General features: G+C 33.0%; 15 protein-coding genes, 3 long non-coding RNA genes, 1 other non-coding gene and 3 pseudogenes across 30 annotated transcripts; 9 read left to right on the forward strand and 13 right to left on the reverse strand.

The window, feature by feature from the left end:
* Nucleotides 1–12,273: 12,273 nt before the first annotated feature.
* Nucleotides 12,274–12,984, reverse strand: LOC121219945 (uncharacterized). The gene is made up of 2 exons (XR_005916995.1): nt 12,852–12,984; nt 12,274–12,623 (listed from the first exon to the last, which is right to left on the reverse strand). It is a non-coding gene; the product is annotated as an uncharacterized lncRNA (long non-coding RNA).
* Nucleotides 12,985–16,652: 3,668 nt separating this feature from the next.
* LOC121219946 (4-hydroxy-3-methylbut-2-en-1-yl diphosphate synthase (ferredoxin), chloroplastic) lies at nt 16,653–21,858 on the forward strand. 2 transcript variants are annotated; one of them, XM_041098777.1, is made up of 20 exons: nt 16,653–16,899; nt 17,197–17,435; nt 17,714–17,871; nt 18,094–18,200; nt 18,308–18,408; nt 18,489–18,565; nt 18,757–18,876; nt 18,965–19,195; nt 19,331–19,447; nt 19,542–19,616; nt 19,701–19,778; nt 19,850–19,909; nt 19,994–20,056; nt 20,151–20,295; nt 20,395–20,533; nt 20,679–20,756; nt 20,841–21,000; nt 21,078–21,176; nt 21,287–21,391; nt 21,509–21,858. In XM_041098777.1, the coding sequence occupies exons 2-20, from the start codon at nt 17,228–17,230 to the stop codon at nt 21,608–21,610; spliced, it is 2,223 nt and encodes a 740-aa protein (XP_040954711.1). In that variant the 5' UTR covers nt 16,653–16,899; nt 17,197–17,227; the 3' UTR covers nt 21,611–21,858. The 2 variants fall into 2 exon arrangements, with proteins under 2 accessions (XP_040954711.1, XP_040954712.1); XM_041098778.1 differs by lacking the exon at nt 16,653–16,899 and adding an exon at nt 16,947–17,073.
* Nucleotides 21,859–24,813: 2,955 nt separating this feature from the next.
* On the reverse strand, nt 24,814–25,308 carry LOC107962784 (mucin-1). Its single transcript, XM_016899295.2, has one exon. The coding sequence runs from the start codon at nt 25,306–25,308 to the stop codon at nt 24,814–24,816; it is 495 nt and encodes a 164-aa protein (XP_016754784.2).
* Nucleotides 25,309–30,176: 4,868 nt separating this feature from the next.
* On the forward strand, nt 30,177–30,871 carry LOC107963563 (uncharacterized). The gene is made up of 2 exons (XR_001701974.2): nt 30,177–30,292; nt 30,522–30,871. It is a non-coding gene; the product is annotated as an uncharacterized lncRNA (long non-coding RNA).
* A 3,159-nt stretch (nt 30,872–34,030) lies between these two features.
* On the forward strand, nt 34,031–48,680 carry LOC107963562 (putative defensin-like protein 263). Of its 4 annotated transcripts, none has more exons than XR_005916997.1 (2): nt 34,031–34,135; nt 36,283–36,632. XR_005916997.1 is itself a non-coding variant. In XM_041098780.1 (2 exons), exons 1-2 carry the CDS (start codon nt 36,004–36,006, stop codon nt 48,571–48,573), a joined length of 297 nt encoding a protein of 98 aa, XP_040954714.1. In that variant the 5' UTR covers nt 35,959–36,003; the 3' UTR covers nt 48,574–48,680. The 4 variants fall into 4 exon arrangements, 2 of the variants coding, with proteins under 2 accessions (XP_040954714.1, XP_040954713.1); XR_005916996.1 differs by lacking the exon at nt 34,031–34,135 and adding an exon at nt 35,923–36,055; XM_041098780.1 differs by lacking the exons at nt 34,031–34,135; nt 36,283–36,632 and adding exons at nt 35,959–36,055; nt 48,329–48,680.
* Nucleotides 48,681–67,968: 19,288 nt separating this feature from the next.
* On the reverse strand, nt 67,969–68,607 carry LOC107963561 (uncharacterized). Its single transcript, XM_016900025.2, has one exon. The coding sequence runs from the start codon at nt 68,536–68,538 to the stop codon at nt 68,119–68,121; it is 420 nt and encodes a 139-aa protein (XP_016755514.1). The 5' UTR covers nt 68,539–68,607; the 3' UTR covers nt 67,969–68,118.
* Nucleotides 68,608–71,148: 2,541 nt separating this feature from the next.
* LOC107962781 (probable aquaporin PIP2-2) lies at nt 71,149–72,960 on the reverse strand. Its single transcript, XM_016899293.2, has 4 exons — nt 72,197–72,960; nt 71,827–72,122; nt 71,593–71,733; nt 71,149–71,503 (listed from the first exon to the last, which is right to left on the reverse strand). The coding sequence occupies exons 1-4, from the start codon at nt 72,492–72,494 to the stop codon at nt 71,390–71,392; spliced, it is 849 nt and encodes a 282-aa protein (XP_016754782.1). The 5' UTR covers nt 72,495–72,960; the 3' UTR covers nt 71,149–71,389.
* Nucleotides 72,961–79,748: 6,788 nt separating this feature from the next.
* LOC107962779 (60S ribosomal protein L12-3) lies at nt 79,749–80,643 on the reverse strand. Its single transcript, XM_016899292.2, has one exon. It carries the CDS (start codon nt 80,429–80,431, stop codon nt 79,931–79,933), a length of 501 nt encoding a protein of 166 aa, XP_016754781.1. The 5' UTR covers nt 80,432–80,643; the 3' UTR covers nt 79,749–79,930.
* A 5,299-nt stretch (nt 80,644–85,942) lies between these two features.
* On the forward strand, nt 85,943–92,433 carry LOC107962777 (vacuolar fusion protein MON1 homolog). 4 transcript variants are annotated; one of them, XM_016899289.2, is made up of 15 exons: nt 85,943–86,533; nt 86,801–86,880; nt 86,995–87,066; nt 87,204–87,243; nt 87,908–88,012; nt 88,213–88,334; nt 89,111–89,243; nt 89,386–89,477; nt 90,070–90,151; nt 90,237–90,301; nt 90,520–90,819; nt 90,931–91,022; nt 91,478–91,542; nt 91,647–91,762; nt 92,217–92,433. In XM_016899289.2, the coding sequence occupies exons 1-14, from the start codon at nt 86,096–86,098 to the stop codon at nt 91,740–91,742; spliced, it is 1,782 nt and encodes a 593-aa protein (XP_016754778.1). In that variant the 5' UTR covers nt 85,943–86,095; the 3' UTR covers nt 91,743–91,762; nt 92,217–92,433. The 4 variants fall into 4 exon arrangements, 3 of the variants coding, with proteins under 3 accessions (XP_016754778.1, XP_016754779.1, XP_016754777.1); XR_001701770.2 differs by lacking the exon at nt 92,217–92,433 and having other exon boundaries at nt 90,978–91,022; XM_016899290.2 differs by having other exon boundaries at nt 87,908–88,009; nt 91,647–92,433.
* Nucleotides 92,434–92,654: 221 nt separating this feature from the next.
* Nucleotides 92,655–97,119, forward strand: LOC107962778 (double-stranded RNA-binding protein 2). Its single transcript, XM_016899291.2, has 3 exons — nt 92,655–94,324; nt 95,742–95,961; nt 96,083–97,119. The coding sequence occupies exons 1-3, from the start codon at nt 94,079–94,081 to the stop codon at nt 96,880–96,882; spliced, it is 1,266 nt and encodes a 421-aa protein (XP_016754780.1). The 5' UTR covers nt 92,655–94,078; the 3' UTR covers nt 96,883–97,119.
* Nucleotides 97,120–110,914: 13,795 nt separating this feature from the next.
* Nucleotides 110,915–117,053, forward strand: LOC107962776 (homeobox-leucine zipper protein REVOLUTA). The gene is made up of 18 exons (XM_016899287.2): nt 110,915–112,007; nt 112,095–112,260; nt 112,670–112,749; nt 112,840–112,930; nt 113,016–113,111; nt 113,213–113,326; nt 113,422–113,505; nt 113,631–113,786; nt 113,877–113,951; nt 114,216–114,322; nt 114,421–114,604; nt 114,747–114,935; nt 115,061–115,141; nt 115,507–115,641; nt 115,802–116,136; nt 116,278–116,383; nt 116,458–116,607; nt 116,722–117,053. The coding sequence occupies exons 1-18, from the start codon at nt 111,775–111,777 to the stop codon at nt 116,869–116,871; spliced, it is 2,532 nt and encodes an 843-aa protein (XP_016754776.2). The 5' UTR covers nt 110,915–111,774; the 3' UTR covers nt 116,872–117,053.
* A 2,328-nt stretch (nt 117,054–119,381) lies between these two features.
* On the reverse strand, nt 119,382–122,784 carry LOC107962775 (CASP-like protein 5A2). 3 transcript variants are annotated; one of them, XM_041098782.1, is made up of 4 exons: nt 122,695–122,762; nt 121,964–122,295; nt 120,650–120,782; nt 119,382–119,749 (listed from the first exon to the last, which is right to left on the reverse strand). In XM_041098782.1, exons 2-4 carry the CDS (start codon nt 122,203–122,205, stop codon nt 119,558–119,560), a joined length of 567 nt encoding a protein of 188 aa, XP_040954716.1. In that variant the 5' UTR covers nt 122,206–122,295; nt 122,695–122,762; the 3' UTR covers nt 119,382–119,557. The 3 variants fall into 3 exon arrangements, with proteins under 3 accessions (XP_040954716.1, XP_040954715.1, XP_016754775.1); XM_041098781.1 differs by lacking the exon at nt 122,695–122,762 and adding an exon at nt 122,608–122,689; XM_016899286.2 differs by having other exon boundaries at nt 121,964–122,784.
* Nucleotides 122,785–137,502: 14,718 nt separating this feature from the next.
* Nucleotides 137,503–137,935, reverse strand: LOC107963302 (agamous-like MADS-box protein AGL80; annotated as a pseudogene).
* Nucleotides 137,936–171,241: 33,306 nt separating this feature from the next.
* Nucleotides 171,242–171,733, reverse strand: LOC107963301 (agamous-like MADS-box protein AGL80; annotated as a pseudogene).
* A 4,028-nt stretch (nt 171,734–175,761) lies between these two features.
* Nucleotides 175,762–175,868, reverse strand: LOC121220448 (small nucleolar RNA R71). The gene has a single exon (XR_005917650.1). It is a non-coding gene; the product is annotated as a small nucleolar RNA R71 (small nucleolar RNA).
* Nucleotides 175,869–191,679: 15,811 nt separating this feature from the next.
* On the reverse strand, nt 191,680–192,521 carry LOC107963300 (agamous-like MADS-box protein AGL80). The gene has a single exon (XM_016899857.2). It carries the CDS (start codon nt 192,519–192,521, stop codon nt 191,751–191,753), a length of 771 nt encoding a protein of 256 aa, XP_016755346.1. The 3' UTR covers nt 191,680–191,750.
* Nucleotides 192,522–197,628: 5,107 nt separating this feature from the next.
* Nucleotides 197,629–198,669, reverse strand: LOC107963560 (agamous-like MADS-box protein AGL80). Its single transcript, XM_016900024.2, has one exon. It carries the CDS (start codon nt 198,506–198,508, stop codon nt 197,771–197,773), a length of 738 nt encoding a protein of 245 aa, XP_016755513.1. The 5' UTR covers nt 198,509–198,669; the 3' UTR covers nt 197,629–197,770.
* A 13,211-nt stretch (nt 198,670–211,880) lies between these two features.
* Nucleotides 211,881–212,378, reverse strand: LOC107963299 (agamous-like MADS-box protein AGL80; annotated as a pseudogene).
* Nucleotides 212,379–230,972: 18,594 nt separating this feature from the next.
* Nucleotides 230,973–237,537, forward strand: LOC107962774 (serine/threonine-protein phosphatase 6 regulatory subunit 3). 2 transcript variants are annotated; one of them, XM_016899285.2, is made up of 19 exons: nt 230,973–231,280; nt 231,859–231,962; nt 232,109–232,195; nt 232,314–232,389; nt 232,475–232,549; nt 232,642–232,695; nt 233,142–233,201; nt 233,310–233,426; nt 233,543–233,637; nt 233,751–233,959; nt 234,078–234,175; nt 234,342–234,445; nt 234,599–234,764; nt 234,887–235,009; nt 235,280–235,362; nt 235,733–235,874; nt 235,955–235,984; nt 236,217–236,287; nt 236,441–237,537. In XM_016899285.2, the coding sequence occupies exons 1-19, from the start codon at nt 231,242–231,244 to the stop codon at nt 237,261–237,263; spliced, it is 2,556 nt and encodes an 851-aa protein (XP_016754774.2). In that variant the 5' UTR covers nt 230,973–231,241; the 3' UTR covers nt 237,264–237,537. The 2 variants fall into 2 exon arrangements, with proteins under 2 accessions (XP_016754774.2, XP_016754773.2); XM_016899284.2 differs by having other exon boundaries at nt 230,985–231,280; nt 236,438–237,537.
* A 3,527-nt stretch (nt 237,538–241,064) lies between these two features.
* On the forward strand, nt 241,065–242,559 carry LOC107963559 (ubiquitin-like protein 5). Its single transcript, XM_016900023.2, has 2 exons — nt 241,065–241,380; nt 242,371–242,559. Exon 1 carries the CDS (start codon nt 241,129–241,131, stop codon nt 241,348–241,350), a length of 222 nt encoding a protein of 73 aa, XP_016755512.1. The 5' UTR covers nt 241,065–241,128; the 3' UTR covers nt 241,351–241,380; nt 242,371–242,559.
* A 5,774-nt stretch (nt 242,560–248,333) lies between these two features.
* On the reverse strand, nt 248,334–249,672 carry LOC107963298 (GATA transcription factor 11). The gene is made up of 3 exons (XM_041100072.1): nt 249,604–249,672; nt 249,068–249,364; nt 248,334–249,007 (listed from the first exon to the last, which is right to left on the reverse strand). The coding sequence occupies exons 1-3, from the start codon at nt 249,670–249,672 to the stop codon at nt 248,663–248,665; spliced, it is 711 nt and encodes a 236-aa protein (XP_040956006.1). The 3' UTR covers nt 248,334–248,662.
* A 9,018-nt stretch (nt 249,673–258,690) lies between these two features.
* LOC107963558 (uncharacterized) lies at nt 258,691–261,968 on the forward strand. Of its 2 annotated transcripts, XR_005916998.1 has the most exons (5): nt 258,691–259,240; nt 259,568–259,659; nt 260,370–260,462; nt 261,046–261,117; nt 261,537–261,968. It is a non-coding gene; the product is annotated as an uncharacterized lncRNA (long non-coding RNA). The 2 variants fall into 2 exon arrangements; XR_001701973.2 differs by lacking the exon at nt 259,568–259,659 and having other exon boundaries at nt 258,695–259,240.
* The last annotated feature ends 2,070 nt before the right edge of the window (nt 261,969–264,038 follow it).

The following is a 264,038-nucleotide window of genomic DNA, read 5'->3' on the forward strand; positions in this document are numbered from 1 at the left end:
GTTGTGCAATTTTAGATATGAAATTTTGATTTGATCCAATTCTTGTAAATTATTAACATAATTATTGATATAACATCATTTTATGTTGATATATTGCATGCATAAAATAATTATATTTATCCAATATAAAAATAATTGATGTATTTATTTTTAAAATGTGTATGATTTAAATCAAAATTAAAGTTTCAAATATACATTTGAACCACAATAAGAGTTTCACGTGTATAATTGCACCAAATTAAAGTTAATGTATATTAATGCACATTAAATCAAAGTTCATGTATAATTTTTAGATTTATCCCTTATAATAAGTGCAATACTTTCACAACTATAATATAAGTACAAATGTATGTTTAACCAACTATAATGTACAATCAAACTAGTACAAAGCATAATAGATGAAGAATCGAAAAGAAAAGAATTGAACAAAAGTTACACATATGGTACAATTGAAGACACATATTTCAATTATTTATCGTGGAACTCAAATCTGTGTTCTCAAAGCATCCATCATTTTAATATTTTTTTATAAATTGCAATAAATTGAAAATATTTTTTCTAAACAAAGACAATAAATTTTTTTTAAAAATTTCAATCAAATTATTAAGTTAGGATTTATAATTTAGTGAATACATCTTATATCCAAAAAATCATTGATGTTTCATTTTTGGGGAAACTACTAAAATAGTAATTTTTGTTTATCTCATGTTACATTTTAGTCATTTATATTTGAAATGTTAGGTTTTAGTCACTTACGTTATTGTGTTGTAACATTTTAGTCATTGAGCTGTTAGCTAACAGGACACGTTAAATCATCATTTTGAAAGAAAATCTTAGGTTAAATTCTAAAATTGGTCCCTATATTTTTTCATTTTGGGCTATTTATTTATTTTTATGTTCTTTTAACTTTCTTTTTTTTTCTTTATTTTTCATTTTCTTTATTTTTCATTCTCTTTTGCTTATCCCTCTGTTTTCCTCCCTTCTTCATTTATTTTAACGTAGTTTTTTTTATGTTTTCTATTGTTAAAACTAGTCCACAAGCTTGCCTCACTCGAAAAAAATTAAATTGTACAAAAAAATAAAAGTATAAGGATTAGTTTTAACAAATGACAAATATAGAAAAACTATGTTAAAAGAAATGGGGAAGGGAGGAAAACAGAAGGAGAAGTAAAAGAGAATGGAAAATAAAGATAAAAAAAGAAAGCTAAAAAAATAAAAGAAAAAACATTAAATTGCTTGAAATAAAAATAATATGGGGACCGATTATATAAATTAACCTAAAATTTTTGTTAGAAATGATGATTTAAAGTTCCATGTCAGGTTACCGTTATACCGTTAACGGCAATTAATGGCTCAGTGACTAAAATGTTACAACGCGATAACGTAAGTAACAAAAACGTAACATTTCAAACATAAGTGACTAAAATATAACCTGAAGTAAATAAAAATTACTATTTTAATAGTTTACCCGATTTAAAATTAATTTATTGTTAATTGTAATGACCCATTCTCAGTAAATCGGAATTGTGGTTTCGTAACCACAAATCCGAGCTAGAAATAAAATTTATTTTAATATTGTGGTATGGTCTATATTATGATAGGAAGGTTGCATGAAAATTTTGATAATAAAATTTTATTGATTATATGGTAAAATTTATTTAAATGGATTAAATAAAAAATACATTTCTGGGACTCCGTTCCGGTAAATCGGATTCGTAAATATTTATTATAAATATTTATGAAGTTAGTTGTGTGTCTAATTATGTTTTGACTAGGTGAATTTGATTTAATTAGAAGTAATTAGGAAAAAGGGATTAGATTGAAATAAGTGTGAAAGTTTAATTATAAATTAAAGAAAGTAAAAAGGACTAAATAGGTAAATATACCATTGTTATAAATTTAGGCGGTTTAACATTGAAAAATCTAAGATATTTTTTAGTTTAAAATATATATTATATTATATTTACTTAATTAATAAGCATGTTATTTTATTATATAATATAATATAATATTATATTATTATATATATAAAACAAAAGAAAGAATAGAAAGAATAAAGAAACAGAGGAGAAACAGGGGAGAAAGAAAGAAAGAAAAAAGTAAAGAAGAAATTTAGGGTTTTTAAGGTTCAATTTCAAATTGGTAAGTCAAATTAAGTTATTTTCTTGAAATTTTTGAGTTTTTATGATTCTAGAACAAAATACTATTAGGTATATGTTGAAATTTTGAAAGTTAGTAGAATTTTTTTATGTAGCTTACATTGAATTAGTGGATGAATTAGAGATTGAATTGATGGAAATTCAAACTAGGATTGGGAAAAGGATTAAATTGTGAAATAAGTTATAAGTTTAATGTAATGAGGACTAAATTGTAAGAAATTCGAAATTAGGGTTTATTAGTGAAATTTTGAGAATTAAGTTAAGTTATAAGTAGAATTTAAGTAAAAATAAGGTATAGATTGTGATAGAAATAGAAATAATTTTAGTTATGAATTAAATTGAAATACGAGCTAAGGTAAGAAATTATGAAATTATTATATCATATATGTTTATTTTTATTGAATAATATAGGAAAGTCATTTGATTGTTTTTTTTCTTTCTAATATATAAATGTTATATGTTTTATATGAAATTGAAGATAAAGAAAAGAAATGAGAGGACTTAATTGAAGAGAAAGGAAAAGAAAAGGCTAAGGAGTGAAGGAAGACATCGTTTCAACCTTTTTGTTGTAAGTACTACAAGATTATTTTTTAAAATTATTTTATTTAAATGCCTATATTATAGTATAGAATTATTTAGAAATAAAATAAAAGATTATGGAACTATGAAATTTGTAAAGAAAATTATAGATGGAAAATATAAGATGGTATATTGTTTAAACATTAAGTAAATATTGTGACAAAAGTATATATATGTGAAAATGGTGTGATAATTTTGAATTGTGAAATGTGCACTAAATTGTAATGATGGAGAAATGAGAAATCTTTTTCGAAATAATTCTATAAAGTATTTAAATCAATGAGTTTCAATTTTAATGCCCAAGTAGATGGAATTTAGAAATACCAGGATATCAGTGGCATGCCATTAAGAAACTTTAGCGCACTCTCTGATTATTAGCACGTTGGTGCTCTCTGATTATTAGCACGTTGGTGCTTTCTGATATTTAGCACATTGGTGCTCTTTGATGTTTAGCACATCTGGCTCTCTGTATAGCACTTTAGTGCTCTCTGTTCATTAGTGCATAATAATGCACCTCTGTATTTGTTTTGTATATCCGATGTGTTCTATAAAATCTACTTTGGGCTAAGATTATGATTTGTGGACAAAAGCGAATCATTAATGTGTTAAGGTAAGTTTTATGAAGTTTATATGTATGTAAATATGTAATAACAGAATGAGTTTGAAATATTTTATTTTTATCTGTTTATTCTTGTAGTGCTTACTAAGCCTTCACCGGCTTAACGCGTAGGTACAGTTTGACTCGAAGAGGTAAAGTCAGATTAGAAGATCTCTCATCTCATCACATCCTCAAGAGCTTCAAAAGTAGGTACCATATTTCAAATTAAAATAGCATGTACATAGGCAGTCAATTATGTTCCCATGTATTAAGAACTAAAATGTAAACTCTTGAACTTCTATCTATTTTGAGGTACTTGAAATATTTTGGTATATATATGAAATGAATTAATGAAACTATACGTATGTTTGCAAATATGGTTGGTAAGTTAAAATACTATGTATAAATGTTTTAATTAAACAATATCTAGCTATAATCGTTTTGACACCAAATGTAATAGTCTTATACCGGGTCTGTACGATTAGACCAGGTATAGGGTTGTTACATTAATTCGTTATAGGAATGCTCCACATTATTACTTTAACATCTAAATAAGTTTTAGAGATGAGATTGCATGAAACTGTAATTTCACGTCATCTCTATCCTTTCCAATGGGAGAATGACAAGTCAGATTTTACCTCTTGGTTTTCAGCCTTTTCCTCCTGAAAAAATTCAAATCCAACTAAAAATGCTAAAAATCAAGAGGAAAAATATGATTTGTCATTCTCCTATTAAAAAAGGAAAGAGATGACGTGAAATCACAGTTTCATACAACCCTTTCAAATAAATTTTATAATAACTTAATATATGAAGTTGCATACAGTTAGTGATGTTAGTTTATTGTCCAATTTCGGGTGAGTTTGGATGGGCGGTGCGTTTACCTGCGGTTAGTGTAAAAATAGCGGTGGCGGTGAGATTAGATACTGTAGCGATACTGTAGCGTGAGATAAAAAGTAAGCTAAACCCACCGCACCGCACCCAATTGCCCATCCAAACCCACTCTTCATTAGTTAATGATGACATGGATAGTTGGAAAAGTGGCATGTGCTCAAAAAGTTTAATATGTAAAATAATTTAAAAATTATAAAATCAGAATGCCCGTTTTTATTTTCGTCTATGTAATAATATTTTTTCAATTTTATCACTCAACTTTTAAGGTATTTTCATTTTAGTCACCTAAATATTAAATTATTAACCGCATATGATTGTATACTCCAATTGGTCATTTTCATTTTCGGCACCAATTTATTTTAAGTCTTGATCCGGGTAAAAAATATTAAGGATTAAAGTGAAAAAAGCGGTAGAAACTAAAATAATTTATTAAAAAATTTATCGTATTGTATTTGTTTGCCCCATTGCCGAAAGTTTTAATTTTTTTTCAAGATTGAAACTTTAAATTCCAAAACATCAAAATCAATTAAATAAATTGTTGAAATTTTTTTTATCTCTTGATAGTGTCAACCGACTTGTTATTATAATACTGAAATTAATTTATTTAATTTATTTAATCTCCTTCTAAAGTTTAAAATTTTATTTTATGTTTCCAAATTAAAATCAAATCAAAGAACTATCTTTAATAATTGTCTACAAAACCCAAGTTTCTTTTGATTATATGATCTTGAATCTTCCATGTTTAGCTAAAAACAAAGAAAAATGGGTTAATTAGGCAAAAATGCCATTTTTGAAAGTTAAAGAGGGAATTAGACATGGGAAATAGAATAATTTTGAAAAAGAAACAGAAATGGCCTCCTAGAAGCTTTTTCGTCCAATGGTCATTTTATCCGACTGTCAAAAAGTATAAAACAGTCAGTTAAGATTTCAAATGGCTAATTATATTTTTACCCTCCAATGGCTATTTCATTTTTTATATAAACCTTACTTATTTTCAAATTTAATCTCTCTATTTTTAAATTTAAAAATCTAGATCCAATTGTTCACACCATTAAATTCTTTTGCTCAATTCGTTGGAGTGACATTTTGAACGTTAAAAAAAAAACCTACACAGTAACCATGTAAAAAAAAACATTGCAATGAATGTGAATTTAACAGAATTTTGACGATGTTAACAACTCTTAAAAATTACATTGTCATTTTAATTGAAATATAGTTTTTGGGATAATCAATGACATTGAAAAAGTTGAGGTACCAAATTATGTCAAAAACTTAAAATATAAAAATTAAATCTTAAATGTGAGTGTAATATAGGAAATAGGAATCAAAAATTGAAATTTGACCATTATTATATAATTTATAAAAACTTAAAAAAACTTATCCAAACTCATCATGCCAAAATATTTTTAAAAAAATCTACGTCAAAAATTTAGTCAGAGTAGTCAACAATATTAACAATTTGGACTAAACATTATAAAAATAGGGATAAAATATTGTAGAATTTAAATATAAAGATTAAATCTTAATTTTAAGTATAGTATAAGAATCAAAAGTGATATTTGACCATTTTTGTATGTATGGCGTAGAAGACGGAAGGCCTAGACACGTGTCAAGGTAAAGGACCTTCCTTTATAAAGATCAAATATTAATTTTAGGCATAGTAGAGGAACCAAAAAATGGTATTTGACCATTTTCCTATGAAAAGGAAAAAAAAGAAAAAAGGAAGGCCAAACACGTGTCAAAGTTTGGAAACCTTTTATATTAGCATCATTCTCTTGCTTATTATTTATTTTTGTCAAATTATGAAGTGCAAATTTAAATGGTAAATCATACTCTAATATTATTTTTATAAATTTATTATTTTAATTTAAAAAGTTAGGTCCAATTATTACCATTGGTTAAAATTTTTTATAAGTTTTATTGATGTGATATTTTGAAATTAAAAAAATAATATTAAAAATGTTTATATGGATTTCTTTTTTAAAAACATTCATTCGAATGCATCATGATAAAATAATGTTTTTGTTAGAATATTGTTTCTAAGAAAATTGATGTCAACGTTTTTATTGAAATAAATAACAATAATAAATATTTAAACTAACTAATGATATTATGGCTCTTGGTAAGGTTTAAACCCTTACCCCTTATATTTGCATCTAAAGGTATATACACTGCCACCTAATCAAGTGGTATTATGGCTCCCCTCTAATAACCTATATGATATAGGTGTAGGGTTTAATACTCTAGCATAGGTAAATGACCACTGTTTCCTTTGGTAGGTGATCATGCACCACATATAGTTCGATTTAACGAGGCATTTCTACTTTATGACTCCATTGAATCTTCAAGTAGCCTCAGACATTCAAGTTTTTCATAGAGTTGGGAGATAAAATATTGGGTTGATCCAAAGACAATAACAACCTGTTGAGGGGTTTGGTTGGTTCAAACCCTTAGGTGTCATATAAAGGGGAGGGGTTCAAACCTTACTAAGCATGCGATGCACAATCCAATCCAACAATGTGCTCCTACTTTGTGAATCCCACCATCGGTTTAAACTCCCATTAGTGTCAGAAGACTAAATCCCCACTAGTTCAATCTAACATTTTATTTAGATTTTTGTTTTCCCGCTAGTTTAATTTCGATAGTTGAAAAAATAATAATAAATCTTTAAGTACTCAAACATGTCTCTTTTAACAAAACATATATAATTTGCAATAATGGTTCTAGTAGAGAATTAATAAAGTTATGCAATAATCAAGAAGTTTTCTAGAAGTAAATTTTATCATGTTAGATACGACATGGTTACACAATATAAATATAACTTGACATAACAAAGAACATAAACATTGTTGAATATTGGCAATATCCCACATTAGGAAAAGATAGAAAGGGAGGGGGTTTGGTTTGTTATATATAGAACCCCTCCCCCTTTGGTTGTATCATCCCAAAATCTTCTCCTTTGTAATATTTCTAGAGGAAATATTAATTTGGTAGTGTCCGAGGACGTAAGCTAAATTGGCCGAACCTCGTTAAAACTCTGGTATTTTATTTCTTATTTGTTTGCTTTTATTTAATAGCTTTATGTTGGTTATATTTATTTAGTTATTATTGCTATAAATATCTAAGTGAGTTCTGTCTAGTTGTTGGGTTTTAAGCGGGACCATTGTGACCCCTCCAATTTAACTGGGAATTTTCTTAGTATAATTGTTGGCATAATAATTATCTAAATATTTCTGATAATATTGTTATTAATATTATCGTCGCTTCCGCAACAATTGGTATCCGAGCCAAGGTTTTGTAGTATGCTCTGTGTTTGCAGCTTAGTCTGATCTTACACATCAGAAACATTTCCTAAAGCTTGTGGGTATTCTGCATTTGGTGGCTATTAAGTAGAAGCTATGGCAAAAATGACAGAAGAAAAACCATCGATATCAACAACTTCCACTTCGTACATTTTGCCGAGGATTGGAACTGCAAATACGAGATTTGTAGTGGAAATTTTTGATGGAACAGGTCATTTCGGCATGTGGCAAAGTGAGCTTCTAGATGCCCTCTTTCAACAGGGTCTAGATATTGCCATTGAGGAAGAAAAACCAGAAGGGGTTGATGATAAAGAATGGAAGACCATCAACCGATTGGCATGTGGTACAATTCGATCATGTCTTTCCAGAGAGCAGAAGTATACATTCAGTAAAGAGACTTCTGCAAGTAAATTGTGGAAAGCATTGGAGGAGAAATTTCTGAAGAAGAACAGTCAAAATAAGTTACATATGAAGAAAAGACTGTTTCGTTTCAGTTATGTTCCTGGTACCACGATGAACGAGCACATTACCAATTTTAATCAGCTGGTGGCTGATTTGTTGAATTTGGATGTGACTTTTGAAGACGAAGACTTGGCGTTAATGTTGTTGGGATCGCTTCCTGAGGAGTTTGAGTACCTTGAAACTACTCTACTTCATGGAAAATTGGAAGTAACTTTCAATGAAGTAACTGCTGCATTGTATAGCTATGAACTACGCCGAAAGGATAAGTTGAAAGGTTCAGGTGAAGCAGCAGTGGAAGCATTGGTAACAAGAGGTCGTCAGCAAAGTCAGTCTAAGGGGAAGAGAAGAAAGTCCAAAGGTCGAGCTGTTGCCAAAGATGAATGTTCTTTTTGCAAAGAAAAAGGACATTGGAAGAAAGATTGTCCAAAATTGAAGAAAAAAGGGAAGACTCCGCAAGATGCAAATGTTGCAGAATGCAATAGTGAAGCAGAGTCAGACTTTTCTCTTAGTATGACATCTTCAACATTATATGCAGATGAGTGGATCATGGATTCTGGTTGTTCCTATCATATGTGTCCCATTCGGGAATGGTTCTTTGAATTTCAAAAACTAGATGAAGGGGTTGTTTACATGGGTAATGATAACACATGTAAAATAGCCGGGATAGGTTCAATTAAACTGAGGAGTCATGATGGATCTACTAAAATTTTGCGGGATGTACGATATGTCCCAAAGTTGAAAAAGAATCTCATCTCTTTGGGGTCGTTAGAATCTAAAGGCCTAGTTGTGACAATACGAGATGGAGTTCTTAAAGCAACTTCAGGAGCATTGGTGATGTTGAAAGGCATAAGAAAGAACAATCTGTATTACTACCAAGGTAGTACAGTGGTCGGGACAACAGCAGCAGCAATTACGAGTACCAAGAAGGACGCTGAGGCAACACAGCTGTGGCATATGCGTTTGGGCCATGCTGGTGAAAAATCCTTGCAAACTCTAGCCAAGCAAGGATTATTGAAAGGTACAAAGACTTGCAAACTTGAATTTTGCGAGCATTGTGTTCTGGGAAAACAACGAAGGGTGAAATTTGGCACTGGGATTCACAATACTAAAGGTATTCTGGATTATGTGCATTCTGATGTATGGGGACCGTCCAAGACTCCATCACTTGGAGGAAGACGTTATTTTGTCACCTTTATTGATGATTTTTCCAGACGAGTTTGGGTGTTTCCTATGAAGAACAAAGATGAGGTGCTTGAAGTTTTCCTTAAGTGGAAAACTAAAGTTGAAAATCAGACAGGAAGGAAGATTAAGGTTCTCCGATCAGACAACGGTGGAGAATATAAAAGCGATCCTTTCCTGAAGATATGCCAAGATTGTGGCATAGTAAGGCACTTCACCGTAGGTGGAACACCGCAACAGAATGGGGTGGCAGAGCGTATGAATCGAACGCTTGTGGAGAAAGTTCGATGTATGTTATCTAATGCTGGATTAGATAGAAAGTTTTGGACTGAGGCTGTGACGTACGCTCAACATCTCATCAATCATTTGCCATCATCTGCTATAAATGGCAAGACTCCTTTGGAGAAATGGTATGGAAAACCTGCTACTGATTATGACACCTTGCGCATTTTTGGTTCTATTGCATATTATCATGTGAAAGAATCAAAGTTAGATCCAAGAGCAAAGAAGGCTCTATTCATGGGCTTCAATGCTGGTGTTAAGGGATATCGTTTGTGGTGTCTAGAGGCAAAGAAGACGATAATCAGTAGGGATGTTACCTTTCATGAATCTGCCATGTTGAATAAGGTAAATCCAGAAGGAGTGAGTAGTACTTCGCAGCAGGTGGAGTGTACTCCGCAGCAGGTGGAGTTTGAGCAGAGTGTGGTAATTCCAGCAGAAGGTACCACTAGTGATTCTTCATTGGCAGATGCAGAGTCAGATGAGGAAGAGGTTTCTACCCAAGAACCTCAACAGCAATCAGAGCCAATTGCAGTCAGAAGGCAGAGACGAGAAATTCAGAAACCAGCTCGTTTCACTGACATGGTAGCTTATGCACTTCCAGTTGTTGATAATATTCCATCCACTTACACCGAAGCCATTCAGAGTTTAGAGAATAATAGATGGATAGGTGCAATGGAAGAGGAAATGCAATCTCTAGAGAAAAACAAGACGTGGAAGTTGGCACAACTACCAAAAGGGAAGAAGGCGATTGGTTGCAAATGGGTATTTGCAAAGAAAGAAGGATTTCCCGACAAAGAAGATGTTCGTTACAAGGCAAGGTTAGTGGCTAAAGGCTACGCTCAGAAGGAGGGAATTGACTATAATGAGGTATTTTCTCCAGTTGTTAAACATTCCTCCATTAGAATTTTGTTGGCCTTGGTAGCGCAGTTGAATTTGGAGCTAGCTCAACTTGATGTGAAGACCGCGTTTCTACACGGTGATTTGAAGGAGGAAATCTATATGACTCAGCCAGATGGATACAGGGTTGCTGGTAAAGAAAATTGGGTGTGTAAACTTAGCAAATCGTTGTACGGATTGAAACAATCTCCGAGACAATGGTACAAACGATTTGACAGGTTCATGAAGGACCAGAAGTACAAAAGAAGCAAATACGATCATTGTGTGTATTTGCGCAAGCTTCAAGATAATTCCTACATCTACTTACTCTTGTATGTTGATGATATGCTGATTGCAGCAAAGAGCCAAATGGAGATTGATAGACTGAAGGCTCAGTTGAGTAAAGAGTTTGAGATGAAGGATTTAGGGGAAGCTAAGAAGATTCTCGGCATGGAAATAACTCGGGATAGAAAGAGGGGCAAACTTTGGCTGTCACAAAAACAGTATTTGGAGAAGGTACTACAACGTTTCGGTATGTCTGAAGGTACAAAACCTGTAAGTACCCCACTTGCTCCTCATTTTAAACTAAGTAACCAGTTATCTCCAACGACTAAGGAAGAACAAGAGTACATGGCAAAAGTCCCATATGCAAATGCAGTTGGAAGCTTGATGTATGCAATGGTATGTACGAGACCAGATATTTCACAGGCTGTTAGTGTTGTTAGCAGGTTCATGCATGATCCGGGCAGGGGTCATTGGCAAGCTGTGAAATGGATTCTGCGGTATCTCCAAAATACCATAGATGTCGGATTGGCATTCGAGCAGGATGAATCATTTGGTCAATGCATAGTTGGATATTGTGATTCTAATTATGCAGGTGATTTGGATAAGCGACGGTCTACAACTGGCTATTTGTTTACTTTAGCGAAAGCGCCAGTTAGTTGGAAATCTACCTTACAGTCCACGGTGGCTTTGTCTACAACAGAGGCAGAGTATATGGCAATTACAGAGGCTGTGAAGGAAGCAATTTGGCTTCATGGATTGCTTAAAGACTTGGAAGTTGGTCAGAAACAACTTAAGGTGTATTCTGACAGTCAGAGTGCTATTCATTTAGCAAAGAATCAAGTTTTTCATGCACGAACGAAGCACATAGACGTTCGCTATCACTTTGTGCGGGAAATTCTCGAAGAAGAGGAGATACTTCTCCAAAAGATTCACACTACGGAGAATCCTGCAGATATGCTGACTAAAGTGGTTACAAGGGCCAAGTTTGAACATTGTTTAGACTTGATCAATGTCCGACACATTTGATATGGCGTCGTTGGCGCAAATTTGAAGACACTATTGAAGTTTGTGTTATGAGAAGATGTTCGAAGATGTGGAATATCGCCAAGGTGGAGATTTGTTGAATATTGGCAATATCCCACATTAGGAAAAGATAGAAAGGGAGGGGGTTTGGTTTGTTATATATAGAACCCCTCCCCCTTTGGTTGTATCATCCCAAAATCTTCTCCTTTGTAATATTTCTAGAGGAAATATTAATTTGGTAGTGTCCGAGGACGTAAGCTAAATTGGCCGAACCTCGTTAAAACTCTGGTATTTTATTTCTTATTTGTTTGCTTTTATTTAATAGCTTTATGTTGGTTATATTTATTTAGTTATTATTGCTATAAATATCTAAGTGAGTTCTGTCTAGTTGTTGGGTTTTAAGCGGGACCATTGTGACCCCTCCAATTTAACTGGGAATTTTCTTAGTATAATTGTTGGCATAATAATTATCTAAATATTTCTGATAATATTGTTATTAATATTATCGTCGCTTCCGCAACAAACATAACACAAATACATTATTATATTTGGATTAGAAGCATGATTTTAACTATTAGCTTACATCTATTTTTTCAAGATCAATAAAGTCGTTTTTAATATAATAAAGACAATTTAATTCTCTCAACATCTTTATCTATTCATTCATTTTATGTACCAATCTTTTAGTACAGATTATTGAAAGGCTAAATCTGAAGTCCTTTGAACCAAAACAATATATTTTTCAAGCACTACAATAGCATACACAAAAGAAATGTAAACAGTAAGGTTTGCAAGTTGGTGGACAAGCCTTTATGCAATCTGTATCTGTGTAGCATTTAGCATTCACCATCGGTACACCATCAAAGGGTAATGGCTCAGACACCGGCAAGCAACTACATTTATTGGTTTTTAAGTCACAAAGACCGAGATGATCACAGTTCAGTTGACACTCCGAGTCATGAGTACATGCTTTCGAGTTTGATACACCTACAAATTAAACAATAAATTTTCATCATTTATTGGTTTTATTTAATTTTTTTAATTAGATATTGATGCATATATTTAATATGAATCTAAGACAAATGAGATTTGAATCTCAACAATTGTAGCCTCTCCTTTTATCTTAAGATCGCAATATCTTTTGTACAACAAAAATCATATATATATGTATGTAATGATTAAATATCGAAGTAAAGAAATATTATATACACTAACCAAATGCCACGATCAAAACAATGAAAAAAGAAGCAACACCAAAAGAAGCCATTGTTTGAAAGCTATTGAGAGATGAAATTTAGAGTCGATTATATTATGAAAATGAACCGGTGATGCACAATTTATGAGATATATTGGACATTTTATAGCTGAATTTGTGGACCCTTTTGAACCTAATATTAAATTATGCAATAACTAGTTGATGATATACTTGCTAATTATGTAACACAATAAAAATCTCAAATAGGAAAATAATAAATTTACAATTTAATTTACACATAACTTATGGTATAATAAGGATAAGAACAAAAGTAAGATAAATAGAGTTACCATATATAATTTTTTTTGGAAGTTTCATTATTATAAATAAGGATAAATACCAAAATTATACATGACATATAATTTAATTTGCAATTGTATACATGAAATTTGATTTTGTGCAATTTTATACATGAAATTTTGATTTGATCCAATTCTTGTAAATTATTAACATAATTATTGATATAACATCATTTTATGTTTATATATTGCATGCATGAAATAATTATATTTATCCAATATAAAAATAATTGATGTATTTATTTTTTAAAATGTGTATGATTTAAATCAAAATTAGAGTTTCAAGTAAGCATTTGAACCACAATTAGAGTTTTATGTGTATAATTGCATCAAATTAAAGTTCATGTATATAATTGCACACTAAATCAAAGTTCATGTATAATTTTGAGATTTATCCCTTATGATAAATACAATACTTTTACATATATAATATAAGTACAAATATATGTTTAACCAACTATAATGTAAAATCAAGCTAGTACAAAGCACAACAAATGAAGAATCGAAAAGAACTAAACAAAATTTACACATATTATACACACATGGTGCAATTGAAGAGACATATTTCAATAATTTCCTTTGGAACTCGAATTTGAGTACTCAAAGCATCCACCATATTAATAATTTTTTATAATTTACAATAAATTGAAAATAATTTTCTAAACAAAGACAATATATATTTTTAATTTAAGTCAAATTATTAAGTTAGGATTTATAACTTAGTGAATATATCTTATATCAAAAAATCATTGATGTTTTATTTTTGGGTAAACTACTAAAGTAGTCACTTTTGTTTACCTCATGTTACATTTTAGTCGCTTATGTTTGATACATTTTAGTCACTTACGTTATCACGTTGTAATATTCTAGTCATTGAGTCATTAATTTCTGTTAACAGTGTAACGGTAAGCTGACATGGCATGTTAAATCATCATTTCAAATAAAAAATTTAGATTGTTTTATACAATTGGTCACCATATTTTTTTGTTTTAAGCAATTTTATTTTTTGTTCTTTTAACTTTTCTTTTATTTTTTATTTTCTATTCTCTTTTGCTTCTTCCTTTATTTTCTTTCCTTCTTCATTCCTTTTAACGTAGTTTTTCTATGTTTATCATTTGTTAAAACTAATCCCTATATTTTTTTTGAACAATTTAATTTTTTTGAGTGAGACAAGCTTGTGAACTAGTTTTAATAAATGAAAAACATAAAAAATTACGTTAAAAGAAATGAAGAAGGGAGGAAAACAGAAGGAGAAACAGAAGAGAATAGAAAATAAAGAAAAAAGTTAAAGGAATATAAAAGAAAAAAAATTAAATTGCTCAAAATAATATATATATATATATATATAGGGACCAATTATAGAATTTAACCTAAAATTTTCATTTGAAATGATGATTTAATTTGCCACGTCAGTTTGCTATTACACCGTTAACGGTAATTAACGGCTCAGTGACTAAAATGTTACAACACGATAATATAAGTTACCAAAATGTAATCTGAGTCAAACAAAAGTAACTATTTTGATAATTTATCTTTATTTTTTTATAAATTTAAAATGTTTAATTAAGATTTTCTTTTATAAGTAGATATGCTTCGCATATGCCCATGAATAATGATTTAATTTTTAATAATATTTTCAAGAAAAAAAAAAGAAGAGACGAGTAGAAGCTGAATGCCTTGGAATTTTTTTTCTATTTTACGGGTTTATTTTTCATTCTTTGAATTTTATGTACTCCTAAAAAGTTATTTTATTATGATTTTCATTTTTTAAAAATTATTTTATATAATACACTTTTTGTGCAACTCCACATACATCAGTCAATGGACTACAATTTATATTTTCAATAAGCATAATATTAATGTCGCAAAGAGAACGGTAATATAAATGCATGGATAATTGAAGGGTCAACTACTTGAGATTCACGTGCTTGGGATCGTGAATTTCGTGGGATCGTGAATTTCGTGGTGGGATGGAACCAACTTGTTTTTTTTCTTTGGGTTTAATTTTAATTTTCATCTCTCTACTTTTTTTAAAAAAATAAAAATAAAAATTAACGAAAAATAATTGTAAAAACTTGTTTAATTTTTATAATATAGGACGAATAAATTTTAATAAATTAAAGTAAAAATAATATGAAATTTACAACTATATTTTTTAATAGTAAATTATATTATTAGTCATCAAATTATGGGTAAGTTTTTGTTTTGGTCATTAAACTATTCAAAAGTTTTTATTTAAGTAATTGGGTTGTTGAAATCGATACTATATGACTTTCTCTATTCGCATTATCTGCGCTAATCGAAAGCTTACTTTCCTTCTTTTTTACAGTTTAATTTTTTTTTATGAAATAGATTTGAACATCAGAAATCTGCAAACAAAAATTTAAACAATTTTTTTCTCTGATCTCTGATATTGATTGTCAGATCAATTTGAATATAAGATATGTTCTTTTATTCGCCGATGGGTACTAATCCACCGTACCGATCGTCGAATTATCGCTTGGAACTCATTATGGAACATTTTAAAAAAAAACTTTAACAGTCCAATGACTCAAATAAAATTTTTTGAATATTTTAATGACTTAAATAAAAAATTTTAAATAATTCAATAACTAAATTATTATTTTAATTAAATAAGCAAAACGAATACATAGCCGTAATTTAATTTAATGATTAATGATATAGATTAACCCTTTGTTAATATCTTAAAAAAAAAAAGAGGAAAGGAAATTTAAGAGTTAAGGCCTTCCTAGATGTGCCAATCTGAGAGAGACACGTGTGAATTAAATAGGTATTGAGAGCCGGAATATCTTTAAACCAACGATAATAGATTCCTAATATATGTAGTTGTCTTGTGCCGTGACCGTGCCATTTGTAACTTTGAAGTTAAGCCCTTCTACTATGTCCTAATTCAAAAGTTGGACTCCTTATATTTGAATGTTTATCTTTTGCTCCTTATTTATTTTGGTGAATTATAAGAGAAGGGTAGAATCTTAATAATAAGGTAATTCGAATTCAAGTCACACTTGGAATGTTGAACACCCTAAACATCACGCCAACATATAAAATTCCTCTTTTTTTTCTTTTCTTTTCTCTTTAATGTCAAATTTTCAAAATTTTGGGCGAAATAAGGAAATAAATCTAATTCCTAATACAACTTTCCATGAAAACCAAATTTTACTTTAAGATGGAATTCAAGTGATTTTTTTTCTCTTTTACCCCTTAATTTTAGGTTTTATTTCATTAAGAAACCTACCCCAATTATTTTACAAAACCCCAAACGTATAGAAATTTTAACAGTCTAGTAATTAAAATGAAAACTATCAAATAATTTAATGCTTATTTTGTAATATTTTGAAGTTGAGTAATTAAATATAAATTTACTAATAGTTTAGTGACCTTCCGTGTAGTTTAACCATTTTATTTTCATGTCTAAAAACCAGATGCTCAAACAATGTTTTTGTCATGTTTCTAATTCTTTTTTTTTTAATTACAGCATAAAATCTTCAGATAACCCACAATTCACTTATTTTTTTCTGAAAATCCTTGCGAACAGCTCCCACCCACCAATTTTTCTTCTCCAGACCTTTCCATTAATCTATTTTCAATTCTCTCTTTTAAGTCCAAAAAAGTCCAAATCACTGCTTAAGCCTATTTTGGACTTCAATTTTTAAGTTCTCTTTAAACAAGAAACCCATCTTCAGCAAAGGTAGCTAGCTGTTTTTCAAGTTAGATTTTTTGCAAATTTTTTGGTTTAAAACTTGCATGCTGTGTTAATGATCACACTAATGACAAAGTTGTAACTTTAATGTTGTCTGGTTGATAAAAAGGATTCTTTTTCTTTTTAGATGAAACCTTTGATTCTTTTGAGCCGAACAGTCTTGTATGTCTTTAAATATTGAATTCGGGGTTAAAAGAAATTTTGGGATAATTTCTGTGTTATCTTTTTTTCAGCCATAAAAATTGGGTGGCGGTTTGATTAACTGAGTTTTGTATGTTTGGGCAGTAAAAGGTGAAGGGCTTTGTGCTGTGTGGAAATGGCGACTGGAGCTGTACCAGCTTCTTTTCCAGGCTTGAAAAGCAAGGACCCAGGCTTAGGATTTGCTAAAAGTACGGATTTTGTGAGGATATGTGATTTGAGAAGGACCAAGACTGGTAGAACAAGAATCTCTGTGATTCGGAATCAGAATCCCAGTCAGGATACTGCTCAACTTCAGCCTGCATCTGAAGGGAGCCCTTTGTTAGGTATAAATATAAAATTCAAAGACAAGACAAGACAAGAAATTAAATTAAATTTTGGTTTGTGAACACTATTTCCTGAATTTTGTGTTGATCTTTACCTGAATTGATGTGAAAAAAACTTAGTTGAAAGAGGGCCTTTTTCCCCATGATGAACTGTGTTCATTTCTCTTGTGCTATTTAGATATGTTCCAAATGCCAAAATTTAAGTTTCACTTAATAATTAAGCTAAGTACTCAATTCAACTTGGTGTTTTTCTCTGATTAATTAATTTTTTATTTTAGTTCCGAGGCAAAAGTATTGTGAATCCATGCACAAAACTGTGAGGAGAAAAACTAGGACGGTAATGGTCGGAAATGTGACTCTTGGTAGCGAGCATCCAATAAGGATTCAAACAATGACTACGACCGACACTAAGGATGTGGCTGGGACAGTTGAACAGGTATCAACTTCTCCCATCTGCGCTTAAACCTTTTTCTTTTCTTTTCAAATAATGGGGTTTGGGATCTCTTTTCACTGATTGTCCGGTCATAAGGATTGACAACGTATATGAATATCCGATGATGTTTGATGTGTAGAATGCGAGCTCTTGTTTTCCACCTTATGGTGTCCTGAGGTTTATGAATTAGTCTTATGAAATTAACTACTGTCGTCTTTTTAATAGGTGATGAGAATAGCAGACAAGGGAGCGGATATTGTCCGGATAACTGTTCAAGGGAAGAAAGAGGCAGATGCATGTTTTGAAATAAAAAACTCTCTAGTACAGAAGAAGTAAGTCTGGTTCTTTATAAGAATTATTTGTCACTTGTTGAAGTTTCAGTCTCATATGTTATATGGAAATTATTACAGTCATTGACTTATTATTCGTATTCGTGCAGTTATGATATACCTCTGGTGGCAGATATTCATTTTGCTCCTTCAGTTGCATTAAGAGTTGCCGAGTGCTTCGATAAAATTCGAGTCAACCCTGGAAATTTTGGTAAGTGATTTGATGTACGTTCATTTTGTTTTTAGATTTTGATTTTTGCTATTTTAAATAAAAAATGTGGTAAATTGCAGCTGATAGACGGGCCCAGTTTGAGCAGATAGAATATACAAATGAGGAGTATCAGAAAGAACTTGAGCATATTGAGGAGGTCAGACCACTCTTCTTTTAGAGTTCAATCATGCATCGTCCACTATCTAGTAGATTCTAGTGAAACTTTTAGAAAATAAACCATCGATTGACTAACATCTAATATCGAAGCAGTGAATCTTTTTTTTAGCATGTATCAGTTTCACTATACATATTGAACCCCCCTCTGCCAACCCCCATGAACTACAACAGGTTTTTATTCCGTTGGTTGAAAAATGTAAGAAGTACGGAAGTGCGATGCGTATTGGGACCAACCATGGGAGTCTTTCTGACCGTATAATGAGCTACTATGGGGATTCTCCTAGGGGAATGGTGAACATTTATCTTATCTCTTACTGCCTGACAGTTTCAAGTGTGTTTTCTCTTCCTATGTATCCAATTAATTGGTGTTCCTCAACAGGTTGAATCTGCATTCGAGTTTGCTAGGATATGTAGAAAGTTGGACTACCATAACTTTGTCTTTTCAATGAAAGCAAGCAATCCAGTTGTCATGGTCCAGGCATACCGCCTCCTTGTTGCTGAAATGTACGTTCATGGCTGGGATTATCCATTACACTTGGGAGTCACTGAAGCTGGAGAAGGTGAAGATGGAAGGATGAAATCCGCGATTGGCATTGGGACCCTCCTTCAGGTACCTCCACTAGTATATATATAGCATAATCAACAAAAGCAATTACCATTTAAAGTTTTCATGCTATGGTGATCTTGAAATTGTATTCAACAACTCTGTGGCTGATTTGTTGATATTATGATCTTATACTTGCAGGATGGTTTAGGTGACACAATCAGGGTTTCACTCACCGAGCCACCCGAGGAAGAGATAGATCCGTGCAGAAGGATGGCTGACCTTGGTATGAAAGCTGCCGAACTCCAGCAAGGGGTGGTAGGATTTGACAACTTCAATTAATTAGACATGATGTTTTTATCACTTTAAATACTCTTATTTTGAGAACCTTCCTCACTTGAAATTCCATCAGGCACCATTTGAGGAAAAGCACAGACATTACTTTGATTTCCAGCGTCGATCTGGTCAATTGCCAACACAAAAGGAGGTTAGCCATAAATGTCTCGGTAACACCGTGTTAGCTAACCCTGTGCCCTGAACTGTTCTGAATGAAGAATTTATTTCTTTATAGGGCGAAGAGGTGGACTTTAGAGGTGTCCTGCATCGTGATGGCTCGGTTCTTATGTCTGTTTCCCTTGATCAGTTGAAGGTAACATAGTCTCACTAGCTTCCTTAATTGTGACAGGGAGAAATCCATTAATTCCTTTTCCCCCTCTGCAGGCACCGGAACTCTTATATAAGTCACTTGCAGCAAAGCTGGTCGTAGGCATGCCATTTAAGGTCTACTCTTGATCCATGTACTCTATAAGATTGGCTACGCTATGTGGGCTTTTATCATGATTGAGTTGCCATATGTTGATGCAGGACTTGGCAACAGTAGACTCAATCATACTGCGGGAGCTTCCACCAGTAGATGACGCTGATGCTGTAAGAATCCGTCTTTTCGTCCTTTCTCTCACTATCTCTCTAGTCTTCACGAAAATTTGGAAATAACAGACACTATTTATTGTACTATAACCAGCGGCTGGCTCTTAAAAGGTTGATAGACATAAGCATGGGTGTCATTACACCTTTATCGGAACAGCTAACAAAGCCATTGCCAAATGCTATGGCTCTAGTAAACCTTAAGGAATTATCAACTGGAGCTTACAAGCTTTTGCCCGAAGGTGCGTCTGCTTATTTTTAATATTGAGTTCTAAGCATACAGATGGTTATCCACGTTTATTCTTTTTTGCTCCTATGATATCAGTTTATTTACCTTGCAGGTACACGCTTGGTTGTATCTGTACGTGGTGACGAGCCCTATGAAGAGCTGGAAATCCTGAAAGACATTGATGCTACAATGCTTCTTCATAATATACCTTTTGATGAAGAAAAGATTGGTCGAGTGCATGCAGCAAGGAGGTAATTTGTTCAATTACTTGACCTGCATATTTGTTAAGATTAGTGCTATTTTGGTTATGCTTGACTTGTTTTAGCCTTTCCCTTTACTTTTTTATGGTTTTGCCACACATTGGGTTCCAGATATTTGAACAGTATGCTTCCGCAGGTTATTTGAGTATCTATCGGAGAACAGTCTTGATTTCCCTGTAATCCATCATATTCAGTTTCCAAATGGGACTCACAGGTAACTAAAAACCCATAGGGTTTGTTGACTGAGGTACAAGGTATTAATAGTTTTGGTTTATAATGGCTTTTTCTTGACATGCAGGGATGACTTAGTCATTAATGCTGGCACCAATGCTGGAGCCCTTCTGGTGGATGGACTCGGAGATGGTATATTGTTGGAAGCACCAGACCAAGATTTTGATTTCCTCAGAAACACTTCTTTCAACTTACTCCAGGGCTGTAGAATGAGGAATACCAAGACGGTATGAATCTTATCTTTGAGTCGAAAAACATGACAATCTTCAGATCTATATCTAATATATGCGAGTTCTGTTTGTAGGAGTATGTTTCATGCCCATCTTGCGGCAGAACATTGTTTGACCTTCAAGAAATAAGTGCACAAATACGAGAAAAGACGTCACACTTGCCTGGTGTTTCGGTAATATAACTTGTCCTTAGTGATCCAGTCCGACATCGAATAACAGTTGAGTTCGTCATTGATTTGTTTTAAACAGACATTGAATAATGAAAATTCTTTTTCGTTGTCAGATTGCAATTATGGGTTGCATCGTTAATGGTCCGGGGGAAATGGCTGATGCAGATTTCGGATATGTTGGTGGTGCTCCAGGAAAAATCGACCTCTATGTAGGCAAGGTACTAGAGCATTTCATGCCTTTCTAATTCATGACAGCTCGGGAAAATAACATGAACACAAAATGAATGCATGCATGGATTATGATATATGCTCTGAACTTATGGATTCTCTTTCAGACTGTTGTGAAGCGTGGGATCGCGATGGAGCATGCAACCGATGCTCTGATCCAACTAATAAAAGATCATGGGCGATGGGTAGATCCTCCTGCTGAAGAATAAGTTTAGGAGGTTATAGCCTGTGGATCGAAGAAGCATGGGTCAAGGGGGAATCTCATTCCTATCTTCGAACCACATATAGTAAATAATAGCGGTTGAAGATCGTGTGGGCAAAAATGATTGCCTCATTGCAGGCTGCACAAATTCGTATGCAATGTTTTGTAAAACATATAAATGTTTCGAATTGTAAACGTGACTTTTGACAGAAAAAAAAAATATATATATATATATAAAGTATTCTGTGTTATTCATATAGAAATTTGTTACATGACATGAATAAATAATTTGAAAATTAAGATAATTAAAAATGAAACAAAGAAGGCTTGAAAGAGAGCTGCAATTGCATTGCTTTAAAGCATTTTTTTCATCAACCTCCTCCCTCCTCTTCTTTCATTCGGCTGGCCGGCATGCATGGACCTTGGTGCTGATCATTAGCCCTTCTCCTCCTATCCTCTCCTTTGCTGGGACTTGCTTTCTATTCATTAGCCTTCTATTGTTTTCCGGCATGAGGAAGTCCCTTCTTTCGGAAAAATAAAAGTTCTCTGAGACTTATTGATGACTTACTTTTCTCGAGTTTGTGGTGGTTTGCTACACTTAGCCAAAAGGTTGTATGATGCGGGCTGATTCCAGAAAATTAGAGAAACAGAGAGAAAAGAGAAGAATGAAGGTTGTATTTCACTGATAACCAATTCCATAACCCCTTTACACCCCATCAGCAACTTTTAAGGATCCATAAATGTTTTTTAAAATTAGATTTTTTTTATATTTTTATTCTTGATTAGTAATGAGTTGACTTGACAATCATTTTCTTTTCGTAATGAATTAATCTTATAATAGAATTGAAATTCAGTTAGGGTAGCTGTTACTTACAGGTGTACACAATGGAACACACTGTTCACTAAGACAAACTCTCTCCAATATGCACTATTTAAGGGCATGAAATTTATTGTTTTCAATCATGGTACTTCTGTTGGATTGATTCCATGATTAAGTAAATTGCGAATTATTGGAATGATACTTCTGGATATAATTGCAATTACTTGAACTTAATTGTATATGTTCAATTGGTCCCTCCACTAGTTCAACAAAAGCTCGGTCTGACTGCATTTGGATCAAAATAAAGAAATAATTTAATTGAGTCGATGTATTCGATGTGAAATTAAATTAAGCTGTTGTGAAAATTGTTCAACTAGAGAATTAATTTAGAAAATTTAAATATTTTTGGATAAATTAATTTTAATCAAGTAAAATTAAATTAAACAAAATTAATTAATATTAATATGATATTTTTGGTGATTTTCAAGTCAAACAATTGGTTTAATGGGTAATTGAACTTAAAAACTGAGATCGAGACCTGAAAATGATCGAACTGGGCTTGGTATGTGAAACCGAGCCGACAGTCCAACCGGTGGTAGGACCAGACCGGTTGAGCTGTCATTGGCTCGAACCAAACCAGATCGGGGTGCCGTAAGGGTGTCGCATCTGCGATGGCACCACTGAACACGACTATATCAGCTACAACGTTGGTGGTATTCCAGTGGCCGACGAGTGGTCCTTCAACGGTTGAGTAGTGGAAGAATCACTCCTATTAAAAATCTACCGGATAATTTAATTTCAAATTAACTATTTCAAAAATAATATTATTTTAATAAACTTATTATTAAATTTAATTTAATACTTATTTGATAATATTTATTAATTTAATATTAAAGTGATTATATTAATATTAAATTTAATTTAATAATTATCTTATGCATAAATAATCTATTAATTTAATAGATTTAATATTAAATTTAATATAATAAATATTATATTAATTTAATATCTTTTCGTAAAAACAGCCTATTCCTGTAAAATTTCCAAAAACCAACCTGATAATTATTTTAATTTTTTGACATTTTTGAGTAAATTAATTATTATTAAGGACGGTAACGTATAACAGAAATAAAATTCAGTTAGGCTAGTTGTTACTTACAACTGTACAGAGTGGAACGCAGCGTTTCACTAAGAACAACTTACTCCCTTCAATCCACATCGTTTTATTATACTAAGAAAAACACTAAAACTCCCCGTTTCGATAACGGTAAAAACGACCCATAACATTTTATTAATCTACAGGCTCCATTAGTTTCAACAGAAACAACAATGCCATCATTCTCGGATTCGACACACAAACTCCTGGAGTTTCGATTTGGTGGTTGATGCCCTGATGTAACTTGTGTTCTGATGTTCATGTTTTTACCTGTGTTTTTCTAACAGTAAGTTCAGGTCAAATGTCTTCTCTGCTCTTACCTGACTTTCAGTCATGCAATCGTACCCTATTTTTAAGATGGATTTTTTATTTTATTTTATTTTATACTAAAACAAACAGTAAAGCTTTATATATATATATTAATGAATCTTCTATTTAGAGGAAAAAGAGAGAGAGGGAGCTGTAATTTAATGAACAAAAAAAGGAAAGCTGCAATTTGGAAGACAATTTCTTCATTGGACCCATCCCCTCGTTGATGGCAAAGATACGTTAATCTCTTTCAATCATGTGCAAGGTGGGCCACGAGCAATTAACTTTAGCCCCTCCTAGTCCTCGCTCACACATTATAGACAAAAGTATGTACGTATGATTCAAGCAAAAGATTAACATGAGACAGTTGTCATAAACAAAAGTTTAACTTTCTCGTGCTAAAAGAAAGTTGAAAAACAATTGGGAAAATAAGTTGAAATAATGATAGCCTAATATCCCAACCCAGAACTCGGAATTATAGGAATGGAAAATTTCCATCAAATAAAAGAAATGAGAAAGGAATTTCATAAATGTATTATAAAATTAAACATGGTTGACTAAGGGTGAGTTTAGATGGACGGTGCGTTTACTTGCAATTAGTGTAAAAATAGCGGTGACGGTGAAATTAGATATTGTAGCGATACTGTAGCTTGAAATAAAAAGTAAACTAAACGCAGTGCACCTCACCCAATCGCATCCAAACCTAACCTAAACCTAATACTTATTATAGTGCAGCGTAAACTGCTGAATACAACAATTCTATCTCATGCAGAAATAGTCTGAAAGAGTATAGAGAGAGAGAATGATAAGTTCTCAAATCGTTAACTAAACAGAATAAGTAGTAACAAATTTGATTATTTGAATATAACCTCTTCTGATCTTGTTTGTTTTAATATGTATTATCACGAACTTATCTTCTTCTTCTTCAGAGAAGTTCTGCCCTGGCGGCGTATCCATACTGAGATCTCCTGATGTTATCTCGTCTCTTCTTGTAAACCAATCCACCGACGACAACCAAGCACGCTGCTATCAACACCCCCACAACGATTCCCGCCTTTTTTCCTGCGCTCATTCCTCCGCCACCACTGGCGTTCTTTACGTCCGGATTAACGTTGTTGTGGCCGATATTGCTGTAAGGAGAAGGAGAACTCGCTTGTACCGGATCTGAAGGAGACGACGCCGGAGCAGGCGACTGTGTACCGGGTGAAGGGGCTGGGGGTGGCGCGGGCGACTGTGTACCAGGTGAAGGGGCTGGGGGTGGCGCGGGCGACTGTGTACCGGGTGAAGGGGCTGGGGCTGGCGCGGGCGACTGTGTACCGGGTGAAGGGGCTGGGGCTGGCGCGGGCTGGGGCAAAATGGCAGCGAATGTGAGTTGAAGAAATAGGAGGAATGCAATGGTAAGAAATTCAAGTTTTGCCATTAGAGTAGATGTAAGAAAGAAAAAATTGCAGTTGAAAATAGAGGAAAAAGTTCGAAGAAGAAAAACAGAGGAAGGTTCAAAAAGAAAGGCTACGGAAGAAGGAATTTATAAGGGTAGTAAACACGGGGTAAATCTAGGGAGAAAAATATTAATTTAGTAATGAGATAACTATTAAAATAGTTATTTTTATTTGTCTCTAATTATATTTTAGTTATTTATGTTTGAAATATTATGTTTTTGTCATTTATGTTATCATTATGTTATGAAATGGTCACTCTGCCGTTAAAATTTATTACCTACTAAACGACAGTCTGATGTGGCAGTTAAAATGGATTTTAAATGCTCAATTGGGATGAGAAAATTTAATTTTTTTATAAAAATAGAATACAAAATTTTACCCTTAAAACTCAATTTTCTTCAATTTAAAAAGAAGCAACAATTGAGGTTTTTTTGTTACTACCACAAAAGAAAAGAGCATAACCATAGAAAATAAAAAGAAAAAGAAGAAATGCACCAACCTCTGTACATGTTTGCTATTGTGGTTGCCTACAACACACAAATAAACAAAGATGAAGGATGTCCTTTTTGTTTGTTACATATATAGAAAAGCATGAAAAGATGGGCCGTCTTTTTGCAAATATATATATATTTGAACCTAAAACTCATGTAAACAACAAAAAATTCATTACTTACTGTAACTCATGTCTAGACCCTCCATTGAATTGATCTTTTGTTTTTTATTTTGAATAAAAAATCCAACTGATGATGATTTTTTCAGTTAAAATAAAAACAAAAATTAAAAAAAATGAATTTATTAAAAACAACCTTATATATTTAAAATAAATTATATTATTATGATGTTAATTTTGTCTTTTTCTTATTTAAAAAACCAATAAAAAGTTTACAAATATTAAAATTTAAAATCATGCCATCGAAATTTATAAAATATTTTCTTTTACGATTCCAACTAAGCTTTTTATAAAAATATATAATTTTATATAATTCAATATTATTATTAAATTAGTTCACCCACATATATTAATAATACCAACTCCTTTGAAAGAATTTCAATTAAATAATATATATCAATAGTTTTAATCGACTCGTATTAGAAAAAGAAACACGAGTTTAAGTTTTGTTTTTATAGACATAAGAGAAGACCTAGGTTTTAATAATTGTATAAAAATGTAGATAAAGCCTAGGTTCAACTTATGTTATATCTGCATCCATTAGGCCATTGTTTGTCGACACTACCAAGGTTTTCTACTGTCTACTCATGAATTCGGCTTTTAATTTAAACTCTGTTTTCCACGACAATCCTTAAAAATACTATACCCACATTCATATTATATTCCAATCCAATTATTACAATTTTAAATTTTAACATTTTTATAATGTAATAATTTTTAATTTTTTTATGTTTTAATATAATATATATACATTATATTTGAATTCATAATATTGTAATTTTTCATATTCTAAATTTACTATTTTAACCGAAGGTACTTATAATTTTTTATGTCAATTATTCTATAAATTTATTAAATATTTTTTATTTTAAATTTAATTGATGAATTTACCTTAGAAGTCCAAATGTAAAAGTTTCTTTTAACAAATTTTAGATATTATATATTGTTGATACAAAGTATAATAAGGGAGGAAGACAAGGTGGAATGAGGAGAACAATGTGATGTAGTGAAACTTGGTTCACCTGTAGAGGCCAAGAGCCGGAACCAGGACAAAAGGACAGGTTGGTTGAAAAGATAAATGCTTAAAGTAACTCTAGGGTATAAAAAGGGTTGATCCCTTGCCCATAGTTTTTCAATGTATTTATAGGAAAAAAAATCCCTTGTTCACTAGTATGATATTGGCTCAATAAGTATTTAATCTCGTTAAACGTGTAATGAATAATTATGGGTACGTATTATGAGATTTTATCAGTATGAGGTAATTAAGCCTAAATAGACTCTATATTGTCTTGGAACTATATTCACATTAGGATAACGTTCTCCTATGAACATGGGTGGTGGGTTTCCCTTGAAGTGGGTCGGATGGTTGTATACAAAAGGTCAATGTATAGTCAACAATGCCTTTTGGGCTTGACACGTATCTTTTTGGTTGAGGGGTATAACAATAACCCCCTAGTCGAGCAAGAGGTCATAAAGTGACCTCTCGCAATACATGTTCCAAGAGTCTCTTAAAGGCTTATCTGGTCGGAGAGGATGAGGTGCCATCAGACAATTGCCATAGACGTAATGTTTTTCTAAGGAGTAGTGCCTCGTTTCAGTGATGTCAGAAACGATGGTTTTGGAACCCCATTTACTGATGATTGAGTCTATAAGTTTTAATATTTAAATTATTAGTCTATTATATTGTTATACAAAAACCTGATTTGGTAATCAGATTGATTAGAAAATTGATTATAGTATAGATCCTAAATCGTAAAGGTGGTAGAAGTGACCATTATAGATTTCTTTTTCTTATGACAATAAGTTGATCGATTAGGGACTAAAATGATAATTCATCCATTTATATATATAATGGTCGGACAGGTGTTGGCATTACTTATAATTATGTTAATCTTAATTAATAATTAGATTAGACATATATATACGGTATCATAGTGGATGGAAAGAGGCAGTTCATCTTCTTTCCTTTATCCTTTCCATCACCGTTTTTCTTCTTCTTTGTTGAGTAAGGAAAGTCGGTTAAGCTTTGTACTCTTGCATGATATTGTGCATGAATGTTGTGTTTTTGAGATTGTTTTGTTAAAGATTTTATGAAATTATCATGGTTGAATGCTTGAAAATGTGGAATTAAATGATTATAGTAGATGTGAGGTTTCGAAAAAGAATCAGGATTAAAGTGTTTTACAGACCAAAACAAAAACGGAGTAATTTACCCTTTAAAGTTTGAGCATTCTAATTTTTTATATTTTAAATTATTTTACATATTAAACTTTTTGAGCACATGACACTTTTCCAACTATCCATGTCATCATTAACTAATCAAATTGGACAACAACCAAACGCCACTTACTGTTTGCAACTTCATATATTAAGTTATTATAAAACTTATTTAGATGTTAAATTAATAAATTAATTTTAAATTGGGTAAACTATTAAAATAGTCTTTTTTATTTATTACACGTTATATTTTAATCACTTATGTTTGAAATATTACATTATTGCGTTGTAAAATTTTAGTCACTAATTCATTAATTGTCGTTAACGGTATAACGGTAAGCTGACGTGAAACGTTAAATCATTATTTCTAATAAAAAATTTTAGGTTAATTTATACAATCGGTCCCTATATTTTTTTTGTTTTAAGCAATTTTTTTCCTTTTATGTTCTTTTAAGTTTTTTTTTCTTTATTTTCCATTCTCTTTTGCTTCTCCCTTTGTTTTCCTCTCTTCTCCATTTTTTTAACGTAGTTTTTCTATATTTGTCATTTGTTAAAACTAATCCTTATACTTTTATTTTTCTGAACAATTTAATTTTTTTTCGAGTGAGGCAAGCTTGTGGACTAGTTTTAACAAATAGAAAACATAAAAAAAAACTACGTTAAAAGAAATGAAAAAGGGAGGAAAACAAAGGGATAAGCAAAAGAGAAGGAAAAAAAAAGAAAGTTAAAAGAACAAAAAAGAAATTAAATTGCCCAAAATAGAAAAAAATATAGGGACCAATTTTAAAATTTAACCTAAGATTTTCGTTTAAAATGATGATTTAATGTGCCATGCCAGTTAATAGCTCAGTAACTAAAATGTTACAGCACGATAATGTAAGTGACTAAAACGTAACATTTCAAACATAAATGACTAAAGTATAACATGAGATAAACAAAAATTACTATTTTAGTAGTTTCCCCAAAAATGAAACATCAATGATTTTTTGGATATAAGATGTATTCACTAAGTTATAAATCCTAACTTAATAATTTTGTTGAAAATTTTTTAAAAAAATTATTGTCTTTGTTTAGAAAAATATTTTCAATTTATTGCAATTTATAAAAAAAATATTAATATGGTGGATGCTTTGAGTACACATATTTGAGTTCCACGATAAATAATTGAAATATGTGTCTTCAATTGTACCATGTGTGTATAATATATGTAACTTTTGTTCAATTCTTTTCTTTTCGATTCTTCATCTATTATGCTTTGTACTAGTTTGATTGTGCATTATAGTTGGTTAAACATACATTTGTACTTATATTATATTTGTGAAAGTATTGCACTTATTATAAGAGATAAATCTAAAAATTATACATGAACTTTGATTTAATGTGCATTAATATACATTAACTTTAATTTGGTGCAATTATACACGTGAAACTCTTATTGTGGTTCAAATGTACATTTGAAACTTTAATTTTGATTTAAATCATACACAATTTAAAAAATAAATACATCAAATGTTTTTATATTGGATAAATATAATTATTTTATGCATGTAATATATAAACATAAAATGATGTTATATCAATAATTATGTTAATAATTTACAAGAATTGGATCAAATCAAAATTTCATATCTAAAATTACACAACATCAAATTTCCTGTATACAATTGCAAATTAAATCATATGTCATGTATAATTTTGGTATTTATCCTTATTTATAATAATGAAACTTCCAAAAAAATTATTATATATGGTAACTCTATCTATCTTACTTTTGTTCTTATCCTTATTATACCATAAGTTGTGTAAATTAAATTGTAAATTTAGTATTTTCCTATTTGAGATTTTTATTGTGCTACATAATTGGCAAGTATATCCTCAACTATTTATTGCATCATTTAATATTAGGTTCAAAAGGGTTCACAAATTCAGTTATAAAATGTCCAATATATCTCATAAATTGTGCATCACCGACTCATTTTCATAATATAATCGACTCTAAATTTAATCTCTCAACATCTTTCAAACAATGGCTTCTTTTGGTGTTGCTTCTTTTTTCATCGTTTTGGTCGTGGCATTTGGTTAGTGTATATCATATTTCTTTACTTCGATAGTTAATCATTACATACATATATATATGATTTTTTTGTACAAAAGATATTGCGATATTAAGATAAAAGGAGAGGTTGTAATTGTTGAGATTCAAATCTCATTTGTTTTAGATTTATATTATATATATATGCATCAATATTTAATTAAAAAAAATTAAATAAAACAAATAAATGATGAAAATTATTGTTTAATTTGCAGTGTATCAAACTTGGAAGCATGTACTCATGACTCGGAGTGTCAATTGAACTGTGATCATCTCGGCCTTTGTGACTTAAAAACCAATAAATGTAGTTGCTTGCCAGTGACTGAGCCATTACCCTTTGATGGTGTACCGATGGCGAATGCTAAATGCAGCACGGATGACGATTGCAAGGATGCTTGTCCACCAAATTGCACACCTAAATGCTTTCATTGCTTTTGCTTATGCTATTGTAATGCTTGAAAAATATATTGTTTTCATTCAAAAGACTTCAAATTTAAGCCTTTCAATAATTTGTATTAAAAAATTGGTACATAAAATGAATGAATAGATAAAGGTGTTGGGAGAATTCAGTTGTCTTTATATACTAAAAACAACTTCATTGATCTTGAAAAAATAGATGTAAGCTAATAGTTAAAATCGTGCTTCCAATTCAAATATAAATAATGTATTTGCGTTATGTTTATGTTCTTTTTTATGTCAAGTTATATTTATATTGTGTAATCATGTCATATCTAACATGATAACATTTACTTCTAAAGAACTTATTGATTGTTGCATAACTTCATTATTTCTCTGCTAGAACCATTATTGCAAATCTTCTATGTTTTGTTAAAAGAGACATGTTTGAGTACTTAAAGATTTATTATTATTTTTTCAACTATTGAAATTGAACTAGCGGAAAAAAACCCAAATAAAATGTTAGATTGAACTAGCGGGGATTTAGTCTTCTGACACTGATGGGAGCTTGAACCGATGGTGGGATTCACAAAGTTGGAGCACCTTGTTGGATTGGATCGTGCGTCGCGTGCTTAGTAAGGTTTGAACCCCTCCCCTTTATATGGCACCTAAGGGTTTGAACCAAACAAACCCCTCAACAGGTCGTTATTGTCTTTGGATCAACCCAATGTTTTGTCTCCCAACTCTATAGAAAACTTGAATGTCTGAGGCTGCTTGAAGATTCAATGAATTCATAGAGTGGAAGTGCCTCATTAAATCGAACTATATGTGGTGCATGATCACCTACCAAAGGAAACAGTGGTCATTTACCTATGGTAGAGTATTAAACCCTACACCTATATCATATAGGTCATTAGAGGGGAGCCATAATACCACTTGATTAAGTGGCAGTGTATATGCCTTTAGATGCAAATATAAGGGGCAAGGGTTTAAACCTTACCAAGCGTGCAACGTTCACATTCCTTTAATAGGTGATGCACAGTCTGATTCAACATGGCGTTCTTGCTTTATAAGCATCATCTTCGACTTGAGGATGGATGATGAAGTTAACCTCTTTTTTTACTTTTTCCTAAATTTTAAATCTTTTTTTTGAACAATTTTATTATAGGTTTTGATTATAAATGCTCTTTGTAACATAATGCCCGCAACTATCCATAGCCCTTTCCCAACTCTTAAATAAGAGGATAATGTACTTCAACGGACTCGAACGCACGTCCTCCTACATTGTCAATAATGTTCATACCAATTATGTTAAGACTCAATCAACAAATTTCAAATAATTGTTACATGCCTTTAAAATATTTAATATATGTAAATTTTCTTATTTGATAGATATAATTTTCTTTAAGAACAAAGAAGAAGAAATGGTGAGAAACTGAATGCCTTTAAATTCCATTTCCACTAACTTTTTATATAACTATATATATAAAAGGAACATACTCCTACTTACACGTGGCAACCAAATCATGCTCTCTTTTTTTGCGTTTTACCAAAATGGTTAAATTTCAGTTTTTGTCCCTTTAATATACCTAAGGTCCTCTTCTACTTACAAGCAGCACAGTCAAACCGTGCTCCCTTTTTTTTTTTTGCATTTTACCAAAATGCTTAAATTTCAGTTTTGGTCCCTTTAAAATTTCTAAATTTAAGATTTAATTTCTATAATTTAATTTTTAATGTAAATTGGTTATTATATTTTATTATGTTATTAATTGGTCGAATAGTTAATATCATTAACTTTTTTTGTTAAGATATTACGTAATTATATAAAATTTGAATACCCTAACAGTCTTAGAGACTGACACATTGACACGTTGTTTTCTTTTTTTTTTAATTTTGCGTCAGTCTTACATTTTCTTTTTTCTTTTTTTTTTTGCAATTTTAGAAAAATAATTAAATTTCAATTTTGGTCCTAAATTTGAGGTTTAACTTCTACACTTTAAATTCTAATGCAATTTGGTCACTGTATTTTTATAGCATTATTAATTAGTACAAATAGTTCATATAATTAATTTTTCGAGTAAAATATTACATGGTTATATATAATTTGAAAACAGTCTTAGAGACAGATACGTAGTTTTCTATTTCTTTTAGGTTTGCATCGCTGCTTTGTTTTTATTATTATTATTATTATTATTATTATTATTATTATTATTTGTACATTATTAGACAATGATCAAACTTCAGTTTTAAACTTACGATAACGTAAGTGACTAAAATGTAACATTTCAAACATAAATAACTAAAATGTAACTTGAGGTAAATAAAAGTGACTATTTTAAAAGTTTACCCAAAAATGAAACATCAATGATTTTTTGGATATAAGATATATTCACTAAGTTATAAATCCTAACTTAATAATTTGACATAAATTTTAAAAACAATTATTGTCTTTGTTTAGAAAATTATTTTAAATTTATTGCAAATTATAAGAAAATATTAGTATGGTAAATGCTTTGAGTACACAGATTTGAGTTCCACGATAAATTATTGAAATATGTGTCTTCAATTGTATCATGTGTGTATAATATGTGTAAATTTTGTTCAATTCTTTTTTTTCGATTCTTCATCTATTATGATTTTACATTATAGTTGGTTAAACATACATTTGTACTTATAGTATATTTGTGAAAGTATTGCATTTATTATAAGGGATAAATCTAAAAAGTATATATGAACTTTGATTTAATGTGTATTAATACCCATTAACTTTAATTTGGTGCAATTATACACGTGAAACTCTTATTGTGGTTCAAATGTACGCTTGAAACTTTAATTTTGATTTAAATCATACACATTTTAAAAAAAATAAATACATCAATTATTTTTATATTGGATAAATATAATTATTTTATGCATGCAATATATAAACATAAAGTGATGTTATATCAATAATTATGTTAATAATTTACAAGAATTGGATCAAATCAAAATTTTATGTATAAAATTGTACAAAATCAAATTTCATGTATACAATTACACATTAAATCATAAATCATGTATAGTTTTGGTATTTTTTTTTATTTATAATAGTGAAACTTCCAAAAAAAAATTATTATATATGGCAACTCTATCTGTCTTACTTTTGTTCTTATCCTTATTATACCATAAGTTGTGTAAATTAAATTGTAAATTTAGTATTTTCCTATTTGAGATTTTTATTGTGCTACATAATTGGCAAGTATATCATCAACTAGATATTGCATCATTTAATATTAGGTTCAAAAGGGTCTACAGATTCAGCTATAAATGTCCAATATATCTCATAAATTGTGCATCACCGACTCATTACTCTAAATTTCATCTCTCAACATCTTTCAAACAATGGCTTCTTTTGGTGTTGCTTGTTTTTTCATTGTTTTGATCGTGGCATTTGGTTAGTGTATATAATATTTATTTACTTCTATATTTAATCATTATATACATATACATATGATTTTTTTTGTACAAAAGATATTGCAATCTTAAGATTACATTTTGTTAACTTATATTATCGTGTTGTAACATTTTAGTCACTGAGCCGTTAATTACCGTTAACGGTGTAATAGTAAACTGACGTGGCAAATTAAATCTTCATTTCAAATGAAAATTTTAGGTTAAATTCTATAATTGGTCCCTATATATATATATTATTTTGAGCAATTTAATTTTTTTTCTTTTATATTCCTTTAACTTTTTTCTTTATTTTCTATTCTCTTCTGTTTCTCCTTCTGTTTTCCTCCCTTCTTCATTTCTTTTAACGTAATTTTTTTATGTTTTTCATTTATTAAAACTAGTTCACAAGCTTGTCTCACTCAAAAAAATTAAATTGTTCAAAAAAATATAGGGATTAGTTTTAACAAATGATAAACATAGAAAAACTACGTTAAAAGGAATGAAGAAGGAAAGAAAATAAAGGAAGAAGCAAAAGAGAATAGAAAATAAAAAATAAAAGAAAAGTTAAAAGAACAAAAAATAAAATTGCTTAAAACAAAAAATATGGTGACCAATTGTATAAAACAATCTAAATTTTTTATTTGAAATGATGATTTAACATGCCATGTCAGCTTACCGTTACACTGTTAACAGAAATTAATGACTCAATGACTAGAATATTACAACGTGATAACGTAAGTGACTAAAATGTATCAAACATAAGCGACTAAAATGTAACATGAGGTAAACAAAAGTGACTACTTTAGTAGTTTACCCAAAAATAAAACATCAATGATTTTTTTGATATAAGATATATTCACTAAGTTATAAATCCTAACTTAATAATTTGACTTAAATTAAAAATATATATTGTCTTTGTTTAGAAAATTATTTTCAATTTATTGTAAATTATAAAAAATTATTAATATGGTGGATGCTTTGAGTACTCAAATTCGAGTTCCAAAGGAAATTATTGAAATATGTCTCTTCAATTGCACCATGTGTGTATAATATGTGTAAATTTTGTTTAGTTCTTTTCGATTCTTCATTTGTTGTGCTTTGTACTAGCTTGATTTTACATTATAGTTGGTTAAACATATATTTGTACTTATATTATATATGTAAAAGTATTGTATTTATCATAAGGGATAAATCTCAAAATTATACATGAACTTTGATTTAGTGTGCAATTATATACATGAACTTTAATTTGATGCAATTATACACATAAAACTCTAATTGTGGTTCAAATGCTTACTTGAAACTCTAATTTTGATTTAAATCATACACATTTTAAAAAATAAATACATCAATTATTTTTATATTGGATAAATATAATTATTTCATGCATGCAATATATAAACATAAAATGATGTTATATCAATAATTATGTTAATAATTTACAAGAATTGGATCAAATCAAAATTTCATGTATAAAATTGCACAAAATCAAATTTCATGTATACAATTGCAAATTAAATTATATGTCATGTATAATTTTGGTATTTATCCTTATTTATAATAATGAAACTTCCAAAAAAAATTATATATGGTAACTCTATTTATCTTACTTTTGTTCTTATCCTTATTATACCATAAGTTATGTGTAAATTAAATTGTAAATTTATTATTTTCCTATTTGAGATTTTTATTGTGTTACATAATTAGCAAGTATATCATCAACTAGTTATTGCATAATTTAATATTAGGTTCAAAAGGGTCCACAAATTCAGCTATAAAATGTCCAATATATCTCATAAATTGTGCATCACCGGTTCATTTTCATAATATAATCGACTCTAAATTTCATCTCTCAATAGCTTTCAAACAATGGCTTCTTTTGGTGTTGCTTCTTTTTTCATTGTTTTGATCGTGGCATTTGGTTAGTGTATATAATATTTCTTTACTTCGATATTTAATCATTACATACATATATATATGATTTTTGTTGTACAAAAGATATTGCGATCTTAAGATAAAAGGAGAGGCTACAATTGTTGAGATTCAAATCTCATTTGTCTTAGATTCATATTAAATATATGCATCAATATCTAATTAAAAAATTAAATAAAACCAATAAATGATGAAAATTTATTGTTTAATTTGTAGGTGTATCAAACTCGAAAGCATGTACTCATGACTCGGAGTGTCAACTGAACTGTGATCATCTCGGTCTTTGTGACTTAAAAACCAATAAATGTAGTTGCTTGCCGGTGTCTGAGCCATTACCCTTTGATGGTGTACCGATGGTGAATGCTAAATGCTACACAGATACAGATTGCATAAAGGCTTGTCCACCAACTTGCAGACCTTACTGTTTACATTTCTTTTGTGTATGCTATTGTAGTGCTTGAAAAATATATTGTTTTGGTTCAAAGGACTTCAGATTTAGCCTTTCAATAATCTGTACTAAAAGATTGGTACATAAAATGAATGAATAGATAAAGATGTTGAGAGAATTAAATTGTCTTTATTATATTAAAAACGACTTTATTGATCTTGAAAAAATAGATGTAAGCTAATAGTTAAAATCATGCTTCTAATCCAAATATAATAATGTATTTGTGTTATGTTTATGTTCTTTGTTATGTCAAGTTATATTTATATTGTGTAACCATGTCGTATCTAACATGATAAAATTTACTTCTAGAAAACTTCTTGATTATTGCATAACTTTATTAATTCTCTACTAGAACCATTATTGCAAATTATATATGTTTTGTTAAAAGAGACATGTTTGAGTACTTAAAGATTTATTATTATTTTTTCAACTATCGAAATTAAACTAGCGGGAAAACAAAAATCTAAATAAAATGTTAGATTGAACTAGTGGGGATTTAGTCTTCTGACACTAATGGGAGTTTAAACCGATGGTGGGATTCACAAAGTAGGAGCACATTGTTGGATTGGATTGTGCATCGCATGCTTAGTAAGGTTTGAACCCCTCCCCTTTATATGACACCTAAGGGTTTGAACCAACCAAACCCCTCAACAGGTTGTTATTGTCTTTGGATCAACCCAATATTTTATCTCCCAACTCTATGAAAAACTTGAATGTCTGAGGCTACTTGAAGATTCAATGGAGTCATAAAGTAGAAATGCCTCGTTAAATCGAACTATATGTGGTGCATGATCACCTACCAAAGGAAACAGTGGTCATTTACCTATGCTAGAGTATTAAACCCTACACCTATATCATATAGGTTATTAGAGGGGAGCCATAATACCACTTGATTAGGTGGCAGTGTATATACCTTTAGATGCAAATATAAGGGGTAAGGGTTTAAACCTTACCAAGAGCCATAATATCATTAGTTAGTTTAAATATTTATTATTGTTATTTATTTCAATAAAAACGTTGACATCAATTTTCTTAGAAACAATATTCTAACAAAAACATTATTTTATCATGATGCATTCGAATGAATGTTTTTAAAAAGAAATCCATATAAACATTTTTAATATTATTTTTTTTAATTTCAAAATATCACATCAATAAAACTTATAAAAAATTTTAACCAATGGTAATAATTGGACCTAACTTTTTAAATTAAAATAATAAATTTATAAAAATAATATTAGAGTATGATTTACCATTTAAATTTGCACTTCATAATTTGACAAAAATAAATAATAAGCAAGAGAATGATGCTAATATAAAAGGTTTCCAAACTTTGACACGTGTTTGGCCTTCCTTTTTTCTTTTTTTTCCTTTTCATAGGAAAATGGTCAAATACCATTTTTTGGTTCCTCTACTATGCCTAAAATTAATATTTGATCTTTATAAAGGAAGGTCCTTTACCTTGACACGTGTCTAGGCCTTCCGTCTTCTACGCCATACATACAAAAATGGTCAAATATCACTTTTGATTCTTATACTATACTTAAAATTAAGATTTAATCTTTATATTTAAATTCTACAATATTTTATCCCTATTTTTATAATGTTTAGTCCAAATTGTTAATATTGTTGACTACTCTGACTAAATTTTTGACGTAGATTTTTTTAAAAATATTTTGGCATGATGAGTTTGGATAAGTTTTTTTAAGTTTTTATAAATTATATAATAATGGTCAAATTTCAATTTTTGATTCCTATTTCCTATATTACACTCACATTTAAGATTTAATTTTTATATTTTAAGTTTTTGACATAATTTGGTACCTCAACTTTTTCAATGTCATTGATTATCCCAAAAACTATATTTCAATTAAAATGACAATGTAATTTTTAAGAGTTGTTAACATCGTCAAAATTCTGTTAAATTCACATTCATTGCAATGTTTTTTTTTACATGGTTACTGTGTAGGTTTTTTTTTTAACGTTCAAAATGTCACTCCAACGAATTGAGCAAAAGAATTTAATGGTGTGAACAATTGGATCTAGATTTTTAAATTTAAAAATAGAGAGATTAAATTTGAAAATAAGTAAGGTTTATATAAAAAATGAAATAGCCATTGGAGGGTAAAAATATAATTAGCCATTTGAAATCTTAACTGACTGTTTTATACTTTTTGACAGTCGGATAAAATGACCATTGGACGAAAAAGCTTCTAGGAGGCCATTTCTGTTTCTTTTTCAAAATTATTCTATTTCCCATGTCTAATTCCCTCTTTAACTTTCAAAAATGGCATTTTTGCCTAATTAACCCATTTTTCTTTGTTTTTAGCTAAACATGGAAGATTCAAGATCATATAATCAAAAGAAACTTGGGTTTTGTAGACAATTATTAAAGATAGTTCTTTGATTTGATTTTAATTTGGAAACATAAAATAAAATTTTAAACTTTAGAAGGAGATTAAATAAATTAAATAAATTAATTTCAGTATTATAATAACAAGTCGGTTGACACTATCAAGAGATAAAAAAAATTTCAACAATTTATTTAATTGATTTTGATGTTTTGGAATTTAAAGTTTCAATCTTGAAAAAAAATTAAAACTTTCGGCAATGGGGCAAACAAATACAATACGATAAATTTTTTAATAAATTATTTTAGTTTCTACCGCTTTTTTCACTTTAATCCTTAATATTTTTTACCCGGATCAAGACTTAAAATAAATTGGTGCCGAAAATGAAAATGACCAATTGGAGTATACAATCATATGCGGTTAATAATTTAATATTTAGGTGACTAAAATGAAAATACCTTAAAAGTTGAGTGATAAAATTGAAAAAATATTATTACATAGACGAAAATAAAAACGGGCATTCTGATTTTATAATTTTTAAATTATTTTACATATTAAACTTTTTGAGCACATGCCACTTTTCCAACTATCCATGTCATCATTAACTAATGAAGAGTGGGTTTGGATGGGCAATTGGGTGCGGTGCGGTGGGTTTAGCTTACTTTTTATCTCACGTTACAGTATCGCTACAGTATCTAATCTCACCGCCACTGTTATTTTTACACTAACCGCAGGTAAACGCACCGCCCATCCAAACTCACCCGAAATTGGACAATAAACTAACATCACTAACTGTATGCAACTTCATATATTAAGTTATTATAAAATTTATTTGAAAGGGTTGTATGAAACTGTGATTTCACGTCATCTCTTTCCTTTTTTAATAGGAGAATGACAAATCATATTTTTCCTCTTGATTTTTAGCATTTTTAGTTGGATTTGAATTTTTTCAGGAGGAAAAGGCTGAAAACCAAGAGGTAAAATCTGACTTGTCATTCTCCCATTGGAAAGGATAGAGATGACGTGAAATTACAGTTTCATGCAATCTCATCTCTAAAACTTATTTAGATGTTAAAGTAATAATGTGGAGCATTCCTATAACGAATTAATGTAACAACCCTATACCTGGTCTAATCGTACAGACCCGGTATAAGACTATTACATTTGGTGTCAAAACGATTATAGCTAGATATTGTTTAATTAAAACATTTATACATAGTATTTTAACTTACCAACCATATTTGCAAACATACGTATAGTTTCATTAATTCATTTCATATATATACCAAAATATTTCAAGTACCTCAAAATAGATAGAAGTTCAAGAGTTTACATTTTAGTTCTTAATACATGGGAACATAATTGACTGCCTATGTACATGCTATTTTAATTTGAAATATGGTACCTACTTTTGAAGCTCTTGAGGATGTGATGAGATGAGAGATCTTCTAATCTGACTTTACCTCTTCGAGTCAAACTGTACCTACGCGTTAAGCCGGTGAAGGCTTAGTAAGCACTACAAGAATAAACAGATAAAAATAAAATATTTCAAACTCATTCTGTTATTACATATTTACATACATATAAACTTCATAAAACTTACCTTAACACATTAATGATTCGCTTTTGTCCACAAATCATAATCTTAGCCCAAAGTAGATTTTATAGAACACATCGGATATACAAAACAAATACAGAGGTGCATTATTATGCACTAATGAACAGAGAGCACTAAAGTGCTATACAGAGAGCCAGATGTGCTAAACATCAAAGAGCACCAATGTGCTAAATATCAGAAAGCACCAACGTGCTAATAATCAGAGAGCACCAACGTGCTAATAATCAGAGAGTGCGCTAAAGTTTCTTAATGGCATGCCACTGATATCCTGGTATTTCTAAATTCCATCTACTTGGGCATTAAAATTGAAACTCATTGATTTAAATACTTTATAGAATTATTTCGAAAAAGATTTCTCATTTCTCCATCATTACAATTTAGTGCACATTTCACAATTCAAAATTATCACACCATTTTCACATATATATACTTTTGTCACAATATTTACTTAATGTTTAAACAATATACCATATTATATTTTCCATCTATAATTTTCTTTACAAATTTCATAGTTCCATAATCTTTTATTTTATTTCTAAATAATTCTATACTATAATATAGGCATTTAAATAAAATAATTTTAAAAAATAATCTTGTAGTACTTACAACAAAAAGGTTGAAACGATGTCTTCCTTCACTCCTTAGCCTTTTCTTTTCCTTTCTCTTCAATTAAGTCCTCTCATTTCTTTTCTTTATCTTCAATTTCATATAAAACATATAACATTTATATATTAGAAAGAAAAAAAACAATCAAATGACTTTCCTATATTATTCAATAAAAATAAACATATATGATATAATAATTTCATAATTTCTTACCTTAGCTCGTATTTCAATTTAATTCATAACTAAAATTATTTCTATTTCTATCACAATCTATACCTTATTTTTACTTAAATTCTACTTATAACTTAACTTAATTCTCAAAATTTCACTAATAAACCCTAATTTCGAATTTCTTACAATTTAGTCCTCATTACATTAAACTTATAACTTATTTCACAATTTAATCCTTTTCCCAATCCTAGTTTGAATTTCCATCAATTCAATCTCTAATTCATCCACTAATTCAATGTAAGCTACATAAAAAAAATTCTACTAACTTTCAAAATTTCAACATATACCTAATAGTATTTTGTTCTAGAATCATAAAAACTCAAAAATTTCAAGAAAATAACTTAATTTGACTTACCAATTTGAAATTGAACCTTAAAAACCCTAAATTTCTTCTTTACTTTTTTCTTTCTTTCTTTCTCCCCTGTTTCTCCTCTGTTTCTTTATTCTTTCTATTCTTTCTTTTGTTTTATATATATAATAATATAATATTATATTATATTATATAATAAAATAACATGCTTATTAATTAAGTAAATATAATATAATATATATTTTAAACTAAAAAATATCTTAGATTTTTCAATGTTAAACCGCCTAAATTTATAACAATGGTATATTTACCTATTTAGTCCTTTTTACTTTCTTTAATTTATAATTAAACTTTCACACTTATTTCAATCTAATCCCTTTTTCCTAATTACTTCTAATTAAATCAAATTCACCTAGTCAAAACATAATTAGACACACAACTAACTTCATAAATATTTATAATAAATATTTACGAATCCGATTTACCGGAACGGAGTCCCAGAAATGTATTTTTTATTTAATCCATTTAAATAAATTTTACCATATAATCAATAAAATTTTATTATCAAAATTTTCATGCAACCTTCCTATCATAATATAGACCATACCACAATATTAAAATAAATTTTATTTCTAGCTCGGATTTGTGGTTACGAAACCACTATTCCGATTTACTGAGAATGGGTCATTACAATTAACAATAAATTAATTTTAAATCGGGTAAACTATTAAAATAGTAATTTTTATTTACTTCAGGTTATATTTTAGTCACTTATGTTTGAAATGTTACGTTTTTGTTACTTACGTTATCGCGTTGTAACATTTTAGTCACTGAGCCATTAATTGCCGTTAACGGTATAACGGTAACCTGACATGGAACTTTAAATCATCATTTCTAACAAAAATTTTAGGTTAATTTATATAATCGGTCCCCATATTATTTTTATTTCAAGCAATTTAATGTTTTTTCTTTTATTTTTTTTAGCTTTCTTTTTTTATCTTTATTTTCCATTCTCTTTTACTTCTCCTTCTGTTTTCCTCCCTTCCCCATTTCTTTTAACATAGTTTTTCTATATTTGTCATTTGTTAAAACTAATCCTTATACTTTTATTTTTTTGTACAATTTAATTTTTTTCGAGTGAGGCAAGCTTGTGGACTAGTTTTAACAATAGAAAACATAAAAAAAACTACGTTAAAATAAATGAAGAAGGGAGGAAAACAGAGGGATAAGCAAAAGAGAATGAAAAATAAAGAAAATGAAAAATAAAGAAAAAAAAAAGAAAGTTAAAAGAACATAAAAATAAATAAATAGCCCAAAATGAAAAAAATATAGGGACCAATTTTAGAATTTAACCTAAGATTTTCTTTCAAAATGATGATTTAACGTGTCCTGTTAGCTAACAGCTCAATGACTAAAATGTTACAACACAATAACGTAAGTGACTAAAACCTAACATTTCAAATATAAATGACTAAAATGTAACATGAGATAAACAAAAATTACTATTTTAGTAGTTTCCCCAAAAATGAAACATCAATGATTTTTTGGATATAAGATGTATTCACTAAATTATAAATCCTAACTTAATAATTTGATTGAAATTTTTAAAAAAAAATTATTGTCTTTGTTTAGAAAAAATATTTTCAATTTATTGCAATTTATAAAAAAAATATTAAAATGATGGATGCTTTGAGAACACAGATTTGAGTTCCACAATAAATAATTGAAATATGTGTCTTCAATTGTACCATATGTGTAACTTTTGTTCAATTCTTTTCTTTTCGATTCTTCATCTATTATGCTTTGTACTAGTTTGATTGTACATTATAGTTGGTTAAACATACATTTGTACTTATATTATAGTTGTGAAAGTATTGCACTTATTATAAGGGATAAATCTAAAAATTATACATGAACTTTGATTTAATGTGCATTAATATACATTAACTTTAATTTGGTGCAATTATACACGTGAAACTCTTATTGTGGTTCAAATGTATATTTGAAACTTTAATTTTGATTTAAATCATACACATTTTAAAAAATAAATACATCAATTATTTTTATATTGGATAAATATAATTATTTTATGCATGCAATATATCAACATAAAATGATGTTATATCAATAATTATGTTAATAATTTACAAGAATTGGATCAAATCAAAATTTCATATCTAAAACTGCACAACATCAAATTTCCTGTATACAATTGCAAATTAAATTATATGTCATGTATAATTTTGGTATTTATCCTTATTTATAATAATAAAACTTCCAAAAAATTTATTCTATATGGTAACTCTATCTATCTTTCTTTTGTTCTTATCCTTATTATACCATAAGTTGTGTAAATTAAATTGTAAATTTAGTATTTTCCTATTTGAGATTTTTATTGTGCTACATAATTGGCAAGTATATCCTCAACTATTTATTGCATCATTTAATATTAGGTTCAAAAGGTCCACAAATTCAGCTATAAAATGTCCAATATATCTCATAAATTGTGCATCACCGACTCATTTTCATAATATAATCGACTCTAAATTTAATCTCTCAACATCTTTCAAACAATGGCTTCTTTTGGTGTTGCTTCTTTTTTCATCGTTTTGGTCGTGGCATTTGGTTAGTGTATATCATATTTCTTTACTTCGATAGTTAATCATTACATACATATATATATGATTTTTTTGTACAAAAGATATTGCGATCTTAAGATAAAAGGAGAGGTTGTAATTGTTGAGATTCAAATCTCATTTGTTTTAGATTTATATTATATATATATGCATCAATATTTAATTAAAAAAATTAAATAAAACAAATAAATGATGAAAATTTATTGTTTAATTTGCAGGTGTATCAAACTTGGAAGCATGTACTCATGACTCAGAGTGTCAATTGAACTGTGATCATCTCGGCCTTTGTGACTTAAAAACCAATAAATGTAGTTGCTTGCCAGTGACTGAGCCATTACCCTTTGATGGTGTACCGATGGCGAATGCTAAATGCAGCACGGATGACGATTGCAAGGATGCTTGTCCACCAAATTGCACACCTAAATGCTTTCATTGCTTTTGCTTATGTTATTGTAATGCTTGAAAAATATATTGTTTTCATTCAAAAGACTTCAAATTTAAGCCTTTCAATAATTTGTATTAAAAAATTGGTACATAAAATGAATGAATAGATAAAGGTGTTGGGAGAATTCAGTTGTCTTTATATACTAAAAACAACTTCATTGATCTTGAAAAAATAGATGTAAGCTAATAGTTAAAATCGTGCTTCCAATTCAAATATAAATAATGCATTTGCGTTATGTTTATATTCTTTTTTATGTCAAGTTATATTTATATTGTGTAATCATGTCATATCTAACATGATAACATTTACTTCTAAAGAACTTATTGATTGTTGCATAACTTCATTATTTCTCTGCTAGAACCATTATTGCAAATCTTCTATGTTTTGTTAAAAGAGACATGTTTGAGTACTTAAAGATTTATTATTATTTTTTCAACTATTGAAATTGAACTAGCGGAAAAAAAACCCAAATAAAATGTTAGATTGAACTAGCGGGGATTTAGTCTTCTGACACTGATGGGAGCTTGAACCGATGGTGGGATTCACAAAGTTGGAGCACCTTGTTGGATTGGATCGTGCGTCGCGTGCTTAGTAAGGTTTGAACCCCTCCCCTTTATATGGCACCTAAGGGTTTGAACCAAACAAACCCCTCAACAGGTCGTTATTGTCTTTGGATCAACCCAATGTTTTGTCTCCCAACTCTATAGAAAACTTGAATGTCTGAGGCTGCTTGAAGATTCAATGAATTCATAGAGTGGAAGTGCCTCATTAAATCGAACTATATGTGGTGCATGATCACCTACCAAAGGAAACAGTGGTCATTTACCTATGGTAGAGTATTAAACCCTACACCTATATCATATAGGTCATTAGAGGGGAGCCATAATACCACTTGATTAAGTGGCAGTGTATATGCCTTTAGATGCAAATATAAGGGGCAAGGGTTTAAACCTTACCAAGCGTGCAACGTTCACATTCCTTTAATAGGTGATGCACAGTCTGATTCAACATGGCGTTCTTGCTTTATAAGCATCATCTTTGACTTGAGGATGGATGATGAAGTTAACCTCATTTTTTACTTTTTCCTAAATTTTAAAATTTTTTTGAACAATTTTATTATAGGTTTTGATTATAAATGCTCTTTGTAACATAATGCCCGCAACTATCCATAGCCCTTTCCTAACTCTTAAATAAGAGGATAATGTACTTCAACGGACTCGAACGCACGTCCTCCTACATTGTCAATAATGTTCATACCAATTATGTTAAGACTCAATCAACAAATTTCAAATAATTGTTACATGCCTTTAAAATATTTAATATATGTAAATTTTCTTATTTGATAGATATAATTTTCTTTAAGAACAAAGAAGAAGAAATGGTGAGAAACTGAATGCCTTTAAATTCCATTTCCACTAACTTTTTATATAACTATATATATAAAAGGAACATACTCCTACTTACACGTGGCAACCAAATCATGCTCTCTTTTTTTGCGTTTTACCAAAATGGTTAAATTTCAGTTTTTGTCCCTTTAATATACCTAAGGTCCTCTTCTACTTACAAGCAGCACAGTCAAACCGTGCTCCCTTTTTTTTTTTGCATTTTACCAAAATGGTTAAATTTCAGTTTTGGTCCCTTTAAAATTTCTAAATTTAAGATTTAATTTCTATAATTTAATTTTTAATGTAAATTGGTTATTATATTTTATTATGTTATTAATTGGTCGAATAGTTAATATCATTAACTTTTTTTGTTAAGATATTACGTGACTATATAAAATTTGAATACCCTAACAGTCTTAGAGACTGACACATTGACACGTTGTTTTCTATTTCTTTTAATTTTGCGACAGTCTTACATTTTCTTTTTCTTTTTTTTTTGCAATTTTAGAAAATAATTAAATTTCAATTTTGGTCCTAAATTTGAGGTTTAACTTCTACACTTTAATTTCTAATGCAATTTGGTCACTGTATTTTTATAGCATTATTAATTAGTACAAATAGTTCATATAATTAATTTTTCGAGTAAAATATTACATGGTTATATATAATTTGAAAACAGTCTTAGAGACAGATACGTAGTTTTCTATTTCTTTTAGGTTTGCATCGCTGCTTTGTTATTATTATTATTATTATTATTATTATTATTATTATTATTATTATTATTTGTACATTATTAGACAATGATCAAACTTCAGTTTTAAACTTACGATAACGTAAGTGACTAAAATGTAACATTTCAAACATAAATAACTAAAATGTAACTTGAGGTAAATAAAAGTGACTATTTTAAAAGTTTACCCAAAAATGAAACATCAATGATTTTTTGGATATAAGATATATTCACTAAGTTATAAATCCTAACTTAATAATTTGACATAAATTTTAAAAACAATTATTGTCTTTGTTTAGAAAATTATTTTAAATTTATTGCAAATTATAAGAAAATATTAATATGGTAAATGCTTTGAGTACACAGATTTGAGTTCCACGATAAATTATTGAAATATGTGTCTTCAATTGTATCATGTGTGTATAATATGTGTAAATTTTGTTCAATTCTTTTTTTTCGATTCTTCATCTATTATGCTTTGTACTAGTTTGATTTTACATTATAGTTGGTTAAACATACATTTGTACTTATAGTATATTTGTGAAAGTATTGCATTTATTATAAGGGATAATATGAACTTTGATTTAATGTGTATTAATACCCATTAACTTTAATTTGGTGCAATTATACACGTGAAACTCTTATTGTGGTTCAAATGTACACTTGAAACTTTAATTTTGATTTAAATCATACACATTTTAAAAAAAATAAATACATCAATTATTTTTATATTGGATAAATATAATTATTTTATGCATGCAATATATAAACATAAAGTGATGTTATATCAATAATTATGTTAATAATTTACAAGAATTGGATCAAATCAAAATTTTATGTATAAAATTGTACAAAATCAAATTTCATGTATACAATTACACATTAAATCATAAATCATGTATAGTTTTGGTATTTTTTTTTATTTATAATAGTGAAACTTCCAAAAAAAAATTATTATATATGGCAACTCTATCTGTCTTACTTTTGTTCTTATCCTTATTATACCATAAGTTGTGTAAATTAAATTGTAAATTTAGTATTTTCCTATTTGAGATTTTTATTGTGCTACATAATTGGCAAGTATATCATCAACTAGATATTGCATCATTTAATGTTAGGTTCAAAAGGGTCTACAAATTCAGCTATAAATGTCCAATATATCTCATAAATTGTGCATCACCGACTCATTACTCTAAATTTCATCTCTCAACATCTTTCAAACAATGGCTTCTTTTGGTGTTGCTTGTTTTTTCATTGTTTTGATCGTGGCATTTGGTTAGTGTATATAATATTTATTTACTTCTATATTTAATCATTATATACATATACATATGATTTTTTTTGTACAAAAGATATTGCAATCTTAAGATAAAAGGAGATACTGCAATTGTTGAGATTCAAATCTCATTTGTCTTAGATTCATAGTATATATATGCATCAATATCTAGTTAAAAAATTAAATAAAACAAATAAATGATGAAAATTTATTGTTTAATTTGCAGGTGTATCAAACTCGGAAGCATGTACTCATGACTCGGAGTGTCAATTGAACTGTGATCATCTTGGTCTTTGTGACTTAAAAACCAATAAATGTAGTTGCTTGCCGGTGTCTGAGCCATTACCCTTTGATAGTGTACCAATGGCGAATGCTAAATGCAGCACGGATGACGATTGTAAGGATGCTTGTCCACCAAATTGCACAGTTAAATGTTTTCATTGCTTTTGCTTATGCTATTGTAGTGCTTGAAAATTATATTGTTTTTCATTCAAAGGACTTCGAATTTAAGCCTTTTAATAATTTGTACTAAAAAATTGGTACATAAAATGAATGAATAGATAAAGGTGTTGGGAGAATTAATTGTCTTTATTATACTAAAAACGACTTTATCGATCTTGAAAAAATAGATGTAAGCTAATAGTTAAAATCATGCTTCTAATTCAAATATAAATGATGTATTTGTGTTATATTTATGTTCTTTTTTATGTTAGGTTATATTTATATTGTGTAATCATGTCATATCTAGCATGATAAAATTTACTTTAAAAAGACTTCTAACACTGATGGGAGCCTGAATTGAAGGCGGGATTCACAAAGTAGGAGCACCTTGTTGGATTGGGTCATGCGTCGCATGCTTAGTAAGGTTTGAACCCCTCCCCTTTATATGGCACCTAAGGATTTGAATCAAACAAACCCCTCAACAGGTCGCTATTGTCTTTGGATCAACTCATGTTTTGTGTCCCAACTCTACGGCAAACTTGAGCGCCTGAGACTACTTGAAGAGACAATGGATTCATAAAGCAGAAGTGCCTCATTTGCCTGTGGTAGAGTATGAAAACCAGAACCTATATCATATAGGTCACCTGATTAAGTGGCAATGTATGTGCCCTAATGCAAATATAAGGGCAAGGGTTTAAACCTTACCAAGCACACAATGCTCACATTCCTTTAATAGGTGATTCACAGTCCCGTCCAACATGGTGTTCTTGCTTTATAAGCGTCATATTCGACTTGAGGATGGATGATGAAGTCAACCTCCTCTTTCCTTTTTCTTATATTTCAAAATTTTTTTTGAACAATTTTATGATAAGTTTTGATTATATTTGCTCTATGTGAGACAATAGCTAGAATTATCTATAGCCTCTCCCCAACTCATAAATAGAAGGATAATGCGCTTCAACGCACTCGAACCCACGTCCTCCTACATTATCAACAACGCACATGCCAATCAAGCTGAGACTTGCTCAGCAAATTTCAAATAATTTTTACATGCATTTCAAATATTTAATATATGTAAATTTTCTTATTTGATATATATAATTTTTTTTAAGAAGAAAGAAGAAGAGACGGCGAGAAGTTGAAAGCTTTTAAATTCCATTTCGACTAACTTTTTATATAAATATATATACAAAAGGAAGGTAATCTTACGGGTTTTTTTACAGAAATAGTATAGAAAAAAAAATACCGAAATAGTATGTCAGAAAATTTTTTTACCAAAATAGGTTACTTTTTCATTGGAGCCTATTAGATAGGCGCCAATGAATAAAATAATAATATTTTTTTGAATAAAATATAATTTATACTTTTTTTAATATTTTTTTTAAAAAATACGGGTCAAAATACTGTTGGGTCGGGTCGGGTCGGGTGGCGCCTATCTAGTAGGCGCCAATGGAGGAGCCTCATGGAGAGGCGCCAATGGTGCCCTCTGTCCACCGTTGCAGCCCCTGCATGCTGCTGCATGTGTTGTCCCTTCATGCTTTTTTTATTTTGCCTATAAGTAATTGCAAATGGTCCCAATGCAATGCCACACGGTAGAGAAAAAAAAAAGAGAGAAAGGAGAAGAAGAAAGAAAAAAAAAAGTAATGTATTTTTTTAATAAATAATTTTGTTTATAATTTAAAAAGTTTATAGTTTGTGAATTTTTTAGGATATATTTTAGAAGATATTGTGAATTTTTTGTTATTAATTATTAATTATAAATTATCTATATTTAGTGTTTATAGTTTAGATTAGAATTTTGTATGAATATTTTAACTTTTTTGTATGAATATTATAATTTTTTATGAATATTGTAATTATTTTATAATTAAATTTGTATTTATAGTTTTGGATTAGTAATTTTTTGTATGAATATTGTAATTTTGTAATTTTGTATGAATATTATAATTTTTTTGTATGAATATTGTAATATTATAGTTTTGTATGAATATTGCAAATTTTTTGTATGAATATTGTAATTTTGTAATTTTGTATGAATATTATATTTTTTTTGTATAAATATTGTAATATTATAATTTTATATGAATATTGCAATTTTTTTGTATGAATATTGTAATATTGTAATTTTGTATGAATATTATAATGTGGGGATATATTGTAATATTGTAATTTTTTGTATGAATATTGTAATTATTTTATAATTAATTTGTTAGCATTTTGGGATTATGTTATAAATTTTTGTGTTTGTAATTATTTAAAAATTAATTTATTAGTAATTTAGGATTAAGCTATAAGTTGTTGTGTTTAGTTTAGTATTTGGTGAGTTTAACATATAAAGTTTATAAAAAACTTAAAAATCATTTCATTAAAAGTTTAATTATAAAAAATTAAAAATCATTTTATTAAAAGTTTAATTATAACTGACTTTTTTAATCATATAGTTGTTGTTAACTCATTTAATTTTTATATAATGTAACTTTTATATAATTAAATTTTATTTGATTTTGTATTTATTTAACAGTAATTATTGATTTTTTGAAACAAATTAACTGAATTAATTTTTTTATTGCAGATTTGCAAGAAATGGGTTCTCTAATTAATAATAATAATCACATATCAAGTACTATTAATGAGATGGTAATAAAATTTATTTTTGATATTCATGTTATTTGTTGAATTAAATTATATTGTATTAACTATTTTGCTAATTTAATAATGACAGGGTCCGTACCGTGCATTGAGGGGCCGTGTTAATAGTGTAGGGTTTCAGCCAGATGAATGCCTAATACCATACTTAGAGTTAGCCGGGTTCGGATCAGCGGCATTGATTCGGACTTTTGATCTGCGATACGACTTGATTTCCGCTTTAGTCGAGCGATGGCGTCCGGAGACCCACACATTTCATTTGTCGTGCGGAGAGTGTACCGTCACTCTAGAGGATGTTGCAGTACAGCTCGGGCTTCCCATAGACGAGAATGCGGTCACGGGCGTAAGTTCAATCTCTAGGCCGGCTACCCTTTGCAATGAATTACTTGGACGCTCGCCAAGTCAGGGGAAATTTACCAGTTTGAGATTTTCATGGCTACATGCCAATTTTGAGCATTTGCCAAGTACTGCTAATGAACGGGAGGTGATGCAGGCTGTTCGAGCTTACATTATGCACCTTATAGGGGGTGTACTCATGCCAGATGCAAACGGCAGTAAGGTCCACTTGATGTACTTACCCTTATTATCCAATTTGCATAACACTCGTTCATACAGTTGGGGGTCCGCAGTTTTAGCCATGCTGTATCGCGAACTTTTTCGGGCAACAAATCCTTCTGCGGTTGACATAGGCGGATGCCTCATACTGCTGCAGTCGTGGGCACTTTACCGGATGCCATTCTTGGCATCCATTAGTCATCAATCATATGTATTTCCACTCGTTAATAGGTGATGAATTTTTACTCATTATAATAATTAGTTGACTTTTTTATAATATATTATTTTAACAATTTGTTTTCGTAGGTGGAGTACTAATCCGGGTATCGGGAAGTCACCGTCGGTTCCGATATATCGTCTAATGATTGAGAATCATGCTGGAGAGGAGGTAAGTTTTTCGAATATAAACTTAATTTTATTATTTTATCTCACTCGACCCGCATTAATACAACAACGTTATTAATTGTGCAATTCATTTGGATGCCGTATTCTGCTCCGAAAATTATGGCAGTTATGCCATCATCTGCCCGCGTCCACTCAAACCTATAGTGCATTAGCGCACCCGTTATCAATTTTAACGTAGTGGAGTGGTATCATGGCAATTGAGTACTCTTACAGTTCGGTTGCATACAGTACATCCCAACACTGCCAGTACAATTGGGGGAGATCCATGGGATGAGCAAGAAGGGGAGGTGTAGAGATAATTGGGAAGAAGTGCACGAAGAATATATCACGATATGGAACAACCGGTTCGGGAGGGTACCTCAGATGGACCGTGCTCCGGATTTGCAGCCCTCGTTAGAGTATATACAGTGGTACTGTGAGACAGGGAAATCATTTCTGTTTGGTGGGCGGTCGATTGTATTCCCTCCGCATACGACACGAATTACGCAACCCCTTCGACATCTGCATCATGCACCAGAGCCAGAGCCAGAGCCAGAGGCAGAACTACATTCTAGGGATAGTTCTTATCAGCCAGAATTAGGGGGCGATGACTATTTCGTGGCCTCGTATCCACCTCAGTACTCCGCTCCTTCCGGCCAATATCCGCCGTCGTACTCTTCTTCTCCCGGATCAAGTTCATCGATGGCATTTGAGACATATGATTATTCATATATGTTTCACACACCCCAACATACTGTTGAGGAGAATGTTGATAACCGTAATCGCCCACAACGTGAGCGTCGAGCTCCACAAAAATATACCCCTAGAACCACACCATCAAACCATCAATTTTAGGGGTTTTTGTAATAAAAAACCATTATCAATTTATGTAATGATAGTTCTTATCTAAATAAAATTACAATGGTTTAAAAATGTCTCCATAAATGCAACAAATTGTAGAAAATTTTGCAATTCAAATCATATTTATGTAATGAAGTACATATCAATTTCTACTCGATTGAGACGATTGTCCAACATGGTAGTTTCGGAGAAGGCATTTACTCCGATTATGACCGGGTAATCTGCATACGCCACACAAATTCCCGTCAGATTTCTCCCTAATGTCCATTTCGTTATGGATTCTGGATGATTACGGACGACCTTTCAGGTTTCTACGCAACCTTATGTCTGGGACTAGCTCGAAGGTCGTCGGAGGCACCTTCCAAGTAGATAGGTCAGAAAGCATAGGGAACTCGTTTTCCCATACACGCAACGTACGTTCGATGGTGTACACTTCATCGATAAATTGTTCTACATTGAGCCGAACTTTAGCACAAGCTGCCACGACGTGTGCACATGGAAAATGAAGTGTTTGAAACCTTCTGCAATCGCACCGTCTATTTCAGAGATCAACTCCGTAGGACCTAGGTGGTATACTGGGTCGACGACCGATGGTCTCTATAACTCGAAACGTTTCATTATGTCGTGAATATACTTCTACTGTCATCGACCTCGCCATTCGATGGTTTACAACCATTGCATCCCTAATGCCTTCGACAAAGACATGTCCCGCCTCCATCTGGTTCACTTGTTGCTGACCCATTCTTGGCATCAAGGTAGCCAACCTGTAGAACGTTGCCGAGAAGACAGATGAAATTGGAAGATGTCGTGTTTTTAATAACACAGCGTTGATCCCCTCCACTAAGTTTGTAGTCATTGGACCATAACGAAAGCCCTCGTCAAAACTTTGAGCCCATTGCCAAGGCTTCATGGTACCCAACCACTGCCGGAAAGATGTGTTGGTTTGACCCTCCATGTCACTCTTAAGCTAGGTCATTCTTTGGCGAAAAATGTGTGGCTCTAGCTCGTACGCTGCATATGTATTAAAAAAATTTTAAGTTACAGTATTGCTCTAAAACATTAAAACTTATATTTAAAAGATAAGGTACTTCTTTACCCATTCTCACAACTTGTCTCTTCCAGTCTGCATTCTTGTAATCTCGCTGGAAGTTAGCCGCGATGTGCCGGATGCAGTAAACAGATCGCCATGGTACACCAGAACGCCTAATGGCTGCAATTAATCCTTTCCCTCTATCGGAAATGATGCAAATATTATCATTGCTAATCACATACCTCCGCAGGTTGGTAAGAAAAAACTCCCACGATTCCATGTTCTCCTTATCGACGATGGCAAATGCTATCGGGAGTACGTTCCTGTTGCCGTCTTGAGCAACCGCAAGAAGTAAGATCTGTGTGTATTTTCCATATAGCCAGGTTCCATCTACTTGCACAAATAGTTTGCAGTGGGGAAATGTGCGCACACATTGATCAAAAGTCCAGAACATCCGATGGAAAATTCTTTTTCTCGATTGTAGTTGGTCATTTGGCCCGTCATAAGATCGTGTCTGCAACTCAATTACAGTCCCCGGCACGTGTTCCCTCATGGCGGCTATCCATCCCTGTAATTCATTGTACGATGCATCGAAATCTCCGTACAATTGCTCCATTGCCATCTGTTTAGCTATCCATGCCTTCCGGTATGATACTCGATACTGGAATTGTGCTTTTATTTCAGCAATCAGTACCGAAACTTTAATGGTCGGCATGTCTTTCACCATTGGCATGATGCATGTACAGATAGTTTTTGAGTCAAGTTTTCGATGATCTTCTGTCATACGTGTTGAAGTGCATGTGTGGGGCCCAACAAATTTTCGTATTTCCCACATCTGCGACTTCTGCATAAATGCAGCTCGTACCCGCCAATTGCAGCCTTCTACCGACCTCCAACACTCTCCAATATATAATGTTGGTTTAGACTCGATGACTTTGTAATCTACTGATATATTCATGCTATACCACTTAATCGCAAACATACATTCTTCATTACTTAATCGCAAACATACATACAATCGGTAAATTTTATTGGATCTGTTGATACTGGAAACTTGTAGAAAACTTTTGACATCCTTCTCCCACAACGTCTATAAATTTTTTCACTAATTTTTTCCTTCATGTCATCAAACAAGATATTTCTATCAAATCTCATTGCTACTTGTTTGCGACATTCAAATATACATCCCACAGTTGTTGTTAAAATTTCTCCATCGAAATAAACGCATACAAAAAACTGATTCTCCATTTTCAATACTAGATCTGTAAAAAAGAATTTCAAATTTCTTAAACAGTTTCAAAATGTAAACAAAATACATAAAAATTTTAATGCAAAATTTTTCATTCAGAAGCTAACAAAATTAATAACATGACAAAATAACTTTCAAATAATAAAATTACTAACAAGACTCTACATTCTATTTAAAAAAAAAACCAAAATACCTAATTTTTTTCTTCTTTTCATTCCTTCTTTTCTTCTGCTTCCTTCCTTCTTCTTTCTTCCGTTTCTGTAGTCAAATTTATGTCTGTGTTGGGGATATTTATAGAGAAAAATCACAGCATTGGCGCCTTTCAGTATGGCACCACCATTGGCGCCTCCCAGATAGGCACCACCATTGGTGCCTTCCAGATAGGCGTCAATACTATGTATTATACAGGTTATATACTAACCCGGAAAAGTATAAAATTATATTTTATTCAAAAAATATATATTATTATTTTATTCATTGGCACCTATCTAATAGGCTCTAATGAAAAAGTAACCTATTTTGGTAAATTTTTTTTTTGACATACTATTTCAGTATTTTTTTTCTATACTATTGGTGTAAAAAAACCCTAATCTTACTTACACGTGGCAGCCAGATCATGCTCTCTTTTTTTTGGGTTTTACCAAAATGTTTAAATTTCAGTTTTGATCCCTCTAATCTTCTACTTACAAATGGCCCACCCAAACCGTGCTCCCTTTCTTTTTCTCTTTGTACCAAAATGGTTAAATTTCTATTTTGGTCCCTCTAAAATGTTTAAATTTAAGATTTAATTTCTATAATTTAATTTTTAACGTAAATTGATCCTTATATTTTTATTATGTTATTAATTAGTCGAAATAGTTAATATCATTAACTTTTTTTGTTAAAATATTACGTGAGAGTCTTAGAGACTGGCACATTATTTTCTATTTCCTTTATGTTTGCATTAGTCTTACCTTTTTCCTTTTCTTTTTTTACTGTTCTAGAAAAATAATTAAATTTTAATTTTGGTCTCTCTATCATACCTAAATTTGATATTTAACTTCTACACTTTAATTTCTAATGCAATTTGGTCATTGTATTTTTATAGCGTTATTAATTAGTACAAATAGTTCATATCATTAATTTTTTGATTAAAATATTACATTATTATATATAATTTCCAGACAGTCTTAGAGACAGATACATAGTGTTTTTTTTTATTTCTTTTAGGTTTGTGTTGTTACTTTGTTTTTTAAATATTTTGTACATTATTAGACAATGATCAAACTTCAGCTTTAGACTTTTACTTTTATAATATCTTTAGTTAGTTTAAATATTTATTATTAATTATTTCAATAAAAATGTTGACATCAATTTTTCTTAGGAACAATATTTCAACAAAAAAATTTATTTTATCATGATGCATTCGAATGAATGTTTTTAAGAAAAAAAATCCATATAAACATTTTCTATACTATTTTATTGTTACATGATTAACAAATAATTTTTTTTTAATTTTAAAATGTCACATCAATAAAATTTATAGAAAATTTTTAACCATAGTAATAATTGAACCTAAATTTTTAAATTAAAAAATTAAAAAAAATAAACTTCTAAAAATAATGTTAGAGTATAATTTAACATTCAATTTGATAAAAGAAGAAAGAGAATGATGCTCATATAAAAGGTTTACAGACCTTGACACGTGTTTGGCCTTCCTTTTTTTTGCTTTTCATAAGAAAATGGTCAAATACCATTTTTGGTCCCTCTACTATCCCTAAAATTAATATTTGATCTTTTTATAAAGGAAGGTCCTTTACCTTGACACGTGTCTGGCCCTTCCGTCTTCTACGCCATACATACAATAATGGAAAAATATCACTTTTGGTCCCTCTACTATACTTAAAATTAAGATTTAATCTTTATACTTGAATTCTACAATAATTTGCTCCTACTTTTATAATGTTTAGTCCAAATTGTTAAAATTGTTGACTACTCTGATTAAATTTTTTACATAGATTTTTAAAAGAAAATATATTACTAATAAAAAAATTATTTTGGCATGATGAGTTTGAATAAATTTTTTAAGTTTTTATAAATTATATAATAATGGTCAAATTTAAAATTTTGAAGTTTTTATAAATGGCTAAAATGTAACATGAGGTAAATAAAAGTTACTATTTTAGAAGTTTACCCAAAAATGAAACATCAATGATTTTTTGGATGTAAGATATATTCACCAAGTTATAAATCCTAACTTAATAATTTGACTTAAATTTTAAAAACAATTATTATCTTTGTTTAGAAAAATATTTTCAATTTATTGCAATTTATAAAAAAAAATATTAATATGGTAAATGCTTTGAGTACACATATTCGAGTTTCACGATAAATTATTGAAATATGTGTCTTCAATTGTACCATGTGTGTATAATATGTGTAAATTTTGTTCAATTCTTTTCTTTTAGATTCTTCATCTATTATGCTTTGTACTAGTTTGATTGTACATTATAGTTGGTTAAACATACATTTGTACTTATATTATATTTGTGAAAGTATTGCATTTATTATAAGGGATAAATCTAAAAATTATACATGAACTTTGATTTAATGTGCATTAATATACATTAACTTTAATTTGGTGCAATTATACACGTGAAACTCTTATTGTGGTTCAAATGTACACTTGAAACTTTAATTTTTATTTAAATCATACACATTTTAAAAAATAAATACATCAATTATTTTTATATTAGATAAATATAATTATTTTATGTATGCAATATATAAACATAAAATGATGATATATCAATAATTATGTCAAATCAAAATTTCAAGTGTAAAATTGCACAACATCAAATTTCATGTATACAATTAATACACATTAAATCATAAATCATGTATAATTTTGGTATTTATCTTTATTTATAATAGTGAAACTTCCAAAAAAAATTGTTATATATGACAACTCTATCTGTCTTACTTTTGTTCTTATCCTTATTATACCATAAGTTATGTGTAAATTAAGTTGTAAATTTATTATTTTCCTATTTGAGATTTTTTATTGTGCTACATAATTGGCAAGTATATCATCAACTAGATATTGCATCATTTAATATTAGGTTCAAAAGGGTCTACAAATTCAGCTTTAAAATGTCCAATATATCTCATAAATTGTGCATCACCGACTCATTTTCATAATATAATCGACTCTAAATTTCATCTCTCAACATCTTTCAAACAATGGCTTCTTTTGGTGTTGCTTGTTTTTTCATTGTTTTGATCATGGCATTTGGTTAGTGTATATAATATTTATTTACTTCGATATTTAATCATTATATACATATACATATTTTTTTTTGTACAAAAGATATTGCGATCTTAAGATAAAATGAGAGACTGCAATTGTTGAGATTCAAATCTCATTTGTCTTAGATTCATAGTATATATATGCATCAATATCTAATTAAAAAATTAAATAAAACAAATAAATGATGAAAATTTATTGTTTACTTTGCAGGTGTATCAAACTCGGAAGGATGTACTCATGACTCGGAGTGTCAATTGAACTGTGATCATCTTGGTCTTTGTGACTTAAAAACCAATAAATGTAGTTGCTTGCCGGTGTCTAAGCCATTACCCTTTGATGGTGTACCGATGGCGAATGCTAAATGCAGCACGGATGACGATTGCAAGGATGCTTGTCCACCAAATTGCACAGCTAAATGTTTTCATTGCTTTTGCTTATGCTATTGTAGTGCTTGAAAAATATATTATTTTTCATTCAAAGCACTTCGAATTTAAGCATTTCAATAATTTGTACTAAAAAATTGGTTCATAAAATGAATGAATAGATAAAGGTGTTGAGAGAATGAATTTGTCTTTATTATATTAAAAACTACTTTATCGATCTTGAAAAATAGATGTAAGCTAATAGTTAAAATCATGTTTCAAATTCAAATACAAAAAATGTATTTGTGTTATGTTTATGTTCTTTTTTATGTCAGGTTATATTTATATTGTGTAATCATGTCATATCTAACATGATAAAATTTACTTCAAAAAACTTCTAACAGTGATGGGAGCTTGAATCGAAGACAAGATTCATAAAGTAGAAGCACCTTGTTGGATTAGGTTATGCGTTGTGTGCTTAGTATAGTTTGAACCCCTCCTCTTTATATGGCACCTAAGTGTTTGAACCAAACAAACCCCTCAACAGGCCGCTATTGTCTTTGGATCAACCCAGTGTTGTCTCCCAACTCTACGGCAAACTTGAGCGCTTGAAACTACTTGAAGAGACAATGGAAGTGCCTCGTTGAATCGGACTATATGTTGTTCATGGTCACTTACTAAAGGAAATAGTCGTAATTTGTATGTGGTAGAGTATGAAACCCTGAACCTATATCATATAGGTCTTTAGAGGGGAAACATAGTACCACTTGATTAAGTGGCAATGTATATGCCCTTAGATACAAATATAAGGGCAAGGGTTTAGACCTTACTAAGCACGCAACGCTCACATTCCTTTAATAGGTGATGCACAGTCCGATCCAACGTGGCGTTCTTGCATCATCTTCGACTTGAGGATAGATGATGAAGTCAACCTCCTTTTTACTTTTTCTTAAATTTCAAATCTTCTTTTGAATAATTTTATTATAGGTTTTGATTATATCTGCACTATGTGAGACAATACCTAGAACTATCTATAGCCTATCCCCAGCTCATAAATAGGAGGATAATACGCTTCAGCGCACTCGAACTCACGTCCTCCTACATTGTTAACAATGTAAATGCCAATCAAGCTAAGACTCACTCAGAAAATTCAAATCATTTTTATATGCATTTAAAATATTCTATATATGTAAATTTTTTATTTGATATATATATAATTTTTTTAAGAAGAAAGAATAAGAGACGACGAGAAGCTGAAAGCCTTTAAATTCCATTTCAACTAACTTTTTATATAACTATATATATAAAAGAAAGGTAATCCTACCTACACGTGGCAACAAAATCATGTTCTCTTTTTTTTTGTATTTTATCAAAATGATTAATTTTCAGTTTTGGTCCCTCTAATATGTCTAAGGTCCTTTTCTACTTACAAATGGCACACCTAAATCGTGCTCCATTTCTCTTTCTCTTTTTGCATTTTACCAAAATGGTTAAAGTTTAATTTTGGTCCCTCTAAAATGTCTAAATTCAAGATTTAATTTCTATAATTTAATTTTTAACATAAATTGTTCCTTATATTTTATTATGTTATTAATTAGTCTAAATAGTTAATATCGTTAACTTTTTTCGTTTCTCGTTCAGGCTAAATCTAATGATGTTTTAAAGTTTTAGACTCAACTAGTAACCTTACATGTACATAAAGCCTTGTCCAAGCTTTCAATGTGTCAATAAAGGTTTAGCCCGAATGGGTAACCTGACACCTCTATACATGACTAGCTCGAGCGAGCCTCTGATGTGAAACGTACCTGTGTTTTGAGTTCTTTTACGATGTTCATCCAGTAGTATAAAACATGTGAGATTGTGAAGTTGGAAAATTAAGAAATAAGGGATATTGGAAGACTCGACTATGAAAAATTAGAGTCTACACCTGTGATTAGTATAGGAATGAATCATATATGAAGTGTGCTAACGCACCATGCTGCATACCAGATATGCGATAGAGGTGTCCATGGGTTGGGCCGGGCCCAAAAAAAATTTCGGCCCGCGTCCTTGGCCTGGGCCCGGCTCGAAATATGGGCTTAAAATTTTGTCCAGCCCTGCTCCGGAAAAAATTCCTAAGCCCAACCCCGGCCCAGCCTATTTTTTTAATAAACACCAAACATTTATTTTAAAAATAAAAAAATAAAAAATATATTTATTATATCCGGGCCGGGCCGGGCCAAGCCCGGGGCAAAAAAGTGATCCCGAGGCCCGACCTATTTTCTAAACGGGCCTTATTTTTTGCCCAAACCCATATTTCGGGCCTATATTTTTACCCAAACCCTCTCATATTTCGGACAGGCCGTCGGGTTGGGCCGCTCGGCCCATGGACACCTCTAATATGCGACATGTGATACAATATACGCATTTACCTTGTTGACAAATTGTGTTGGATGATAAGTAAACTATGTTTGAGTATTAAGTTATTACATAATTATTATGTGCGATAAGTTAATTATTAAATTTGTATGAGCTTACTAAGTGTTCTTAATACTTACGCTTAGGTTGCTTTTATGTTGTAGATTTCGAAAGTTCAGAGCGTGTTGAACGAAATCAGCAAGAAATTCATACTATCAGCTAAGAACTACGGTAGACATTTGATTTTGACTTAATTGTTTAAGTGGCATGTATTTAAGTATATGATCATTTTGTAAGCAAAAATCTTAAATTTTGGAGATGTTTATTTTGGGCTATCTTGATGTATGTAAATAAAATGATTTCAGGTTCTGTTATGTTCCATTTGTTAAGTTTTGCAGAACTTATCTCAATGTGGGGTATTCGTGAAACAGTCCATCATTTTAGATATCCGCATGAAATTACAAAATGAGGTGTCCACCTTACTTTTCGCAGTAGTTGTGTCCGTAGGAAATACCGCAGTTGGACAACTCGTAGGATCAATCCGCCACATTTTATTTTGCGGCATGATCCGACATGTATGTTGTATGTGTATGTCATGTGAATCTCGCATGGTAACATCCTGTAGCTCAGGTCTAATGATCGGATCGGGCTAGGGGTACTACAAGTAGCAGTCATGATGTAGAGTATCTGTCATTGTTTAGGTAACCAAATGTTATTGGTCATGGTCTCAAGTCCCCAAAATGAAGAATTTTTTAGGGATAATTGAAAAGTCTATAGATTTTTCTTTTTGTGCTTGGGATTATTTTTTCATTTCAAAATCTTTTATCCTGAGGTTCATATTCAGTTTTATGGCTATTTTGAAATTTTCTTTTGTTTGTCAATCTTGTGTTATTCCATCGAAAAATGGTCAAATTTGTGAAAACAATGGAGAGGACTAACACGTATTCGTCATAGAAAAGTAGGGGAAAGTCTTTTACCGTTGATAATAGGATGGCAACAACAAGTAATAGGCTAACTATAGTCAATTCTAGGAGGCTTTCGACGAACGAGATCCAAAAGGGAAAATTCTCAAAACATTTGAGGGATTACAATAAGCTAGTGGCTATTGTTGAATGTAAGTGTATGACAATAGAGTAAGAGATGAGAATGGCACAAAGATGTAGGGGCCTTCTTACCAGGCATCCTAAGTATGAGTTTAGTGTCCCCACAGGAAAGCATAGTTTAAGCTCTGTGTTAGGGCCACGTTTTGGCGAAGGGAGATTAGTATTTTACTTATTGTTATTCTTGTTGGAAGCGGGGTAGCATCTGTCGACTTGCCAATTTGTAATGGAATTGTTGTGTTCCTACTGTTTGGCACCTAAGCAACTGTTAGGAGTTTCTGGTGGCTAATAATTAGATTTATGATCAAATGTAGTCAGAGTAGGATTTGGCCTTTCATGCATTTGTTCAAGTACCTGTATACCCTAGAGGAAAAGGCAAGTTACGATGGGGTAACAACATTGTGGTAATGGTAGTGAAAAGGTGAATCATCTCAGCAAAGGTTGAAAGGCATGGTTGGTGGATTTGGTAGAAATTTTTTATACTCAAATTGATCAAATATGGTAGCGGGAGAGAAATTAAGTTAATGGTATGTTCAATGTTGGTTATACGGGACTCGCTTTCGCTAATGTTGGTTGGGACGATTGTCTCTCATGGGTCATGGGTGACGTGGTGGACCTATTATTTTAACCATTCGTCTATCCTTTTGTTACGGTGGTTATTTTGCTGGAACTACCTTTTACCTATCGGAGGGAGAATTCTTTGTTGTGGTTGATGTTGGTAAGTTTTCACTAAATGATTATGTTGAAGGGGATCATTTTAAAAAAAAAAAGGTATGTTTAGTTTACTTGGGTCATCGACTTAGCTTGATCAAGGTCTATATGATCACCTTCTATGAAGCGATGAACCATTTCATATAGTTGAGATAGATTTTTTGGGGGGTTATTAATGAGGTGAAATTGGAGGAATTTGTGAGTGGTTCTTTCCAAGAAAGCTTGGATGGCTAGAGCATTGGAAACACCATTGGTTATCATAGTTACGACATTAAATCTTTTCATGAAATCACGGAGGGGTTTATTTTCTTTCTACCGGAAGGACATGAGGTAGGCTAGGGATTGTTGTGGGGTTTTTCTTTCTACTGGAAGGATATGAGGTAGGCTGAGGATTGTTGTGGGGTTTTTCTTTCTACTGGAAGGATATGAGGTAGGCTGAGGATTGTTGTGGGGTTTTTTTGGCTAAGAATCTTATCATAATTAACCCAACCAACTAATCAAAATTATATATATAGATCCTGGAAGAAGAGATAAGTACCATTGTTGGGTTGTGCTAGAAAGGTCACAGAAAAAGTTCAGTATTTCACAGCGTGCTCCAAGAATGTTCATGTGGTTATTTTAGTGGGCTCGGTGATTTTTTGGGTCTCTAGTTTCAACGTAAGTCAACTTGGGAAACTTGAAAAAGGTAGAAAAGTTATGAGTGAACATGGAAGGGGCTAAAAGTTTGTTAGCAAGCTCCAAAAAACTTCATCAGATTTAGAACCTTTAGCCTCTTGTAAAAATGCTAATTGAAGCGCTGCAATTTGTTCCTCAACAGGAATGATTTTGTTTCGGGGTTCTTGACCAAGTTGAGGGTCTTATAAAATCTTATAGTAATTACACCATTTTCTTATCTGTATAGATAGTTGATTGTGTTGTATCTTTCGATTCTGCCGGAAAGGGTAATTCACCCTCTTTGACAACGTCTTTTGTTACGTACAACTCCGTGATTAGTCACTCATTACGGGCATTTCATTGATCTAGCAGGCATTGGCATTCCTATTGTTCCTGAAATTGACGCTTCCATGAGACACTTCTTTCCTTGTATCTCAACAACATGGTGTAGGGAAGCCGATAGATGCTACTGTTGGGAAGTTTGATATGGGGGAATAACCACAGTAGTAGATTGAGATTGCGAGGCTAAACAAGACAGAATTTTTTTTAAAAGATCATCTCTAGGGTCTTATGGGGTGGCAAGATAGGAAAACGTGTTGGGAGTTGAAGGCAAGACCATGATGGCTGGATTAATTGAAGGTGTATTTAGGAGTTGTGTCAGGGTTTTCATAGTAGTCATGATTGGGTGAATCGATGTATTGGTTTGGTTGAAGGAAGTTCAGTGCTTGTGACATTGTCGCCATTCTTAGGTGTGGAAGAATTGGCAGGATTGGTGTCGATGTTTTTGTTAATGGAGTTGTGGGTAGCATCATTCTGATTCTAAGACATTTTATTCAGTCCACGCCTACCGCACCAATTGTTGATGCAAAGTATAACAATGGAGGAAGATAAAGTGGAACAAAGAGGAGATCAAAGTGATGTATTCACCTATAGAAGTTGAGAGCCAAAACCAAGACACGAGGGCAGGCTGATTAAAAAGATAAATGTTCAAAGTAACTATAGGGTATAAAAAGAGTCGATCCCTTGCCCATGGTTTTCCAATATATTTATAGGAAAAAGTCCCCTTGTCCATTGGTATGATATTGGTTAGATAAGCATTTAATTTCGTTAAATGTATAATGGATAATCATGGGCATATATTATGAGATCCTATTGGTATAAAGTAATTAAGTTTAAATAGACTCCTTACTGTCTTAGAAGTGCGTTCACATTAGGATAACATTCTCCTATGAACACAAATGATAAGTTCCATTTGAAGTGGGCTAGATGATTATGCTTAGAAAATCAATACAAAGTCAACAATGCGTTTTAGGCTTAGCACATATTTTTCTAACAAAAGGGTTCAGGGTTTAACAAATACATAAAACTTAGTTCAAGTTGATATAAATGTATATATTTTTTCTTTGAAAAAATAAATATAAATATGTTTTCCTGCTTTTAGTTTTTTTTTTAATTCTCATTTAAAAAGTGCTTTTTAAATTTCTAAAATTAAAAAATGAAAAATAAACATCAAAATTCGTAGCTTTTGGGATGTGAATCGGAAAATGGGCCTCAATCCCCCAATGCTAGTCTACTTCGGGCCATGGACATGTATGGGCAAACCTACTTACGCGGAGCGCTATATGTTTTCTTCCTCAATTCTTCTTTTTTAAATTTTAAAGCAGAACTAAAAAAAAAATAAACCCTAAAGAAATTCCCCCCAAATCCGAGGCCAAAATTCAGAGATTGTGACCATGATCAGCATTCTCGCTCAGGTTTCCACTTGAATCAAATCCTAAAACGCATGATCTCTTTTTTTCCCCTAATTCTTCTTCTTTCCTTTTAACTATATGGTATTTGATGAAAATGCAGGAGCGTTTGCTTGGTGCAACATTAGGATGCGCATTGACGGGGATCGTTGTATTCGAGCAACGGAAACGCATATATGATTCCGTTTCAAGTTATCAATCTGAGGTTTTTTTTCTTCAATTTTCTAGCGATATTTGTTCATATCAAACCCTAGAAAAAGCAAGCAATAGATTAAAGTTATTTCATATTTGCTTCTTTTCATTATTTGTTGTTGTTTTTTTTTAATTGAAGAGGATTTTTCTGGATTACTTTGTTGTGCCATTATCTATATTTTAGATGAAAGGAAATGAGATGCTTGTTATTTGAAGATTTGGATGTTTTGAGGAATTATTACAAATGAAGTTATATTGGATAAGGCTATTGCTATTGCTAGAGTCAATATTAATGCCTACTCCAATCTTGTCTCGCTTTTTATCGTTTAAGCTAATGCGTCATTAGAACAAGTATGTCCTAGACCCAGTTAATGTGGTGTAAAGTTTTCCTAGTCGAACTTTAGACCCTTGTGCTTTAGCTCAAGTGGTAAAAGTTGGGGATTTGATTGGGGGAAGGAAAGGAGTGAAGATGTGAAAATGAAATGTGTAATGAGAAATGTAGAGTTTTAGTTTTATATTTGGTTCTACGAAGCAACAAGACAAAATGGTTTTCTTCTCGATATTCTGCTTTCTCGTTAATCTGGTTATCTATAGGAATTGAGGTTGATCAGGTGAAAACTTCCAAGGAATATATAGTTGTGTGTTTTTTGGGGATTTTTTTTAATTGTCTTTGATCCTTCCATTTGATCCAATTAAGCTCTTAAAGTGTTACTTTTGTTTTATTATGCCCCTTTTTGCATGGAAACCTCTAAATATAATCAGAAGAATAGCGGTTTTAGTCAAGCAGAAACAGTACTTTTAGGGTATAATTAGATAAAATAGCACTTCAAGGGCTCAATTGGATGCAAATAGTGCTTTAAAGGTTTATTGGATATAAAATAAAAGGATAGGGCTAATAAACTTAGAAAATGTAAGGGCTCTTTAGTTTTCTAGCAATGTATTAATTTGAAAGCTATTCAAGAAGATTACGCATTCATAAGTTGAATTTGGTTTTGGCCATCTGCAGTGCATGTAGATTAATTAAGCTCTCATAGTTTGACTTTGACTTTTCCCAGATGAAAGAACTGATATTTGGAAAGAAATCTCGCTCAGAGTTTGCCCTTCTATGGAACAAAACGGTGGACCAGATATTTGTCCCAGTAATTGAAGCCATTAGTTCCCGTCGATGGTAGAAGATTTGGGGTAATTTTTACTGTCAACTGTTGGTGTGGCTCTTACTTCAGATCATTGCATGCGTACAATTGCTTGCTGTTAATTTTATCTCTCAAATCTCTTTGAACCAAAAGGGGGAATGCTTACTTGTTTGTAATACGCAACTTGTAAAAATGGTAAATTCAGTTTCATGACATATTTCATTTCTTCTCCATTGTTTCTTTTTTAATGGTATAAATTGTGAATCTTTGTTAACTTTTTATTAACTTGGGTAATAATACTATTTGCAATTACGCTCAGAATTTACACAGAAAATTTATATACCAACTCCTTCTCTTAAGTTCATATTCTGAGCGTAAGATTAGTGGTTTTGCTCTTATTATCCAAATTCATTCTCTAGTTACTAATATAATCCCTATAGTGCATCATGGTTTAGTTCCTAAAATCAAAATATACATGTTATTGGACTTTTTTTATCAAAAGTTCCCGTATTGGTAAAATAAGCTCTTAGGATCTACTATACATGAAGGATGAAAATTTAGTTTATTCTAATGGTTATTTTAGCGACCAATATGGTTGTTTGAACCAGATTGGTCATTCGGATAGGAAACTAGTCACAGTATCGGTCTAGAGAGTGGCATTAGACCAGTCGACCTGTGAATAGGTATGAATCGTTTTTTAAAATAATAATTTATTTATTTATTTGAACCAATGGTCTAATCGATTCAACCTCCGATTTGGTTACGAAAACCCTTGGTGACCAAGGTTTAATTCTTAGCCACCTTATATGCAATTTTAAGTATCTTAGTTATCTGACCAATGATGCAATTATGAGTATAAAATGAGAGAATTAAAGTCCTATAGTGTAGCTTTTACTTGTGCTGTAACGTTCTTACCAGGAACTGGAACTGTTTCCAATGATTATGGGGCATAAATGATAATCTCAATCATCTTTCATTGACTTTCAGGACTTTTTAACAGTTTTAGTGTCTGCCATTGCCTCCAATGATTGTGTTATATGAACTTTGCTTATTTCTCAGACACTGAAATGGTCTAAATATGTGAAAAACACTATCATCCCAATTATATAACAAATTGAATCATAAAGCAAATACACTCCATGAAAGCAGAAAAACCCCAAAGAGACATAAGAAAAAAAAAAGATCGAAGAAAAGCTTAATTCTAATAGAGCATTCGCCTATATGTATTTATACAATGGAGAATTGGTGCTTGAAGAGTACACTATCAGGCTTCGAGTTGAACGGTGTTTGGTTGATCAGTTGTAGCGGTAACTCGGCGGGTTTTAATCACATAGAAAACACCCATTGCCGAAAGCACCACAAATGCCAAACCGAAAACAATGGCAACAACTCCACCAGCACCGATTGGATGCCCTGGTTTCTGTTGTGGTAATGCTTTGGTTTCAAGTGCTTTGTTTGAGTCCACTTCAGCTGCTACAGGCAATGGCGAGCATTTGGAAGTTGCACATGGGTTTTTGGTGTCTGGATTTTGGGTTTTGGGGTGGAAGAATTCGTAAGCCGATGGGGAGAAGGCCATTGGATTCTCGTGAGCAATGCCATGGGGAGCTCTGTCTTGACCATTACCAATGGAGACGAGAAAAGCTAGAGAAGATAAGAGAAGCAAGAAAGAAGCAAATGGATTCATTTGTTGTTTTTCTTTGATTGAGGAGAGGCCAGAAGAGCAGCAGGCTTTGGAGTTAAAATTTTGGGCGTGCTTTACAATGGCTTTTGGAAGGGGCGTTTTATAGTGGTGGTTGCTTAGCATTTAATTTTGGTAAGGCAAATGATGGTACAAAAGAGGGGAACAAAATGATGAGAATGATTCTTTCTAAATTGTTTGGTCTCCCAAATTTCCCCTTGATTTCAGTCTTGGAATATCAGTTTACAATATGCACATAATTAAGGTGCATGCTAATCATAAAAGAAGAGATGATAATTTAACAATAAAAGAAAATATTAGTAAAAAATTTCTCCGATCACTCTGAAATTTAAATTTGAGCAAATTGATCTCTCTTAAATTTGAGCAACAAGAATTTTGATTAAATTTGCTTAAATTTGAGCAACAAAAGCAATTAATCGTAATGTTAATGTCTTTTGCCAATTGTACATAATTTTGATTGGTATAATAACAAATTTAATCTTCAATGCTTACATATTTTGTCAAGGTCTTGATTCTAAGAAATTCAACAAATGTAGTCTCAAAATTTATCCAAATGTTGTGGGCTAAGTTTGTTAAATTAGAGTCAAATTGATAGAATAAAAAAACTTTAAGCACTAATTTTATTATTATACCAATAAAAATATGTACAATTGACTGAAAACATTATCATTGTTATTAATTGTCTTTAGTTGCTCGCTTTCAAAATTAGCATAGATTAAATTGCTTCGATTTTTTTGCGAATATTCGATTTACTTAATATCAAAATTGAAAGAGAACCGAAAAAATTGTTAGAAAAACTTATTTCGAGCATGTTATCATCTTTAAAAAACTACCCCATAAATAATTGATCTAAAGTAGGTAAAAAGGGCGTGTTTGTTGTAGTCCTAAGTGCCCAATATAGCAAATTGTTCTTCTAAACTAAAATGTCTCGTGCTATTAATTTTGAGCCCCTTCTCTCATCATTGTAGAATAAAGCCAATAATGGCTCAACATGGCAATGTTTAGTAGAGTTCTAGTTAACTTTTTTTTTCTTTTCTTTTCTTTTCAATCTCCATTGACTTATCATTTTGATTGAGTGCCTTCCCTAACACTTTATTGGACTAGGGACTAATAGCAAAAGATATTATTTTTAACTTAATTATTATTTATAATTCACTCACATGTAATTCAAATGAGAAGAAAAATCAAACTCTGATCTCATCATGTACATAGAAATAATTAAAATCAACGAAAGGGAAAAAAAATGGATGGGAAACTATGCTGTGAATGATTTTCTATGCATATATATTGTATATGATGGAAAGAAGAAGAAGAAAGAAATGGAAGCATATGGGGTTACACTTTAGTTAGCTTGAAGTTGAAGGATCAATAAAGGGCCAAAAAAAAACATAATTTGATGTGAGTAATTATAATGGCTAGGCTGTGACACCTGGCCTTTGAATATTATTGTAGGGGAAGGGGATAAGCATGGCCTAGAAGCCCCAACAATTGAAATCAATTGCAGCAGCCAACTTCCCCCCACATGAATAGTTAAAAATCATGTCAAATTTTTTTGATGTTCTTACAAGTAAATATGTTTATTTCTTACCCTTGCAGTGTGGCCCATTTAAACATTTTCTACAATGATGCTTTGGTGTTTGTTCGTTAATGGGCGTTTTAGATAGTGTGTTGAGGAGAAAAGGGTTGATTTAGTGGTTTGATGGGCTACTCTTAAGAACAACAATTGGAACACCAATGGTTTTCCTCAAAGGCTCAACCCGGGGACTATACAAAGAGATAAAAAAACATGTCACCTTCTATTCCTTCTTCTTCTTCTTTTTTTAAGGAAAATTATTGATATGTTAGTGGAGTTTTTTAGACTCCACAAGCGATTAAGATTTAATAAGTGATTATAAAGTGTAGTAAAGAAAATAAAAAAAATTAATAATATAAATAAATATGATATTTGTCACATCTTCATCTCACTTGTGAAATCTAAAAAACTCTACCAACAATTTCAATATGCCCAATGCCCCTGCTGCAATATGATGAGAGGCTATTCCTCCTAAAATAAAAAAATCAAAACCTTCCGCACCCTGGATTTACAGGTTGGATCTTGTCAATTAATCCATAAGGGTCAGGCACCCAAGTTTTAGGACCATACAATTCTGTTACATGAAATGTGTCAAAACCAAAACAAGCCACAAAACTAAAGCAAGTCACTCCTGAAAGAAATAAATGAAATTCAAAAATCCAAAGAATCATCACTAAAATTTCTAAATCAAATAATTAATTTTTTTTAATATACCTTGTAAAAAATTTATTAATGACCTTCAATTATATTATACATAATTTGTTAGCTTGTTCATCAAATCAATCCATTAGTGTCTATTTAAATTCGAATTAATTGGTTTAATTTTTTAAAGTTGACTATGTTATATAGTAGTAGAATTATGAATAAAAAAGTATGGTGATTGAGAATGTGGATTCAACCTGCTAAAAATTGTGTTGAAATCTTAAATTGACATACGTCTTCAAATTTAGTCGGTAGATAATTATACCTTGTATATATATAAGTATTTAAAAAATATGCAACCGATAAATATAGTTAGACTATTAAGAAAGAATGCAAACATTCTTCCATAAAAGAGTATACAGAATATTTGAAAAGAAAAAGAAGACAAAAACACAAGTTAAAATATATTATATTTACAGTTCAATGGCTCTTCTCAAGCATTTTTCTCCTCCAAACACATTGCAGAAACAAAATGCAAAAGGGAACTCATCTTTTTCTTCATCTCTAATTCATGATGACTCCTTGAATTTTATGTGAAAAATAAAAGCCGATCGATTTTAATTAAGCATTGCCCCTGAAAGATCCAAGTGCCTTCATTGCTCCTGCTCTTAGGATGTATTGGTGGTAGTTTGCAGCAATGGCAGCTCCAATGAAAGGTCCAACCCAGAACATCCACTACCCATACAATAACACATTCATCAATGTTAAATACATACATTACAACACAAATATTCAAATGAAATATAAAGAGAGAGAGAAATTACTTGGTCATCCCAGGCCTTGTCTTTGTTGTAAATAACAGCAGCACCAAAGCTCCTAGCAGGGTTGATCCCAGTGCCAGTGATTGGAATTGTGGCTAGGTGAACCATGAACACAGCAAACCCAATGGGAAGTGGTGCCAGTACCTTTCCATTTTTTGGGTTTAATTAATCACTATTTCACGCACACACAAAAAAATGATTTTATATTAAAGAGTGTAAGATTATAAAAGCACATACAGGAACGTGAGAATCCCTTGCATTCGTCTTGGGATCAGTTGCAGAGAAGACAGTGTAAACAAGAACAAAAGTCCCAATGATCTCAGCACCCAAACCAGTTCCCTTATTGAAACCATCTTGTAGCTCATTGGCTCCACCACCATAGGTATTGTAGTAACTCTTTTGGAACCACTTGACTAACCCACAACCACAAATGGCACCCAAGCACTGAGCCACCATGTACATCACGGCTCGAACCAGTGACACCTTTCGTCCTAAGAACAACCCAAAGGTCACAGCCGGGTTGATATGTCCTCCTGCAAGTGTCTAATTACATTATATTCGTTGTTAACTTTTGTTTGGTTAGCAGGAAAATATATATAGTACTCACCGGAGATACCGGCGGTGCAGTAAACAAGAATAAAGATCATGCCACCAAAAGCCCAAGCAATACCAAGGATGCCAACACCACCACAATCAGGATCGACGGTGTTCTTTAAAGGGTCAGTTTGGACCTTGTAGCCAATCACAGTCAATACTGTGACATACAAGAAGAGAAGGGTAGCAATGAACTCAGCAATCAAAGCCCTATAAAATGACCATTGGGTGAGCTCTTCAGCATCGATCAATGGCGCCGGTGGTGGGTCATGGTAGTCTCTTCCCGCTGCCGTCTCTACATCCTTAACCATATTTTGCTTATTTTGGCTTGGAATTTGTGGGTCTAAAGCAAAAGCTGAAGAGATGAAGAGAGTTGAGTGGGAGAAGAAGGGTATATAAAGGAGGGAGGATTCTACTGATTAAACAAAGTAATTATGTTTAAGTTTAAATTAATGATCATTTTATGATTAATTTTTAGCTGTCCAATCCACCTTTGATTTTCCATTTTTTAATGATTACTAACACGAAAGAACCAATACAAATATATATATATAACAAAAAAAAAAATTGCAAATGCAACATGGCAGATAAAAAGAGATACTGAATTCTAAGAACAAAACAGAAAAGGGGGAAGTAAAAAAAAAAAGATTAAAATCGAATTATAATGTTCCTTAATCTCATTCTATTAGTTTATAATTTAAAAGCTTATCATAATCAAATCATTGCCTGCAAAACAAAATAGAAATTAAATTAGGTCATTTTAAGATTATCGAAAACTCATAGAAAGAGAAAAATAACATATAAATAGGTAGGGTTTCCACTGGAATTAGTAAATTAGGCAACACCGTTTGCCCTTACCTAAAACCTAATTCAACAATTTGCTACATTATTCAGTATTAAATTAAATTTAATACTTTTAATTATATCTATTCTTTTTTAACAACAATACTCAATCCATATTTTTTAAATATTGGAACACTTGGTTGTTCAAATTTTAAATTTTTTTGGTTTTGGGAATTTGGTAACTTTTCACCTTTTCCTTTCCATTTGACAAGTTGAACCATGGAAAAAAATCATAATTAATAAAAGCATTTAAAAAAGTCGGTCCTTGACATTAAAACCTACATGCAAATTGCAAAGCTTTCACCGAACTATATCTTTATTTGGAGAGCTCATCAACTTTTTCGCAATAAAGTTATAAAATGTAATTTATAAATGGTCTAATTAGAACTCCATCCCTCTATCTTGTGATTGGTCCCTTTATTTTAATTTTTCTACTTTATAATAATTGATAACTTGCTCCCATTTGTATATAAATCATTCAACAACTAATTCATTGTGTAAATTCAACACTCTTACCCACTTGTCTAATTTCTAAGTTTTTAAAAGTATGAAAAACTGAAATAAAAACTTAAATTTCAAATATTTATAATAAAAAAAATGCCATAAAATACATGATTCATGCCAAATGGACGTTTATCAGATATATATTTGTTCTCAAACGTTAACCTCATAGTATGATCATCTACCATGTTCTAAATTCCAAATTTTTATATAAACTCTATGCGTTGCTTTTGTTTGGATTTGGGGTTATTCTGGTGGCGGCGGCTGGCTGGTCATTGAATATGAGGTATGGTTAGAAAGACGCCACGTATTATCCTGATTCCGAAATATTCAAAATCTAATATAGTGAGGTGGCCTTTTTCTTCTTTGGTATGGGACTATGTCATGTTGTTTGTTAGTGATGGATTACCAACCCTCGTTTTTTTATTCATCACTCAAGGCTGGATGCGGTTCTCGTTACTCTGACCATTTTTCTTTTCGTCAATTAATTTAATTCCCCGTCTTTTGTTTTATTAATTTATTTGAAATAAAAAATAAAAAAAAATAACAATTCAACTAATTTTTTAACTTGATTCAACCTGTCATCTTTAAAGTGGTATCTCGGCTAGTTTCACATTCATCAATTAGTTGGTCCGCTAGTTTTGATTGATGAAAGAATTTTTTAAATCCTATCAGGTTGAGCAAGTAGGTGATAAAGTTCAAAAACAAAATAAATCGCTAGCGTCTCGACCTTGGAGGGAAAATTTTGAGCATTGTTGACATTACCAGGTATTATAAAGGAAGAATAAAGAAAAAGAGAGAGAGTGTATAAAAAATTTAAAATAAAAGAATTAAAAATTATTTTTATCAACTAAAGTTATAAAATTTTGACACAAAATGAGTAATGAAAAATAGCTTGAGTATCACTTGTGACAAAAAAAATACTAAAATGAGAAGAATGGTATAATTTATATACCCACTAGTTTCTTTATCCCTGCAAAGCATGGGTTTACTTTTTATATTGATTATTTGAAATATAATGTGCTTGTAATATTGTAGTATTTCAAATATATTACAAGCATAAATTTTATGAAAAAATATTAAAATTTAATTAGTATTAAAAACTATTTTACTCGAGATGATTATGTGTTAATTAAAATATATTTTTTTTATAAATATTTTAATAAAAATGTAAACATATTTTAAACAAAATGATTTAATGTGAGGCAAAACTAAGGTCATAGTTTTATTTACAATAAAAGTTAGGAAAGTGTTGAAAAATATGAAACTGGCAATTTGATGCCAGAGAGAGTGCCCGCTCCCCTACCGACCAAATTTGTGTTGAGACAGTTTCTATATTTAGGTGTTTGCAATTTATTGAACCTTATTTTTGGGCTATACTAATTACATGGTGAATATCTGGCTCATTATGAAAGATCTTTCTGCTTGGGAATACTAACATTGGTAAATGACTTGGATCAAAATTCCCCGAAGCAATCCCTTAGATTATGGATTTTGGATTGGATCATGATTCTGCTAATGAGCTACATAGAGTTCACATTTACTTCATATATTATTATATTGTATTACTTTTATGGTATTAATGTTTTATTGGGGTTGTATTAGATCTTTTATTGTAAGCAAGTCTTGAAATCAATGTCTACATATTTGAGAGACTTGCCTAGGATAATGTACTAAGAGTTAGGCACTTAATTTATTCTTGTGAGGATAATTTGTAAGAGTGTTTTTTGTTAGTAAATTCTTTGGTTGTGATTTTACTTGTTGTGATCATAGTGGTGAGAGTATTGTATCTTTAAAGTGCAAGGGTAAGAGAAACAATCACAGTGTAGGCTCGCTTTATAATTGTTGAAGAGAGTGCATACTTCTCACTGAGCTGAGCTTCACAAATGTAGGGAAACCAAACTATGTAATCATCTTCTTGTGTCTTGTGTGTTTATTATTTTTAGTTTAGTCCTTAGAGAAGCACCTACCATCTCAAGCACCAATTTAATCGTGAAGTTTTTGTTCTTAGCAACGTATTTTAGCTAATAATTGGTATCGGAGCCTACCACTTAAAGTAGCTAGTAGAAATTCAAAGTGTTGCTAAGATCTAAATATGGAAGGTTCATCCACGTCAAGACCTCCTATGCTTGAAGTTGGCAATTATGCCTACTAAAAAGCACGCATGAAGGCCTATTTAAAGTCAATTGATGAGAAAGCTTGGCATGCTATGTTAACTGGATTGGAGACACCTAAAATGGATAGTGACAATGAGAGAATAACAAAGTAAAAAATGGACCATAGAAGAAGAGAAGTTGACAAATGTTAATTCAAAGGCATTATATGCAATTTTCTATAAAGTGGATATGCAAGAATTCAAAAGAATTGTCAGATGTATTGTGGCAAAAAATGCTTTGAATATCTTAGAAACAACACATGAAGGAACCTCCACAGTCAAGCAATCAAAAATGTAAATGCTAACTTCGAGATTTGAAAGTTTGAGGATGCAGGAGTCAAAGACAATTGGTGAATTTTATGAAAAATTGCATTTGAAAGCCAAGCTTCTAAGAAAGGCGCTAAGATCTCTCCCTGAAAGATTTTCCATCAAGGTCACCACTGCCATTGAAGAGGCCAAGAACCTTGAACAACTAGCAAAGATGAACTCATTGGTTCTCTACAAACCTTTGAGATAAATCTAGATGAAGCAAAACGAATCAAAGGAAAAGAGGATAAAAATATTTCTTTTCAAGTCAATAAGGAAGTACCCACTTCTTGAAATACTACATTAGAGGACTTACAAGAAGAGATGGCCTTGCTTACTCAGAATTTTAATAATGCATTCAAACAACAATCAAGGAGATTCAAGAAATTTGAAGCCAATACCAGTTTTCCCAAAAACAAGTCAAAGAGAGTCGAGATCAAAGAAGAACCTAAGAAGGACAAAAAGAAATGTGTACAATGCTATGAATGTCAAGGGTTTGGCCACATTCAATCCGAGTGTGCTAACACCCTAAAAAGAAGAAAAAGTCTCTTTGTGTGACATGGAGTGATGAGGATTCCTCTAGTGGTTCTGACTTAGAAAATGATCATCAAAACTTTATTGCTTTTACTGCTAATGTTGACAAAGAGGATTCTGATAGAAAATGATGAAGACTTTCCGAAGACTTATAAAGAGATGTTTGGTAAATGCGCAATGGTGTGTGAGATCAACACTCAACTGTCTCAAGAAAACAAGTGTTTGAAATATGAGAATGTTGCTTTGACTAATCAAGCGGTTGCAAGTAACAACATGATTTTCAATAGTGTCGTAAAACTCGGGTTTTGGATCGGATTAATTGAGTTGAGCTAGTAAATAATTTAAAATAGAATAATTACAAGTCACGTATAGGTCGGAGAGATTAAGTAATTAAGTGTTATTGAATTAAATCAATTAATAAAAATAGCACAAGGACTAAGTTGATTAGTGACAAAATTGAAAGGAAAGCGATTTTCAAATTAGCAAGTGCCTTAAATGACAATTAAACAAAAGTTATATTAGCAATTAAACCATTTTAATTTCATGTTAGTGCTTAATTAAGTGGAGTGTCATCATTTTCCACTAAGTGAATATTAAATTAATTAAATCATTATTAGTGACTTAATTAACTTAATTAATGAGTTAATTATCTCTATATATATGCTTTGATAATGGGAGAGAGAAAAACCTTAATCTCATTCTCTCATCCTTCCACCGTTGAATTAGATATTATTTGAAAATAAAAATAAAAATAACATAATATGAAACATGATATACAACATTTGAGAAACCATTATTTAAGCACTATAAAAAGATTTGACTCTTATTTGAGCACTATTAAAAAATTTTGGCCTTTATTTGAGTATTTTGAAAGATTTTCCTTTCATTTAATTACTTTTTTAAACATTAAGCCCTTATACGAATATTTTTTAAAGGTTTAACCCTTACGTGAGTAACCCTTAAAAGATTGAGCCCCAATTTGATGATTTAGTTTTCTTTTTTTTTATGTATACTAGGATAGTTGACAAATAAAAAAAATTGAAAAAAAAAAAGAGTTCCCTTCTTTATTTTTCCTTGCTATATATATATATATATAGGTTGGGTTTTATTTCGATACAAGAAAATTTAAATGTTTCTAATTTTCAATATTGGAAATATCATAGGTCCCCAATAATTATGTAGTTTCTAATATTAGAAAGTTTATATGGTGTTAGCAAAAATCGTTTCTCAATAATAAAAAGAATTCAATTTTTTTATTTTTCATAAAAGTTATAAAAATAATTATTTTTTTATAAGTTGATTTCATTTTAAGGTTTAATTGGTTGTTTTCTAAATGTGATTTAAATATATAAAAAAATCTTTATATTTAAAAGATGTTTTTATAAGAATTTAAAAAGAAAAAATTGTTATTATATAGCATGCAATTATATTATTTTGTGATTATTTGAGATTTTAATTTTAAATTATAATTATAATTTAGTAATCATATTTAAAGATATTTTTATTGAAAATATCATTATTTATGACAAGAAAATCATGTTTAAAACTTCAAAAATTTCATATAAATGCAATCTTTTATAATATATATTATATGATTTGTGAGTTGAGTGAAAAAAGAATCCTACGTAAAATCACGTAAAAAAAGAACTCTTTCCCCGCTACTCGGATTACTTTATGTTTCTCTTCATTTTCTCCAAAAGAAAAAATAATTATTTGTGGTCATTTTAAAAAGCACTCCCACACTTTTTAGTACTTTTTTTCCTTATCATTTTGTTAATTTACCAATAATTATAATTTTGAAATTTATTTTATAATGAAGATTGCTGTTAATAATTTTGATTTATAAATTGAACTTTTTGTTGAACAAGAAAACACATACTTGGCTGAATTCCAAAGGACTGGGAAATTTTCTTGATATAATTCTTTGCTTTTATCACTGGCTCAGCTTAGGTCCAACTCCATCCTCGTTATAATAATCGCGAGAGGTTAAGGTTGAAAAGGAGGAATAAAATTAAATAATCAATTTCATTCAAATAAAAAAAACTTTAGTTCAAACCCATTTCTACTTCTATTTAATTTATATTTTATATATCATAACATCGTAATATTAATGAAATGTTATTTAAACACACTTTTGCAGCGGTTTTCCAATCCAGACTAAAAAAAAGGAAAGCACTACAATACTATACTGTCTCAAGAGACGGTCATGGAGTGGCATAATTCAACAAGAGATCCCATAGCATCTGTAAAAACCCAGGTTGTTCCTCTGCCTAACCCCTAATTTGCACACAAAACATGAATGGTCTTTTTTGGTCACTCAACATCTCCTAGGAGAGCTGTCTGCTTCTGTTTTAAGCAGAGTATCAGACACATTCATGACCAGTGCAAACTAACTTAAACTGTGAAGTCAATCATAACTCTAGAATATGTATTCGTAAGCAGTACTTCTAAGTAGCTAGATTAGAGTTTAGGGAAGTATACACCTTACACATTGTGCTGCTATATAATTTCAGATGCGAGGGAACAAACAGAAAGCACAGATGAATTAACTTAATGACAACACCATCTCAGTTTAGCAAATGATACACAGAAAACTTCCCTGTGGTTGCAACATGAATCAAGAAAAAAACATGGTTTACGCATTTGAATTCAAGGAATAAAGCCTAAAAACAAGAGTTCATGATCTCGAATCAAACCATTAGCACAACGGATAAAATAATAACAAGTACTAATTGCTTACAAGAATAAGATCTAAAAAGGAGCTTTTCTCAACCTTCTATGAAGAAGTAACCCCCAATCCTACAACACAACCTCATTGGCAGGCAATTGGGGGGTAGTTTAGGGAGAAAACAGCAATAAATCAATAGAATTAAAGCTGAAAATATTTAACATCCTTCACAAAAACAACCATTTGAAGATTTCTCAATCTTGAAGCATAATCTCAAAAAGATTACACATTGATAACCAGCAGAAGGATGTGATTGACTTCCTAAAAATTATACTCAACTAACATGAAAATATTTCATTCATTTCTCAAGCAGAATGACAGATAAAACTTGCATTTCCCATTCATTTCCGACTTACCAAACAGGGCACTACCAAGACCTGCATTTCCCATTCATTTCTTACCATCCAAGCAGAAGCACTACCAAGATTTTCATTTAAACAGGCAATATAAGATGCAAAAAGGGATCTTTAACGAAACAAAGTAAATAAACATCACATCTAGAGCGATTTGAGGATCCATAAATGTTAAAATCGTCTAACTTGACCTCAAAAACAACCTCTGGTGAACAAAAATCGGCAAATTGTCCAAAACATTAAAACTAAACAAAAATTAAAAAAAAAAGGAAAGTAAAAACGGGAGAATAATATCGATAATAAAAGAAAAAAAGAAAACAAGCATTCTCACTCCAGGGGAACATCGACATCGCCATCGTCGATTTCCTGCTGCAAATCCTTGGGGTCTTTGCCATCAACCGTACATCCCACGGAGACGCAGGTGCCCAGAATCTCCTTCACCGTACCTCTTAAGTCCTTAGCCATCGACCTCGGCCTCATTACTTTAGCAATCTCGATGACGTCATCAAGGCCGATGTTCCCATTATGCTTGATGTTTTTGGTCTTCTTCCTATCCCTCTCAGGCTCCTTCAAAGCCTTGATCACCAGCGCCGCCGCCGACGGGACAACCGTGACTTTCGCCTGACGGTTCTGGACGGTGAGCTTGACGGTCACGCGGAGACCCTTCCATTCCTTTGCGGTTTCCTTGGCAATATCTTCCCCGATCTTTTTGGGAGATAGACCGAGTGGACCGATCTTCGGAGCGAGGGAACTAGCAGCTCCGACTTCGCCGCCGGTGACGCGGACGAACACATCGACGACTTGTGTTGGGTCAAACTTGGGCGGCATTGTTGGGCTTACTCTTTGATGGAGGAGAAAAGGAGGATTAGGGTTTTCAGAAATGGAAGAGTATAAAAGGGTGGAGTAATAAAGGTAGGGTTTTTCAGTTTCTTTGATTTATTGCCCGATTTAACCTTCAGTGAACTCGGGAAAATCGAAATCCGATGGGTATGTATGTAATTTCAGGTGAGACTTGGATGTTTGGGCTTATCCTCAATTGGGTTGCACTTTATGTATAAGGCTTGGACTAGGTGATATCAATGCCTTTTTTTCTTTTCGAAATATCAACACCATATAGAGAGATTTTGATTTCGAGAAGCAGATATCCAAAATTGTTTAGGTTGGTTGGTTTATATTATTTTTTAAAAATATTTTAAACATAAACAATTTAATATAATTTTAAATACTTATTTAATTTCATACTATATCATTTTCTTTTCAATCGAAATAGTTAGGGCTAATTTGGTATTATTGTTGCAGTGCAGAAGCTTTTAAATGGTTGCAAATATATTTTTAAAAAATATAGTTTGTTAATTTCTGAATATTTAGCATTGTTATAAAAATTTAAGATTGAAGGTTACAATGCCCATATTAAACATTATATTGGAAAGTAAAAATCATCTTTTATGGCACGTGTTGAATTTTAATATTCTCGCGGCATATTTTTATTATATTTTATGTAATTTAACATGATTATATAAGTGTAATATTGAATTTATTTAGATGAAATGTTAAAATGATAATTTAAAATAAATTTACAATTAATTCTTTCAATTCTCAGGCGAGGAGTATAAACTTTATATGTATACGAAAGTTATAAATTCAAAAAATATATACATAATTTGTAGCAATTGAGTAATAACTAATTTCATCTCTCTTTCATTTAATTTTATTAATTATGTTTTACTTCATATCTGATCCAAATGGTAAATCCGAATGCAAGATGTTACATTCATTGTCGAAGAAACTTCAAATGTAATCATGCAAGGTACTCACTAGAAAATCAAGTTAAAAATATTTTTTTATAAAATCATTTCATATTAATCAATTTCAATTTTAATACTTTAAAATCAGGTTGAAAACATTTTCAAACTATTTGCAAGTGTCCAAAGGCATTTGGGACAAAGTACGAGTCTTTGGGGGTTAAAACAATGTAATACATGGGAGGAACTCTTATTTGGCGTAGATGTATCGATACAAGTAAGGACTTGTAATGATACAAATCCTTGGTATTGTAGATGTTTAGATTCTACCAGAGTTGTTGCAATGCAACTGGCTCCATGTACCGATACAATTATGACTAAGCCTAAAAATAATCTCATAATTCATCAATTTTTACTCGTGACAATATATTATCAAAATATTGGCTCATGGGACTCAAAACCAAGTTCAAAACATCCAAAATATTCAATAGAACACCTATAAACCTAGTGAGCATATACATGTCACAAGAATTACCAAGTTCAACCATCATGTTAGCTTACTTAACACCCAATATATTGATCATTCTAATGTTCATCCATCGTATAACTATTTCATACATCAAACATGGCATGATATATATACATAAACATATACAACCCTGATCAAAACATACTTAACATAGGTTACAAAGTTACCAAGAGCCAACAAATTAAAGATAACATATAATACTCCAATTATTAATCCTTGTTAACTTAGGTACATGCCACTGCAGAACTAAAACCAAAAGGAGTATTACAGATTGTGATTGAGCTGAGATAAGAGTCTTGTATGCTGTTAATATAACACGAGCTCAACAAAACTTATGCATCACCTGCACACAGAATCAAACAAATTCACATGCTGAGCATTGGGAGCTCAGTCGTACTAACATAAATCGAAATAAAAACATTAATCATTAAAAATTAAACATTTTGATAACCTTTAATACCAGTACACTAATTCCAATTCAACACTTAACATATCATGCAATTACATTACACCATGTTGCTTTGAATTATTAAATTAACTTTACAATAGTCTCTTATACAATGTATCATATATATATACCAATGTCGTCTCTTTTCATAATACCTTGTATACCTATATGCATTTCATATCCATGAATCATTATGTTACTGGTAAAATTTTCATTACCAATCTAAATATCATATTTCATACAATGTTTCCTATACCTTATTAATTGTTTCATGTCACAATTATCTTTCTTGTTCTCATTGCAATCGCATTTCGTATGTATAAATGATTTTATATCATATTCATAACGAGATCACGTATCACATTCATAATTAGCCTCTATTAACTTGATATAAAATAAAGGACATGTACATGGATTAATCACCTAACACTCCACAATAATCACGTAAGTGTTGATTGAGCATTAATACATCAACATCCCTTAACACTCCACAATATCCATCATAGTGCCAAAATATGCATTGAAGTGCAAAAATGAATTGCATCAAAGTGTCAAAATAAATTGCGTCGATGTGCCAGAATGCTCCCATCGATAAACACATAAATCCTATAGCATGCTAACTATACCTGAATTCTACCCCATATTGTTAATAAGACAAATCTTTATTATCAAATCTCATCACTAAGCATTTCAATCTAGGAGATATCACAATAACATCATAGTTTATGACAAACCATTATATTAATCTCATACACATATACATGTGTAGATATCTTCTCAATATCCATAATGTTAACATTACGACTCATATCATGACATCATACAATTTCACATAAGCAAGTGTAGCAACTTATCAATTAATCTCCAATTGAACGCGGTATAAAGCACATTCATTTACCTTGGACATTAAGTGTACTTTAGGATTGACACTTACTATTTTCTACTCCAATCAAAACTTTATTTTAATATTTTTACAGGATAAATATCAAATTTATACTTGTACTTTGGTCCAATGTGTAATCCGATACATAAACTTTCATTGGATGCAATTATATGCATGAAACTTGAATTATGGTTTATATGTATACATAAAACTTCTATTTTGATTCAATTGTACACATTTAAAAAATGAATACAAACATTTATTTTCATATTATATTAATATAATTATTTGTGTACAATATATTGATGTAAAATAATGCTAATTCGATAATGTTTTAGTAATTTGTGAAAATTAAATCAAATCAAAATTTTTAGTATAAAAATACACAAAATCAAAATTCATGTATGGCATTGCACATTGAATTAAAATTAATGTATAATTTTGATACTATCCTTATTTTTATAATACAAATTGTTTTACTTTCGTAAGATGGAATTTCTAGTTTAATATTAATGCGACATGTTAGTAGTGATTAATATAAAAGTTTTTGTCTAATACAATTATAAAAAAAATGATAGGTAGTGTTTGAAAAGTCATTTAGTAATTATATTTGAGTGTAATTGCTTGTAATTACACAATGATGACATGTTTGTGTAACCATTGTAATTGACGGGTCTCACCATATTAGTTGCAATCGGAGTACCCTAATTACACTTTTCAATTTGTAAGGGGAGGGTGAGAATTGAAGCAATTACACAGGTAATTACACACGAATCCAAGTTTAAAATTGTATTTTTATACAATTTATAAAAATTATATTATAAACATAAAAATGTATGAGTGTTTGGGATGGTTATGATAAAAAAATTATTATATTATGAATCCTGAAAAATTATATTATAAAAATAAATTGTGTATTTTATAAAATTACAACAAAAAATTATATTATCAAATCTTAAAAATTTTCTAAATTTTTGATAAAAAAGTTTCTTATAAAAATAATTTACAAGTTGTAAAAACGTTTAATATATTGATTTATAAAAATTTATGGTCAAGAAGTACAAACATAAATTATTTATGCATTCATGCTATATATTATAAAAATAATAATATTATTCATTAATGTTATAGTTTTTTAATCATAAACTATTTATAAAAAATTAATTTTTTAAAGTCATGACAAAAATTATATTATTTATAAGAATTATTATGAAAATTATTGGCAACTTATAAAACTTTATTGTAAAAGTTATATAGTATAAATTATATATATATTTAATTAATTTACATATTATAAAAAATGAATATAATCTAGTATAAATCTTTCTCCAAATTAAATTTATATAAGTTTTTATAACTAAAGCTACAGACTATTTAGATTGTGAACCCAAATATTATAAGGTTAATGCTAAATATGCAGACACAAGCACCATAGATAGTTCACGAACTCTTTAATTTGATATTCAAATCTTCGAAATATGGTTGAGAAGACATTTGTTGTTCTAAAGAAATATTTCTTATATTAACATCAACTTAGTATAGCATGAAAAAATAATGTTAAATTGTACTAGTATATTGTATATTTCATATATTCAACTATAGGTTGAATTGAGATGATTCATATTTCGAATAGTACATGGAAGAATGATATCTTGACAATCTTAATTATGTAGATTCAAATTCAGATGATGGTGAACTTGATTAAGGACCAACCGATGATAATAAAGAGTATACGTTAAATATCAAAGAGGAAATAACATAATAAATATGTACTAAAACAATTAGATAAAATTGCATATGAGATTTATTTTTCTTGCTATTTTTACTAGTAATTGTATTATCAATACTTTTTTAGACCATCATAATGTATCTGATGACTTGATTTTAATTTTTGTTACTTGCTTAGATATTATTTTCATACTAACAAGTTTTTATAGTAATTAATATTTAAAAAATATATAAATTATGTAACAATATAATTACAAATTGTACTATTAAACATGATATAAAAAATTATTATATAATTACACTCTATCAACTAAACACCTCTAAAAAATTATAATTGGTAATTATAAAACTAAAGAAAATTATAATTCTTTCTAATTATAAAACAAAACCTTAATATAATGGGTAAACTATCAAAATAATCACTTTAATTTGTCTCAGGTTACATTTTAGTATGTCTGAAATATTACGTTTTAGTCACTTACATTATCGTGTTGTAACATTTTAGTCATTGAGTGTTAATTGTCGTTAATGATGTAACGGTAAGCTAACCTAACATCTATTTCAAATGAAAATTTAAGGTTAAATTATACAATTGGTCCCTATATATTTTTCATTTTGAGCAATTTAATTTTTTCCTTTTATGTTAGAAGAGATGGAGAAGGGAGAAAAATAGAGTGAGAAGCAGAAGAGAATAGAAAATAAAGTATAAAAAAAGAAAGTTAAAAGAATATAAAAGAAAAAATTAAATTGCTCAAAACAAAAAATATGGGACCAATTGTATAATTTAACCTAAAATTTTTATTTGAAATGATATTTAATGTGTCAGTATTGTTATACCGTTAATGGCAATTAATGGCTCAATGACTAAAATATTATAATCCGTTAATATAAGTGATTAAAATATAATATTTTAAACATAAATGACTAAAATGTAACCTAAAAGAAACAAAAAAAAAATATTTGATAGTTTAAATAGTTTATCCTAATATAATTATTAGACGTATGGGTTTTCATGACCAAAGCGGAAAACAGTCGGGGAGAAACCAACCAACCAACAAAAAACCGCGCAATCAAAACAAGTAATTTTAGGCAGGCAGCGTAGCTGAAAGAGTGCTTCTGGTTATTTTGATTTTATTTCCTGGGTGTGTAAAGCTAAATATCAATGGATTCTGTCTCATCTTCTTCATCTCTAGATGACTCCACCCAACTAAGCCCTAATTCTGATCCCAAAGATGTGGAACAACGGTTTGATTTATTATCAGTGACTGATGAACCGATCCAATCCGAACCCAGTCATCGAGGAAATGGCGATGGATTCACCAATGGATCCTTGAATCCGGAGAGAAGCACCGGCGACGAAGACGACGATCAATTAGTGGAGGATCAGGAATTGGTTGCCGATGAAGGGCCTTCGAGTCCAAACAGTTGCAGTTACGCCGGTGACAGAGGGAGCGCCAGCGCCACCAGCGTGTCGAGGATTGATGCTGCGAGTGATATTGACGATATTGAGATTCAGGGAGGGAGGAACGAGAGCTCATTTGAAGGTATCTCGGATTCTCAGCCCTCCTCTGGGGTGCCCGGTAAACACCGCGTCGACGAGGTGAGCCATTTCATTAACATTTTGTTTTTGTTGGCTTTGTTAATGTGGAGAAAACTTTTTGGTTTAGCTTTTTCTTAACCAAATTCACCAATCATTGCCGTTCATATTTATGAACTGGATTTTGGAATTGAAAACAGATAGGAAGCTTTGAATTAATCAACAACGATTTCATTGTTTGCCTTTCATTGTCAGCATTTAGTTAAAAAAAGAAGAAGCTATTTTCAAGTGTTATTTCTATAATAAACCATGTCTGATTTATAAGTGCAGGATGATGCTTCGATATCATGGAGAAAGAGGAAGAAACACTTCTTTATCTTGAGTAACTCTGGCAAACCAATATATTCCAGGTCTGTTATTAGTTACTAAATATGCTAGCACTGGAAGGTGCATGATGTGCCAATTACTAGCGGCTGCTTGCTTATAATTCCTATTTCAGTTTCTTTTGTATACTTAACTTGTAGATATGGAGATGAACACAAATTAGCTGGTTTTTCTGCTACACTACAAGCCATTATTTCCTTCATGGAGAATGGGTACTTGGCTGGATCTAGCTTACTTAGATTTTAATAATGATTCTTTTGCTTAATCAAATGCAAAATTTTCAGCTACTTTCTCCCTTTTTATGACAGTTCTTTGAAGGAGTTTTAATGTATGGTTGATTGATTCTCAGGGGAGACCGTGTCAAATTGGTGAAGGCTGGAAAACACCAGGTATTGCATGGCTAAATTTTCTATTTCTGGAGATGATATTTATGCTTTTTAGCTTTAGAATCAGTTATTATTAGATTACTTGCATTCAAACTACTTTCTCATTCGCTTAGTAGTTCAGGTTTTTAAGTGCACCTTTTGGAGTTCCTTTCACATATCAAATACTATAGGAAAAAAATAGTGAAAAGCTTCAATTTAATTTCTATTTCACCTTAATCTTATTATTTTATTGATAGTTTCCTTATAGTTGAACTTTAATCCTCTAAAATAATTATTTTCAAGACATTTATTGGAGAGTTATTGTTTTCGGCAAGAAAAGTGAATGCCGTGGCGTGATGGCAGAAAGTTTTTTTTTTTTTTTTTGAAACTTATGACAACTGAAATTGCATTTCACAAGCAGCTAAATATTCAATAATCTAATAATTCTATTACACACGAAGACTGCAAAAGAAAGCAAAAATTCTAAACAATATTGTTGTTGAAAATAGGCACATTTACATGAAAATTGTCTGTTGATTTCATCAAGAAAGCACACAAAACTCTTACTTTTTTCTTATTCTTTTGGAATAGAATGCCTAAACACTGGCCAAACTTAAAGCTTATATATTCAAACATTTTTGTTTGATCAATTGAATAAAATATGGGGTGATGTATTATTTTCATTCAGGTAGTCTTCGTTGTAAAGGGACCGATTTATTTAGTTTGCATCAGCTGCAACGAGGAGCCCTTTGAATCACTAAAGGGACAGTTGGAGCTTATTTATGGTCAGGTAGTTCTTACAATAACCCTTGCAAATCTCTAGTTCCTGACTGATGAATTCGGTTGCTGCTGCCTATTCAAGGCTTGTGAATTTCCCTTGATCCTTTTATTTCTCACGCATTATTATTTGGTCACCCTTATATTATTTGTTAATGACAGTCACGCAAAAGAATTTCTCTCAGTCACTGTTGATTGGTTATCAAATGGATGCAGATGATACTTATCTTAACAAAGTCCATAAATAGGAGCTTCGAGAAGAATCCTAAGTTTGATATGACACATTTGCTTGGAGGAACAGATGATGTTTTTTCTTCCCTTATTCACTCCTTCAGTTGGTGCGTTTCTTTGGGTTTTTCCTGCAGATAAATATTGGAGCTCCCCTTTCTGCCTCCATCCCACCCTGCTACCCCCCTCGTTTGCTTTCTTGCTTAAACCTACTTTGACTTATTTTAAGGCCGCATTTGGATTACATTGGTGCACGTAATTGGGTCTTCAATCATACCACACAACTCATGGGTAGCATGGCGGGAATATTCTCACCGTGTTGCACCTTCAGTTGAAGATTGGACCCTCATGGGTCCAGTGAAAATTCTCCCCTCTGGTTGCAATTTTCCTTCCAATTTTTACTATTTTTTTTACTTAAAAGTTTCTAAACTATATTCTTTTCAAATTATATATTCATTTAATTTAATGAAAAAAATTATATAATTATATAATAAGTACAAAAATAATGAAAATAGGAAAATAAACACATAAAATAATGTAGCAATATCAGTGTCCTTAATGCTCAATTTCTATTATCACTAATAGTTACAGGTTTTTTGCTATCTAAACATATCTTTGCAGTTTGCACTGCAACTCCAGTCTCACTATTATCGTAAATAATTTCGGCACAAGCACTATTCTAATCTCTTCTAGACCCCAAGTCAATTGCGTGACTATTAGTTCTGGTTGTTTAAAAATTTGTCCTATTCTATCCCTGGTTGAAAATATTGATTATGCATTCAGAACAAGGATAATATGTGTTTGTATTTACACGTTTGTGTTGCTTTCATTTTCCTCCACAGTACCTGAATGGTACGTTCTAACCTTTTCTTTTTCTTTTTCTTAGGAACCCAGCTACATTTCTTCATGCATACACCTGCCTTCCCCTTGCTTATGCAACAAGGCAGGCTGCCGGTGCCATATTGCAAGATGTTGCTGATTCAGGGGTGTTATTTGCAATACTAATGTGTAAACACAAGGTAAAACTCTGGCATCTCTTTTTTCTTATTTTACCCTGAAAATAAGCTTCAGCATTGTATTTGTTCTTGTTTCTTTCCCTGTTACTTCATAAGAAGTATTTTACTGTTTAGAACATTTTAATGACCCGAAGGTCAATTTCAGGTTATCAGTCTTGTTGGTGCACAAAAAGCCTCTCTTCATCCTGATGATATATTGCTACTTTCAAACTTTGTGATGTCATCAGAGTCATTTAGGTAAGTGGAATAAACTTTTAACTGGTCTTTAATCCCCTTCTATCAGTCAACTCCTGAGAGTCTGAATGCACTTGCCCTCAGAAACACATTACTTATGATGTTTCAGAACCATCTCTTAGATAATCCTCCTTAGTAGGGAGTGTGGATCAGTAATGTTGATCCTTTTGACTTGGATAGGAGGTGGGCTTTATGCAGATTTCTAGCTAAACATTTTTTGTTCAATAAACAACCTCGATTTCATTATCTTATCTTACAAGTATTCCTCATGTGCCAATTGAATTCTAAATTGAAATTCCAGTTCAGAATTTTTTTGCATATTTTAAGCAATTAACATGCTTACTAGCACTTTTATTGTTTTGGTGACAATTTTTATTACATAAAAAATAGTTCTTAACAGCCCAAAACTACATTTGGTTGGCAGAAAACAATTTCTTTATAATCCAGAACTTAAACAATTGAGTCCTGAGTTTGTGTAGTCTTTGCATTTTTTATTTATCTCCTCTTTTCCTTCTATATCTAGCAGATTTAATGTTACATTGATGCTAATGATTTTGTGGGCTTTTTATGAATGATCTCTTCGTGCTTTATGCAGGACATCAGAATCATTTTCTCCAATTTGCTTGCCTAGATATAATACTTTGGCATTTTTGCATGCTTATGTGCATTTTCTTGATGTGAGTGACACTTGGTTTGCAATATGTTAAATTTTATGCAACTTCTACATGCAATGCTGTGGTAACTTCTACTTTCTTGTGTCAGGTCGATACATACTTGATGTTGCTTACTACTAGTTCAGATGCCTTCTATCATCTTAAAGATTGCAGGTAAACTGTATGTTTGTTTGAATATGATATTAGTGAACTTAGGGTATAACCTTCCTACTATTTACGACAGTTGACTGTATATCTTGAGGCTGACTTATGTTCATCTGACAAAATGGAAATATAGCCAGATTTACTTGTCTCTATGCCTTCTGTATAGAAATATAAAATGTTTATTTTGTTCCTCTCGGCAATTGAGAAATTTGACTGAAATTTTATAGGATACGCATAGAAACAGTCCTCTTAAAGTCCAATATTCTTAGTGAAGTTCAGAGATCACTGCTAGATGGTGGGATTCAAGTTGAGGATTTGCATGTTGCCCCATTGCCTCGATCTGGACCATCTCCTCATCAAGTCCAGCAAATACTTCAAACAGATTCTCCTGAGAGGCCTAGGGAACCATTTGTTGGCATTGGTGGTCCTGCTGGACTTTGGCATTTCATTTATCGCAGTATATATCTAGATCAATATGTATCCACAGAGTTCTCAGCACCACTGAACAATCATCAGCAACAGAAAAGGTAAAACTGTTGAACTTTTACCAGTTCAATTTGTACTTATTTCATGTTGAATCAGTATAGTATATTTTGCTTTATGATAGTTGGTAGGGTAACTGGTTTTTTCCGGTCCAGATTGTATAGAGCTTACCTAAGACTGTATATTTCCATGCATGATAAAGGAATTGGGCCATACAAAACTCAGTTCAAAAGGGATGAAAACTATGGTAACTCTCTCTCTCTCTCTCTCTCTCTCTCTCTCACACACACACACAAATTTTGCTGACGTCTATTATAAACTATAACTAACTAGATAAAAGTTAATTTTTTGGTTTGATGTACCAATGTCTATTGAGACAAGCGGTAAGGGGCTCGATGCCCCTTAAGCAAATTCTTGGGTTTGAGTCTTGTGGATGGAGAAAACAATGTTGAGAGAGCTTTCCCCGTTTAAGGGTCCAGCCCAACTTGACTTGGATTTAGTCGGAGCCCAATGTGACTACAGGACACTTGGGGGTCTCAGACAAAAAAAAACACTTTTTGGTTTGCAGTTTGAGTGTCTCTCACTATAGTTCTCCTTAATGTTCTCTGGTTAATTGACAGCAATTGCTTATTACAAGTTATCAGTTTGCAGTTTCTATTTTACAGCCTTCATAGAATTAATGTGATTAATTTTATTTGTCAGTTTTACTATGCTGGGTCACGCAGGATTTTGAACTCTATGCGGCATTTGATCCCCTTGCAGACAAGGTTTGCTTAGCGTGTTCAAAATTGAAATGATGTCTTAAGTACATACTGAATACATCTCCGTGGAAAAAGCTTTAAAGTTCCATTTTTTTTTACATTATGTGCAGGCAGAAGCCATTAAGACATGCAACCGGGTTTGTCAATGGTTAAAAGATGTGGAAAATGAGATATTTTTGCATGGAGCAAGCCCTTTTTCATGGTGATAAGTCAATCCGGTTAGACAGTATGTACTCTAGTTTTTCCTTTTCAATTTGCTCTTCATAGTAATCTCACCCCCCCCCCGCCCCCGTCATACACTTTAGAATTTCTACTCATAGTTAGCTAGCTGGCCATTTGTACGATTCATCTTCCTAAAGATTTGCCTCTTTTTCATCAGTAACATAATAAGTCCTAACGTGCTAGAGAAAATTTAAAATTAGCGGTACTCTTTCGTTCTTTCAAACTGAGGCCTTGTTTCGTATTGGTTTGGATGATAAATAGAGGTGAGAAAAATAGCTCATTATGTGCATATTTTCCTAGTATGACTTTAGCTGAACTATTTTCTTGGGGGGGGGGACAAAGAAGATTATTGGAAAGTTGAAGAGAAAGGGGTTGCAGATGTTAAGGTTTGAATTCGAGATCCGTATGACATCATTTAAGGTTATTGCATGAACTAAGTGAAAGCTTTGGTTTTGCAGGAAGCTCATATTTAAGAAACTGATCTAACCTTACAAAATGAGGTCTTGATGGGGTTTTTGCTATAAAACACAAAAACGTAAATAGTTGATCCCAGTGAATATTAAAACTCGTCTTTGAAATTCGTTAGTGACAATTTCGTCATTTCAAGTTGGTCAAAGTTCATGGATTCAATTCTGGAGATTATAATTATCATTATCATTAAAGTTTGTTTGCTCCCCACTTAGTCCACGATAATGAAATCTTAGTATGTTGTTTTATTTTGGTGGAATGACCATTAACTCCTTCATAAACTCGAGTACTTTTAAAACCATAACTAAAAAATGGTATGAAAAACTATATTATATGAAAATATGATAAAAAATTTTACTTAATAAAAAATAATATTTTAAATGTAAAAGGAAAATTAAATTAATAAAGTAGAAATACAAGGTGCAGGGTATATTGGTGATTGTGCATGAACCGGGTGCTCTGACTCTGACTGGGGGGCATCATCATTTTATTTTTATAAAAAGAGTGCACTATACTACTATATATGGTGTGGTCATGGAGGCCAGGCCTAGGCCACCTCTTTTTCATATTCATCATGGAAAAAAACCAAACCCAATAATACTTTAATTCATTGGCTCACGAGATCACCCCCATTATTTATTTATTATTTTTATTTTGTTTGAACCATTATTACTTTTTTGACAATTATTATGGGATAATAATAATCATATACTTTTCAATTATTGTAAAAAAATCATTTTAATTTTCTTTTAGATAATTTTAGTTAACCTTGCAAATATAGCTAAATCCTTTTTATTTGTGAAGAAAACCTTTTTTTTATCTAGATTTTTTGTGTTTCGTCTTTTTACACGAAGTGTAGTTGGATAATTTATAGTGGGAATAATAATAATGTCCTACAGTCATTAATTGGGTTTGGACTGTCTAGCCAGACCTAGCATGGCGAGGTTTAAATAGCCTCAATACTAGTTTTCTGTTTATCTTTAATTTTGAGCTGTAACTTTCACACATTCAATTCTAGTCATCACATCCATGAAACTCCTTTTCTACTTTTCAATCTCTCCCCATGGTTCTTCTGATAATTCAAAATAATCTCAAGTTTTTTTTTTTAATTTTAATTCTTCCACAATAGTTTTGGCTCCTATTAAACTTGAAATTTCGTCCTGTCAACCCCTAATGTGAGCAAAGTTATCCCATTTTTTTCATCCACGAAGACAATTTTTGTTGGGTCAAAATAAGAGAAGAATCACTAAGCAAATAAATCAAGTGATACTACTCATTAAATCAATAAACCCATTGAATCAGCAAATAAAAAATCAAATGATACTAATTGAATCTACAAAACCCATTGAATCAATTAAAATGAAAAAAAGATGGATGGAGGAGGAAAGCAATTTAGAAAATCCAGCAAACAAAGATAAACAACTCACATACATCATCCATGCATGCATGCAATTGCAGCCTGATGCTTAGTTGACCCCAGCAATTAAAGAGCAATATAATAAATAAATAATTAAAGAGCAATATAATAAGTACATAATATCCCATTAAAATACACTATCTCCTAGAAAGCAAAGCCCTTCCTTTCTGATTTCAGTTTTTCAGAAAAAAAAATTCACCTTTTCTGTTTTTTTTCTTTGTAATTTTTTCTCCACCTTTCTTCTTCTCCAATGCAAAAACCCTAAAAACCTTGATCTTCATACAACCCATTTCCTATGTCAACCCGACCCGATCTGGGTCCTATCCATTTCGCCTTCCTCTTCTACCCGAAGTAGATAAACCCAAGGAAGAAGAAAATTGATAATTTTTTTTAAAAATTAGAAGAGTGAAAATAAGAAAAGATTTTTTTAGAGAAATGTATAAAAATCAGCTTCAAGAGCTAGCTCAGAGGAGCTGCTTTAATCTTCCTTCCTACACGTGCATTAGGGAAGGTCCAGACCACGCACCAAGGTTCAAGGCCACCGTCAACTTTAACGGCGAAACCTTTGAGAGTCCTCACTATTGTTCTACTCTCCGTCTAGCAGAACACTCCGCCGCCGAGGTCGCCCTTCAATCCCTCTCTAGTCGTGGACCCTCTCACTCTCTAGCCGCTAGAATCCTAGTAAGTTTCTCAAAGCTTTGTTTTTCTTTTTTTTTTTTGCTAATATGCGTCTCTTAATTTAAGGCTTAAATTTGTGGGGGGGATTTTTATTTTACGAAGCCCTTTTTCTTTTGTTTGTTAAGTTGAGCCATTGAGGGTGATCGGCGTTAAACCACGTTCACCGGAGGTTCAATTCAGGTGGTTGGGGTGGGGGAGGATAGAGGAATGGAAATTACCGGAAAGTCCTTCGGGGTTAATGAATTAACAGAAGGCAGTGGGGGGTTTTCTTGACTTTTTAGGTGATGAAAGCGAAATTTTAATTAATTTCCGTGGAGATGAACAATGGGAACTGGGGAAGTTTCTCTCTTCATGGTATTGAATGCCATAATTAATTACAACTGTGACTTTCTTTAAAAAATAATTCTCATATTTTGGGAAACAGCTGTACTTCAATAATCTGGGTTTTATTGGTGTAATTAATGGCTTAATCACGGGTATTCCGGTCATTAAAAAATATTTTATTTCCGGCCGTCTCAGTTGACTGTCTGGAGAAATAACCGTAGAGAGGGCAAAAATTAATGTTTCAAAATTTAAAAAAAAAGGCGTCTTAATTTCTTGCAGACTCAATTAATTCGAGTAGTTGTATGAGCACTTGTCGGTGCAACCCAAAAAACCCCATAAACAAAAATAAATGTAAAATGCAAATGAAATGCTTTGTTGATTTTTTTGGGGGGGGGTCTGATTTTCTTCCATGGATAAAAAAAAAGTTTTGCTTTAAGCAGATGTGTAAAATTTGAATCTTCCAAAAACTAAAGATGTCATTTTTTAGAGATAATTTAGAGGCTTAATCTAGCAAATGTTGATATGAGATTAAGTTAATATACAATTGGACTCGGCCTTGTCGAGACTTGAATTTTAGTGCATTTGTAATGTGAACTATAGATGTAGTGAAAGAGGAGTATATAGTTATGATCAAAGCTGATCGGAAAGTATGTTTACGTAGGACTACAAAGTATGTATGAGAGACATTTTAGATGTTCATCTCATACATCATCTATGATGGTTGTTGCTACTTATGTTTATTGGCTGATACCTTTCTGGTCTTGTTCTATCTTGCTAAGTTGCTTGCACATTTGTTCGATTTTCACCTCCCGGTAGAAGTAGTTTGTGTACTTTAAATTGTGTTCAGCTTATGGTGTCCAGTCCGTGGATGAACTTGGATATTGGTAAATTGTTGTCATCTCATTCAGTTTGTAGAGGTTAATACCTTTTTTATAAGAAAACGTGGATGAACTTGGATATTGGTAATTTGTTGTCACCTCATTCAGTTCGTAGAGGTTAATACCTTTTCTATAAGAAAACTTTCAAATTTAAAAGAATGGTAGATTATGGAGATTCTTTTGTGGGGCTTGATACTGATATTGCTTCATGATGTTAGGACGAGACAGGGGTTTATAAGAACCTCTTACAGGAAATTGCACAGAGAGTTGGAGCTCCATTGCCTCAGTATACAACATTTAGATCAGGCCTTGGGCATCTACCCGTTTTTACGGGAACAGTTGAATTGGCTGGAATCACATTCACTGGGGAATCTGCTAAGAACAAGAAACAAGCGGAAAAGAATGCTGCCATGGCTGCTTGGACTTCTCTGAAACAATGTGAGTCCATTTTGTGGTTAGAAGAATTATCAATCTCCTCATGTTTGAGCTGACCTAAAAATGCTGTATGTAGTTAGTAGTGTGACCCTAAAACTGAATAATATTGTCTTCTTTTTGTCAGTGGCGAAAGAAACTGCAAGTTTTTCATCAGAGCCGGAGAACAATGATGAGCTTGAACAGATCACAATAGCTCGAGCATTGTTGAATTACCGCATAAAGGAAAAAATGGCTATGGCGAACTCCTCCACTGCCCCAATACCATTTACAAAGAAGTTTCCGATTCAGAATCCAAGACCAACAAGTCCACAGCCTCCTGCTACCACCTCAAAAATCCTTCCGTTTATTTGCCGGAAGGTGGTTCCTCGAAACAGATCTATGTCAGCAACAGCAAGTGACAAGCCCATACTGCCGTCGTTGCAAGCACCTGAAAGCCGTGGGCCTTGTATGCAGAAATTCCCTGTGGCTGGGGCAGCTCCATATGTTCCCATCCAACAGTTCAGGACACCTTGCCATGGCATTGCTCCTCCAGTGACAATAAGAACCACTGTGCCTGTTTTCTCTGCGCCTCCGCGTCCAGCACCATCTGCAGTATCCCCTCAGCCACCAGCATCTGCAGTTCCTACTCAGCAAGGACAGTCCGGTCTTTCCTCCCAGCCACCACAATGTGCAGCTTCTCCTCTGCAGCCACCATCTACAGTTCCACCCCAATTGCTACGTATCCCTCCACCTGTCACTATTAGGCAAGCAATTCCAGTATTTGCTTCTCCACCAGTACGAAAACAAGATACTCCACCAGTTATAAACGAAGACACCACAACTGCCACTAAATCACATGCTCAAGTAGAGGAAGATGCAAACACAAAAACAAAGGACCTGCAAGAATCTGAGACAGTACGGAGTTTAGAACAACTCAAAATCTGATGGTAGTGAAGGAGGCATTAAGACAGGAGCCATGGTTGTGTTGAAATCGAGCTTGTTTTGTTACTCTGTCACCTCATCATATGAGTGCTTTTTTATCTTTATTCTTTGTGTTTTTTCCACCCCTTCACTATCCTTTTTTTGTTTTCTTAGAAACTAAACTTTCTGCAGGTTAAGTTAGTATCAGCAGTCGTATATAATTACAATTAAAGTTAATACTATCTTTAGATTGATTTCTTATTTAGCTTATTTTTATCATCCAGGGCCATTCTTATTCAAGCTTATGAATAGAGAAGATTTGGAGTGTAGTTGACTAAAGGATACCAAAAAAGAAATTAGAAAGTTGACATTTTAAGCTGAAAATAAGGGTATGAAACAATCCAGAAGGGAATAGCAAAATATTGTAGATGAGATGGTCGGTCCCAATGGGACCTCGAAAGCCCTTAATTCCCTGGAAAGTGGCCCCCTTGCGAGAGGACAATGTTAAAATCAATCAGTTCAAACTTCAAAAGGGTTTACTGGCTTGTTAAAAAAAAAGGGCTTTGCTAAAAGCACCGATCTTTTTCTTTTCTTTCTGGGGTTGACAGCACCAAAGTTGAGAATTTTGCCTAACCAAACAAAATAGGTTGGTTTCAATCATCTGGAAAAGAAAAAAGGAAAACCCTTTTAACTGGTCTGTAAACCAGAAAAACAAAACAGACTTTCTTTATTGTTACACACAGTTGAAAAGATAGGAACCCCCCCCTCCCACAGACATCTTTACTAACCCAAATGCAATGTCTTTGTCATTGGTTCTTGACTATTGGATCTAAACGAAAACAAAACAGATGATGTGATGGCCTTTGTTTTTTAAATGCCTCTTTTTGTTGGTTTAGAGAAGCAAGAAAGGACAAAATCATAAAGCCCCCTAACACAGGCTGAGCCTGAGTAGCAGTTCTAACAGTCCCTTTGGCTGCCCTCCTGTCTTTCTCCTTCCTTCACAGCCAAAATGGTTTTAACATATGAATGAATATATTCGCAAAAAAAGGCATTTAAACAACGAAACAAAAAAGTCAAAGTTTGCTGTGAAAGTAAGTAATGCATATTTCAGCAGGCAGGCAATAGGTGATAAAGTAAAACACAGAATGGCAATTGGACGTGGGGTATGTGAGTGCACTATCTAATTTAGTGGGAGGTAATTAATCAAAGGTCCTGTGGGGAAAAGAAAACTGTGAAACATAAAGCAAGTGGGGTACCTTAGCCTTAGCCTTAGCCTTAGCCTTAGCCTTAGCCCTCAGCTATCTTCATTGATTCCTTGCACTAAACCACAAGACTCTTTTGATGTTTTTACAAACATGTTGACCCAACCCTCTCCGTCCATTTTTCTCTCTATACGTTGACACAAACTCACACTGGTTTATGATCTCAACAGGATTGTGGATGTACTAATAAGAATACATTGCAAAATAGACATGAATAACAAAAAAATATATCATGATTTATTTGCTCTTCTAATTTAAAAAAATAATAATTTTAGCTTCTTGTTTCATTTTTCTATTTTTTTAGTCATCAAATTTACATTATTTGTCAAATCATCTAAAACTAAATGAAAAAGTTTATGTCTAGTAACTTTGTTAATGTGATATTCATATGGTTTATCACATGGATGTGTTAGCATCTACGTGTAAGCCATACCAACAAAATTAATAGACGCTAATTTTTCCATTCATTTTATAGTGATTAATTTTAAGAATTAAAAAAATAACAAATTAAATTAAGGGCTAAAATATATTTTTGATGGACTAAATAAATTATTATTAAAAAAAATAATGAGAATGAAAGATAAATTGAAATATTTATTATTTCACTTCAAAAAAGGTTGTGTAAATGTAGAGTGGGTGACCCATGATATCTCATTTCAGCATATTCATTCATAAACATTAATCATAATGTTTGTAGTCATATCAACATAATTTAGCACTTACAATATTTTTAATTAGATTTCATGATATTGTAAGGTGAAGTTTCATGTAAAAAAGAATAGAAAATCAGATGGAAACAATAAGCAGCCAGCTTGTCACAACAATTTTATTTTGAATGGTCCAAATTTGAGAGTGTGATCAAGTGTGGGACCAAATTTCCACTTCAGCTAGGACAACCTTTCAAGGTAATGCCACGTCACTGTTCTCTTTTTATTTTTTTCAGATTAGAGGGATTTATGTGCTAGGTCAAGTACTAATATAATTTGTACTCGTTCAAGTACCATTGGATTTATAATCTTCTCTTACTTCATCTATACTTACAAATGGATATTTTGAATTCCTTTTAGATTTGCGCTTTTTTAAAAAAATATGTATTTTGTCACTTTTAATATTTTTATATTTTTTTATTAATATTCTAAATATAAATAATTTAATATTTAATATTTAAATTTTAATATAAATATATTACTAAAAATTTAAGTTTTATGTAATATATAATATATAAAAATAAAATAATATGTTACAATATTAAAAATGGGTCAAAATTCAAACTTTGAATGATAAAAATTGAATTCCTAATTTTTTTCCTGAATTAATTTCTTGAGATTAATATTTGTATTTAAATTCTCTAAATCGGATTTTGAAGCTAAATAGTGAGATGGAAGTGGGCTTTTAAAATTCAACTAAAATGGGCCCAAAAGCACAGGCAAAATGAAATAGTAACCCTCCTCCTCCACCTAAGAAAAAAGCTAAAATAAATTGTGGGGATCGGGGACAAAGTGGAAGAATATTAATCCCATCGCCTAAAGTTAATATACATGCAAATACCCTTTTGACTTTGCCATTTCATTCTACTACAAAATGCTTTTACCTGTCTTCCAAACAAAACTTATGTTTGTTCCTATGTTTTTGTTTGGCATAATTATTTTTTTCACTCCACCTTTATAAAAAAATAAGTTAATTTAATTTCTCATTTAGGTTTTAAATTTATGTTGTTTGTCAAATCATTCTCTAATGAATAAAAATGTTAATATTTCTTAACTTTATTGACATGACATACACATTAATTGTCATGTGTATGTCACGCTAGCAATTAATTAATTTAAAAAATTAAAAATATAATTTTAATAGTTTAATTAAAAAATTTAATTTAAAAAAAACAATTCATTGTTGAAGTGACATCCACATGGCAATCCACATTTTTACTATGTCAGCAAAATTAGCAAACATTAATTTTTTTCATCCATTTTTGGGTGATTTGACAAATAACGCAAGTTTAAGGACTAAAAAAGATAAAAAAAAAAATTAAATTAATAACTAAAATAATTTTTTTATAAAATTGAAGGGCCAAAAAAATCATTATGTCTTTTTCTATGAAAAATGACTGGCTAAATTTGAAAAAAAGTTAATTTTTTTAAAATAGGGTTTAGGCCATTTTCTAAAACATTTAGGGAGGTATGTTGCTTTTGGAGAAAGAAAGTGACTTTTTCTCTCCTCGGTATTTTTAAGATTTTAAGGGTTTTAAGGGTTTAAGGTTTTTTAAGGTTTAGGGTTTTTAGCCGTTTTCTAAAACAATTGCTGCATGTGCCTCAACATGACTAGATTGTATAAGCTATGTTGACGAGGTGTACAAATTAGAACGTATGTATAACGTATGAAAATTTGAATTCTCATCGGTCCTATATGAAATTATGTGGCCGTCTGTATCGAGCATTTTGTTTGAGTTGATATCGAATATTTCGTTACGTCGCAAGCTAAAAGGTCGGTCGACTTCTACTTGGATACGCGACAATGTGGATATTCGGGAGAAGACAGACCAATCGAGGTTATGCAATTATTGTAGGAACTCAGGGCATACGAGGCCACCATGTCCACACTTGGGTGAATGTTGAGGACAAAACCTCATTAACACATTTATTCATTCCTTTGATAGGCAGTTTGTTCATTTTCTTTCATTGGTTCTCATTTTTTGATAAATTGTGAATATTAATATATTATTGATGTAAAATACAATAAGATACAACATAAGCAATTTTTTTATTTTTCCGTAGATTACAAAAAAAAAATAAGTATGCATTATTGATATCAACTACATTATGGATGGAAAAAAATTATTATAATATAAATTAAAAGTTAACAAACTAAAGGATGATTTACATGATAATTTTTGCGGAAAAAAAATCATCGATGTCATCGGGTCGAAAGTGTACCACAACTCGGTGGGTATCGATTACAAAATGAATTTCTTCGTACAAGTTGGGGTTTCGACTCTTCATCTTTATCGTCTTCGTCTTCAACTCGAGCTCCATCTTCATCTTCATCTCATTCCTCTGTGGTTGAGTGTGGTGTGCTCCCACGTTGCAATCGTATTATAACACTAACAGGTCATTGCGAAGATAAGCCACCTCGGTAGAACACTGACGATGGGGGTGTTTGCGACACTATCAATGAATAAGTGTATGGTATGGTATTGCATAACCCAAATGCAGATAAAATGTTAGAATTTTCGAAGGTGACGGATACGTCAGTGTTGTTGTCGGCATTGACATGTAATATGGTGTTGGGGATGGAGGTAGTGCAAAAAAATGTACCTGTAAAAGGTGTTGAAGCAAGGTGCAGTGGTGTCTAGTGTGGTGCTTGTGTAAAAATAACGGGGTTAGTGAAAGTAACACTAGAATAATATGAACCATATTGACCAGGAGGTGGTGCAACCCTAGGTGCCTCGTGTTGAGTTAAAGCTGATAATGACTCCATAAGGCATGCACTCCCGACCTAGGATTGATGTGGGGTTGTCTTGGCCTCCTAGTATGACGTTTCTTAGTCCTTACCTCATCAAGAAGATATGACTTGTCGTGATGTCTAAACCATGGCCTATAGTCAGAAGAGGTCGTCAATTTCAGAGTGAGAAATGGTTCATGACTTGGTATGAAATCGTACCTATGCTCCAAAATGTTGATATATTGCTTGTGGAATTTAGACCAATCTTCATCGGTTCTCCCCCACAAGTCGACCTTGTGCAGTGCTTCGATGTCTTGGGGTGATGGTAGAATAGTTTGCCTAAACCTAAACTACCGTATCATTCGATTGGATTCGCGCATCTCCACCGTCACATAAACTATCAATGACACCTTCACGTGCCAGATATTGGGATTGACCAAAAATATGGCCAAGATGCATGCTTGAATTCTCGAATCGACGTATGACATTCAATCAAACTATAATACAAAATAATAAAATTTATTATCTACATAATATTAAATTTCAAATCCTTAGATAAATATTATATAATTGAAAATTTTAAAAACTAACCTCAGCTTTTGGTCATTAATCTAACGGTAGCTGGATATCTTTGAGCTCCTCCCTTAGTCCCACATGACTAGAGGTGGTCATGGGCCAGGCCCAGACAAAATTGTAGGCCCGTTTTCTAGGCCCGGGCCCGGCCCGTAATATAGGCCTAAAAATTTGTCCAAGCCCAACCCGAAAGAAAATTGCTAAGCTCGGCCCGGCCTGGCCCATATTTGATTAAAAATAAAAAATATATATTTAATATATAATTCAGATTAAAAGTCCAAAAATATATATATTTAATAAAAAGTATATTTGATTAAAAATAATATATATTTAATATATAATTTGGGCTGCGCCGGGCCAAAAAGTCTTACCCGAGGCCCAACCCGTTTTCTAAACGGGCCTTATTTTTTTGCCCAAACCCATATTTCGGGCCTATATTTTTACCCGAACCCTCCTATTTTTTGGGCGAGCCATCGGGCTGGGCTGGGTAGCCCAACCTCTGATCACCTCTATACATGACTCGTGCATTGTTTCACCTATTCAAATAACGTGTTATTTCAAAAATATAATAATAATAATAATAATAATAATAATAATAATAATAATAATAATAATAATATGATAACTATATTATCAAATGAATTTTACCTTGTTACGAGTGGGAAAGTATAAGGGGCGTTGACTCGGGGACGTAAAAATGGTAGCCAGTACCATGCCCATGACCGTAGAAGGAGTATGCAACCATCGATTATCGATTTTAATTTTTTGTGGTTGTGTCGCCCGATACATCTCTCGGTACAACGTGGCCAACACGTCTAATCTCCAACTAATTTAGCCCGCTTCTTTTAAGTTGACAAGTTGTAGTAGCCACCTTAAATGTACTAGATTTTAAGATTTATCGGGCGTGTTGTTCTCTTTCAAGGGCACTCGAGGTGTCGTTGAGGTAACCAAAATTATCTTCCAATCATTTTATCTCTATCTAGCTACCAAAAAACTTGTTCGACACATTGCCTAATAGTTGCTCGCAAATGCCGCTCCAACCGCCAACGACTATTGATCCCATAACAACAGACCCATCCACCAATAAATCGAATTGTAAAGCTACGTCCTCGAGTATGATTGTACATTCACTGCATAAAAGATGGAATGTATGTGTCCCAGATCTCCATTTTTTAACCAACGCGCGAATAAGCGTGCGATCCAATCTACACCCCTAACATACAAGACACGTGTAAAAATCCCGCCTCTTGCAAGTATAGTTCAATTACACGCAATGCCCTTGATGATAGATTGTGTATGTACGTTTCCAAAATCTGATCTTCGGCCTGAATATAAAAAAATTTATAAATTTAATAATGTTAACAACTTAATAATGAATTGAATTAAAATTAAAAATATTAAAATATTTTCTTACCATTTTCAATTGGACGCCGAAAATGTGGTAATCATTGAAACTAATAAGAGTATTTGTCATTATAAAAATCAATTAAAATGAATAAAATAAGAAATAGAAAATTAAAACAATAAGAATTTTAAAGAAATTTAATGGAAAAAAATGAGAACTAAAAACTTGAGAGAATGGATGAATTGAGAGAATTAGATTTGAATGAAAAATGAAGAAAATGGTTAGGGTTTGTATAGCAAATAAACAAATTGGTTTTTAGCCGTTGGTGTAACATCTCGATTCGAGTTAAATTGGAACAGTGGTTTCGGGACCACAAATCTGAGGTCAGAAGAAAATTTATTTTAATATTATTTTATGGTTTATAGTATGATAGAAATATCGTATGAAATTTTCATTAAGAAATTTTATTGTTTACATGTCTAATTTGATGAAAAGAACCAAGTTGCATAAAGTGCAGAAGTTGAATTCTAGTAGCTAAAGGTACCAAATAGTTATGGAATTTAAAATTGGAGGTCCTTATATAGAAAATAAACCATTTAGTGTAGTTAGTAGATAAGAATGATTATTCATCATTGGAATTTAGTAAATTAGTAAGGTTAATTTTGGAAAGTAAATGATAAAATGATGATAAATGAATTAAATAATTAAATTATTATCATTTTCATCATCTTTCTTAAAATAAAAATATGGAAACCCTAGCCATGGATGCTTGAAGATAGACAAGTTTATTTTTCTTAATTAGGTGAGTATTCTTGTCTCGTTTTTAATGATTTTTATGTTTTCGAGATCGTAATAGTTTAATCTAGCTATCTCGGTGATTAATTTGTAAAAATATTAAAGTGTTAGGGTTTTTCCATGAATGAGTATAGTTGAATTATAAAGTTTTATGGTAGAAAATGAAAGGTTGTTGATAGATAGACAACTTTTGTAAAGAGAATTTTGATGAAATTATGATTTAAGGACTAAATTGAAAAGATGACAATTTTATGGAAAAAATCTAAATTTTGTGAAATACATGGGCTGTTATGGATATGTATGAAAATCGGTTAGGCTTGAAATAATGATTAAATTGTATGAATTTCATTTTCCGAGCTTAGGGACAAAATCATAATTAATTAAAAGTATAAAGGTAAAATAGTAATTTTCCCAAATATGTGTATTGGACTGAATTGAATATGAATTATATTAAATTGAGTTAAATTCATTCGTATAGATTCGAATAGACCTAATCCGGAGTTAGATCGAGGAAAAGAGAATATTGGATTAGTAGCCTACGAATTTACATACACTTGTCGAGGTAAGTTCGTGTAACTAAATTGTATATTTATATGTTTTAAACTTGAATGTTGTTGTGTGTGAATTGTATAATTACCATGCATAATTATTGATCACATATATGGCAAGTACAGAGTCCCGTTTGAACCTTAAAAATTCAAAGGATACAAATGACATGTCATTAGGGTTCTCGATATGGTTGTGATCCTGCATGTGTTGCGGACACACCACAGCTCTCTTGAGCTTCCCAATACTTGGCTCTCATTAGCTTTCTGATATTTGGCTCACATAAGCTTCACAATATTTGGCTCGCAAAAGCTTCCCGATATACAACTCACATGAGCTTCCTGTTATATAGCTCAGAAAAGCTTCTCGTTTACGTGCGCATATAAGCATACATGTACATGAATTGGCGGATTACAGTTTTGTGCATTTCGTGCGTACTCCCCATGTATCCAACGATATTTTAAACAGTTCAACGGGCAATGTTCTGTTATGAGACAAAATTAGTTTGGTACAAACTATGACCTGTATATACATGGAAATGATATTACTTGATATATTGAAACATGATTCGGTTGAGACATGTATGGAACTTACTTGATGACTATGTTTATCCATGTTTATCGGCTATTATATTTGTTTACGTGCCTATCATGATGAGGATATGTGTTTAGGCTTTTGGCCAAATTGATTTGGACATGTCATGTATGTTATGCTTACCTTAAATGTTATTAAATGGTAAATTAAATTCCATGTTATACGAACTTACTAAGCTTAAATGCTTACTTTGTGTTATTTTTTGTGTCTTATAGTAATTCGGAAGCTCGAGTGGGATTGGAAGCTTGACGGAGATATATCACACTATCTACCGACTCTTTTCGGTATAATTAGTAAATTAATTTTAGTTATAATGGCATGTATAGGTTAATTTGGTCATTGATGACATATAAATTTTTTGTTGGAACTAGCCATTTGAATGGCTTGTGATTGGTATATTTTGATATGTATATATATGGCCTTATCATGATTGATGTATGCTCTGTATGGTTGAATGATGAATAATTTATAGGCATATTGAAGATTGGTTTGAGATAATATATTTGATACAAATATGCATATATGTGTATTAACTCAATTTGGTAAGTTTGGATACTTGGATATATGTAGTGATATGTCATGTATAAAACTTGATTTTAACTGGATTTGAATGCCTTGTTATGGTTTGTTGAAGTCCAAAAATGTTGGGATAGGTTGATGACAAGTTGGGTGAGAAATGTGGCTTAAAAATGACCTATTTTTGTCCACACGAGCAGAGACAAGGGCGTGTGTCTCAGCCGTGTGTGACACACGGCCAAATGACATGGCCATGTGTCCCCTATATCTAATTTAATTGCAAAATAGGATGTTCACACTGCCTAGCACACGGGCGTGTGGCTTCGCCGTGTGACCCAAGTCAGAGAGTTCATAAGTTTGGATACGGGCTGGGACACAGACGTGTGTCCCTATTTCGAATGTCCACGTGGCCTGAGACACGGACGTGTCTCTTGACTATGTGAGACACACGGTCTGGCCACACGGGCGTGTGTCCCCTACACCTTTGAAAAATTTTAATGTTTTTCGAAAAATTCTTTGAGTACCCGATTTAGTCCTGGCTATTTCTAAAGTGTATTTTGGGCCTCAATGGCTCGCATAAGGGACAATATATTTGATTTTGATTGTTTTCTGATGTGAATATTATTTGATGTGAAATTTTTGTCTATTTGTTCTGTAAACTCTGGTAATGCTCTGTAACCCTGTTCCGGCGACAAATTAGGGTTAGGGGTGTTACAGTTGGAGTTTTGTGATTGTTGAAATTTTACTATTGCGAAAATGTACCCTTTCTTGCCATATCAGACGAAAGTACGTCTAGTAGGACGCATTTTCAATTTTTCTCTTCAAAATCAGTCTATTTCCCTGAATATCCCAAAAAAATGGCCTAAACCCTAATTGTTTTAAAAAATAATTTTTTTTATAAAATTTAGCCAAAATGGCTTGTGAAAATATTTATGTATTTTTTTATATTTGTTTCGAAGTAAAATAATTTAGTGGTCAAATAAAAAAATATTTTTTTGAAAAATGGCTTCTTATTTTGAAAACCACAAGTTATCTTATAGAAAATAGTTTCTTATAAGTAGACCTGATCACGGGTCAGATCGATGTAAAATTTTAGACTCATTTTTTAGGCTGGGACTCGGCCCGAAAAATTATCCTAAAATTCTACCCAAACTTGACCCAACCTTTTTAAAATCTTAGATTATTTTTTATAGAAAAATATATTTTAAAAAATATAATACATCAAATACACTAAAAACATTAAAATAGTAGCAACTTAGCAAGCAAGTAGTACCAAAATTAACAATAAAACAATAGTTATACAATATCTAAACATTAACAACAAAATAGTAACAATATAAAAGCAAAATGATAACAAAATAGTAGCAATATAATAACGAAATGACAACAAAACAACTTATTCAGGTTGGGACTAGGTAAAAAGATCCTATCCGAGGCTTGACCCTTTTAGAAAAAAGGGTTTTATTTTCTATTCAAGCCCATTTTTAGGCTTATATTTTTGTCTAAACCGTTCCACTTTTCGAACGGACCATCGGACTTGGGTGGGTACGTAGGTCCGCCTCATGATCAATTTTACTTAGAAGTAACTTGATTTTTATATAAAATTTAACTTGAATAAAGCTAAATCTTAATGGATTAATAATAAAATTTGAAATTTTAATAATATTTTAAAATATTAAATATTAATCTTGTTTGTGAAAGGTTATTCAAATCCTTGGATAGCTCAATTGTTACTTTAGCTTCTCAATCACTTGGTAGACTATCGAATATTTTTTTTCACCAATTCCTTGTTAAAATAAATATTCCAAGCGTCTTCAATCCATTAATGATGTCGATGAGTTAATTTGACATATCTTTGATACTCTTTTTCTAACTTCATATTGAAAAGCTCATAGTCAATAGTGAATAGACCAATCTTTAATTTGGCTTGTTCTTTATTGAGTGGTGGTAAGCTTGTCCCAAATCTCATTGACATTTTGACATTAGAACACTCTATTTACTCATTTGGCCTTAATACACAAAAGAGAGTGTGTATGACCTTGACATTGAGTTGAGCCTTCTTTTTGTCAACTTCTACTCATATTCATCCTTGGGTACCTTTAAATCACCATTTGATATAATCCTCCATATTTACGGATTTTATTGATCGGGGGTTGATTAACAATTACTGTTTTAGGTTTTGAGGATGAGAAGGTGCCATAGGAGGCATAGTCAATGGTGGATGGTGGATTTGAAGTTGTGGAGCTAAAAGGGTAGCTCTCATAAACCGAGTGAACCATTGGTTCATCATCTGGAAAAAAAAATCTCTTACCTCATTCCTAGGCCATTGCAGAGCAGGCAAACTTTGGGCATCTCCCTAATTGGAAGCAAGAACATTACTATCAACTTCATCATACACGACTAGATTTGATTCTATATAAGGAAATGGAAGAAAATCTTGGACACTTCAATTTATAGCGATTCGAACTCAATTGTCACCTCCATACCTTAGTTTTCCATGCTAAAGATTTCTCAATTTACTACTTTTAATTATACCTTTCAACGAGAAAGTATAACCTTTATAGCACTATTTTTTTCTTTAAGGCTTAGATAGAACTCTTCCCTCTAATTTTTATGGCTAAATTAAAATCCTTCCTAATTTTATGACTCAACTCAAACCCAATTTACAATTGGTGAAATGAAAAATAAATAATAACAACGTCTAAAAAGGTGGATATTTACAAGTTTGAACTCTAAACAAAGGAAAATGATAATGATAAAAGATATAAAAATAAGCTCATAGAGATATGTACAAGAGAAAATAAAGAGAATAATGAATTGAAGGTTTTTCTCTTGAGATTTAAGCTTAAATGTTCATCTATTGTCTCTTGATGTGGCTTTGACTTGTATTTATACCAAGAAATGTGTTGTGGACATTTATGGCCGTTGAGGGTGAAATTGTAACTCCCCTCACCCGATTTAGTTTCCGGAGTCGAGTGATGAGATGCTACAGTCGATTACAGAATAGTTACGCACAATTCATAATTCAAATTTCAAATCCATATTAAATAATCACGTATAAACATGTAAATCATGTAATACAATCAAAATCTGATTTAAACCAAACTTATGAAGGCTTTAAAATTAACCTAGTATTAATGAAGAATCATTTTGAAACTATTGCAAAAAAGTAGGCAAATTTGAAAAACAGGGATCACACAGTTGTGTCCCCTGGCTATGTGAAAAGCTGAAGTTGTGTGTGGCTAGAGTCACACGGTCGTGTGGATGAATGCTGTAATAAACTAAGCCCATGTGGAGCTGGAGTCACATGGCCGTGCAAATAGACTGTGTAACTTATTATAGTCGTGTGGGTAAAAAATGCAATTTATCAACAATAATCACACGGTCATGTTGCTAGCTGTGTAACTAACTGGTGCCGTGTGAAACCAATGAACATACCAATAATAAGTCACACAAGCGTGTGGCCAACTCGTGTAATGTTAGTCCAAAATTTAAAAATTTGACCATCAACTTTACACATTATATCAAATTGATGATGATTCTAAAAAATTCCAAAAAAGCTTTTAAAAATATAAAATTTCTAAGAAATTCATTTGACATAAAGATTAGGGTAAACTACAACAATCACTTAACTTTGATGCAACTGACAAAACAATCACTCTGATTTCAATTCAGTCACTCAACTTTTGAAAAATAATAAATCAGTCACTAACGTTATCGAAAAGTGACAAATCAGTCACCTATTAACATTTTCCGTTACAGGCTTAACGGAACCATTGACGTGGCCAGTTAACTAGTTGATATGGCCAGTTAACTTGCCACGTTGGACGAGACAAGTTGAGTGACTATTTTTTTCGTCCTTTTTTATTTTTAATAAATGACCCAATATTTTTACTTTTTGCGTAAATGGCCCAATATGTTTATACTTCTTTTTCTCTATCCCAACAACCTCTATTTTCAAATATAGTGCTTTGCTTCACTCTACCATCAATGTCTCATTTTTTAACTTCCAATCTTTCCTCATCCAGATTCTGTCATGCTAAAGCCCAAACTACAACTTCCAATCTATGCCCTTGTGGTTGCCATTGTTATGTTGCCAAACCATAGCTTCTAATCTTATGTCACTAAAACCAGAAACAAATATTGCAACCCACCTATTTGTGGAAATGTCACAATAAGCTACCATTTTCGATTACCAACCCAACATCCCAAATACGACAACCATCTGTTTGAACTCGACTGTGACAGTAACAATCTTACCATTTTATCCCTAGACCATGATAAATTCTACGTCCAAAGCATCTGGTACAAATACTCTATGATCCGAGCTATCGACGTGGCTAGTTAACAGAAGAAGAAGACATGACCTAAGATGAGATGAAATGGTGCATTGGGCTGGATATGGTGAAGAAAAGCTCTTGACGTTTCTCGTTACTTGTTACTGAAACTGTTATTTGTAAAGCTTGCCCCACTGTCGTCGCCGCGATCCATAACCTCATGCTACTGTTGAACCACTCTAGAATTTTTCTCATATTCTTCTTTTCCTCCTCCTCTTCTTATTTTTATTCTTCTTCCCTGCTTATTTTTTTTCTTTTATTGCCCAACTTAACTAGGGTTTTAAATTAGGTTTGTTTACATAGTAGGATGCCATGTCACTTTTACGTTGCGTCTGTAATAGAAAATAGTTAATATGATTGATTTGTTAGTTTTTAAAAATTGTGTAACTAAATTAAAATTAAAGTGATTATTTTGTCTTATGCATAAAAAAAATGAGTGATTGATGTAATTTACCTAAAAATTTATAAAAAAATAAAAAAAATAAAAAAATGGGGGCATCATCAGTCTCTCGGTTTCGGCACTAACTTTTATTTCTTTTTACTAATTTCATTTAATTGTTAATTAATGGTGAGATTTTATTTACTGTCAGAAGATTTAGGGATAACATAACATGTCATTTCATATAGACAAGAGAGGCAGTAAAGTAAATGAGGTGAGCTGGTGAACTGAAATATAAAAAAAGCAAAGCAAAAAGCAAAATAATAATAATCTCTGTTAACTTTGTCGGTTTGCCTGCAAATCAAACTCTCTTTTTTCTTACTACTGTTTCAACCCCTCCCACTTTTTTTCTTCCCATTCTCTCTCTCTAACATTATATTTTGTCTGTGTTTTTTTTATTTTTCTTAAAAAAAAAACTCCTTTTAGTGAGAGTTCAAATATTTTGTGTGTTTTCGAGACTCATCTTCTTCTTCAAAATGGTTTGCAATTCAGTTTCTCTTCACATTTGCGTGGTTGGTTTTTGCAAAAGACCAGCCTCTTTGTGAATGCTACCAATACTATTTACAGGCTCTCATATTCTTGAGATATAGCCTTTCTCAAAGACCTTCTGTTTTTCAGTGAAATCGAGCTTGCTTGATATTGGGATCAAAAATTAAAAAATTTTGTCATCAAAGTTGGATCTTTTAGTTCAGATTTTGGGACCCATTTTGTTTTCATTTCATTTCATTTCATTTCACTAGCAGCTTGACTGATGATCATCATCAGCTAGAAACATAAAAAAGGCAAACAACCCCCCCTCCCCCAATTGGCTTTCACTCGAGGAGGTTGGTCTCAAATTGAAACTCCTCATTTTAGCTTCCCCCCCTTCTTTATATGCCCTTTTGTTGCGTACATCATATATAAAAGGGGCGGACTTTACTAAGAAAAAAAGAACCTTAGTTCTGAAGCAAAATTCCTTCAAAACAAGCAGCTCTTTTATCACTCACTCAGCTCACAGCTTCAGCTCTCTCTCTCTCTCTATATATATATATCAGTTGTTCGTATATAAGAAAGATTGAGTTTTAGCAAGAAATGGCTATGGCGGTGGCCCAACACAGGGAGAGCAGTAGTGGCAGTAACATCAACAAGCATCTTGATAATGGCAAGTATGTTAGGTACACAGCTGAGCAAGTTGAAGCTTTAGAACGAGTGTATGCTGAGTGCCCCAAGCCAAGTTCTTTGCGTCGGCAACAGTTGATAAGGGAGTGCCCCATTCTTTCCAACATTGAACCTAAACAGATCAAAGTTTGGTTTCAGAATCGCCGGTAGGACTTGGTTTTCGTCTTCTATTGAAAAAAGTTATTTTTTTAGAACATTTCAGTAATGGGGTTGTTGTCATTGGGGGCGTGCAGATGTAGAGATAAGCAAAAAACAGAGGCTTCAAGGCTGCAGACGGTGAATAGGAAATTGAATGCCATGAACAAGCTGTTGATGGAGGAGAATGATCGGTTGCAAAAACAGGTGTCTCAGCTGGTGAACGAGAATGGGTATATGAAGCAACAACTGCATACTGTAAATGTATATTCTTTTAGTCTCTTGCTCTTTCATCTTCTCCATTGCACTGTAGTCTAATGTACTGTTTCAAAATGTATCATGTGATAATTTATGTCCTCTATTTGCATTTTCAGTTGAATCATGGTACTGTATATAGTAACTTAGTTTGTTTTATACTTCTTTTGGTGTTGGCTTTTTTTGAGAATTTCGTCTTTAATTTGTCTTCATGGTTATATGCGAATATTGTGTCCTATGCTTCCCTGTGATGTTTGCCTCAAATTGTGCATTTTTGTGGCTTTGTTCTTTTTGCTGCTTTCTTTGTCTTAGAGGATTACTTGGGCCTTTTGCTATGAACAAAGATTATGCATTTTCTGCCTGTTCCATTTTTAGGTGTTTTAACTTAATCGCTGCTTATTTTGGGATTGCTTTGCAGGCATCAACAAATGATGCAAGCTGTGACTCTGTGGTTACCACTCCGCCGCATTCACTGAAAGATGCCAATAACCCTGCTGGGTAAGTTCCATTATTAGCTACAATGAACCCCCTCCCCCCTCTCTATATGTAGACATAATACATGTTTTGATTTCATTATGCTCTTGGTAGACTCTTGTCCATTGCAGAGGGGACCTTAAAAGAGTTCCTTTCTAAGGCTACAGGAACTGCTGTAGATTGGGTCCAAATGCCTGGGATGAAGGTTTGTGTATGCATCTAGTATGCTATTTTTCTCGTGTCACAAATTGGAAATGTTTCTATGCTCATTTATTTAAATCTGTTCTCAGCCTGGTCCGGATTCGGTTGGGATATTTGCGATTTCCCAAAGTTGTAGTGGAGTGGCAGCCCGAGCCTGTGGTCTTGTAAGTTTAGAACCTACTAAGGTATGAGTTACAGTGTCACTATAAATACTTGAAGCATTTTATTTTCGTTATTGCACATGAACTATTTGAGTTGAGCAAAACCCTTAAGTCATTGTTAATAGATTGCGGAAATTCTTAAAGATCGGCCATCTTGGTTCCGGGACTGCCGGAACCTTGAAGTTTTCACCATGTTTCGAGCTGGCAATGGTGGAACAATTGAGCTTATATACACACAGGTCAAAGAAGAACCATTCTTTGATTTATTTCTTTTTTATATTTATCAATGTTAATCCTCTTGACATGAGGGGTGACTAAAATGAGAATCGTTTAGATGTTTGCACCAACTACACTGGCTCCTGCAAGGGACTTTTGGACTTTAAGATACACTACGACTTTAGAGAATGGCAGTCTCGTGGTATGCATATCTTGCACTTCTTATTTTCCTCCTTGAAGGTCCATGTAATTTGATATGCATTCATTGTGAGAGTAACATGATTAGAGGTGCTGACGGGATTTTCTCTTTATGCTCTCTTTTCCAAGGTCTGTGAGAGGTCTCTTTCTGGTTCTGGTGCCGGCCCAAATGCAGCTGCTGCAGCTCAGTTTGTGAGAGCTGAAATGCTTCCTAGTGGCTACTTGATCAGAAGCTGTGAGGGTGGAGGATCAATAGTCCATATTGTTGACCATCTAAATCTCGAGGTAGGACTTCAAATAAGTAGGTGCTTCTTTTCGGTATTCATCAGATGCCTCTTTTGTGGTAAGGCTAAATTACTAAACTCCTTATTCCAGGCATGGAGTGTGCCAGAGGTGCTACGCCCACTTTACGAATCATCAAAAGTGGTTGCTCAGAAAATGACAATTGCGGTGAGTAGAATCCTTAGTTAAAGGTGAAATAATAATTTAGTGCAACTGTAAAACATGGATCATTTAACATTTAAACCGCAGGACCTAAATGCAGATTCATGTTTTACAGTTGGTGCTAATTCTCTTTTTTGGCATGTATTGTATCGAGTTTGTTAGTCTAAACACAAAAACAACTCCAACATATAAAGAAAAGTTATTTGGTTTTATCTTTTATTGCCTTGAAAGGCATTTTCTGGAAGTACTGATTAATTGATCAATGCATAGGCACTACATTACATTAGGCAGATTGCTCAGGAGACAAGTGGTGAGGTGGTTTATGGTCCAGGCAGGCAGCCAGCTGTCCTGAGAACTTTTAGCCAAAGATTAAGCCGGTAGCTGAATATTATGTTAAATATTGAATATAAAATCCCTGTTTCTATACATTTGTTGTTTCATTGAAATGTTGTGTTGTCTATCATATACTTTTTAGAGGCTTCAACGATGCAATAAATGGATTCAATGATGATGGATGGTCAATAATGAATTGTGATGGTGCCGAGGATGTGATAATTGCAATTAATTCAAACAAGAGCTTGAACAGCCCTCCGAATGCTGTCAATGCTCTTCCGCTACTTGGGGGTGTTCTTTGTGCAAAGGCATCAATGCTGATCCAAGTGAGTTCTAAAAAGGCGCTGAAAACTGAACCCAATCCCGTTATCTATAGAAACAACTATATTAAATTAATGAAATTGCATGTTTAGTAATTAAGGTTTCCGGACCATGCCTTTGGCTCTAAAGCTTCTTTTTTCTTGTCAGAATGTTTCTCCTGCTGTGCTTGTTCGCTTCCTTAGGGAGCATCGTTCAGAGTGGGCTGATTTCAATGTTGATGCTTATTCTGCTGTATCATTGAAGGCCGGATCATATGCTTATCCTGGAATGAGGCCTACAAGGTTTACTGGGAGTCAGATCATAATGCCACTTGGCCACACTATTGAGCACGAAGAGGTACATCTCTTATTTGATCATTCTATTCCTCCCAGGCGATTTTAAAAATTTAAGATATGGGAGTATTAAGCACTTTGTAGCTTTTTCCAATAAGGTTTGCTAATTCTGTAATTATTGTGCATCAGTTACTTGAAGTTGTAAGACTCGAAGGCCATTCTTTTGCAGAAGACAATGCCTTCTTGTCAAGGGACATTCATCTATTGCAGGTACATATTGAATTTTGATGTTTATTTACATAATTACATGTTAAATCAGAATATTGAACTTCACACTTTTTGTCATCTTACCGGTTTTATAATATTTTTAACATGAAATCAATGTTTTCATATTACTTGAAACCATCCGTGACTGCATTTGCAGAGGTCTTTCATTTAACCGCCTTTGATGTTTATGATTAATTGTATTCTGATTAATTGCGTTAATCTATACTCACTGCTGTTTTAATATGATCTCAGTTCCTTTAAATTGCCTTCATATTTTAAAGTTGTATGGAATGCCCAAATGTGTTGATTGACTTTGACTTTGCATATGTATATATAAATTCAATATATCTGCATTATCATCTTCGCAGCTATGCAGCGGAATTGATGAGAATGCTGTGGGGGGCTGTTCTGAGCTTTTGTTTGCTCCAATTAATGAGATGTTCCCGGATGATGCTCCTTTGTTACCTTCGGGATTCCGTGTTATACCATTGGATACAAAATCAGTTAGGTTTCACCGCACTTCACTCGATCTTTTTTCCTTGGTGTTTTGAGACAATGAGATGAAAGTCCTATAAAAATGCTAATGCCATTGAAATACGACATAATAAGTGCCATAATCGGACTCAAATATTTTTTTGTTAGTGCTAACGTATTGTTTTACAGTCCGATACACAGGATTCATTGGCAACAAATCGAACTTTGGATCTTACTTCTAGTCTTGAACCGGGGCCTGCAACAAACCATATTGCAGTAGATGCCCCATCATGTCCAAACATCCGATCAGTGTTAACCATTGCCTTCCAGTTCCCTTTTGATAGCAATCTTGAGGATAATGTAGCAAACATGGCACACCAGTATGTCCGTAGCGTCATATCTTCTGTCCAGAGGATTGCCATTGCCATATCTCCATCGGGATTGATCCCAGCTGTTGGACCAAAGCAATCTCCTAGCTCTCCGGAAGCACTTACACTGGCTCACTGGATCTGCCGGAGTTATAGGTGAGTCTTCAACGTTTCAAAAATCACTAGATTTTGCTAACATGCTATCCTGGAAGTTTCGATTTTATGCAGAATCAGCTCTTTCCATCCTCTCTGATTCTTGTAGTGCTAATATATATTTTTCATTTCTCATTTCCTCAGTTACCATTTAGGGGCAAAACTGTTGCGACCTGAACCAGCTGTGGGTGACTCGTTATTGAAGAATCTCTGGCAACATCAGGATGCCATATTGTGTTGTTCATTGAAGGTAAGGCAACAATGTTATCAAAAAATCTAGAACACTGCATTTTTTTTATTAATGTTTCTGTTTGGACTTTGCAGTCGCTACCAGTTATGATCTTCGCAAATCAAGCCGGACTTGACATGCTCGAGACAACTCTAATGGCTCTCCAAGACATCACATTGGATAAAATATTTGATGAGACTGGACGCAAGACGTTATGCTCCGATTTTGCCAAGTTGATGCAGGAGGTTTGAAACTAAACAACACCACCATACTCCCTACTGTTAAAATGGCATTGTTTTGTTTCAACCAAGTTTTCGATTCGTAAATATTGGCTAAAATTTCGTACCTTCTCTTAACAGGGATTGGCATACTTACCAGCCGGAATCTGCATGTCAACAATGGGACGCCATGTCTCATATGAACAAGCAGTTGCTTGGAAAGTCCTTGAAGCTGATGAAAGCACTGTCCATTGCTTGGCTTTCTCTTTTGTAAACTGGTCTTTTGTGTGAGAACATTTGACTGTAATTTATATGTTCTACACCTCAGGCTTTCCCCAGTGGAGAAGAAAAAAAAAGAAGTTTTGTAATGGCTTAATTCACGATTTGGCCCTGAAGTATACCTCTTTTCTTTCTTTGTACCTAAATTCTTTTTTTGTCTCAATTTGGTATCTCAAGTATCAATCACTTCTCAATGTGTGTATGCTTTCATTATATTTTTTGGTCTTTTTATGATGGATGTTAAAAAAGATCTTATAGTCAATAACACAGCGTCTTTGTTTTTATTAAATATACAAATATTAAAAAATAGAAATAAATACATAAAAATTCATAAAAAATATAAAATTTAGAAAAAATATAAATTATAAAAATTAAAAAAAAAACTTACAAAAAAATATGATAATTGAAAGTAAATTAGTTGAAATTAATAATATTATTAAAAAATTAAAATAATTGTAAAAATAATAAAAATTGTAATTAAAAAAAGATAATACTTTGTTTTATAAAATTTTAAAATATATAATTATAAAATTCTAAAAAGAATTTAAATTTCAAGGGTTTTTTTTGCAATTACTTGAAATTTGATTATCTTTTTTAATTTTTATAACATTTTCAATTTTTATATATTATTATAAATTTTAAAATTTTATAAAAAATTATATTTAACATATTTTTAATTTTTTATATAACATTTTAATCAATATAGTATATATAGTATTAAAAAAAAACTAAAAAAAGACGTGTTGAATTCTAAATGCCACGTGACCGGTTCACGCTTTGGTCTAACTTTGGGTCAACAATCGGTTAAAGTAAAAAATGTTTTAGTTGATTGGAGTTGGCTAATATTGACCGTGTGTTGATCGATGTTGACCTACCACATCTATTACAATACATGCGTCTTTTTTATTTTTATAATATTTTTAATTTTTATGTATTATTTTGATTTTTTTAAAACTTATAGCTATATACTTTAGAATTTAAAAAAAATATTTTTAAACTATTTAAAAAATTACAATTTTCTTTTAAACTATAATATTATTAATTTCAACTAATTTATTTTCAATTATTGTATTTTCTTGAAGATTTTACTTTTATCAATTTTTATAATTTTTTTTTAAATTTTATATATTTATATTTTTTAAATATGTATATACATTTAATGCAGAATATATTTGTTTTTTTACATAAAGACACCACATGGTGCTTTATGATTGAATATAAGATAAAATATTAAAATAAAAAAATAAGTATCCTTCAATGCCCAGTTGAGCCTTCTGTAATATTCAAACACCCAATCCAGCTCTGGTTTGCAATTTTTTGTTAATTTAATTCAAAATTTCCTTCCTGGTGAACCGAACTTTAGTTTAAACCATGTATACGTTTCCTGGCAATTCAATCTCCATCAGAGTCTTGGGCTCTTGGCTACAAACCTGACATTGGCTAATTAACGAAGAATCAGAAAAGGATTAAACAGGTTTAATTTACCTAAATAATTAAAAACAATAATTAAATACTAAAATAGGTTACCAGCTGAATTATATATAAAAATGGTATGTTTTTTTGGGTCACGCCTATCTGAAAGGTGCAATCATTTTTTTTATATTAAAATATTTTTTTATTTTTTAAATATTGTTTTATTGTTGGCGCCTTTCTTATAGGCGTCACTGCTTGTCTTTTATTTCCTGGATCAGTATACGACCTGTGTAGAGATACGAAAGTAGTATGGAAAAGGTAACGCCTATCTGGTAGGCGCGACTGGTGGAGCCTATTTGACAGGAACGACTAGTTGAACAAAATAACTATAAAATTATTTTTTAAAAAAATTTACATTACTAAAAACTCACAAAACACAACAATTTATAATAAATTACTAACAAAATATTTAACAAAATAATTTTACATTACTAAAAACTCACCAAATACTAAACTAAACACAATAATTTATAACATAATCCTAAATTACTAATAAATTAATTTTAAAAGAATTACAAACACAACAATTTATAACATAATCCTAAATTACTAACAAATTACTTTTAAAATAATTATAAAAAACAAAAAAATTACATTCATACAAAATATTAACCCAAAACCATAAACCCTAAACATAAATAATTTATAAATAATAATTAATAACAAAAAAAGTTTTTTGTGTCAAGCGCAAAGGAGGAGACAGTGGCACCTACTTGTCAAGCGCGACCAGTGGCGCCTATCTGACAAGCGCGACTGGTTTCAAATACTTTTAACCTGTATTTTGACCCGTTGCCTGTATTTTGACCTATATATATATTTAACATTTTTAATAAAAATAAATTAATAATATTTTATTTAAAGTAAAAAAATATTTTAATATAAAAAAAATGGTTGCGCCTGTTAGATAGGCACCATTTTCGTATATAATCTAGCTGACAACCTATTTCAGTATTTAATTTTTTATATTATTTAGGTAAATTAACCAATTAAACATCATTAATGGCCTGCAATATTGGGGCTCATCGAATTGTGATAATTACAATACAGTATGTTTTTAATAGGGGATGCTGTTGATTCAATTTGATAATAGTTATAGACCAAACCATACAACTTTTAAAATCACACAAACAAGTTTTTGTTTTCAAGGCACCCGAGAATGTTACAAGAAAATGGTACTTGGCATAATAAAATGCATCATTTACACCGATTTTTTCTGTGTAACCTTCTATCGGGATGCCAGTGACCAAAGGTTGAAGAGAAATGAAGGTAATGTAGTAAACCAGCTAATGAAGGCCATTGCAGTAGCAGTTTCAAACTGCACACAATGGTTCTGCGAACAGATATCAAGATCATTGTCAATAAGAACGGTTATGCCAGCAGAAGAACAAGCTGCGGCAAATGTCAAAGTGGATGCGATCTGCAGTGCAGAAAACATATCATCAGGACAAATAAATTACAGAAAACTAGTATTAAGACAATGGAGAGGTGTTTAATGTAAAACAGGAGGTGGAAAATACTCGGAACAGTTTGAGCTCTCAACTAATGTAAGTCGAGAAGACATGGCAGAAGGTTCCACATAATTCACAAATGTCACTCTGATCAAAGTACTCTACATGATTAAGCTTGTAATGCATATGCAGGAACTATTGTGAAGTTCTTTGTTCTAATGGGTAATTAGCAATTGATTCTGGAGGAGTCTAAGGAATAGCTATATAAGTAATAAGAGAAAATCATGGCAACCCTGAGGCTTCTTCAAACAGAGACAGGTATAAAGTATGGACAATAATTTTCAGTTGAGTAAAAAACATACCAAAGTGCCAGCTGAAAATCCAACCAGCATAACTTATAGAGTTATTAGGGACTACTAGTCTTCTACTAGTTGTTAGCCATTGCAAATACCAATGTCTTATAGCAGCTAAGATCAGATCCCATGGCAAGTCAATGAGTTTGATTGGAATATTCACATTGAAATGAAGACTGTCAATACAATTTTGTTGCTTCAAAGCCAAATTTGTTAATGAGGAAAGAAAGTTGAAGAATACTGGAATGAGTAATGATTTACTGCATATTTCAAAAAGAAGACCGAAGCTTTTCTCCAAAAGGAGGCACAAGGTAGACATCCTAGAAACTAGTCATAGTTGAGGCCATATAAGTATGTGCCAAATGTACAATAACAAAGGTAGATATACTACATGATTATGAGAAAGGCAGACATGCAAGCTAGAGACATATATGTGCTTCAACAGAAATTGATAGGACATCACATGTTCTTCAGCCTTCTAGCTTCACTCGTAACTGCAAAAGGTAAACGTCTTACCCCATCACCAATGGTAAAGAAAGTAACAACTCGATAATTCTGCAGTGAACGCATCACTAGAAGAGCATAAATGTCAATAATAGCTAGTGATAAGCTCCATAAACTCTGCAAGCCAGTAGCAGCAACAAGGTAGCTGATGTAGAAAATAATAAAAAAATTCCATGTTAGATCAATATACAGTTGAGACTATACAAGAACACTAGCAGCTTCACTTTTTTAATCATATATGAATTCCAAAAAAGCTAAAAGCTTGCAAACAAAAGATCCAGAATATGGAAAAAGGTTCAAATAGCAATGCATGTAAGAACCATGCTGAACAATAAACATTCCTGTAAAGAATCCATTAAGAGAAATCAATTTAGGTTCTCCTCCTTGAAGTGCTAGTTAGAGTATGAAAATCTATCTCTTGCACACCGCATTTTAAGATTGTTAACAAGCCCAGATAGTAGCGCACCTAGAGAGTGCAACATGAGACATCCTATTATCAGTATTTGCCATTTTCTAAGAACTCCCACTCTAGTTCTTTGGCATCACATTAGATTGATACTAGGCATGTAAAACATGTCAAGTTAGCAAATTACACTAAAATTTTAGCACCCACTGGAATTAGACTTGAAACAAACCCATAAACAGAAAGCAATCAAAGATGAATTAAGGGAAAGATGCTAATCTTCACATGAACAACATATGCGAAATTGGTTTCTTTCCCTTCGTTATCCAAAAAGCTCACTGACATAGTAAGAACTAAATTACACGATATCGAAGTGTAGTTTTAACTTTCAACAATTAATTCAATAAAAATGTAAATTCCCGTTAACTAAAGATACTAATTACAATTTAAGTATATTTAAACTAAGATATTGGTGCTTTTACAAGACATACTATGACTGAACTATATGTAAATTGACTCATAACTAGAGATGTAACCAAAAGAAAAACCAGAATGCTTGGATTGAATGATGGCAATGACTATAGTAACCAATTACACAGCTTCATGTCAACCAAGCCACTCAATAAGCGGCAAAAGAGTTCCATTGATTTAAAGTCTTGGTTGACATTTGGTTCAGGATTTGAGCTTCAAATCTGGATGACCCAATTTCCCTATTCCCTCCTCATTATATATACCCACACAGCTTCATATATTCAAATTCTTAAATTCTAAAATCCTATCTATATAAGCACAAGCAAGGTTCTGACATTTCATTTATAGCATCAGCATCACCATACAAATTTTGGAGATCCTCATCATCACTAGCAAATCCAAACAAATATTAAGCAGAGAACAAACCCTTATAATGTAATCAAAAGAATTACCAAAAGGCCGTAACGGATGGAAAATCACTAGTTGTTGCCATAATACAAAGTCCCACAGCGGCAAAAACAAACTGACATATCCGCAACGCAAGCCCTCCTTGGGTACCGGGCATCCCCTGAAAATCCTTCATCCTTACTCTCGGCACCTCGATGTTTCCGCCACCGCCACCGCCTCCGCCTTCGCCTGCGTCCGTGGTCGGTGGATACTCCGCTGGGTGAACCGAAGCATGGCTTACATTCATCTCTGCCACTAAATCTCCTTCAGTTCATACTCACAGCTCCAGAAACTTATCATATAACCAAACGCGTTTTTTCTTTTTCACTGATTTACACTGTAATCAAACGGAAATTAAAAAAAAAGAAAAAAAAAAGAGACATTTCAAAACCGCTAAAACATCGCCATTGAAAATCAGCTCATGTAACTTATCAACAAATGAGATAATCAAACAACTCTTCTCTAATCAAGTAATCATTCCTTAAAAGGTAAAAAAAAATTATAATCGAATCTTGTTTGCTACTAACAGATCGAGTAAAAGGAAATAACAACAAACTTTCACAGTTACCAAATAAAAACAGATATTCGTCAAACTAAAATAATTAAAAAAAATAAAATCTGGGATTAAGAAAGTGAATGTTGGTGATGCCTTTTTAATTGCCTTCAGGTTTAAGAAAGTAAAAGGTGGAAAATAAGTGTGGATTAAATTAAACAGAAAAAATAAAAGAGAGATTACAGATTATAGAGTAATAAAACGTCAACTTTTAACTCTTCTGCTTTGTTTTTGTCACAGAATGGTCAACATTTTCAAGGTCCACCCGATTACACGGTAAATTTATTCTAAGGGGTTCTCATTTTAATCTTCAAAATATAAAATTAACTTTTCCATAATTATTATTTTAGAAAAATTTTAACTTTCCTTATTATTCTTTAGAATTTTTTAAAAATATATAAATTTTTAAAAAACATAAATTTTATTATTTTTATAAATATATTGAATTTTAAAAATTATTTTAAAAATTTGAAAATTATTTTGAAATTTTTTTTGTGAATTTTGTTGAGAGACAACTAAATTTGTTCATTTTTTAAATTGATAGGAACCGTACTTACACAAATCTGCTATTCGAATTATTCGAATTGTAAAATTCAACTCAATTCGAACTCAAAACTCGAATTACTTATTCGAGTTAACTCGATTAACTCAAAATTCAATTTTTTTGAATCTAATAGGGTTTTGCTTACCCCTAATCATAATGCTAATGGTTTGTACAATAAATTAAAAGGAAAAATTCATTTATACAATTGCATAAAATTCACATATCAATGTACATTGAATGAATGTTGATGTATAATTTTATAATTTATCCTAAATTATTTTTAGAATTTTAATAATTTTTATTATATAAGTTTTAAATTATTTACATATTCATATTATTTTATATAGGCTTATAAATTCTAATCTGAACTCGAAAACCAACCCAATCAATCTGAACAGAAATAGAACCTAACTTGATTTGGTCTTAAAAGGTCAACAATCCAAACTTGTCCAATCCTAACCTAAATTGATCAAAAATTGAAATTATTGAAAAAGTAACTTTAATTATCTAAATTCGAAATAATCCAAACACATAATAATCCAACCTTAACTCTTAAAACCAAATGAAAAAAAGGTTTTGTAACTTGAATTAATCAATCAAAATTAACCCAATCAAAACAAATTTGACTTGTTCAATACCGTCTAATTTAATATAATATTTTTAATATTTATACAAGTTGTCAATGCATATTTATAAACTTTCGAACATAAAGAAAAATAACACAATAGAAATATATGATTGAAAAAACACATGTATATCATAAAGACTAAAATGTACTAATAACAATGTACTAATAACAATTGATATAAATTTATATTATGTTGAATTAAGAAAAATAAGAATACCAACCAAACACACATCAAACATATAGTTTTGATCCCTATAGAATTATAAAAAACCACATCAAATCTAGTTTTATCATTCTCTAGTTATTCCTCATCACTTTTAATCCCTCCACCAATTTGTCTAAAAAATAATAAAGTATCTTCCTAGATTGAGTTATAGCATGCATTAGAGATAACTTTTATGAATTGTTATAAGAATTCTCATTCTCAAAATTATCAAATTAGATTTGATCTAACTTAAGAACTTAATAATTTTTTTTCATTTAAGTAATTAAGATTCAGCAACAAAAAAATTTAAAATATAAATAAAAAACCCCAAATTAGGAGAATAACATAACAACTCCGAATTTAAATAACAAACATAATGTTTCAATCTTAAAAGGTGTAACGCCCCAAAATTTTAAGAATTTAATTGTGAGAATCTGCAGTAATTAAATTTTTGTATCTGTGGTCCTGCACTCTGTTTTTGCGTTTAAGGTTTGGGGTTTGAGTTGCATCGTTAAGAGTTTTGTTATTTTTAAAACTACCTTTGTCCATGTGTTATGTAGTTAAGTGCAATTCTGGGTAAATCAGTGTCAAGAGTGAGCCTACTGGTTCATTAGTTAAGTATTTGTTTGTTTTCTGTCTAGTTCCAAGTTCAAAACCCATCATATGCGTTAGGAAATATTTTCTTTTTGCAAATACCGGAAGGTGGGATGGCGGTTAACTTAAGATATTCTGAAGAAATTCTATTGTTTCTTCTTTTCATTTTCCTAAGTTCTTAGTTCTCCTTTCATTTTCTTCTTTTCTTTTATTTTTGCTTTTTACTGTATTTGATTCTGCGTTAATTGGGAATTCTTCATTGTCTGTGAGGCCAGTTGTGTGATTATTGTGTAAGTTTCGTTGTTATCTTCTTTCGTTCTGCGAGTTCTGTCTTGTTAACATTATTCTGTCAAAATGGGATTTTGCTCGTTTACTTGAATGTTCTGTTTAAACACTCGATTGGTTACTTTTTAGACAAGGATTTTACAAGAGACTTCCTCTTTCGCGTTAGCCGGGTTTTCTTTGTTTCGTGCGAGGTAAGTATGCGAATTGAGTTGGGGTTGCGTCGAAACTTTCGACATGATCTTGACGACAGGTTGATTTTAGTAAAATATTGAAAACGATGGTGTAATTGATTATTGGATGGTTAATTAGGTTTCGGGTAGTCCTTGCATTGTTTTTCAGTCAAAACGGAACCATGTGCGTACCGAAAATCTTAATTTTTGAAAGTTTAGTCGCCGAAAATGGTGGCTGTCGACACCACATGGCCAGACACACGAGCATGTGTCCAGGCCGTGTGAGCAACATGGTCGTGTGGTAGTGTAACACCCCTTACCCAATACCGTTGCCGGAGTCGAGCATGAGGCGTTACTTGACTTAACTTAAAAGTTCGGGGCATAAAAATTTACTTTCAAATTTAATTTCATCATTCATAATAAAGCTGTCCACCTGTACAGCAGTCACTAAAATAATTATAATTCAAGCTACGAAACTCGAAATTTATATCTGTAAATTTTCCCTGAAACTAGACTCATATATCTATTCACCATAAATTTTTCAGAATTTTTTCTTTAGCCAATTAGTACAGTTTATTAGTTGAAGTCTCCCCTGTTTCACTAATCGACTATCCTGACCACTCATCACTAAAACTTAATTATCTCTTATTAAAGGCTTCATATGGTGATTAAACTTATTTCTACTGAAAATAGACTCATTAAGGAATCTATACATATAAATTATAACTCATAATTCCTTCTGTACAATTTTTAATGAATTTCTAAAGTCAGAACAGGGGACTTCAAAAACATTCTTGCCCTGTTTCACTAAAATTCAAATATCTAAAAGTATATAATTCTTTTGCTTACTCAACTTCTTTTATATGAAAGTAGACTCTTTCAGCTTTAATTTCATATCTCACTCAACTTCTAATTCTATTTCCACTATTTTTGGTGATTTTTAAAAGTTACATCAATGCTGCTGTCCAAGAACTGCTCCATTGCAATTTTTAAAAAAAAATTCAATATAACCCCTTTATAATTGTCTAACCTTCCCTGCAAATTTCAAATCACAACCAATTCCAGTATTTCGTCTACTTCATTTAAATACTAATTAAGTTCAACCAATCAACCATTTCAAACTAAAAACATGTATATATGTCGATATCTAACGCAACCATAACATTCAAATTTACTTTTACTTCAATTCCCTATACATGCCATATAAATCCAAAAAGTTGCTTAACATAAACTACCGGAGTATATCTGGATAGTGTGATTCTTGATGTAGATCCGATCCTCCGAATGTATAAATACGTTAATCTACAAAAACAATAAACACACACATGTAAGCTTATAGAAAAGCTTAGTAAGTTCATAGGCATAAAACATAAATCTTACCAAACACTTGTACACTTATACAATATACACCATTACTAAATTTACCTGTCAACCACAATCTTTGGTGAGTTCCTTGGTATAAACTCACTACTACTTATTCTTTTACCATAATTCCTTTGGGCCCATTTGTCACTTATCATCCTTGATCAAAATTAAGGAACGGTTACGGAAAATTGAGTACTTCACTTTCACTTTGACATATGACCTCTTATCACTTGTCCTTGATCAGATAAGTGTAGCTAGGCTACCACTTATCACTTTGCCACTTGATCAGATAAGTGTAGCTGAAGCTACCACTTATCAGTTTATCACTTGATCAGATAAGTGTAGCCACTTATCACTTTGTCTCTTGATCAGATAAGTGTAACCATTTATCACTTTGTTTCTTGATCAGATAAGTGTAACCACTTATCACTTTGTTTCTTGATCAGATAAGTGTAGCCACTTATCACTTTGTTTCTTGATCAGAAGTACTCAAATCCGGTGTTCCACTTAATTTGATCATTTATTCGATTTTCACATTTTTATTTTATTCTCATTTCAACAATAAATACATTTCATCATACATTGTATAATTCATGAAATTAACATTTAATCATTAAATTTCAGCCATATGAACTTACCTGGATCGATTTGCAGAATTTGTAAAAGTTCAGGGACTAATCGACTACTTTTTCTTTTCCTCGACTTGTTTCGGGTTCTCGATCTAAAATGAAAATTTATTCATTCATCAGCATTTAATTCAATTCTAATTCATTTCACAATTTATGCCCTTTAATTTTCAAAATTACACTTTTACCCCAAACTTTACAATTTTTACAATTTGATCCCTACTCAATTAACCCCTCAATTGATCTAATTTTTCTCAATTAACACCTTTCCAACTATTTTAGACTACTACATAGCCTTTCATACTCAAAACCGCAACACCAAACCTTAATTCCCAACTTTTTCACAATTAGGTCCCTAAAATCAATTTCTATCAAAATTACTTAATAAAATCACCATATAACAAAATTAAAGCTTCAATTCCATGTTTATTCATCATAAAAATCCAACACTCATCAATGGTAACTTTCAAAATCAGCCATGGAATCAAAAACTAATGAAATAATTAGTTGGACCTAATTGTAAAAGTATCAAAATCACAAAAATTAGAAGAAATAATCAAGAATTAAACTTACGTGATTCAAAAATATGAAAAACCAGCTTATTCCAGACCTCCTATGGCGTTTTTGCTGATAAATTGTGAAGAGATCTCTAGATTTTTCACTTTTGTCTTTGTTTTAAATGTTTAATTTGTTAAGTTTCCAATTTTGCCCCTGTTTCTCCTTACATTCTGCTGATTTTTTTTTACCCAACCTTCCAGCCCATATAATTTGGGCCTAATTGCCTTTTAAATCCCTCCACTTTAGTCACTTAAGCTATTTAATCACAATTTAACAAATTTTACACTATTCCCAATTTAGTCCTTTTTAGTTAATTAACTATCCAAACGTTAAAATTTTCTAACGAAACTTTAATACCAACTCAATGACACTCTATAAATATTTATAAAAATATTTATGGCTCGGTTGAAAATCTTCGAGGTCTCGATACCTCGTTTTTTTATTTTAATTATTTTAATATTTATTCCTAGTACACTATTCACTATTTCAAAAATTTTCCTAACTTCACATTTAACTTATACTTACTAAATTTATAATATTTTCTACTCGTTTGTCAGATTTAGTGATCTCGAATCACCATTCCGACACCACTAAAAATTCAGGCTATTACAACTCTCCCCCCCTTTTAGGAAATTTCGTCCCCAAAATTTCGTACCTGGAAATAAATTCGGATACTGAAATTTCATCAATTCCTCCATTTCCCAGGTTGCCTCCTCAGATCCATGTCGATTCCATAGCACCTTAACTAGTGGTACACGTTTATTCCTCAACTCTTTAACCTCTCGAGCTAAAATTTTCACCGGTTCCTCTGAATAAGTCATGTCAGGTTGGAGCTCTATTTCCGTATGAGGAATTACATGTGATGGATCTGATCTGTACCGTCTCAACATAGACACATGAAACACATTGTGAATATTTTCAAGTTCCGGGGGCAAAGTCAATCTATAAGCTACCGGACCGATTCTTTCAATGATTTCATACGGCCCGATAAATCGTGGGCTGAGTTTTCCCTTTCTGCCGAACCGCAAAACTTTCTTCCACGGTGACACTTTCAAAAATACACGATCACCCACACTAAACTCTATATCCCTTCTCTTCAAATCTGCATATGATTTTTGCCGATCGGAGGCAGCTTTTAAACAATCTCGAATAATACGAACTTTTTCTTCAGTTTCCCGAATCAAGTCCACTCCCACCAGTTTTGATTCACTTAATTCAGACCAATATAATGGAGTTCTACACTTTCTTCCATACAGAGCTTCAAACGGTGCCATTTTAATACTAGTTTGATAACTATTATTATAAGTAAATTCGGCTAAAGGTAAATACCTTTCCCAGCTGCCGCCGAACTCAAGTATACAACACCTTAACATATCTTCTAAAATCTGAATCACTCGCTCTGACTGTCCATCTGTCTGGGGATGAAAAGCTGTGCTGAAATTTAATTTGGTGCCCAGAGCCTCCTGTAATTTACTCCAAAATCTCGAGGTAAATCTCGGATCTCGATCCGAAATAATAGATATTGGTACCCCATGTAACCTCACTATCTCAGACACATATAACTCCGCTAACTTTTCAAGCTGATAATCTGCTCTGACTGGAATAAAATGTGTCGACTTAGTTAACCGATCAACAATCACCCATATCGAATCTTTCTTCTTCGGAGTTACTGGTAATCCAGATACAAAATCCATCGTGACATGTTCCCATTTCCACTCTGGAATCATAATGGGCTGTAACAACCCTGTCGGTACTTGATGCTCAGCTTTCACCTGTTGACAAATCAAACATCTTGCTACATATTCACAGATTTCTCGTTTCATTCCAGGCCACCAATACATTTTCTTCAAATCACAATACATTTTTGTACTCCCCGGGTGAATAGAACACATACTACTGTGAGCCTCTGATAAAATATCATTTTTCAAGTCTAAATTATTTGGAACACATATTCTATTACGATAATATAACATACCATTTTCATCAATGGAGTATTCTGAGTTTAACTCATTTTGAACCATCTGTCGTTTTAGCATCAATTTTGGGTCTTCATCTTGTAATTCCCGAATCCGTTGAAAGAACACAGGTTTAGCTTTTAATTCCGCTAGTACAGAACCATCCTCATTAATAGATAAATGAGCACTCAATGCCCGTAATGCAAATAATGATGATTTCCGACTAAGTGCATCTGCTACGACATTTGCTTTCCCTGGGTGATAGTCAATAACAAGATCATAATCTTTCAGCAACTCTAACCATCGTCTCTGTCTCAAATTTAACTCTTTCTGAGTCATTAAATACTTCAAGCTTTTATGATCAGTATACACATAACATTTCTCACCATATAAGTAGTGTCTCCATATCTTCAAAGCAAACACGATCGCTGCCAATTCCAAATCATGTGTAGGATAATTCTTCTCGTGGGGTTTCAGTTGTCGGGAAGCATATGCCACCACTTTTCCTGACTGCATAAGTACACAACCCAAACCACTCAGAGACGTATCACTATATACTACAAACGGTACGCCCGATTCTGGTTGAGTCAACACTGGAGCCTCTGTCAACATCTTTTTCAACTGATCGAAACTCTGCTGACATTCGTCTGACCATATAAATTCAACATTCTTTTGTAGTAATCGAGTCAACGGTAAGGTAATCATTGAGAAATCTTTGACAAATCGGCGATAATAACCTGCCAATCCTAGAAAGCTCCGTACTTCAGTAACATTCTTTGGAACTTTCCAATTTACCACTGCCGCTATCTTACTTGGATCCACTCTTATTCCATCAGCTGATACAATATGACCCAAAAACGCAACTTCCTGAAGCCAAAATTCACATTTGCTGAATTTCGCATATAACTGTTTCTCCCGCAAAGTCTGTAATACAATCCTTAGATGTTGTGCATGTTCGGACTCTGTCTTTGAATAAATCAATATATCGTCAATGAACACAACCACAAATCTATCCAAATATGACTGAAAAATTCTATTCATCAAATCCATAAAAGCAGCAGGAGCATTGGTTAAACCAAATGGCATCACCAAAAATTCATAATGACCATATCGAGTTCGGAAGGCAGTTTTTGGCACATCACACTCTTTAACTTTCAACTGATAATACCCAGATCGAAGGTCTATCTTGGAAAATACTGCAGCACCTTTCAACTGATCAAACAGATCATCAATACGAGGCAAAGGATATTTATTCTTTACCGTTACCTTATTCAACTGCCTGTAATCTATACACAGTCTTAAAGAACCGTCCTTCTTTTTCACAAACAAGACAGGTGCTCCCCAAGGCGACATACTCGGTCTAATGAACCCTTTATCTAATAACTCCTGCAACTGCGCCTTCAACTCTTTTAACTCAGCTGGAGCCATTCTGTACGGTGTCACTGAGATAGGAGTTGTTCCGGGGATCACATCAATTACAAATTCAACTTCTCTATCAGGTGGTAGACCGGGTAACTCTTCAGGGAACACATCAGGAAATTCATTCACCACTGGCACTTGTTCGAGCTTTAAATCAGAACCCCGAGTATCAAGGATATAGGCCAAGAATGCTTCATTGCCTTTGCGTAATAATCTCTGAGCAGAGAGAGCTGAAATAATTCTGACTGTATCGCCCATGTTTTCTGACCCAACTGAGATTACATCTCCTGTTTGACATTTCAAATTGATTTGCTTATCACGACAATTCACCACCGCATCATGTCTCATTAACCAGTCCATCCCCAGAATAATGTCAAATTCCCGAAAGGGTAACAACATCAAATCAGCGGGGAATTCATAGCCTTTCACTTTCAGTAGACAATTACGACATATCAAATTAACCATCACACTATGACCTAATGGATTTGTAACTTGTGTATCAAATTCAGTGGACTCAACAAATAAATTCTTTTCAGATGCTAACATAGTGCAAATATATGAATGAGTAGATCCAGGGTCTATCAATGCATAAACAATAACATCATAAAGATAGAAAGTACCAACAATTACATCAGGAGCCGTAGCTTCTTCCCTTGCTCGAATGGCGTAGGTACGTGCTGGTGCTCTATTCTCTGATCGACCAACTGATTCCCTCGTACCCAAACGGGTAGTCCCTGTAGCACTGCTCTGGCCCGAACGTCTACTTCTTTGAGGAATGGTTCTCTGTATCTCTTTCTGTTCCACTTCATCTTTTTGCAGCCGGGGACAATCTCGAATAAGATGATCAGTAGCCCCACATTTATAACAAGCCCCCATCTTAGTCCTGCATTCTCCGAAATGATATCTTCCACAATATTGACACTTAGGTCGTGAAGCATTCTGAACACTGCTCACACTTGCTACAGGTCTATCGAATACCCTGAAATCAGATTGTCTTGGTCTATCTCTGCCCGATCTCAACGACACTGATGTAGTTCGATTAATTTCTTCTCTAGATTTCTTCACTGGAAAATCTAAAAATGACTTAGAAGCACCTCTTTTGAATGGCTCTTTACTTTTTCGATCCCGCTGCATTTTTCTGTTGTATACTTCTTCAAGCTTTTGAGCACGGTCTGACAGAACAACGAACTCTCGTATTTCATTACCCCCAATCATCATTCTAATTTCATCATTTAACCCTTCTTCAAACCGAATACACATTTCTTCTTCAGTAGGTACAATGTCTCGGGCATATTTGCTGAGGTAGACAAATTCTCTTTCATATTCAACTACTGATTTATTTCCCTGTCGTAGGTCGAGGAATTCCCTTTTCTTTTTATCCAAATACCGTCTGCCCACATATTTCTTCTTAAATTCATTTTGGAAAAATTCCCAAGAAATTTTCTCTGCCGGAACCACAGCCTCGATCGTCTCCCACCAACAATAAGCTTCTTCTTTCAACAGAGACACAGCACATCTTAAATAGTCATCTGGTGAGCAAGCCATTTCTTTAAAAATTCTTATCAAACTCTGTAACCAATATTCAGCTTTGACGGGATCATCATCAGTCCTTCCCCGAAATTCTTCGGCTCCAAGTTTTCTAAGCCTTTCCAATGGAGAACGCTTACTAGATTCAGTCGTTGTAGGAGGTGGAGGAGCAACCGGGGGTACCATCGATGGAGCAGTAGGGGGAGGAGGTGGTTCAGCCTGATTTCTTTCTTGCCTCATTTCAGTATACCACTGATTCATAATCCCATAAATCATATTCTTTAATTCATGCTCTCGCATTTGAGAAATCGGAACATCACTGCTTGCTCTTTGTTCAGAATTCTGTGCTCTACTGCTAACTTCTTCTTGATCAGTACGTTCAGGTATATTTGACATCTTTATAATCGGAGAGTATCTATAAAAATAACAAAGATTAGATCGGATCATACACATCACACTATCACAGATTTATATGGCATGTATTTCTAAACACTTTACACTTCACACATATTCCGAGGACCGGCTAAACCAGGCTCTGATACCAATAAAATGTAACACCCCTTACCCAATACCGTTGCCGGAGTCGAGCATGAGGCGTTACTTGACTTAACTTAAAAGTTCGGGGCATAAAAATTTACTTTCAAATTTAATTTCATCATTCATAATAAAGCTGTCCACCTGTACAGCAGTCACTAAAATAATTATAATTCAAGCTACGAAACTCGAAATTTATATCCGTAAATTTTCCTTGAAACTAGACTCATATATCTATTCACCATAAATTTTTCAGAATTTTTTCTTTAGCCAATTAGTACAGTTTATTAGTTGAAGTCTCCCCTATTTCACTAATCGACTATCCTGACCACTCATCACTAAAATTTAATTATCTCTTATTAAAGGCTTCATATGGTGATTAAACTTATTTCTACTGAAAATAGACTCATTAAGGAATCTATACATATAAATTATAACTCATAATTCCTTCTGTACAATTTTTAATGAATTTCTAAAGTCAGAACAGGGGACTTCAAAAACATTCTTGCCCTGTTTCACTAAAATTCAAATATCTAAAAGTATATAATTCTTTTGCTTACTCAACTTCTTTTATATGAAAGTAGACTCTTTCAGCTTTAATTTCATATCTCACTCAACTTCTAATTCTATTTCCACTATTTTTGGTGATTTTTAAAAGTTACATCAATGCTGCTGTCCAAGAACTGCTCCATTGCAATTTTTAAAAAAAAATTCAATATAACCCCTTTATAATTGTCTAACCTTCCCTGCAAATTTCAAATCACAACCAATTCCAGTATTTCATCTACTTCATTTAAATACTAATTAAGTTCAACCAATCAACCATTTCAAACTAAAAACATGTATATATGTCGATATCTAACGCAACCATAACATTCAAATTTACTTTTACTTCAATTCCCTATACATGCCATATAAATCCAAAAAGTTGCTTAACATAAACTACCGGAGTATATCTGGATAGTGTGATTCTTGATGTAGATCCAATCCTCCGAATGTATAAATACGTTAATCTACAAAAACAATAAACACACACATGTAAGCTTATAGAAAAGCTTAGTAAGTTCATAGGCATAAAACATAAATCTTACCAAACACTTGTACACTTATACAATATACACCATTACTAAATTTACCTGTCAACCACAATCTTTGGTGAGTTCCTTGGTATAAACTCACTACTACTTATTCTTTTACCATAATTCCTTTGGGCCCATTTGTCACTTACCATCCTTGATCAAAATTAAGGAACAGTTACGGAAAATTGAGTACTTCACTTTCACTTTGACATATGACCTCTTATCACTTGTCCTTGATCAGATAAGTGTAGCTAGGCTACCACTTATCACTTTGCCACTTGATCAGATAAGTGTAGCTGAAGCTACCACTTATCACTTTATCACTTGATCAGATAAGTGTAGCCACTTATCACTTTGTCTCTTGATCAGATAAGTGTAACCACTTATCACTTTGTTTCTTGATCAGATAAGTGTAACCACTTATCACTTTGTTTCTTGATCAGATAAGTGTAGCCACTTATCACTTTGTTTCTTGATCAGAAGTACTCAAATCCGGTGTTCCACTTAATTTGATCATTTATTCGATTTTCACATTTTTATTTTATTCTCATTTCAACAATAAATACATTTCATCATACATTGTATAATTCATGAAATTAACATTTAATCATTAAATTTCAGCCATATGAACTTACCTGGATCGATTTGCAGAATTTGTAAAAGTTCAGGGACTAATCGGCTACTTTTTCTTTTCCTCGACTTGTTTCGGGTTCTCGATCTAAAATGCAAATTTATTCATTCATCAGCATTTAATTCAATTCTAATTCATTTCACAATTTATGCCCTTTAATTTTCAAAATTACACTTTTACCCCAAACTTTACAATTTTTACAATTTGATCCCTACTCAATTAACCCCTCAATTGATCTAATTTTTCTCAATTAACACCTTTCCAACTATTTTAGACTACTACATAGCCTTTCATACTCAAAACCGCAACACCAAACCTTAATTCCCAACTTTTTCACAATTAGGTCCCTAAAATCAATTTCTATCAAAATTACTTAATAAAATCATCATATAACAAAATTAAAGCTTCAATTCCATGTTTATTCATCATAAAAATCCAACACTTATCAATGGTAACTTTCAAAATCAGCCATGGAATCAAAAACTAATGAAATAATTAGTTGGACCTAATTGTAAAAGTATCAAAATCACAAAAATTAGAAGAAATAATCAAGAATTAAACTTACGTGATTCAAAAATATGAAAAACCAGCTTATTCCAGACCTCCTACGGCGTTTTTGCTGATAAATTGTGAAGAGATCTCTAGATTTTTCACTTTTGTCTTTGTTTTAAATGTTTAATTTGTTAAGTTTCCAATTTTGCCCCTGTTTCTCCTTACATTATGCTGATTTTTTTTTACCCAACCGTCCAGCCCATATAATTTGGGCCTAATTGCCTTTTAAATCCCTCCACTTTAGTCACTTAAGCTATTTAATCACAATTTAACAAATTTTACACTATTCCCAATTTAGTCCTTTTTAGTTAATTAACTATCCAAACGTTAAAATTTTCTAACGAAACTTTAATACCAACTCAATGACACTCTATAAATATTTATAAAAATATTTATGGCTCGGTTGAAAATCTTCGAGGTCTCGATACCTCGTTTTTTTATTTTAATTATTTTAATATTTATTCCTAGTACACTATTCACTATTTCAAAAATTTTCCTAACTTCACATTTAACTTATACTTACTAAATTTATAATATTTTCTACTCGTTTGTCAGATTTAGTGATCTCGAATCACCATTCCGACACCACTAAAAATTCAGGCTATTACAGGTAGGCTGTGTGGTTGGTCGTGTAACTCACTATTTATTAATTTGGGGTCACACGGGTAAGGCACACGGGCGTGTGTTTAGGCCGTGTATGGCCATATTAGTGCAGGGTTCACACGAGCAGCGGACATGGGCGTGTCCTAGCTGTGTAACTCACTGTTTGTGGTAAAAGACCAATACATCCAGGGACACGGGCATGTGCCTAGGCTGTGAGAGTCACACGTGCAGGGACACGAGCATGTGTCCAGGCCGTGTAACTCATTGTTTATGCTTCAAAACCACACGGGCAGAGGACATGGACATGTGTTCAAGCTGTGTGGCATGTTATTGGGGCCTGAAACCTGTTTTTGAGGCTGTAAATGTTGCTTAACACTGATACTAGCCTCCTCAATGTAGGAATGATTGAATTTGATTATATGAGAACTGTCAGATACTCTGAGACTGATGTGTGCATAAAATAGTTGTATGTATACCATGATACTTATTCTGATGTTGAACTGTCTTATCTATTTGTGAAATAAATTAGAATGACTGAATACATGATATGGGTATTTGTGCTCTACATTTGCATGGGTTGGGATATTGTGAAGGAATAAGTAATCTGTTCTGAATTAGCGGCTAAGCCATCATGAGTATAAATCTGATTCTGGCACTTTGTCGCATTTTGATCTAGCAGCTAAGCTACGTCTTTGTAAAAGTGTCAAACGAACACTCTAAGGTGTGCAACGTTGGTTGCGCATTGAATGTCCTTAACGGTGTGTTGGGATGGCCGAAGACGGTGTGTAGCGGATGGGGGTAGGAATATTGCATCTGAATCTGATCTGTATCGTATAAGAAACTAAAATTGCATATATATATGTAACTAATCTGCTCTGAATCTGAACTAAAATTACTTCTGTATCGAACCCAATCTTTGAATTCGGAATGATTTTATAAGTGAGCATTAGTTGAACAAACTTCTTTTACGTACTGAGTTCACAACTCATTTTGTTATTGATTGGATTTCAAGTGGTTCTCAGTCTTGATCAGGGGGGCACTGTGGGAGCTCGGTCAAGCGTTTATCTTTCTTTTAAGAATTACGTTAGGAGTTTCAGTAAACTATGATAGTATGAATATGGAGGATTATATACTTAAAAAATCTTTGTGATGAATATTATGCGAAGCATGGTTTAACATTATTGTGTTATTGGTGTGGTATTTGAGTATCGATGAGGTAACTCTCTAAACTTGGACTGGACATCTAGGTCGGGTTTAGGGTGTTACAAAAGGAACATGATTTAGGTGCTTTAGTTTCAAGAAAAAATTGTGATCCATGAGCAAAGTTGAACAAGAACAACACTATCATAACATAATCTGATAAATACCTCTGGATCAAAGGCCATAATAAACGAAAAAAGATCATCCAAATGAACTCTTACTTTTTCCAAGGAAAAAAAGCATTAAACCATAGGTCGTTGTTGGGGGTGCAGATGTCACCAAACTAGAGCATCATTTCATTGCCTCCCATGTGAGTTTGAGGGTTGTTGTTGTTCATCATCTCCATGTTGTCCACCTCCATTTGCCTGATCTCCTCTGTACTTGTCCTCGACATTGCTTCAGGCATTACCATCATCATCGGTGCCAGTGTAACCACGGACGAGGACAATGATGATGATGCACTTTGAGGATTAAGAGGTGTCTTAGAAAGTTCATTGATCCTCATGTCGATATCCCTCATTTTTCATCAAGCAACCCATTGAGATCGTTTAAGTCCCCCAAGTTCAAACCACAGATGACCCCTTTGCAACAAATGTTGTTGAACATTGTGTCATCTCCTTTTCCCAAATTTCCTTGCAATGCTTCTTGAGTTGTTTAGCAACTTTAGTGATCCTTTTGGAGAGGAAACTCTCTTGGTTCTCCATCTTCTTACTATGTTCCATCTTGGGGATATTGTTGAACTTGGAGAGCACTTGTTGGACTCCCATAGGGGATGGCCAAACCTCGAGTAGGGTCTCATACGGATTGTACATGATAGCACAAGCGTCAATCTCACAAAGGGTACTCAACTCGCTCACTTTTTTCATCAAAACCTTCTTTCTTTTCTTGTAGGCGGCTTTCCTCGTTGAATCATTGGTGATATACGCAAATTAATCTTCTTCCTCGTCATGGCTTGCAAATCAAATGGGAATATTGTAATGGTTTTTTTTCTTTTTGCTAATGTATTACTTACCTAAGCAACAAATGGGTGCTTTATATAGAGCTGAAGGGAGTGAAAATATTCTCCAATTAATTAACAATAATAGCCAATAATTTTAGTATATAGAAGATATCACTGTAAAGCAATACAAAGAATTCAATTGGATGGGTTAGGTTTTATTATTTTTATTATTTTTATCATGATTAAAGTTTCACGTAGATATATATTTTGTTTAGTCATAAAGTGACGTCATTTGTATTACAAAATTTTTATTACATATTTATACAAATATAATAATATCAAATAATTTGGTTAGTTATAAAACGATAAAAAATGACTTTCATTATATATTTATACTGAAAATAAGTATTATATATACATGTATATAAAGTAGCGGAAAATATATAATGTATATATAAGTCTAGCGAAGGAAGATCTTAATGTCAACCTCAATTTTTTTATTTAAAAATCTCAGTCCAATAATTAAAATCATAAGTATTTTTCATCCAAAATTTTCAATTTGACAAGTTGATTAAGTTGTCCTAATGTGACATGGCATAAGATTGATGAAAAATTATATTGTTAAGTTGATAAATTTTAATGGAAACTACCAACGATGATAATTATGGGACTAGGGTTTTTAAATTGAAAAAGTAAGAGAATTAATTTTTTTGCTTTTAAAGTACCTTAACTAAATCTTATGTAACACCTCTAACCCATATCTGTCACTGGAACAGGGTTACAGAGCATTACCGAAATGTACAGATCAAACACAGACATTTCAATTTATTTAACATTCATATCAAAAACCATTCACAAAGTCCTTTATATGGGCCCTCGAGGCCCAAAATACACATTAGAAACAAGTCGGGAGTAAATCAGGCACTCAGAAAATTTTTCGAAAAAAATCAAATTTTTTTTCAAAGTTACAAGGGACACACGGCCGTGTGGCCAGGTTGTGTATCTCACACGGTCTAGAGACACGCCCGTGTCTGAGGTCATGTGGGCATTCGAAATAGGGACACACAACCGTGTCCCACCCTGTGTCCAAACTTGGGAGCTCTTTGACTTATGTCACACGGCCAAGCCACACGCCCGTGTTCTAGGCCGTGTGAGCATACTAACTTGAAATAAATAGGTGCAGGGGTTACACGACCAAGCCATACGCCCGTGTGCTAGGCCGTGTGAACAATTTGCACATTCTGTTTTATAATTTATAAGATGCAGGGGACACACGGCCAAACCACATGCCAGTGTGGTAGGCCGTGTGTGAGACACACCCGTGTCTCTGCCTGTGTGGACGAAAATAGGCCATTTCCAAGCCACAATTACACTTTATAAATCCAAATAACCAACTTACCTATTTGATCAAAAATACATATAGGCATACTTATATTAAATTTTAACATACCTATAAGATTTCTATCAATTAACCATATCAAACATGATGTAGCATCTTATATACACATCAAAACATGTCCATCACAAGCCATTCCAATGGCTAGTTACAACCAAAACATTTACATGCCAACATTGGCTAATTAATCTATACATGCCGTTAAAAATTAATTTACTATTTATACCAAAATGAGTTGATGGATAGTGTGAGATATCTCTGCCAAGCTTCCAACCCAACGAGCTTTCGAATTACTATAAAACAGGGAAAATAAAATAGAGTAAGCTTTAAAGCTTAGTAATTTCGTATAACATGGAATTTAATTTACCATTATTTCACATATAAGGTAAGCATACAAAACATATTCCAAACAACTTGGCCAAAAGCCTAAACACATATCCTCAACAATCATGTTTCATGTATTTCATATGAATATTAAGAAACATGTATGAGCTCACAATAATCAAATCTCTATATTCATACACATTCTTCATCATGTGTCCTTGTAACAAGTACAATCATATCCATGTATTTCAAGTATAATTCCATAATAATTCGTATCGAATACAGATTATCTCATATCAGAACTTTGCCCATTGAACCATTTAAATATCGTTGGATACACAAGTAGTACACACGAAGTGTACAAAACTGTAATTTCATCAATTCATATTTATTTATACCCACAAGAGCATGTAAGCGAGAAGCTTTTTCGAAATAACGGGAAACTCATGTGACAGAAAGCTTATTAGAGCCGTAATCGGAAAGCTCATGCGAGCCAATATCGGGAAGCTCCAGAGAGCCATTAATCAAGAAGCTCATGAGAGCCAATTATCGGGAAGCTCCGGAGAGCCAATTATGAGGAAGCTCATATGAGCAATAAACGGGAAGCTCAAGAGAGCCATTAATCGGGATGCTCGTGAGAGCCATATAATAGGATGCTCATAAGAGCTAAATAATGGGACGTTCTTGCGAGCTGTGGTGTGTCTGCAACACATGCATGACCACAACTAATTGGGAACCCTTAATGACAATGTCATTTGTATGCAACGAATTTCTTAGGTTCAAACAAGACTTATTACTTGTCAGATATGTGATCAATACTTATACATGTAAATTATACATTTCACATACATATCATCTAATTTAAACATGTAAATATACAAATTAGTTACATGAACTTACCTCGACAAGTATTCGTGTACACAAAAGCTACTAATTCGATGCTTTCTTTTTTCCTCGATCTAACTCCGTATTTGGTCTATCCAGATTTATATGAATGAATTTAACTCAATTTAATACAATTCATACTCAATTCAATCCAAAACACATCCTTGGAAAAATTACTATTTTGTCTCTATACTTTTAATTAATTACAATTTTGTCCCTAGGCTTGGAAAATGAAATTCATACAATTTAATCCTTATTCCAAGCCTAACCAATTTTCATATATCACAATAGCAGCCCACGTATTTCATAAAATTCAGAATTTTTTTATGAATTTTCCATCTTTACAATTTATTCCCTAAATCACAATTTCATCAAAATTTACTTTACAAAAGTTGTTTATCTATCAACAACCTTTCACTTTCTACCATAAAACTTCATAATTCAACTACATTCATCCATGGAAAAACTTTGATACTTTAATAACTTTGCAATTTAATCCCTGAGATAGCTAGATTAAGCTATTACGATCTCGGAAACATAAAAGTTATTAAAAACGGGACAAGAGTTCATACCTAATTAAGTCAAAAATAGAAAAAAATCTTATTTTATTATTTATTTAATTTTATGTTGAAGTGGTTAAAGCCAAAATTAATAAACACCATGTGTATAAATAGGGCTCTAATGTTCTTAGGAAAGACACATTCTAATTTTACTTTTTAATTTCAATTTGGAATTAAAGAGAAATTACTCATTTTCTTCCAGTTTAGGCGTGAGCATTCTGTTGCTTCCATTTCTATTTCTTTGTTCTTTCAAAATTCGTTTAATTGCCTTTCAAGTATTTTCCTTTCCCAATTTCCTCCATTATCATCAAATCACCTTTCATAAACATACAAAGCATCACTAAATCCATGTTTCATCCCTTAAAGTTAACTCGATTTCAAGTCAAAAAGTGCAAGTTGGGTTGGAGTCGTGTTTGCTGACAGTTGGAGAAACAAGTTGGTCGTGCTGTATTTGGATCTCCGAGAACAAATCAAGGAAGAAGTGATCGGGTTTAAACGACCCACGCGGTTGAGGCTGTTAATTCGAGTTGGGTTCTTTAGAGTGCAAGGTTGCCGAAATCTTGAATCGGGAACACGTGTATCTTGGTTAGATAATCGGTAAAGGTTGGTTTACAGGTCGTACTGGGACCAGCTATGAGAGGAATAATTGGTGGTTAGGACGTTTTTAACTGCTATAACCAGCTTATCGTTTGGAGGAGAAGATTAATTTTCGAGGATCGATTTTTAATCCAGAATCTACCGAGTCTAAGGCTAAGGCTTATTATCTTTGTTTACAAAAATCTAAATTTATGTCCCGATTTAAATTTATTTCTAATATTAATTAATTGTTTATTTACGCTGATTCGATTATTTACTTTCTAAACATTTCCATAACACCCTGATTTATTTGTTTATTTTTTTTACAGGTCCGTTTGGAGTCGTGGGCATGAGCCATGACTTTCGATATGACAAACGTTCTGTTCACAAGTTAAACGCAGAAGTTGATTATAACATCCAATCCCTGTGGACTCGACCGTACTACCACTCTTTACTACTATTTAGAGTTATTTTTGTAGGAATTATTTTTGGTGGTTTCAACGCCCATCAAGTTTTGGCGCGTTGCCGGGGATTGGAGATATTTTTCTAATTTTTGTTTGTTTACCATATGACCAGATCAGAACTGGGAACTTTAGAGTTTAAACCAAAAATTGAGAAATTGGCCCGACAATTACGAAGAAAAGCCATTCGACATGGTAAACGACCAAATCCAGGATTCAAAACCATATCTTACACCGAGGAAATTTTCTCGTTCGACGAACCAAACGAGATGGCCAAATAGATGAAACGCCAGCTCGCAGCGGCACCGGATAAACAACAACCCTTATGTATAACCTATTCGGCAGGAGGAATGCCGTTCGAGTTAAAGTCGGGTTTGATTCATTTACTACCCACTTTTCGTGAATTACAGAAGGAAAATCTGTACACCTACCTTAATGAGTTCCATATGGTATGCACAAGCATGAAGCCTCAAGGAGTAACCGAAGACCAAATCAAACTTTGTGCTTTTCCTTTCTCATTAGCCGACTCTGCTAGAGAGTGGATATTTTATTTACCTATAGGATTTGTCAACACATGGTCTGACATGTCTCATTTGTTTCTTGACAGGTTCTTCCCTGCAGCTCGAGTAGTCGAACTAAGGAGAGACATCATGAGAGTCCATCAGAAAGAGACTGAATTGCTCTATGATTATTAGGAGCGATACAAAAAGTTGTGTGCAAGTTGCCCACAACATGGATTGACTGAATAATCACTCTAGTAGTATTTCTGTGAGGGATTACTCTTGATGGAAATGAAAATGATAGAAGCGGCAAGTGGAGGGGCACTAGTTAATATGACTCCTCAGAGAGCATGGGAGTTGATTTCAACAATGGCTGCCAACTCTCAACAATTTAGACTAGCCACAGAACCCAAAAGACGGGTTCATGGGTTAAATTCTCTATCTCTAGAAGATAAAATTGATAAGCTGACTAACATTGTTCAAACTTTGCTTATAGATAAAACGGGCCTAGCACGATTGTGCAGAATTTGTGCTAAACCAGATCATCTGACTGACTCATGTTCGATTTTGCATGAGGATTCGATAGAACAAGTAAATGTTGTCGTCAGAAACTTTTCAGGATCGCCCTAAATACGATATGACCCCTACTCAAACTCGTATAATATGGGGTGGAAAGATCACCTGAATCTAAAGTATGGGTTAAATATTCGGTTCAATCAACTGTACCAATAAAGGCCACCTCCGAATCAACAGTTACCACCCCCAAAGTGATCTTTGGAAGCCATAGTGGAAAGGCTAGCCAATATATTGAGAAATTTTGACAAAAAACTGACATGCATTTGCAGGAGTTGGATAAGCAAGTAAGTAAGCTTGTGCTCACGGTTAGCCAATTTGAGTCCCAAGGTAAGCTGCCATTCTAAACTGAGCTAAACCTTTGACACAATGCAAGTGCTATGGCATTGAGGAGTGGGAAGGTTTTGGAGCCTGTACGTGGCATGATTTGTGCCTACAACACTAGTCAAGATAATAAGAAACTTGACACAAAGGCTCCAGTAGAGTCAGCACCACAAAAATCATTTGCAATACCTCCTCCATTTCCTGGAAGACTTGTCAAGTGCAAGAAGGAGCGAGAAAAGAAGAAGATTCCCGACACCTTTCAAAAGGTAGAAATCAACATACCTCTTCTCGATGCAATTAAGCAAATTCCACGGTATGCAAAATTCTTAAAAGAGTTATGCACAAGTAAGAGGAAGCTCATGGGCAATGAAAAGGTGAGCGTCGGTGAAAATGTCTCCACCATTTTACAAAGAAAAATACCACCTAAATGTAAGGACCAAGGTATGTTTTCCATATCTTGCAAAATAGGCAGTGTCGGTATGAAAAAACCCATGTGTAACTTAGGCGCATCAATTAATGTTATGCCTTTGTTAATTTATAAACTACTTAAAGCAGGACCTTTGAAGGAAATAGGCTTAATTATTCAGCTTACAGATAGATCTGTGGTGCATCCGGAGGGAGTGTTGGAAAACGTTTTTGTCAAGGTAAGTGAGCTAATATTTCCTGCAGACTTCTACATTATCGATAAGAAGGATGACAATTCGGCTAATTCGTCTAACATACTTCTTGAGAGGCCATTCTTGAGTACCGCATAAACAAAGATTGACGTACGAAATGAGATACTCATTATGGAGTTCGATAGGGAAGTGGTGAAATTCAATGTCTATGAGGCTATGAACCGCCCTAACATGATTTCTAATATTTCTAATATTGATATAATCGATCCTTTAACTAAATTACATTTAGAATGTTATGATGAGGATGGATTACGAACTATTCTTTGCAGAAGTCTAGACTTTGATGCCATAGAGGAATTAGAGGAGTGGATAACCTTTGAAGAGGCTGTTCGTGAAACAGTGGCTCATATGAATGCACCACAATTACAGAAATATACAGGTAAAATTCTTGAATTATCTTTTTCACAAACTAAGCTTGTACCATGTAACCTCCCAAACCCGACCTAGACATTATGGCTAGATTGAAAAGGCTACATTAGCAACCAAAATGGCGAAGCTAACTTACGTTACTTTTGAAGACTTTAAATAAACTCATTTTAGGGAAAACTGTAGTTGTACCTTGAGTTAGCTTAAAAGCATTCATTCATTAGGTCGTGTAGGCTTAGGATTCATTTTATTGTTGATAGAGTTGTTTTAGAAAAATCGTTTGCTTGTCGCTCTTCTTTTAAAAAAGACTCGATGTTAAACTATTACAGCGGAAAAACCATTTTCAAGTCATTTTAGAAAATTAGTTGCCTTATCGATTTGTTTTTCAAAAACAGTTCATTTGCAATATAGTGAAACTAGGGAACAATATCAAATTTTACTTAAGCCCGATATAATGCATTATCCGATTATTATGCTTGAGTAATTCATGAATGCAAAAATTCCCAAAGGAAAAGTTACCAGGCCACAGACCAGAAATAATTAAAAATTACAAGCCAAAACTAATAAAGACTTAATAATACTTAATTAAAAAAATAACAATCCGAGGACCAAGTTGATTCTCTGAATGCTGAGTTTGATCCTAATTTTGAAGTTTACCTGAAAAGTTAAACACTATTGGGGGTGAGCTTACGAAAAGCTCAGTGTGAGTCAAACAATTATTTAAAAAAACATAAATATCGAATACAGTGAAACAAATTAGCTTTAATAGAAGAAAATAGAACCATCATAGGAATTTCATATCATTACATAGCCATTATCAAATTGATATCAAACGGTGTATGAGCATAGGTCATCATCCATTCGAGTAACAATCATTAATTTCGATACCATTCAATACAACAAAATACAATACGTAGCATAAATCAATAACATTCGAATATGTCGTGCACATGATGCAATGCAAAAAAGTTCCTACCCATACCATCCGCTACACACCATAAGTTCCCTAGAACCCCTCTTCCAAAATCCAAAACATTATGAGCATAGATCGATGTGGTAAAACCACTAAATCCTCCATCTACCGCAAAATCCCAACCCAAAGCATATGCAATATGTCACACAATCTCATACCTAATCATATCTCAATACTTTTCACATTCATTTGACATGCTCAACATGTCCTCAATAATCACATACTTTCAGTAAATGGAAACAGTGTTCCAATCTTTCAAATTACCATTGAGTTCGTATAAATCAATATCGTTAAATTTCACATACTTTACAGATTTTCATTGTGCATAAATAACACCATTTTCAATACACAATAGAACAAATATTTCATGCGTTTAAATCATACATAAGCTTAATATCTCAACACTCATATCTCATAACTCAAATATGCAATTAGAAACTCAATCAAACATCCATACTATCAAACTAGCAATTTTGCCAACATGTCAATCTTTTAAGGCTCGAGACATACCTGGTTCGGCCACTCAGAAAATTAATAAATTTGCTATTAAGACAATCCAATAAACAAGCTAATTTATCATATATAACATTATATTTAACATTTTGAAACAATTTTATGAGTTTAGAACCCATACCTTATTTTTTGCTTCATCGCATCACACTAGCGAATCTTCCAATTTTCCTTAATAATTCCTTAAACAAACCTAAACAAAAATTCAGCATGAATTCAATTAATTTACCATTAAACCATCCCCCAAACACCCACTTATGATTTCAAACCAATCGTTGAAATTATAACTATTTTATGAATCCAAACTAGTTAGATTCCTTACACTATATAGATGCGAACCGTACGTACAATCGTTCTTCACCTTTACGGATGGTTTGGGGCGTTTGGGTCAGCACCTAATTCAATAATATAATAGAAAATCAGTAGGTAATTAATGATGAAATTTATTCATTTAATCAAATCATAACCTTTACCCAACAACTATGTCGAAATAACAAACTAGTTAACCTTAATTGCACTTACGCTTCACGATTTGTGGGATCCGAATGGCCAATCGATCAAGAACGTTTTCCCCTAATTGAAATGGGTTTAAAAGCTGATTAGGAGGGTTCAATAACTCAAATTAATTCTGGAAAAATATAGGCAATAACCAAGAAACAAAACAACCCATTTTCTTTCCCATAGGTGTACGCACCACCACTCGCAGTGGCCAAAATTGGGGCTTAATTTTAAAACAGTTTAAGATTTCATTAGAATCTGGAAAAATTACTTTGAAATCATTTAAAATCCACCAAATTCCAGATCTGTAAATTTAGGTTTTTAATGGACAAGATTAATTAAGAAATTGAAGAGAGAAGAGATCTTACCCAAGCTAGTCGAGAGAAATGACAATGACACTTTCTTGGCAATGTTCAGGATCGATCTTGGAGTTCAAGATTTCATATTTGGGGTTGATTTTAATGAGAAAAAAATAACAGTAATATGGTAAAACTAGGTGTAGGCTACGACAACAATGGGAGAAAGAAAGAAAATTGAAGAGAAAAGAAGAGAGGAAGAGGGTGAACGGCTTGGGTAGGTAAAAGTTGAATTAAGGGCTGAAAAATACAATAAAAATTTATATTTATACTTAGGGTTCAAGTGTATGGATGGCACACACATTAAAAAAACAAGGGATTTTTGCAAAATTTAATTATTTCGCAAGGGAATGGATTTGAACTTGGGACCTCATTTAATTTCCATGCTTTCTCATATTTCTTTTAACCATTAGAATTTTTCCTCATTTTTGAAATAATTTTTCAATATTTATTTTAAAAATAAGGCATGTCGCATGCTAGGGTTTAAGGTAAAATTTACAAAATAATAAAAATGGTGAGAGAGAATGGATTTGAACTTGGGTTTCAAGGAACGTTTCACTAATATTTAACCAACAAACCAATACCTCATTTATTTCCTAAAAATACATAGATAATCTTAAAAATTAAGGCATGGCCACTCTCTCTCGATTCCTAAACCTAATTCTACTAACCCTCGATTTTCGGGATGTTACATACCATTTGTGTTGCAGGCTCCAGAGTTGGAACTAAAACCATTTCCGGACCATTTTAAGTACACTTTTCTTGGTAAAAGAAATACCTTACCGATAATAATCTCGAGTAAACTCTTGAAGGTAGAAGAGGAAAACTTGGTACGAGTTCTTAGAGACTATAAAGAGGTAATTGGATGGATGATAGCCGACATTAAGGGGTTGAGCCCTTCGACTTGTATGCACAAAATTCAAGTTGTAGATAATGCTATTCCCAAAAGAGAGGCTCAAAGGTGTCTAAATTCGCCCATGATGGAAGTGGTAAGGAAAGAGGTTCAAAAGTTACTTGATGCTGGGATGATCTATCCCATTTCTGACAGTAATTGGGTCAGCCTAGTCCATGTAGTACCGAAAAAATTGACGCGACCGTAATTGAGAATTTGGTAGGTGAGATGGTTCCCACCCGAGTCCAAAATGGGTGGAAAGTCTACATCGATTATAGAAAGTTGAATTCGTTAACTTAGAAAGATAATATTTCATTCCTTTTATTGACTAGCTGTTAGAACTTTTAGTTGGGAAGTCTCATTATTGTTGTCTTGATGGTTGCTCAGGATTTTTCCATATTCCAGTAGCACCATAGGATCGAGGAAAGACGACGTTTACATGTCCGTTTGGCACGTTTGCTTACAGATGGATGCCGTTCGGACTTTGCAGCGCACCAGCCATGTTTTAAAGGTGTATGGTAAATATATTTTTTGACTACGTCGAGAAAATATTTAAGGTGTTCAGGAACAACTTTACTATGTATGGTGAGTCTTTTGAGGCGTGGTTGTCAAATCTTGCAAAAATTTTGGAAAGATGCTTAGTATTTAATCTTGTTCTAAATTATGAGAAATTCCATTTTATGGTAGACAAAGGATTAGTTCTAGGTCATATCATTTCTGTTGAGAGAATTTCTGTCGATAAAGTAAAAATTGACATAATTAACTTACTGCTATACCCCACAACTGTGAGGGAGATTTTTTTTCCTTGGTCATGCAGGTTTCTATAGGCGGTTCATTAAAGACTTTTCAAAAATTGTCTAACCACTTTGTAATCTCTTACAGAAGGACAAAGAGTTCGAGTTTGACCAATCATGCAGAGATGTGTTTGACATGCTCAAACATAAGGTCATTTCGGCACCCATTGTTCAACCACCAAATTGGAATTATCCTTTCGAAATAATGTGTGACGCAAGTGACCATAGCGTAGGAGCAGTCATTGGGCAAATAATCGAGAAAGAACCACACGTTATCTCCTATATGTCTAAGACTTTGGATGTTGCCCAAAGCAATTACTCGACTACTAAAAAAAAGTTTCTAGCTATAGTCTTTGCTTTGGAAAAAAATTATTAGTATTTATTAGGGACTAAGATTGTTGTTTTCTCTGATCATGCAACTCTTAAATATCTGATTGGGAAAAATGAAGCAAAACCGAGGCTTATAAGGTGGATATTACTTCTACAAGAGTTCGATCTCGAAATAAAGAATAAAAAAGGATGCAAAAATTTGGTAGGTGACCATCTGAGCCGAATACCTCCATCCTAGGATGTCACACCACTTAAAGACGATTTTCCTGATGAAAGCCTAATTGCTACTCAGATAGTTTTCCCTTGGTACGCAAACATGGTGAATTACCTTGCTACAAGTATAGTCTCTTATAACTTATCGCAGTTTGAAAAAGATAAGATCAAACGTGAATCACGGTACTATACTTGGGACGGCCCCTACCTTTGGAAGTATTGTTTCGATCAGGTAATTCCACGATGCGTTGCAGAAACTGAGGTAAATTTGATTCTATCTTTGTGTCATTCTTATGCATGTGGTGGACATTTTGGCCCTAAATGAACTGCGCATAAAGTACTTGAATGTGGACTATATAGACCACATATTTTTTGAGATGCATATTTGTTCTGTAAAACGTGCGAAAAGTGCCAAAGGGTAGGAAACTGGAGTTAGAAAAATGAAATGCCTCTAACCCCTGTACATGTTTGTGAAATATTTGATATATGGGGCATTGATTTTATGAGACCTTTTTTCTCATCATACGGTAACGTTTATATTTTACTTGCTGTTGACTATGTGGCAAAGAGGGTGGAAGCAAAAGCCACTCGTCATGTTGATGCAAAAACGGTAGTCGGTTTTCTAAAGAGTTATATTTTTTCCAGATTTGGCACACCGCGAGCATTGATCAGCGATCAAGAACTCATTTTTGTAATAAGGTAATTGACACACTTTTGAAAAAATACGAGGTAGTGCAACGAGTCGCTACGACTTATCACCCTCAATCAAACGGTCAAGTGAAAGTGTCAAATCGAGAAATCAAGTTGATTTTGGAGAAGACTGTTAAGCCAGATAGAAAAGGTTGGAGTTTGTGACTAAATGATACACTGTGGGCGTACAGTACAACTTATAAAGGACCCATAAGTATGTCTTCTTATCGACTAATTTTTGGTAAATCGTGTCATTTTTCTGTTGAGCTAGAACATAAAGTATTTTGGGCGGTCAAGCAATGCAACATGGAGTTGGAAGCTATAGGTAAGCATCGTAAGTTACATATTCAGGAACATGAGAAAATTTGACGAGAAGCGTGTGGAAGTGCCCAAATTTTTAAGGATAAGGTCAAAGCATACCATGACCAAAAGATAACCCGTAAATAATTTATGGTAGGACAGAAAGTATTACTTTATGACCCTACATTATGAATTTTTGTAGGTAAGCTTCGAACTAAGTGGTTAGGGCCTTTTGTTATTACTCATGTGTTTCCACATGGTGCAGCCGAGGTTAAAAGCGAAGAATCCAAAAAAGTTTTCAAGGTCAACGGATAGCTATTTTAGCCTTTATACGAAAATTTCAAATCCACATGGTTGAGGAATTTGTCTACGAAGAGCCGGTTAAATAAATTTCCAGATCGTCGAGCTAACGATGTTAAACAAAGCGCTTTTTGGAAGGCAATCCAAATTTATTTTCATTTATTTAATTTTGAGTTTTAGTAAGATTTAGGTTTTAAATAAATAAATTTTCATTTTAATCCAGTTAATTTGATGTTTCGAGGAATGTAATGGAGGTTATGAATTGTTTCAAAAATAGATAATGATGGTGGTGTGGGCACGGTATGCTAAATGATGACTACTATTTACCTACAAATAAAAAAAACCAATATCCCTAACCTTGATAAAAAACCCCAAAACCCAAATCAAATACCCATACACCAACCCATTTTACCCAACTACCCCATACCCAAATACCAACCTAACCACACAATAAACCAAAAATAAGCCCAATACCCAAAGAAGCCTAAGAGGAGAAAAAAGAAAAAAATGATGAAAAGAAAATTGGGCCGAATGGCCTAGCTGGCCTAAAAGAAAAAAAATAGAATTGGACAAGAAGGCCCAACTGGCCACAAGGGAAAAAGAGAGAAAAAAGAAAAAAAAAGAAAAAAATAAAACAACAAAATCCCTAAATCCTCAAACCCCTTTTCTCTTCATCTTCTCCATCTTCTTCAAAATTAAAAAACCCTAACCCCACACTAAACCCACGCAGCCATCACTGCCCTTATCACCGACTCTTCACCGCTACGTTGCCGCACCCATCGCCGCCCCGACCAATCGCCGTGACCCCTTCCTTCAGCGCCATCGACAAGTCAAAAGCATCACCAACCCTCAGTTTTCTTTTCCTTTTCCCCCTCCACTCGAAAACACCATTCGATGGCCTTCTTCGCCACATCAACGCCGTGCCATTGTCGATCAGAACCCTCACCCCACGCGTCGGTACTCCGTCATCCCTGAAATATCTCACCGTCACCCTTAAAAAAATCAACCAAATCCACGTCGTCCACTGTCTTCCACTATCACCGCCATTCGCCACCGTCTGCCACCGCCGTATCAAACAGATCCGTTTATTCGTAAAGCTTGTACGAAAACCATGGTTCGAACTCGGAACCAAATGACTGACAATATTCCAGCTTCACTTAATCGAAGTCGACATCGATTTTCAACACCTCCAGTCGTTGATTTAGATGACGATAACTCAAAACCTTCTCCACCTCCTACAAGATAGACGGCTGCACTAATGAGGACTCGTCGCCGATGGAGTCCAACTCCGGTCAAAATAGAACACTCAAACAACAACCCAGTACTCCCAAAAGGTCGATTCCTAATCTTCAACCTGTCTTACCTTTACTAACGTATTATGCAGGTTACTCAGATTAGGTTGGGACTTCCAATGACCATGTCGAAGGTCCCTCAAATACAAACGAGCGTGTCTCTAAACGCCAAACACGATCGTCCACCACTCGAGCCCGTTGACAATCGACACATGAGTCAGCGATACCCCTACACAGTATAACTGAAGCTGGTGGAAATACAAGTTCACCATCTGACTCACCTAATGAATATGTTTGACCATCATGAGACGGTCAACATAATATACGAGGTTGTTCAAACACTATTCCTATCGAAGGATGATTACGAGGGTTTCTAAACTTTTCAACTTCAGAGCATTACGTAAGATATGACGACATCCGACAAGGTTCACTCCTGATCTGTAAGCAAATCAATCTTTCCACTCTTGATATGTTAAATATTCGCGATGCTGTGATTTGCTATTTTGATGATATTGGTTGGAATTCCTTTGTAAATATTTCATCTAGTGCATATTATGAGTTGATTTATGAATTCTACACCACATTTAGCTTCAATATTAATGCATTACGTACTGTTGAAACACAAAGCGTTATCTATTTTCAGTTACTTGGTAAGGACTTTAGGATGTCTATTTCTGAAGTTAACAATTCCATGGGTTTCGTCGACCCTAACAATATTCAATCCGATTCCTACCATACTGTTTTGTTAGATATTCTAAGTAACTTTGATGCTCAAGATGTTTATTGTACTTTAACTCATTCTAATCAACTTTATAATCCGAAGGCCACAAAAGACTTATTAGTGCATGAACCCGCTTTAAGATATATTCATCGATTTTTAGCCTTTAGTTTTTCAAGATGAAATGATTCGTCATCTGTTCTAACTAAAACTAATTTTTTTGTGGTGTATGCATTCTGGATTTGAAGTTAATTTAGGATATTTGTTTCAACGAAACTTTCATGCTGTTTTGCGATGTAATCGTCCACTAATACTTAGGTCATATATTATAAATTTAACCTCTCGACTTTTTTCCTCTGAAGTTGATTTTTCGTCCTTAACATGTGCATATAGTATGGATAGCCTAGTTAAATATTGTTTGGATTCTATGGGTTTACTTAATAGTACCCTTCCTGTTTGTTATTTTGTGCCTCCAGGTACATGAACAACTCGCAGCAATATGGTCTTTCGCCAACGTCCAAACTTCACTACAAGGGAGCAAGAGGAGCTGCCTCTATCTCTGGAGGTATGTTTAAGATAGATCGAAGCTCGACTTGGAACAATAGAAACCCAAGCCTCCACAATCCTCGACATCCTGCAAAGTCGTTACCCCGAACACTGACAACATCGTTAAAAGACACATGAGGAGTATTCTTAACTTTTCTTTTTACTGGTTATTTGGACTCTGCCTTTTATTTCACTTAAAGCATGCTTGAGGACAAGTATAGATTAAGTGGGGAGGCGGTTGAGTTGGTAAGATAGTAAATATGCATGATTTTTACTGCATGTATCTCTTTTGCATATGTTCAATCTTATGCTAGATTTATTTGATAACTTATTTGACATTGTGCCTCTAATCTCATTACTTAGTCAATCTGGACAATTGGGTAATTTTTGAGTTAAAGTGTTCAAATATCTAGATTAATCGACATGTGTGTCTTAAAGTTAATATATGTAACTATATTTTTCATATAAATTGATTGTTTGGAAGAAAAATATTTGCTTGTACATAAATAAATAAATAAAATGAAAAATACATAAATAAAGGCTCAAGTTATGAGTGAAAGTTTTGAAAACGTGACCAAATTTAGTAACCGGGGTGAGGTGCTTGGGTTGTCATTTCATCTCACGTAAAAAGGTTCGAGTGATAGATCGAGAACTTACAAACACTCTGTTGACCGAGCTTAAAAAAAAGACTGTTTGAACTGAGTAACCAGGATAGGGTGCTTGGGTTGTCATCCTAGTTCGCGTAAAAAGGTTTGACCATGTCTAAATGTTTTTTATTAATGCGTGATTAATTAAAAATACCTTACAAATTATTGGATTCAAACTCAATTTAGTGAAATGATTTAGTTCACATATTTCATTTTTATGACGCTTGTCGATCAAACTATATATTCTGAGCATTTATTTATTTTTGCCTATGTTGTTTGCATTGATTATGGATGAGAAAAAGGGGTTTGATTTTTAATAAATTGTATAATAATTTCTAATGTTTGAAGGAACAATATGCTTGAGGACAAGCATGAACTAAGTAGGGGGATTTGATAACATGTTAATTTGCATGACATTTTGTATTTAATTCGATTTATTTCTAAATTGATCACTGCTAAATTAGTGCTTTTATGTTTTAATCTTGTCAGGGATGCAATTGGGACGTTAAGAGACAAAAACGAGCAGAAAAGGACCAAATTGAAACACAATCAATGAAATGAGGCCGAATAAAAAATGTGGAGAAAGCCAAGGACTCATAAGATTTTTTGAATTTGTAAAAGCCAAAAATAGAAAGAAGTCTTATTTTATTATTTATTTATTTATTTAATTTTATGTTGAAATGGGTAAAGCCAGAATTAGTAAACACCATGTGTATAAATAGGGCTTTAATGTTCTTAGGAAAGACACATTCTAATTTTACTTTCTAATTTCAATTTGGAATTAAAGAGAAATTACTCTTTTTCTTCCAATTTGGGTGTGAGCATTTTGTTGCTTCCATTTCCATTTCTTTGTTCTTTCAAAATTCGTTTAATTGCCTTTCAAGTCTTTTCCTTTCCCAATTTCCTCGATTATCATCAAATCACCTTTCATAAACCTACAAAGCATGACTAAATCCATGTTTCACTAAATTCCATATTAGCTTTATGCTGATGTTCTTTTCGGTTGGGAATCGTGAGATACGTATTTGTCTTAAAAATCCTTCCAATTGGTATTCACATTTTTCCTAAGTATCGGGATTGACAACTCATCCCTTAAAGTTAACTTGATTTCAAGTCAAAATGTGCACGTTGGGTTGGAGTCGTGTTTGGTGACAGTTGGAGAAACGAGTCAGCCGTGCTGTATTCGGATCTCTGAGAACAAATCAAGGAAGAAGTGATCCGGTTTAAACGACCCATGCGGTTGAGGCCGTTAATTTGAGTTGGGTTTTTCAGAGCGTAAGGCTGCCGAAATCTTGAATCAGGAACACGTGTATCTTGGTTAGATAATTGGTAAGTGTTGGTTTAAAAGTCGTACCAGGTCCAGCTATGAGAGAAAGAATTGATGGTTAGGATGTTCTTAACTGCTATAACCAACTTATCGTTTAGAGGAGAAGATTAATTTTCGAGGATCGATTCTTAATCTGGAATCTACCGAGTCTAGGGCTAAGGCTTATTGTCTCTGTTTACAAAAATTTAAATTTATTTCCCAATTTAAATTTATTTCTAATATTAATTAATTGTTTACTTACGCTGATTCAATTATTTACTTTCTAAACATTTTCAAAACCCCTTGATTTATTTGTTTATTTTTTTGTAGGTCCATTTGGAGTCGTGGGCATGACTTTTGTCACGACTTTCGACACAACAAACGTTATGTTCACAAGTTAAACGCAAAATTTGATTATATCATCCAATCTCTGTGGACTCGACCCTACTACCACACTTTACTAATATTTAGAGTTATTTTTGTAGGAATTATTTTTGGTGGTTTCTACTAAATCGTAGTAAATAGTGGTAGTAGGGTTGAGTCCACAGGGATTGGATGTTATAATCAACTTTTGCATTTAACTTGTGAACAAAATGTTTGTCGTGTTGAAAGTCGTGGCAAAAGTTGTGCCCACGACTCCAAACGGACTTGCAAAAATAATAAAAACTAAATCAGGGGGTTCTGAAAATGTTTAGAAAGTAAATAATCGAATCAACATAAATAAACAATTAATTAATATTAGAAATAAATTTAAATTGGGGAATAAATTTAGATTTTTGTAAACAGAGATAATAAGCCTTAGCCCTAGACTCGGTAGATTCCAGATTAAGAATCGATCCTCGAAAATTAATCTTCTCCTCCAAATGATAAGCTGGTTATAGCATTTAAGAACGTCCTAACCACTAATTCTTCCTCTCATAGTTGGTCCTGGTACGACCTGCAAACCAACCCTTACATATTATCTAATCGAGATACACATGTTCCCGATTCAAGATTCGGGCAGTCTTGTGCACTGAAGAACCCAACTCGAATTAACGGCCTCAACCGCGTGGGTTGATTAAACCCGATCACTTCTTCCTTAATTTGTTCTCAGAGATCCGATACAACATGACTGACTCATTTCTCCAACTGTCAGCAAACACGACTCCAACCCAAAGTGCACTTTTTGACTTGAAATCGAGTTAACTTTAAGGGATGAGTTGTCAATCCCGATACTTAGGAAAAATGTGAATACCGATTGGAAGATTTTTTAGCACAAATACGTATCTCACGATTCCCAATCGAAAAGAACACCGGCCTAAAGTTAAGATAGAATTTAGTGAAACATGGATTTAGTCATGCTTTGTAGCTTTATGAAAGGTGATTTGATGATAATAGAGGAAATTAGGAAAGGAAAGGACTTGAAAGGCAATTAAATGAATTTTGAAAGAGCAAAGAAATGGAAATTGAAGCAATAGAATGCTCACGCCCAAATTGGAAGAAAAAGAGTAATTTCTCTTTAATTCCAAATTGAAATTAAAATTTAAAATTAGAATGTGTCTTTCCTAAGAACATTAAAGCCCTATTTATACACATGGTGTTTATTAATTTTGGCTTTAAGCACTTCAACATAAAAATAAATAAATAAATAAATAAATAATAAAATAAGAACATTAAAGCTCATTTTTGTCTCTTAGCGTCCAAATTGTATCCCTGACAAGTTTAAAACATAAATAGTACTAATTTAGCAGGGATCAATTTAGAAATAAACCAAATTAAACACAAAATGTCATGCAAATTAACATGTTATCAAACAAGAATTCATACCTAATTAAGCCAAAATAACTTGCTTGAACTCAACACCCATAACTAGGGTTTCCATGTCTTTAATTTAGGAAAGATAGTGAAAATGATGATATTAGATTTTTTTCTTTTATTTAATATTACTTTAATACCTAATTTCCAAAATTAACTTTAACGATTGGCTAAATTCCATTGATGACTAATCATCTTTATCTACTAACTCCTCTAAATAATCTATTTGCCATATAAGGACCTCAAATTTTAAATTTTATAGCTATTTGATCCCTTTAGCTACTAGAATTCAACTTTTGCACTTTATGCATTTTTGGTCATTTACATCAAATTAGACATGTAACTGGTAAAATTTATTTACGTAATTTTCATAAAATATTTCTATCATAATGTAGACCATGAAATAATATTAAAATAATTTTTCTTTTGGACTCGAATTTGAGGTCTCGAAACCACTATTTCGATTCAACTGAAAATTGGCTGTTACATCTTAAGTTCGAAAGAAGTACAGGGACTAATAGCATATTTTATCCATATTTCAAAAAAGCCATAAATTTTTTATATATTAATTTATAAATGGTAATGCCAAATAAAAATAATGTGTATATATAAAGAAAAAATTTGAAGTGTTCACACATACAATACATGTATCTACACCATGACAATGTTTAATTATTAATGGTAATTGCTCTTCAAAAATTTATTAATGATAATAAAATATATAAAAACAACAAATAATTATTTGTTCAAAACAAAAGGTTGAATAAAATTATTTTGGAAAATTAAAAAAGGAAAATAATAACATTGTAATACATAAATAGTATACAGTAGTTATATAATTACGATATAAGAATGTTTGTTGTTTAATTAGTGTAAATTGTTAACTAAGAAATGAAATAATGTGCTGTAATTTTTTCTTTTAAATTTGATAAATATTTTAATGGTATGAAAAAAATAAAAAAAAAACATATGATAAGAATGCCACTAGACTAATTATAAACGACTTCCATTATTATTTGAATAGCCAGATTGCGTAAAGGGTGAGCCAACCATTAGCTAAAATGAGATGCCACAATCGTTTATATTTCGCTAATGTCATACCATCGAGAAGCTCAAATCTCCGATTAAATTCAATACCTAATGCTAACATTCATCTACTTGACATACTTGCAATTATTGAGATGAAAGCATATGTTGATCCACATATCCATGTTGACGTATGTTGGTTGAATTGTTTATTATAAGCTTGCACTATATTTATAGCTAAATGATGCTCATGATGAACGACCTATATGGGATTAGTCTCTTCACCCTTAAAAACTATTATTTTAATGTTTCCATAATTGTCTCTCTATACTTTATAATTTTTGTACCTTAATTTGTTATTGGATCTAGTTAGAAATTGATGCAGTCGTTGAAAGCACTAAAAATATCCTATCCCTAATAAATAATGAAAAAGAATAGTAAAAGGGAAGTAAGGTCAAATCCTCACGGATTGGATTTGCACAATATCTTGTTTTGTGAAATCCCAGACAGAATCTTACCCAAGAAAACCTGCACTCTTGGAAAAAAGTAAGAAAATAACAGAATTAAAGGTTTGGATCTGGAAACGAAAAATAAAATAAAAACAGAATTAAGAATATTGAATCGAAAATTCATGAAATTAAAAATAGAGTTGAGAGAAAAGAAATTCTTATGGGAGGTTCCAGCTTCCAGTTGTCTCGTTTTGCCTTCAGTTTAATCCTCGGCTTTAGATGATCCTTCTCAAACCGAATAAGCCAGTTATAGTGGAAAAGGATGCCTACGACCACCAGCTCCAAGGATTTAGACTTACGATTTAGTGGAACCTGACTCTAGCCAACAATCGCTTCTGTGGGATCGTCTTATGCTAGATCAACGCTTCTCAATGGCGAATCTCGCACCATTTTGTCTATTGGACTCACCAACCTCTAACGCAGTAAGCTAACGAACCGACTGTGCAACCTTCCTAAAATATACAAAGCGATCGCCTTTACATACGTTGAAAAGCTTACTTCTTAAGGGACATAAACGGAAGCGTCAACCTCGTAGTACGAAGAAATGATGAATACTCGGCGAGGAGGCTAAGTACGGACTCTAAGCCTCAAGAACCCTTTTTGGGGAATATTGACAACCTTCGGCAAGATGAGTTTAGTGGCTCATGGTTATGGTGGAAAAGAAAATAAATAAAATAAAAATGGAGATTTTATTAAAAGGAAATATGAGAAGAACAAAAGCCTAGACTTTTGGGGAGAGAGTGTTTACAGAAAAAGATGGATGCCTTTTGAGTTACTTCACCCCCTATTTATAATGCTATGGGAGATAGTCTAATCCTACTTAAACTCCCAAAAGATAAATACATTTAATTGAATATAAATAAAGATAAATAAAATAAAATCCTAAAATTAAATAATCCTTAATAATTATCTTAATATTAATTATCCTAATATAATTAAAATAGAGTCTGATAGAATAAAATCTCTTCTTTTTGCATTTCAACCCTTGTTTCCTCCATGCTTGCACTTTTGGCACCAACTTTTCCTTGTGTCGCACATTGGCCCATTTTATCTCTAAATTTACGCTTTTGGCCGTTAATTTTGCTTTCACCTCAAATTTAGTCCATATGAGATAAAAGATCATAAATAGCTCAAATTAGCAGGATCATACTCAGAATAAATACATAATTAATACATAAAAATATGTTATTCTAGAGTGTTATCAAATTCCCCCTACTTAGCCCATGTTTGCCCTCAAGTATGGTTCCTATCTACTGTGAAAGTTTGATTATGCCATAAAAGAAATACCACTCCAAAGTTTTATAAAAATCAATCAAAAATGCATATGAAAAATAAAGAGAACCCTAAGCTTGCTTTAAGTAAAACAGAAAATGTTTTCCAATTAATACACACAAAAATTAGAATCGACTTGAATTATTTAATGAAAATTAGGTAAATTACCAAACCTACCAAGGCACCCTATTTGTTTCCTCTTTTAGTCTCCAAATTATATATTTTTCTTTCTTTATTTATTTATTTTGATTTATTTATTATTTATATTTTTTATGCTTTAGGAATATACTGAACCTTTTGACGTGAAGAGAGATGACAACCAAGCACCCCACCCCGGTTACTCAGCCCAGCAGACTCCTAATTTATTATAATTTTTTCTTAAGAACACATCGAATCTTTTGACGCGAAGAGAGATGGTAGCCAAGCACCTCACCCCGGTTACTCAGACCAACATGTTCTTAAAAATTAATTCCGGTTAGCGGAGTTTTACCTAACACGTCACATAACCTTTTGAAGCGAAATAGGATGACAACTCAAGCACCCTACCCCGGTTACTTAGTCAGTCACGTTTTTAAGCTGCACTCATAACCACGGAAACATTAAACGACATTTTAATAATAACTCTTTTTTATGAGAACTTTAGAGAAAAAAACAATCAAGTGTCAAAAATAAGTTTCAGTAATTACCTTAATAGTCATGAACATATTTTAGCATGCAAACATATTAAGTGTCCACTTTGTATTAAACTTGATTAATTTTACAAAAAGCAAGATAAAGTTAACTCTATGAATCACAATTATTTTTAGCCTAATAAGAATAAAACAGTGGAGATGACATCAATTATGGAAAATCCATAATTTCCTTAGAAAACAAGAATCATGCTTGTAGGTCAAACAGTAGGAAATTCTTGGTAAAAATCTTGGCCATGAAAAGAGGCAGGAGATTCTAAAAATAAATAAATAAATATGGACAAAATGAAGCCTCAAACAGCAACCCCAGCCAAAAATAATCTCAGCAACAGCAACAACAACCAAAATCACAGCAGAAAATAACAGTAATAACGAAGAGTACCTCCCCTACTGAAAGCACATTATCCTCAATGTGGACGAAAAGAAATAAATAGGTATAAAAGTTTAGAAAAACTTCTCATGTTGTTACTGTTGATAGCATATGATGGCTGGGGTGCGAAGAAACAACGCCGTCATGGGTTCATAGTGAAGGAAGGCTCAGCGATGGCGTGGCTACGGGTCCAAACCATGGTGGTGGCGATCGATGGTGTGAGAGAATGGTGGAGGGAAGAGGGGCGGCTATGGTGGTTTTGTGGGAAAAGAAAAAAAAATGTTTTAAAATTTTAGGGCTGGGGGGTTAATTTATGCTGATGGATGGTGCTTGGGTGCAGGGATAAGGGTGGTTGGCTGCAGGAATAGGGTAGTTTGGCTGCAGGTATTCTGGGCTGGAATAGTATCTAGAATAGAGGCTGTTTGGTACCATGGATAGGGCTGTGTGGTTCTATTTTTCTAGCTTTTTCCTTTTTCTTCACATTTTCTCTTTGTTTTATCGAAAAATGCTTCTGAGCTATTCTCTTATCGTGAAACAACTTTGTCTTGTCTTTATAAATGTGAGCATTCTCATAGGCATCATTGCGAATTTCTTCTAACTCTTGGATTTCTAATTTCCTTACCTTTCTTGTGGGTTCTAACTCCATGTTATATTGGCGAACGACCAAATAGGCTTTACGTTCCAATTCGACCGAAAGGTGGCAAGCTTTGCCAAAAACAAGTCGATACGAGGTCATGCTAATCGGTCCCTTATACGCAGTCCGATAGGCCCAAAGTGCGTCATTTAGCCGAAAGCTCCAATCCTTTCGGTTGGGACGAACTGTTTTCTCTAAAATAGTCTTGATTTCCCTGTTCGAGACCTCAGCTTGACCATTCGTTTGGGGATGGTAAGCCGTAGCTATATGGTGGTGGACTCTGTATTTTGCCAACAGTGCCTCCATGACCTTATTGCAAAAGTGGGTACCATGATCACTGATTAGGGCTCGAGGTGTGCCAAACCTAGAAAAAACATTTCGTTTTAGAAACTCCACAGCAGTTTTGACATTATCATTGTGAGTATGCTTTGCTTCGATCCACTTAGAAACATAGTCTATTGCAAGTATTATATATACATTGCTAAATGAAGAAATAAGTGGGCCCATGAAATCGATGCCCCATACATCAAAGGTTTTGCATACATAAATCGGGGAAAGGGGCATTTGATTTCGTTTAGTGATGTTACTTGTATGTTGACACCTATCGCAAGACTTTCAGAAGTTATATACATCTCAAAAAATTGTGGGCCAATATAGCCTACAAGTTTCTGCAAGACAATAATTAAGGATAGAAGTTACCTCGGTTTCTGGAACACATCTTCATATTATCTGGTCTGAACAGTGTTTCCATAAGTATGGGTCATCCTAAATGTAATATCGAGCGTTGCGTCTAAGCTTGTCCCTCACAGAACGTGCTAACTCAGTGGGTAACGATCCTATGGTTCAAAAGTTTACTATATCTGCATACCATGGGAGACGTGCCTCGGTCAAGAATAGGCTCTCATCGGGGAATTCTTCCTTAATAGGGATGTCATCAAAAGGTACTTTTATTCTGCTTAAGTGGTCAGCCACAAAATTCTCGCATCCCCTTTTATCTCAAATCTCGATGTCAAATTCTTGGAGTAGCAAAATCCACCTAATGAGCCTCAATTTTGCTTCCTTCTTCGCGATCAAGTACCTGAGGGCTGCATGTTTAGAAAAAATAATTACTTTAGATCCCAATTAATAAGGCTGAAATTTATCTAAAGCAAATGCAACGGCTAAGAGTTCTTTTCCGTAGTGGTGTAGTTGCTCTGCGTAGCATCTAAGGTTTTCGAGGCATAACATATGATATGTGGTTCTCTGTCTATCTTTTGCCCCAACACGGTTCCTACACCGCACTCGCTGGCATCTCACATAATTTCAAATGGGTATTTCCAATCTGGCCGTTGTACTATAGGAGCGGAGACGAACTTTTACTTGAGTGTATCAAAATGCCTCCTTACATTTTTCAAACTCAAATTTCTTATCCTTCTGCAACAACTCACACAGTAGTTCAGCTACCTTCGAGAAGTTCTCTATGAAGCGCCTGTAGAACCCTGCATGGCCAAGGAAAGAACGAATTTCCTTCACAGTGGAAGGATAAGGCAAAAAATTTATAATATAAATTTTGGCCTTATCGACCTCAATTCCATTAAATGAAACATGACCCAGAATTAAACCCTTGTCTACCATAAAATGACATTTTTCATAATTCAAGACAAGATTAAATTTTATCCACCTACTCAAAATTACCGTTAGGTTTTTAAGGCATTCATCAAAACAATTCCCATATACAGTAAAATCATCCATAAAAATTTTGATAATTTTTTCCACATACTCAGAAAATATACTCATCATGCATCTCTAGAAGGTGGTCGGCACATTGCAAAGACCGAATGGCATCCTTTTGTACACAAATGTACCAAATAGGCATGTAAAAGTGGTTTTTTCCTGGTCCTCCGGTGCGTCTAGAATTTGAAAGAAACTTGAGTATCCATCAAGTCAACAAAAGTGAGTTTTTTCGGCTAATCTTTTGAGCATCTGATCTATAAAAGGAAGAGGGAAATGGTCTTTTCTAGTGTATGAGTTCAACTTTCTGTAATCAATGCAGATGCGCCACCTATTTTGTACTCGGGTAGGTACGAAGTCACCTTCAGCATTTTTCTTTACTGTCACCCCCATTTTTTTGAGCACGATTTGTACCGGACTTACCCACCCACTGTCAAAAATAGGGTAAATTACGTCAGTATCTAGAAGCTTGATTATTTCTTTTTTTACTACCTCTATCATATTTAGATTTAGCTATCTTTGCTCCTCTCGCCTCGGTTTCGTGTCTTCCTCCAAGTAGATCTTTTGTGTGTACGTCAAAGGGTTTATCCCTTTTAAGTTTGCAATGGTCCATCCAATCGCCTCCTTATGACTTTTTAGTACATGAACCAAACTTTCTTCTTCATGTGTGGAGAGTCTATTGGAGACTATGACTGGTAGGGTATTACCCTTCCCCAAAAATACATATTTCAGATGCTTAGGAAGTGGTTTCAACTCCAACCCTGGTGCCTGTATAACAGAAGGTAACAATTTAGTATTTGGAGATAATAACTCATTAAAAAATTCAAATTTATCAAGTTCATAATTACCTCTATAAATTGACTCAAAGTTTTCTTCCATTGAAGAGTCAATTATGTCGATACAATTTACGCTCAAGATTTCGCTTGGATGGCTAATGGCGTCATAGACATTAAACTTTACAATCTCCCTACCAAACTCCATCGTGGGAGTTCCACTTTGAACGTCGATTTTAGTACTAGCTGAACTAAGGAACGGTCGACCCAGCAGGATATCTGAAAATCCAAGAGTGCTATCCTCCTCCATTTTGATCACATAAAAATCTGCAAGAAAAATAAGCTCGTTAACTTTTACCAGAACATCCTCAAGGACTCCTTCTGGATGCACAACAGTCATTTACGCAAATTGAATGATAACACCTGTTTTTGTCAAAAAACCCACGTTAAGTGATTCATGAATAGAATATGCATTACATTTATAGGAGCCCCTAGATCACACATATCCTTCTTAATTCCCAGATGACCTATTTTGCATGGTATTACAAACATGCCCCTATCTTTGCATTTTGCCGGCATTTTTCGCTGTAACACTGAGGATACATTCTTACCAACATTCGCCCTTTCATTACCAGTTAATATCGCTTGTTGGTGCAAAGCTCTTTAAGAAATTTAGCATATCGCAGTATTTGCTTGATAGCGTCCAACAGCAGAATGTTGATTTCGACATTCCTAAATGTTTCGAGGATTTTCTTATCCTCTTTACCTCTTCGACACTGGTTGAATCGTTCTGGAAATAGAGGTTAAATTCTAGGCAATGGAGGCTTCGATCGGACCTGTTCGTCTTTCTTGGGTTTTTCCTGGGTAATTTCTTAGCCAAAATTCCTGTCAAGAATCGGTTTTAGTACCTTTCCGCTTTGCAATGTCACTGCATTCGCATTTTGTCTAGGGTTTGGTTCTGTTTGTGACGGAAGCTTCTCTTGAGAGGTCAATTTCTCGATCAATGTGGTCAACTCTCTGATGGACGTCTTGGTTTTCTATTGGAAATCTTTCGTCTATTTTTGGAAATTAAGAGTTTGTTGTTGGATTCCCTGTTGAAAATCAAGAACATTAGTTGCTAACTTATTGACCATGATTTCTAGAGAATTACCTGAACCTTGCGGCTGTTGCAAAAACCGATTTTGGTATGGCTGGTTATTTCATGGATTGGCCTCATAACTTAAGTTAGAATGGTCCCTCCACCCTGGGTTGTAGGTATTAGCGTAGGGGTCATATCGCTTTTGTGGCCACCCAGGAAAATTTCCTACAGCATCTAGATGGGTCATGGTATCATCATACAAATTGGGACATGCATCAGTTGCGTGATCAGGTGTAGCACATATTCCGCATAACCAGGCTATCTTCGTTTTTTCCGTAATAAGAGAGTTTATCATATTAGTAAGTCTATCAACTTTATCCTCTAAGGTTGAATTACTTAGCTGGTGAACCCTTTTAGAGGGTTTAAAATTGCTCAGAACTGCTGAGAATTTGTAGCCATAGTGGAGAACAAGTCTCTGGCTTGTTGGGGAGTCATGTTGACCAATGCTCCTCCACTAGCGGCGTCTACCATATTCATCTCCATGGGCTTTACACCTTCATAAAAGTATTGAAGGAGAGATTGCTCCGTTATACCATGTTGAGGGCAGCTTGCACACAACTTTTTAAACCGCTCCCAATAATCGTAAAGGGACTTAGCTTCTTTTTGCCTTATTCCAAATATCTCTCTTCTTAGCTCAGCTGTTCGAGACGCTGGAAAAAACCTGTTAAAAAATGAATGAGATAGATCAGCCCAAGTTGTAATAGATCTAGGGGATAAATAAAATAACCATTCCTTAACGGAATCTGTTAGGGAGAAAGGGAAAGCACACAATTTAATCTGATCCTTAGTTACCCCTTGAGGTTTCATGCTAAGACAAACCATATGAAACTCTTTCAGATGCTTATGGGGATTTTCATTTTGCAACCCACGAAAAGTTAGCAGTAACTGGATTAGACCTGACTTCAACTTAAAATCGGTATCCACAGTAGGATACGCGATGCACAATGGAAGTTGTTCTGTTAGAGCTTCGGCCAGTTGCCGAATAATTTGAGCCTTTAGTTGGTGTGCTAGATTCGGGTTTTTGGTAACCCTAGCGTTAAGCACTTCTTCTGGTGAGTCGACTTTTACTTTTTCACTTTCAAGTGTTTGAGTAGGGTTTTCGTTAACCCTGGACTCAGCATCGTCGTCGACTTCGATTTCTGGCGGTGGGTTACTTTGAGTTCCAACCACCACTGACTGCTTTTTCTATAACTTTGTCTCCCTGCGATTGGCTCTAGCAGTCTTCTCAATTTCTGAATCGAACGCAAGAGTACCTAGAGTAGATCTGGTCATAAGAAACAAAAAACAAGATTAGTACGTTTCCAGTCCCCGATAACGGCGCAAAAATTTGATGCGGTCGTTGAAAGCACCAAAAATATCCTATCCCTAATAAATAATGAAAAAGAATAGTAAAAGGGAAGTAAGGTCAAATCCTCAGGGACTGGATTTGCACAATATCTTGCTTCGTGAAATCCCAAGCAAAATCTTGCCCAAGAAAACCTGCGTTCCTGGAAAAAAATAAGAAAATAACAGAATTAAAGGTTTGGATCTAGAAACAAAAAATAAAATAAAAATAGAATTAAGAATATTGAATCGAAAATTTGAGAAAATAAAAATAGAGTTGAGAGAAAGGAAATTCTTATGGGAGGTTCCAGCCTCCAGTTGTCTCGTTCTGCCTTGGGTTCAATTCTCGGCTTTAGATGATCCTTCCTAGATGGTATAAGCCAGTTATAGTGGAAGAGGACGCCTACGACCACTAGCTCCAAGGTTTTAGACTTAGGATTTAGTGGAACCTGACTCTAGCCAACAATCACTTCTGTGGGATCGCCTTATGCTAAATCAAGACTTCTTAATAGCGAATCCCGCTCCATTTTGTCTCTTGGGCCCGCCAACCTCTGACGCAGTAAGCTAACGAATCGACTGTGTAACCTTCCTAAAATATACAAAGCGGCCACCTTTGCATACATTGAAAATCTTACTTATTAAGAGACATAGACGGAAGCGTCAGCCCCGTAGTGCGGAGAAATGATGAATACTCGGCGAGGAGGCTAAGTACAGACTCTAAGCCTCAAGAACCGTTTTTGAGGAATATCGACAACCTTCGGCTAGATGGGTTTTGTGGCTCATGGTTGTGGTGGAAAAGAAAATAAATAAAATAAAAATAGAGATTTTATTGAAAGGAAATATGAGAAGAACAAAAGCCTAGACTATTGGGGAAAGAGTGTTTACAGAAAAAGATGGATGCCTTTTGAGTCACTTCACCCCCTATTTATAGTGCTAGGGGAGATAGTCTAATCCTACTTAAACTCGCAAAAAATAAATACATTTAATTGAAGATAAATAAAGATAAATAAAATAAAATTATAAAATTAAATAATCCTTAATAACTATCTTAATATTAATTATCCTAATATAATTAAAATAGAGTCTGATAGAATAAAATCTCTTCTTTTTGTATTTCAACCCTTGTTCCTCCATGCTTGCACTTTTGGCACCAACTTTTCCTTGTGTCGCACATTGGCCCATTTTATCTCTAAATTCACGCTTTTGGCCCTTAATTTTGCTTTTGCCTCAAATTTAGTTCCTATGAGATAAAAAATCATAAATAGCTCAAATTAGCAGGATCATACTCAGAATAAATACATAATTAATACATAAAAATATGTTATTCTAGAGTGTTATCAGAAATATAAGGCATAGTGAAATCATTCCATCTGGAGGATAAGTTGCAATCAATCCAAACAAACCAAGCTAGAGGTGTAATTGAGCCAAGCTGAGCTCGAATACTGTTAAACTCGAGCTTAAGCGTGACTCAGAATTTGGAGCTCAATACTTGGCTCAAGTTCGATCGAACATCTATTTTTAAGCTTCAGCTTGGTTGGAGATATAATTGAGCAGCTCAAGCTCGATTAAAATGTTTACAAATTTTTTTATTCAGGCTTGAGCTTGACTCAATAATTAAGCTTAGGGTTAATAATTAGGCTAGATAATCCTAGGTACATGCCATTTGACAAAATGAAAGGGAACTTTACAAAATTTCCTGATTCGGAGGCTACGGTCTTGATGTTAGATTTACCTATTGGGCTTTGAGAATTACTTATATCTGTGCACGAAATAAACATACCATATGCTAAGCAATAAAGTTCAGTGATACTTTCATGATTCAAGATAATATAACATAAACATTAGAAATTTTTCACAAAGCATTAGTAGCAATGACTATCGCATCATATCCTATAATGTCAAACAATTCTATTAACATATGCACATGTGAGCATACAGGTAAAAAATGGTAAAACCAATTTAAGTCCTTTGCCAAATATCTATCTTAAAGCCATCCAATCATTTAATGCCATTTATGAATCAGACATTTATATCCTTGACATTATGTCATTCTATTCCATATTCAATCAACATCAATAAACCATTTAACTTATCATCCAAATCTCTTTCTGGAGTCTATTGACTCATTCGTATATGTTTCAGTCCTCAGGACTCGTTTTCAACTGATTCACATGACAGTTTGTATGCCTTATCTATCATGAACCACACATGTCATCGTTCCATAACTCTTATTCTACTCTTGTCATCCTGGGTTGCCCAACATTGATGACTTTTACCATATACACATTTTACCATCTCGGGTGGCTCGACAATGATGGTTTACACTATTCAATATTTTATTATCCTGGATGGCCTGAAAATGGTGTTTTGCACTATTTCAATATTCTACCATCCTCGATGGCTCGAAAATGATGACTTTCATTATTCTTACATTTTACCATCCTGGGTGGCTTGGCAACGATGGTTCTCATAATTTGCTTATTCTACCATCCTGGATAGCCCAAAAAGGATGGCATTCATTATCTAAACATTCTATAGTCCTAGATGGCCTAGCAATGATGATTTTCAACCTAGAGCATGCAAACTAACTCGACAATACTCGATACCGTTATTAGGGTAACACTAAATCAATATCCATTATAACCACATATCACATTCAATCTCATCATTAATTCATTTCATACATCACATATAATTTGGAAATTCATTTTGTACTCATTTTTACTATACTCAGATCAATTTACAGTTTGAAATTCAATACCGTCACACAATTCAATCCAATGCAATTCAATTCAATTCACTATTCGATATTCAATATAAATCAAACCAATTCAATTCATACGATCATTATATGCTCACTTTAATATTCAAAATTTCAATTAATGAGTATATGCAAACAAATAAATCAACCTCAAATTATAAGAGTACAAATCAACGTCTCGCATCACGCATTGATAGCTTTGCTTTTCCTTTCCCTCTTAATGGTTCCACTTCGATGTTAATTGAAATAAGTGGGCGAATATCAATTAGGTTTCAAAGCTTTCTTTCTTTTTCTTGGCTATGGTGTACGGTCATGAAATGGAGAAGATGATAGCTTTCTCTACTTAATTTCACTTATATAGCATGATTAATTTATTATTAAACTTAATTAATTTATTAAATCATGATTAATTAAGCATAAGCTATAATTAACTTAATCCAATTACATTTAACATTACATCCCACTATCGTCTATTTAAAATTGGTTTATTAGCCATTTTATTCCTTTGAATAATTGCTATCTAAGTCCCAAACATTTACCTAATTAAAAACCTATAGTAATGAAGTCCTGACACCGTATTTTTTAACACTATTGAAAATTAAGTCGTTACAAACCTAATAGGAGAAATGTGCAACTGGACACTAGTACATCATGAAAGGTTCCCTAAAAACTCAAATTACCTTTTAACCATATCTTGTTGTCGTGGAAAATTTGTAATGATTGCCTCCTTTCAAAAGTTGAACTTATTAAGAGAAACATTGTCCTAGATGGCTTTTTGTCTTATGTGCATAGGCAAGATTGAAACGTATGCAATGAACGAAATGTATTTATTATTTTTATATATAAATGCAAAAGTGGAGTCTCTTTCTTTGGATCCCAAAAAGTAATATACCTTTGCGAGTGTAACACTTATCCAAGGCAAAGAAGGAAATTTATTTATTATTTTTTAAATAAAATTTAAAATTATTTAATTTGTAATATGACAAGTAAAATTTAATTTAAGCTTGCTTGATAATTAATTGAAATTTGCAAACAAGCTTGAAGCATAACCTTATGACACATGGATTTGGAAAGAGTTATTGACAAGGAGGTATATTTGTAATAAAGTGAAAGATATCCAAATTTTGGGGAAAAATAATTGTTGGTTAATGTCTCTTCAAGAAAGCATCTGTCTTGACACAAAGAGAACACCAAACTTTTTTTACTGGGTCCAAAAATGGTGCAAGGTTAATGGAAGTGGAGAGGACCTAAACAAAGTTGGGAACCAATTGAACATGGTAGGTATTAAGGATCTTCTGGGTAAACCTATTTCTATTTTTAGGGGGAAAGACTGGATTGTTCGGATTGATGACCTTGGGGGCAAACTCTCTGTTAAAGAAGCTCATTTTCTTTCTTTGGAAATATCAACATAATAAGAGAGATATGTAAACATACATTAATGGATCATTGTTCACTAGAAGCCTACATTATCTTTTAAACTCATTCTATTTTTTTTGGAAAATTTGCAATGATTGCCTCCTTAGAAAGGTTGAACTTGTTAAGAGAAACTTCGTGTGAGATGGTGTTTGTCCTATGTGCATCGGTAAGCTTGAAACATATGTGGTGAAGGATATGTATTTATTATTCAAAGAAGTAAATTCAAAAATACAAATATTATTTTATGTTCTCCTTAAAGAAGTTGAACTTGTTAAGAAAAACATTGTCCGAGATGGATTTTCTTCTTTATGCAAAGGTAAGCTTGGAACGTATGCGTTGAAGGATACGTATTTATTATTTGTAGAATAAATCCTAGAATGGAATCTGTATCTTAGGATCATAAAAAGTGACTGAGGAATACCTTTAGGTGTGCACCATTGATATAAAGTAAAGAAAGAAATATATTTATTATTTGTCGAAGGCTCAAAGTCATTTCAAAAGATATAGGAAAGGGTTTTGAAATCTTAGTATGCAACACCATCCTAACGTAAATGATAAAATACCTTTCGATCAAAGGCCATAATAGAAGCAAATAGATAAATCGAATGAACTCTCATTTTCCCCAAGGGAAAACAACATTTGACTAAAGGTCATTGTTGGGGTTGATGTTTTCACCAGATTGGAACATCATCCCATTGCCTCCTACATGAGTTTGTGGGTTGTTGTTGTTATTGCTCATCAATTCCATGATCCATTGATGCCTCTGCATTGGATCCATTTTGTTCACATATGCTTGCACAATATCCTTTGTACCTGTCCTCGGCATGCTTCGACATTACCATCTTCATCAGTGGCAGTGCAACCAGGGATGAGGACGATCATGATGACACTCCTTAAGGATTAAGGGGTGTCTTAAAAAGTGTATCAATCCTCTTGTCAATATCACTCATTTTTTTACCGAGCAACAAGTTGATTTCACTCAAGGCCTTAAAGTTCAAACCATGGACCACCCATTTGCTGCTAATCGTATTGAACATGACCTGGGTCATCTCTTTTTCCCAGTTTTCCTTGCAATGCTTCTTTAGCTGCTCAGCTGCTTTAATGGTTTTTTGGGAGAGGAAACTCTATTGGTTCAACATATTCTTGCTTTTCTCCATCTCAGGGATCGTCTCAAGCTTGGAAAGCACCTGTTGGACTCCCATGGGGGAAGGCCAAACCTCAAGTTCGGACTCATAAGGACTGTACATTATAGAACAAGCGTCGATATCACAAAGGGTACTCAACTCACTCAGTTTTTTCATCAAACTCTTTGTTCTTTTCTTGTAGGTGGCTTTCCTTGCTAAATCATCGGTGATATAAGCAAGCTTAACCTTCTTCCTCGTCATGGCTCTCAAAGCAAAAGGGGATATTGGAATGGCTTTTTCTTTTTCTTTTTCTAATGTATTTCTTTCCCAAACAGAAATTGGATGCTTTATATAGAGGTGAAGGGAGTGAAAATGTTCTCAAATTAAATGAAAATAATAACCAATAATTTTAGTATATAGAAGATATCATTGTAATGCATTACAAAGAATTCAATTGGATGGGTTAGGTTTTAATTTTTTTTATTTTTTCCATGATTAATGTTTCATGTAGATGTATATTTTGCTTAGTCATAAAGTGACGTCATAAGTATTACAACAAAAATTATTACGTATTTATACGAATCTTATAATATCAAATAAATCGGTTAGTTATAAAACAAAAAAAAAACGACTTTCATCATGTATTTATACAAATAACATTAAATATGAGACTTATAATAGTGCTAGTCCTTGTACGAACAAAATATGAGACTTAGTCTGTGTACTTATAGTAAAAAATTAAGTCCTCCAACTTTTTATTTAAAAATATCAGTTCAATAATTAAAATCATAACTATTTTCCATCAAAATTTATCAATTTGACAATTTGATTAAGCTGTCATCATTTGAAATGTTATATGATTGACGAAAAATAGTCATGCTAAGTTAATAAATTTCAATCAAAACTACCAACCATGATAATGATGGGACTAAGATTTTTAAATTGAAAAGGTAAAATGATTGAATTTTTAGCTTTTAAAGTATGAGGGCTAAATCTTAAATTATAGAAGTACAGGGACTAATAGCATATTTTATCCATATTATAAAAAAATCATAAATATTTTGTATATTAATCTATAAATGGTAATGCCCGATAAAAATAACACATACATAGATATATAAAAGGCAAGTGTTCAAACATACCATACATGTATGTACACCATGTCAATTTTTAGTTATTAATGGTAATAAAGTATATAAAAACAAAAAAAACTTAATTTTTGAAAAAATAATAGTTATTTTGGAAAATTAAAAAAGGCAAAAAAATAACATTATAATACTTAAATGGCATGTATCAGCTATATAATTACCATGTTAGAGTATTTGGTATTTAAGTGTGTAAATTGTTAACTAAAAATTGTAATAATGTGCTATATATTTTTTTCTTATAAATTTGGTAAATATTTTAATGTTATGACAAAACTAATAGAGAGATGATAAGTACGCCACCTAGACTAAGTATGACAACTTTTTTTGCTATCTGAATAGCCAAATTGTGTAAAGGGTGAGCTAACCGTTGGCTGAAAAGAGTTGTTGCAATAATTTATCTTCTGCTAATGTTGCACCACGAAGAAGATCAGATCGCCAATTGCATACAATCCCTAACGCTAACATTCGTCAACTTGGAATAGTTCAATTATCAAGATGGAAGCATTCGGTTGATCTACATATCCATGTTGACATGGTATATGTTGGTCGAATTGTTTATTATAAGCTTCCACTATATTTGCGGCTAAGTGGAAACACGAAAATATATACACTTTTTCATGCCCATTTTAACTCAAATTCATGCAGTTTCGGTAAAATTAGTGTCGAAAAATATATAATAATTATAAAATAATTAAATTATACTTAAATTATTAACATGTTGAATTTTACTTAATTTTATAGTAAATTTTGATTAATTTTTATCATTTTCGATAGATTCGCACAAAGGGAGAAAAACGGCTCGGTAGACACTACTAGAAGCGCAAAACTGGGAAGCAATTTTAAAGCTTCAACGCGAATTAAATTTTCAGCATAAGACGGTCCAAATTATGTGTATTAATTCATAATATAACTAATTTTAATTTTAATCCAATTTAATTTAGGTTAAATAAATTATTATTAATTAATTATAAAAGGGGCCTAGTTGAGCTGAACCGAGAAAACCGAACCAACCGAGCACTGGGCAGCCCAAAACCGTCCCACATGCTGACCCAATCAGCTTTCTTGACTGATTATTTGACTTGCAAAATGGCCCTTGAAGACTTCTTCAAATTGCATTCAAACCCCTCCACTATTTGTGCCTTTCTAAATTTGCCCCTACCTTAAAATAGCAAGTTTGAAACCTTCAAACTTGCCACGTGTGTGGCCGGCCATGGGGGGACTCAATGGCTGCTTATTTCTGCTAATTTTGGAAGCCATCTCAACCTATAAATACCCCCATTGGCTGCTCACTTCAAACACATCTCAACTCTTCTCATCTCTTCACTTCTCTCTCATTTTTTTCTCTTCATTTTCCTTCCATTGTTCTTAATTCCCTTGCCAATTTTACCTCTTGAGAAAGAGTCATTCATCCACCATTTGGAGTAGTATTCAAGTGTTCGTAGAAGCCTCGGTTCAACAAGAACAAGCGGAGAAGGAGGAGCGGATCAAATTAGTCAAGCCTCGGAGAAACACCAGATTTGATTCTTGTTCTCTATCCTTTTAATTTTTTTGTTGTTATGATGAAAATGTCTATGAATATTTGTGATGTTGATATGTTTAATTTAATTAATATGGCTTAAATTTAATTCGTGTTAGGTTGATTGCATTTCATCTACTTAATTTATTAAAATTGTGTTTGTGTTGTTATAGGCTTCGGTAAGATGTTTGATTAAGTAAAACCATGACTAAGTTATTCTTGCATTACAATTGTAAGGTAAATAATGAATTAATTATTTAAATGGATTGAAATTGTATTTAATTGACACAATACTTAATCAGTGCATGTTTAATCATCTAAGGTAGCTGAGGGTTAAATTAGCAATGGTATCTAACGATACATTAGCCTTGCATAACTTGCAAGATTATTGTGATTAAACTGTTTCAAGGTAGAAATACATTGTTACCTCATGTAATCTTTTGTGCTTTGTTTGAATTGGAATAGAGATATGTGCAATAGATTATTTTAATTTCAAAAGTATGTATGTACATGAACACATTTGCTTACTAAAATTGGTTGAATTGACATAGAGATATAGTTAAGAGATAAATGGATTTTGGTAGGTAAGTATGTTCATAAGTTAGCAAATTACCGAGTTGCTGTGAATTTATTCGTAACAACATGAACATGAGTTTAATAACTCTAAGTTAAGAAATGTAACTAATCTAGCACAATTATGTCATCTTGATTAAAATAATTTTTTGAAATCGTGCATTGGAACTTTTATTTTATTTTTATTTATTTTACTTAGTTAAAAATCTTAGTTTTTAATCACTTCCTCAAATCAAAATGTTTTTCTTCACTAAAGTGTTTTAAACTTGCATTCATAAATAATTCTTTTCACAGTCCCTGTAGGTACGATAACTCGACATTTACTTGTCACTTTATTACTTGTTGCGATTGTGTACACTTGCACATTTCCGTCGTTCCAAGTTTTTGGTGCCGTTGCAGGGGACTATTTTAAAAAGTCATTATTTGTGAATTTGTTAATTTTGCATTTCTGTTTATTTTTTTGTTCAGTTTTAAGTTAATTAATTTTTCTGTGTTTATTTCAGGTGGTTTTGAGTACTGACCGAATTATCAATTTACTCCCCGTAGACCCTGAGATAGAAAGAACTTTTCGACAGCAAAGAAGACGAGCAAGTCAAAAAAGGACCGAAGAGATGAACTTCAAAAATTTGAATCAAGGAAACAGAGTAAACCCTGCTTAAAATCCTATCCTTATTGCTGATGATAGGGATAGAGGTCTAAGACAGTCTGTGCCAGTATTTCATGATCTTAATCCGGGTATTAGGCAACCCGAAATCGAGGCACAACAATTCGAGTTGAAGCCAGTCATGTTCCAGATGCTTCAGACAGTGGGTCAATTCAATGGAATGCCTACCAAAGATCCTCATCTTCACTTAAGACTGTTTATGGAGGTGAACAATTCTTTTAAGTTAGTCGGAGTACCCAAAGATGCACTACGATTGAAGTTGTTCCCATATTCACTAAAGGACAGAGCTCGAGCCTGGTTGAACTCATTGCCACCAAATTCAATTTCCACATGGCAAGAGTTAGCAGAAAGATTCCTTATAAAGTATTTCCTGCCAAGCCAAAATGCTAAGTTGAGGAACGAGATCACTATTTTTCAAAAAATGGATGATGAGTCCTTGTATGAGGCATGGGAAAGGTACAAAGAATTATTACGGAAGTGCCATCATCATAGAATCCCACATTGCATCCAACTTGAGACATTTTATAATGGTCTCAATGCTCACACGAGGATGGAAGTGGATGTTTCTACTAACGGTGCTCTCCTTTCTAAGTCTTATAATAAGGCTTATGAAATCATTGAGAGAATTGCCAGTAACAATTATCAATGGCCAACCAATCGAGTAGCATCAGGAAGATGAGTCGCTGGAGTACATGAAGTGGACGCTCTCACTTCACTCGCATCTTAGATATTTTCAATGTCCTCAATGCTTTAAAATTTTACCACTAATGGGTTTAATAGTTTTGCAGCATAGCCACCGAACCCAGAATTCGTGTATTACATGGGTAACCAGAACCAAAATCGAGGAAGGCAAGGACTACAATTCAATTCCTATAACCTATCATGGCAAAACCACCCTAATTTCTCCTGGAGTAACCAAGGGGTTGGACCCAATAACACATATGCCCAACCTAGACCGACCCAGCCGCCTATCTTTACCCAACAAGTTCTGAAACAATCTCAAACTGAACCATTCAATGGCTTAGAAAATTTGTTGAAGGCATACATAGTCAAGAATGATGCCTTAATCCAAAGCCAAGCAGCTACATTGAAAAACTTGGAAAACCAAATGGGCCAACTTACAACTAAACTCAGAAACCGACCACAAGGTGCTTTACCTAGTTATACGGAGAATTCAAGGAATCTTGGGAAGGAGCATTATAAAGCGTTGACATTGATAAGCGAAAAGACATTAGAGCCCAACACCGTCGAAGTTGAAAGGGAGCTAGTCGATGCTCAAGACTCAGAAGAAGTTCAACCGAGTGTTGAAATTTCATTTTCATAGGAACCAGAGTTTGCAAAATCTAATAAGGTAACTTCTAAACCAGCTAATTCTGATAAATTAACAGCTTCGATAGAAGCAGAATTGCCATAAAAGATGAATCAACCAGTTCCAGAAAAGAAGCCTCCACTACCCTATCCTCAAAGACTTCAGAAGCAGAAGCATGAAGTTTAATTTAAGAAGTTCATATCAACATCCCGTTGGATGAAACACTTGAAAAAATGCCATACTACATCAAATTCATAAAGGATATCCTGTCAAAAAAATGAAGGCTTGGAGAATTTGAGATGGTAGCCTTGGTGATAAAGGAATGTAGTGCATATTTTCAAGACAAACTACCCCCAAAGTTGAAGGATCCTGGGTGTTTTACCATACCTTGCAATATTGGAGCAACATATTGTGGTAAGGCAGTGTGTGATTTGGGTGCGAGTATCAACTTGATGCCCATGTCAATATTTAGGAAGTTGGGGATAGGTGAAGTTAGACCTACTACGGCTACACTTCAATTAAAAGATCGATCCTTCGCACATCTAGAAGGAAAAATCGAGGACGTATTGGTACGTGTAGACAAATTTATTTTTCCTACTGATTTTGTTATTCTAGACTTTGAAGCAGACAAATAAGTGCCAATCATCCTAAGAAGGTTTTTCCTAGCAACTGGAAGGACCCTTATTGATGTGTAGAAGGGCGAGCTTACTGTGCGTTTTCAGGACGATTAGGTAACATTTAATGTTTTTAAGTTTATGCGATTTTCTGACACAATTGATGATTGTTCTGTAGTGTCTGATTTAGAGGAATTAATCATGGAAAGGGAAGTTAACTATGTTGAGGACCCATTGGAACAAATTTTGACATCAGACCCTCCAGGTGATGAAGAGGAAGATGAATACTTAGCTTTTCTAGAAGCTAATCAAAGGGGATTTAATCTGCAATCCTGTTTTGAATCTTTGGAATTAGAGAATAGGGATTATGCCCAACCAAAAGCCTCAATCAAGAAGCCACCTAAATTAGAACTGAAGGTACTTCCCTCACATTTAAAATATATTTATTTAGGTAACGCTTCTACTTTGACTGTGATTATTTCAGCAGAATTAACCGTTTAGTAAGAAAAGAAATTCATCCTAGTATTGAAACAATTCAAGAAGGTTATCGGATGGACCATAGCTGATATTCGCGGTATTAGTCTGTCTATAAGCATGCACAAGATCATCCTGAAATATGACAAAAAAGGGACGATTGATGGAAAACCAAGACTGAACCCCATTAAGAAGGACGTGGTAAAGAAAGAAATCATCAAGTGGTTAGATGTGGGTATAATTTACCCTATCTCTGATAGTTCGTGGGTAAGTCTGGTCTAGTGCGTGCGAAAGAAAGGAGATATTACAGTCATTAGAAACGAGAATGACGAGTTGATACTGACAGTTACGGGATGAAGAATTTGCATCGATTACCAGAAGCTGAACAAGGCGACTAAGAAAATTCACTTTTCTTTGTCATTCTTAGACCAGATGCTGGATAGACTCGCAGGGTGAGACTATTATTATTTTCGCGATGGATACTCGGGGTATAATCAGATTACAATCGCATCAGAAGATCAGCACAACACAACATTCACCTGTCCGTAAGGTACATTTGCATTTACATGCATGTCATTTGGTTTATGTATTGCACCTACTACATTTCAAATATGTATGATGTCTATTTTTACTGATATGGTTGAGAAATAATTGGAAGTCTTTATGGATGATTTTTCAGTATTCGGAGATACATATGATGATTGCCTAGCCAATCTAGGCAAGGTACTAAGGCGATGCGAAGAAACAAACCTTGTACGCAACTGGGAAAAGTGTTATTTCATGGTACAAGAAGGTATTTTTATAGGGCATCGGATAACGAGACATGCAATTGAGGTAGATAAAACAAAGGTAGACGTTATTGAGAAACTCCTACCTTTAAAATTTGTAAAGAGTGTTAGGAGCTTTTTGGGCGACGTTGGTTTCTATTGAAGATTTATCAAAGCCTTCTCCAAAATTGCTAAACCCTTAGGCAAATTATTGGACAAGGACATGACGTTCAAATTTGATGAGGAGTGCTTAAGAGCTTTCAAAGATTTGAAGAGTTAGTTAGTTTCAGCACCCACAATCGTCACACCAGACTGGGATTTGCCATTTGAATTGATGTGTGACTCAAGTAACTTCGCGATAGGAGCTGTCATGGGCCAATGAAGGAACAAAATTTTTCATCCCATCTACTGCGGAAGTCGGACTCTAACAGGAGCTCAACTGAATTATATGGTAATAGAGAAGGAGTTACTTACTATTATGTTTTCTTTTGACAAGTTTTGATCCTATCTTCTAAGTACCAAAGTGACTATCTATACGAACCACTCGGCAATTAAGTATTTACTTGCCAAGAAAGACGCTAAGCCGAGATTGATTCGATGGGTACTTCTACTTTAAGAGTTCGATGTAGAAATTCAAGATCAAAAGGGAGTAGAAAACCAAGTAGAAAACCATTTGTCCAGATTGGAGTTGTAAGAAGGGAATTCTTCACTTATACCCATTCAGGAGACATTTCCAGATGAACACATATTGAAGGTAAATCATGTCTATAATACCCATTGGTTTGCTGATATTACTAACTATTTAGCTTGTGGTTTGATGCCAATTGATAAGACGTATCATCAAAAGAAAAAGTTTCTTCACGATGTGAAGTTCTATTTCTAGGAAGAACCATACTTGTTTAAAAAGTGTACAGATCAAATGATCAGGAGATGCGTGGCAGAAGATGAAGTACATAAGATTTTATATCATTGCCACTCAACTCCGAGTGGGGGACACTTCGGAGGTACATGTACTGCAGCAAAAGTATTACAAGCCGGATTCTTTTGGCCAACACTATTAAAAGACGCATATGCTTACGTAAAAAGTTGTTATCATTGTCAAAGGGTTGGAAACGTCACCAACGAAAATGAGATGCCTTGAACAAACATCATTGAGGTAGAGTTATTTGATGTTTAGGGTATTGACTTTCTCAGTGCTTTCCCTCTATCTTTTGGTCACAAGTACATATTGGTAGCAGTAGACTACGTGTCTAAATGGGTTGAGGCCGAGGTGTATCCGACGAACGATGCTAAGGTTGTGATGAATTTTTTGCAGAAGCATGTGTTCACAAGGTTTGGAACCCCGAGAGTTATCATCAGTGATGAAGGGTACCGTTTTGTAAACAAATGTTTGAAATGGTTACTCGAAAAACATGGAGTGAAACACAACGTTGCCACAGCTTACCATCCATAGATGAATGGGTAAGCTGAACTGGCAAACAAAGAGATCAAAGGCATACTCGAGAAGGTAGTTTGCCCGAACTGACGAGATTGGTCCAAAATATTGGATGATGCTTTATGGGCCTACAAGACATCATACAAGACACCTTTAGGGATGTCACCTTATAGGTTGGTCTTTGGGAAAGGCTGTCATCTGCCCTTGGAGTTAGAGCACAAAGCATACTGGGCTCTCCAACAACTCAACTTGGATCTTAAGCTTGCTAAAGAGAAACAGATGCTCCAACTCAATGAGTTAGAAGAATTCTGAATTTTCTTATACGAGAACGCCAAATTACTCAAGAAAAGACTTAAGAGATAGAATAACGAGCACATTCGAGTTTGAGAATTTGAAGCAGGTTAGCAAGTCTTGTTATTTAATTCCAAATTGATGTTCTTTCCAGGTAAGTTAAAATCACGATGGTCCGGTCCTTTTATGAGTCACCAAGTTTATCCATACGGAGTTGTTGAACTTCAAAGTAAGAGAGGTAATTTTCGAGTCAATGCTCAGCGCTTAAAACATTAAAGGGGGATAAAATTGAATGGGATCAAATCTCGTTCGTTTTATCAGATATTTAATTTTTCTTGTTTTTTTCAATAAATGATTTAGGGTATACTTTCGGGATTAGTATGTTTAAATAAATTCTGTCTAGGAGATTGGAACTTAAGCCGGACTGCTTGTGACCCTTCCAATCTTTCTTGGGAATTGATTTTAACATAATCTTCCGAGAAATTATTCCCTAAATGGTAAAAAAAATTTAGTTTTTCAAATAAAAAGGGTCAATTTTGATCCAAGTTTTAAATTGCAACTCAATTTCAAATTTTCCTTAAGTCTAGGTACTTAATTGAATTATTTTCAAATTTTGGTTGCTCTTTTTGTAAATATTAAAAATTAGATGTCTCTTTTTGTAAATATTTTTAAAAGGCATCTAGAATAAACATTTTTAATTTAATAAATAAGATGATAATTATTAATATATAATTATATCCATTATAATATATATTAATTTAAATTTGATCATATTTTATTTAATAAGTTTTTATTTTAATAAATTAATAGCAAATAATATTTTAATATACATTATAGTAATTGATAATTGTTGTTAACTCTACGTAGAATTAGAACTTAGAATATTTTAATTATTAATTTTTTCTAAGAATTCTAATTAAACTCCCACTCCATTCACTATAAATTTCACCCACCTTTTCTATTTTTTTTCACTCATCCCTCAGTTATTCCTAACATCCACAACACACCAAGCCACAAATCACCTAGTGCCGAACTCTCTAGCCACAACATCGCCCAGCTCCACTCAGCACCCTCACCCATTCGGCCAGCAGCCTATGCACACACCTAGTAGCCCCCACGCACAATGTGTGCGCCAGTAGTCGCTCCTTGTCGCTGCACCTGTCGCCTGTCCAGCGCCAGCAGCTAGCAAGGCCTGCTTGACGCACCTGCTTGCTGCCCACTTCCCCACACTCGCACGACACATGCATGCCCTGCGGCTCCTTAACGTGCCGCTGCCACCTTGCTACTTACACCACACCATCAAGACACCCTACAACCATCCCTAAACCAACCTCTTTTGCTTTAGATTTATTTTCTTTGAGTTCTTAACTTTTATAAAAAGGTGGTAAGACAAATTTTTCTCCTAAAATTTCAATTTTATTTAATTTTTCAAATTATTGAATTATTAATATTTTATACTAATTAAATTTTTGAGAAAATATTTGTTCTATCTTATGATCAGGTTAATCATGCCTCACAAAAGAAGTCGTGCCTCTGCCCAAATTGACGAATCACAAAACAAATTCCACTGTGAAGAAGCTAAAGCGAGATACGAAAGCATTTTCAAGAATCAATAGATGCACCTAGAAAAAGGCTTTACGTTGAAAGAAAGCAACTATATTGATTTCATGGCACGTATTTGATAAGTTGTTGAAGCTTTAAATTGGGAGTTGTTCTGTGAGAAAAAACCTAGTGTGGATGTGGAGTTAGTTCGTGAACTTTATGCAAATTTAATCTCAAGCGAATTGACGAAAGTTTCTATTCGTAGAATCAAGGTACCAATAACCTCAAACGCTATTAATGAATTCTTTAAATTACCTGATTTCGAAAACAACAAATATTCTTCCTTGATGAGCAATATTGAGTCTGAAAATCTACAATAAATTCTCGATGAACTTACAATTCCAGGTTCTAAGTGGATTGTGTCAAAGCAAGGAATTCACACTTGTTGCAGAGAATATTTGACACCACTAGCGAAGGTATGGTTCTATTTCATTGGATTCAACATTATGCCTATTTCACATGGGATTACAATTTCATTAGAGTGAATGGTCTTATTATACTCGATTTTAACTGGAAAGCCCATTGATGTAGGAAAAATCATCTTGATAGAAATGCGGAATTGTGCCACTAGACGTTCTGGCCCAGCTTACTTTCCCTTTACGATAACAATTTTGTGCTTGAAAACTAAAATTCTTGCAAACATAAAGAAGACAAGTTATAGCCAGGGCACAATCACAGATTGGGAACTCTATCGAATAGCTGGAGACTCTGTTCTACAGTAACGAGTTGAAGAGAGAGAGGATCCCGAATAAGAAGAAGAAGATCCCACAGAGATTGAACCAATACAATCAGCTGAAATCCTTAATAAGGCAGAACCAATAGAACTAGTAACCGAACCTGACATCGCAACTTCAATGTTCAGGACTTAATCACCTCGCCCAGATCTTCGAGATAAGCTGTCAACGTTGATGGACATCACGCGACACATGCAGTGGCAGCAACACGCTTACTAGAGATATTCAAAAATACGGGATGACTCAATGAGAAGCGATCTTACGAAAATATACAATGACTCATTTATTTTTGTGCCCGAGTTTCCAGATTTCATATTTGAACCATTGAGTCCACTATCGAAGAGGGAGCGAAGCGATTCATGCAAAAACAAAGACGATGGAGAAAAAGATGAGTCGAATTCAGAGGGATCTGCAAATAAATAAAAATGGGGGATCTTGACCTTATTTTATTTTCGCTTTTAGGTTATTTAATAGGATTAGGTTTTATTAGGAATTTTTATTTTCGCATAATAAAACAAGAGGTGGAAATTATTAATAAAAATGAACAAGTTGCAAAAGTATAAAGTGTGGTAATAGATATATGCATGTCTAGGATTGGATCTAGAGAGAGCTTGGTACTTAAGCTGTAACAACCCAATTTTTAGTGGTATCGAAAACAGTGATTTTGGAACACTAAATCCGACAAGTAAGCTTGAAAATTTAATAAATTAATAATTATGGGTCAAGTGTGAATTTAGAAGAATTTTTGAATTAGTGAATTATGTGATTTAGTGAATTTTGTGATTTAAAAAGAATTTAATTGGTAAATTGGGTCTAAAATGAGGTATCGAGACCTCGAATTCATAAGTTGAGCCATAAATATTTTTATAAATATTTATGGAGTGTCATTGAGTTAGTATAAAAGTTTCGTTAGAAAATTTTAACGTTTGGATAGTCAATCAATTAAAAAAAATACTAAATTGAAAATAGTGCAAAATTTGTTAAATTGTGATTAAGTAGTTTAAGTGACTAGTAAGGAGGGATTTAAAAGGCAATTAGGCCTAAAGTATATGGGCTGGACGGTTTGGGTAAGAAAATCAGCAAGAAAATAAGGAGAAATAAGGGCAAAATTGGAAATTTTACAAATTAAACATATAAAATAAAGACAAAATTGAAAAATCTAGAGATATCATCATTTTTCTTCAACCAAAATGCCATAGGAGAGAGTTTTCAAGCTGGTTTTTCATATTTTTCATCATGTAAGTTCAATTCTTGCTTTTTCTTTGTAATTTTTCATGTTTTGTGACTTTTACAATTAAATCCAACTATTGAATTCATTTGTTTTTGATTCTATGAATGATTTTGAAAGTTACCATGAGTGAATACTGGAATTTTACGATGAATTATCATAGATTTGAAGATTTAATTTTATTATATTATGATTTTATTAAGTGATTTTAGTAGAAAATGATTTTTAGGACTTAATTGTGAAAAATCTAGGAATTGGGGTTTTGTACTGAACTTCTGAATATCAAAGGCTGTATAATAGCCTAAAATTATTAGATAAAGTGTTATTTGAGGAAAAAAATTAGTTCAATTAAATTTTTAATTGAGTAGGGACTAGATTGTAAAAATTGTAAGTTTTGGGGTAAAAGTGTAATTTTAAAAATCAAGGGCATAAATTGTGAAGTGAATTAGTATTGAGTTAGATGCTAATGAATGCAAAAATTTATATTATAGAATGGGAATCTGGAGATAAATGCGGAAAAGAGAAAGTATCAAAATAGTCTCTGAACTTTTACAGATCCTACAAATTGGCCCAGGTAAGTTCATACGGCTGAATTTTTATGATTAATTGTTAATGTGAGATTGATATATTGTATCAATTCGTATATTGTTGTTGAATTATGATTATGGTAAAAATGGAAAAAAATGAGATTGTTAGTTTAAATTAAGGGATACGTAGGATTGAGTACATACGTTCTGTAATCAATGATGAATTGACGAATAAGCCCATGGTGAATCCATGGAAAATTGTGAAAAGTAGGTATGGTGTTTCAGTGAAGAAAGCCATACTGAGTTGTGAAAAGTGGGTATGGTGTTTCAGTGAAGAAAACCATACTGAGTTGTGAAAAGTATGTATGGTATTTCAGTGAAGGAAACTATACTGAGTTATAGCATTGTAAAATATTCAAGCAAATCGTGGCACCGGGCAAACGATGTACTCAAATCCGTAAGACGATCCTTAATTTGACAAGTATTTGTAAGTGCAATTGAAGCCAAATGTTGGAATATAAGTTGATATTTGATATTGAGCTCAATTGAGTAAATTCATTGTTTGAGATTGTGGTTGGCAGGAAATATTGTATTATACTTTGAAATTTCATGAATGCTATGGTATGTTATGAATGTTATTAAACTGAGATAATTGTGAAAATATAAATGTTTGAATAAAATTTCTAATTTAGTGGAACATTGGATTGAGTACTTTCGTTCAGTCACTCATACGCATTGACGGAAAAGACCATGGTTGGACCATGACAATATGTGATATGTGATTTCCGTATAAGACCATATCCGGGATATGACATTGGTGTGATATATGCTTCCATGTAAGACCATGGCTGGGCTATGGCTTCTTTGTGTATTATGTGATTATGTGCAAGACCATAGTTATACTATGACATTTTAAAAAAACGAAGTACTCAATTCCGTAACCGTTTCCTAAATTGATTAAGAAAAGGAAGAATTAGTGAAATTATATATTTTATAATTGTTATAAGATGTTCGGTAAGAATTAGTTTTATGCCTTTGAACTTACTAAGCTTACATAAGCTTACTCCTGTGTGATTAATGTTCTTTGTAAATTGATGTGAAATCGGTGGAGCGGATCAACGCATCAGAGCACACTATCCAGATTACTTCAATAAATTTTATTGTGCATCTTAAAGTTTATATGGCATGTATAGGGTTTAACTGAAAGAAAGTGAAGGTGGTATAAACTTAGTTATCAACATTTTCCACTAAAACAGTTTTTGGACAGCAGCATTGACATGATTTTGAAAAATCACCAAAAATGGTGGAAGATATGAAATTAAAGCTGAATGAGTCTATTTTCACATGAAAGAAATATAGTAAGCAAAAGAGTTGTATATTTTTAGATATTTGAATTTTAGTGAGACATGGTCAGAATAGTTTTTGAAATCCCCTATTCTAAATTTAGAAAATAATTAAAAATTGTACAAAATAATTTGAAGTTATAATTTATATTTCTATATTCCTTAGTGAGTCTATTTTCAACAGAAACAAACAAGAATGTTATCCGAATTCTATACAATGAGATAATTAATTTTTAGTGAAGAGGGTCAGATCTATCGAATAATGAAATATGGGAGACTTTAAAGAATAAACTGTACTAATTGGCTGCACCAAAAATTTTGAAAATTTTATGGTAAGAAGATATATGAGTCTAGTTTCAGAGAAAATTTATGGATCTAAATTTTGAGTTTTTTAACTTGAGTTATAATCAAATTAGTGACTATGGCGCAGGTGGACAGTTTTATTATAAATAGTTAAATGAATTGTTTTGATTTGTTTTAGTATTCGAAAAATTATTAATGTTCCCGGTTTGGACCCGAACTGTTTCTGTTGCATGATTTAGGGTCTCAAGATTCCTTTTTAGGGACATATTGAATGAATGTGAGTGAATTAATTTTAAAAGAAAATTTTTATGCTCCGGACTAGTAAGTTAAGTTAGGTAATGCCTCGTGCTCGACTCCGACAACGGCCTCGGGTAAGGGGTGTTACATAAGCAGTCAAATTGACTCACCTCCTCTTTTCTAGAATCATACCTGGTGTATATGTATCTATTCACTTTTAACAATGAGGACATTGTTCATCTTAAGTAGGGGTACCAAAAAATTGAAATTATTTCCTCTCAGAATAAGTTTTTCTTTTAATTATGATTAGGATATAGTTTGTTCAAAAATTTGAAAATTTGTTCAGTATGCTAAACTTTAGTATAAATAAAGTTTTATTATTTCAATAATTGTTATGTTAGTTGAATTATGATATAAATGTATTTTTAATAAAGCATGCAAATCATACCATAAAATTTTTAGTTCCTTAGGAAAGTTAGGCATGCATGAAAGTTTAAGTCTCTAGAATTGACTTAGTAGTTTCTTGAGGCAAAATCCTAGAAAGCATGGAAAGTTGAAAATGATTTAGGAAACTTTTGTTTGGACCATTTCAGCCTTTGAAGCCAACCATGATGAACTTTTATCCCTTGAAACCCAACTTTGAGACTATATGGCCTAATTTTATTTGAACCCTTGCAATATTTAGCCATTGCTTTTCTCTTAATTATCTTTAAATGTTCTCAAATACTAGACTCAGTATTATTTAGAACATTCTTTGAAAATAAGTATGGGGGAGTTGAAAAGAAGTATCAAATGCTCAAAAAAATGTAGTACATACAGTAAAACGCTCATGAAAAAAAAGGAAAGCATATGTACTTGAAAGAAAATAGATGTACAAAGGAGCATGTGAAAGCAAAGTAAGTTTGTGTATTGAATGTAATTGTTCCGAAGGTCCAATTAAAGCTGAGTCTAGGGTTTTTAGCCTAAATTTATCTATCTTTTACCTACCCCTAGCCTAGCCACATTACAACCTTTTTAAAGACCTATTGATTCAAGTTTCTATACTACCTACATTAGGGGAGAGAAATTGCTATGTTCAACATATGAAGGCATAAGTTAAACTTAATGATTGCAACTTAATCTTGAATAAGGGAATAAAATCAAATTGGTAGGAATTTAGCATGTCTTTATTGAGAAAGAATTTAGTCTATTTTTGCTATCATAAGAATAATTGAGATTAATTTGAATAATATGTATACATACGTAGCATAAATATCAAATTTCTTGTTTTTGAGCATAAGTCTACTAAAATCATAATTTTGGGAAGAATGTTGTTCTGATGGAATTTTTCAAAGGTATTTTTGAGAAATTCTTTTCAAATTTGTGCAGTACTCAGGACGAGCAATGAATTAAGTTTTGGGGTGTGGAAACACGAAAATATGCACACTTTTTCATGCCCTTTTTAACTCAAATTCATGCAGTTTCGGTAAAAATCGTGTCAAAAATATATAATTATTATAAAATAATTAAATTGTACTTAAATTATTAACATGTTGAATTTTACTTAATTTTATAATAAATTTTGATTCATTTTTATCATTTTCGATAGATTCGCACAAAGGGAGAAAAATGGCTCGGTAGACATTGCTAGAAGCGCAAAACCGGGAAGCAATTTTGAAGCATCAAGGAAAATTAATTTTTCAGCATAAGACGGTCCAAATTATGTGTATTAATTCATAATATAACTAATTTTAATTTTAATCCAATTTAATTTGGGTTAAATAAATTATTATTAATTAATTATAAAAAGGGGCTCAGTTGAGCTGAACTGAGAAAACTGAACCAACCGAGCACTGGGCAGCCCAAAACCGTCTCACATGCTGACCCAATCAGCCTGCTTGGCTGATTATTTGACTTGCAAAATGGCCCTTGAAGACTTCTTCAAATTGCATTCAAACCCTTCCACTATTTGTACCTTTCTAGATTTGCCCCTACGTTAAAATAGCAAGTTTGAAACCTTCAGGCTTGCCACATATGTGGCCAGCCATGGGGGGACTCTATGGCTGCTGATTTTTGCTAATTTTGGAAGTCATATCAACCTATAAATACCCCCTTGGCTACTCACATCAAACACATCTCAACTCTTCTCATCTCTTCACTTCTCTATCATTTTTCTCTCTTCATTTCCCTTCCATTGTTCTTCATTCCCTTGTCGATTTCACCTCTTAAAAAAGAGTCATTCATTCACTATTTGGAGCAGAATTCAAGTGTTCGTAGAAGCCTAGGTTGAACAAGACCAAGCGGAGAAGGAGAAGCTGAGCAATCTAGTCAAGCCTTGGAGAAACACCGGATTTGATTCTTGTTCCCTATCCTTTTAATTTTGTTGTTGTTATGATGAACATGTCTATGAATATTTGTGATGTTGATATGTTTAATTTAATTAATATGACTTAAATTTAATCCATGTTAGGTTGATTGCATTTCGTCTACTTAATTTATTAAAATTGTGTTTGTGTTGTTATAGGCTTCGGTAAGATGTTTGATTAAGTAAAACCATGACTAAGTTATTCTTGCATTACAATTGTAAGGTAACTAATGAATTAATTATTTAAATGGATTGAAATTGTAATTAATTGACACGATACTTAATTAGTGCATGTTTAATCATTTAAGGTAGCTGAGGGTTAAATTAGCAACGGTATCTAATGATACATTACCCTTGCATAACTTGCAAGATTATTATGATTAAACTGTTTCAAGGTAGAAATACATTGTTACCTCACGTAATCTTTTATGTGCTTATGAGATTGAATTAAATGTTTGAATTTGCATAGAGATATGTACAAGATATTATTTTAATTTCATAAGTATGTATGTGCATTAACACATTTGCTTGTTAAAATTTGTTTAATCGGTTGAATTGACATAGAAATATAGTTAAGAGATAAATGGAATTTTGGTAGGTAAGTATGTTCATAAGTTAGCAAATTACCGAGTTGCCGTGAATTTATTCGTAACAACATGAACATGAGTTTAATAACTCTAAGTTAAGAAATATAATTAATCTAGCAAAATTATATCATCTTGATTAAAATCATCTTTTGAAATCGTGCATTGGAACTTTTATTTTATTTTTATTTATTTTACTTAGTTAAAAATCTTAGTTTTTAATCACTTCCTCAAATTAAAATATTTTTCTTCACCAAAGTGTTTTAAACTTGCATTCATAAATAATTCTTTCACAGTCCCGTGGGTATGATAACTCGACATTTACTTGTCACTTTATTACTTGTTGCGATTGTGTACACTTGCACATTTCCGTCTTTCCACTAAGCAATCAATCCAAAAAACCTGAGCTAGAGTTGTAATTGAGTGAAGCCAAGCTTGAATATTGTCAAGCTCGAGCTTGAGCTCAACTTGAAATTTCGAGCTCGATACTCGACTCGAGCTTAATCGAGCATATATTTTTAAGCTCGAGCTTCGCTCTAGATATAATTGAGCTTGAGCTTGAGCTTGAGTTTGATTAAACTCCTTTACCAATTTTTCTGCTCAAGCTCAAGCTCAGCCCAATGATTAAGGTTAGGTATAACAATATATATTAAGGCTAATTTCATAATTTAATTATGTAAAAATATGAAAAGCTTGATAAGGCTCGCGAGCCATCCGAGTCAAGCATTACTAAACTCAAATTTGGCTCGATTAATAGCTCAAGTTGCTTGAGCTCGAGCTCGACTTGATAATTAACAAATCGAGTTCATTTTTTTAGTTAAAATAGAAATGCTTGCGAAGACCACTGTCTCTTTTACACCCCCAAATCAAGAAGAGGTACAAGTGCAAAACAATTGATCCAAAAATTTAGTATGTAATTTGCAAATCAAACAAGTGTCTTTTATTGACATACCTCTCTTCCGAAGCTAAACTTTAATGGAAAAAAGTTAATTTCATAGTTTCCAAAGGAATAAAATTATCTTGAATGGAACGTTAATTCTCCATAAGGATTCCTATAACGCCCCAAAAATTTAACCTTTGCTTGCTAGATTCTATCAATGATTAAGTATATGCTTTAGTGGTTTAGAGTCTTAATTGTGTGTTGAGATCTGAAGTTTGAATTTTTGTGTAATCAATGTGAAAGTATAATTTTTGTGCTATTCTGTAAAATTTGATTATTTTTAAAATGAACTAAATTGTTCCCCCCGGTTCCCTCTTCTTTCTTCTATTTTTTTTTCTCGTCCTTCCTATTAATTTCTCCTTCTCCTCTATTCGTCTTTTTCTTTTATTTCCTTTCATTAATTTTGTTGTTGTTCTGTCGAGGGAGTTGCGTATTTTCTTGTGTTTGACTGAAAGGTTATCAGCATAACTTTTGGTTGTCGAAATTTTTGGCTTTGAAAGTACCCAAACTAAATCTTAAGTTCGAAACAAGTACAGGGACTAATAGCATATTTTATCCATATTTCAAAAAAGCCATAAATATTTTATATATTGATTTGTGAATGGTAATGCCAGATAAAAATAATGGGTATGTATAAGTAAATAATTTTCAAGTGTTCACATGTACAATACATGTATCTACACCATGATAATGTTTAATTATTAATGGTAATTGCTATTTAAAAATTTATTAATGGTAATAAAATATATAAAAAACAAATATTTATTTGTTCAAAACAAAAGGTTGAATAAAATTATTTTGGAAAATTAAAAGGAGGAAAATAATAACATTGTAATACATAAATAGTATGCAGTAGGTATATAATTACCATAAAAGAATGTTTGTTGTTTAATTAATGTTTGTTGTTTAATTAGTGTAAATTGTTAACTAAGAAATGAAATAATGTGCTGTAATTTTTTCTTTTAACTTTGGTAAATATTTTAATGGTATGAAAAAAACATATGATAAGAATGCCAACTAGACTAAGTATAAACGACTTTCATTATTATTTGAATAGCCAAATTGCGTAAAGGGTGAGCCAACCATTAGCTAAAAGGAGATGTCGCAATCGTTTATATTTTCCTAATGTCATACCATCGAGAAGCTCAAATCTCCGATTAAATTCAATACCTAATGCTAACGTTCATCTACTTGACATACTTGCAATTATTGAGACGAAAGCATATGTTGATCCACATATCCATGTTGACGTATTTTGGTTGAATTGTTTATTATAAGCTTCCACTATATTTGTAGCTAAATAATGCTCATGATGAACAACCTGTATAGGATTAGTCTATTCAGCCTTAAAAACTATTATTTCAATGTTTCCATAATTGTCTCTTTATACTCTATAAGTCTTGTACCTTAATTTGTTATTGGATCTAGTTAGAAATATGAGAATAACATAACAACTCTAAATTCAAATAATAAACATAGTTTTTTAATCCTAAAAAGGAAAATGATATAAGTGCTTTAGTTGAAGGGAAAAAACTATGATCTGTAAGCAAAGTTCGACAAACCCAACACCATCCTAACATAAAATGATAAAATACCTTTCAATCAAAGGCCATAATAGAAGCAAATAGATAAATCGAATGAACTTTCACTTTCCTAAAGGGAAAACAACATTTGACGAAAGGCCATTGTTAGAGTTGATGTTGTCACCAAATTGGAACATCATCCCATCGCCTCCCACATGAGTTTGAAGGTTGTTGTTGTTGCTCATCAGTTCCATGATCCATTGTTGCCTCTGTATTTGATCCATTTCGTTCACATCTTCTTGCACAATATATTCCGTACCTATCCTCGGCATCGCTTTGGGTGCTACCATCATCATCGGTGGCACTACAACCAGGGACGAGGACGATGATGATGACACCCATTGAGGATTGAAGGGTGTCCTAGCAAGTGCATCAATCCTCTTGTCAATATCATTCATTTTTTTATCGAGCAACAAGTTGATTTCACTCAAGGCCTCAAAGTTCAAACCATGGATGACCCCTTTGCCACAAATCGTATTGAACATGACCTGGGTCATCTCCTTTTCCCAGTTTTCCTTGCAATGCTTCTTTAGCTGCTCAGATGCTTTGGTGGTCTTTTGGGAGAGGAAACTCTCCTGGTTCAGCATATTCTTACTTTTCTCCATCTCGGGGATTGTCACGAGCTTGGAAAGCACCTGTTGGACTCCCATGGGGGAAGGCCAAACCTCAAGTTGGGACTCATAAGGACTGTACATGATAGAACAAGCGTCGATATCACAAAGGGTACTCAACTCACTTAGTTTTTTCATCAAACCCTTCGTTCTTTTCTTGTAGGTGGCTTTCCTTGCTGAATCATCGGTGATATAAGCAAGCTTAACCTTCTTCCTTGTCATGGCTCTCAAAGCAAAAGTGGATATTGGAATGGCTTTTTCTCTTTCTTATGTATTTCCTTCCCAAACATAAATTGGATGCTTTATATAGAGGTGAAGGGAGTGAAAATGTTCTCAAATTAAATGAAAATAATAGCCAATAATTTTAGTATATAAAAGATATCATTGTAATGCATTACAAAGAATTCAATCGAATGGGTAAAGTTTTAATTTTTTATTTTTTTCCATGATTAAAGTTTCATGGAGATATATATATTTTATTAATCATAAAGTGACGTCATATGTATTACAACAAAAATTATTACTTATTTATACGAATCTTATAATATCGAATAATTTGGTTAGTTATAAAACGATAAAAACGACTTTCATTATGTATTTATACAAATAACGTAATATTAAAGATATGGTGCTAGTCCTTGTACAAAGAAAATCTGAGACTTAGTCTTTGTACTTATAGTAAAAAATTAAGTCCTTCAACTTTTTATTTAAAAATATCAGTCCAATAATTAAAATCGTAAGTATATTCCATCAAAATTTATTAATTTGACAAGATGATTAAGTTGTCCTCATATGAAGTGTTATTTGATTGACGAAAAATAGTCATGTTAAGTTGATAAATTTCAACCGAAACTACCAACCATGATAATGATGAGACTAGGATTTTTAAATTGAAAAAGTAAAATGATTTAGCTTTTAAAGTATGAGGGCTAAACCTTCAATTCTATAGAAGTGCATGGACTAATAACATATTTTATCCATATTTTAAAAAGAATCATAAATATTTTCTATATTAATCTATAAATGGTAATGCCAGATGAAAATAACGCATACATAGGTATATAAAAAGCAAGTGTTCATACATACCATACATGCAATGACGCCATGGCAATTTTTAGTTATTAATGGTAATAAAGTATATAAAAACAAAAAAATATTTATTTATTTTTTCAAAAAAAGTTATTTTGGAAAATTAAAAAAAGGAAAAAAATAACATTATAATACATAAATGGTATGTAGCAGTTATATAATTACCATGTTAGAATGTTTGGTATTTAAGTAGTGTAAATTGTTAACTAAGAATTGTAATAATGTGCTATATATTTTTTCTTATGAATTTGGTAAATATTTTAATGTCATGACAAAAATAACAAAGAGATGATAAGTATGCCACCTAGACTAAGTATAGCAACTTATTTTTCCTATCTGAATAGCTAAATTGTGTAAAGGGTAAGGCAGCCGTTGGCTGAAAATAGATGTCACAATCATTTATCTTCTGCTAATGTTGCACCATGAAGAAGATCAGATCACCAATTAAATACAATCCCTAACACTAGCATTCATCAACTTGGAATAGTGAAATTATCAAGATGGAAACATTAGGTTGATCTACATATCCACATTGACGTAGTATATGTTGGTCGAATTGTTTATTATAAGCTCCCACTATATTTGCAGGTAAGCAATCAATCCAAACAACCCAAGCTAGAGTTGTAATTGAGTGAATCTGAGCTTGAATATTGTCAAGCTCGAGCTTGAGCTCAACTTGAAATTTCGAGCTCGATACTCAACTTGAGCTTAATCGAGCATCTATATTTAAGCTCGAGCTTCACTCTAGATATAATTGAGATTGAGCTCGAGTTTGATTAAACTCATTTACTAATTTTTCTGCTCAAGCTCAAGCTCAAGCTCAGCCAATTGATTAAGTTTAGGTATAACAATATATATTAATGCTAATATCATAATTTAATTATATAAAAATATGAAAAGCTTGATAAGGCTCGCGAGCTGTTTGAGTCTAGCATTACTAAACTCAAATTTGGCTCGATTGATAGCTCAAGTTTCTCGAGCTCGAGCTCAACTTGATAATTACCAAATCGAGTTCATTTTTTTAATCAAAATAGAAATGTTTGCGAAGACCACTGTCTCTTTTACATCTCTAACTCAAGAAAAGGTACAAGTGCGAAACAATTGATCCAAAAATTTAGTATGTTATCTGCAAATCAAACAAGTGTCTTCAATTGACATACCTCTCTTCCAAAGCTCAACTTTAATGGAAAAAAAAGTTAATTTCTTAGTTTCCAAAGGAATAAAATTATCTTGAATGGAAATTTAATTTTCCATAAGGATTTTTGTAACGCCCCAAAAATTTAACCTTTGCTTGCTAGATTCTATCAATGACTAAGTATATGCTTTAGTGGTTTATAGCCTTAATTGTGTGTGGAGATTTGGTGTTCAAGTCCTATTTTTGGAAACATTTTCTATTTTTTGGTCTAAATCTTTATCCTTGAACTTTCGACTTAAGTTTAATTTTGTGTCAAGAATGAGCCTACTAGTTCAATATTTAAGCTTTTTTATACCCTTTGGTATTTTGTTCGAGTCTTTGTGTAATCAATGTGGAAGTATAATTTTTTTGCTAATCCATAAAATTTGATTATTTTTAAATAACTAAATTGTTTTCCCCCCCATTCCCTCTTTTTCCTTTAATTTTTTTCTTTTTCTTCCATCTCTTCACCGTGCTTCCTATCGTTTTCTCCTTCTCCTCTGTTCATCTTTTTGTTTTATTACCTTTCGTTAATTTTGCTATTGTTCTATCAAGGGAGTTGTGTATTTTGTTGTGTTCGACTGAAAGGTTTTTAGTGTAACTTTTTGTTGTCGAAATTCTATTAATTGTTGTTATTGTTTGTTATTTGTCAAATTGGGTTTTTCTGCTCGTTTTGTTCAATTTCTCTTTTTGAGTGTTCAATTAGTTCTATTTTAGGCGAAGATCTTGAGAAGAACAATCCCCAACGTTTTAGGTCCAAGGATTGATGTAGCGTGTGTGGGTAAGTTGTTGAATTTTTCAAGTTGGGTTTTTGTGTCGATGCTTTTCGACGTATCTTTGGTTTTGCATGCTAATTCTAGCGATTCGAATGCGGATAATTATTTAATTGATCACTGGATTGTTGTTTTTAGGTTCTGGATTCATCTCGGTTGCTTCTATGTTGAAACCATATCAAGTGTGTAGCAAAAACCCAAACTTTTTGCGAACAACGAAAGTTGGAATAAATAGTTGTCGATGCCACACAACCGTGTGCCAGGCTGTGTGGTAGACCGTGTTAGAAACTGTTTTAATTTTGAGTCACGCAGGCAATAGACACGGGCATGTGTCTAGGTCGTGCGAGAGACATTTTGGATTTTAAGTCACATGGGCTTGTGCTAGACCATGTAAATCTCTATTTTGAGTCACACGAGCGTGTGCTAGGCCATGTAAGGCACTGATATGAGCTACCGTGTAGGGCACACTGGTCAGCCATGTAGGTCGTGTGAATCTACAGGGGCATATGGGCTATGTATCTGACTTTTTCCTAGGGCCATAAACGATGTCTGAATCGAACGCAGGCCTTCTGTAGGGTGTGTATTATCTGAATTAGGCTATATAACTTGATATTTGATGATTGGATGATGAAAAATCTGCTATCTGTATGTATATTCTATATGTTATTTGCTAAGCGAGTATGATACAAAATATCTAAACATGACTTGAATTTGTATCACTGTGTATGCATCTTTGTTTCCGCATTGGGTTGGGATTTGGGTGAAGAAGAAAGTGTGAGTAGTCTAATGATTTTCCAATTCTGGTGGCTAAGCCATGTATATAAATATGATTTTGACGATTTATCATATTTTGATCTTGCAGCTAGACTGCAATTAATCTGAAATGTGACATATAGTCACCATGCAGTGTGTAGGGATGGATGGAGATGGTGGTAGCGAATGGGGGTAGAAATATGCATTTGTATTTGGTAAGTTTTGCATCTGTATCTGATAAGATCTGTATTTTACCTAAAATACTTTGTTTCTGACCCTGTATCTGATTCTGAGAACTGTCTGAATAAATTAAGTCGAAGATATGTTTGATATTATTCAGATAATCAGATACATATGTTACACACTGAGTTTGTAAACTCATTTTGTCTTTTTTTTTTTAATTTCAGGTAACCTGCAGACTTAAGCGGGTCGGAGTAGCAGGAGCTTGGCCATCTCCATTTTGATTATTTTACTATTTTACCTTAACTTATACTATCGTATACTCCTTTGGATTGTTGTTTAAAAGTTTTGATTTCTGTGGTTTGGTATAATTGTTTAAATTGTTTTAGACTGTTTAACATTCAAAAAATCTAAGTTGAACTTTTCGAAAATGGTTATTGTAATTCTCTAGATTTGGTCATGACATCTAGGCCCGGTTGAGGGTGTTATAATTTTTTAATTTATCTTAGATTATTATATTGTTTTAAATTATTTATATATTCTTATAATTTTATACATGCTTATAAATTCTAATATGGACTCGAAACTCCAACCCGGTTAATTTGAATCCAAATAGAACATAACTTGATTTGACAATAGAAGGTCAACAATGCGAACTCTTCCAACCCTAACCTAAAATGACCTGAACTTGAAATGGCTCAAAAACTAACCCTAATTATCTAAATTAAAAATAATCCAACCATAACTCTGAAAACCAAATGAAAAAAATTAATCAATCCAAATTAACCTATTTAAAACAAAAGCATTTTATCATATTTTAAATATTTATACAAGTTGTCGGTATATATTTATCAACCTACGAATGCCAACCAAACATGAATTGCTAAAATGTAGTAATACCAATTTATATAAATTTATATTATGTTGAATAGAAAAATAATATGAATGCCAACCAAACACACGTCAAACATATAGTTTTGATTCCATAGAATTAGATAAAAAGTCACAACAAATCTAGTTTTACCATTCCCTAATTCTCTCTCATCAGTTTTAATCCCTTCACTGACTTGTCTCACAAATAATAAAGCATCTTCCTAGATTGCTTTACAGCATGCATTCAAGATAGCTTCTATATATTTTGATAGGAACTCTCAGTTTCAAAATTATCAAATAAGATCTAATCTAACTTATGATATTAAATATTGCTTCATTAAAGTAATTAAGATTGAAGCATAAAAAATTTAAAAGATAAAATAAAAAATTCCAAATTATGAGAATAACATAAAAACTCTAAATTTAAATAATAAACATAATTTTTTAATCCTAAAAACTAAAATGATGCATTAGTTGAAGGAAAAAATTCTGATCTGTAAGCAAAGTTCAACAAACCCAACACCATCCTAACATAAAATGATAAAATACCTTTCGATCAAAGGCCATAATAGAAGCAAATAGATAAATCGAATGAACTCTCATTTTCCCCATAGGAAAACAACATTTGACTAAAGGCCATTGTTGGGGTTGATGTTGTCACCAAATTGGAACATCATCCCATTGCCTCCCACATGAGTTTGAGGGTTGTTGTTGCTCATCAGTTCCATGATCCATTGTTGCCTTTGTATTGGATCCATTTCGTTCACATCTTCTTGTACAATATCTTCCGTACCTGTCCTCAGCATCGCTTCGGGAGCTACCATCATCATCGGTGGCGCTGCAACCAGGGACGAGGACGATGATGATGACACCCATTGAGGATTTAGGGGTGTCCTAGCAAGTGCATCAATCCTCTTGTCAATATCACTCATTTTTTTATCGAGCAACAAGTTGATTTCACTCAAGGCCTCAAAGTTCAAACCATGGATGACCCCTTTGCCACAAATCGTATTGAACATGACCTGGGTCATCTCCTTTTCCCAGTTTTCCTTGCAATGCTTCTTTAGCTGCTCAGATGCTTTGGTGGTCTTTTGGGAGAGGAAACTCTCCTGGTTCAACATATTCTTACTTTTCTCCATCTCGGGGATTGTCTCAAGCTTGGAAAGCACCTGTTGGACTCCCATAGGGGAAGGCCAAACCTCAAGTTGGGACTCATAAGGACTGTACATGATAGAACAAGCGTCGATATCACAAAGGGTACTCAACTCACTTAGTTTTTTCATCAAACCCTTCGCTCTTTTCTTGTAGGTGGCTTTCCTTGCTGAATCATCGATGATATAAGCAAGCTTAACCTTCTTCCTTGTCATGGCTCTCAAAGCAAAGGGGGATATTGGAATGGCTTTTTCTTTTTCTTATGGATTTCTTTCCCAACAGAAATCGAATGCTTTATATAGAGGTGAAGGGAGTGGAAATGTTCTCAAATTAAGTGAAAATAATAGCCAATATTTTTAGTATATAGAAGATATCATTGTAATGCATTACAAAGAATTCAATCGGATGTGTTGGGTTTTTATTTTTTTTATTTTTTCCATGATTAAAGTTTTATGTAGATATATATTTTATTTAGTCATAAAGTGACGTCATATGTTTTACAGCAAAAATTATTACGTATTTATACGAATCTTATTATATCGAATAATTCGGTTAGTTATAAAATGATAAAAATGACTTTCATCATGTATTTATCCAAATAACATAACATAAAAGATATGGTGCTAGTCCTTGTACAAAAAAATCTGAGACTTAGTCTGTGTACTTATAGTAAAAAATTAAGTCCTCCAACTTTTTATTTGAAAATATCAGTCCAATAATTAAAATCGTAAGTATTTTCAATCAAAATTTATCAATTTGACAAGTTGATTAAGTTGTCATCATATGAAGTGTTATATGATTGACGAAAAATAGTCATGTTAAGTTGATAAATTTCAACCGAAACTACCAACCATGATAATGATGAGACTAGGAGTTTTAAATTGAAAAAGTAAAATGATTGAATTTTAGCTTTTAAAGTATGAGGGCTAAATCTTTAATTCGGTAGAAGTACAGGGACTAATAGTATATTTTATCCATATTTTAAAAAGAATCATAAATATGTTGTATATTAATCTATAAATGGTAATGCTAGATAAAAATAACGCATACATAGGTATATAAAAGGCAAGTGTTCATACATACCATACATGCAATGACGACAAGGCAATTTTTAGTTATTAATGGTAATAAAGTTATTTTAGAAAATTAAAAAAGGCAAAAAAAACATTATAATACATAAATGGTATGTAGCAGTTATATAATTACCATGTTAGAGTGTTTGGTATTTAAGTAGTGTAAATTGTTAACTAAGAATTGTAATAATATGCTATATATTTTTTTCTTATAAATTTTGTAAATATTTTAATGTTACGACAAAAATAACAGAGAGATGGTAAGTATGCCACCTAGACTAAGCATAACAACTTTTTTTTTTTGCTATCTGAATAGCTAAATTGTGTAAAGGGTGAGGTAGCCGTTGGCTGAAAAGAGATTTTGCAATCATTTAATATTTTTCTAATGTTGCACCACAAAGAAGATCAGATTGCCAATTAAATACAATCCCTAACGCTAACATTCATCAACTTGGGGAATAGTGCAAGTATCAAGATGGAAGCATTGGGTTGATCTACATATCCATGTTGACGTATTATATGTTGGTCGAATAGTTTATTATAAGCTTCCACTATATTTGTAGTTAAGCTATCAATCCAAACAACCCAAGCTAGAGTTGCAATCGAGCGAAGCCAAGCTTGAATATTGTCAAGCTCGAGCTTGTATATTACCAAGCTCGAGCTTGAGTTTAACTTGAAATTTTGAGCTCGATACTCGACTCGAGCTTAATTGAGCATCTATGTTTAAGCTCTAGCTTTGCTCTAGATATAATTGGGCTTGAGCTCGAATTTGATTAAACTCGTTTACCAATTTTTCTGCTCAAGCCTAGCCCAATGATTAAGCTTAGGTATAACAATATATATTAAGGCTAATATCATAATTTAATTATTTAAAAATATGAAAAGCTTGATAAGGCTTGCGAGCCGTTCGAGTCAAGCACTACTAAACTCAAATTTGGCTCGATTGATAGCTCAAGTTGCTCGAGCTCAAACTCGACTTGATAATTATCAAATTGAGTTCATTTTTTTAGTCAAAATAGAAATGCTTACGAAGACCACTGTCTCTTTTACACCCCTAACTCAAGAAAAGGTACTAGTGTGAAACAATTGGTCCCAAAATTTAGTATGTAATCTACTAATCAAACAAGTGTCTTCAATTGACATGCCTCTCTTCCAAAGCTCAACTTTAATGGAAAAAAGTTAATTTCATAGTTTCCAAAGGAATAAAATTATCTTGAATGGAACTTTAATTCTCCATAAGGATTCCTGTAACGCCCCAAAAATTTAACCTTTACTTGTTAAATTCTATCAATGATTAAGTATATGCTTTAGTGGTTTAGAGCCTTAACTATGTGTTGAGATTCGGAGTTCAAGTCCCATTTCTAGAAAATTTTGCTATTTGTTGGTCTAAATCTTTTATCCTTAAACTGTTGAATTAAGTTTAATTATGTGTGATTTTGTGTTAAGAATGAGTCTGTTGGTTCAATGGTTAAGCTTTTGTATACCCTTTGGTTTTGTGTTCGAGTTTCTGTGTAATAAATGTTTAAGTATAATTTTTGTGTTATTCCATAAAATTTGATTATTTTTTTAAATTAACTAAATTGTTTTCCCCTCGTTCCCTCTTTTTTCTTTTATTTTTTCTTTCTCTTCCATCCTTCCATCATGCTTCCTATAATTTTCTCCATTAAATTTGTTCATCTTTTTCTTTTATTTCCTTTCATTAATTTTGTTGTTGTTCTATCAAGGAAGTTGCGTATTTGTTGTGTTCGACTGAAAAGTTATCAGCGTAACTTTTGGTTGTCGAAATTATGTTAAGTGTTGCTATTTTTTGTTATTTGTCAAATTGGGTTTTTCCGCTTGTTTTGTTTAATTTATCTTTTTGAGTGTTCAATTGGTTCTATTTTAAGCGAAGATCTTGAGAATAACAATCCCTTAACGTTTTAGGTTCGTGAATTCCTGTAGCGTGGGTGGGTAAATGGTTGAATTTTTTAAGTTGGGTTTTTGTGTCAAAGCTTTTTGACGTATCTTTGGTTTTGCATGCTAATTCTAGCTATTCGGTTGAGAATAATTGTTTAATTGGTCACTGGATTCTTGTTTTTAGGTTCCAGATTCATCTCGGTTGCTTCTATGTCGACACTATGTCAGGTGTGTAGCAAAAACCTGAACTTTTTGCTAACAACGAAAGCTGGAATCCATGGCTGTCGACGCCACACAGTGTGTAGGGATTGACAGAGATAGTGTGTAACGGATGGGGGTAGGAATCTGCATTTATATCTGATAAGTTTTGCATATGTATCTAATAAGATCTGCATTGTACCTAAAATACTCAGTTTCTAACTCTGTATCCGATTCTGAGAACTATCTTAATAAATTAAGTCAAAGATATGTTTGACATTATTCAGATAATTGAATACGTAAGTTACACACACTGAGTTTGTAAACTCATTTTGTCTATTTGTTTGAATTTCAGGTAACCCACAGAATTAGGCGAGTCAGCGTAGCAAGAGCTCGGTCATCTCCATCTTGATTATTTTACTATTTTATCTGAACTTATACTATCATATACTCATTTGGATTGTTGTTTAAAAGTTTAGATTTTTGTGGTTTGGTATAACTGTTTAAATTGTTTTAGATTGTTTGACATTCAAATAATCTAAGTTGAACTTTTCGAAAATGATTATTGTAACTCTCTAGATTTGGCCATGACATCTAGGTCGGGTTTGGGGTGTTACAATTCCCAATTAAAACTGTAGGAATGGATTGTTACACTATGCATTTTGTGTCCAAATATGCTCATAAGCACTCTTTATAAAGAAATATCTATCAAAATGGTATTTCCCCACAAATCTATCCACCTCTTTTAACGATTGAAAAAATGCAATAAGTTAATTCATTCAGCCAATTATTCTCGAATTGTTCTCATATAAGAGATAATCTTCACCTAGTAACTTGGATGTATAAGATAAACAATCCTCCTCTTTTCTTGTTCGAAGATAGGTATTTTGTGAAGCAAAAAGGACTTTGGTTCCACTGCCACCTTATCACCATTCAAAATCTAAATATCCAGACATAATTTGCATGCCTCTCTCCCTTAAAGTATTATTTTTCAAATTCCATTGAGATAGAAGCATTCCAACATATTCATCTTTCACTGATGAAGCCACAAGTTAAAATACGATACGAAAATAGAAATCCAAATTTCTGAATCACTTGATCAAACATGTTTCCTACTAATTCTAGTCTCAAACAAAGACAATATATCCATGTCATGCTCCCAATAATACCCCTTAATGAATCTACCAAAACGAGGGTTTCCATACCCGTTAAAAATGTCAACAAAATACTTTAAAGGCCATAATAAAATAAAAAGGGAAAGTAGTACTTATTGACCTTAGTATTGAACACAATCAAACCCATCCAATACAGCATAGTCGACAAACTCTATATATTCATTCATGGAGGCATCCTCGTCACACTCAATAGCTGGTAGGATTTTAATAATGGCATCAATTTCTTTTTTCAGCTTACATTAAAAGATCATTTCCTTTCCTAATTTTAATACCTTTCCCTTTGAGCTCTTCTTAGCCACACCCATTTGGCCTCGCTCTGTATACTTAAGGAGCTTATTCTCAATCAAAGTAGCCTCTTTTTCATGGTTTTTTTTGTACTTTTTAGATTTTAAGTTGATAAGGGTAAATGTCTCATTTTTCCTCATTTTGTGACCCAATTTGGTCAATAGTGTCATTGGGGGGCCTGACATGTGGTTGAGTGGTGTAGGGATGTGTTGGAGGTTGAAAACAAGTGAGAACGACACCAAAGGAAATGGGTATCACGATATCCACACTTTGGACTCACGATACCTCCAACAGTATAGAAGATTTGAGACCACCCTTCATTGCTATCATGATATCCATCTTCCAAAGAAGACCCCAAGGCTAGCAGCTGCTCGAGGTATCGCAATATCCTCTTCTGTGCGACACTAACATTGTGAGGGGGACAAAAATGGTAGTATTTGTCTACTCGATCCACCAATCACCCAATGCCCATGTAGGGGGAATTTTGGCAACAAAAATCCATCAAATGGCAACCTAAAACAACCAAATTTGGCTGACGTTGAGACACACACACATTAACTTAGTTTTAGCCTTTTTCTTCTCTAGGTTTTCTCTTAGCTTTTCTCTTCTTTTTCCAGGATTTCTTATTTTTCATTTCCTTAGCTGTAGATTTTACATTTCCCAGTAACTGTCCTTTTAGTTTTATTATTCTTAGGGGTAGTTAAGTAAGTTATCACTGTGGCTTAGGTTTATTTGCAATCTCAGTCCTTATACCTTGGTTGTAAGACATTCTTAGCTTTAGTTTAATGTATTTCAATTTATTTTACTTTCAATCTATTAATTTTTTTTTCCTTTTATGTTTATTGTTGTAGATTTTATTGTGGAATGCTTTTTGTTTCATGTTCCTTAAGTTTTATTACATAAAAATCCAAACTTTTCAACTTTTCTTAAGCTTTCTGTCAATGGATTCCTTACTTTTCATTTCCATATTTATTTTATTTATTTTTAGAATGAGTAGCTAAACCTAAAAAATGGGTTGGTTGATAGATATGTGGGTAAGCTGATTTTTGCACAAAGGACTAAATCGTAACAAATTAGACTAAATCGAAAAGACCTAAAAACTTAGGAAATAACGCTCCTCAGGGAATATCTAGGCAAGTGAAATTGAAAGGTAATCTTGCTGTGCACTCAATCATTAGTCTCGAATTAACTGGTGAGATGGAGAGATAAATTAAAATTAATTCATCTAAGTTGGTAAAATTGAGATCGAAAGATAAAATGAAGCCACTTAGTAATTTAACCGATTTAAGTCCCTTGTTCGAGGACTGGTGAACCCTATCGAAAACAACCAATCACCGATATTTATTTATTGGATAATGTCTTTGTTTTCTGATTGTTGCAATTTAGCCCATAGAATAACATATTGAATTTTCTTGCAAAATTTTCTTGTTATTATTTGTCGTACTATAAAATCATATTAGTAGTCTCTTAGACTCTCTAGTGTACGATATCTATCACTCAATCGCCATCTCATTTGGGTTCGATCCTTGGAATACCCAAGTGTTCTGTTGTAACATTACAAATATTACAAATGACCTGTACGCTTGCAGTGAAATTGTGCTTTAAAAATTGTTTTATAAAATCGTTGTTTTATGCACACGATAGAAGCCAGCCATAAAGATATCTAACTTTTAGGTGAAAATAATATTTAGGTGATGTCTTGACAAAAAAGTGTGTGTTTAGACATGGAGAAAACACCAAACTTTCCAACCCGATCTAATAATGATATAAGGTTAATGGAAGTAGATGTGACCTAAACAAAGTTTGAAATCACTGAACAAAAAAGGTATTATGGATTTGTTGGTGTATGGGGATAAAATAAACTTATGAGAAATTAATGAAGGCTTCAAAGCGTGTATCAATGCCACTTTCTTTTAGGCTCTATTTGTCGGATCTAATGCCCTAAGTGTAATATTTTCGTCTATGTACACTTGCACTTTTTTCAAATAGATTGGTTAGTAAAAGTATTCTTGAATTACATTAATATCTTTTGTATATTGTCTTCAATGGTTTTTGCATGCAAAATAAAATGGAAGCAAATATTGGCTCGCTAGTTATCTAATGTTTAATTAATACCAAAAGGTATTACGTGATTAGATTATAATATAGAAAGACAACTTATATTAGAAGACGAAGCTACACATGCAGTTAGTCTTATCGAAAATGAGCAAATCGGTTGAAAGACTAACTTGTCATCTATTAAATCTAATTGGAAAGATGATTTGTCTTGGGCATCAAAGAGGATGACTCCCCGAAGATAGAGTCATAGATGTGACTAACAGTACATCAGACAAGACCCAAGTAGAATAAATCCTAAATCTGTTTATGGCTCTATTCACTTGTGACATTCATAGTGCGGCATAACTTAATCCTAAGTGGATGTGGACTATGTATGTGTGACTCGTATACTTTAAATTAATTAAAAGCCTGAGTTCGAATAAATAAGGAACCAAAAGCTAGTGCATTGAATATATAACTTCTGTAATATGTAGCATCATTCACAATAGTGGAATTTATAACCCACTACATGGGTAAATGATATCCCCTCATTAGCATTATATGATAGATGAAAAGTAATTATGGCCATGGATCGTTTGTCTTTATGATGAATGACTTAATTATTGTATGATATTAATTGAATTTTCATGAAAGAAGATGTAATGGTTATCGTGAGATAAAATATGATCATATTGGGAGAAAATAGTTATCCCAAAAAGATTAAAGATATCCTATGAGGGTAACATGATCATTGAACGAGCATTGATCGAGTAGCTTTCATAATGGTATGTCAATAAGGAAAGCTCAATCATGATACTATAGTTGAATGAATTTGATAAGTGTCAAAAGTAACATATTTTAGCCTCATTCTTAATGTATTTTTGGGTGATTATGTGGTGTTCATTGGCGGAATCGAGTTCTGGCTACCTCTCCATCGGAGCTTTCTTATTGCTTGTGGCAACCGCTTTACACGATCTTCCACCTGATGAATAGGTTGCGGTACGAATTATCACGCTTTTGTTTAAGGCCCTTTTCGGTTGGAAGGTTTCCTCATAGTTATAAGCGCATGGGGATTCTTGCTCCATCTCTTCCTCTCATTCTTCTCCTTAATATTCCTCATCATCATCTTCATCTTCTTCCTTATTTCCTTCTTCCGATTGGGTGCCGAATTGCATAAGGGGCATACTTGTTTGATAGAACGTGTGGTACTCGCATACCATGCTTCCTTGTATAGTCCTGACCGATCGACCTCACATGCATCCAACGAATAATCCATTTTGATTCAAGTATTTCATTTACGTTTGTACCTAGAGCCTTTGCTTTGCTATTCCATTTTAAGGATTGACAGACATCTATCTTTTGTTTCCGACGTTGGTTCTATTCTTTAATTTGTTTTCGATGAAGCTCTATAAACTGTGTAAACATGAAGTCTCTGAACAGACTCTTTGTTAGCTTCATAAATGATTTAGTGGTCATCATTGGAACTCTTTCCTTTTTGCACAAGGTCGTCACAAGGACTGGGAAGATAATTCTAACCTTCTAGCTGCTGATGCATATTTTCATGCTTTGGTATATCCACTCCCCTATGCAGACCTATTTTCGCTGCAAGATAGCATATAGAACAATAGCTCAAAAAGTATTCACATTAGAAACATTCATCAAATAAGATATTTTGGTACATATGAATTGTATCCACATCTTCGCAATGAGGAACATAATTACTTGGTTAAACGTTGTTGGGGAACCAATATTAGGTTGATATTTATACTCGCCCCTTCCCTTAGTAAGATAGTTTACAGTGTTATCCATGTTGATGTTTTTAAAATCTATTAAATCAATATTTTAAAGAAAATCATACTCGTAATATGGAGCATTGTAAAATATACAAATTTCTCGGGGCGTGACAAGGACATTTTCTCCCTAATGATAATGTTTTTCCTAAACTCACCATAACGTTTCTTTTAGTCTCTATCTTTAGTGAAGTGTAAAATTTTATCACAACCGGGATAACTAATCTGTCACAATTCGTTGTAACAGATTAAACTAGGTTTCATACTTAAGAAGCTTGAACATGAGCAAATTTATTATGTTTTAGTTAGTTTTTCAATCTTAGTTTTCATTTAATAAAAAGTGTGATTTGAGTCGTTTATATGACCTTAGGGGTCGAAGTAGGCCTAAAGGAAGGCTGATATGTTTGGTGAGTGTGCAAGACATCATTTAAGGTATGAAAAAAATAGACTGAACACTGTGTTGCAACGTAGAGGGTTTATGTCACAACATAGTGAGCAGAATATCAAAATAGCCATATTGCCTTAAGTGTCATCACATAGCTAGACGATGTCGCGACACACCCCTGAAGCTACGCCTAAGCCAAGCAAATTGCCTTCAGTGTCGCAACATATGCAATGGATGTCGCGACACCGACCCTGTACATGAAACATTTATGAGTTGAGGGTGTTTTGGTCCGTACAAATGGAAATTAATGTAGAAAATTCAGCCGAACTAGGGCTAAGGATGACCAACCCTAATATTATAAATAGGCTTATTAAACACTTGAGAGGACTTCTTTTCTGTAATTTAGAATTTTCCTTTCATTTTAGTTTTCAGTTTTCAGTTTCTTTTACACCTAGGATTCATTTTCAGTTTATTTTCGTTCGTGTAATTCGGAGAATCTGACTTGTGGATTCACATAAACTATTTGAGAATTTCTGCACTTCAATTATTCAAATACAAATCAAGATTTCTCTAAACTATACTCTTGAATTATTTTTCATGTTTATTTTATTCATCAAGTTTATATTGTTTATGGAATCTATAAGGAACTAATCCTCTTATAGGGGATTAGTGAGTGGATGTGTGATTAATTAATTTCTATGTAGGGTTTCTTAGCGAATCAATTGTTTGGGATTGGAATAACTTAAACCCTAGGCCTAACAACACTAGGAAGTCATCTATATGGGAATTAACCCAAAATTTGTATTGCCTATCCATGAACCCCTTACCTCAAGTCGGTTTGGACTGTGAGGTCAAGAGATACATATTTCTTACCAACTCATTAGTTTAGTGGAAGATCAAGAGATCCTGCGAGGTTAGCGACTAGTTGATTGAGTAAAACCCGAAATAGAAATTAGTTATGACCATCGAAGCGAGTTAGTCTCCTATGCTTAGATTTGATTAAGTCTACATATTAGTTATCTAGTTTCATTCTTTTATGCAATTTTATTTACTCTCTTATAAAACCTGCAACACCCCAAATCCGGACTAGAAGTTAGGGTCAAATCTGGCGTGCCACATTGAAGTGTTTTTTGAAAACCATGTTTTCATTAAAAACTCTTCTTGCATTTAAAAATTTGTATAAAACCTCAGTTTGCGTTTGTTTATTTTCAATCGAGGTTTATTAAAAAGTTATTACCTTCAAAACCTTATTGTTGCACAAGCTTAATTTAAAGAAAATGATTTATGAAAACGTGATATTTAAAAATTGAGGTGCGGAAACGTAATGTCAGAAAATAGTTATGGGTTTTGGAAAACAGTGTTCTACTTTTAGTAGATATAAATCACAATCACATCAAATCCCAAATTTAAAATCTAGAAATTATAGAGGTCTTATTACAACCCGAATCAAAATCAAATTGCTTAAGTAAATGAGAAAAATAGAATAAAACAAGTGCAGTTGTGTGTCCCTCTCCGAGTCCCTCAAAGCTCCGAACCGTCTAATGCTGGGATTACCTGAAAGGTTAAAAACGGGGTGAGCTTATGAAAACTCAGTGTGTAATCCCCTCATTAAAGAAATTGAATTAGACCAGGCCTGAGCCCTTAACAGTAATAGTATCAGGGTGGGCCTTAGCCTATTACGGTAACGGTGGCAAATGGCCTAAGCCCACATCAGCCTCGGCTGGGCCCAAGCCCATATCAAAAGGCACATGTCACATATATCTAAGCCTAAGCCCATCTCACTATCAGAATCAGAATATACAATGCATAAATACCACACCAACCCTGCACTCTATTTCCTGTCCAACCCTACACTCCATCTCCTGTCCAACCCTACACTCATGTGGGGATTAAATCGACCCGCCCTCCAATATTGCAGCAGAGCTGCCAATCACATAATCTGCTTATAGCCATCGGTGGGTCCACAGTTGTCTCATGCGACCTATGTGACCTTCACATATCAATCACTTCCTCCAATACAAGATCCCAACCCCATGCAGCATGTCGTGTATGCAGTATGCCATGCTCAGAATCAGTCATATCGTTAATAGTACAAATGTCAAGCTCAGAATCAGTCAGAATCAGTCATATTTAGAATAATAGCGAACTAATTTTTCCAAAGTCATGTAAAACCGAAACCAAAATACCAAGGAGTAGTCGGCTTAGTATTTAAGAGGGATGTTAAGTTCGGCCAAGACAAAGAGAGATATTGGAAGGAGAAGAAAGGTGAATAAAGAGGGAAAGAAAAATAGTGTAGTTGACTTTGATTGCGAGAGAAGAGGGGCAAGGGTTCGACCAAATGAAGGATTAAGATCAAGAGTAGAGAGACAAGGTTCGACTTTAAGAAATAAAGCAAAGAAAATGCCCAAAAGCAATTTGATCACAAAGGTAAAGCACGAAATCGCAAAAGAGGAGAAAGCAAGAAAATTCGGCACTCAAGAAAACCAAGACTAGTTGACACAACACCCAAAACTCGAAACTAGCACAACAATAATATCCCAAAAATGTTCTCAAACTGCCGAAAATCACACAAAAGAGACACCTAGCTGAAATTTGCATATACAAGCTTCCCCAATCAGGTACAGCTGCCTCGATCGAATTGAATTAGAAATCTCTCCCCCAGTTATGGTAGATCTTCTATTGGCTTTCTACCATTTTATAAGTAGTAGGAGTTTTAGTATGCCTTGACTTCCTCCTCCTAATTCTCCTCCTAATCACACCCAACTACCAACCACATCCCTTGATTCTCTCTTCCTTGACTAATTCAAACCTCATTCAACAGAGTTTCAATCAAACTCCACCTCTCTCACCATAAAGAAATAAAATAAATATCTCTTTGTATTCCATTAGATTTGAACCCAAGCTCTTACAATAGCCAAGTCACGCCACCACCACTAGGCCACAAGCTCATTTGTGATGTGAATCTACCACATTTATATATAAGGCCTACAGTCCAGACTCAAGGTTTACTTAAGAGGAAAAACTAAAATTTTGCTAGAGCCTAAGTTTGATCCCAGGACTTCTCAGACATTTCTAAACACTCTTAAATCACTTAACCACTGAAGCAAACATTTATTTATGTCATTTTCTTGCACACATAAATTTTTATGAGTTCCAACGCTCAAGACCTATTTCCATCTAGGCCCAAATTCGAGGCGTTACAAAACCAATTTTTTTACTTATTATTTTATCGTACTATAATTTATTTAAACTATTGCCACATCCCAAAATAGGGATTACCAGAAATAGAGATAAATTTTAGAACTTTATTTTTAAAAAAAAAGCAAAGGGTAAGAGAGTTAAAATGCCTTCAAAATTATTTGTGTTAAAAGTTTACAATAATGAGTTTGCTGGTTTAGTGGTAAGGCCTTAGCATACCCATAAGTCTCAAGTTCAAACCTTTTTGTGTGCATTCTACTAAACTAATTTATTTCTTTATTTTTACCCCATAAAAGTGCCAAATTTTACAAAATAGCCCAGCCAAAAACTATTTTTTCAATTTAGTCCTTATTTAAAAATTGTCCTAATTTTACATGAATTAGGAAAACCTATTTTAATTAGGGTAAAATATGTTCTATAAATAGTTGATTTTGTTCAAACCCTAGAATCTTATCTAGCAAATTTTTAAGAAAAACACCCTCAAGCTCTTTTCTCTTCAAATCAACTTTCAATTCAAAAGGAGACAAAGTTTTCAAAAATCATCCATTTCCCTTAAGTGGATCTTTAATCTCCTCTCCAAAACTAAGGTTTTTGTGATTTCAAATCAGGTGTGAGATCTAAACTTAAGTCATTATGTATAACTAATTGTTGAATTGGAAGTAAGTAATATGCTTGATACGAACCATAGGATATGATAGGCGAACCCTAGGTATATATGCAATTCTGTATGTTAATATAATATGCGAGCCGTTAGACAAACCTAATAAGAATCTTATGTGCGATCCCCTAGAGCATAGGTGCAGACCATACATGTTTATTTATACGAACCCTATGTATAGTATATGTGAGCCTAGGGAACCTCGTGAAAGTTATACCATGTGCGAATTTTATTGTGAGGCCTTTTGAGCGAACCCTGAGTATGTGAACCCCTAGCAATACTAGGCAAACCCATATGAGGAATGAATGTGTGAACCCTAAGTGTGTGAACCCTTACGTGCGAACTTTAGGTATGTGAACCCCCTATGTGCAAACTCTAGGATAATGTTATGCAAACCCTATGAATTATTGTATATGAACCCTGTATGTGTCATATGCGATTTGTGAGCAAGTTTCAACAAGCACAACACCATCATAACATAAAATGATAAAATACCTTTGGATCAAAGGCCATAATAGAAGCAAATAGATGACACAAATGAAATCTTATTTTTTCTAAGGAAAAAAGCATTGGACCAAAGGCTATTATTGAGATTGATGTTGTCACCAAACTGGAACATCATCTCATTGCCACCAAATGCCACATGAGTTTGAGGATTATTGTTGTTGTTGTTGTTGTTGTTGTTGTTGTTGTTGTTGTTGTTGTTGTTGTTGTTGTTGTTGTTGTTGTTGTTCATTATCTCTATGATCCATTGTTGCCTTTGCATTTGATCCATGTTATTGACCTTTGTTTGTACGATGTCATCTCTATTGATCCTCGGTATCTCTTCGAGCGTTACCATTGTCATTGGTGGTAGTACAGCCACAAATGAGGACAACGATGACGATGCCCCTTAGGGATTAAGGGGTGTATTAGCAAGTGCAGCGATCCTCTTGTCGATATCCCTCATGTTTTCATCAAGAAACCAGTTGAGATCGTACAAGTCCCCAAAGTTCAAACCATAGATGACCTTATCACCAAAAATGTTATTGAACATGACTTGGGTCATCTCCTCTTCCCGGTTGTCCTTGCAGTGCTTCTTAAGTTGCTCAGTTGCTTTGGCAATCCTTTAGGAGAGGAAAATCTCGTGGTTCACCATCTTCTTACTTTGTTTCATCTCGGGGATCCTTTTGAACTTGGAGAGCACTCATTGGACTCCCATGGAGAATGGCCAAACCTTTGGCTGGGACTCATAAGGATTGTACATGATAGCGCAAACATCAATACCACAAAGGGTACTTAGCTCACTCACATTTTTCATCAAACCCTTCTTTCTTCTTTTTTTTTTGTATGTGGCTTTCCTTGCTGAATCATTGGTGATATAAGCAAGCTTGACCTTCTTTCTATTCATGGCTTGCAAATCAAATGGGGAATATTGGAATGGTTTTTTTTTTCTTATGTATTGCTTACCCAAACACCAAATGGATGCTTTATACAAATGGATGCTTTATATAAAGGTGAAGTGAGTGAAAATCTTCTCAAATTAAATGACAATAATAGCCAATATTTTAGTATATAGAAGATATCTTGAGATAATGAAGCTATAATGCAATACTGAGAATTCTATTAGATGTGTTAGGTTTGGTTTTTATTTTTGTTTACAATGATTAAAGTATCATGTAGATATATAATTTGTTTAGTCAAAAAGTGATGTCATGTGTATTACAATTTTTTTTACATTACGTATGTATACAAATCTTATAATATTGAATAATTTAGTTTGTTATAAAATGATAAAAATAATTTTTATTATGTATTTATACGAATCATAAGTATTATATATAAATGTATATATGAAAATGACAGATATATAATGCATATATAAGTCTAGTCAAGGAAGATCTTGACGACTACCTCAAATTGTAAATGATAAAATAGAATGCAATTATTCACACATATATTATATAGGAATCATATAATATTGAATAATTTGTTTAGTCATAAAATGATAAAATAAAATAATTTCAAGGTCATGTATTTAAATGAATCATGTAATATAAAAAATATGACATTAGTCCTCATACAAACCAAATTTGAGATTTAATCTTTTTATCCTCCAACTTTTTTTATTTAAAACCCTATTCTAGTGATTAAATCTGTAAGTATTTTCCATCAAAATTTACTCATTTGGCATGTTGATTAAGTTGTCCTCATGTGACATGGTATATATTTGATGAAAAATAATCATGTTAAGTTGATAAATTTTAGCAGAAACTATCAACAATGATAATGATGTGACTAAGATTTTTAAATTGAAAAAAAATAATAGATTGAACTTTTAACTTTTAAAGTATAGGGTCCAAATCTTAATTTTTTTTAGAAATACAAGGACTAATAACATATTTAAAAAATAATCATAAATATTTGATATATTAATTTATAAATGGTAATGCCAAATAAAAATAACATATACATAAGTATATAAAAGGCAAGTGTTCACACATACCATACATTGTACGCCATAGTAATATTTAGTTTTTTTTAATAACAATGTCTATTTATTAATGGTAATAAATTATAAAAAAAACAAAAAAATATTTATTTGTTAAAAAAAAGATGAAGAACATAAATTTGGAAAATTTAAAAATGGCAAAAAAAGTATCATTATAATACATAAATGATATGTAGTAATTATATAATTACCATGTTAGAGTGTTTGGTATTTAAGTAGTGTAAATTGTTAACTAAGAAATGTAATAATGTGTTGTATTTTCTCTTATAAATTTGGTAAATATTTTAATGATATGACAAAAATAACAAAAAGATGATAAGCATGTCAGTTAGACTAAGTATAGCAGCTTTATTTGCTATTTGAATAACCAAATTGTGTAGAGGGTGAGCCAACCATTTGTTGAAAATAGATGACGCAATTGTATTGTAGTTGTCAAATACCTAACATGACCAATTCCAACTTGTAGTGTATTTTTGTTTTCTCGAAAAAGACATTATACCACTTATTTAATATAGGATATCCCTTGAGTGTACATCGGATAATGATATTGTTGCCTAATCTATATTCTGCTAATGTCGCACCACAAAAAAGCTTGGATCTCTTGCAAACACTAAAGGTCCATTTGTTTACATGTAAAACGTTTTACAGAAAACATTTTAATTATTTTCCCATGTTTGTTTGGTGGAAAATGAGTTACTAAAGGAAATCATTCTCTAAAAAAGGGAAAATGAAGGCTTTTTTTAAGGAAAATGTCTTACCAATTCAAATCTCGTAAGACATTTTCTCGTTTCTCCCTTTCACATCACCCGACAAACAAACCATTCTGTTTCTCCCATTTTAACCGTCCCTTTTGTTGCCTCCAATCCCTCATAACCCAGTGTCTGCCGCCAGCCAGCAATGTTTCTCATCACCATTCACCGGCGTTTATCTTTGATCTTCCCCTTTTCCGCCTTTCGTTGCCACAATCTACACTGCACCAGTTAGTGACGACATTCATCTTCCTATCTCGAAGGTAATAATGAGAAAAAAAAAAAGAAATACCTAGCTAATGTCATTTTTTTAATTGATTTTGTAACACCCTATACCCAACTCGATCCACCAGTCCGAGTACTAAATGTCACAACCCACATGTAACTTAACTAAACTCCTTGACTATCCTATTTAAATGTTTTAATTTCCACTCTTTTTTTTTCAAAATTTAACTTCAGCCATAACCCACTTCAAACAAACTTTAGAATTATTACAAATTTACTATATTGGTAATCTCTAACATTATTCGCTATTCTGATTAAGCCTATGACACTAATACATCCAATTTAATTCTTGAGACGTAACCTCTAAGGAGTGTCCATCTATACACATGAATGACAATCACACCCCTCTCACAAACTAACGATATCTAGCTTGGTCCCTCTACTCGATTCTTAAGTCAAAATTTTATCCTACGAATAAGCAGTAAATTTGTAAGTTCAAATGAGCTTAGTGAGAATATGCTAGACAACACTATTGTAAAAATCCAGAAACTTTAAGGAACAACATTTTAAGTAGAGATTTCAACTCTCTGATCATCCTTGGCCTTCCACAGATTTCACCGACGAGGTCGATGCTTCCCCCTTTTCCCCCAGCTCACCACTAGCAGACTTATTCTCTATCTGAGACATAAGCATGTTCTTTTACGGTAATGGTCCTCTAGTGGTATAGGTTTGATTTTGCCTTATCCCAATTTCCCTTACTATCTAAAAAGCTTATCTTCCATTTTTACTCACAACCTTTGATGTAAATTCCATTGTCTACCATTGGTTGTCTTCCATTTACTTCCTCAGATTTCAAATCCTTACCCTCTGGTATTATTGACAAACTGTCCGTCCCAGGTTAGTCCTTGGCAGACTCTTCTCTTATTAACTCCACACGGTCTATCTGGCATTATCTAATCCTGGTCAAACATCCTTCCTCTCTATAGGTTTCTGATAAACTATACCAGACAGACTGTTAAGCTATCATTGTAACACCCCTAACCCGTATCCGTCGCTGAAATAGGGTTATAAAATATTACCGAAATATACAGATTAAATACGGGCATTTCAGATTATTTAACATTCAAGTTAGAAATTATTCATAAAGTCCCTTATATGAGCTCTCGAGACTTAAAACATGCATTAGAATCAAGTCGAGACTAAACTGGGTATTTAGAAAATTTTTCGCAAAATTTCAAAATTTTACCTAGGTACAAGGGGCACACACCTGTATGGTCAGGCCGTATAGCTCACACGGTCAAGAGACACGCCTATGCCTCAGGTCGTGTAGGCATTGGAAATAGGGCACACGGTCGTGTCCCAGCCCGTGTTAATACCCGTGTAACTCTCTGACTTAGGTCACACGTCAGTGTGCTAGGCCATGTGAACATAATAATTTTCATTAAATAGGTGTAGGGGTCACACAGCCAAGCCACACACCCGTGTCCCAAGCCGTGTGAAAAATCCTGAGCATTCTATTTTGAATTTTAAAGATACAGGGGACACACGGCCGAAACACACCCCCATATGCTAGGCCGTGTGTCACACACGGTTGAGACACATGCCGGTGTCTCTACCCGTTTGGACGAAAATAGGCCCTTTCCAAGGCCACATTTCTCACCCAAATTTTCTTCAACCTACATCAATACTTTAACACATTTTCAAGCCATATCAAAACACTTTAATCAAACCAAAGTCATGCCTTAAACATGACATATTACCTCACACAACCAATGTGCTCTTAGGCACCTCAAATAACAATTTATTATCATGTCTACCTAATGTTCATATTAACCTAAATAACCAAATGCATATATGTATAATCAAGCTCAATATTTCTAACATGATAAATCCACTTATATATATACATCAAAACATACCAAACATAAGTCATTCAAATGGCTATTATCAATCAAACATTTACATGCCAACATTGGCTAAATAACTTATACATGCCATTATAACCAAAATTAGTTTATTATTTATACCGAAGTGAACCGATGGATAGTGTGATGTAGCTCTGACCAGCTTCTAACCTTTACAAGCTTTCGAATACTATAAAACAAAAGAAATAAACAAAGTAAGCATTTAATGCTTAGTAATTTCATATAACATGTAATTTAACTTACCATTTAATCGTATTAAAGGTAAGCAAATAAAACATATTCCAAACAACATGGCCAAAAGCCTAACACATATCCTCAAAAATCATGTTAGTCATGTAAACACCAAGAAATATGTATGAGCTCATCAATATTCAATTTCCACATACATGTATTTATCACTTCAAGTGTCCATAAACATGTACATATCATAACTTTGTGTTTCAATTATTTATCATAATAATTCATCTTAAATTCATACCATCTTACATCAGAACTTTACCCGTTGAATCATTTAAAATATCAATGGATACAAGGGTAGTATACATGAAGTGTACGAATCTGAAATCCGTCAATTCATATTCGGGGGTGCTCATTTAAGCACATAATTGGGAAACCCTCTCTCGAGCCATATAACAGGAAGCTCATGTGAGCCATGTAACAGGAAGCTTATCCGAGCTATATAACGGGAAGCTCATAAGAGCCATAATCAAGAAGCTCATGCAAGCCAATAATGGGTAGCTCCGAAGAGCCATTAATGGGAAGCTCCGGATAGCTATATATCGGGAACTTCAAGCGAGCCATATCGGGAAGCTCTAGAGAGCCATTAATTAGGAAGCTCACAAAGAGCCTTTAATCGGGAAGCTCACGAAAAGCCATATAACGGGACGCTCATAAAAGCTGCGGTGTGCCTAAAACACATGTAGGATCACAACCGATCGGGATGCTCTGAAGAGATATTAACGGGAAGCTCGCAAGAACTATATAACGAGAAGCTCGAGAGGGCCAAATATCAGGATGCTCATAAGAGCTAATAATAGAATGCTCTTTCGAGCTATGGTGTATCCACAACATATGTAGGACCACAACCAATTCGAGAACCCTGTATCCATCGAATTTCATTTATTCAATCGAGACTTAATGTTTGTCGGGCATTGTCGGATATGCGATTAATTTCATATACATAGCAACAATACAATCACATACATACAATTCAATTAACACATATGAATTCTATATTTAGTTACACGAACTTACCTCAACAAGTATTCGTGTTTTTGTAATCTACTAATCCAATACCTTCTTTTTTCCTCGTTCTAACTCCATATTTGGTCTTTCCGAATCTATATGAGTAAATTTAACTCAATTTAATACAATTCATTTTCAATTCAATTCAATTCACATCTTAGGCAAAATTATCATTTTGCCCCTATACTTTTAATTAATGATGATTTCGTCTCTAGGCTCGGAAAATGAAATTCATGCTATTTAATCCTTATTCCAAGCCTAGCCGATTTTACATGTAACATTTACAGCCCATGTAATTCATAAAATTTATATTTTTTCCTTGAATTTTATATCTTTTCAATTTAGTCCCTAAATCATAATTTCATCAAAATTTCCTTTACAAAAATTATTTATCTGTCAACAACCTTTCATTTTCTACCATAATCTTCAAAATGTTAGCATACTCATCCATGGAAAAATTTTAATTTTGCAAATTAACTCCTGAGATAGCTAGATTAAGTTATTACAATCTCGAAAATATAAAAATTACTAAAAACGAGACCAAAATACTTACCTAATTAGGCCAATTAAGCTTGCTCAAAAACTCAACACCATAACTAGGGTTTCTATCTTTTTTTATTGGGAATGATGATGATAAATGATGATATTAGGTATTTATTTATTTATCATCTTTTATTTTATGCACTTTCCAATTTCATCTTTTTCTTTATTTAATTTTTCATGGATGACAAAGCATACTTATCTACTAACTCATCTTAATGGTTTATTTTCATATAAGGACCTCTAATTTTGAATTCCAAAGCTATTTGATCCTTTTAGCTAATAGAATTCAACTTTTACATTTTATGCAATTTGGTCCTTTTCTCAATTAAACATGAAATCGATAAAATTTTCTTAACAAAATTTTTATACGATATTCCTATCATACAATAGACTATAAAATAATTTTAAAACAATTTTTCTTATGGACTCAGATTTGTGGTCCTAAAACCACTATTTCGATTTCATTAAAAACGAGTTGTTACAATCATTGTTTCTAAGTGAACCCCAACAGACTTACCCGCTCAGGCTATCTTTTACGTGTAGACCCCTTAGGCTTAGGTTCCACTTTATCCTTCTATTTTCACCCCCGACTTGGGTTTACTTGCCAAAACCTGTAGACTCATATGTTCTTACTCGCCTTTCTTATCTTCTTAATTTGGCGAATTGTTGGACTAACCCATTTACCCGCGTCCTCGGACAAGTTGTACTTGTCCTTTCGTGTTACTCTCCAAATAGATCATACTTCAGTCTCTCTCTTACCATGTAATGTCATCTTCCTATCCCGCCCATTTTGGCGGACTTCACTTGACACCATATTCGAGCTATAGTCTTACCCAGTCTGAACCCATGTTTAATGTCCTAGTGGACTCTATTGGTTGCCAAAGTCGAGCTATGATCTTATACATTGTAACCCCATGTTTAATGTCCTAGCAAACACTTTAGATGTCATAGCTGAGATACGATCTTACGCGTTAAACCTCCTCTAAGGTATCGTCCTGAAGGATCTTACAGTCGTCACGAGGTTGCCCCATAGAGCCTACTGATTGTTGTCGCAGTGTTGCTCTATGGAACCTAATAAGCATCATTATAGTTCCACTCTAGTGAGACATTCGATATCATTACTTAACCTTGATGCTCAAACACTAAAGTATCCCCCCCGCAAGGCCCAAAGCTTCACACATCCCGGTTTATACCCAGCAATATCGAATTGTGAAATCTAATGAAAATTACATTTCCCTATCTATCCATCATTTCCTCCATTTTGCCACTTTTAACCTTGATGTTCCAACACCGAAGCGTCCCTTCCGCAAGGCTTGGAACTTCACATATCTCAGTTTGAACCCAACAATACCGGATTGCAGAATCTAATGAAAATTCCATTTCCCTATCTATCTGTCGTTTCCTCTATTTTGCCACTTTTAACCTTGATGCTCGAACACCGTAGTGTCCCCTCCACAAGTCCCAGGGATTTGTATTTCACAGTTTACATCTAGAAAAGTTTGGATCGTGGTATACAGAATCACCCTTTCCTAATCTTAGCTTCATCTAACCTGTCAATAATTTCCCCTTCATACTCCACAATTTATAAACACAAACATATAATCACATAACATAATAACGTGGAGCACCAAATTTATATGTAGTAGTACCACAATCAATTCATGCATAAAAATACATTTACAGGTACTCAATTACCTATACCATCTTATACATACCTAGAATTTACAATCAACGAAAATTATACATCATCACAAAACTCAACACAAATTCATGCTCGGTATGCTTATGTACCACATCTATACATAACAACAATTTCAGGCAAACTCAAAACAACTTAAACACAGACCATTCAAACAATGCATTGTCAGCGATCACTCAAAAGTAGAGCACTGAAACTCACATTGCTTCCTTATTTTTGACAGCTTAGCTTGTCCAAACGCTAAAGCCTCCCTTGTCCTAGCAACTAAGTATAACAACCACTTATCGACTAACACAAAGGCATTCAAACCTTAAAACCCAAAATCCTTAATTATACAGAAGCTTTGAGAGTAATTACTCTACTCCTTCCTTTAATCCACGAGTTTGGAGGGATAAGAAAATTGATCAATTCCCCAAGTTCTCTACTTCCAAATTGTAATAGCCCATTTTCAGTAAAATCATAACAGTGGTTTTAATACCACAAATTCGAGTTCGTAAGAAAATTTATTTTAAAATTATTTTATAGTCTACCGTATGATAGGAATATCGTATAAAAATTTTGTTAAGAAAATTTTACTGATTACATGTTTAATTGATAAAAGGACCAAATTGCATGAAATGCAAAAGTTGAGTTCTAGTAGCTATAAGTATCAAATAGCTATGGAATTCAAAATTGGAGGTCGTTATATGGAAAATAGACCATTAAGAGGAGTTAGTAGATAAGTTTGATGATTCATCCATGGAAAATTAAATAAAGAAAATGATGAAATTGGAAAGTAAAATAATAAAAGATTATAAATGATAAAATAATAAAAATATCATCATATTATCATCTTTCCCAAATTATTTTACATGGAAACCCTATTCAAGAGAAAAGAATTTAAGCAAGCTTACTTGGCTTAATTGGGTAAGTAATCTTGTCCTGTTTTTAGTAATCAAGATTGTAATAGCTTAATCTAGCTATCTCGAGGATTAATTTGTAAAGTTATCAAAGTTTTAAATTTTTTCCATGGATGAATATGCATGAATTATGAAATTTATGGTAGAAAATAAAAATTTGTTGATAGATAAACAACTTTTGTAAAGTGAATTTTGAAAAAATTGTGATTTAGGGACTAAATTATAAATATGTAAAATTTATGAAAAAATTTTTAATTTTATGAAATACATGGGCTGTTAATGTTACATGTAAAAATTGGATAGGCTTGAAATAAAGATTAAATTGCATGAATTTCATTTTCCGAGCCTAGGGATGAAATTATAATTAATCAAAAGTTTAAGGGCAAAATGGTAATTTTTCCAAAGATGTGAATTGAATTGAAATGAACATGAATTAATGTTAAATTTATTCATATAGATCCGGATAGACCAAATACAGAGTTAGAACGAGGAAAAGAGAAAGTGTCAGATTAGTAGATTTCAAATACACGAACACTTGTCGAGGTAAGTTCGTGTAACTAAATTGTATGTTTATATGTTTAAATTGAATGATATGTATGTGAATTGTATAATTGCCATGAACAAGTGATGATCACATGTCCGATAATGCTCGACAAGTATTAAGTCTTGTTTGAATAAATGAGATTCGATGGATACAGGGTTCCCGAATTGGTTGTGGTCCAACATATGTTGCGGACACACCACGGCTCAAAAGAGCATCCCGTTATTAACTCTCATGAGCATCCTGATATATGGCCCTCTCGAACTTCCCGTTATATGGTTCTTGCGAGCTTCCAGTTAATAGCTCTTCGAAGCATCCCGATTGGTTGTGATTCTGCATGTGTTGTAGACACACCACGGCTCTTATGAGTGTCTCGATATATGGTTCTTCGGAGCTTCCCAATTAAAGGCTCTTTATAAGCTTACCGATTAATAGCTCTCCAGAGCTTCGCAATATTGGCTCGTTTGAACTTCTCAATTATGGCTCTTATGAGCTTCCCGTTATACAGCTCGAATGAGCTTCCCGTTACATGGCTCACATGAGCTTCTTGTTATATGGCTCGAGAGAGAGCTTCCTGTTATGTGCTTGTATGAGCATTCCTGAATATGAATTGATAGATTACAGATTTGTACACTTCGTGTGTACTAACCAAGTATCCATCGATATTTAAATGATTCAATGGGTAAAGTTTTAACATGAGATGTTATGAAATTGAAAAGATTTTTTACGAATATATGCTTGAAATACAAGGATAGGATGTGTACATGTTTCATGGACACTTGATGTGAAAAGTATATGTATATGGAAAACCGAATATTTATGAGCTCATATATGTTTACTTGAAATTCATGTGAAATACATTACTAACATGTTTAATGAGGATATGTATATAGGCTATTGGCCAAATTGCTTTGGATATATTTGTATGCTTACCTTAAATGTAAATGAATGGTAAGTTAATTTCTCATTATACGAACTTACTAAGCTTTAAAGCATACTATGTTTCTTTTTCTGTTTTATATTATTCGGAAGCTCGTAAATGTTGGAAGCTAGTCGGAGCTACATCACACTATCCTTCAGCTCGTTTCGGTATAAATAGCAAAATTTCTTTTGGGTATAATGACATGTATAGGCTAAATTTGGCCAAATGATGGCATGTATGTGTTTGGTTGTGATTTGCCATTGGTATGGTTTATGTTTGATGCATTTTGATATATATAAGTATATGGCCTTATCATGGTTGATATGTGTTTTGGTATAATTGATTGATGGTTAACTAATAGGCAAATTGTACCATGGCTTGAATTAGTACAAATATGAATATATATGTAAGTAATCAAATTGTTAAGCATGGATACTTGATTATATAAGATGATATGCTATGTGTAATGGCCAAAATTCAAGGTTATCGGAATAGTGGTTTCGTAACCACAAATCCGATTTAAAGAGAAATTTATTTTAATATTTTTTGCATGAATATTGATATGATAGGAAAATCGTATGAAAATATCGATAGAAAAATTTCGTTAGAAAATTTTAATGTTTGAGTAGTCAATTAAGTGAAAATGACTAAATTGAAAAAGGTGTAAAAGTTACTAGAACGATTAAATAGCTCAATTGTTAAATGAGGAGGGACATAAATTGCAAATAAGCCCAAAAGGAGATATTTTGGGTGGCATAAGCTAAGAAAAATCAGGAGAATAGGTGAAATAAGGGCAAAATGGGAAAATAACAAAAATTTACTAATATAAAAATAGGACCAAATTGGAATATCTAGAATTCTCTTCATATTTTCTTCATTCTCATCAGCCAAAAAAGTCATAAGGGTTTATTCAAGCTGGTTTTTCATAATTTTTGCACCAAGTGAGTTAATCCTTGCCTTTTTCTTGTAATTTCTTTGTTTCTAAGACTTTTACAACTAGGTCCTATTACTAAATTCATTAGTTTTTGATTTTATGAATGAAATTGAAAGTTGCTATGAATATGTGCTGGAAGTATATGATGATTTAGCATGAAATTGAAGCTTTAATTTGTTTATGAAATGATTTTATTAGGTAATTTCAATAGAAATTGATTTGTAGGACCTAATTGTGAAAAAGTTTGGAATCAAAGTCTAGTGCTAAAATTCTGATTTCCAAAGGTTATAAAGTAGTTTAAAGTGATATAATAAAGTGTTAATTGAGAAAAATCAGCTCAATTGAGAGTTTAATTGAGCAGGGATGAAATTATCATTTATTGAAAGCTTAGGGAAAAATGGTAATTAACATCATGCATTAAAACAGTTTTGGACAGTAGCAGTAGTCTAACTTTGAAATATCACCAAATATTGTAGAGATCGAATTAGAGAATGAATAAAATATGAAATTAAATCTTATTGAGTCTAGTTTCTTATAAAATAAACAGTGTAAGCAATGGAATTGTAAATCATGAGATATAATAGATTTTGTGAGACAAGGTCAGAATGAATTCGGGTTCCCCTGTTTTGACTTTGGAAAATCATCAAAAATTGGATAAAAATAATTAGGGGTTTAAATTTATATGTTTAAAATCCTTAATGATTCTATTTTCTAAAAAAACAAACAATAACATCATCCAAATTTTGTAAAATGAGATAATTAATTTTTAGTGAAGAGGGGTCAGAACTATCAAACAGTGAAACAAGGGAAACTTTAAAGAATAAACTGTACTTATTGCCTAAACCAAAAATTCTAAAAATTTTACGGTAAGAATATATGTGAGTCTAGTTTTGGGTAAAATTAGTGGATCTTAATTTGGAGTTTCGTAGCTCAAGATATAAATAATTTAGCGACTATGACTCAAGGAGAAAGCTTTGAATGAACTATAAAAGAAATAATGGAATTATAGAGAATGTTACATATGAACATGAAATGTATTAGTTTAATGATTAAATTTATTTATTTAGATCCAGAAAATTCAAATACGAAGCTAGATCGAGGAAAATAAAAAGTTTGGGATTAGTAGATTTTTGTTTACGAACAAGTATCGAGGTAAGTTCGTGTAACTCGAATTATATTCTTTAATGCTTGAAATGTTTGTTATTGATGTGAATATGATTTGAATGTTCATTGTATGAAAATTGATGGAACATTGATATATTTGATAAAAAGGGGAATAAATCCCGGTTGAATAGAAGGAAACTTCGATGGATCTCTGAAAAGGAATTAACGATAAAAAGGATTTAGCCAGGACAGGTGATCCTATCCTGATATAGCCCTCCCGAAGAATATGTGGAAAATGGATTTAGCCCGGACGGGTAATCCGAATTAGGGTCTGAATTTAGCCTAGACTACTAATTCAGATCCAAGCTCATTAGAGTAATTGTCATTGCAAAGGATTTAGCCTGGACTGGTAATCCTGACAATACTCTATAAGTTTATATTACAGGGGATTTAGCCTGGACTGGTAATCCCGCTGTAAGGATGAGGTTCACGGGAGTGTGCTCTCTGAAATGGAAATGTGTGCACATGAATATGAATTAATGGACCCAGATTTGTACACTAAAGTGTACCTTTGAAAATCCATCGAAATTCCAAGTAGTTCAACGGGATAAATATGGAAAAATAACAAGGGAATGGAAATCATGGAATTGATGAGCTCATCAATCATGGTATAAATTATTGATACTTGGAAATTATTGGACTAATTTGAATGTTGATTTTGTGCATGATAGGGGAATAATGTATGGAATGGGTGTATGAATGTTTATTGCATTGTATTGAAAATATTAGGTAAGTATAATTCTTGTTACATGAATTTATTAAGCACAAAGTGCTTAACCTGTTTCTTTTTCCCCTGTTTTGTAGTGTTAAGAGCTCGAAGGTCGGATTCGGTCAGAGACATATCACACTATTAACCTCAAGATCTCGGTATATAAAGAAACTTTATTTTGGAAATCAATGGCATGTATAAGCTAGTAAAGTAAATGTTAATGTGAAATGAATGTATGGTTAGCCATTGGTATGGCTAACAAATTTTGGTTTTGGTATGTGATGAGGTTATCTTATGAATACGTTAAATCTATCTTGAAAATATGTTGAAATTGATTGGTTGTGTTGGATTGGTCTCGATTTAAAATTGCAGGGAAGATTAGATATTTATAAAGGGGTTATATTGAGTTCAAAAAAAACTTTGGGATTTTGAAAAAAAAATTATTCGGTAAAATATGGTAATGCCTCATACCCCATTTCAGCGACGAATACGGGTAGGGGGTATTACACTATGCATAAGACTTGGTTTTGGTTTGATTCAAATGTTTTATATTGGATTGGGAATATGTTTAAGTGTTAATGTAGGTGAAAGACATGTTTGGGTGATAAATAAGGCTTGGAAATGACCTTATTTTGTCCACACGGGCATGTGTCTCAGCAATGTGTGACACACGGCCTAGCACATAGGCGTGTGTTTTGACTGTGTGTCCCTTGCATCTTTAAAGTTTCAAAACAGAATGCTTAGACTTGATCACATGGCCTGGCACACAGGCGTGTGGCTTGGCCATGTGACCCCTGCATCAATTTAATGCATATTTTCATGTTCACATGGCCTAGCACACGGGCTTGTGACTTGGCCGTGTGACCCAAGTCAAAGAGTTACATGGGTAAGGGCATGGGCTGGACACGACCGTGTGCCTTATTTCAAATGCCACACGAGCATGTGTCCTTTGCACCTAGGAAAACTTTTAAAATTTTACAAAAAATTCTCTAAGTACCCGATTTAGTCCAGACTTTTTTATAATGCATATTTTGGGCCTCAAAGGCTCATATAAGGGACTTTATGAATAATTTTTTATATGAATGTTAAATAATATGAAATGTCTGTATTTGATCTATATATTTCGGTAATGCTCCATAACCCTATTCCAGTGACGGATACGGGTTAGGGTTGTTACACAAACTTTAAATCACACGATGACTACAACGTACAGAGCTTCCTTCAACTTTATCCCTTTATTTTCTGGAGTGGTCAAAGAAGACGATACTATAGGCAGAGAATAATTTGTAAACGGAACTTAGAAGAATTCTATTTCCTCACACACCATATATATATACTCCATGGGCGCGGTCTCCACAGACCAAATCAACCACTAAATCATAATCATTATGTCTTCCATTTTGAAACCAACCAATTCCAATCTAACTAAACTAGAATTGAAATCTAATTACTCCCCAACCAGCCACTTAAGTTTCTAAATATTTCAGTAAAGCTAGAAATTTCATGTTTCTATACAATCAACTCCCCAACTTTTCTTTAAATTCGGGTCCCTAGGAGAATCAGGTGTGATAAAGTTTTTTTGAACTTTTAAGTTAATGTCATTTTTGTCTGTAGGAACAACCTCTACTTGGGGAGGGGAGCTCCAAATTCTCAACCTCGATTCCGCTGTTTCTCATTCCTACCTCCTCTCTTCCCCAATCGTTGTTGAGTACGTCTTTGGTATGTTTCAAATTAAATTAAACGATGTGATTTGCATGATACTATTCTGATAGTTGTTGTAGCATCTCATAGCTCTGGTCCAACGACCAGACCAGGTAAGGGGTGTTACATTTTTCAAGTCAAACCCGAATAGCTTTTGAACACCAGTGTAACGACCCAATTTTCAGTAGTGTCAAAAAACGTGATTGCGGAACCTCATTTTCATAAACCAACTCTACAAGGATAAAATATAAAGATTAAGAAAGTTAGTAAAAAATATATTAAAAATTAGTTAAATAATTTAACCGAGAAAATAGTTAATTAAAGCTCAGGGACTAAATTATAAAAGTCTAATCATTATTGAGTTTTAATTAAGAGAATACTTAATGACCTAGGTAGTAATTATCCAAAGTACCAAAATGGTTATTACACCATTGTTTTTTATGTTGATAGTGGAGAATGATGATGAGTCCACTTTGTTTTAATTTATAGTTAATTAAGCATTAAATTAGATTAATAATTAATAAAATAGTCATCAATTGACATACCTCTCTTCCGAAGGAATATAATTATCTTGAAAGGAACTTTAGTTCTCCATAAGGATTTCCAATTGAAAGTATGTAGGGAAGGATTATTAGACTATGCATTTTGTGCCCAAATAAGCTCATAAGCAGTCTTTACAAAGAAAGATCCATCAAAATAGCATTTTTATACAAATCTATCCAAGCCATTAACGATTGAGAAACTACAAGAAGTTCACTCATTTAGCCAATTACGCCCTAACTTTTCTCATATAGGAGATGATCTCCAAACCTAGTAACTTGGATGTATAAGATCAACAACCCTCCTATTTGCTTGTTCGAAAATAGGTATTGTGTGAAACAAAAAGAATTTCCTTCCATTGCCACCTTATCACCATTCCAAATTTGAATATATAAACCTAATCAGCATATATCCTCCCTTAAAGTATACATTTCCAAATCCAAGACTTAGTAGTTTTCCAATAATTATACAAAATTTCCATAAAGGCAAAAACTTTCCAAAAAATTCATATTCCACCCACAATGCCATAAGCTTCAAAACGATATGAGAATGGAAATCCAAAGTTCTAAATTACCTGATCAACTTGTTGCCCACTAATTCTATTCTAAAACAAAGCTAAGATATTTGTATCATGCTCCCAATAATACTCCTTAATGTATATATCAAAATGGGGGTTTCCACACCCCTAACAGTTTCAATCAAATACTTTAAGGGCTATAATAAAATAAAAGGGAAAGTGGTATTGATTGACCTTAGTATTACACATAATCAGACCCATCCATTACATCACAGTCAACAACCTCCACATATTCATTCATGGAGGCACCCTTATTGCACTCAATAGCAGGTAGGTTTTCAACAATGGTGTCAATTTCTTCTTTAGCCGGCACTAAAGGACCTTTTCTTTGACTAATTTCAATACCTTTCCTTTTGAACTCTTTCTTAGCCTAACCCCATTTGATCACTGAGCTCTTTGATGGGATAGATGAAGTAGAGACATCATTATAAAGACGGATTAAGTTTTCTTAAGCAAGTTGTAACCTCCCTTCTAAGAGGTTAGTGTAACACCCATTTCTTGGTTTGGTCATCGAACCCGAGCGATAAGATGTTACAGTAATTAACAGAATAGTTACATGCGATTCATAAGTCGAAAATTCTATTAAACGTTGAATAATTACATACATTCACGTAAAATCATGCTTTGCAAACAAAATCAGATTTAAATTGAGCTTACGAAAGCTCTAGAATTGACCCGGCATCAACAATGACCATTTTGAAACTTTTACAACAAAAAGGAGCAATTATGGGCCGTGTGCCCAGACAGTGTAACTCATTATGACCGTGTAGATTAAATTTGCAAATATAAAACAAAATCATACGAGCGTGTGGCTAGGCCGTGTAACAAACTGGGACCGTGTGAAAAACTAAATAACCAAATCTACAGTGCTTACATGGGTGTGTGGCCAGCCTGTGTGACTATTAAAAAATGTATGGTACAAATGGTTAATAATTTTCAGTTGTGTGACACACAACTATGTGGTGCAAAATAGGTCATTTGATGCATGATACAATCCAACCCTTAATAATGACCTAAAATGCATTTTAGTTTGCCACTAGGAACCTACCTATAACATGTCAAAACCATGCTAAAACATGCCATCCAATATATCCCTAAACATCTAACCAATATGCCACATTTGGCACCAAAACACAACAAAATTATCGACTACCATTTCTCAAACAAAAGCTTACCAAAAACCATTCAATACCATTTTTACATGATATCTACCTTAAGCATTCACCCTATTATCTACCTTACCCAATTAACTTCAAATTGTTATATTCATAATATCATTCAAGGTTCCACAACAAAATGGCAAGATGTATATATATTACTTGAACCAAAGCTAACCATTCATCTAAGTACATGATCACATATTAGACATACATAGACCATCCAAAATCCTAAAATGACTTCCTTAGGTACATGACAATAAGTATAACAAAAGACAACAAACTTTAGGGAATCTAGGATCTCGGTTGAATGTTGAAGTGGGACTCGAATAAAGCTATGTACCTAACCTACACACGAAAGACAAATTGTACGATGAGTAGGGAATTCAATTTATTTATTTTAAACGAGGTAGGATAGGAAAATCGCATAAACTTGAGTGAATGTCTAAAATCTATATAGCTTGAACTTTAACATGAGTTTGTCACTAGTTATACATTTGCCTAACTTAAGGATATCGTTCCATATTAACATACTGATACATTTCCAAACTCGTAAGCCCATTTTTTTAGCTCATTTAAAACCGTCATCCCGGATTGCTCGGCAATGATGACCCGCCATCCCTAATTGCTAGGAAACAATGGCATACCACCTCGGATTGCCCAGCAACGATGGTTTCATAAGTCATTTATGTCATCCCAGAAAGCCCGACAACAATGACCTGCCATCCCAGATTGCCCGGCAACGATGGTTTCTCAATTTTGGCCTAATAGCCCCTCGATCATCTCCATCACATCGTGTACGGCTATAATTCAACCATTTTGCAAGTTTCATTTTATATTTTCAGTATGCTTCTACTTAACTTCATATCAATCCACCATGAAAATCTATTCCATTATCGCAAGTTTATTCATTTAGGCACGTATCTTGGTATTCGGTTCAATTTACTCCAATTCCTTTCCATTCTCTACAATAAGTCTACCGTAAACAGTACACGACACATAATATCAAGAAATATAGAAATCAAATAAGTGTTATGTTTCAGAAACACTTACAAAAAACTCGAACTACTCTTCGCCAATTTTAGCCTTCCCCATTCCTTTTGATGCTCTTGCGTCGTCTTTAGCTACGAATATTAATACAACAATGCCTAACGTAATTTTGCAACTCAATTCACAATCAATTGTAAAGTCACACATATTCTGAAACTTATTCAATTTAGTTCTTAAAATTGAGACTAACCTAACTTTCAATTTAGAATTCAAATTTTCAAGCCGATTTCACTATAATCATTTTAGGACCTATTTTTAATTTCTACTATAAATTTCAAAATTTATGCATTTTAATCCTTATTATACCTCAATAGTCTCGGCAATCATATCATCCTCTAGAAGATCAATGTCCTCAACCTCCACAGAGGTAAGGAATGTTGTTCTTATTAACATTCATCAATATAGCCTTGAAAGTAGCCCAACCCTCGAAGGGAGAGTCAATAGGCATTCCACAGGCATCTGACAAATCTTCTTCTCTTAAGTGAACTCTTTTGGTTGCCCAATTGCTAACTTGTACTGCCACCAGTAGCATTCTTGCGTGTCCACCACTATCGGCATTCTCACCACCTCCAGAAGCGACCATTTTTCCATTATTCACTTTTTTATTAGTTTAAATGCACTAATTCTTTCCGCAAGAAATTACAAAAAGAGGAAGTAATTTGAAAGAAAATATTTTATAATAATAAAAAAAACAAATTTGTGAAAAAATCGGAGTCAGAGTTCGTGACCTTAAAAACTTGAATGATGCTGTGAGTTTAGAGTGTTCTCCATTTTTAGAAACTGGTGGATCAGTTTTTCACAAGTCACCTTGAGGCCATGACCATCACCACCATACCATGACCATCCATTACATACATGGCCCATCAACCCATTAGACCAAAAGAATAATTTTGTGAAATACGTGGGACATGCTTCATTTTGTATTTTTCCACAGCCAAAAAAAAAAAAAAACTCTTCCCCTCCCTTTTCTTCGTTCCCTCAGCTACTCCGACATTTAAAAAAAAAAAAATTCTTTTATAGTTTTTTCGATCTCTCATTCTCTTTCTTTTTTTAACAGCAAAAATTAGGGTTTTTTTCTTATATATTTTCTCGCGCTATTTTTCCTCCTCTTTGGACAACTCCTAGATTCACTGGTAAAAATTTAAGGTTTACAGATCTATTTCTCTGCTTAATCTCTTCACCATGTTTTGGAAGCTAACATCTTTATCTGCCTCTTCTCCGGTGAGTGATTTTTATACTGCTTGATTAATTAAATTAATTTCTCTGTTTCTTTTTAATTTAAAATTTTGATTTCTTTAATCTTTACTTACTACATTGATTTAGTAATTTTCTATCGTATGTAATGAACTTGTCATTTTTCATTAGGTTTCTATTTTTTTTTCTTTTTGTTTTTGTAGGTTCGAATTCTTGATTTTCTTTCTGCTTAGTTAATTTGAAATTTACTTTGGATTCATCGATGCCATAGCAGACTAGTTTCGACGACTTAAATTTGTCCGCCTTTTTGGGAAATTTCCTTGTTCAACTTGATGAATTAACTTTGAATTTTAAGTACTTTCTTTAGTTGGAAATGGTTGGAATTCTGTTTATTTGAAGCTGAACTTTCTTACTTAGTTTTATCTGCTTTTGCATGTAATTCAGAAAATCTGTTGAGCTATGTAGATATGCTTACCTGCATTTGTTTTTTTGATTCATTTTCGCTCTCCATTTTCTACGACTTGTTCTAAGAATTTTGTCGGGTTATTGATTTTTTTTGTTTACTGGATTCTGGTTAATTTCATTGACTCGATACTCATTTGTAGGTGGAGTCAATATTAGACAAGGAAAACTTTACTTTGGAAGAGCTTCTGGATGAGGAAGAAATAATCCAAGAGTGTAAAGCTTTAAACAGTCGGCTCATCAACTTGTAATTTTTGCCACTATATAACATTATGCCTTTTCCTTAAGTTTTTCTATTCAATTGATTATTAGTGAATGTCGGAGTCTTTGTAGAATCTAATAGATGAGTAGTCTTGCTTGATGCTCATGATGTGCTCAATATTTTATTTGCAGTCTGCGAGATAGAGCTCAAGTTGAGCAGTTATTGCGATATGTTGTTGAAGAACCTCCAGAGGATGCTGACAGCAAACGGGTCTTCAAGTAAGTAATTTTCATTTAATGAAGAATCAGGAAAAATAAATCTTTCTAGTTTGTTGGCTTGCAACTTATCTGATGTTAGTCATTCCTTTCTTAATGATGTGTTCTTTTATGTATCTAGGTTCCCATTCATAGCCTGTGAGATATTTACATGTGAGATAGATGTTATTCTGAAGACTTTAGTGGAGGAGGAAGAGGTATTTCATTTTTGTTCTTGATTATGCATTTTTAGTTGTGAAAACTGCTACGATTTTGTTTCTTATGCTTGTCTCCTTGTTGCAGTTGATGAACTTACTCTTCTCCTTCTTGGAACCAAACCGTCCTTATAGTGCCTTGCTAGCTGGTTATTTCAGTAAGGTAGTTTCTGTGCTGGTTCAATCATTTTTAGTTTGATTACTGCTTTAGTTATTATTACCACTTAATAGGTTTCTTTTGCTGTGGTACTTTAGGTTGTTGTCTGCCTTATGCTACGGAAGACTGTTCCAATTATGAACTACGTTCAAGTAAGTAAACATTTTGTGCTTACTATCACATTCTTAGATTCCTCAGAAATTTGCTTATCTGTTTCATTTATGTTGTTTGATGATGCATTCAAGAACCTGTAAATCTGTATGATTAGTGTAACCGAGACATGTATGAATGTAGACTGTCAGTTTGAACTTCATCTTGTGCCTCAGTTGAACTTTGGCATGGATGTGCATGATGCATCTACATAATTTGTCTCCTTAAGTTAACTTAAATGTGCTAAATTATGGGTGTTGTTAACAGTTCTGTAGATTATAGATCCTTTTCATCTGGTGAGTTGGTTCTCTGAGTTTTGCACAGTAATGACACTACAAGTGTAATGACTTGCATGGCAATATTGGGCTTCTTTGTGTTCTATAATCTCTGAACTATGAAGGATAGCATGTTTTATTTATATGGATTTACTGAGACAGCTTTGTAACAGGTACATCAAGATGTGTTTCGCCAACTGGTTGATTTGATAGGAATCACATCCATCATGGAGGTGCCTGAGTGGTTTCTTTTTCCTGGTTTAGTGCAGTAGTGAGTTTTATATGGTTCGTCTTTTCATATGTTTTGGATGAGCATTGAGATGAGATGCTTATTTTCACAGGTTTTGGTTCGGTTAGTAGGAGGTGATGATCATGTATATCCCAATTTTTTGGATGTAATGCAATGGTTAGCTGATAGCAATTTGCTGGAAATGATTGTGGATAAATTGAGTCCATCAGTAAGAGAATTTTCTGTTGTATTCTGGCGTAATGTTGTTTTAATATTTTCACGGCATGCCATTCTTCTCGTAACGAATACCTCACAACCTGCTTTTTATTTTTCTACATTGACCAGTGTCCTCCTGAAGTTCATGCTAATGCAGCAGAAACATTATGTACAATAACACGGAATTCCCCATCAGCTTTAGCCACTAAACTCTCTAGTCCAAGGTTTCTGAGATTCAGTTACTTTGTGTTCCCTCCCTATATGCATTGCCATTTTAATGCTCTACTTTGTTTATGTTTGTGACTTGACCGGTAATTTTGTATATGTTCATATACAGCTTTGTTGTAAGGATATTTGGTCATGCATTGGAAGATTCACATTCAAAATCTGGCCTTATACACTCACTCTCAGTTTGCATCTCGTTGTTGGATCCCAAAAGATCAGCAATTGTTTCTCCCTTGATGCATTCTTTCCGACATCAACATATGTATGAGCCTTCAATTCCTGTGAATTCGGAGACTATCAATGCTATGCTGCCTAAGCTTGGTGAGTGGGTTTCTTTTGCTGAAAGTTGTATGTAATCGTTTTTGTATATTCCTAGGTGCTTGGAACCTGTTGGCTTTCGTTTTAGCCATGGTCTTGAAGGCTGCTTTTGTTTGTGTAGGTGACTTACTCATGCTTTTGAATGTGTCCTCTGATGAGAAAATTTTGCCTACCACATATGGAGAATTGAGGCCGCCTCTTGGGAAGCATCGTCTAAAGGTTCATATTATATTCTCATCATAAGTCTCATGAACCATGGAATACTCAATCTGATAACTGACACCTGTTTGATTCTTTTGGTGTTTGTAATGCATATCAAACTTTGTAGGTGCAATAGGTGCAATAGGTGCATGTGTTATTTCTGAAATTTTTGCTTTTATTTCAGATTGTGGAATTTATTGCTGTACTGTTGAGAATTGGAAATGAAGCTGCAGAGAAGGAATTGGTCAACACAGGAACCATTCAACGAGTTATTGATCTTTTCTTCGAGTAAGCTCTTGCTTAAAACCGGCATCTTGAATGGAATTAAAAAACTTAATGGAGTTTGAATCTTGAAGAAAATGCTTGATGTCTTCCTGAGGTAGGTGTTGGTTTTTTTCTGCCAGCAGGCTCAAGATTGATTCTTTATTTCAAATTATGCAGGTACCCATACAACAATGCATTACATCATCATGTGGGGAGTATAATATTATCGTGTCTTGAAAGCAAGAGTGATGCAATAGTTGATCATCTTCTTCAAGAATGTGATTTGATTGGGAAATTTCTTCAAACTGACAAAAATCCAGTTCTTTCTGGTGACAGTAATCAGGTAGATGCTCTAATCATACAACTTTTCCCCATTTTCCTAAGAGCCATTATAAATAAAGAATCAGGAGCTGTTATAAAGCTACATGATTATGCAGTCAGCTTAACTCTTCTTTGCTCAAACAGCCTACTTTACCTGCTGCCGGAAAATGTGCACATCGGGTAGGAAACATTGGACATATTACACGCATTTCAAATAAAATTTTACAGTTGGGAAGCAGCAACAGCCGCATCCAGGCATGTATACAGGTGGGGAATTGGATGCTGTTTAATGTTGTATGAATGTTTCTGTCAGGATCTTACAGGATCTAGGTGCATTATTGCTTAACCTAACAACTTTTGTTATAATCAAAGTTAGAGAACGGATCTCTCTATGTGGTATGGTAAATATGAATTAAGCTCTATTATTTTGTTATTTGCCACATTGGTGGTATCTTTCATTGGCTGGAATTGCAATGTTGAATTATTTGACTTACTCTTTTCTTACTTGCTGACACGTCTTCATAAATTTCCTTATAGGAAAATAGCAAATGGAACGAGTGGCAAACTAATGTTTTGCAAGAACGTAATGCAGTCGAAAATGTTTATCGATGGGCTTGTGGGTACGTGCTTGTTTCATTTCTGATTGGTATTTCAGTCTGATTAGTTGGATTTTTATTTTGGGTCAATTACCTATAGATTTTGGTGCTTGGTATGGCATTTTAGGAGTGCTAGCACTAATGGATTCTAGATGGTCTTTGCGACAGATTTCCAACTTATAAAAATGAGATATGAAATGTTTCTTCTAGTTTTCTTGCTTATTTATGGCTTTTGCCTGTCATATAGTGCCTGCTAATGTGAAGAGTTGGTATTTCCCATTTTTGAACTTATATTTGTTGTTAGCACGTTGTTTCCAGTTGCAGTAATGGCATAGTTGTGAGACCTAACAGAAAATCACTTAAAGAGTAATGTATTTTTCCTTCTCCTGTCCAGCCGCCCAACAGCATTCCAAGATAGAACAAGGGATAGCGACGAGGATGATCTTCATGATAGAGATTATGATGTTGCAGCTTTAGCAAATAACCTAAGTCAGGCTTTCAGTTACAAAATATATGGGAATGATGATAATGAAGAAGTGTGTAGTTTGCTTCTCCTGAAAACTTCTTGAATTCTACCTGTTTGCTATACTTAATGTTTTTGTTTTACTCCTTTCAGGACCATGGTGGTCTTGGTCAAGATGACGAGGTAAGCAACTCTTTTTCTTTTAATTTACTTCAAATCTTTCTCTATGGTTTAATATGAGGCCAAGAGGGTGTTTTTCCTGTGGCTTCTGTATGTCTATTAAAAAGACATCGGTGGTAACATAATTTAGGGCTATTTATTAAGATCAGCTTGAGTGATGGATAACCAAACAAGCTGGCATTTTTTTGTCATTTTTAATGTGAAATTTGATGGCAAATGTATTTTTACGATGCAGGATGTATACTTTGATGATGAATCTGCTGAGGTTGTCATATCATCCTTGAGGCTCAGTGATGACCAAGGGAGGTGAGTTTTCTTGTTATTACTCATAGTAATGGAGTAATTTGGCTGATTAATATTTGTTCAAGTAGCCTTAGCTTCATGGCTATATCACAGTTGAATTCTTCTGTTGAACTAACCATTTTAATGGCGATTACAACCCATGTTTTAATGCAGCAGTCTGTTTACAAATTCCAATTGGTTTGCATTCCAAGATGATAAAATCGGTAATGAACCTATGGCCACATCACCCACAGAGGTATTTGATGATGTTAACTTGAATGGAACTGCAAACGGTGGTAACAGCAGTAGTGACGATGAGGTGATAGTTGGAGAGGAGGATGAGTTAAATGAAAGCAAACAGTCAATGAATGGCACATCTACTTCTGATGCGATGAATGGATTTAAAAATTCGATGAACGGTGGAGACTTGGATCCCCAAGGGGAGAAAGCAAATGCTTCTAATGATATGGGATTCTTCAGGTTTGATACAACTGAAAACAAGGACTTGCTTGGAGATAGGCCTTTACCTGAATGGGTGGGGTGGGGAGAATCATCGGATTTCCAAGTGGGTGGTTCAAGCAAGAATCCGTTTCTTGATGATGACAGCTCAGATGTCAACCTACCCAGAACTACAGAGACAGTGATGACTGATGTTGGACAGCCCTCGAATGGGGAATCCATACTTGCAAATGGTTCCTCAGACTCCGTGGATATGAGTGACGGATCAGTGAGCAGCAATTCAAGTAAAAAATCTCCACCATCTGTGCGCTCTTTGTTTGAAGAGGATGTTGAATTTGTAGGCGTGGAATTAGAAGGTACGGAGAAGGCAATGGAACAAGCCTTGAAAGAAGGGATAGTTGGGGAAGCAGGACCATTGAAAAGGAATATCATTCCTAATGTACCCGAAAAGGAGAACTCCGACGAAGTTGGTGCTGGGATAAAGGAGTTCAACGATGCAAACTATTGGAGGGTTGACAAAGAGGTCACTGTTTCGGAGTAATGCCTGCCAAACATATTTGTGGCAAAACATGGAATTAGAAAGTACGACGATGTGTACTTATGGAAGCTGGGAAGGGCTGAAGTAGCAAAATTGGTAATGTACAGTATAATTTTGTTTCCTGATGGTGTTGAAACGGTAGGCTGTGCTATTTTGGTTAATTACATGTTCATTAGTTATTTACTATTCAAGATTTTGTTTTGGTTTTTTTTTCCCTGTGACTGATTAACGCTCATATGGAATCAATATTTTAATGGCTCTGGTGTTTCTCTCTTCATATTCTCCCTTTCCCCCAGATTTTAACCCCCCTTTTTGGGGGGGGGGTGTTTTCATTTGGTTTTGATGTTTAGAATGACAAGATCTTTGCTTTTCTTCTTTTATAATTTATTCGGCTTAATACAATGGGCTTAGAACTTGAGAAACGTGTTATCAAAGGGATTAATATAATATAATATACATTGTCATTGTACATTTATTCGCTAAATATAATTAGAATGTTTGAACAAGAAAATTTAGAGTAGATAAGGATATTTAAATTAGAAGAAAAAAAGAAGGAAACTCCGTAGCTCTTATAGTTGTACCTTTTTAAACTGTAAGTGGATGATTTTTTTTTATCTAAATAAATGAATAAAGCTGAGTGAGAAGTTTATAATTCTGAAAGTGAATAATAAATTATTATTTATATTAAAAACAATTATTTAACACGCCAATATTTAAAAAATGAAAAAAATAAACAAATGGGCTTGTAGAGCCTAAAAGACTAAACCACCTTCTGTAAACAAATGGAATTGTAGAGCTTTGCTATCAAAATAAAAATTTAGGTATAGTTGAATTGAAGGGGCACTCGGTATATGGATAAAAATTAAGGGTAACTAAAATTATTGATAAATTTTTATTATCTAATTATAAAAAACTATAAAATATTTTTTTTTATTTTTCATCAAAAACGAATGGTGATGTGGCAGCTTTTTAAATTAGCATAATATTAACTTTAACCTTCATCATTTATGTATGTGTTAATTTAGTCTTGATTTTAGAATATTTACAAATTGTGTATTTTGGTTTTTTTTTTGTAGTTTTTTTTCTTTATGACCCTTTCACCTAAAAAGCTAAAAACACAAATTTATCAACTGAATTTGATAATATATATATAAATAGAAACACCCAAAAATTTAAAGATAATAAATTTCATCTTTTCTCATTTTTTTTAAATTAACCCTCAATATCAAAACTGTAAAAAAAATCGAATTAAACAATGTGTAAATGTGATGAGAGTAATATTATAAATTAAATAATGATGAATTGTAAATACAATTAATAAAGATATTAAAAATTTTATATTAAATTATATTATTGTACACCCACTATGTGGATAAAAATTTATGTAACAAACATATTTAATAAAAGTTGATACAAAAATCAAATGATGCTTTGATTGAAATGATAAAGTCATTATAAAAGAAGAAGAAGAAGAAGAAATGAATAAAGTCAAATATTGATAATTTATTGTGTCATGGATTTAAATCTTATTATGATTGCGTTTTTATTGATTTATAAATTATAAAAAGATTAAAAAAAACCCCTCATAATAATGTAATTTCTCAACTGAGTTGATGCTCGATAAACTTGTGACATCAACTCAGCACTGTTCACCAACTCTACCAGAGACTTAATACAAGTATAGATAGATAAGGGGTATTTTAGTAACTTCTCAATTGAGTTGATACTCCATAGACTTGTGACACCAACTCAACACTAGGCATCAACTCAGTTAGGGGCTTAATATATGTATGTATAGATAGATAGATGGATAGATAGATAGATAGATAGATAGATAGATAGATAAATAGATATTTGTACTATTATAATGTGTTTGATTGAGTTGATGTCACCCATTAATTGAATCTCAATTCTATTATAAAATTACGACTTATTAATAAAAAAAACCTTAGTGAAAAAAAAATTCAATTAACCCTCAACAAAATTTAGCACCCAATTGAGCCTTTAAAGATGAAAAATAATCAATCAAACTCCTCCATTGATGTTACCAAATTTGACCATTAAATTTTACTTATGTGAATGATAGACCGATTAGCCGACAACACATGGCACCCAATTGAGCCTTTAAAAATGAAAAATAATCAATCAAACTCCTCCATTGATGTTACCAAATTTGACCATTAAATTTTACTTATGTGAATGATAGACCAATTAGCCAACAACACATGGCAACCACGTGTACATCATGCTTGACGTGGCCCAGATCAGCAAGTATTTTTATTTTTATTTTTTAAAAATCTAATTCTTTAAAACAATAATTATTTAAAAAATTATAAGAAAATTATAAAATTATTTAAAAAAAATTAGAGTTATAAGGTATTATAAAATAAATATTAAATTTATTAAAAATAAAAATTATTAAAAACCATGAATGGAATGAACTAAGAATGATTGTCTAGGTTCAAATGCATCTGGATAACCACTTGTGCATTTTAGGCATGATTTTTAATAATTTTTTAAACATTTTAATATTTATAATAATTTTATAATTTCTTATAATTAATAATAATAATAATTTTTCATTATTCTTTTTGTAACTGTCTAAAGAACTATATCTAATATGAACCTAGACAAGTTGTTGTCTCGATTCAAATGAACCTAAACAATCTAGATGTGATTTTTAAATCATTATCTTTTAAAAATATTTAATTTTTAAGGATTTTTTAAAAAAATTTTACTACATGTGGTCTCCACATGTCACCGTGCAATTGGTTTATCAACTATGTCAACAAATTTTAATGGTCAAACTTAGTCAACATTTAACAGAGGGTCTTGATGGATTAATTTTTCATCTTGAAGGGCTTAATTGAGTGCTAAAATTTATTGAGTGCTTGATTGATTTTTTAATTTTTCGTTGAGGGCTTTGTTCACTAATAAGCCTAAAACTACCAAAAGCCTATTATTTTTATAAAGCAACTAATATTATTTTGAGAGCATTTTTTTATATTTTGATAAATTTAAAAAAAATACACATATAACGCAAATCATTAGATTTAAACCCAAAATATCATAATTTTTAGTATATGAGTTTTACCATTTCAACCAAAATGATATTTAATTCTTATATCTTTTTTTTTATAAATTTTTTATTATAAATTTTTTAACCGATTTTTTTATATGTTTGGTAAACTACACATAAGGTCACTAATTTATTAGTAGATTTACATTTTGGTCATTTAACTTCAACAAGTTACAAAATGATCATTGAATTTTTTTTTTCAAGAAACAACTTTGAACGTCACGAATCTGCAAATCAAAATTCAAGCAACTTTATTCTTCGATCTCTAACATTAATTGTTAGATCTACTTGGTTATAAGGCATGTTCCTACTTATTGATAGGTACTGATCCACCTAATAAATCGTCAAATCGTCACTTGGAGCTTGTTAGCTAGACTTTTTCTTTTAAATTTAACAACCCAATGACCCAAATAAAAACTTCTGAATAGTTCAATGATCATTTTGTAATTTTTTAAATTTAAGTGACCAAAATGTAAACTTACTTATGATTTAATGATAATTTTGGATTTTATAAAAGTGAAAGCCCATCACATACAGATATACGAATATATGCATTAAACATACCCATTTTTGCATGGTTCACCAAAGTGTAGACACGTGTAAAGCATTAACTGGTCATAGAATCTTTGCTCAGAAGAAAAGTACGGAAATACCCTCAAAAGAATTTCCAGAACCCGCATATCCCATATGTAACTATATAAATTAAGAGATGGCCGCGTTAACGATACAACAACAAACAACAATATTTGGTAATTTGTGTTAACAGGAAAATAGAAAGAACGAAAGGAGATGATAGAGGTAGTGTTGAACGACAGGCTGGGGAAGAAGGTGAGGGTGAAGTGTAACGAGGACGACACCATCGGCGACCTCAAGAAACTGGTTGCTGCTCAGACTGGAACCCGAGCCGATAAGATTCGAATCCAGAAGTGGTACACCATCTACAAGGACCATATCACCCTCAAAGACTACGAGATTCACGATGGCATGGGCCTCGAGCTCTATTACAACTAACCTCTCCTTCAATCAAACCCCTTAATTCCGGTAGTTTCTTTTCTATTACTGATAAATTCACTTATTTCAATGTCTATAATTGCATTATCTTCAATTTATTCCAACTTCATCTGTAAATCTAGAACCAGAGATCAATGGCTTTTATCTTTTATGTTTCTTTTTGTTAAATTAAATGTGAGCCAATAGCGTTAGACGGTTACGTAGCCTTCACTCAAGAATTACACTCAAATAATGCATGACCCGTTAAACTAATACCAGAATACTTATTTTTATGAACCAAATGACGCATAAATCTCTGAATTTTGAGGTTTTCTAAGTAAAGAATTAACTGATTAACAAATCAATAAGCGATTTAATGCAGCTAACAAATCGTTTTCCTTCAAATCGCTTGTTGATTCAGCTAATAGCGAAAATGTTTTTTTCCCCTTGTTATTTTCAATGACTCTTTAAGTCTCTGAATTTTGTTAATCAGTTCATTTTTACTGGGTAAGATGAAAAGAATTAACTTGGATCATTTTTTTCTTCCTTCCTCTTATCATTCTAATTCGGAATGATTTGTTATAACGATCTCACTTTATTTTCTTTCCTCTCAGTTTTTATTAGCAAACTCAAAATTTATTCTCTTTTATGTTGAGTCTTAGCAGATAATATATAGTTTAGCGACTTGCATTTTACAAGGAAATGTGCTTGTAGTTGTTGGTCATAAGGCCATTGTTTTCATAGGCTAAAAGATTTTACCATAGAGAAGTTTCACAAACCTTTTATGTTTACCTTCCTCTGGTTTTTGTGGCATGGAGAATCCCTTATAATAAAGGGATTCATTGTTGATCATGTGTTGTTTTAGACCCTGTTGTGTGTGTATTTGTTTGATCATAATTGATTTTTTTTACCATGTGGGATCTTATGAGATGATTATGAATTTATTTAGCTTTAACTTTTATGAAGCATTTGCAATTCAGTAGCTTCAATTTAGAAGTTACTTCATGAGAAGTTCTGAGATTTCCATTTACCCTTTTGCAGGTTTGAAGATGCAATAGGGAGTTAAGATGTATTTCAACTACAGGGAGAGATGAGTGGCATGCCTTTCAGGAAAGTGTTGATGTTTAGCTAGTAATAATTTTTGTAATCTGTTAATGGACTCTTCACCTATCCAGATACTTCTAATTTGGCTAATACCAAAAAAAAAAAAAGTGTTGAAGTTTGTGGACATGTCTAATCTAGCACTTCTTTGCCATATTTAATAAGTGTTAATTGTTGTGTGCCATACATATATGTATCTGCTGTCTAAAACTCACCTGCTTATGTTTAGTGATGAATCGTTAAATAATCTTGGTTAGCCATTTTATTGTCAAAGGATAAAGATAGTTACATGAAAATGTAGTGTCATGGGTTGTAACATGAAATAGGGTCATTACTTTGTGGTTTTAGTTTTGTTTGTCATCGTTATTGAATATCATTATCATGATAAGTGCCGAAGCGACCACAATAACGACCATAAATTGCTTTTTGTATTTAAATCCATGATGTAGGTTATAGTACCCAATTGACAGCTATAATTTGCTGTTTCTTGAATGTCTTGGCTTTTCTCAAAGGATGATTGCTACTACCATCAACCATGATCCTGCTACTAATTGACTTTCAGACAAGCAAAGCTTGTCATTCATGTTTTTGGCTGACGACAATACTAACTTGTTATCTCAAGTTCAACTCCAGAAGCTGGACAATTCCAGAAATTATTTAAATTCTTTGCAATCAGAAATGTAGCCAAACCTTTTTTTTCTTTATCATTGTCATCAAAGCTTCATTGCATGTTTGAAACTTTTTATTGGACGATTGTATAAGCCCTATTATCTTTTTCTCGCTCATCATCATCATCATTTTCTATTTTGACTACCCTCATTTCATGAAGTGAATCAAATTTATTAATTTTCCTTTCTTTTTTTTGGAAAAGTGTTCTGCTTGTTTCTGGCATTGATCGACCTCCAAATCCACTACATAATATACCCGTGAAATATGTAATTGTATTGCCTACAAGTGGTATATTTAGCTTAGTTTTCCGTCTGTTCAGGTCCTTCCCTCCTTTTGTTTCAAGTTGACTAGAAAGAGAGTAGAAGAGGTGGCAACGAGCAAAGGGCTTGACTATTAAAATGGCGAAGCAAAGGGTCATGACCAACACCAACATAAAAACTGATAAAACATTCAGCATATTACAAAACTTTTTTTTTTTTGGCTTAATGGTATAAACACCCTCAAAATTTTTTTTTTTAAAATATCAATTAAATCTTTTCAAATTTTTTACATTCAATTGGGCTCTAAACTTACAAAATTATCAAATCTGCTGTTTGATTGATTTTAATTGTCAATTTGTAACAGAATTTTAACATGTGCTGACAGGACAATCTATGCTAACTGACAACGAGAGAAAAAGCACTAAGAGAAATGTGAATCCTTTTCCCGCTTGGACAGTGGCAAAATGTCTTTTAGGAACCTGGAATGGCCGATAAAAATCTTTATTTGATTATATTTTATAGGAAATTAGTTAGTATATTGAATGCGGAGTTTTCACAGTTAGAAAGTTGACAAATATCCTATAAAAATATAATAAAATATTAAAAAATATATATTTGTCAAACTTTCAAGATTATTTGTAGAATAAAAAATTATAGTACGAGTGTACCAAATATTAACCCTATATTTTATAATATATATTTTTAAAATTCATCGATTTAAATGTAAAATATTTATTTTATATTATAAAAATTAAAAATAATTATAAAAGTATAATTTGATTTGGTTCAAAAATTACAATTTTCTAATTTGTGAACAACAAACTAAACTAACTACTTTTAAATAATAATCAAACCGAATTAAATAATTGAACCAAAATTGAATCAAATCGATTTTCATTTTCTTCAAATTTTTAATCAACCCTTGGAAATGCTGTCTTTCAACATTGAACGGAAAAAAAGGAACAAATTGAAAGGTGTTGGTGAAGAAACAACATCAAAACCGACAATGGGACATCAAGCAAATCCAAGTAGATGAATGCAGAGATGATGAGGATTGTTAGAAAAGCAAGAGGAAAACATGGTGTGGATATATGGCAAATGGAAAACCCTAAACCACAACAAAAATAATGCATGGTTGGTGAAGAATCAAAACTTGACCAAAGGTGTCAGGAAGAAATGCTTTGGCAACAAAGATCAAGTCAGTGGTTGATTGAGGGGGACAGAATCACAGAAATACGAAATTTTATCATTTGAGTACGATGGCTAGGTGGCAAAAGAACAATATTCATTCCCTGAAAGTAGGGGATGAGGATTGGTGTGAGGATCCGAAACTGCTACGTCAACATGCGGTAGATTTCTTTACTAATCTATTCCAAACGGATAGCTTGGCAGCACCTTATTATGCAGTTCGGGTCAATTTTTTAAAATTTTCGGATAATGAATTAAGGTGTTTGTCTAGCTTTGTTACGGAGGAAGAAGTGCATAGGGTAGTAATGGATATGCATCCGTTGAAAGCGTCGGGGATTGATGGGTTGCCTGCTATGTTTTTTCAGAAAAATTGGCAGGTAGTGAAGTGAAGTGAAGTGTAGTGGGGACGGTTCAAGGGGTGATGGAGGGAGGTAATATTGAGGAATGGATAAATAAGACTATATTGGTTCCGATTCCGAAGGTAAAAAGCCCAGAAATGGTTAAGCAATTCCGGTCTATTAGTCTCTGCACGGTGACTTATAAGATCAGTGGCAGAGCAAGCACAGGCACGCCTTAAAATAAAAAAATTTTCATTTAAGATTTTTATAATTTGTAAAATTTTAAATTAATAATAATAAAATTATACTTTTACCTTAAAAATAATAAAAATTTGATTCAATTCTTTAAAAATTATAAAAATATAATTTATTAAAATAGTAAAATTATATTTCTACTATTATAAAAATATACAATTTAATTTCTTCCCCAACATTTTTCTTGTACAAAGGATAATGTTAAGATGAGATTTTATTGATGACACGTTGCTGGATATTGGGATTCTAGACTTGTTAAGTGAAACTATTATGAAATGCGTCAGTTATGTACGAATGCAGACTGAGTTGGAATGGGCTGCTTTCAGAACCGTTTTCAACCTCGCGTGGTATACGTCAAGGGGATCCTTTATTACCATATCTATTTGTTTTGTGTATGGAAAGGTTGGCCCAAGCCATTGCATTGGAGGTGAATGATGGTAGATTGAAACCGATTAAGTTGAATAGGGAAGGGCCAGTAATTAACCACCTTTTCTTTGCGGATGATTTAATTGTTTTTGCAGAAGCTTCGACGGAACAAATGGGAGTTATTAATTCTGTTATTGTTCGATTTTGCGAAAGTTCTAGACATTTAGTGAACCGTGAAAAACACAGGTATCTTTCAGCAAGAATGTGACGAATATGATGGGATTAAATTTGAGCAATGGATTGGGATTCAAGAAAGTAGGACTTGGGTCGATATCTAGGGTACATTTGCTTCACAAAAGAGTTACTAGAGAGACTTATCGGTACGTGATTGATAGAATGCGACAGAAATTGTCAGGTTGGAAGGCAAAAAGTTTGTCGCTTTCAGGACGGATCACGTTGGCAAAGTCTGTGCTAGCTACTATTCCGACCTATGTTATGCAAACCATGTTGGTTCCCAAAGGAGTCTGCTTTGAGATGGAAAAGATTATCTGTGGGTTTGTTTGGGGATCAACGGAAAAGAAGAAGGAAGTTCTTTTGGTTGGATGGGACTGATTGTGCAAAGGGGTGAATGAGGGGGAGTGGTATTACGAAAGATGGTAGAATTAAACCAATCGTTTCTAATGAAGTCAGAATTCAAAATAGCTCAGAACGTCGATCATTTATGAGCCAAAGTCTTGCATAACAAGCAAGAGGTCCTCCCGGCCTCCATCATACGAGGCAGTTGCTCCAGGTTGTGGAGGGGAATAGCTCAGGTCTGGGAATTTGTCAAGAAAGGGATATGTTGGAAGCTTGGAAATGGTAGGTCGGTGGATTTTTGGCATGATGAATGGATTCCGGGATCGGGCCCGTTAATAGAACATGTAAGAGACCCGAATTTCAACCCCACGGAATTCACTCCAGTATCAAAGATGGTGGAGGGGGATGGAAGATGGGATTGGACTCGACTACAATTTGTGTTGTCGGAGAATGGTCTTCAGAGACTTGGGGTGACCGTACCTCCAAATAACAATGATGAGGAATAACAATGATGAGGATGATAGGTTGTGTTGGAGGTGGGAATCGAGAAGATGTTTTAGGGTGAGTTTGGATGGGCAATGCGTTTACCTGCAGTTAATGTAAAAACAAGATACTGTAGCGTGAGACAAAAAATAAGCTAAACGCACCGCACCCAATTGCCCATCCAAATCCACCCTTAGTGTCAAGTCTGCTTACAGTTCTTTGCAGGATAATCAGACGGTAAATGACTTTCTGTGGAAGGCAGCACGGAGGCTAAAAGGGCCACAAAGGGTGAGATCTTTCCTACGGCTAGTATTGAATGACGGACTCCTCACGAGTGCGGAGACACATGACGGAGGAGGCAAATTGCAGCAGTTGTGGATGTAGGGTGGAAGACACGGATCATGTGTTGAGGCTTTGTTTTAGGGCAGTTACAACTCGGTCGGCTATTATTCAGCCTTCAAAACTTACTGAATTCATATCTTTGAGCCTCAAAGATTGGATACTCATTAATATATCTAGACCGGATTACTTTCCAATAGTAAGTGATAATTGAGATGTGGTTTTTGGGATTATTTGTTGAGGCGCGAAACAAAAGAATTTTTTATCCTAACTTTGAAAAGAAAGCAGGATTTCTGCAGTGGTATTTGCGGCTTGTGGATAACGTTAGTACTGCCGAATGTTTATTTCGAAAGGGGTTGGATAGCATAAGTAGGGGAGGAGTGGGATACGATGGGAGGTGCCGAAATGGGAGTGGATAAAGCTGTGGGCTCATTTGTTGCTGCAGTGGGGGAGTGGTCAGGGACAATGGGAGGTTGGCTATAAGGGTTTTCCCATAAAATAGGGATTTGCCCGGTGTTGGAAGCTGAGTTGGGGGGGGGGGCTTTTGAGGGAGTTAAGCTAGCGTAGAAGGGAATTAAGGATATTGTCTTAGAGATGGACTGTATAGAAGCAGTTAACCTGTTGATTGGTCATACTCGAGATTAGAACTTGTTAGAGGAGAGAGTAAATGATTTATTGGAACGGATAGAAGAATTTTGAGTGGTATATATATCAAGACAGAAGAACAAAATAGCTGACCGTATGTTCAATCTTGCCATGAAAATGAATGCTAAATAGAAAGTTTTTGACGAACTTTGCTAGACGGTGTATGATATGTGGTGGTTGAGATTTCTAACTCCATGACAAGATGAAGTTCCAACCAAAGGTGCACATAAAATTTAATTCAATTAGTAAAATTTGTTAATCTTTGTGCCTACACTCTCTGCACTTGGTTGCATTGCCTTTGCATTTGCCAAAAGTCCCAACCAATCTCTTTTCTTAGGGCTTCTTTAGTTCAACATTTGTTTCCATTGAAAAAGGCCGAAGTTAGAAAATTTTTGAGGGATTGAAATGAAATTATATTTTTTTATTGGAGTTAAAATGTAATTTTACTATTTTAATAGTTTATAATTTTTTCAATTTTTAAAGGATTAAATTAAAAATTTATCATTTTTAGGAGATCAAAGTGCAAATTTATCATTTACTAACTTAAAATTATATAAAATTTAAAGAGCTAAAAATTACTTTTTACAAAAAAAAGAATAAATTATAAACTAAATAAAAATAAATTTTAATTTGGTTCGAGTAACCATATTCGGATGGAAGTTTCTTGCTCAGCCTTAGTTTTATGAACCCTTTGGGCAAATTTGTTCCAAACCATAGTGTATGGATTGCAGAGTTTGAGGACGATTGGGTGAGTATGGGAGAAGTGGAAGAATAGAAGATAATATGGAGAAAGAGACTAAATTAATTGCATTTAAGAAGAATAAATGAATAGGGTGAGACCTGATACTGTCAAACATGTTAAAAAGAACATCTAAATGGCATTACCAATCACTAACCCTAATTTGAAAATCCACCCTCCACTTCCCTCTGATTTTATATTTTCTGCCTACTCCTACCAAACATGTCATCATCTAACATCCTACTTATTCCACTAATGTACACACTGACAAACAAGGAAAATAATGATAATAACAATAGTAATAGTAAAACACAGAACAAGGAAGCTCCCTGCTAAATGCTTGCTAAACTAATAATCATCAATGCGGTTGCTATTTAAACCGCATTTCTATTTCTGGTGGAATTAACACCGTAGATGGTGTTACCGACTTCGGCAGCTTGGCATTGTTTCCTCATCTCTATCACCTTCTTGTGAGAGTTGGAGTGCAATGATGGAACAAATGTAGGACTTGCAGCAGGACGGTATTCTGGAAAGAGGCGGCCAGACCTGTAGCGAACCCCACATGCATTACAAAGGGTCTTTGGACCCTTGGGTCCTTCTCTCCATTGTGGAGTTTTTGTAACTTCACAGTGCGTACATTTCCTAACAACAGCAGTCTCTTCGGAGGAGGATTTGTCGATCTCACAGGAACCTGAAAGCCATGTCAGGTTCTTTTTCTTCTATCTCTTTTTGGCAGATTTCTCTGTTAAATGGCTTTCTGATTCTGATTCAGAACCAACCAAGGAAGTAGATCCTGTGGAGGATATGAAAGGCAATGTGAACTGCAGGTTAAAGGTAGATGCTCGCCTGCGCTTGCTTCGGTCACGTTTCACCAGGAAACTTAGCTTAGGGTTGATAGGTGCCGGCTTTGCAGATGAGCAAGCGCTACTGGTTTCAAGTACAGACACTGGACTAGAAGTCTGGAACCAGGTTGAACCTTTGACATCCACAGATTCTCCGTTTAGGGTAGTAGTGCTTCTGCTGGAGGATGCTTTGGTAATGCCTGACAACTGGTTTAGCTCTGAAGACTCATCACACTAGATACAAAAGGGAAGAAGAATTAAGCAATAAGTCAGATGTGAGGTTAAGGAAGAATTTACTCCTATCTTAACAATAAATAAATAAAAGGGATAGGAAGAAAAAATAAACTCTAAAGAATTAGTCATTCATTTTAGTGGCTGTACGAGGATCCAATTGAAAATGATACTAGAAAACACCATCGACTACTAGAACAATTGCATGAATCTCTAATACTAAAATTTATCTTAAAAAGAACCACTGTGCCATTGAACAGTAACCAGAGAGTCACAATCAACTGCATTTCTTGGTAAGGCAAACCAAGCATTGATTAGCCTGCTTGCTTTCTCTGACCAAAAACATGTACCACACTATAACAGCATGACTCCACCAGTGCACATAATATGCCTCATGCTCTTATTGTATCAAGTATTTTCATTTGTAACTCTTTGTCACACCATATAACCAGCTTTAACCAAAGCTTTTCCCAGAGCATCCTTCACAGAAGAATTTTGTCAATAAAGAGCCTAATGTTTAATAACTACAAGGAGGTTGAGAAACACTGCACAACTCCGACGAAACAAAATTGTTTTGCATAACATTGCTTTTTAACAAAGACTAACGAATAATTAACATATTGCCTATTAATGGTTGCTTTCTGGGAAGTACATCCTGAAAGTGCACATGTATTGATGCACATGTTAGATTTGTAAACTGTATAGCCAAAACACAGAACACTAATCTAATACACACTAAAGCATAGTAACTAATAACTCCATAAATATCATTAGACATCACTAGCATAAGGAGAAACAAAGGTAACTCACAGAAACTGGAAACTTATTCTCCAAAGTATCACTGAAAAAATCGCCACAAAAAACCAGAAGACAAGCCGGCCAAAACATTAGTGGGCGGCGGTGTTGGGTATGGGTCCCACTATGTGGGAAACCCATATTTTATGCTATAATGTTTTGTCCCTTCTTTGGTTTTGTCAAAAGCCACTTTGGGGTTCTTTTAACGGGTGTTGGGCAAAAATTTTAGCAGAGAGCTAAAAAAAAAAAAAAAAAAAAATAGAGAGAAAGAGAATAGAAAAATCAGTTTTTCAAGCTTGGTGCAGCAGTGATCAACTCTTCGATTGAAGGTCCATCCGTGGTTCGATTGAGCTGATTTTTGGACAGCAGCTAGGTGATAAGGTGTTCTTGACTTTGTACGGTCGGATTTTTCATCCGAGTCTTGTAGCGTCGGAAATACCCATTTTTCAGCAGCTACGTTTTTGGTGATGTTCTCTCATTTTTCTCTCTTTTGCTAAAGATTACATGTTGTTAGCCTTGTCGGTGTTGAATGCTTGTTGTAGGCTTGATATTGTGATCTTGTAGTTGAACATTTGATGATAGTGGAGCTCTTTATCGGACTCTAAAGTCCCGTGGTTTTTACCCTTAATTTAGAAGGGTTTTCCACGTAAAAATATCGGTGTCTCTATTTATTTTTGTTGTGGTTGCATTAGTTGATTTGTGGTTGATTAAGGTTGCTAGAGAACATATCTTGTGCTATTGTGCTTGCCATAATTTTTACAGGAGTTATAAGGAGAGAAAGAACACCGGTTGTGCTTTCGCTTTGTTTCGGTTGTTCGGTTTCTTCCCAACAAACTGGTACCAGAGCTTGGTTATTGTGTCAGATAATTATGGAAATTAATACGAGCAAGATGATTATGTTGAATGGCACAAATTATCAACTTTGGCGGAATAAAATGAAGGACTTGTTGTTTGTGAAGGCTTTGCATCTTCCGGTCTTTACTACTCAAAAACCCGATTCGAAAAGTGATGAAGAATGGGAATTTGAGCATCAACAAGTGTGTGGCTTTATTCGGCAATTTGTTGAAGAAAATGTTTACAATCACATTGATCAGGAGACACATGCTCGAACATTGTGGGAGAAGCTTGAAAGCTTGTATGCTTCGAGGTCGGGCAATAACAAGTTATTTTTGCTGAAGAAAATGATGGCGCTGAAATATAAAGAAGGAATGTCTATAGCTGACCATGTTAGTGAATTTCAGAGTATGATGAATCAGTTGCTTGGTATGGGTGTCAAATTTGATGACGAGATTTTAGGACTTTGGTTGCTTGCTACTCTACCAGACTCTTGGGAGACCTTTCGAGTCTCACTCATTAATTCTGCCCCACAGGGTATTATTACTTTGGATTTGGCTAAGAGTGGTGTGTTGAATGAAGAGGTTAGAAGAAGATCTCAGGGTTCTACATCACAGTCCGAGGTGTTGGTTATCGAGAACAGGGGGAGAAACAGAGACAAAGATGGAAAGGGTAGAGATAAAAGCCGAAGCAAGTCAAGATCGAGATACAAGAATCTTGAGTGTCATCATTGTGGTAAGAAAGGCCATATCAAGAAATATTGCTTCAAGTGGAAGAAAGAGAACAAAAGTGGTGGTGATAAACACGACCGGAATGACGATGAAAAATCCGAGCGTGTTGCTACTGTTACTCGTGAAGATTTGTTAGTTATTTGTGATCAGAATTTGGTCAACCTAGCATGCGACGAGACTAGTTGGGTGATTGATACTGGTGCATCACTTCATGTCACGTCGAGGAAGGAATTCTTCACATCTTATACTCCTGGTGATTTTGGGGTATTGAAGATGGGTAATGATGGTTTGGTTTCGGTTATTGGTATGGGAGATGTTAGCTTGGTAAGTAACAACGGAACAAAGTTAACTCTCAAGGATGTCAGACATGCACCGGATGTCCGTTTGAATTTGATTTCTGCAGGAAAGCTTGATGATGAGGGATTCTGTAACACCTTCAGTGAAGGGCAGTGGAAGCTGACTAAAGGCTCATTGGTTGTGGCTCGAGGAAAGAAGAGCTCAAATTTGTACTTGATGCAAGCTTTGACTTCTCGAGAGACGGTGAATGTGACACTGAATGACAACTCAAGTGAGTTGTGGCATAAACGACTCAGTCACATGAGTGAGAAGGGGCTTAACTGTTTAGCGAAGAAGAATCAACTTTCAGGTTTAAAGAATGCTACACTGAAGAATTGTGCTCATTGTCTAGCAGGAAAGCAGAAAAGAGTTTCATTTAGAAGCCATCCTCCTCATAGGAAATCAGAGTTGCTAGAGTTGGTCCATTCAGATGTTTGTGGTCCGATAAAAGTAACATCACATGGTGGTGCACTTTACTTTGTGACTTTCATTGATGATTGTTCAAGAAAGCTATGGGTTTACACTTTGAAGTCTAAAAATCAAGTCTTTGAGGTGTTTAAACAGTTTCAAGCATCAGTTGAAAGGGAAACTGGGAAGAAGTTGAAGTGCATTCGTACTGATAATGGTGGCGAGTACACAGGGTCGTTTCATGAGTATTGTCTGCGACAGGGAATCAGACATCAGAGAACACCACCAAAGACTCCACAGTTAAATGGGTTAGCTGAAAGAATGAACCGAACATTGATTGAGAGAGTCAGATGTTTGTTGTCAGATGCAAAGTTACCAAGACCGTTTTGGGCTGAAGCTTTGAATACAGTGACACATGTGATAAATCTGTCTCCTAGTGTTCCTTTGAAAGGTGATGTGCCAGATAGAGTTTGGTTTGGTAAAGACGTGTCATATGATCACCTACGTGTGTTCGGTTGTAAAGCATTTGTTCATGTTCCAAAGGATGAAAGATCCAAGTTGGATGCCAAGGCTCGACAATGCATTTTTATTGGTTATGGTCTAGATGGTGAGTTTGGTTATAGACTCTATGATCCAGTTCAGAAGAAACTCGTGAGAAGCAGAGATGTTGTCTTCATTGAGGATCAGACCATTGATGACATTGATAAGACGGAGAAAGTGGATTCACAAGGTAGTGGTGACTTGATCGATGTGAATCCGGTTCCCCTAGACTCTTCACCAGATCCTATCCAGGATGATGTGCATGGTGATGTTAGTGGTGACCATCAGACTATAGGTGACTTTGATACTCCCATGGATGATGTTGTGAATGATCAACAACAAGCACCTATAGCTCCACCAGCAGTTCCACTTCGAAGGTCTTCTAGAGATCGACGATCTTCTGTCAGGTATTCTCCTGATGAATATGTTCTTTTGACTGACGGGGGAGAACCTGAATGTTATGAAGAGGCTATGGAGAGTGAATGCAAAGATCAGTGGGTTGAAGCGATGAAAGGCGAACTTCAATCATTGCATGAGAACCATACTTTTGAATTGGTGAAACTGCCTAAGGGCAAAAGAGCTTTGAAGAATCGGTGGGTTTACAGGTTGAAGCAAGAAGAGAAGTCTTCATCTCCACGATACAAAGCTAGATTGGTCGTCAAGGGTTATACTCAGAAAAAGGGGGTTGATTTTGAAGAAATATTTTCTCCGGTTGTGAAGATGTCCTCTATCAGAACTATACTGAGTTTGGCAGCTTGTTATGACCTAGAGGTTGAACAAATGGATGTGAAAACTGCTTTTCTTCATGGTGACTTGGAAGAAGAGCTTTACATGGAGCAGCCAGAGGGTTTTGTTGCACAAGGGAAAGAGGACTATGTGTGCAGATTGAAGAAGAGCTTGTATGGTTTGAAGCAAGCTCCAAGGCAATGGTACAAGAAGTTTGAGTCTGTTATGGGGGAGCAAGGCTACAAGAAGACTACTTCTGATCATTGTGTGTTTGTTAAGAGATTCTCTGGTGATGATTTTATTATTCTTTTGCTCTATGTTGATGATATGCTTATTGTTGGTCAGAATGCTTCTAGAATTGAGAAGTTGAAACAAGAGTTGAGTAAATCCTTTGCAATGAAGGATTTGGGGCCAGCAAAGCAAATTCTTGGCATAAGACTGACACGTGATAGAAAGGCCAAGAAATTATGGTTATCACAAGAGAGGTACATTGAGAAAGTACTTCAAAGGTTTAGTATGGACAAAGCTAAAGCGGTGAATACTCCATTTGCTATGCACTTTAGATTGAGTGTTAAGCATAGTCCTTCCACAGAAAAGGAGAAGGAAGAGATGCAGAAAATTCCTTACTCTTCAGCCGTGGGTAGTTTGATGTACGCAATGGTTTGCACGAGACCAGACTTGGCTTATGCCGTTGGTACAGTTAGTCGGTTTCTTTCTAATCCAGGCAGAGAGCATTGGAATGCAGTGAAGTGGATTATGAGATATCTTCGTGGCACTTCCAACATGAAACTTTGTTTCGGCAATGAGAAACCTGTTCTTGTTGGGTATACAGATTCAGACATGGCCGGAGACATTGACTCGAGGAGATCTACTTCAGGTTACTTAATCACTTATGCAGGGGGAGCTGTGGCATGGCAATCGAGACTGCAAAAGTGTGTTGCATTGTCCACCACCGAATCAGAGTTCATTGCAGCAACCGAAGCGTGTAAGGAGATGCTTTGGATGAAGAAGTTTGTGCATGAGCTTGGTTTTACTCAGGAGAAGTATGTCCTGTACTGTGATAGCCAGAGTGCTATTCATCTTGGTAAGAACTCAACTTTTCATGCTAGATCTAAGCATATTGACGTGAGGTACCATTGGATACGAGATGTTCTTGAAGCTAAGCTGTTAGAGCTTGAGAAGATACACACTAATGATAATGGTGCTGATATGTTGACGAAGGCCTTACCAAGAGGAAAGTTTGAAGCATGTTGTTTGACCTCCGGTATGGAGGCATTCCCCACATAGTTGGAGGGGGAGATTTGTTGGGTATGGGTCCCACTATGTGGGAAACCCATATTTTATGCTATAATGTTTTGTCCCTTCTTTGGTTTTGTCAAAAGCCACTTTGGGGTTCTTTTAACGGGTGTTGGGCAAAAATTTTAGCAGAGAGCTAAAAAAAAAAAAAAAAAAAAAATAGAGAGAAAGAGAATAGAAAAATCAGTTTTTCAAGCTTGGTGCAGCAGTGATCAACTCTTCGATTGAAGGTCCATCCGTGGTTCGATTGAGCTGATTTTTGGACAGCAGCTAGGTGATAAGGTGTTCTTGACTTTGTACGGTCGGATTTTTCATCCGAGTCTTGTAGCGTCGGAAATACCCATTTTTCAGCAGCTACGTTTTTGGTGATGTTCTCTCATTTTTCTCTCTTTTGCTAAAGATTACATGTTGTTAGCCTTGTCGGTGTTGAATGCTTGTTGTAGGCTTGATATTGTGATCTTGTAGTTGAACATTTGATGATAGTGGAGCTCTTTATCGGACTCTAAAGTCCCGTGGTTTTTACCCTTAATTTAGAAGGGTTTTCCACGTAAAAATATCGGTGTCTCTATTTATTTTTGTTGTGGTTGCATTAGTTGATTTGTGGTTGATTAAGGTTGCTAGAGAACATATCTTGTGCTATTGTGCTTGCCATAATTTTTACAGGAGTTATAAGGAGAGAAAGAACACCGGTTGTGCTTTCGCTTTGTTTCGGTTGTTCGGTTTCTTCCCAACAGGCGGCTCCAAGTTTTGGAAGTTACAATCCCAATCTTCACCACCATCATCACCGCCGCCACCAACATAACTTTTATCTTCAACATCACCGAGAGGCAGATGAAAATCTTTTACAACACCTTCACCACTAGCACCATCATCATCCGTTCCTTCAACATCTTCCAATGGGAAATCTAAATACTTCACTACGTCGTCAAATAAACCATCATTGACCCCAAACCCATCGAAGCATTTGTTAAACCAAGAATTATTCATAGTTTTTTTCTCTGATTTTGCTCTTCCTTATTTTTCTGTTCACAAAATAAAGAAAAAAAAATGAATGTTAATTACTATTATATACAAAGGTATAATAAAAACGCGTTTAATGTAAACATTTATGACAAAATAAGTGGAAAATTTAATTTAAACGCCTACAAAAAGGGGGTTTGTAACAAGTTATTATCCAATATGGAAATCAGCTTCTCTAGCTAACATTCCGCTTTTCTTTTATCATTTTTATTATTATTTACAAAGCAATAATGTCTTGAGCAATAACTTTTTTATTTATAAAAATTATTTTTTAAGAAATTAAGGAGTATAGGATACTATTTAAGGCAAAAATAATAAAGTTTCCTATACAGGTGATTTTATATATGGAAATAAATATCTCTTTTTAGATTTGCTACTAAACAAGTAGCCTAATTAGCAAAGCAAGCAACAACTTATTTATTTTATATAAAAAAATTGAAGAAATTAAGGAGACTAAACTAATAAAAAATAAAGTTTCCTAGGTGTGAAAGCTTAACCAAATAAATAAATAAACAACCTATTTAGGTGGGTTTTATATAAGGAAATAAATATCTTAGAGAACCAGTTAAGTCGTCATTTTAGCATGAAAAATTTTAACCAAATAATGTAATAATAATTTCAATAGCTTGTTTACATGGAAAATAAAAATGTAGCAAAATGAAATTTCTAACAATTAGTAAATAATTACAAAGAAAAGAGTTCCAAGTGCCATTTTCTTCATTTCCTGAGTTATCAAACAGAGAACAAAGCTAAACTGTAGAGGAGAAAGTGAAAGAAAAAATGCAAATGAAATGCTAACATTTAAAATGTTTTTTTATTCTCTGAACAGGGAAAAGAAAAACAAAATGCAAAGAGAGAGAGAGTGAGAGAGAGAGGGGACCTTGTTTCAAGGAGAGAGTTGAAGGAGAGGCATTGTTTGGATTAGAGGAAAATGAGAGAAAATGAGAGAGGAGATGATATTACTGTGTCTGACATTGGGATTTTTACGGATTTTGTGTGTGTGAGAGAGAGGGAGCAAAAGTTAATGTGGGAGGACGCACATGGAGGTGACTGTACGGTTTCACTTTTCATGACCGCTCATCTGTCAATTATTTATTAATTGGCTTAACTACAAAATTGCCTCTCACACTGTACCACTTTTCCACTTAAATACCTAAATTATTATTACTATTATTATTATTATTATTATTTAAATGTATCTAAACTATCTCGTTTTACTCAAACAATACCACATGTCACACTCTTATTGGTAGGTATTATGCTTTTGGGTAAAATGAAAGAAAATTAATACTTTAAATATCAGATTTTATTAAGAAAACTTTAAGTATCTAGATGAAAAATTAATAATGTAACCCCTAGTAGATTTTTTGATAAAATATAGTATTGGTATTTTTTTTTTTACTCAAACCAAAGGAAAGACGAAAATAAGGTTATGATTAAAAATTAAAAAAGGGGTTTGAAATAGAAAAGAAATTAAAATTTTTGGTAATTTACGTATGTGCAATGTAAATATGATTTTTAGTCCATTCATGTTTGATTTTGATTTAATCTGTATTTATAACTCATAATTGTTTGAATTGAAAAGAATATAAATGTGATTTTAAATTTTTAATAAATTTAATATACCATTTGCTATTTAATGTTTAATTTGTTAATTGGTTTTTTTTTCAATTTGGTACTTAAGTTTGGTTTCAATATACAATTTAGCATCCAAACTAAACAACATTTTATGGCCCAAAATATTTGACATGTATGATCTAGTAAAAAATATAGGTACTTAATTGGAACAAAAGAAAATTTCAGAAACTAAATTAAACATTAAAGTTAAATTTAGGCACTTGTATGAGACAAAGAAAAATTTCAGTATTGAAGCTAAATATAGGTACCAAATAATATATTAAGCAATTAGAAAAAAAGTGGAGGAGATCACCGACGAGAGGAGATGGAGTGAGTTGGAGGAAGAGAAACAAATCATTGTCATTTTGGTATTGCAAATATAATTTAGTTGTAGCTTCTCACATGCCTGTGGTCCCTTTTTCCTCTTTTTTTTATATATTTTTTAAAAATTGATTTTATCCTATTTCCTTTTATTGTAAGATTTTTGTTTTTCTTTTTCACTCATTTACGTAAGCAGTAAAAGATTCTGATAGATAATTGGATTGGTAAGAGATTTATTAGAGTTTAAAGAAATTCCGAGAAAATAAAAAATCTATTTGGATTCTAATGTTTTTTAATCAAATATTATCATAAATTATTCAGTTTAGTTGAATTTTTTATTCCATTTATAATTTAATTTATATTTCTAAAACTGATTAAATTTATTTTAGGATAATTTAGTTTTTTATGAATAGATATGTATATTTGAAACGGACAACCTGCCAAATTGTGAACTGGCGGTTTAGAGGCCTAGATTCTACTTTTTTAAGTACAGATTGGTTCTCTGTTTCCACAAAAATTATAACAACCCTACAATACATCTGTAGACCTTTGACCACGAAACCAGAACACCTTTTCCATGTTTTATAAACACAGTTAAAATGTAAATAATCACGTGTAAAATATTATTTAATATTAATTGCAGGCAAATAATTGATTGGGTGAAACGTGTGTTTGTAAAGGAACATCCTATCAAAGCAGCTGAAAGGAACTTTTAAACTGTACAACATCATCATTTAAGTGCGGAAAACAAGTAATCCCTTTTCTTTTTCCTTTTCAATCTACTGTGAGGCTCACGTTTAAAGCAGCCGAGTAAAATAAAATAATACCTTCACTAAAATTAATGCATAGTTCTAGAAAAACTTGTACCATCTGTGGACCCCACTTAATTTTATGTTTGGTCTGGTGTAATGCCCTAATACGGGCTTATTACGTTATGGACGTATTCTTAAAATTCTCTGCTTCAGCGCCGATTTGTATTCCCTTCCAAAAGTAAGGATTAGCTATTAAGTCTTTATTTTACCCTCCCAAGCCGAAATCGACCTCCACCCTCTCCCTCTCAACATCAACAGAAGCTGCCAGCGAACCAAACCTCCACCCGCTCCCGTTTCACTTTCATCTTGGCATCTTTCGCCGACTCCACCGTCTCAGATCTCTGTCCCAATTGAAGCGGCAATTGAAGCTGCAATTTCTTGTAGCTTCTATTTTCTCTTATAAGAGAAGTGTGGTTGTAGTGGCTTCCCAAATATATAGGCCTGTGAGTAATCTCTATTTCTTTCCTCTCTGCATGCATTTTTAATGGGTGTTATTGCAATTTTTTTTATAAATACGATTAGTTTTTGGTGCGATTGTTTCAGTTCATTAGTTTCTTGGTAAATCGACATTTCGTTTCTTGTTGGTTATGATTTTTTTTCATTACCGAAGCTAGGATAAAGAAAATTTTGGGATGAAAATGTATTTACTATTTTTTATGCTTTATTTTGTTTGTATTTGTGCTTTTTGGGAGAAACGAGGGCTTTCTTGTATAAATACTTTGTCCAGGCAAATAAGGTGCTTTTTTTAAACCCTCGTTTTGTGGTGTCAGGTTTTGTGTTAACTAAATACTTTATACTTCTGCTCTTGAGGAACAAAAAGTGCAGCATTCTCCTAGACCATATATATTTGGACCATTATCAGGTTATTTGTTTGCTTTTTATGATATTGTATTACTTATCAAAGTGTTTTGAATCATGTTTGTAAGCTTATGTCTCTGCATTATCATTCTATCTTGTATCTGTTATTGTATTTCTCCTCGTTGTTTGCTTCCTGCAATATTACTTTTTTTATTCTTTTCTGGTGTTATTCTTTGTTCATGATTCACATATTACTAGCTAGTGTTTTCTTTTTAATGGAGAAGCAATTGTTTTTCTCTAAGGATTAAATACTTTTTGAACTTTATTAGTCTGATATTTGAACATTCTATCATTTTTTTAAAGCCCCCTGGATCTTAATTTAAATGTGATCGATATCATGTCATTCAATCCTTATTTGGTCCTTTTTTAAGAATAACATGTTAACTGAAATACAGAGAGGTGCACTTTACAGACAACAGCTGGACATGATTTTGTTTATTGGTTCAGTTGCTGTTTTCTGGACTTCTGGTTATAAAAGAAAAACTTTGATTTAGGATTAATGATGATCTTAAACATAATTTTCTTTGTGCATCAGATATTATTTAGGTTGATGCAAGTAGTGGAGTGGGTAATGGTATCGTGCAGGTTGGAAAATGTTCCACATAGGAATGTTTAGGAGCTAAACATTTCCAAAAGAAAGTGCTTTTGATGTATGGGTTTAGATAATATCTTGATGACTAAGTGGAGTATTAATTTTGATTTACTTGTGTGCAGATTGAAAAAGTCTCAGGGCCATTAATTATTGATTGGGTGATTGGTCAGCATACTCACATACTGAAATGGACAAGAAGAGCATTGGAACTTGAGGTTAGTTCCATAGTAGGATTATATTAATTTATTCTTTTTCTGTATAGTAGGATGGTATCAATTCATACTGAGACTGTATAGATTTGTACCTGTACATGGTTATGAATTTTTTGAGACAAAAGTGAGAAAATGAAACATTTGATAGACTCATATTGACAACTGAAGTTGTTGACTTATTTTTTTCTTGGTCTGTAGCTCTTATTTGTTGTGTCTTTGATGTTGTTTAATTTTTTTTTGTGTTCATTGCATAGACTCACACATATTTTCTTTCTTCTTGCCTCTGTTCTTTGCTTTCTCCCTCTAAAAATATTGGTCACAAATCCCTTTGGTTCTATTTTCTTGAGCTACTTTTGTCAATGAGTGACAGAAGATGATGATTTTGACCTACCTTTCAAGCCAAGGTAGGTTGTTTGTATCCTTAATTGGATTTGATGCTGATATATGATAACATGTTTGAATATATGAAGTATAAGTATCTTGTGTTTGTCTTACTAATAGACAGTTATCATGAGTTGTTTCAAATTAAAATTGTCGGAACTCTGGAACAATGGTTAAACCACATCTTACTTTTTGTAATGTGCAGGATTGGGAGCCGTTGTCATTTCATCAAAGGAAGGCAGCATCGATAGTTGAAGTTTTTAGGATATTGGAGGAGGTAAGCCATCTCTGGATTTAGGGCCTGTAATTCTCTTATGTGTTTTTTATATGTGGGAATTTCCATATCCATAGATTGCTCTTTGATGCAATAGATATCCTTGCCTTAGGAATCTCACCCTTACTAAGTTTCATGAGTGCTAAATAAAAGCTGTAAATACACCTTCAACCAGGAAAGATAGTAATAACTTTTTTCATGTATTTGAATTCTATTATTTTATATTTAAATTGTAATAATTGAATCTCATTTGCTTAGTTGTATTTGCGGTTTATGGTTAATTGTAAAGACAGGTACTATTAAATCCATAGTTATCTGTTAAATCGATTCCCTCTGTTTTTTATGTGTCTTGTTGGCGTTTTTTCTATATTTGGATCATAGATCTTGACTTGCTAACAATGCCTTTTTAATGATGTTTACAGTGATTGATTTTGCTTTTACATCTACTCCTATTTGTGCAAAGTACTGTGTGAAGCATATATGTTGGTGCTTTTAATCAAATAAGTTGGTTCTTTCACATGCCATATTCAATATCTTGAATGGGAGTCTTCAAATGGTATGGGAGACTGCTTTGGGGAAATATATGAAGATTTAAGATAAAAATTCAATTGTGATGTCGTAGTTGATGCACGGCTTTCCTCTACATAATGGACTTTCAAAGTTAAACTATTTTATCTAGTTTTTATTTGGAGACCATGAATGGGAGTCTTCAAATGGTATGAGAGACTGCTTTGGGAAAATGTATGAAGATTTAAGACAAATTCAATTGTGATGTCGTAGTTGATGCACGACTTTCCTCTACATAACGGACTTTCAAAGTTAAACTATTTTATCTAGTTTTCATTTGAAGACCATGATATCTTTTTAAAATTATTTCAAAATATCTTTATACAATGTAATTTTAAAGATAACTTATTATTGTTATTTAAATACTCGCTCTATTATTATTATTTGAATAAACTTAACATTTTTGTCTGTTGATATACTATTTGCAGGGTCTAGTGCATTTTAAAGGGTAATTATATTATTATAGATAATCTGCTCCAAATAATTTATAAAGATATTTTTGCAATAATTGATATCCAAAAAGAGATTTAAAAAAAAAGAATGACATGGAAAAAGCAACCTTGTATACATTCTGTAATTTTATCTATGCAAAAGTTACAAGGTGTCATAATATATGTGTAACCATATTAAATATCATCTCTTGTAAGTATACTTAATATTGTATTTAGTTAATTTCCAACTATTAAGAACCACATATATGTTAAGATAATTTGCTTATAAACTTTGAATGTATTTAGTAGAGCATAAAAATAGAAAGATTGAGCGTAAAAATAGAAAAAAAACATCTCAAAAGAGAAAATACATTCATTTTTCATCCATAATTAATGGAAACACTCTTCATCCCATGCTTAAGTTGTATTGGAAGATGAAAGGCAGTGACTTTACCTTTGATTAGGTGGGGATGAGAGCGTTAGAGATTAGTTGCTTGGATTTTAACTATGAATTCCAGATCATCCAACTCAAATGCTCGTTTTCTTTAGTTTACCTTATGATGTGCTGTTGGAATGGGTCAGAAGATTTCTTGCTGACCATTAAACTTCTTATTTCTGTTGATGATATTTTTGTAACTTTTTCTGTTTGTAATATTTGGGATGGTATGTCATTACAATCTTCTAACTTTTTGATGTTCTAAAACTGTATAACATATGGATTATGACATAGAATTTCATGAATTTCATTTAACCTTTTGTTAATATATGAAAATTATGTTTATGCAAAATATAATTCTCAAGTTATTTATTATTGGTAATATTTTTTAATTGTAGAATAATTAAATTATTTGTTCCAGTAATGATATTTTAGCACATTAAAATATGTATTGCAATTTAAAAATAATAAAGTAGATTATAAATTATATTTAATAATAATTATTTTAAATTATATTTTATAGTATTATATATTATGATTTTAGTAAATTCATATAAGAATATTTAATACTAAGAATTTTATCAAATTATATATTTTTATTAAATTATATTTAATAATAATTATTTTAAATTATTTTTTATAGTATTATATATTATGATTTTAGTAAATTCATATATTTTATTAAATTATATATTTTTATTAAATTATATTTAATAATAATTATGTTAAAATATGATTAAATTATTTATTATTTATATTAATAATCTTATTAAAATTTAATAACAATAACAATAATCATCTACCTAAAAAAATTTTCTGCTAAGGGTATTCTAGTCATTTTAGTTTTTTTCCTTATGCTATTACACCTCTATTCCATTCAACCAAACACAAGAATACCATTACGCCTCTATTCCATTCCATTCAACCAAACAAAAGAATTACCTATTACGCCTCTATTCCATTACTCATCTATTCCATTACACCTCTATTCCATTACAGCGAACCAAACGTGCCCTTGATATTTAGATTCCTAGATTTAGCTGTAAATGCAAAAAGAAACGAAGCTAAGGGGTATGATAAATTGAAATTTTTAACATTAAAAATTTAACTACTTAATTTTAGGATTGATTTTATATTATAAAATTGTTTGATATATTAATAAAATGGGAGGAATCTACTTACACCGGTATAAAACTTAAGTAATTTTGTATTTTTTCATACTTTTCTATACAATTAATATTTTAATAATTTAACTGTCATATTTCATATTTTATTTATGTAGATCATACATGTTTAGCATAAATTAAAAAGTTCTAACTATTTGTTTTACATTAAAAAAATTTCAACCATTAAATATATATTAATATATACAATATTTTAGATTAATATAAATTTAATGGTTGGATTGTTAAAATACTAGTCATATAAAAAATTATAGAGAATGAAAACCATTTAAGTTTTACATTGATATAAATGAATTATTTCATAGT

This window comes from Gossypium hirsutum, chromosome D08 (genome assembly GCF_007990345.1).
Source record: "Gossypium hirsutum isolate 1008001.06 chromosome D08, Gossypium_hirsutum_v2.1, whole genome shotgun sequence".
In the NCBI taxonomy this organism is placed as follows: Eukaryota; Viridiplantae; Streptophyta; class Magnoliopsida; order Malvales; family Malvaceae; genus Gossypium; species Gossypium hirsutum.

Excerpts from the sequence above, each read along its gene's own strand:
- LOC107963561 (XM_016900025.2), bottom strand. The coding sequence starts at position 68,538 with ATGAATCCATTTGCTTCTTTCTTGCTTCTCTTATCTTCTCTAGCTTTT.
- LOC107962781 (XM_016899293.2), bottom strand. The coding sequence starts at position 72,494 with ATGGTTAAGGATGTAGAGACGGCAGCGGGAAGAGACTACCATGACCCA. Across the intron at positions 72,123-72,196 it reads CTGCACCGCCGGTATCTCCG|GAGGACATATCAACCCGGCT; the intron begins GTGAGTACTATA and ends AGACACTTGCAG. Across the intron at positions 71,504-71,592 it reads ACAAGGCCTGGGATGACCAA|TGGATGTTCTGGGTTGGACC; the intron begins GTAATTTCTCTC and ends TTGTATGGGTAG.
- LOC107963562 (XM_041098780.1), top strand. The coding sequence starts at position 36,004 with ATGGCTTCTTTTGGTGTTGCTTCTTTTTTCATTGTTTTGATCGTGGCA. Across the intron at positions 36,056-48,328 it reads TGTTTTGATCGTGGCATTTG|GTGTATCAAACTCGGAAGCA; the intron begins GTTAGTGTATAT and ends TTTAATTTGCAG.
- LOC107962777 (XM_016899289.2), top strand. The coding sequence starts at position 86,096 with ATGGATTCTGTCTCATCTTCTTCATCTCTAGATGACTCCACCCAACTA. Across the intron at positions 86,881-86,994 it reads GGCAAACCAATATATTCCAG|ATATGGAGATGAACACAAAT; the intron begins GTCTGTTATTAG and ends CTTAACTTGTAG. Across the intron at positions 89,478-90,069 it reads ATGTCATCAGAGTCATTTAG|GACATCAGAATCATTTTCTC; the intron begins GTAAGTGGAATA and ends TGCTTTATGCAG.
- LOC107962778 (XM_016899291.2), top strand. The coding sequence starts at position 94,079 with ATGTATAAAAATCAGCTTCAAGAGCTAGCTCAGAGGAGCTGCTTTAAT. Across the intron at positions 94,325-95,741 it reads CTCTAGCCGCTAGAATCCTA|GACGAGACAGGGGTTTATAA; the intron begins GTAAGTTTCTCA and ends TCATGATGTTAG. Across the intron at positions 95,962-96,082 it reads TTGGACTTCTCTGAAACAAT|TGGCGAAAGAAACTGCAAGT; the intron begins GTGAGTCCATTT and ends TCTTTTTGTCAG.
- LOC107963560 (XM_016900024.2), bottom strand. The coding sequence starts at position 198,508 with ATGACAAGGAAGAAGGTTAAGCTTGCTTATATCATCGATGATTCAGCA.
- LOC107963300 (XM_016899857.2), bottom strand. The coding sequence starts at position 192,521 with ATGACAAGGAAGAAGGTTAAGCTTGCTTATATCACCGATGATTCAGCA.
- LOC107962776 (XM_016899287.2), top strand. The coding sequence starts at position 111,775 with ATGGCTATGGCGGTGGCCCAACACAGGGAGAGCAGTAGTGGCAGTAAC. Across the intron at positions 112,008-112,094 it reads GTTTGGTTTCAGAATCGCCG|ATGTAGAGATAAGCAAAAAA; the intron begins GTAGGACTTGGT and ends GGGGGCGTGCAG. Across the intron at positions 112,931-113,015 it reads TCCAAATGCCTGGGATGAAG|CCTGGTCCGGATTCGGTTGG; the intron begins GTTTGTGTATGC and ends ATCTGTTCTCAG.
- LOC107962774 (XM_016899284.2), top strand. The coding sequence starts at position 231,242 with ATGTTTTGGAAGCTAACATCTTTATCTGCCTCTTCTCCG. Across the intron at positions 233,960-234,077 it reads TGCTATGCTGCCTAAGCTTG|GTGACTTACTCATGCTTTTG; the intron begins GTGAGTGGGTTT and ends TTGTTTGTGTAG. Across the intron at positions 235,985-236,216 it reads GTCTTGGTCAAGATGACGAG|GATGTATACTTTGATGATGA; the intron begins GTAAGCAACTCT and ends TTTACGATGCAG.
- LOC107962784 (XM_016899295.2), bottom strand. The coding sequence starts at position 25,308 with ATGGCAAAACTTGAATTTCTTACCATTGCATTCCTCCTATTTCTTCAA.
- LOC121219946 (XM_041098777.1), top strand. The coding sequence starts at position 17,228 with ATGGCGACTGGAGCTGTACCAGCTTCTTTTCCAGGCTTGAAAAGCAAG. Across the intron at positions 19,910-19,993 it reads TCGTAGGCATGCCATTTAAG|GACTTGGCAACAGTAGACTC; the intron begins GTCTACTCTTGA and ends ATGTTGATGCAG. Across the intron at positions 20,057-20,150 it reads CAGTAGATGACGCTGATGCT|CGGCTGGCTCTTAAAAGGTT; the intron begins GTAAGAATCCGT and ends TACTATAACCAG.
- LOC107962779 (XM_016899292.2), bottom strand. The coding sequence starts at position 80,431 with ATGCCGCCCAAGTTTGACCCAACACAAGTCGTCGATGTGTTCGTCCGC.
- LOC107963559 (XM_016900023.2), top strand. The coding sequence starts at position 241,129 with ATGATAGAGGTAGTGTTGAACGACAGGCTGGGGAAGAAGGTGAGGGTG.
- LOC107962775 (XM_016899286.2), bottom strand. The coding sequence starts at position 122,205 with ATGAATGTAAGCCATGCTTCGGTTCACCCAGCGGAGTATCCACCGACC. Across the intron at positions 120,783-121,963 it reads CCATCCGTTACGGCCTTTTG|CTACCTTGTTGCTGCTACTG; the intron begins GTAATTCTTTTG and ends TTTCTACATCAG. Across the intron at positions 119,750-120,649 it reads TCTTTACCATTGGTGATGGG|ATCGCATCCACTTTGACATT; the intron begins GTAAGACGTTTA and ends TCTGCACTGCAG.
- LOC107963298 (XM_041100072.1), bottom strand. The coding sequence starts at position 249,672 with ATGCTTGGTTTGCCTTACCAAGAAATGCAGTTGATTGTGACTCTCTGG. Across the intron at positions 249,365-249,603 it reads TACTGTTCAATGGCACAGTG|TGTGATGAGTCTTCAGAGCT; the intron begins GTTCTTTTTAAG and ends TTTTGTATCTAG. Across the intron at positions 249,008-249,067 it reads CCACAGGATCTACTTCCTTG|AAGAAAAAGAACCTGACATG; the intron begins GTTGGTTCTGAA and ends AAAAAGAGATAG.